Below are 288,358 nucleotides of genomic sequence, written 5' to 3'. Positions count from 1 at the left end.
TCAAAATGTTAGGCTGTTAAACATGGCTTTACAATAAACAAGCCAATATATTTCTGTGTTTCATGAAACTATCCCGCTCAGCTGTCCTGTTGCCCCCCCCCCACAGGATTTCTGACCATAAATACTGAACATGTTTAATATTCAGGATCTAAGTCTTAAAGTCCTGCTTGTCTTTGTAGAGGAAAAGAGCTCTCAACAGACAGCTCACCACCAGATAATCTGCAAAGATAATCTTTAGAACCATCTGATAATTGGGCCTTTGCTGACCTTGGTTTGGAAGAGAATCAGGCTGAAAATCAGCACAATTGTAATGTAGTTCTGGTTTGTCATAGGTGTGCAGTATACAGAGGTGTGCAATACACTTAAAACAAAATCACATTCACAGCCTCTGAATACAAACTGAACCTGTGTGCAAGAATATTCACATGCATAAATCTTTCAGCATTACCTTTGGATCATCATCATTATCAACCATTTCTTCTGTGATAAACCGACCAACACGTTTGACTTTATTATAGACATTAACACTCTTTGGCAGTTTAAAAACAGGAAATGTCAGTTTGATCCTCTTTTGTGCAACAAAGCAACACAGCGATCTCACTGACCTTGTATTTGGTATTTTCAACACCACAAACAGAATATACAGGCAGCAGGTGCTGGAAACATGCAATACTCAAAACTAACCAGGTCATCTGCACACATCAGATGGCTCACTCATTCGTCACCGATCATGCACTGAGCATTGCAGACTTTTAAATGGCTGGAGAGATCATCAATACACAAATTAATATGGACTGGACTACAAATTCTCAGTTGTCTAACACCATTACTTACACCAAGCTGACACACTATACTTCAATTTGCCTGCAGCTTCCAGAAATAAAGAGCCTTAAGAGTGAGAAAACATTGAATTCATAGTTTTAGTAAACATTAAAATTGCATGAAAACTGCAATTTATCCACCATTTTAAGATATTACAACCTTCTTCTGGTACCCTCTGAGTCAAATGTAATTTCCTAAACTGTCTGTCTGGGTGGTTGGTTCATCACAGTTTAAAATATCCTTCATCTTTTCAGTGCCAATAAAAAGCATTCAGCCCCATTGGTTGATTTTACAAATCAGCTGTGGAATTTACAGAAACACTCTTCAATATCACAATAAAAACAGATTCCTACAAAGTAATTCCTACAAATCCATGAAGACAAAAGGACACTAAACAACTCGGAGAAAATGTTATTGGAAATTATGAGTCAGGGGATGGATTAAAAAAATACAAGGTGCTGAACATCTGCCAGAGTACAGTTAGATCCATCATCAAGAAATGTGAGGAATATGGCACATGCATAAATCTGCCTAGATCAGGCTGTCCTCACAAACTGAGTGACTGGGGCATCAGACTCCAAAAATTAAATGACCACTGTCCCAGAAGTCTAAGCTTGTCATTCACTATTACCAATATGGATTGACCTGAGGATAATCAGCCAGTTTAAAATCATCAGCCTTGAATTGAATGAAATTTGAGCTGCAAAGACCAGCTGCATATTTATTTAAAGCAGGACAGTGACTTGTGGAGTTCCAGATGAAGCTCAAGGTATTTCAGAGGAAGCTGGCTGGAGGGATGGATTGCATCATTTATTCCCTTAAGTGAATTTTTCTTGAAGGATGTTGGTGCATGGAGGCAAAGGGATGCCAGTTGTGGCCAATGTAGTTGTCATGTCTGCAGGGACCAACCTTTGCTCTAGGTAGTTATGGACCTCATATGCAATAGACTGTGGGTGCAGAAGTGTCTGGTTTGCTCTGGAAATATTGCAATTTTTGCATTTCCTGAAACATACTTTAGTCGCTGACCTGTTTTGGACGAAAACACATTTAAAGTAAAAAAAATATTCAATCTACTTTCTCTGATTCACAGTTATCACAAATGAAGGCTTAACAAAGTGAGAGCCAGGTCTCCCCAGGGGCTCCATATAATTTAATAGGGTTCATTGAATGGAAGTGAGACAGTCCATCATTCTAAATGTAGATCACATTAAATAACAGAAGTGTTAGTAGGCTGAAACAGGGGCAGCTCATTCTGCACAATTAACTTTTTACCACTTCCCAAATACTTTTAGCTGAAAGCTTTTTTCTAAGTCAGCAAAAATGATGAAAACAGCAATGAAAAGTAGTCCTTACCAAAACAGATTACCAAAAAAACACTGCACATTTCTGCATGCAACGTGCTAAACGCTTTAAACTAAGCACTCACTATTTCTGGATTCTAAAACTACTCTGCTGTAATCACAATGATGAAACTTTTAGTTTTAAGAATTAAGCAGAAAGCTCTCCCCTTTTACCCCCTTAAAGACGGCCTTGTCTGTGTTTATGACACAAACGTCAGGATTCTGATACATTCAATCTGGAAAATAAAGAGCAACATTGTTATACAAGGGCCAGCTTTTTTCATGACAGACAATGTAGAGGCCAGACTTGAAATTAAACTAAACTCAAATAAGGGCCTAATGAATATACACTACATTGCCAAAGTATTTGCTCACCTGCCTTAACTCGCATATCAACTGAAGTGACATCCCATTCTTAATGCATAGTGTTTAATAGGACGTCGACCACCCTTTGCAGCTATAACAACTTTAACTCCTCTGGGAAGACTTTCCACGAGGTTTAGGAGTGTGTTTATGGGAATTTTTGACCATTCTTCCAGAAGCGCATTTGTGAGGTCACACTGATGATGGACGAGAAGGCCTTGCTCTCAGTCTCTGCTCTAATTCATCCCAAAGGTGTTCTATCAAGTTGAGGTCAGGACTCTGTGCAGGCCAGTCAAGTTGATCCACACCAAACTCTCTCATCCATGTCTTTATGGACCTTGCTTTGTGCACTGGTGCACAGTCATGTTGGAACAGGAAGGGGCCATCCCCAAACTGTTCCCACAAAGTTGGGAGCGTGGACTCATCCAAAATCTCTTGGTATGCTGAAGCATTCAGAGTTCCTTTCACTGGAACTAAGGGGCCAAGCCCAGCTCCTGACAAACAACCCCACACCATAATCCCCCCTCCACCAAACTTTACACTTGGCACAATGCAGTCAGACAAATACCGTTACCCTGACAACTGCCGAACCCAGACTCGTCTATCAGATTGCCAGATGGAGAAGCGTGATTGGTCACTCCAGAGAACGCGTCTCCACTGCTCTAGAGTCCAGTGGCGGCGTGCTTTACACCACTGCATCCAATGTTCTGCATTGCACTTGGTGATGTATGGCTTGGATGCAGCTGCTCAGCCATGGAAACCCATGCCATGAAGCTTTCTACGCACTGTTCTTGAGCTAATCTGAAGGCCACATGAAGTTTGGAGGTCTGTAGCGATTGACTCTGTAGAAAGTTGGTGACCTCTGCAAACTAAGCACCTCAGCATCTGCTGACCCCACTCCATCATTTTATGCGGCCTACCACTTCGTGGCTGAGTTGTTTTCCCAATCACTTCCACGTTGTTATAATACCACTGACAGTTGACTGTGGAATATTTAGGAGTGAGGAAATTTCACCGCTGGACTTGTTGCACAGGTGGCATCCTATCACAGTACCATGCTGGAATTCACTGAGCTCCTGAGAGCGACCCATTCTTTCACAGATGTTTGTAGAAACAGTCTGCATGCCTAGGTGTTTGATTTTCTACACCTGTGGCCATGGAAGTGACTGGAACACCTGATTTCAGTTATTAAGATGGGTGAGTGAATGATTTTGGCAATATAGAGTATATTTGTTTTAATATTTAAATATCTAAATATGCATCCTTTATCTTTTAACCCTGAGATCCATCTCTATTGCCTATTCTGCAGCTAGCCACAAGGGGAGATTGAGATCATTTCATCACATGCAGTATTTTTGGGGTTGTCATGTTGTCCATTACTGAGTTTAATGCCAATATGCTGAGCCAGGATTGATTAAAAAAATGTGCAGAAAACAAGTGTTTTGATTTAATTCTCAGGCAGGAAAATCTCACTAGTCTGAAGCAGAAAGTTAACATGTAAAACAGCAGCTCTAATCAAGAATAGACTTAGAAGTGTGTGAGTTGATCATGCCAGCCTAGAGAAAGGTAATACCTCTGTGCCTCTTTTTGAGAAGTTCGTTTGGTTGGAGGTCTTTATTTTGATGTAAAAGAAAAAAGTTTTTAAAAAATGGCATGAGTAAAACAGCATGTGAAACAACTAAACAAAATGTTTAAAGAGAAACCAGTTTGTCCTCATTCTAGAAGTTGATGGGATACGGCATGTACACAATTAGTCATAAAAGAGGAGGATTTGTTTCCTTCACAGGTCCATGACTACTATTCTTCTCTGGACAACCAGTCCAGCAAGCTTAGCGTTATTTTTTTAGAGTAGGAGCTTGGATTCCAGTTTGCTTCAATATTAGTGCTTTGTAAAAAGGGTTAAACATGAAGTCATTCCTGATAAAACTGTCTTTTATTGAATTTGCTTTTGTGACTGTGAATTGAATAAAAAGATATCCTCAGAGGCTGTGGGGGACCTGATGTTGCCCCTAGTCTACCAGTTGATCACTGTGTGAGATGTAAACTACAAACATGGCGACAGTTGTAATGGTGATCATTCTGATCTCAAACTAACATTGCCAAATAATACAATCATTAACTCAAACCCACTAGCAGATCAACCCATAGTTGAACTGCAATTAAATCCACAGAACAGCTGTATTTATACTGAGATTAGATTACACACAGGTGGACTCTATTTACTAATTAGGTGACTTCTGAAGGCAATTGGTTTTACTGGATTGTATTCAAGGGTATCAGACTCCAGGTGGCTGAATGATTTTGCACACCACACTTTTCAGATTTTCATTTGTAAAAAAACTTTGAAAGCCTGGTATAATTTTCCTGCCACTTCACAATTATGTGCCACTTTGTGTTCATCTATCACGCAAAATCCCAATAAAATAAATTTATGTTTGTGGTTGTAACATGAAGAAATGTGGAAAAGTTCAAGGGGTATGAATACTCTTGCAAGCCACCGTACATCTGAGCTAACAGCCCCCACAGCAGCAGCCATTGGATACACCAGCAGACCTCACTTGAGTGATCGCTAAGCCATGCCGAAGCAGACGGCGAGGAGAGCGAAAACATCTTTTCCATCAGTGTGCCTCTTTTGTCTAGTTTTAATAAGGACATGTTGTCCAGTTCTGACAAAACAGCCGCTGTGGCTATGTCAAAGCCAATCCCTCCAGTAGCAGCCATTGTAAACAACTTCTCACAGTACAACTAACCACCACCCTGTAACAATCACAAACTCAAGCCAATGCAGGTCGGCAGAACAGCTAAAACATATTTTCCAGCATGAAAAGCATTGAATGTTTCTTTACTGAAATGTGGTCCAGTTCTGATAAAACTGCTGTGGCAGCCATTGCAATTGACTAGCACAACTAAACCTGGCCAATAACTACCACCTGGATCTCTTTAAATGACGCTGAAAAACTGCTGAGTCTGAAAAATTCATCTACTTTGCAGGATTAGCCATCTATGTGTGAGTCAATTTTTTTGCAAACAGTCTTTCTGGATGGTAGTGTTTCCCTAGGCTATCCACCTTTTTCCTAGCCCCCATGATTGCGTGAAATTTGGGCACAACTGATTACGGGACGCCAGGGCGTGTGTGTAAGCATGGGCGTGCGTGGCTCTGTTACACTTTTGTTTGAATTGCTCATTGCGGAACAGAGACGGGCATTCCTTTTTGCCTTTATTGTGGAATCTCTGTAAAAACGGCTTTTGACATTCCCCGTTATATGGAACTTGGCCTTCAGTTCAGGGATGGTACTAGGGTTCACTCCAAACAATATCGCAACTTGGTTTTGCGGAACACCAGCTTGAAGTTGCCCAACTGATGGGCCCTATCCAGATCAGTTAAACGTGGCATGCCGATTCTTGAAGCAGACATCTACTGACCACTGTAGCAGGGCCCATGCTTACAGGAGCTGCCAATCAGGCACCTGGTTGGCAGCACCTGGGGGTACCAGAAGCTCAAAACAAGAGTCAATGGCAACAGCAGCATAAGCTGGCACTGGCAGAGAAGATTTGGCACATTTTTCATGGGCGCAACCCACATACTCAGCTTTGCTGCTCATCCCACAAATGCATGATCCTTACAAATGTGGCATCATTTAAAAAGGTAATAAAGAGGCTTTCCAACGGTAAAAGATTTATTGCCAAGAAGCATTGTTACAACAAAAAAATAATGTACCAAACACAAATTACCTTACTTTTTTTTTTAAGTTTAGTTCCATTTTAGCACCGGAAGTTTCGCCCATATTCAGATTTATGCCACGTTCCATTTACCTCGGAAGTCAGAGCTGGGAATGACGTCACACCTGACTTGACGGCATTCCAGTAAACAAGTCGGAAAACCTGTTGTTGTTTTTGTTGCAACGTTTACCCTTGTTAGCTGTTGTTAGCTATACCAGTTGAAAACAACACATAACACATTATTTTACACATACAAACACCATAGTACCATGTCCACAGATAGACGTTGGACAGTACTACATATACCACTTAATTTCACAAAAACAAAACAGAAGTGCTAATAAATAATTTACGAGAGCTTTCCCTTCTGTTGATGCACGCTGCTGCCATCTTGGATTATGACGTGGTCAAGTCGGGGTTGGTGAGGATTGTCTGACTTTTTGAGTCGGAAATCCGACTTCAGGGGGCGTTCCAGATGAAATTTCCGACTGGGAAGTCAGACAGTACAACTGGAACGCAGCATTACAGTAGTGGCCTCAGGAATAAGGTGGATAAGTAAGTTTTTCAGAAGGATTATTTTTGCCAGGTAAGCCTTAAAACTAGAGAGGCCACAGGTTGAGTATCACTGGCCAAACCCTTATAGCCTAACTTCCTCCCTACACAGCAAGATAGAAATGGCATCTGCCATCTAAATGTGTGGACACATTACAAGAAATGGTCACCTAAAACAGGGGTTGGGTAAGCTTACCCACTGTATCATCTTACCTCACTCTCCCCTAACCCATTTCAACCCAAGCTTGCAACACAGGACCACAACTTGTCCAACAGCACATAGGTCAAGTCAAGCTTCGCTCACAGCAACTGGGGGATTTCTAACCACTCAACACTTACTAGCAGTGCCCCTTTTAGAGTTGTGAGTGCAAAAATGGCCCTAAAGTGCCTGAGTGCTGTAGTTTTGTAGCGGGCTATGCAGTCTTGATATCTGGGACAGACATAAGACACACTGAGTGACTATAGATAACAACATAATCTGACAACATGCATTCTCCATATCAACACGGTTTGAAGAGTTAATTTGACGAATGGAGCCTTCAGTTGGTTTTTGTATGCTGCAGACAGATTTATTAAAGCTTGCCTTACATATTATTTACCCCATTTTGCGGTCGCTTGACCCAAACATACCGAGGTGATAAATTAAACACAAAATTATGACCAGTTCAGTGTCTGTGAGTGTCTGTGTAGGCCCGGGACAGGACGCCTCTCTGTCGGAGGCTCCAGCAGGCTAAAGGCTAAAGCAGCTCAGAGGCTGTAATCCCCGTATGAGACCATCATGGCTGCCACTCGCTGAGCTGTCAAGCTCTCCACAAAAGAAAAGGTAAAAACCGACACAACTACGCTAATAACTACAGCTTTAGCATTAACGTTCATAACCCTGCAGATATATCCGTACTTATAACTCGACGTGAAGGTTTAAAACTAGTCTGGTCTAACTTTGCTGCCACGCTTTTTATTCTTCAAGTTATTTCGTCTTTGTAAGCTGCTGTCGCGTCAATTCAAATCACTCAAACGCTGTTTCAGAAAGCGTCCCAACAGTTAGCTCGGATGCTAACATTAAATAGCACCGTTTGTGTCTCCGTGTTAAAAACGGAGGGCCAACGGTCGCACTACGGGACGGTTTTATCGGTAACTTCATTATTCCCAAGGCGGTGGTGGTTGCTCGGTACAAAGGCAGGCTGTCTCATCACTTTGTTGTGGTCAAGTCAAAGTGTACAATGGCCGCAGCGTACACACAATAATCTGATGAAAAAAAAACTGCTGCTACATCTGCTTTATTTGCTATGCATTGAGTTGTTTCGGAGATTTTACGTTTGCACCTTCCGTGTAGTTGTGTATTTAACATGAAGTTGAGGGCAACTATGGTGTGAGCAGGTGAGCTTTAGAGCAGTTTCCTGCACCTGGGTGCTGATTACTGTCCATGTTTTCTGTCTGATCTTAGTGTGATGAATCAATATTTATGCAGAGAGATTTTGAACCCTAGCCAGCAACAGGTAGCAGAGCAGGTCTATGAATGCTGCATGCTCCTCTGCAGGTTTCACGAACCTATGCATGAACTGTTACTTCAAGTTAAACGTGTTCAAAACAAGCACATGCATATGAATGCATTTAACTGCACTATGTTCTGCACAATGTTTTACATAATCATTAGGAATATCACTATAGTATAATGATTATGATAAGATTGCAAGGTTAGGAAGGTTTTCAATATTTGTTTCCAGCAATAGTTTTACAGCAGTGGGTCTCAACTGGTGGGTCGGGACCCAAAAGAAGGTTGTGAAGCTGTTTACAATGGATCGTGAATGTGTGGCAGGAAATGAATTTGCCAAAAAAGTCTATGATGTATGGACGCTCTAAGTGATCATACAGTACAATACAACACAAGAACTTAATTTATCCCCAAAGGGAAATTCAATATACATCCATGTAAGTTACATCCAAGTACATCCATGACATACAAATTAAGGTCTTTTCCTCTAGGTTTAATTCCCTTTCCCACTACATAAAAAGATTTTTGTAATAGAATTTGAAAATTCCTCAAGAAAGTACCAAATACCCGTGCTGACTTGAAAATTTGCAGCTGTTTTTAATATCATATGTGTCAAAAGAAGTTGTTGGCTAATTTTTCTGCTTTTGTTTTTTGCATTTGGAAGCACAAATGAGATTCTGATGGAACTCAACCAGATCTGATGTTGATGTCTATGTTCTGACCCGTTGAGCTATCTGTGCATGCTTACAGCTCAGCTGCATAGCGAACATGTAAACCTTGTGATGTGATGTGTGCATGTAAATCAGAGACAAATCCAAGTTTTCTGAGAAGTGGTTGGAGGAGAAGCTGAGGTTCGGGCTGATAACTGTAAATATTTTGCATGATTTTGCAAATAAAAGGCAGCTTTGCAGTAAAGCTTTTCCCAAGTGTCATACTAGCAGTCTTTTAATGCTAGCACTGCATGCATCTCAATGAAAGCTTTATTTGCATACTACAGTAACAAACACTATCTGCAATTTCTTGACTATAATATCACATTTTTTCTTAGAATCTCTCAAAACATGCACATAACTGTGTCCCAGATGTATGCAGTAAGAAATCTTAAAATATATATTGACAGAGTCTTTAAAAAGGTCTTGTAAAGTATTCAATTTAATGTCAGATTTTCTGTACCCTACACCAAGAAGGCCCACTGCAGCTAGCTGAAATGCGGTCATATTGCCATCTACTGTTGAGGTGGACATGCTCCCATCAATAATTCAAAATTTGCTCTAAATGAAATATTTCTATAAGTTTTTGCACCAAAATATTGCCTTTATTTTTGTGCAAATAAGAGGGTGTAGGAGTTTTCAATACTATCAATCATAAAAAGTGTGGAGTTTGTATTGTTATGAAACTTGAGGTATGTAAAAGTATCAGAACATTGAAAGTCTGACCGCCCTTCTAGATAAAGATCTTATTAATGTGGTATTTTTACACCAACAAATTCCAATGTTACTTGAGTTTTAGGAGACTTCTTTTGATTTGTATTCAGGCCATATTAAACTGCTCTCAGTGAGTTTTACTCAAGGTTTTTGCATGGCTCTGTGAGTTATACACAAAATAGTTTGCACTTTAAATCTTACAATACACCAACGCATGTAAACTGGATTGTAAGGGGGAAATCCTTTTAATCTGCGTAGATGGACTATATTTGAATACAAGCATGCTATGTTTTGCATGCAAACATTGCCATACCAATGTTACTGTTAGACAGTCAAGTCTCATGAGGGACAAAATATTATCTCTGCAATGAATTTAGTATAACAGGAAGATTTTGCAGCTTAGTTGAACTAATTTCTCTTGTTTTGACTCAAGCCGTGAGTTTTTTTTCCAGTGTTTAATTTGCAGATTGGCAGGGGTTAAGAAGATAAATGCGGAGAGATTGATTGAACCTGCTGTCAAAATACTAGATGGGATTTTTTCCAATATGCAAATATTTCCAGATTTATTTTAGCTGAAACTGATATCAAAACTGATAAATACGTGTAATTGGGACCTAAAATTTCAGGCTTTAAAACACACTTTGAAGTTTAAAGACAAAAATAGACCAAAGAAAAATCTTTTAGACGTAGGTCTGTTGGTCCTGCCTCAAACTCGTACACAGAAATATTTACAAAACTGATATCATGCCAATAACGTCATACATTCTGACAAAATACCAATTTTTAAAACCTGCATTTGATACATAAAAATGAAGTCCTAGGCACCAGATACATGGAAAGCATGGGTTTTAATTATAAAAAGATCTTACACATTTGTAACATTTTTGTTCCTAAATTTTAGATGGATTTATTTCTCTCCAATACACCAATCTCAGGATGTAGATGTTTTTAATGGTTTTCTGTTTTTTTTTTAAAAATGTTGTTTATCACAATTGTATTTTTTACATTAGTGGTTCTCAAGTGGTCCAGCTTTGGGACCTGCCAAAAGTTCCATTATGAGAAATTGAGACCCAAATCTTTGATTTATTTTTAAATCAATTGGATTTATTTAAGAAAGATGATGCTGTTTGTATCCCAGATAGAAATGTGACAGAACAAAGAGACTAAAGAAAAAAGAAATATATAAATTATAAAGAATATCATTTCCTAAAATGTATTAGAGATTTTTGAAAGTTTTTAAGAAAGATCCCAGATGAAATTCAAAAGAATTTCAAGGAGCACTCCCAAAAATTCCTTTACATTTCCACTGAAAAATCCTGAAATATAACTGGACAGGACTGAAAACATTTCTGGGAAAAGACCTGATAATTTTCTTAATTTACAGGAAAAGTCCCAGAAATGAGTACCAAACCCTGCCCCCCCCCCCCCCAAGTGTTCTTTTAAATCTTAAAAAAAAACCATTATGGGTTTGGGTAAATTCATAATAAACATTACTGAATAATTCAGGGTCAGTCAGTCGTCAGTTGATGGAAAAATAATTCAAAGGACTCTGACAGATTCAGGCCCACTGAATCCAGCTCCACAACCCACATTTAAATCCTGACCTCCAGTTGAGAACCCGTGGTTTAGATCACTTCTAGATCTTCTAGATCTTCTACATTATTTGGTATCAGAAGGTATCAACAATTCATCCCCCTTATTTCACTAACTGATATAAAATGCTCATTTAAATTCATGCTGCAGTTTATTTCAACACACAAAGTCACAACAGCACAGTCTCAATACAAAGATCATGCAAGTAGCTTTATTTAACTGCACATCTGAAACGCTGTGATTAACTTCATTGACTTTGAAGCTGTGCCATTGCCATTTTTGTTAATTATTTGTGTTTTCTTTCACTGCCAGAAACCTGTAGAAGAATGGACTACAAACGGCGTGTCAACAAGAAGAATAGAGATTGGCACAAACGGCTCCACCTCAGGAAGACTGCCGTTCAGCCCCCGACTATGCAAAGTGAAGATAAGCATGGACCAAAGAAGATAGCAGGGGAGCGGGGGCAATGCACAGCATGGCCTTCATCAAAGAAGCCCCCCCAGGAAGCACAACAGAGGATGATCGACAGCGGAAAAACACTCAGGTTCATGTGCTCTCAGTGCGGGGACAATGTGGAATATGTTCCCAAGGACTTGGTGAGACACTTTGAGGAGAAACACAGAGGGAGCCCCCCGATGTTTCCCTGCCATACGTGTGCTTTTAGCACACATGAGTTCTCCTACCTTCAGGTTCATCTGCTAAGCCACAAGGACACTTTTTCTAGCTGCATCATTTGTAATGACAATGTTCAACGTACATGGTCTGAGTTTAGCGCTCATCTGACTCTGTGTCACTGCCAAAATGGCAAATATTCATGTGAAACATGTCACAAGTTCTCAACAGGCGACGTTGGAGTGTTTTTAGAGCACATATATGCACACAGTTTGGGCCTGGAAGGAGCTGATGGAGATCTGTTGCTGCACAAGAATAAACCTTTGAGTTGTCACCACTGTGGCTACGAGGCATCTCACAAATGGTTGATTACAAAGCACATCAAAGTCTGCCAAAACGGTAATCAGAGGAGTAGGAAGAAAGAGGAGGAGAAGGAGGTTCATTCCATAGCAATGAAACCAAATGACCCCCCAATCCCAAAAATGAAGCCTAGACTTACGAGAAGTGCAGTTAGAGAAATGTGCTGGCTGACAGAGGACTGCCTCGCTCTGCCGGGGAAAGAATTCCTCGATAAATACTGCCATCTGTCAGATCCTCAAACGACGCTGGAGGAGACTCAGCAGTTTCTCATGAAATCTGTCGCTGGGGAAAGCGGTGACCAGAGATGGACCAAGGCCCTTAAAAATGTTTTATCGAACGTCCCGCAGGACATGAATCTTCACCCAAAGTCAGAGAACGGGATCATGTCGAACGCGGCAGATCTCACCGTCCTAACAGTCAAAAACAAAATCACAGTCGCCCAGAATGGCGCTAAATACGCCAAAAGGTTAAAACTAGTATCACCAGCTGAATCTGTTCCACCTGAAAGTGCCGGAGACGATACTCACTGTGTTGTCAACCAAAATGGATGTCAGTCGGATTTAAACGATGGCACACCTGAAACCAAACAAGATATTAAAGATGTTTCATTGCCCACCCTGAACGAGACATCCAAGTGTGCACAAATGGAAGAAAATAGGGAGAACCAGGAAGTAAAAACTGATCAGAACCAAGTGGAACATGTTAAGAAACAAGAGGAGCCTATGCATGAAGAAAATGGGAACAATATTTCTAATAAGAGTGTAGAGCAGACATCCATTCATAAAGTTGTACCAAAAAATAAGAGACAAAAAGGTGGACATAGAAGAAAGTGTAAAAAAATGGATGAAAGATCAGCAGCATTGGCCTTGAAGATCGTGCTAAAGAAGAATCCAGTGAAAGAGAAGCAGTGGGTATCTCAGAGCTCCCTGTCTCCATCAGGACGCGGTCTGACGGATCCTGGACTGCAGATCCCTCATGCGTCATCAGGAGAGACAATAACTACGCCATTAGAAGTGCAACAGAAGAAATTGACCAAAGCTCTTCAGACTAACCTGCACGACCTGTCTAAAGCTGTCATTTCAACCTCAAAGCCAGAAGAAAAGGTGACCCCGGGATGTGCTGGAATGCCAACGAAGTCTAAAAATATGGACAAAAATATACAGATGGAGCTCGATGGCCTGCAGCATCAAGTAATGAAAGATGACGCAGGGAAGCCAATGGAAACAGAGGTAGACAGGAGCAGTTCAGCTGGCAGGACGGCTGCAGATTCGTGCCCTGAGAGCGTCCAAATGTCCAGCGGTGACACGGACGACAGTGTGTCAGGTGATAAGACAAGTTCAGCCGCTGATGGAGTGACTTCTCAAAGCAGCTCCAACAAGTCCTCCTCTGAATCCCAGCCTGCCATTACACCACATGGTAAGACTGCAAATTATAGGCTCCACATACACATAATGGTAAAGGACTTATCATGCAATGGCATTTTCTTGACATCAGGGCAGGGCAGTGTGGCTAAAATATGATCTGGATATAATCTTGTGTATCTTGATATTGATCATATAGTCCAAACTATGGCCTTTGGGCCACCTCAAGCTGAAAGTTAATTTTTAATTGACCTGCAATAAATTCTAAAATGAAACTGAAATGCAGCCTGCATTTTAACTTAAAGCTGCCTGACTGTTTGAACCTCTTAGTTTCAACACTAGGCTGCTGCATTAATCTTGCGACCATTTTTACAAGAAAAATTGTTGACGTTTCTTTTCATGACTTATGTGAGATGCCAGTGAACATGATAAATATATTGACAGCAGAAATAACAATCTCAATTCATAATGTCCATATGAATAAACACTAAAAGGATCGAGGCAGCAAATACCTGCTTGAATAGCACTTTTTTTGCTTTGCTATCTGAACCTTCTCAACATTTCATTTATAAAGGATTGTGTGCTAATCATCTTCAAGCACCAACACTCTATGAAGTCTGGCAGCTTCGTAAAGTTTGCTCCTATTTTGTATTTGAATGCAGAGATAAGCCAACAGTGTAGTAGACAGAGCATTGTTCTCATCCTGAGTAGGGATGGATACAGTGGTAGCCAGGGTCAACCTGAAATCTGATTGGCTATCACAAAATCCGTAACAGTGATTGGCTATTTGCCTAATAAGCCATTAATGGAAAGCTGTTAATGTGCTGCTCCTCCCTTTAATTACAAAGCATGTCTTGATCTATACCTGGATGGGTTTCACTTAAACACTAAAGGTGAAGTATTTCAACATGGCCAAGAGCATGTAATTCTCTTCAGCTGGATGTTGATGTGCAATATATTTAAGTGGCCTTTGCTCTTGAATAATAATAATAATGAAAACCAAAATCAGTTCCACCCTGGCCTAATAATCTACAGTTGCACAGTGTCAACATGAACAAGTACAATGGCATGAAAAAGAACTACCCATTTGTAGGGAAAAATATGAGCCTGAAATAATTAAAACTATAACTTCCCATTTATACTAATTATTTTGAATAAATAATCTTGCGGTCATTTAGCATGTGATAATCTTTTACTGAGAATTTGGCCTGACAGTTTTTAAAATTCCCCATCGCTATCACCTTCGTTGATAGAAACAATATTGTCCTACTCTACCTCTCACTGGAAAATAAAATGATATACACTATATGGACAAAAGTATTCTGCCACCTGGCCATTACATAAATAAGAACTGTAATGACATTTTATTTAAATACATACACCTTTATATGAAGTTGGCTCCTGCAGCTATTAGCTACAGCCTGAGTGTTTTGTGGTAATTTCTGCCTGTTCATTATGTAGAGCATTTCTGAGGGCAGGCACTGATGTTGGATGAGAAGGCCTGGATTGCAATCTCTGTTCCAGTTCAACACCAAGTTGCACAATAGGTTAAAGTCAGGGTTCTGTGCTGGCCAGTCAAGTTCTTCCATACTGAACTCATCAAACCATGTTGTTAAAGTCCTTGCTTTGTGTTCTGAGGTACAGTCATGTTGAATTAAAAGAGGGCCTTCCCCAAATTGTTGCTGCAAAGTTGGAAGCACAGCATTGTCCAAAAAAATCATGGTGTCCTGAAGCATTAAGATTGCCCTTCCCCAGAGATAAAGGGCCTAGCCCAAACCCTGAAAAACCAGCCCCATATCATAATTACACCTCCACAAAACTTCACAGTTAGCAGTAGAGATGTTCCAGTACCATTTTTTCCTTCCTGATACCAATTCCGATACCTAGTACTGATCCGATACTGGGGGGAACTTTCTGGACTGACTGTGCAGACTAGCAAATTATTTTAGACCTTTATTTGACTCAGAACACAGCCTAACAAAAATAATCATAATGTACAGCATCTGGAAACACATTCAATGCACCATGTGCCTTAGTTGTTGACCCTGGGCTGTGATTTTACGTGGTCTGCTTTGTGACTGAGGCACTGTTGTTCCTAAATGCTTCCAGTTTCTGTTAATATCACTTACAGTTGACTGTGGATTATCCAGCAGGAATGACATTTCACAAACTATATTATTGCAATTGTGGCATCCATCACAGCACCACCCTTGAAGCCAATGAGCTCTTCAGAATGACCCATTTTGTATCACAAATAGAGACTGCATGACTAGGTGCTTTTTATACACCTGTGGTAACAGGTCTGAATTCAGTAGTTAACAGGTGTGGCCATATACTTTTGTCAATTTAAGTTAATGTATTTTTAAAAAAACTAGTCATATTCCCTAGCCCAAGTTCATCTCCTTTTTTGTTCTAAAGAAATTAAACTCATATGTGCACTGATTAAAACAGTTAAATATTCAAAATTAGAGGAACTTTTTTTCCATGAGCAAACACAAGAATGCAGCTGGGGCTGTGACCGGGGCAATGTTATCAGACTTTTCAGTACTCTGATACTTTTAAACACCTGATGTTTTATAACGATACAGTCTCCATTATTTTAATGCAGATGATTTGAAGTGTTTTAAATGTAAAGATTAAATCTGCATGGATATATTTCACATTGATCTAGGTGGGCTCCCATTGAAAGCGTTTGGGAAGGGCAGGACTTTTCAAAAAATTCTCGGAAGGTGATTGGAGGAACGCTCTGTCAGTCACATTCTTGACAGGCTAACAATAGCGACAAGACAACAGGCTGGCAGGCTACTGCTGCCATACATGTTTAAATGCGGAGCTTCTCTGTGAATAAAATTGATGCTAAGGCCAGTCGGGAGATGTGCATTAACATCTTCTCTGCCAAGATAAGCTTTCGGTCTGGCTCTGTGCTCTTCTTTTTTAAAGAAAGTGGTCCAGTTCTGACCGCCTTGTTCTCCTCAACTGACTCTGGTTGTTCTGAACAGCGTTCGGGTCGGCACCAACATTGTGGATTGGAGCTTTTCAAGGTGGATTTGCCTGTTGACAGGCAAATGTCAGTCTGGCTTATCCATCTTCTTTGCAAGGTTACAGCGCCCTGCTTGAATTGCTCAAATATTTGACATGCAACCAAAGTATTTATGGAATTTAGACAGTATGCATGAGTTTATTTAAAAATGTGAAAACATCTTACACAGTTTTGCAGCTCAAGACTATCGGTTTTTGTTTCAGTTTTCTTTTTTTGCCTGATTTTCAGTATTCTTGAATTGTAGTTTAAAAATCTGGTATCATGACTGGAGTTGCAGAGCTACAGTTCAGTCTAATGTGACATTAGAATTCCTTTACACATTCTGTCTTTGCTAATATAAACATGGAGTCAGATTATCCACAGAAGTCTCCTTTCTGTTATCAGACCCTGTTATTAACAGTGGTAAAAAAACATAGTACAATGCACTTTCATGCTATAAATGAGTGTTTCATCCCTGCTCTGCTTGTAGATTATTAAGAGCTGAGAGCAGAGCTGCTGTTAACAGATTAGTCCAGTAATATCTGTTTTAGAAGTCAGTGTGAAAGCCTGTAAAACTAAGGAAGCAAGATTGGTGTTTTGGTTCAGTAAGTGATCAGACACTGGTGGCCTTCAGCTAAGTGTAGCCATGGCTGTGTTTGTTGTTTAGGCTAATTCTTTGCTAATACACATATGATAAGCCTATTTTGACATTATAATAAAAATAAACACATTGTAGGCATTTGTGGAAACAGCTCTTTCAACAGCTTCACTACTGATGTCATATAAATGCAGTCAACTGAATGTGACCAGTTAACACAGCCACTCATTTAACAGAACACTGGGGCTGTATTGTCTGTTTGAGAAAGATATTAGAGAAACAGTGCAATTATCATTAAGGGTGTGTTTTGTATACTAGTCATTAGCTCAACTAATGTTTCTGTAGATTCATAGTGACCCCCCTTAAATGCAACCGTATTTGCAGTTTACATCCCACATATCAGGTAGTCGTATACAGCCTTAACTCTCTCCTGTGCTCTTTATTGGTTTCCTATGCAAATGCAAGGTTAAACAGCAAATAAATTCAAAGCATAACAGTACTCTTCAGCAGACGCCCAAGAGAAAATGAGTAAAATGATCAGAGTTGCTTAAATAAGACAGCATGACTGGGGTTGTCTCTATAGTACCTCTGCAAAATCTAGTTCCAAAGGCTTCACATTGGTTTGTTTCACTGTAGCCAGGGACAGTCATAGGGTTTGAAACATCCTCCTCTCAGCCAGAACTTCAGTCTAGTTCCTTGATAAACAACTCTGCATCCTTTTTAGATAACTAAGTCCTATAACAGGTTGTTTGCAGTCATGTGACCTGAATGACTTGCAAAGGTCAGATGGGGGTAAGAAATGAAGAATGCTAGTTAGGAATCAATGGGAATTGGGAGAAGTTGGTACATTAAAGCTCTAGATAGACCTGCAATACCTTCATACATTAGCTAGGATCCTTTCACCTTACAAAGAAAGATTTTCTCCCTTATGAGTTAACTGATTTGCCCAGCCTAGAGGTGGTTGATATCACAAATGACTTAGTCCAACTACAGCCAAATGAAGGGAGACGAGAGTCTTGAGTAGTCTTGGACTGAGCCAAGAGGCTTGCTATGCCTCTTTAACAGCTTTTGAGCTTTGTTTTGTCATGCTTAATAGCGACACATCATCAACCAAAAAAAACCTTTGTGGAGAGAGTGACTGAATAATGTGTCGTTCACAAACTAAACAGCCCTTTTATGTGAACCCAAGGACCTGGCTCCTATTTTGGAGCTGGCTTCTTTCTTTCCATTTTTCTTGCTGTTATTTAAAAAGCTAAACTGGCACCAATTAAAGAGCTGTGTGGGAGCCAAAAGGCCAGCTTTTATTACTGAGCTGAGCCAAATGATCTGGATCTTTTAAAAGAGACCATCACAACAAGCAAGACTGGATGAGCATCAACTGTGGAAACATTGGCAAGATCAGGGTTTACCGCAACAAATTGTGGCAAACTCTACTGAACCAAACCAGGCCGCCAGGTGGAAATAGACCTTATCCAATCCTCCAGGCTTCAAATGCAGGTTTTAAATCTATGTTTGCCGTTGTTTCTCAATTATCTTTTTCAACTTTTTGTCTTGATGTATCCCTACTTTCAAGACTCAAAAGAAGCTCAAGATTGTTTTTTCTCTCAATTTTAGCAGGTGTCACATCCATAAACAGCACAAAACCTTTGAATTTGAAGGCACTCTCTTTGTCAAAATCACTTCTTGACCCCATATTTGGAGTTCTTTGCTGTCATGTGACTTTATCTGCAAACAACCCATTCTAATTTAATAATATTAAACATGTTTAAACGAAAGCCCCAACCTTGTTAAAAACACCAATGTGATTCTCCTTCTAATGATTTTGTATAAAAACTGTGTGTGACACAACATGATCAAGGCTATTGATCCATCTGTTGTGTTGTAAGAAAATAGGACTGTCTAAAGCAGCTGGATGAAGGGTTTGTGCATCTGAAGTGTTTTTTATAATCATGAACCTTTATTGTGTTTTTAATCGAGTGTTTTCTCTCCTTGTCTTGCAGGTGAGATAAACTCTGTGGAATGTGGCCATTCTCTCTCTTCAGAGCAGACTGTTGACGTAGCGACAGACAGAGTTGCGCCTGCAGACCCTAGCCCAGCTTTCCTTACTTCACCTGAGTCCCCCCCTGACTCTCAAAACCAGTGGCAGCCAGCCCCAAAAAGCCTGGAGAGGACCCTGAAGCTTGTCGCCTTAAGTCCCTCTCAGCTGGTGAAGCGTCCAGCTGGAGACCAGCCTGTCGTGGTTTTAAACCACCCAGACGCCGACATCCCTGAGGTGGCCAGGATCATGGAGGTCATCAACCGTTACAGAGGGGAGGTACAGAAGGTCATTCTGTCTCGGAGGACGGTGAACGCTCTCTCAGGCGTGAACGCAGACTGCCAACCTGAACCCACGGAGTTCAGTAAAAACTCTGTACAGGAGAGGTTTTTGTTAAAAATGAAATTTCGCAGGTTGAGCAGGAAAAAGTACGAGGTGGTGGGCGCCGAGTCTCCCAGCAGAGACACTGTGACAAAGTTGAGCTGCTGGTTCTGCGGCAGGGTGTTTGTATGTCAGGACACGTGGATGGTCCATCGACAGCGACACTTGATGGAGTGGAAACAGCCAAACTGTGAAGACTCTTAAACGTCGCACACACTGGATTAAAAAGTCTGGAAAATTTGCAATATAAGAAAACATTAACGGAAACCCTGATCGGCAGTCTTCTCAGTTTTTTAAAGTCTTAATCCTGATTGGTTTGGAGGAGAATCAGATGACTTTCACATTCTCAGGGTCAACATTTTTCTGTTGTCTCTCCCTCTGTTTGAGTAGCGTCATACAAACTTTTTTTAGATTAAAGATCATGTGTAAAAGGACGTGCTGTTTATAATTTAGTTCTTTGTAATGTTTATATTTTGTCAATGCAATAGCTTTATTTAAGGTGATTTAAGTACACTGTCGTAAGGAAACTTTTATAGACACTGTAATATGTATATTTGCCATACCATCTATGAATCAGTCAATGTACGGGTAGGCTCTACAGTGTGGTAGCTATCATATTTATGTTTGTGGAATGGGACACAGAGACCCACGAGTTACTCAGAAAAACCAAAACTGTGTGTTTATAAAGAAAAAACAGAGACAATAAGCTGTTCTATTCAACATTTATTTATGACTCTTAGTTTAGCCTTTGTATGCTTTCTTTGTGCATTATTCAGGCCCTCAGAAGAATCAGCATAACCTTTTTTAAAACTTCAAATTATGTCCAAATATAGTATTATTCACTAAACAACCTGTGTTTGTGATGTCAATGAAGTACAAGCAGAATAATTTCTTTTTTAATCTGGATGCAAGCGGCCTAAAGATGATTAGATCATGTTTTTCTTCCTCTCTTTTGACTTGAAACGATGATCTTATCTTTTGTAATTGCACTATTAAAGGAGGGTTAATATTTCCTGTTACCTCACCTTATCAGGCCGAAGCCTTCGACAATCTCAGCCAGAGTCCTGCTGCGGCTCAAACTTTTCCTCCCTCAGTGTTCCCAACGCTGGGGCCGGTGGCTCCTACGTGCATGTCAGAGGACAGATGCACCTGTCCTGTATACTGTTCCTTTGTATATAAACCTTTTTAAATTCAGATAGATTTATAATTGTACATAGTCCAGATAGAGGTACTGTAAAATACAAACGGATAATTTCACCAAGTGCCTAGGAATTCTTGTTATGCAACAAATGTGCATGGGTATGATAGCATTACATGTTGAGCAGAAAGTAAATGAACCAGTCTGTTTCTGACGGCATTTTGTGATGACTGAAGATGTGACTTGTACAACACAAGAGTTTTATTAAAACTTAATATACAACCTTCTTGTTTTGACTCTAAAAATCATTTGTTAAACTGCCCTCATCAGCAGCACTCTCATTTTCTTACATTTCGGCTCACAGCATTAAAAATAAACTCCTATGAACAAAAAGTTTGATATGACGGCTCTACTTGAGCTCTGCAGGGCCGAGTCCTGCACACAATCCTCAAGTTTAAATGAAGGAGGATGAACATCAGATGATCAGGAGTTTGTCAGTGATCACAGCAGGAGCTGCTCTGATAAAAAAGTCCAATCAGCGGGACGTTCGCTCATTCAGGGCTTCACAGGGTAGCTCAGTTTGGTGGCGTCCTTGCTGTTACTCTGACTGTCGATCAGCACCAGGGGATTCCTCTGATGATTCTCAATGATGTGGGTGACGCTGCTGAAATACTGTGAAAACAACAACAAAAAAAGATTGTTAGAATTAAAATGTAAAATATTTGCTAACACTTTATATAACTACTCACTTCCAGCATTAGTAAAGAAGTAGTAAATACTTAACATCTGGGAAACATTATTAACATATGCATCACTTTAAAAAGTTACAAATGCTTTAGTGATGCATTAGAAAACTATTTGCAACCTTATCTTGAGAGCCTGTGCCCTTCATAGATAGCACTTGTCTCTTAGCTCTGTGCTTTCTACTAACCTTTCTTAACCCAACCTGATATAATGCTTGGTATACCCAGATGTAAGGAATATGCACACTTTTTTCTTTGAGCATTTTAGTACATTAGTCTTGGACCCTAGCCCCCAACCTAGGGTCCAAGCCCCCGTAGCTATGGTGCAAAGCCTTGTCTGCTCTGAGGTTGTCAAGGTTAGATTTACATGTATTAACTATCCTAATAAAGCATTCACTGGTTAATTTGTACAAAAGTCTTTTGGTAAAAACAAGTGTGTGGGACTTTTCTGTTGGGCTTTTTTCAATGAATACAATTTAAAGCCCCATTTGCACAGGATTAGTATTACCTCTGGTAATTTGTAATAATCACACAAGACGTCTGTGTTTTTAATCTTGCGCGAATCATCCACATCTATAATTTGTGCAGTAAAACGTCTAGGGCAAATGATCAACCATATTTCAGCAGACAGAGGCCCAAAGTTGATACTTACCCTGTGTGAATCGACATCTATGTAATTAAGGGTGGCAATTATGTGTTTTTTATGGTCAGTGCAGCTTTTTCTGATTGAAAAAACATATTAGAGGCTGCGTAGAGTGTTTACCAAGTTTTGACACAAATGAGGTATTATTGTGCTTTTCTTTCAGTTGATTTCTCATGCTGACAAATGACAATTTAGCATTATCTATTTATTTATTTAAAGTCTACTATCCAATGAACGTGTCTTAATACACACAGTGCCTGATCTTGTATCAGTATTATTAAGCGGATCATTTCATGCGTTAAAAAATTTACCAAATGAAATGTGTCGCTCAAGCCTTTTCAGTAACTAGGCTACTAGGCTACAAACCCTGATCTAGGATGGTTGTTGATCATAATGATCCCAAACTAATAAGGGGCAGAAAAACATTGAACGCTTCCACTGCAGACAGCTTTCAATAGATGCAGAGATCTGTTCATAGATGTCTCACTCTCATGTGGATGGGATGTTAAAGTGCTCTTTTTTCATCCTCTTATGTCTGATCAGCTGTAGATTCACACAGGAGAGAATGGGACCTCAGTGCGTACTAGGAGAGCCAGGGGAGATTGTTTACCCATTTATTGATCGCCGACAGCTTGCTACAGATTTTAAAAATTAAAAAAAATAAAAAACATCTTGTTGGCCCATGTTATCTATCGGAAACTCTGGTGAACAGTATGTGTAGGATAGGCTGCAAGAAACGTCACCTGCAAAAGATGTGCACCACATTGCATTTTTGTTTGTAATTTAGAAATAAACATTTATAGTGTTTTCATTGCTGCTGCTGTGCAGATGCTCCATGTTCTCCTGCTGAAGTGTCACTAGTGAATGCACTGCAAAAAACATTGACGTCAGGGGAAATGCACAAATTATCAGAGGTCTACAGGCCATAGTAATCCTGTGTGAATACTACACGGTATGTGTAGGGGGGGCTCTCTATCAAAACAATAAAATGTTTAAGTAAAGATGCAGTGCTCAGCATGTTTACCTGTGTTTTAAAAAAGCCTTTCATACAGTGTATGTACTAAACAGTGAACAGACATTTTGGTCTCATTAAATACGTTCTCATAATGAGGGCGAAAAGCTGTTAAAAGTAGCCTTTCTGATTTGTTAGGCGAGCTACTTGTAAAGCATTCTTGGATAACTTGTAGCCAGGCAGGCTACTTTTAACAGTTTTTCTCCTTAGGACAAATTCATCCATGAAAACAAAACATTGGTTTGCTAATATGAAGTGCTGTTTTTAATGAACAGAGTCCTCAATTCAAAATAAGAAGTAAGCTGTGGAGGTGGGCAGAGCAGTGGGCCTGGTTTCTACTCAGCCTGGAAATTAATATGAGGAGTGGGTAGCCTATAATGTTTGTGTGTCTCATGTATGGAGGCTACAGTCAAGTCAGATTTATATATATGGTGCATTTCGTATGACAACCATTGACTCAGTGAGCTTTTAGACTAGGAGTACACAACATACATGAGAAAAACCTTATATAATAACAACACAAGATAAGAAGAAATGCAGAAAATTAGACTGAAACTCAATAAATAGGAGTAGAAATAGTTACTTGCACAGAAATAATATTGCTAAAAGTTCAAAATGCACTCCAGCCATTTCAGATTTGTGCAAAAACTACATTTCATAACCTTGTAAAGCAGATGGATTCACCAATTTCCATGTTTCTTACTGGCAAATCCATCTTGCAAAGCTCCCATCTGAACTGATTGGGCCCTATAAGAGAGTGACAGGACCAATCAGGAGTAAGAGGCACTACTTCCGTGCACGGCTGAGTCGTGATTTAAGCAAGAGGCCTGTGCAATCATGTCAGAGGAGATTAGCATGGATGCTGCTGTAGCCTCAGTTTTATCAAGACTTCATGACATTTCTTCGTTAAAAGAAGAACAAAGCCCAACTGGATGCGTCTTATTGTCACGTGTTTTGTTGCTCTGATTGGCCCATAAAGATGTGACAGACAGAGCGTTTATCCAATCGCCCTCCCTTTCCCAAACACCGTCTATGGGAGGTTTTTCCTGATGGGTGTGTGAAACATATCCATCTGGTGTGTCAGGTTAATATTCTTAAAGATGCGTTTAATAGATGCTAAGGTTGAAGCAAACAAATTTATTTGGTTAAGGATCCTAAAGATCTATAGTCTTCTAAGCTGGTGAGATGGGTTCAAATCTGACATCTGGCTCCTTGCCCATATGCCACTGTCCACCTCCCTGATTTCCAGCTCCACCCACTGTCCTGTCTCCCTAATAAAAGTATATAAAGCCAAAATCCTATAACAGTTACTTAAATCAGAGTTAGGCAAGAGTTACCAAGAGGGCCACATTATTTTATTTCCTTGTTAAATTTTATGCAGTACTCTCAGTTGGACGACTGATAGATCAAAACAAGCAGATACTGTATATAGCTTTGCTCTTCATTAATTATACCAACATTTAGATCTTTAAACTTTAATGAAAGTAGAAAATATTTATTCTAGTTTCATCTGCTCTCTTGCACAAGGCTGTTTGGCTGTTTGCCCCGCCCTTCTTTCTGTCTCCCTGCCTCTTCATCAGTATTTTGTTGGTCTCAGACGTTAATGTTTTTTCCATGTGAATCTCTTTTTATTAGACGCCAGTGCACAGGAGATGGAAAAAAAAGAAAAAAAAAAAACAAGCTTCTGAATAGCATCAGGAGAACATTTATACTTCACAGGGAAAAATGGCACATCAATAGACTTATTCAATATTTGGACGTCAGCATGTCTCTGCATGTGGGACTATGTTTGTGTTTGTTTTTACAAACACAGGCAGGGGAGGAGAAGAGATGGGGCAGTCTGTCTGGATAATTATCCCTGGTTTTGTGGATGGATTACAAAGCTACTGTGTAGACAGTTACATGAAGAGGGACATATGATGGTGGACTGATTAATTAAAACTAAAAACTTTGAATAAGCAGTTTTTGTTGCAATTAATCAGTTAAAATAAACATGTTATTTTGACAGCCCTACAAGTTTTACCTTCTATTTTATTTTTTGGCAAAAAACACAACATATACTGGTATTGAAAGATTATCATTGGAATATTTCTACTTTTCAAACTTTACATGCATTTGGTCTTTGTGCAGATTTTATGTTTCCCTCATCTAAAATTGTTTTGAGGGTTGCATTGAGTGAGGAAGCGGGCTTCACATGCCAGTTACCCATCTATACTTAGATCGACCACACACTAGATGATCTTCAAATCTTAATGATTTTGTAAAATGTGGGAGACCACAGAAATAAGGACAATTTTAAATGATTTTTTAATCGTATAATCTTCGTGTGCACTGTAGATGACTCAGCCAGACCATCAGACCACTGAAGACCACACACCTGCCAACCCGATGACCTCACATCATCATGTGACTAAAGGATAAGAATAAACATAAATGACTATCAATATACTTGACTTGACCCTCCAAAATAAGTTGTCCTATGAGTTTGTATATGTGCAGCAAAATACCTAAAACAAGGCAGAGAATATGAATGGAGTCCTGGCTTGATTGAAAGTAGAGTCGTTTTTATGTTCGTTTATAGTGGCAGTATGTAGTATTAGGTTTGTGATGCTGTCCGGTCTGCTCGCTCTCATTGGTTGTTGTTGATATTCAGTCCGAGGCATAACAACTCAGAACGTTTAATATTTATGATGTAGGGGCTGGGAGACTATGACGCAATTTTGAGCAGTAAAATAACCGTGTTGACACCACACCCTTGAGGATTATTCAGACAAATGATTGTTTGAGACGAGCCTCCACTCAAGATACACCCCCATGATTATCGGGGAAGACAAATCTAGCCTCAGATCAGGCTTACAATGATGTAGTGATGCCAGCCTGAAGATGTCCTACTACAGCCTAAACATGTCAATTTTCTTCAACTTTGATCGGTAAGTAAGGCCAGACACACACTGCATACAACAACTGTTGCCCAGGTTCTTCACCAGCCAAAGCTTAATAGGAGAGTGGCAAAGAGAAAGTCAATATTGAAGAAAACTCAGGTTAAATCTGGACTAGAGTTCACCAAAAGGCACGTGGGAGAACTTATGGGCAAGTTGATGAAAGTTCATTGGTCCAGTGAGATCAAAATGGTGCTTTTTGGTCATCAGACAAGACTCTGTGTTTGGTGGACACCAAACACTGCACATCACCACAAACACACCATCCTGACTGTGAAGCAAAGTGGTGACAAAGGTTATAATAGTTTTGGATTTTTCATTAGTTTCTATTTTTATTTCATTTTCACTCTCTGTGTTTGATTTCAGTCTAGCTTTTATTAGTTTTTACTACTAGTTTGTTAGTTTAGTTTTTATTTTGCAAAAATTCTTGGTTTTACTCTAGTTTTTATTAGTTTTAGTGTTAGTTTTATTTTTTTTATGGATAGATGAGTGAGCGTCATACATTTTTCAAAACCTATTGAAACAGGCTACTCTTCACTTATCATTTATCTATTCAATGATGATGTTTGAATACAACTCCACACATAGAACTACCACTTTATGAAGCCATAACCAATCAGATCAGGCAACTTTACACTCCCCAGACTTGTGTGTAGGTGCCAGTATGGTTGTGTCAAAGACTAAAACTAAGGATATTTTGTCTTCATTTTTGTTTTACTTTAGTCAGTTTTGTAAATGCACTATACAGTTTGAGTTAGTTTTTTAATTAGTTAGTTAGTTAGTTTTTTTTGTAAAGCTTAGTTTTTATTTAGTTTCAGTTATCTAAATTAACTTTTAAATTTTACTCTTAGTTATTTAGTTAGTTTTAGTTAACTATAACAACCTTGGTGGTGGCAGCATCATGCTGTAGGGATTCTTTTCAGCAGCCAGCCCTGGAAGACCTGTCAAGGTATAGTGTAAAATGAATTCAGCAAAATATAGGAAAATTCTGGAGGACAATCTTATACCGTCTGCAAGAGAACTATGGCTTGGGATGCTGTATTTATTATCCAGCAAGACAATGACCTGAAGTGTACAGCGGAAGCTACACTGTAATGGTTTAAAGACAACAAGGGGAATATTCTGGAGTGGCTGAGTCAAAGCCCAGACCTCGATCCAATAGAGAATTTACAGCTGGACTTATAAAGGGCTATTCACACTCAATCCCTGTGAAGCATGACAGAGCTTGGGCAGTTTTTTTTTTAAAGAACAATGGAGTAAAATTGTCCAGATGTGCAAGTCTGAGCCAAAGGTGACTCTACTAAATATTTACTTGAAGGGGGTGAATATTTATGAAGTCACTAACTTTACATTACACACATATTTTATTCAGTTGACATTACTTTGTAGAAAGTTGTTTTCACTTTGACATTAAAGAGATTTTTTTCTGGGTTTTTTTGTGTCAAAAAAGCCAAATTCTTCTTAGCATAATAGGTTTATAAAATCAATAAAAGTGTTAAACATCCAAGGGAGTGAATACTTTTTATAGGCACTGTAGTTTTTATAGGTTTAGCCTTCCCCGATGATTGTGGGGGCATATCCCCAGTGGAGCAAATGATCATTTGTCTGAATAATCCTTAAGTGTGTGGTTTCAACAAGACCATCTTACTGTTCCCAAATTCATCGTAGCCTCCCAGACCTCGATTTGTACCCACAACTAAGAGTAAGCAGACTTGGCAGCATCACCAGCTGAGTGATACGTACTTCCATGGCTCACACACATAAACGCAACTTTACCGTCATTCCATTCAGGATGTTTTCATATTCTTTTTCTTGTGTTATGTTTTTGCTGCAACTGTAACTCCAGGACAGCCTGTGGTGGAGGAACAGTCGGCCGAGGATATCAGTAGACGTCCATGTTTATTTTTATCCAGAAGTCAGTCGGACTGGGTCGTCTAGCTTGTGCATCCAGAGGATTATAAGATGAAAAATTTGTTTGAAATCGTCTTTATGTCTGTAGTCTCCCACATTTTTAAAACATTTAAGATTTGAAAATCGTCTAGTGTGTGGCCAGCATAAAACAAATCTTTTCATTCCTGCCACCTTGTTCACATTTGCATTAATATTTTATGCATAAAGAAAAGCATCATTATGCAAAATTACCCTCATAACACCCACGTCATAAAGCTTGGATTTTGGTGGGTAGATCTATGAAGCGCTGCAACAATTTGCATGTATAATCATCCATGTTTTGTACAGCAGACAACAAAACAAAGGGATGTTTGACTTTCACAAAGCAGCAGAGAAAACCTCCAGGGATGTTCCTTTTTCTAACTAATCTATTTTCTATTTTGTTTATGAACAATTCCTTAGTCTTTGTAGGATGATCAGCATGATGATGTGATGCTGTTTTACTGCTGTAGGTGGATTTAAAACCATTAGATGGTTTTCTTTGAGACTCCTGCAGCTAACCTGTTGACAGCCGTGTAATTTTCTAATAATTTCTAGTAATTACTATTTCTATTAATTTTTCAGTACACAAAATTATTAATACTAACAACTAACAGAAACAAGCAGGGATCCGTGTAAAGTACTTTAAAGAGATATTTTCTCACAAGAATGAAAACACTTTGAAAAAATAATTTTTAACACAATATGTCACTGCATCTACAGATGTAAGTTAAAACTCTGTCATGCAAATCAACTGCAGTATAATGACATTATTCAAAAGTGCCTCTGACTTCTCTGACCTTAAACTCATCTGAGATGGACTGGAGTATACTGTGAAGGTATGCTGTGGTCTGACAGGTTAATGTTTCAGTTATTTTGTAAAAAATTGTTGAGAGGAGAAGGATCTTCTGGATTGTTGTCAACAAAAAGCTAACAAGCCAGCCTCTGTGATGGTGGCAGGGTGTATTAGTGTCTATGGCATGGGTAACTTGTGCATTTGTCAAGGCTAATATAGGTTTTAGAGCAACACAAGCTTCCATTCAGATGCTGTCTTTTCAGTGACCGTCCTGCCTATTTCAGAGAGATGATGCCAAGCCACATCCTGCATGAGTTACAACAGCATGGCTCTGAAGAAAGAGAGTGAAAGATACTAGACTGGCCTGCATGTAGTCCAGAACTGTCTCCTATTAATAATGTACGGTGTGAGGTCATAATAGTTTTGGATTTTTCATTAGTTTTAATTTTCATTAAGTTTTTAGCTTTTGTTTTGACTTTCAGTTTATTATTTAATTAGTTTTTACTGCTTTTTTTTGTTTAGTTTTTATTTTGCAAAAATTCTTAGTATTAGTTTAGTTTTTATTAGTTATAGTGTTAGTTTTTTTTTTTTTTCGGCAAAGTGGGATACCTGTTAGGGTCGAGACCAAAAAGAGCTCTTAACTTTTCACTGTAGTTATTCAATTTTAATGTCTGTATACAAATCAAAACCTAAAATTACCACAGTGTTACGTTGTCTTCAATCAAATCAGGCGATTTTATTCTCTCTAGGCCTTGGTGTTCAATTCAGTCAATATTCTATTGGCAAAGACTAAAACTAAGGGGATTTTGTCCCTAATTCTACTTAGTTTTTTTTGTTTTGTAAGCACGGTGTAATATGGTAATATGGTTTTAGTTAGTTTTCATTTTATTTGTTAAGCTTCGTTTTTATTTTGTTTCAGTTAACTAAAATGATTTTAGAGTATTTTTTGTATTATTATTCATTATTATTATTATTATATATATATATTTTATTATATTCTAATATAATGAATGTAAATTAATAGATATACATTTTTATTTTACCCCTCCATCCCTCACGGTCCCTCATGTACTACTTGAATATCCCTCATCTGTCTTGTTATTTCTCACCAATAAAAAAATAAATAAAAATTAAAAATTAAATAAAATGATGTTTACATTTTAGTTAATTATAATAACCCTGGTATGGTGCATTATGAAGCACAAAATATGATGATTGAGGCGGTGCACTGCTGAGTGACTTCAGATGCTCATCGAGCAAAGATGGGAAATAATTACACTTTTAACGCTTCAAGCCTCAGTGTCTTCGGCCCTTCTATGCTTACACTGTTGTAAGAAGAAAAGGTGATGTAACAGTGGTAAACATGCCCCGTCCCAACTTTTTTGGAACATGTTGCAGATATCAATTTCAGAGTGTGTTTATATTTAACAAAAACAAAAAATGTTATTAGTTTGACCATTAAATGTCTGTTTTTGGTGCTGTATTCGATTAAATTTAGGCTGAACAAGATTTGCAAATCACTATACTTAGTTTTTATTCACATTTTCACAACATCCTAACTTTTTTGGAACCAGGGTTTGTATTTTAAACATCACTATGAGACCAAAGTTAAACTATCCGGTCATCTAGAGTCAACTTTTAAACAACATGGGCAGGAGATTTCCACTTATTCACGACAAACATAAGACACAAATGAGGTTCTTTCTACAAATAGTCTAGAAAATCATTCCTTAACCTCTGCTGACTCTACACTTTGTAATCACAGGCAACAGTTTGTAATCCAGTCAGACAATGGAGACACAAACCTCTTCTCCTTTCTTCTCCCGCCCCAGAGCGTACTGCTGACTCGCCAGTATGAATCTGATGGGGATGTTGTACACTCTGCTCTTGTAATAGACCACCAGTGTGTACGGCTGCTTTGCGTTCTGCCCTGAGCTCTTCCTCACCATGAACGCCCCGTCCTGAAACACAGAGACCAATCCCAGTAACAACCAGTAAAAGAATTATGGTGCACCTCTGTGGATAATAAAGAATAACACTCACTCTATTCGAGCGAATCAAGATGTCGTCAGCGGTCTTGCGGTCACATGTGTTGGCATACCAGGGCTTCCTCCACAGGTCTGCATCCTGGCATGAAGTACATGAAAATGAGCGGGAATTTAAACCAACACTGATTTTATTATTACAGAACAGAACCAGAAAACAAGAGCACACCTTGTCTTGCTCTGGTGACCATTCTTCAGCAGAATCACTCCCTCTGTCAGCTGCTTCTGGAGCAACAAACATGCAATAGTTTTAATAATGCAATTTATGTAGCAAAGTAGTAATTACATTCTACATTTCATATCTTTAAGTCAACTTTAAGACTCATGCAAGAGTTTACTTACTGGAGGAGATAACCTGTGGAAGAGGAATTCTGCAGGAGAGAGCACAAACAGAGAAGACCACAGTGAATGCACAGCAGAGATGACAGACAACAGAGGTTCCTAGTCTTTGTCCTTGGACCCCCTTGATGATGGTAGCAATATATGAAAAATTTGCAGTAACAGTTATGATTAATAGAAAACAGAACAATGTTAGCATTGGGAGCTTGGATGATAATGCAATACAGAGAACTATAATTAATACAGCAGTAAAGTAGTATTGCTCTAAGATTCAAATGATCTGTTGCAGTAATGATAATAGAAGTAAGGATGATGTTAATAGATGAAGCATTTGTAGATGGGCTGATCCACAGCAGCAAGCCTTGATGGAAGTAATGAGGGAAAAGACCAGCAGGAAGAAATACAGAAGAAAAATGAAGACAAGATGTGATATTTTGAGTTGTTGCTATAAGGTTGACATCAAAAGTGGCGTCTAATTCACTGGCTCAACACGGCGGTCCATTTATTATGATGTACTTCTCTCTAATTTCTGCTTGCATCACCGCTGATGCACCACATCTGCAGCTGGCAAGGTTTAACCTCCGCCACCCCAGCCTCCTCCTTTATAACATAAACCTTGTTGCATCCTCATATTCAGATTTTTGCTTTATGGAGTTTCTAGCAATGAGCTCCCAGTAAATTCAAAGCATGCTGCTTGACTAACCCAGGAAGCATCTTTGGAGCAGAGCCTTCTCCACCAAGTAAAACTGTATCCTTATTGTCATAAATAGTCTAGTCTAGTATGAGAGTGTTCCTGACTGAACAGAGATTATTGTTGATGCCATAAGAAATTTGTTGTGTGTTTCTGGAACAACCAGAAAGGAATTGAAGGTGCTACTGAGAAAGGCCTTCAGGCCTTCTCAAAGCCTAGACTGAGGTTTGCCAGACCAAGTAAAGGATGAACGGGATAAGAAAAATCCAGCAGTAAGCAGTAATGCAACATTTTTGGATTCCAGTAAGTCTGACCAGATCTCGACATGCAGTGTGGCCATTTCTCACATTAATCAGCTTAGTTATGACAATTTATGCTTGCTTTTTGCTTTTACAATTCTTGGTAAACAAAATAAACAAATTAAAATTCCTACAAAACAATCAGAAATAACTTATCATGGGAAATCAGGGTGAAATAAAAATGAATGGATACATTTGACATAAAAAGCTGGACTGTTGAACTTCTCACTTTGGCCGTTTCATGTCCAGTGTAAAAGTTTTGGGTGGAGGCTTCGGCTCAGTGTGCATCACAGGCATCGTTTGACCTGTGGAAATAAATACATGTGTCAACCAGGCTGTGCTGTTTAGTCAAGAGAGGTAGCAGTGATATGCTACAAATTTAAGTCATCGGGTATATATGGCATGTCTGTTATCAGACTATTATATAAAACTCACAAGACCAACTCAATATCTCCTCACTGTGGCATTTATTAGTGCTTCAGCACAGAAATTCAAATTTGAGTGAATGTAAAGGAGTGCATCTAAAAAGAAGGTTTAATGAATCTATGGAGTCTTGGATAATTTGTACATACTGTATGTAAACTGCTTTAATGTGTGACTTACTGGTAAATTCTCTGGGTTTTAAATCTGGTCTCTGCAAAAGAATAGGATTCAATGATTTTCAGCTCCACAATCAAACATTACATCACATCAATCATATCAGCTATAGCAGAAAATAAAACAACTGAAGTCATGATTGAGTTTGTTGTTGTTCCTACCGGCCGTATAGGTGGTTTCGGTGACCTCCAGAGAGAGAAAAAAACACATCAGCTATTACTTGACAAAACTTAAACACACTGGAGTAGATGAAAGTGAAACAGTGTTTGGTTTGGTGATGCTCACCCTCTTGGTACAGGTTTTGGAAGAATTTTAGGAGGACTTTCTGATGGTTTTTCACATGGACCTGAAAAAAAGAAGAAGAAACCAAATGAAGGTCAAAGTGAAATTTCTGAATTTCCAAGGTAGGCGAGATGGTTGAAGTTGGAGCTACTCCAACTTCAACCATCATAAAAGTAAATTCATAGCTAGAACAACACTGTTGTTATTAATGATGGACTATAAATGCATATATAAACATATTCATTTTCCATGCTGTATTTTATAATCAAATGATTTCATACAGTTTTTTGAGTCTGACCAGTATTACCAGTATTACCAGTATTACATGTACTGCATGTTTTTAAATTGTTTGAAGGAGAATTTCACAAGTTTACTCCTTTAACAAACAACTTCTGGATACTTAGTGGTAATTGTCCATTGTTAACTTTATACCTTATTATTACTGTGATGTATTCTGCTAAGTCTGTAAATTTCAGTATTTATAATAATGGCAAAGGAATAGAGTATTAGTTGGCTCATGACAGGGTTTGTTTGTGTATGACTCTGATGACTGTCTTTTGCAAAAAAAATATATATTTTTTGTTTTCCCAAACCTCCACACAGTACGCCATGAACAGGACCATAAGTGAGTAGAAGATGTACAAAGATTTCTGAAATCTTGAGCCTTATACTGAATTGCAATGGATTTTGACATTTTTGCTGTGACATAGTTTGTGTGCAAATATGAATTTAATTTAGTGTCAATCATTACACCTAAAAAAATCACACTCAGTTTCCATTTCAAATTAATGTGTTCCTATCTTACTGTCAAGGTGTGATGAAATTATGCATTTTGTTTTACCAAGGTGAAGTTACTCAACCCTGCTCAACCAAAGAGCCGAACTGTTGAAAAACTACCTTTGCAAGAGCCACTATCTAGTTGGTGAAAAGTGGCAAAAATGGGTTAAAGTGGAAACAAAAATAAGTTAAAGAGGGCAGAATGGTCTAAAAGCAGCAAAAAGGGTGAAAATAGGCAAAGTAGGCACACAATGTCAAAAACTGGGTGAAAAGGGACAAAAATGGGCAGAAAACGACAAAATTTGGGTAAGAAATTACACAAAAATGAGTTACAAAGTGGCAAAAATTTTCAACAAGTTGCTAAAATATGAGCAAAAATGAGTGAAAAGAGATAAAAATTGGCAAAAGCTAGCAAAAGGTGAGAAGATTGTCAAAAAGTAGCAAAGAGTGGCAAAAATTGGGAAAAAGGGGCATTTAGTGGCATAAGGCAGCTTAAATGAGTGAAGAATGGCAAAAATAGCAAAAAAACAGGATGAAAGAGTCAAAAACGGGATAAAAGTGGCAAAAAGAAGTGCCAGAAGTGGGCTTAAAGCATTAAAAATGAATTAAAAGTGGCAAAAAAATATACAAATAAGGGCAATGGAAATATACAGACAAATTTAAAAGTTGGCAATTAAGCCGACTGTGTAAGTGTGAGAAACAAACTATTAATGTGACTTGCAATGGATAATTTCTGAGGTCATAGTTTTCCTTTTTTAAGGTTTTCTGGGGGAAAATATTTCAAATTAAGACATAAAAGAACCACAAATCATCACAAAAGAGTCCCATGTTGCTCTAGAGCCACACGTTGAGTACCGCTGCTCTATGGCATCAAACCATTTTTTAAATCATGTGTAGTTCTTTCTCTGCTGTATCCAGAAGTTGTTTCAAAAACACACCAGTGCCTTTAAAACCAAAGGCTAGTATACAGTATGAACAATGAAGGTCCAAGTACTGAGCCTTGCAGCACCCCACATGTAACCTTCAAAAGGTCTGAATTTGAGCTATAAATGTGCACAGATTGATGCCTGTCCTCCAAATAGCTAGTTAGCCAATCACGAGCCAATCCTCTGATACCCTACCTTTGTAATTTAGATAATAATAGTTTGTGGTCAATGGTGTCAAATGCTTTCTATGAATCAAGAAATATCCCAATCATATATTCATTTCTCTCTGTAGTATTTATAATTTTTTTGATGAAATCTATTAGTGCAAGCAAAGTGGTGCTGTTTGCAGAGCATGTTATGTTAAGAATTAAGCCTCTTTACAAACCTAATTGAGAACTGTGATAATGGTGAGATAGGTCTATAATTTGAAAACATGTTTATTGGAAAAACTTCAGCTGTTTTCATTTTGGGAGGTTTCTCAGCCATGAGGGAACGATTACAGATAAAAGTTAGTGGCACAATCAATAATTTTCTTAATCAAGGACATATCAAAACCATGTCAGTCTGTATATTTTTTAAATTTTAGATTTGTGCACAATATCAATTATTTCTTTCTCATCAGTTGTTTGAATGAACATTGAGTGCATCTCAATAACTCTGCTATTGATGAATGATCTACTGTCATCTGCATTTGTCAACAGTAAGAGGTTACATTCCTTTAATACCTACATAAATATATTTAATGTTTCCATCCTTTAGATGGAACACACTAGATTATATTAATGTCATCTGCATTGTAGATTAAAGCTGGATTTAGGCTCTTGCTTTCACAATAAGGAAATAATGAGTGCATTAAGCTGGATATTTTCAGCAGCAGATAAATCTGTTACTGCCAGGCAAGTAGGACTCTAGCCAGGACTTAAGAGAACTATAACACTGTAAGGTGCACAGAGGAGAGACAGAATTTGAGGATGTTTCAATATATTTTTGATTTCTTAGTTCTTAGTTTTGCTTAATGCTGTTATTGATGTTATACTTGGATTTATTCCATTTTTAATGCATTTTTGCCATCTTTCTGAGGCTCTTAATGCAACCAATGCCTATTTTTAAATAGCTAAAGAACTTTGAATCGCTTTGTGTATGAGTGCTGCTCTGTGAATAAACTTGCTTTGCCGACTAACTTCCTTGTGACCAACAAGTCATTTCCTAAGGTGATCTAAAGCCATGGTTCTCGACTGGTCTGTCCACAGGACCCACCACCTCCTCAATAAGAAATCACAACTAAAATTTCTGATCATATTCCATCACATAAATGTTCGGTTTGGACCTTTGATGCAACGATACGTGACTGAAAAAACAGGCATGCATACATTTTGTTTTACTCCATTTTTCAGGATGGGGTGTACATTTCAGTAATATTCCAGTGATTTTAAAGAATTACTGCATTATTGTGAAAAACAGCTGTCATCCCAAGACAAGGGGATTCCTAAATTTGCTCACTGTCATAAGAAAACAATAACATAAAATTTATAGATGATTGTCTGCTAAGGGCTTCTTCACATTGCAGACTTTACCAAGATTTTTTTTTACAGGCACACATCCATGACCCACTGAAAACAGACTTTAAGGCCATAAAGCCAGATCCACCTGGAATGAGGCAAGGCCATAAACATAAACAGCAGTTGAAAGGGCTTTACAGAGCCAAAAACAAGGCATAAAATGTTGTCTTAGGACTCAAAGTTGCAAACGACTAAGTGCAGGGGCGGGGCAAAATAGCATTGATATAATACATGGGTTCAGATGGGGGTAAAACTGCTCCACCTTTGCTGCTTAAGGCAATAAACCTGACCTTTATGAATAAGTTTGCACTGAAGCTTATTTGCATAAGAAGGGAGCATTTTTTTTCAGAATCTTTGAATATTACCTCATTTACATGCTGCAAATGGGGCAGGCACACCCAGAGAGCTGTTTGCTTAGCAGACTATTTTGCACGTGGTTTCCTCAGTTCCCACTTTACACGTGCTCTGTGGATCAGATGCTGCCATTTTCTTTCATCTGCACAGATTTAGTGCATGCAAAAGCAGCACTATTCTTTTGTGGATCTGACCAATAGGGGGTTTACACATGAATGAAAGAGAGATAATTAATGTTTTTGCTTTTAGTTACCATTATCTGGGTCACAAACTTCATATTCATCTTCTTCTGTGGGCTCCTGAACCTGAAAATTACCACAAGACTGTTTAACTCTGATATCAGTAAAACTCTTCTTAAATTGTTACACCTCTGAATACTCACAGTCTGAGGAGATTTAACAAGAATTCTGGAGAGGGAAAACATGATCTATTAGTGTGATAACAGGAAGGCAATGTAATGACTTTAAATCAGAGAGAGTGAGTTATTTAGGCCTCTGGTCTGTCTTACCTGGGGCCTGGCTTCGGCGCCAATGAAGGTGAGATTTTTGAGGGTGGTGGACACAATCTGTCAACAAAAGATAAACAACAGGCTTAAGTTCAGATCCTAAAACAATTTTCTCTGTAAAACACGACTAAACCCAAGTGAAGGCGGTCTCAGACTGACCTGTTTGCTGGACGACGTAATGAGCTCTCCTGTAGAGACAGACATAAAGTGAATTTAACACATAAAGAGGATAACTAAGAATGCTTGGAAATGTTTTCATGTGAACAGTTTACCTCTTGTTCAGGGATGCTGACACCTGCAAAATAACCAAATGTATATTTGGATCAAGAATAAAAACTGGCATTTTTATAGAAAACAGAGGAAAAAATCTGCAGTATGCAAAACGCACTTTACTTTTTAGTATTATGACTAATTTCATTTTTTATCTCTCACTGTAATACAATATCTATAAAGCCTACCAATACCAACCTCACAGAAAAGAAAAAGAAAGAATAAAAGGACAGCGTGTATAGCTTCGACCACAGAAGTGCAAACATCACTGAAACTCATACTTTTCCAGAGGAGCTTTAAAGGTTGAGAAAAAAGGACTGTCAAACGTGTGCTGATGTGCATCATAGAGGTTTTTGTGCTTACCGGGTCTTGACGAACTTTTTGATAAATGTGAAGGGATTGCGGGACGTTCTCTGCCTGTCCTGCTCCCACTATGCAACGTGGAATCTGAAACACATAGAAGCATGGAGGTGATTTTCCTTTTATTTAAATGTCCTGGCAGCAGTAGTAGTCATATTTTTTATGTTATTGGGAGGCTGACTGACATAAGATAGACATATCAATGGATTCATTCACAGATTTTCTAAAAAGAAGATTTTTCTAAAAATGTTATTTGGAAAGGAAGTCATATGATGAACTGCATTTGGTCCTTTCTGTGGAATATTAGTGGTCAGAACAGAAATATTCCTGCTCAAACCCTTACTTTATCTAAACCTTTATAGCTTAAATTGATATGTCAGGTGTGCTGGGTAGAAGGCACCAAGTGTGGTAGAGTTGGAGGGGTGTTTTTATGGCAAACAGAAGGAAATGTCTTGTTTTAAATTAAATGTGAACATGTAACTTACCTGTGATATTGTGTATGATGATATGAATTTGTTTGGAAAATGTTTATTCATTTTGCAGTCATTTATTGTGTTTAGTAGAGTTAATTGATTTCAACTTAGTCCTTTGACATTGGTACCTTCCCCTCACTCCTATATAAGAGGAGGCTGAGGCCTTGGTGTCAGAGCTGTTAGGTTGTGAGAGCCGTTTAAAGTGAACAAAGTGTGTGCAGAGCTGCAACAGAGCATTGTATAGAGCTCAGTCTTCTTTTGTTTTCACATTTTTTCCCCTTTTTCAAGTTTTTAGCATTATTTTTCTCCAGGCCTGCACTGTAAATACCACTGCACATTTTTCACTGTAAATAAATTCACTTGGACTGCATTTTTTGGAACCTTTGACTCCTTTTTTGAGCCTAACCCACTAGGCCATCCTTACACAGTCTGCTTATTTAAATGATGAAAAGTAGTCATTGTACTGTTTGATATCATGGTGTGTACCACACTAAACATGGACCATAGAAAGCCAAGGAGACAGCTGTCTCTGGAGATTTGAAAGAAAATTATAGACAAGCATGTTAAAAGAAATCTATAGGACTATCTCCAAACAGCTTGATGTTCCTGTGACTACAGTTACATGTTATTCAGAGGTTTAATGTCCACTGAACTGTATATAAATTTCAGTATTTTTATTTATTATTACTTTTGTCAGTTTCAATTGATTTCAGTGACCACTCTGGGTTTTTCTTTCTTTAACAGAAAGGTGCCAACAATTTTGTCCATATATGTGTATTCCTAACCTTGCAAAGCAGATGGATATGCCAATTTTTGTGTTTCTCACTGGCGAATCCATCTTGCAAAGCTCCCGTCTGAACCGTTTGGGCCTGGTTAGAAAGTGACAGGACCAATCAGCGTCGAGGGGCAGTGCTTTCAGGTGTGGCGGAGACGTGACGTAAGCAAGCAGCAACAAGAGACATTACAGCGGAAGACATCAGAATGGATGCTGCTAAAGCGCCAGTTTTATCAGAGCTTGACAACATTTCTTTGTTAAAAGAAGAACAAAGAACAGCAGTGAGTTGTTTCATTTTCATAAACGACAAAAGTCGTGTGCTGACATGTCTGTCACTATGGTTCGCGTTGTGCAGTTCTGTATGGAGTTAAATCCTTCGGTAGGGGTGCACCTCAGTAGAGGCTATGTCACATGTTTTGTTGCTCTGATTGGCCTGTAAAGATATGACACACAGAACGTTCATCCAATCACCCTCAGAGGTTTTTTCAAAGGCTCTGCGCTTTCCCAAACGCCGTCTATTAGTGGTTTACCATAAGGATGTGTGAAACATATCCATCTGGCATGCCAGATTATATATTCCCTAGAGTATCCTTTTTCGTCAGGTTCACCTAAGTCCCAGTTCAGCTGTTAATACGACTTACCCAGAGGCTTCAGTTTAGATATCATCTGTATGAGCTCTCATATCAAAGACAAAATTAAATACACCCTACAGATATGTCTAGAAATAAGTACCAATGTTTTTTGGCTCATTACAAACCCCAAAAGAATGCTCATTCATCTGTTTCTCATGAGTTTAAGCTTAACAGCGAATATTAAGTTGCACAGAGACTTCACTCTAGTTTTCTTCAGGGGAACTGGTCTCATAAATAAAATGATTTCTTGTGATTTACTTGTAATTAATGGAAATTAAATTTGCTGTAGTCACATTAAGATGCAGATTTGTATAAAGTATATAGCAAAGCTTTGTCAGGTCTCTCCTTAATTGTAGGAGAAGACAACTTTCAAAATGTCTGTTGAATGGAGTTCAGGTTGGGCCAGTGTCCAGTGGTTTCTCCAAAGGATTCTGGTCTTAAGAGAAATACTATCTGGTAACCTTTAAATGTAGAGCAGAAGTATTCTGGGAGAGGGGTGAAACCTGAGCTGTTGATGTAACTCATGCTATAAGAAGTCTTCACCTGGGGTTACATGCTGTTTATATATTGATGTCTTCAATAAAGCCCATACAAAATGTTCTGATGGTCTCAGATCATTAATTATCTCCTTAGTCAATCAGTCACCTGGCATCCTAAACAAGTTTTTACAAGTGATATACTGTAATTGTTAGCTACACTATTACGCCCATATTTGAAGGCCTTTGCACACTGGGTCCAATTATTTCGTCGTTCATTTTTCGCATGTTAAAAATAAAATCGAGCTCATGTTTTAATCAAGTGTGCACAGTGACGCCAAAATTTTCGTCCCCCATGTATTTCTTTGGAGCAGTCTTGGTTTAATGCAAAATTTCGCATCAGTTCCAGTCATGGGTGACTGATGATTCAAATCAGGGCCCGCTGCATCCTCCTCGCTTACTCACACCCGCCAGCCCCCGCACTGAAACCTCACTTCAGATAACAAAGATTGCTAATTTATTATGTGGATATAAACCATGGAAATATAACAGATAGATAGGTGATTGATGGTTCAGATCAGCGCCTGTAACTTCATTCTCTTATGCTCTCTCACCCCCGCCCAACCCCTACTCTCTCTCACTCTCTCGCACAGAAACCTCGCTGCAAACTCCGTAGTTTGCCCGTGTATTATGTGAATATCAGCCATGAAACTATGACAGAAAAGGCATAAGTTGTAACCTACTCACAGGTCATAACAGAGATTGAATTATAAAGTTGCTCTTCATTTCTCCAACTTGGATCAGCGCTATGATACATGAGCGTGTGCTGTGTGAAGCTCTCTGTCAGGATGGATCCAGCGGGATTTTAAAGGAGTGACAGAGCCACAGGCTCGCAGTATGAAATTATTTGCTGCATTCTACGAATTTTCACAGTGAAGGCCAATAAAAATGCATCGGGCCAGTGTGCAAGGTCTGAGTGTGTGATATGTTGTGGATCCGAAAAAAAAAAAAACGCATCTGAAAATAACGGACCCCGTCTGTAAAGACCTGACAAGAACTAAACTACCATCAGCTTTTCTCAGGAGATTGTGGCTCAGTAGACGGAGTCAGCTGCCTTGCAACTGTAAGGTCATGTGTTCGATCCTTGGCTCTTACAGTCACATGTAAATGTGTTTACACAGTGATGCTGGATGTGTGTCAATAACATTAGCTAATACTGATGACTGCTTAACTTTATGTGCTCAGAAAAAGTATTTGCCTACTTCCTGATTTCTTTTGTTTTTGCACATTTGTCACATTTAAATGTTTCAGATCATTGAACATTTTTTTTTCCACAAAGATAACCTGAGTAAATACAAAATCCAGTTTCTAAATTGTGATTTAATTTGATAGGGGAAAGAGCAATGTAAGTCTACCTGGCACTATGTGAAAAACCAACTCTTCCCGTAGCTTAATAACTGGTTGTACCAGTCTTGTTGGCAACAGCTGCTAGCAAGCTTCTGTGAAAACTGGCAATAAGTCTTTCACATCACTAAGGAGAATATTGTCCCACTCCTCTTTGTAGAATAATTTTCATTCAGCCACAGTGGAGGGGTTTCAAGCATGAACAGCCTGTTTAAGGTCATGTCACAACATCTCAATCAGACATAATTCCAGGCTTTGAATAGGCCACCCCAAAAGCTAGTTTTGTTTTTTTCAGCCATTCAGAGGTGGACTTGCTGGTGTGTTTTGGATCATTCTTCTTTAGGCTGTGTTAGTTTTATGCCAGATGTAACGGGATGCACACCTTCAAAAAAGGTTCAACTTTTGTCTTGTCAGTCCACAGAATATTTTCCCAAAAGTCTTGTGGATCATCATGATGTTTTTGAGCAAATGTGAGACGCACCTTTGTGTTCTTGTGTTTTGGCCTTGGAACTCTCCCATGGATGCCATTTTTTCTCAGTCTCTTTCTGATTGGTGAATCATGAACACTGACCGTAACTGAGTGAAGTGAGGCCTGCAGGTCTTGAGATGTTGTTTTGGGTTCTTTTGTGACCTCCTGGATGAGTTGCTGATGCGCTCTTGGAGTAGTTTTGGTAGGCAAGCCACTGTTTCCAAATTTTCTCCATTTGTGGATAACGGTTCTCAGTGTGGTTCACTGGAGTCGCAAAGCCTTGTAAATGTCTGTGTAACCCTTTCCAGACTGGTAGATGTCGATGACTTTGTTTCTGGTTTTGTTCTTGAAATTCTTTAGATGGCGCCATGATGATGGTCGCTTTTTTTAGATCTCTAAGCCTGCTTCAGTTTGTCAGACAGGCTCTATTTAAGGGATTTCTTATGACCTCAAGTCTCGTAAACACAGTATTTCAAGAATGCATTAAGGGGTTTCTGCCAAATTTGGCACAAATCTTCACATGGACTTGAGGGTGAACTGACGAGATTATGGATGTCAAAGGTCACTGTGATCTTACATAGTGTGAGGTCTTAGTGACCTTGTACCATATTGTAGCAGCTTAGGAGCTATACTTTCTTGACCAACCACTACATTCACCATCAGGCAATTGTTCACCGTGTGGAGACATACAACCACCAGGTCTAAGTTCTGCTTACACTGTGTGAAGGATTTTATTATGGAGTCAGTACATGCTCTGGTGGCCTTATCATGATAAGACAGCATTTCTAGATTTTTTTTCTGTATTTTATTTTGTTTTTTTGTAATTTCACAGATCAAGAAATGTATACACAAATGCTAAAGTATTATTAACTTGGCTTTACTACTCAACAATGATACTGGTCTTTTGCTGACTTTGCATCTTACTTGATTGTTGATTGTCTTCAGGTTCTACGTAGTTATTCTCATCACCACTGGTGTCTGGAGTGACATATTCATCCTACAAGACAACAAACAACACATGTTAAAGTGTCTTCATCAGCTCTTCAGGAAGTATTTACCAATATTAAGGAAGTGATGAAATCCTTTAAGCCTCAATATTTGTCAGTATCATGTGGCAGCACAGAGTCCTACAGTATGGCGGGGTTTATATACTACATGAAGTTATGTTACTTTACTTCATCGCTCCCCACAGGTGAGGGTTCAGGTAGCAGTGGTTTGGAGGCTTTGCCTGGGTGGGGGAGCTTCCTGAGCGGCCGCTCAGGTCGGTTACGGCAGCTGTCTGGAAAAGAGAAGCAGAAGCAGAAACAGGACATCAGTATTTGCATGAAGCAGCACTCTAAATGCCTGTGTGACTTCACCTCAGAGTACTGAATGGAAGAAATGAAGTAATGCAACTTCAACAGGAAGAGAGAGGACAGCAAAGGAGAAGCTGTTCAAGAAATAGAAACTGTGGCTGAAAAGGAAATCTGTTCATTTTGAACTCCAGTATTAGGATTATAAATGACAGGAAAAAGCAGCCATACTAAATTAGTTTGAATAGCAGATGTGTGAGTCTTCATACCGATATACTCCCCCCTTGGGAAGGAAACAGACGAGGTTGTGGGTAACTCTCTGAGGCTGGGAGGAGGCTCATAGCTTTGATCGTGGTCCTCTCGAGGATCCAAATACATGTCATTATCCTGGGAACAACATTCATATTAAATGTTTCAAAGCCCTTTTTAGTTCTAATGACTTCTGGTTCACTTTTTTGCCACTTACATAATCAGGTTCGGACGGCAGATCGTCACAATCCCAGCCATCGTCAGCTGCAAACACAGAAATTTTCAGCCACTTAATACGAAGATGGAAAAATTAGTGTGAGACGGTTAAGGAAAATTTTTAAAGTTTGAGTTTTCAAAGAAAAAACACCCAGGACATGCAGGTGTCAGAGTATCAGTTTCTAAATTAGGCAAAGAGGAACTTGTGAAGCAAAATCTCCTCACCTCTTTGAGTTACATATTTTCCCTACAAGTGAAATAATCAGTCTGCATGATGCAACTTCAAAAAATGTCGCTGCTCAAACAAAGCATGCCTCTGTTACCATAAGTACCATTTTAGTGCTTATGACTTTACCTTGACAACTAGGACATGTTTTTGTATATCTACCTATGGGGTAAACTACATACTCTTTTAATAATAATAATACATTTTATTTAAAGAGCACTTTTCAAGAACTCAAAGACACTGTACAAAAAAAAAAAGCCCAAACATGAAGCAGTCTGGAAAAAAGTATAAGATAAAGATGCACAGATACAATACCAGTATTGGGTATCGATGTTGATACCAAGCCTGAGAACTTGTACTTTTAAAACATAGCAGAAACTGTACTCTGTATCAAGGCACTTAAGGCATTATAATACCCTTTTATTGTGTGAGTATGTAGTTAAAGTTGGAGCTACACTATATGGACAAAAGCATTTGGCCACACCTGTTAATTCTTGAATTCAGGTGTTTCAGTCAGACCTGTTGCCACAGGTGTTTAAGATCAAATCAAACACCTATCCATGCAGTCTCTACAAAAACTTGTGATACAAAATGGGTCACTCTGAAGAGCTCAGTGACTTCAAGCATGGTACTGTGATGGATGCCACCTTTGCATTAGGATAGTCTGAGAAATTTCATCCCTGCTGGATCTTCCACAGTCAGCTGTTAGTGATATCATTAGAAAGTGGAAGAAGGAACAACAGCAACTCAGCCGTAAAGCGGAAGACCACATAAAATCACAGAGCGAGGTTAATGACTGCTAAGGTGCATTTGTGTGTAAAAGTTACCAACACTCTGCTGATTCCTTGGCTGAAGTGTCCTGACCTTCCACTGCCATTAGTGTAAGCACAAAAACTGTGCAGTGGGAACTTCATGGAATGGGTTTCCATGGAGTGACAAAATCTACTTCTCTGTTTGGCAGTCAGATGGGAACGTCTGGGTTTGACAGATGCCTGGAGAACGTTGTCTGACTGCATTGAACCAACTGTGGAGTTTGGTGGAGGAGGGATAATGGTACGGGGCTGTTTTTTCAGGGTTTGGACTAGGCCCCTTATTTCCAGGAAAGGCCAATCTTAGTGCTTCAGCATACCAAGACATTTTGGACAATGCTATGCTTCCAACTCTGTAGCAGCAGTTTGGGGAAGGCCCTTTTTTATTCCAACATGACTATACCCCAGTGCACAAAGCAAGGACTATACAGACACGCTTTGATGAGTTGAGTCCTGGCCTCAACCTAATTGAGCACCTTTGGGATGAACTGGAATGGAGATTGTGAGCCAGGCCCTCTAACCCAACATCAGTACCTGACCTCATAAATGCTCTACAGAATGAATGGGCACAAATTCCATTATTAACTCTCCAAAATATTGTAAGAGACTTCCAAGAAGAGTGGAGGCTGCCCAGCTCCATATTATAGCACATGTTTTTGAATACAATGCCTTTACAGTCCATTTTCAGGTAAACTTTGGTCCATATAGTATATGTCTACAGTTTGTTGATAAAAATAGAGGAGAATGAAAACTATGCATTGATAAATTCTCAAGAGGATGGATGAAGAACATCTATGAAAATTAAAACAAACTTTCAGAATGATTTAAAAACAGTTATGGTAATATTAAGTGCTCATACTAGTAACAGATACTGGTGAGCACTTATATCTTAGTACCTGTACTCATTGATCTGGTTAAATGCGTAACTGGTGCATCCCTGGTATAAGGCACTGGTTTTTACAGGGAGGAGGAAGGGGTTCGACTTTCACTGAAGTTATCTTTTTTGGACAAAGATGTGGAGTCAAAAATCCATGATATTTATCCAAGTATAAGGCAATTACTCAGTTGATATTCAAATGTATAGGGGATGGCTGAATGTCAATGTTGGCTTCAATCTTATGATTGCTAATCAAAAATGTATTTTAGCAAATACATTTTTTTTCTTCTGAATTTTTAGCATCCGTTGTCTTTAGAGTGATTAAATAAACTAAGTGTTTCAGGATGTCAGAAAAGATCAACCCTACAAAAACCTCCCTTGAAATGTTATGGATTTTTAAAAGTACTTTATGTTGTTGGACCTTTGGCTTGAAAAAACTCCCCTGTGCTTCATTTACAGCTCTGGTCTGTGCAGTAAAAACACATCAAGTTCCTCCAAATATTCCTAGTCTCTTAATGTGACTGCCAAAGAGCGAATTTTATTCTGAGGGGTGCCACCATGGAGGAAATGTGCTCAATTTGGCTGACTCACAGTGAGAATCACTCATGTTCTTACAGTCTTAACAGTCAGCATGGATAGTATATTGTATTTCACAGGCTTGAACAGAGATGTGAGCTCTCTCAGAACATCAAAATTTTGCTTCCACTCCACTTTACATCAAATGTGTCAGTGGTTTAGGATTTATGCAGATGAGTATTTGATAATGAGACAGTTCTTACCTCTGTAGTCTCTCTCAGGGACTTTTGGGACTGGTTTATTCTTAAGTCTGTCATAAACAGAGAGATAAAGTCATCAGCAGCTGCAGTGAAAGACTGAAAGATGATTTTTATTTCTTGTTTAGTTTCTTTGATTAACATTCACTACATGCAAATAGAGCACAACATACTACATTTACCATCAATCATTTAAAAGCCCAGGATTTCATTGACTTGAATGGACAGTAGGTTATCACTCACTACTGCAACACACACTAAATGTCAACATTAATGATGAATATGACGAAGCAAATGTTGATAAGTTTAGTTGAGTACTGTCCTGAGTTTTCACGATAGCAGAATTTTTCCTTAAAATGATATTGGTAAAATTCAAACAAGATTGATAAGCTATGTGTTCAATGCCATGGCAACAAAAGAAGACCACCTTGGCACCCAAAACTGGTGAATTTAGTTATTTCTGATTTCCACTGACAGTAACTGGACACATACTCAAATTAGACACTGCTTATAGAGTGAAAAGACAAAACGAATCAGATAACCCTAGAAATAATGTCTACCGCAAACAAAATATTTCCTCTTTGTCATTGATAATCTTTGGAGGTGTATGCAGTGATTCTGCTCTCTGTCTGTCTGTAATAGTTTTTTTCTTTCCTTCATTTTTCTGGCTCTTTTTATGGACGTTTTATGGCTCTGTGTGTTTGCGTAATCATGTGAAGCTCACAATGAACAGCCTGTAGGTCTGGACAAAGAGAAAACTTTTAGGGACCAGGAGACATCTATGTTTTTATCATACACTGTCTTTTTGTGACAGACACTATCATTGCTGCTTGCATCTTACTGAGACACTTAAGAGACTTAATGAAGAATATTTGCCAGCCAGTAAAGAAAACGGTCACAGGTGTAGTCTGCGTCTAGAGGTGGAGCAACACAGAAAATCGTCAGCATCAAACATAGTTCTGAACCTTCCTGCACATTTGTGCAGAGGTGTTGACATGTTTCTAAGAAAATGTGCTTTAACTCCATATAACCTCTTTGATTGTAACCACAGACCCACCCTCATTTGATCGCCCCACCTTTGTGCATTCTCTCTCCACTCTCTGCAGATTTGGCTTAAAAACATGACCAAAACCAGTTTTTTATAGTACTCTTGGCACTATTGAAGTATCACAAATTTGACAGCTTTAGTGCATACATTTTAGGGGTGGGTACAAATATTGATTAATCGATGCATCACAATACTTCCTTCCCCCAATTCAATATCGATTCAGCAAATCCTCTGAATCGATTCACCTCCTGGCCAGTGGGGGTCGCTGTGCGTGTGATTGGCATTGTATGGACGAAGGCCACACTCGACCAAACAACAACTAACCATAACCATGTTATGTGAGGTTTTTCACAATTTCCAAGAGGGCAGAAATATAATTTAAGTGTACATACACTTTACTTTTTCAGTGTTTATACAGAACTGTCTGTTTTTTTACTTTTGTACTCCTTATGCACAAGTAAGTTATTATTGTGCAAATTTTTATTTTCAGATGTTTTATTGCTCAAAAATGTGAGTTGACTTACCAAATATGTTCACATGGGCATGAAAATAATTATAAAAAAATTGGCAACAGGTTATTTGTGTATTTCTACTTCTTACCGAATCAACATTGAAGCATTTAAATCAATATTGCATTGAATCAATATCGAATCGCAACCTAAAGAATCGAAATCGAATTGAATCATGAGGTTCTTAACAATACCCAGCCCTAATACATTATCTCAAATATTTCTAGCAGTTTCAAAGCCAGATAACATTTATAATGTTTATAGATGTAATGTGATGTGTCCTTTCATGGCAGCTAGAGACAAGACACAACATGTCTACTATTGCCAAACACTGGATGTTATGTTGAAGACTCCTACACAGTGAAAGGGGAACTATCACTGGAGGCTGCCCTTCTGTTGTTTTATCTCTTTTACAGTATGATTAGCTGCTTGTGATAGGCAATGATTATTCTCCCCCCTTAATGTGCAACTCCATCCTCATTCCCATAACCCCAGTATGGTATTTCCCCACGAGACACCCCCAAGTCAGTTAGAAACACATTACTCAGCCCTGCACTACCATTCAGCCTACAATGCTTTGCAAGTAACTCACTGCACAAAACAGAAGGACATAGCAGTTTAAACAGCTTTTTTTGCCTCCTTATGTGAAATCCAACCATTAATCAAAAACAGTGGTTTATTCTTTAGTACATACAATGCATGGAGTCTGCACTTTAAAAAAGGTGCTGTTATTGTTTTTGATTAAGAACTTTCTGGAGACTGAACTGTGCTCTGAAGTCTATTAAGTCATCTCGCCTTTATTTAGGATAAGCATCAATAGCAGACAGGCTTTGAGTTATTATTATTATCTTTAAAAAATATACTTGCTGGGCTTTTTATGCCTTTATTCATGGAGGAACCCCTAGGCCATTGTGACACAGGCCTTTATGTTTTCAAACAAAACTTGTTTGAATGAAAGATGGGAGAGAGTATAAAATTGTTTATTTTAAAAAATATTTTACTGTGATCAAAATCAGGATATAGAGAGAGGGGATTTATGCAAATAGCTCCGGTGCAAGGCTTTTTGAAAATCATCTAAAAGAAAAGTAGTGCCTGCACACTTACTCCATGCCACACACACAAAAAAATTGTAAACATTTAGATCACACTTTGATCTTCATCCGATTTGATGAAGATCAAAGTGTGATCCTAACACTGTCTAATAAAACACACTGATCTTCATCAGATTTCATCAAGATCAAAGTGTGATCCAAACATTTGTCAGATCTGATAAAGATCAAAGTGGGATTAGAATATTGCCTAATTAAACATTTTAGACAATGTTTTGATCTTTCTCAGGTTTAATGAAGATCAAAGTGGGATTGAAATGTCTAATTGAACATTTTTGTGGTATGGCGTAAGTGCAGAGGTGTTACTTTTCTTTTTTTCAAAATCAGGTTTAAGTCACTAATGTGATCTTGCTTTGTAAAACAGTCCATCTCTGAAAACCTGCTGCACTTTGTGGATGGGGGATAGAAAGGTTTTGGTTTTACAATTTGAACTTTATTTATTTATTTTTTTACACACAAATTATTTCAACACTAAATGCATTGGACTTCCAAGACCTGCTTTTATTTGTAAAATCATGTAGAAACACTCAGCTTGAGGAAGGAACTGGGCCTTTAAAGGAACCCTGCATGTAAAAACATGGTGACTTTATTAGACTAACAACAATCAGTTGCAGACTTGGTAATACTGAGATCCAAGGCAAACACAGGCATAGCGGCCCTCCACATCCACTGTTCTCCCCTTTTTAAATTAGTATCTATCAAAGTAAGATCTACTTGTAACTTTTTATTTTATTCAGTATTCACACAGCAATGATGACTGGGGCTGTATTTTAAAAATGCTCTCACTATACAACCTATAAAAATGTAATTTTCTGTATTTCTTTTGACCTTATAGTCTAATATAAATGATCTGTAATTTCTTTTAGCAATCTTCTAGTGCTTTCACTATTTTGTTTTTAACAATGTTAAATGTTACATAGTCATGGTTCTGATATTTTACTTAAGAAATATAACGGATCCATTGCCACATGCCTGATCATATTCTAGTTAAAATTTCATGCAATGCAAACTAAAAATGACCATTTTAGTACAGAAATTCAGCCGGATTTGTGTCCATTTGTAGACTCTAAATGGACATCCTGTAAACAAACGAGCAACATAAATGATACGTTTGCATGTTTATTTCAGTAAAAAAATGACTACTTACTCAGAGAAAAAGAATCGTAGTTTCATTTTTTAACTCTTTTTTTCTTTTTAGTCATGATTTACCAACTAAGACCTCTTAGTGCTTAACTTAAAAGTGTCCAGCAATGCTCAGCCACAGGATCATGTTGGTGTTTATGTTGTTTTTAAAGAGTTTGTGACACACAGAAAAGGTGGACTTTCTTAAATACACCGCTGACAAACAGAATGTCACGTCGAAGAACTGTTTTTGTAGTGTCTTTTATTCATGATTCTTCAAGTTTGTGTAGTTTTGGAACTAAGTGAAGCTGTTAGTTCGGTTTATTGGACCCTTACCTTCATCTGGATCCCAGGATTAACAGGGTCGTACTGATTTTCTGACTTCTTTGACAGAGAAGGCAGGCAGCAGTGATTTTATTTCTTTTTCTGGTTTTCCCTCACGCTAAAGGAGCTGTATCTGCAGTGTGTCTGTGAGCTGTTACTGCTGGACTTTGTAAGAGTCTTTAGATGTTCCTCTTTCTGATAGTCTTTAACATGACAAGGTTTACTTAACATTTCGCACTTTTAATGAGTGTGTTACTTGAAAATTCAAACTGTCAGAATATGGCTGGTTCAAGAGAAAGGGTTGAAAATGTTTTCCTCAGGCAGTAGCCGACCTTTGCCTATAATGGTGACCTCCACCACTGACAGCAATGTCTTTTACATGTATGTTGTAAAAACGAGACTTAATTTCTGCATTTTACATGTCATATATTAAGTATCTTAAATATTTTTATGCTGACCAAAAACCCACTAGATTTCTACATTTTTGGAACAAAATCCACGTGTAGGCTGCCGTTGTTTTGCAATGCACTCTGGGTAGTGATGTCAAATGGTTGTGCTGTTCTTCCTTAGAAGTGTCATCCTTAAACCTTTTAAACCTGGGTATAGTTTTAGAGAAGAGGACAAAAAGGAAGAAGTCACTGCAGTCTTGGTCAAGATAAATTCAACAGAAAGATGTGGGAAGAACAGCGCAACCATTTGACATCACTACCCAGAGTGCATTGCAAAACAATGTCAGCCTACACGTGGATTCTGTTCTAAAAATGTAGAAATCTAGTGGGTTGTTGGTCAACGTAAAAATATATGACACTTATGTTAAGCAAATAAGGCTGTTATATATCAAAATGTAGGGTTCCCTTTGTGACCTTAAACTTAATGGGCATTTACAACTGCATTGTAACGCCCAAAAATATGCTTCAAAATTGTTATAACCTGGCTATGATTGCTACTATCTATTGAGAAGGACTTTATTCTAGTCTTGAGCCCTGTGAATTACTAAAACCACTCCTGGTTAAAAGCCTTATAAAAAGCAAATCTTAACATGCAAATACAGTATGTGTTTGGATAAATGTGTCATTCTAGTATCAATTCTTAAGCAGACTCAATTTAGGAAAGGAAAGTGAGAGAGGTGCCATGCCATCTGTTTGTTATTTTTGGTTCGTGGCTCTGTCTCTTACTCCAACAGTTGTGAAAGAGGAATTGACGTTCGCCACTGATGCATGTTTGACACCACAGAGAGCTTTAGACTCACAGCCTTCTCACTACCTGACAAAAAAACATGTTTTATTTTTAGAAATAAGTCCAGCATTATTTACAGCACTGACCTTCGTAGTTTGTTCAGCAAACTGCCGTCATTTTTCTTGATGTCTTGTACAATTTTCTGAAGCTGCCTGCAAAACACAGAAATGCTCAATCAGAAGTATGTCCTAAAAATCAATCAGGCTTTCATTACTTTTCTGAAAAGGTTAACTTCTTACTTTTCATGTAGTATATACAAGGAGCAATCTATTTATACATGAATAGATTTATCTACAGTCACATATTGTTGCTGCTTTGATAAGATGTTGGATATTATGAAACGTTTTGGCAGTTAGAAAAAGTAAGAAGCTGTGGTTTTGGTTGGTTAAAAGCAACAGACTATAACAAAAAATATAGACATTAAGGCATCACAGCGTAGTGGTAAAAATGTCCGTATACCATTGTCCAGTTGGAAACAACAATCAGATAGAACGTCTTACCTAATCTTGGCTGTAGCAGGAGCAGCCAGTCTCCCTAATGTTTCCATATTCATGTTTAATCCAATAGTTTCTCTGTTTTTAACTTCATTCCTCTGGAGTCTGTGCTGTGTGGTCGTTCACAGAAATATTAATGACAAAGAACTTTGACTACAAGTCTACAAATCATGTCTTTGTCACAGGGGAGGGAGTTCAGCTATAAAAAAATCACTTCCCTTTTCCACTCCCTCAAAAACAGATTTCAGTGAGCATGCTCTAACAAATAACTTACATCACATCACTTCAATTCCCCCTTCATTTTCAACACGGATAACTGAGCACTCAGGAGGAGGCTTTTTATTTCACCCAGCCACACAGCCTTGGATATCGTCAAATCATCTGCAAAGTGTTACACCAAGCTTTAGAAGTTGTAGAACTGGTTGCTAAATGGTGTGCCTTAAGGCATGTCCAAGTATGCTGTGGGAATTTATACATTTCTATTATTGCTACAACTCGTAACAAATAAAGATACCGAAACATGCAACGGAAGCAATTTTAATGGATATAAATATGTCTTAAGTTTTTATTTGATCTTAGGTGTGCCTTGGGCAAAAACGTTTTAACACCACTGGATTCAAATCCTAATTATAGAAGATTGAAGTCCTTAGTTAAGGCAAATGAAATCGTACATTTTTGACATCAGTTCAGTATATAACAAGATTAAACTCCCGATTTTAGGATATTAAAGTTGTAAATTATAATAAACACATTGTACATTTTTTGTGACTAAAGATTTTTCAAAAGAGACATTGTGAATCTATGATAATAAAGTTTTAACTTTAAGAGATTAAGTTGCTCATAATGCAAATAATTATTAATTTAAATCATTATTTTACAAAGGCCAACAGTTATGAGATGAAAGCCAGGCACAAGAATAACTTATTCAGTTATGAGACTAAACTCAAACTTTTGTCTGATTAATGTCATAAATTAAAAAATAAATAAATAAATAAGTGGCCCTTTTATACATATAAGTTTTTTTTTTAAAGATTAAAGTTAAAAAAAAAAAAAACAATCCAAAAATGTAGTTGTAAATTTATGCAGATAAAGATGTAATTTTATCTGCAAACTCCAGAAACTGGTCTCCTCCCTTCCAAGACGTTTACAGACTATTGTTGAAATAAGAGGGGATGCCACACAATTGTAAACATTGCCCTGTCCTTACTTTTTTGAGATGTGTTGCTGCTTTCATACTGATATGTTATTTATTTGCTGTTGTGATTAAATATGGGTTTATGAGAAATGCAAATCATTAGTATAAAATAATGATAAAAATAAAATGGTACAAATATGATAGAGTTAGAAACGTAAATGTGTAATGCACAATAAAAATGCAGATTAAAAACATTCAGCATGTTTTAAGTTACTTCATGATCACATGTTTCCTGCTTGAGTGCAAAGATCTGTGCTTTGGGCATCCTTTGACCCTCTTTCTCATGCTGTAAATTCCATGTGTGCATTTGCTTCTCTTTAGTATGAGAGACCGTTGCTCTGTGAGCTCTGGGAAAATGCATGGCTGAGTGCAGTACAAACTTTTTGCTATTGAGCGGCTTGGTCATGCGCTGAGACACTAATGTCATGTGGTGCAACCACAGACTGTAGAAGATAGTGGATGAAACCTGAGTGAGGTCAGCCATGTGGTTACTGAAGGACACTTTTAAGTACAATCTACATATTGAAGTAGCTGTTTCAAACTAAGTTTAGAGCAGCCTTTTCCACTCAAAGTACGTGCTACAGCTCACTTTGAAACCTGGAAACTTTCTGGGGCCCACCAAACCCCTCGAACAACTGTGACAAGACCAAGGTCATTATAGTAAAACTAACTAAATAACTAAAACTAAAATTCAAAAATCCAAACTAACTATAACTGTATAGTGGGTTTATAAAACTAACTAAAATAAAATACAAATAGAGACAAAATATCCTTAGTTTTAGTCTTTGACACAACCATACTGACTGGCACCTACACCCAAGTCTGGGGAGTGTAAAATTGCCTGATTTGATTGGTTATGACATCACAAAGTGGTGGTTTTATGTCTGGAGTTGAATTCAAACATCATCTTGAGATAAATAAAATGATATGTGAAAAGTAGCCTTTTTGAATATGTTTGTAAAAATGTATGATTTTCACTCAGCCCTGACATGAACCCCCAAAAACCTAAAACTTACACTAAAACAAATTAAAACAAATTAAAATGAGGCATTTTTTGTGAAATAAAAACTAAAAGGGGCACTTTGTCAAAAAATGTTCACTTATAAGGTATGAAAAAGGCACTTTGTCAAATATTGTCCAATAAGAAGGCACTAAAAATGCATTTTATTGAATTTTGTCAACCTAAACTGAACTAAAAATTGCGCTTTATCAAATTTTGTCTGCTTAAAAAAAGGCAAATTATCAAAATTTTCCACAAAAAGAAACTAAAAAAGGCACTTGGTTAAAATAAAATTCCACTTAAAAGGTATGAAAAGGGCACTTTATCAAATTTTGTCCACTTAAATGTCATTAAATATGCACTTTAGCATAATGTTTCCACTTAAAAAGCATGAGAAATGTACTCTATAACATTTTGTCCACTTTAAAGGCACTAAAAAGTGGTCCTTACTGGGGTCCATAGAGTCTAATTTTCTGGCTGTGTTTGTCAGTTCTGAGACTTTTTTGTTTCTTGAAAATGACCTGTCATGGCCTGCCTGCAGTCTCTCTGGGGCCCACCAGGAGGCTTCTGCCCACACATTGGGAAACAATGCTTAAGATCAACCTGCTCACATGGAGGTAGAGTTGAGGCAGATCTTAAGCCTCCTTAATAAAAAGCTGCATTGGGCTGGCTAACAGCTAAATCAATCATGACCCTGGAAAATCATAAATCAGTATCCTTATTTCAACCAAAACTGGTGCTATAAAGATAATTATTGATTATTTCTGCTCTAAAGTGTATGCCTATAAAGACTTAAATTATTCTGACCAAAATCCCTCTTTTGGACCAGGCTATGTTAAGTTTTGCTGTAAAAATCAACACTTTAACATAGGTGTGTTTGTGCCTCAGGTGCTTCTGCAGCCAGCCTCTAGTGGACACTCAAGGAACTACAGAGTTTTGCGATTTCACATTGGTTTCATTTTTGACCACAGAAGTTACAGCTTGAGTGTCACAGACTGTGTGACTGATGAATCAGCGCAGAGATTTGACTAACATAATCAGTTTTAAAGGTTGGTTTCCATAGACTTTAAGATACGTGTGGGAATCAATACTTATGCAGTCAGCTGTTGTTTATTCTTAGTTAAAAACAGATAATTTCCTCAGTTAAATTCAGTTACTCAACCAGCAAAGATGACCCCTAGTTTATTTGATCCACAAGATAATACTAATAATTATAATGTGAGTCAGATAAACTGAAAAGTTAGTGATCTGTCGTGCTGCTTTTTAATATTATTTCAACACTTTTGGAAATAAAGGTTAAACACTCTAGGCTACTGGGAATCCTCATTGTTGAAGAGCAGCCTTCCCCTCCAAGCTCATTGTGTCAGTTTATGTTAGATTCATGTTACTTCTTTTAAACTGAAAAAAGGTCAATAACGTGTCATGGAAAGTACCGTGTTGTACTTCTGAGGTTTTTTTTTTTCTAAATATAATCAGATATGGTGGGATGAGCTACTGCTCACTGTGTGGGTGTGGTCTACTTTCATGAGAAAAAAAAGAGCAGAAAATGAGAAGGAACCTCTGACAGTGTGTTAACAGACAGTTTTTAAGGAAGCAGCAATGATTCATGGTAAGATAGAAAGCCATTAGTCAGCCTTTATTCAACATTATTTCTGGAGGTTCGTGTAACAAAGAGAAACCGTTAGCTTTTATGTGGAGAGTACATTAAGGTAGTTCAGTTTATATACAGTGTGTTGATTTATTTTTTTTAAGACTTCAGTTGACAAAATTTTGCAAAACTGTGTTAGAAACCTGAGAATTCCCTACATTTTACAGCAGAAACATCCAAACCAGGTTTATAAGGTTTATGATCAACTGTATAAACACAGGAGCACTGTAAGGCAAGTATGGAGGCCCAGGAGGGACAAAACCCATCTGACAGTGTTAAGTAGTAGATCATTTTTAGATATAGCTGTGAGATTTCTGCACTAATAAACTAAAACATTTTCTGAGCCAGTTTGATTAGTATGGTTGTTTTACATAAAAGCAGGTATGGTGTCTTTTAAATGTAATTAATTGATTAATTCTTAATTTCCTGGATAAGCGTTTGATTGGTAGGGGATTTTTTTATTCCCATTTATCCACAAGCGTCTGAGTCTCAGACTGCCCTTCTTCTTTATAGAAATTACAGTTCTGTAAAAGTTATGACATTGCATAAAATGTAAACAAAATAACAAAATAAATGGTCTTAAAAATCATTTTCAACCTATATTCAGTGAAGTAGGACACAAGACGAGATATTTAATATTCAAACTGACGGATTTCTTTTTAATGTACACACATTCTGAATGTGGTGCCTGCACCACAAAGCACATTTTGGGAGCAAGTTTTGCACTATGTTGTATTACCTTTCCTTCTAACAAAACTCTGTTAGCATACAGACTGTAGACACTAATTGCTGCAACACTGAAAGTGCAATTCTTTCCCTTTCTTGCTTGATGTACACCTAAAATTGCATGAGAGTGCATGGTCTCAATTATTGTGTTTTTCACATTTCATAAGTTTCACTTCTAAGTCTTATAAGTCCATAAGTCTTTTCTTACAAACATGCAAAAACCAACTATCCAACCAACTAGTGAAAAAGATTTTTGAAAAGAGGATCAATTTGACTACTGAATGTTGCATATTTTGCTGTGTTCAGTTCAATATCACTCTCTCTTTCCCTCTCTAATTCACACACAGAAACACATTCATGCAAACACATGGGGATACAAAACAGGAACTTCCTTCAGAACAACAACATGCCGACACATGTGCAGCTGCAGAAAGACACTGACAATAACACGTATCATCCAGCTGTAGATCTACACGCACACATTAGTCAGCCACATGCATAGCTGTGAACACAAGCACACACTTTACACAAATATGGTTCAACATTTTATTTAAGGGAAGCATTTTAATGGGAATTGTTATGCTTTTTTATACAGGCCCTACTGTGAACTGTCACTGGGGGTTCAGAAAACAAACGAAGAAAAAGAGCACTGTCCTTTTAAAACACCAAGAAATCTGCTCAGAGTTTGTGTAATCAGATTAGCTGAGACAGAAAACTTGTATGATTGAGGTATAAAGTAAATAAAAGTGTGACTCACGGTTGGTGGATGAGGCTGAACTTGCTCATGTCGTTTTCAGACAGGTTCTGTGAAAACAGATGAGAAGCTCATAAACACACAACGACAAAGACAAATGAGCTCACAGATAAGGGGGATTCTTTATAACTGAGGTGAGTGTATTCGTCTGTCACTTTCACTGAAAACAGGGATTTAAGCTGACGTTGTCTTCTAAAGACAAGGCCTTTGAATTATTAATGAGTAAGTGGTAGTCCATCCATCCATTATCTTTACCACTCATCACATTCAGGATCACTACAGCAAGAGCTACTGCAGATATTAACAATATATGCTGGGATTCCAAGTTTAACATATTTTCATCAGATGAAACTTAAATGTTGTTGATATCTGTAACTGAACTACAACTGTCCTGATAATATAAATGAGCCTGTTTTCACATGAAATTATCACATTTTAACTTTTTAATCTGTACTGCTGATCTGTTGCTACACACTCCTGGTGGGTGGTAGCAGGGCTGCCCATAAGGGGGGATAAAGGCAGAGCTTTCTGGGACCCTGCCGAACTAAGGGGCCCATGTAAGTCAGCAAACTCAAGGTCAATTGTAAAGCTGTGACATTTTTAAAAATTTTTTAATCTTAATTATAGCCACTCTTATCAAATCAACAAATTTAATTTGATTTATTAGAGTGTAGTACAGTATAGCATTTTCAAAATGTAAACCCTTTTCCTTGAAACAGAAATACCTTTTAAATGGTGATGTAAACAATGTGGATGGGCACACTGAACTAAATTCAATTCAATTCAATTCAACTTCAATTCAACACACGCACACCCCCCCCCCCCCCCCCCCACCCCCACACACACACACACACACACACATACAGTGCAGGTCATATGTACTACATAGAGTACACAGGCAAAATGCTAATATATTGTACTTTATCTTACAGTCAAAGGCATGAGAGAAAAGCAGTGTTTTCAGACCGCTCTTAAATGAACTTAAAGTGTCTAACAACCTCAGGCCAACTGGCAGCTTATTGCATAGAACAGCACCATAGTGGCTAAATGCAGCTTCACCTGATTTGTATTTTACTTTAGGCACATTTAGAGGGCCCATACCCGAAGATCTGAGGGACCTGGTGGGGTGATAGTGAGTGAGCATGTCAGAAATGTACCGGGGTGCCATACCATTCAGTGATTTATAAACAAGAAGAAGCACTTTAAAATCAATTCTGTATTGGACGGGAAGCCAGTGAAGATTTTTCAGAATGGGTGTGATGTGTTCTGTTTTCTTTGTTCCTGTTAGAATGCGGGCTGCAGCGTTTTGGATGAGTTAAAGGCGATTTATTGTCTTTTTTGGAAGTCCAGCATAGAGAGAGTTACAGTAATCTAATCTGTTGGATATGAATGCATGGACCAGTTTTCCCGAATCACACTGAGACATGACAGAAATGTGTGTGTGGAAATGTTTTTTAAATGGTAGAAGGCTGTTTTGGTGATGGCAGTTATATGTTGTTGAAAGTTTAAATCTGCATCAATGAGGACTCAGAGATTTCTGACGTGCTCACTGTACTTGAAAGGAAATGAAGATGAAAGCGAAATGAATTCTTGGCTCTGTTTTTGTGGACCAACTAGCAGGATTTTTGTTTGATCTGTGTTAACGTGAAGAAAATTCTGTGACATCCAGTGGTTTATTTCATCGATGCGTTTAACCAAGTGATTTATGGGATTTATGGGAGTGAGACATAAAGCTGTGTATCATCGGCATATGAATGGTATGAGACATTGTGTTTCTGAATAAGTGAACCAAGTGGGAGCATGTAAAGGCTGAACAGCAGAGGACCCAGAACTGATCCTTGTGGCACCCCACAGTCCAGACTATAATTTACAGATGTGAAATTGCCGAGTGAAACTGAGAATGTTCTTTCCTGTAAATATGATTTAAACCAGTGAATGAGGGATCTGAGAGGCCTATGGAAGTTTCAAGTCTATGGAGTAGGATGTTATGATCAACTGTATCAAAGGCGGAGCTTAAATCTAATAAGACTAAAATGGAGAGTTTGTTTGAATCGTTGTTGAGTTTTAAATCGTTGATAACCTTGACCAGTGCCGTTTCTGTGCTGAGATTGACTCTGAATCCTGATTGGTAGATATCAAACAGATTTTTACGGGTGAGGTAATTGTGTAGTTGATGGTAGACGACTTTTTCTATGACTTTTTCTATAAGTGATTAAAAAAGCAATGTGAGACTTGAGACAATGATGATGTGCACAAAGGCAGGATGCCATAAAATAAAATGAAGTAGAAGAAACTTAGACAACCTGAAAAGAATGGAATTATTGTACAAGGGACTAAAACTAGGCAAAAATTGGTTTAAATAGGCAAAAAGGACAACTATGGGTGAAAAGAAGCAAAAATAAGTTACAGAAATAGGTGAAGAGTGGCAAAAGGGGGCAAAAAGTGGTCAATACATCGCTAAAATTGGTGATAAAGTGGTCAAAATGGGCTTCAAGTGGCAAAAAAGTGACAAATGTGAGTGAAAAGAAAAGATATAGGAAAAAAGATTTTGCATAAATTTAGTAAAAGGTGGCAAAGAAGTGGCTAAAAAGGACAAAAAGCAACAAGAATGTGACTAAACAAATTGCAAATATATGGGCAAAAGAGGCAAAATGACAAAAATGGGCAAAAATAGGATAAATGTGCTAAGAAAAAATCCAGAAAGGGGCAAAAAAAAAAAAAAAAAGGCAAAAGTTGCAAAAAGAAAAATGAACAAAAAGCACAAGTGGCAAATATGTGAAAAAATAGCTGAAAGGGGCTAAAATAAGGTCAAAAAGCAGCAAGAAGATGTTGCAGAAAGTAAACGAACAGTGGCAAAAATGTGTCAAAAGGGGCAAAAAATTGCATATTTGGGCAAATAGGGGCAGAAAAAGTGGTGACAAAAGGGCACACACACAGGGTAAGTGTGAAAGAAATCACAATAAATGAGCAAAAATTGGCAAAACAGGCAATAAAAGGATTAAAACTGGCAAAAAGAAGTGGCAAGATTAGATGGAAAAAATATGAAATGGGTTAAAAAGCAGCACAGAAAAATTATTTTAACATCAGAAGTCAATAATATTTTGACACTTTACAGCTCCAATGGAAGGAACTGTTAGCAAGGATGCTAGCTGTTAGCAAGGATGCTAGTGCCAATGCTACTGATGACATGCACGTCATCAATATATCACAACTGGGGACGGTCCATTCCTTTGACTTTTCAGGGGTGTAGCTGACGATGACTGGGTGACAGTTATGCACCTTAACATGAAAAACTCACATTAGTGTTTCTCATCTAGGGTATCTGACCCACAAAACATAAACTGAACCAACCCAGTCCCATGACGTTAGGTTAAGATTAAGGTTAAGGTTAAATGTTTCTCATCATGTGGTTTAATCCACTGCACTTCTGTAATCAAACAAAGATTTATGAATAATTTCAACACTGATTCATCAAAGAAACACAAATGAGGATTTCTGTGAAAATGAACACCGTGAACCATATGGCAATGTTTCTGCATTTTCTACAAGAGTCATGTGCCCTTCAGGGGGCACTTTGAAAAGTTTTATGCAAGACGCTGTGAAAATATCTTGTTATAGGAATAACTGCACCATGATAAAATGTCAGAATCAGCTAAATATGCAAGAATGCTCAGAGACATGATCAAAAGTATCAAACATGCAATGCTGTGGCAGATTTCCATGAGGTAGATAGCAGTTTACATTAATTAGTGCAAATGTGAATCTGAGGTGAGATGTTTTACCACAGTAAGTTTTCCTACAGTATTTAAGTAACAGTTAAAGAGGCAGTACAGAATATTTTTACATTAAACAGGTCTAAGGTTCTTGTGAGATGAAGGTTTTATTTTCTGACTCTCTGTGACTGTTAAACGTTCTTCAGAGTGACAGCCTGGGGGATGAAACTCTTGCTGTTTTGGTGTGATACTGATCCTTGTTTTATATTCCAGAGTGACAGCAGTACATTTCTGTAATAACTGTGTGTAATGTGTGTGTCTGAACAAACTCCAAGTGAAACTGCAGGTCTGCTGAAACTGTTTTCAAAACCAAAGATGATGACTTACCTGTCTACAGCAAAGAAAAAGAAAATATATATCTTGGTGAATCATCTTCAAACCAGCCCTGCACTGTAACTTTTACTCATATATTAATACTTTATATTTCGTCCCCATGCTGTCCCATCAGCACCATGTACAGACAGCCTACTTAATAAAACTAAAAAAGCCAGGGTTACACTTTTTCTGCCCGAGACCTGTTTGAGAAGTTTGTGCTCTTTCTGGGACCCCATCCACACAGAGACGTTTGTTGTATCAGTGCAAGTCAAGTCATATTAGTGTGAAAATTAAAAATATTTGTCAGTTAAGGCCCAGTTAAGGCTGACTATTGAGCTGGAAGCTTTTTACAAGAGGCAGCTATTTTTTTTATGCCTTATCTCTAAGTTTTGAGAAGATTTAGGTTTAGGCTACCCCCTTCCTGTGAAGATAACGACAGGCTTCATTTGACAGAAGAAAAAGGAACTTGAACAAAGCAGCTTAACTAAATTGTCAATTTTGGATTTTAAAGCTTTCATTAAAGAGCATAAAACACCAGTAGAGCACCAGATCTACTGGTTTGTTAAAGGAAAATTAATGTAGTCATTTGTAGGCATTTAATGCCACCAGTTGGCAGCCCAGTCTAAACTGGTCTTTTTGGTCCTGACCCTAAGTTTAGGAAAGGCTGGTCTTTTAAGGACCAACAAAGACAGCTACAAGTGAAGGATCAAACAAAGGCCCTAACTCTTTTATTCCCAAAACATCAAACCAACTGTTAGCAGAAAATCCAGAGCAAAGACCTTTCAGACTGAATAGAAGGGAGAGTTATGTAACCCAGAGCACATAAACAACATACGACACAATCACTACGGTCACTGAAGCTGACAGTTTTTAACACAGTCAGAGAGTTAGAGCACTATAAGATACAGCGTGATATGTTGCACTAAAGAGCACCATTATGCCTCAACACGGGTGTTTGACTGAAGTTTTTCACCAACATTTTTTTACAATGTCATTTAGTAGACACTTTTATCCAGAGCAACATAGATTTTAGGCCTTGTGTTTCTGGTGTTAGGGGCCTTGACCAACAGCCCAAACTGTATGCTCAGCATCAGGGGCGTAGCACAGAGGGGGAAAAGGGTACTGATTACCCGGGCCCACAGTAGGGAGGGGCCCTTGAGAAGCCTGCAATGAAAAGTGTGTTTTGATTTATTTTTTCTTGATAATTAGTGTCATTATTGAATCAAAAGCGACTAAAAAAATCGGTCAACAGACTGAAATTTGTGTCAAAGAGAGTAAAATACAGTACTGGGGGGCCTGCTCCTTCTTTAAAAATGTCCAAATGGTGTAGTCCAAGGCTGAAAAATAATGAGAGTAAAATTAGTTTAACTATAGTAAAAGTAATGCTCATAAATGGGGAAATCATGGTTAAAAATGCATTAAAATGCATAAATATATGTAAAAAGGATGCAACATTTGTTGCTTGGCTAGCTGACAAAGGGGGGCCCTGTGTGATATTCTTTCCCAACATCTCTAGCTACGCCCCTGTTCATTTTGCCTTTAAACCCCTAATCTCCTGCAACAAGGTCAGCAATGTAAACCACTGAGCTATACATCCCAAAACATTTTGTTAGCATATTAGCATAGCTAGTTAAAACAGCTCCTCAGCTGTCCACTCTCAGTCATGTTCGGAAAATTTATCTGTAATTTTAGCAGATTTTTCACCCAAAGCCAACGTAGACTTCTTCGTTTTTTCTCTGCTCATCTGTTTAATGTAGAGTACCCTAAATCATGTTCTTTTTGTCCAGCATTACCATGTGAACATTAGATTACATTTCTGCCCTCACTTGATGTTTTCATCTCAGGGATCACAGAGAAAATACTCTTTTTAAAACATAAATGTTGACCAAATCTCAAATGCTTTTAGCCTCATCAATCAACTTTTAAAACAAAAACACCAATGAGAAAATCTATATTGATAGCCTCTTAATGCCTTGGTTGAGGAGCCACTCTGAATGATCAAAACGGCCCATAATCCGGGGATCTTCTGGCATTTGCCTGAATTTCGGATGGCCAGTCTGTCACTGATGGCTACACACCTGATCTTTATCAAGCAATTCTATATCTATCACTAAGGATGCTGCTGGGATTGTTATACCCTGTCTGAACCCTGATTGATAGGAGAAATAGTACTATTTCTGGCTAAGTAAGAGTACTGCTGATAGTGAGTCTAAAACTGTTGAAAGACAGGAAAGGCTGGTATTCTTTATCTGTCATGAGGCTTTTAATTTTTACATGACACTCCTTGAATTTGCCTTGCTGCTCAAATGTGCTCTATAAATACATTTACTTTGCCTTGAAAGGTAGAACTAGTGATGCATCATCACTACAACCCTGCAGAATAAAAGTTAAGGTGTGTCGACATGCAGAGACAGCTCCACTTATTCATAGCCCTGCATCTCCTTTTATCTGACAGCAGATGGCAGCATCTCACTGAAAGCCACCTCAGCAGCACAGTTTTGTTTTTTCTAATGTGACCCCCATGTTGTCTCTGAACTAGAGAAAAGAAAAATAATTCACTCTATGAGTTTATGCACGGTAGCTGCAGGGTCAGAAAAGGTCAGCAACATTACATACATGCTTTTATTAATATCTACCGGAGCTGAGGAGTTGCAGAAAGTCCTCTGGGAAGCAGCTCAGAAATCGCTCAAGGACAGGAAATTACAAACAAATACTTCACTGACATCCTGTGTGTAACTGTGACTATTTTTTCTGTTGTATTTAACATCTGCTTTGCAGGAAGGCAGATGTGATTTGTAAATGAAAGGAAATGATTACCATAAAATATGCAACAAATCCCATTAAATTATGTATCCCCCTTCTCATTTATTATTCATGGCTTCGGGTCATTTGTGGCTTTGTCTCTTTGCTATTTTACATTTTTTATACCTAACCTAATGAACATCCGCAGCAGTGAATGTTTGTAAAAATGTGGATTTGTGTAGCAGGTGTCGGCTGAAGAAAGAGAGAAATGGTTTGTGATAAGAGGTTAATGTTTGAAGCACAAGTCTGATATGTCTGCTTCATTCAGATATGAATTATGAATGTTGGGCCCTGCAGAGTCTGCTGGGATTAAGCCTACACTTCATTATTGAGGAGTTGTAGCTGTTGATGACACAGATATAGTACAGTTGGGTTTGTTTTAGTACAGTTTAGAAGTATTTGGTACAGTAAATCAGAATCTTTGTGAGCCACTATCTGTCCTGCTTGACATGATAGGAATTCTTTTGGGGGGTTCCTTTATTAAAGAACAGGATAATGTGCCTCTGTTCAGTAGTAACAGCATGCCCCAATTCATGTTCAAGCATCAGCGACAAGAACAGCTTGACAACACTGATACTTATTGTAGCATCCTGTATCAGAAGAGAGTAGTGCAAGGTTTTTAGTACATCACCCTGTTCTTATTTACTGTCTGTAGCTTATATTAAGATTGGTGAGGAACAAGGAATCAGGGAGATGGTAAAGCACCAGGAGTGTTGCACAGAAATATTTCCAGATTTTTCCCACTTTTCTCATTCAGCAGAGTTTCTTAGCTTGTTTACAAAGTGGAGATAGTTGTACATAGTAATAATACCCATGCATGATTGAAATCTGTTGAACTCTTGCTTGTGTCATCATTGAGGCAAAAAATAGGTAGGCTCACCAATACAAAGTTTGTCTGCATGAAAATGAAATCACACCATTTACAAGGGGAAAACATAATCTCACATAATCAGTGCAATCTGCTGGCTCTGCTGCACTGCAGAGCAATTCACTCCCTCACTACTCAGTCAGAGCCCTGCGCTTCTGTCCAGCTTCTATTTTTTGGCGCTGGCTGCTATCAAACGGTGTCAATCCACAAAGAGCAGATCGACCCAAACAGCCAGAAAGACGTGCAAAGTACAATGCTTAATCATAAATCATCACTATATCAACATTACATCTCATCCTGCAGCACTAGCAAAAGGTCACTGGGAGGTCAGTGGGTCACAGAGCTACAACGACACACTGACAAGGAAAAGTTAACTTAAAGTAACACAATTTTTCATGAAACCACACTTACCTTCTGGTAAGCATAAATCTTTAACTTCATAATGTACTCACACATGGCGGAAGCAATAAAATCATGGAATCATATCAAAAGGAATGGCAAATCACTCCAAAAAGGCAAAATAATCTGCTGTTGATACTATTACTGCATGATCTCTGCCCCCTTCTCTGGAGCTGATGAGGGCTGCACTACACTGTGCAGTGCTGGCACAGATCGTTCCAGTGTGCGTGGTCACATGCCTTCTGTCTGAGCAAAACCATTGCCCTGCCATGCACGGTGCAGCCAGAGTATGTGGAAATTCCAGGTATGAGCTAGTCTTTCAGATCCAATAATGGCTCTACATTGGGTACCACTTAGCCTTTTTATGTCCCCAAACAACAATACAAGTAAAGTGGTAAATCGGGTCTCAATGGGAGTTGACTCCTGTCTTTCACATGTGAGATCCAGCTCTTTGAATTGGCTTGTTTGCTAATGAAACATCACTATGGCTTATAACTTGTCATGAATTGAGCTGACATTTCTATCTAACTAGTATCCCACTATTTGCAAAACAGTTGTGTCACATATAACAATCATATGTATTGCACATTTCCTTAGAAAGCATATTTGCCCCACAAATTCTACATACCTGTACTCCTCTGCAGCAATGAGTGCACTTTTCTTAGTCCATGGTGTCTTCTACCTCTGTCACCTTCTGACTGGCTGATTGTCTATGGCTTTTGCCACCAGCTGTGATGTAATATTTTTATAGTGATGAGATTTACTAGTGCTTTGTGCTATATTTTGAAACTGGCAGGATGCTTTGTGCATATTTGTTTCTGTTTGGGTCAATCTGCTTTACATGGATTGATGCATTTTGGCTGTGGCCTTTGCTGAAAACAGACCTGGTGCATACAATATGTGGAGCGAGCAGGGCTGGGCCAGAGCGTTTGCTGTGGAATTGCAACGATCAACTGGAAAGGGAGCAATTTGCTACACCAAGCACTTTATGTGCAGATCCCTGCACAGATGGAGTATGTGAATTTGAGGGTGAGTCAAAATTAGGAGGAAAAGCTGTTAAGCTTTGTAAAAAACATGGCACAACTGTGTGCATCAATTATTACCACTATTGCATGGGCAGTGAAGAATCTTTGGACCAATCAACAGACTGCAGTGAGTCTCGCTCCATTCTTTAAGGTCAGCCACACAAACCACATCTATGCACTCCATGTTCATACAGTGTTGGCAAAGCCTGCAAAGTGGCCATCAGTATTAAGTAACCCCAATCATACACATTCACATCACACTGAAGCAGCAATGGGAGCAACATGGGGACAAGTGACTTGCCAAGGACACATCGATGTGTGACAGCAGGAGCTGGAGAACAATTATTGACCTTCTGGTTGAGAGGGGTGGCTGTGGCTACCAACTGAGCCACAGCCATCCATTGATAGGAACATGACCCCAAAAGTAGGGAGGGAGGGAAACCTAACTGAACTGAACTAGACAACTTGGTGTAAACAGAGCTGATAATATGAATACAGGAGCCTCAGTGAGACATAAAGCTGCCTCCCTCCAGGAATGAACAGGTAAAGCAGCGCGAGCCCCCTGAACAGAGCATGAGGATTGTAAGTCACATGGTGTGATTGCTTAATATGAGAGGTTTTACCTCCTTCAAAGACCTGAACCTGAGCCTCACAGATACACATGCGATCATCCCACTGGCTTACAGGAGGAAAAAAATATGCATAAAGTCGGTATAAAATCAGACTTAGCCTTTTGACACAGAATAAAATATCAAATAGTCCGCCCCTGTGGATACAGCGAGGCTCTGCTCTCACTTTGAATTATTTATAGGAGTGTCTGTGTGCTTGTTCATCTGAGACACAACAGCTCTACAAGATGGAGAGTGTCTATTGTACCACAGAGCAGAGACCTCACTCAATCACAGCTCAGTCTTTTACACCCTTCTTTTAAGATACTGTGAAATTAGCATGAATAAACTCTCCTCCTTTGTCTCCTGGGTTAAATCTCTTTCTTCTTCTTGCTTGTGATGATGGGACCTGTGTTAGAAGCAGTGGGTACACATGCATAACAGATTTTATCAGTGCTGAAAAAATATTTAACTTCTTTAATTTTGTGTGAAACCATGAAGCTACAAGGTGTTCTGTGATGCCAAACTTACAGCCATCCCAGAGACATCAGATTAAACCATAACGGGACTGTCCAAGGAGAAGGAGGAAGGGCACGCTATGAAGAGTTCAGTGATCCAAGTAAAGCAGGGCAAAAGAGCTGGAATACCACACTATTCTCTGAGGCCAAATCAATATCCTTACCAATATGAAACCTATTTAAAAAGGACTCATTTCTGCCACTGAGTAACTTTTTTGTGTATTTGTTCTTTTGTTTTCAGTGTTCAATTTTGGGCATTTTACGCCTTCATTCATAGAAGAGGACAGTGGAAAGAGTCAACAAAAGGGACCAGTGGGTCAGAAGAGATGGGCTAGACCCGAACAGAGGTGCACCTCAACCACTAGATCATCTGTGACTCGGGCACAAAAAATTAAAAATTGCTGACATCCTGTTGATTTGGCGATATCACTCCGAGAGGCTTTTTGTAGGTCCTGGCATGAAGCTGAATATGTATTGCAAATTTGAAATTTCCAGGTGGACCCGTACCACAGAACACCTATGAGAACTACTGTCACAAGAATCTGTGAACTGTGTGACAGCTAAAAAGGCAACTAAAGTGGAGCAGCTGACCCGAGCTACATTTCGTACCTGATGTGTTTGTCTGCTGGGCTTGTTTGCAGTTTATAAATATCCATATAGTCCATTTTATATCATGAGTAATGGATTGGAGGTGTTAATCCTTAAAGGACCCCTGGAAATAAATATGTTGCAAAATGAAGTGGCAAAACTAGTTCACAAGAGAGCCGAAAAGTTGCAAAATGGGTGAAAAATGGCCAAAAAAGGTTGGTAAAAATGGGTCAGAATTGGCAATATGGGCCAAAAAAAGTTCAAATGTGTCAGAAAAAGTGGCAAAAATGGGCAAAAAAAGGTCAAATGTGATAAAATAAAAATTGTCAGGTTGGTTTGAAAGTTGCAGAAAAGTGGCAAAAATGGGTGGGAAAAGTAATGAAACAGGATTAAAAAAATCAGAAATAAATAATGTTGCATTCTAATAAAGTTTATTTCAGTGTAGCTTTTATAGACAAGAACAATGAGGAGAAAATAATGATAATGTAGATCATGTTGAGATGATTCCAAAAGATGTGACGAGAAGAATAAATATCCAGAATGTTTTGCACAAAAATGGCAGCCTCCATGGGGAACTATTTTCAAAGTTCCTCTAGTATGTAGAAATCTAGGTTGTCTTTATATAACATACGGTAAAATCTGGTGTATTAGCCACACTTCTAGGCCTTCAAAATCAATCATGTATAAAAACACTGAGGTTGAATCTGTCCTGTTTTTCAGGCTGCAGCTTTTATTCCTGCAGACGTCAGAAACGACCTACATGTTAAACACTTTGAGCAGAGCGACCAAAGATTTAAGGACAAAGAGCACAGATTTGACCTCTCCTTAGAGTTCCCACAGTGTATAATCTCAGTTTCAGCCAAAAAAATGCCTAAGATTGACGCTTTCACTTTTGGTCTGTGTGAGTGTATGTGAAAGGCACACAGCATTTGAAGGAATGATGTATGAAACTGTGGTAAATGTTTCACTTTGAAAACAAGCTTCAATTCCTGACACAGAGAACGTCTTCACAGCTCCCTAAAATTACCTGGTTCTTTCAGAGCAGCTGTGCAGCAGCTGTCTCATGAGGTGAGAGACTTTCCACATGTTCACAAATGTGCACTAAATGTTACAAAACCACAACTGTGACACGCTAATTCTTTTTCTCTCCTCTAAGACAAGAAACTGTTTCCTGTGTCAGTCATTAAAATCACATTTTCAGAGGCTACAGCTGGACTGTGATAGAGCCTGATCTCTTTATGTTACCACAGCCTTCTTTGTAGAGCACATTTCATCAGTGTACATGTTTGATATCCACTACAAAGTCATGTCATATGTATATGAGCGCATTGGCTGTCTCTCCTGTTGATTGGTCTTTGTTTTTAGTCTCTGTGTCGATCAGCAAAATAACACTGTCACACAGCCGGCGTGACACAGATAGACGCTGACGGCTCTTTTGATCTGCTTCATATCTTTTTTAAACCCGTCGACCTGTCTGAGTGAGCATGGCATCAGGAAGACAGAGATTACCTTTATCTCTGCGGCGCTGGCTGTCATTTACATCCAGGCTGTAACATACAGAGAGAATTACCTCCTCAGTCAGTGGTCATTCATACTGGTGACCTACTCATACTGACATTACAGCAGAAAACGCTGGGACAATTCTCAATTTTGCAATTGTTTAGATAATTTTTCAAGCATGAATTACTTTGTTGGCTGCTTGTCTGTCTCTATAAGTCAGCCCTGTGACTGACTGACAAACAGTCAAGGGTTTACCCTAGCCTAGCCTCGCATCAAGATGGACTGGCCAGATTCCATGTCTGTCATCAAGCAGATCCATCTAGCAAAGCTTCAAGCTGAAATGCTGTCTGTGGTAAAGGAATTACTGAACCAATCAGTGTCACTGGAGGAGAAGGAAGCAGAAGCTATGGTGAGACGTGACTGCAGGTCTGTAACCAGTGGTGGCCCATGAAGAGATAGCGAGGACACAGCTGTTGGGACACTTTAATCAGAACTGGAAAACTTTTTCTTTTTTTCATTTTAACAAAGAGCAAAAACAAACCAAAAGCTTTTCTTGGTGGAAAAGATATGTAGTTTTTCTGTTCTCTTTACAGTCTTCAACAAAAGTTTAATTTACCGACTGGCTCCACTGATACCTGATATGCCAGGTCGACTGTTTCTTTTATCCATTGCATGGGATGTATTTCACCTTCATCTGGGAAAGCTCCCAAAGTGTTTGGGAAGGGCAGGACTTTTCAAAAAAATCCTTGGAAGGTGATGGGATGACCATTCAATATGTGTACACATCTGCTTATGGAACAAATAGATGGTCAGATTACTGCTGATGGTCACCAGAAAAGCAATTTTTAGATGGGCCAACATGATTTTGGCTTGGTCTCCTAATATCCAAAGGTTGGCAGGTTTCCAAGAAAGGTCATTACAGTTAACTACAATTAACTAAATAACTAAAACTAAAATTCAAAAATCAATTTAGTTAACTGAAACTAAATAAAAACTTAACTTTACCAAAAAAACAAAAAATAAGTAAAACTGTATAGTGGGCTTACAAAACTAGCTAAAATGTAAAAAAACTGAGAAAAAATATCCTTAATTTTAGTCGTTGACACAACCATACTGACTGGCACCTTCACACAAGTCTATGGGATAAAATTACCTGAGCTGATTGGTTAAGGCTTCACACAGTGGAAGTTTAATGTCTGGAGTTGTATTTAAACATCATCTTTAAATAAATAACATGATAAGTGAAGAGGCGGTAGTCGCCAGTAGTCAAGTGGTTAAGGCGCATGCCATATACGTAGGCGACCCGGGTTCGAATCCGGCCCGTGGCACTATTTCCTGCATGTCTCTCCCCGCTCTCTCCCCTGTTTATGACTCTATCCACTGTCCTATCAAATAAAGGCAAAAAGGCCAAAAAAAAAAAAAAAAAAAAAACCTGCCAGCACATAAACTCTACTTGTCACTTCTAAATCCCACCACTATTTGAAGAAGGTTGGTGGAGGTTTCTACTTAAGCGCACACATTTAAAGCAGAACTCTGCTATTCTTTATAAATACAGTGTGGATCTATGCTGCATACTTCCTAGTTCCTCTTTACATGTGAACTTTGTGACCTTTGCTCCATCTACTGTATAACCATGTATGAATATTCAAAGTGAGCCAAAGGCGAGGCTGAGCAGCAGCAGCACCCTGACTGGATGACTTTCAGAGCTCAGAGTCCAGGCCCTCTCTGCCCTCACATACATGCTGCTGGTTACTGATGAGTCAAACCGAACTCTTCATCAACTATTGTTCTTCTTTTTCTGCTGCATGTCAGGCACAGCGATGGCACTGAGGTCATGCTGCTGCCCTACAGAGAAACATTTAGGATCTCTGTTTCAGTACAAATCCATACTGACATGTCCTTGCAGTTCCACTGCAGAGACACTTTGAATTCGTCCCATTTTGTGTTTTAAAAATCCACATTTTTGCAGACTTTTGGTGGATTTCTGGACAGATGGCAGCTATGAAACAATCAGATGCTGTTTGCTCATACTGCGACAGACATTTTGGTTTAACTAAATAATGCCAAACACAGTCGGTGATTTATTTCTAGAAATGAAGAGTGTTTATTTTTTTCCTCTAATAACAGAACCCTCACTTTTCCTTTTTTCCCTTCTGTTTCCACATTTTTAAGGCTCCTCATTTTGGACAAAAGTATTTGGCCACACCTGTTAATTTTTAATTTCTGGTGTTTTAATCAGGTGTGTAAAATCAAGCAACTAGCAATGGAGTCTTCATGTGCAAACTTTTGTGATACAAAATGGGTCATTATGAAGAGCTCACTGACTTTATGCGTGGTACTGTGATGGATGCCACTTTTGCAAAAAGACAGTTAGTGCTGGATATCTAGCAGGGATAAATCCACAGTCATCTGTAAGTGATATTATTAGAAACTGGAAGCGTTTAAAAACAACAGCAACTCAGCCATGAAGCAGAAGATCACGTAAAAAACACCGACACTGGACTGCGGAGAGGTGGAAACGTGTTCTGTGGAGTGACGGCTCAGTCTTTGTTGGGATTGAGATTGGCTGAATCTGAGTTTGATGGATGTGAGGAGTGTTACCTGCCTGACTGCACTGTGCCAATTGTGAAGTTTGGTGGAGGAGGGATAATGGTATGGGGCTGTTTTTTAGGGTTGGGGTGAGGCTGCTTATCTCCAGTGAAGGGCAATCTTAATGCTTTCAGCATACCAGGACATTTTGGACAATCCTATGCTTCCAACTTTACAGCAACAGTTTGGGGAAGGCCCATTTCTATTCAACATGACTGCCCCAGTGCACAAAGCAAGGACTATAAAGACATGGTTTGATCCTTTTGGTGTTGAAGAACTTGACTGGCCCACACAAAGCCCTGGCCTCAACCTCATCGAGCACCTTTGGGATGAACTGGAACAGAGATTGAGAGCCAGGCCTTCTCGTCCAACATCATGCCTGACCTCGTAAATGCTCTACAGAGTGAATGAGCACAAATTCCCACAAAACACTTCAAAATGTTGTAGAAAGCCTTCCAAGAAGAGCAGAGGCTGTTAAAGCTGCAAAAGAGGTACAAACTCCATATCAAAGTACATGTATTTTAATACAATGCAGTACAGTCCCTGTTGGCATAATGGTCAGACGGACAAATGTTTGTGTCCATAGAGTGTATGAGCCAGAGTTACAGTTGTCTTAAAATGGTCTTGTAAGGGAAGTGACTTTTCTGAGGCAGTGTAAATAAAGACGAGGAACTGAGGGGTAAAATGAACAACTTCCTATAAAAAAGCAGCCTCTACTGAATGTCATGTTAAAAATGTTTCAGGGCTATAGGTGTCAAAATACACAGCAGATCTGTGAGTGTGTTGATTGCAGATGAAATACTCAGATTTATTTAATACCCACTAATACAACCCCAATTCCAAAAACGCTGGGGCGCCATATAGAATATAAATTAAAACAAAATGCAATGATTCTTCATTTATCAAATGTTAAAACTGAGACATTTTAGTGAAAGGTCTGGCCTTCAGGCTGGCCAGTTCAGCACCCCAGACTCTACTGAGGTCATGCTGTTGTGAAGGATGCAGTATGCAGTCTACCCTGAAAGAGATGTCTGGGTGGGAGCATATGTTACTCTAAAACCTCAACACACATTTTTGGCTTTAAAGGTGTCTTTCCAGATGTGTAAGCTGACCACGCCTTAGGCCCTAATGCAACCCCTACCATCAGAGATGCTTTTGAGCTGCGTTCTGATAACAAGCTGGATGGTCCCTCTCCTCTTTTGTCTTCAAGACACAGCATTTGTGGTTTCCAAAAACAATTTCAAATTTTGATTCATCTGACCACAGAGCAGTTTTCCACTTTGCCTTAGTCCATTTTGAGTGAGCATCAGCCCTGAGAAGACAGCAGCATTTCTGGAACATGCCCACATATGGCTTCTTCTTTGCATGATACAGCTTTAACTTGCATTTGTAGACGGCACGATGAGCTGTGTTGACGGACAATGATTTCTGGGAGTGTTCCCACACAATAATTTTTAGTACAGGATCATGCTTGTTTTTAATGCAGTGCCACCTGAGGGCCCAAAGATCAGGAACACCCAATACTGACCTTTGGCCTTGTCCTTTTGTGCACAGAGATGTCTCCAGATTCTCTGAATCTTTTGATGATATTATGAACTGTATCCATCCATCTTCATCTGCTTATCTGGAGCCGGGTCACGGGGTAACAGGCTAAGCAAGTCCACCCAGACGTCCCTTTCCCCAGCAACACTTTCCAACTCCTGCTGGGGGATCCAGAGGTGTTCCCAGACCATACAGGATATGTAATCCCTCCAACGAGTTCTAGGTCTTCCCTGAGGTCACATCCCAGCCCGACGTGCCCTGTACACCTCCATGGGAAGGTGACCAGGAGGCATCCTGATCAGATGCCTGAACAGCGGCTCTACTCCTAGTTCCCTCCGGATGTCTGTGCTCCTTACCCTCTCTCTGAGGCTGAGTCCAGCCACCCTGATTACCCTGATTATCAACTGTAGATGGTGGGAATTTCAGAGTCTTCATAACTTTATGTTATGCATTTTTTCCTGAAATTTTTCCACAATGTTAGATGCAGTTTTTCACTGATTTTTGAAACTGTGCTGATCTTTATTTCTGAGTGACTTTCTAAAAAGCTCCATTTATATCCACAGTCACATTACTGACATTAATCTAAATAGCTGAAAAATGCTCCTCATGCTGTCAGCCTTATGTTGCCCCGTCCCTACTTTTTTGAGATGTGTTGCTGTCAGCACTTTCAAATTGAGGTAATATTTTTAAAGAAATGATAAAATGTCTCACTTTCTACATCAAATGTGTTGCTTTTTGTTCTATTGAGAGTTAAATTTCAGTTTGTAACATTTGCAAATCACTGCATTTGTTTTTATTCATATTTTGCATGCATCCCAACTTTTTTGGAATTGAGGTTGTAGTTAAAGTGCCTCATTCACCGATATACTCTTCAGATTAAATGTCTCTAAATTTTCTTGAGAAAGTTCACAGTTATTTGTGTGATTAAAACCATGTCTTTTTAGCAGGAAGCTCATGCCCACTAAAGGATGTGTATCTGTTATTTTGATTTCCTCCTGTATTTTCCTTGAGCACTTACCCCACCACAGACCGATGCTCCAGAAAAACCTCGCCTAAATGAATCAAATCCATCCTCTATGTGTTATTAATGTCTGTGCAGTATTTCACATCAATTCAGGCAATAGTTGTTGAGATTTTCCACTTTGTACAAAGTTTGTGGGCTGACAGACTCCGCCATAGATCTGTGCCGCTGGCCAGGCAGAAAATCAAATACAGCAAACAACAAAAGTCCATATAACTCAGCGCAGAAATTGATAGTGTATGAGTGGGAATGTTTGCTCGACTCTGCAGCCTTGAAGCTCGCTCAATTGAAGGTGTGTGAAGCCAGGCATGGTGAAATATTCCAGTTCAATAGCAGCCTGGGTTTACCTGACCTTAATAGAGCCCTGGTGTGTCTGCTGGATGTCTAGCTTCAGGATCTTTAAGTCAATACACACAGGCTGAATGTTTATGTATTTTCAGCTCTGTGCTGATAACTCTCACATCAAAGCCTCAGCGCTGAAGCATTAATCATTTTGACTGATAAAAATCCACAGTGAAATCTTTCCATGATGTAATATCCCGTCTGAATGAATCAGCTCAGGGTCAGTAAATAATGAAGAGATAAGACTGTTCTCATTTGTAAGTTAAGAAAGACGTTTTTAAGTGGCGACTTTAGGAAACATCATGAATAAATGCTACTACAGGCTTTTATGGGCTAAAGGTAACACTGAGGTGATATCAGGATCCTTAAAATAATAAATATGACGGCGACATGATGCCATTCTTCAGTGAAATCACTGCCTCTTTCCTCCTCTTCTGACTGAAGCAGATTTAATGATACTTATTTAAATAAGTAGGCCTTTATTAGCACACAGTCTCACTTCACAGGACTGACTCTCTCATACTGAAACATGAGTTCTCACCTGCTCTCACTGTGTCAGAGCACTGACCCTGGAAAAGCCCTCACAGTCATACAATGGGAACAAACTCAAAGGAGAAGTTGCAGCTATTTACTCACGCCTATATGAGGAAATTCATAGGCGGAAGCGCTATGGGAAGTGATAAAAACTGATGTGTGAGTTTACACAAGTCATGTTTCACATCATGTAAACTTTATTTTAATTCAACTTTGGAAATTTGCAATATAAGAAGTCTATTTTTAAATCAAGCTAAGGAAATAGCACTACTTAAGGTCAGTTTCTGTAATGTAGGGACCTTCATTTTTAAGCAACATGCTGTCTTAATGACTATTAGCTTTCATAAAGTAGAGGATTTAAATGGACTGAGCCAGCAGCTGTTAAACAGACTCTAATGATAGCAACATGGATGCCTGTGGATCTGACCAAGAAGTGTCCAAAAAAGAGTGCCAGTGACAGGCTTAGAGTTTTATTCTAAATGTCTGATGACATTACAAAAAGTACCAAAGCCTTAAAGGCTCATGTTGCTCTCTTTATGTACATTTATGTTTAAAGCGAAGCAGCTGTCACCACCCACATCAGTGTAACTTGGTTTTTATCAGACTATGGTGGGGGACTCTGAGCTGACAGGGGGCATGCTCCCAGAGGAGATAGATGTATATATTCTAAAGTTAAATGCATCAGTCTAGTACACTTTGAGAGCAAAATTAAGAGTCAAAATCAATAATCTGCATATATCAGATCACATTACCAAACCTGCTGAAATTACTGCTGTCCTACATACAGTGCTTATAAAAAGTATTCACCCCCTTGGATGTTTGACCCTTTTATTGATTTATTTAATCAGTCATGGTTAATATAATTCAGCCTCTTTGATAAAAAAAAAAAAATCCAAAATCCCTCTTTAATGTCAAAGTGAAATGAGATTTCCAAAAAGTAATGTCAATTAAATAAAAATATGTATATGCAGTCACTTATTTTAAGTAATGTAAAATAAATGTCTACATCAAAATAACTTCCTAAATGCTATTATGCTTGTACGTGTGGCTGCTGTAACTTTGTGCTGCGGCCTGTCTAGGCCAGGACACTCCTGAAAAAGAAATTTTAATCTCAGTGAGGTTTTCCTGGTTTAATAAAAGTTAAATAAGAAATCAAATAAATAAAATGAATATTCATCCCCTTTAAAGTGACTGACCTAATTCAACAGGGGCCGAGCCAATTCCTGTTAGAAGTCTCACATTTGGTGAAATGGGGATCACCTGAGTGCAGTGAATGTGTCTCAAGTGACTGCAGTATAGAGACACTTGTGTCTGGAAGGTCCAGTAACTGGTTGATCAATATTCCTGGCTACCATTACACCATCAAGACAAAAGAACACTCCAGACAATTCAGAGAAAAGGTTAAGTTCAGTTAAATCCATCATCATGAAATAGAAGGAGTACGGCACGTGTAAATCTGCCTAGATCAGACCATCCTTACAAACTGAGTGAGTATGCAAGAAGGAGACTAGTGAGAGAGGACACCAAGACACCTATGACTACTCTGAAGGAGTTACAAGCTTCAGCAGCTGAGATGGGACAAACTCTGCAGACAACAACTGTTGGCCGGGTTCTTCACCAGTCTTCCACTTGACTCTATGGTCCAGAAGAGTTCTTTTATCTGATGAGACCAAAATGGTGCTTTTTGGCCATCAGACAAAGACGCTTTGTTTGGCAGACACCCAACACTGTAAATCCCCACAAACACACCATCCCACTGTGAAGCACAGTGATGGCAAATGGTGATTTTGTGGTGATGTGCAGTGTTGGGTGTCTGCCAAACAAAGCGTCCTGATGACCAAAAATGCCCAAAAGCAGCATTTTGGTCCCATTAGACCAAAGGACTTTCTTCCACTTAGCCATGGAGTCTCCCACACAGTTAACCAGTTTGTGAGGACGGTCTGATCTAGGTAGATTTACACATGTGCCATATTCCTTCAATTTCTTGGATTTAACTGAACTCAGTGCCTTGACATTTTTTGTATCCAACCCCTGACTTATACTTTTAAATAACATTTTCTCTGAGTTGCTTGGAGTGTTCTTTTGTCTTGATGGTGTAATGGTACCCAGGAATACTGATTAACCAGTGACTGGACCTTCCAAACTTGGGTGTTTTTATACAACAGTCACTTAAGACACCCTCACATTTCACTAATTATGATACTGCTAGCACCAATTAGCTGGACCTCTGTTGAATTAGGTCAGCCACTTTGAAGTGGGTGACAATTTATGCAGTCACTTATTTATTTTACGTTACAAAATAGCAGCCCAGCAATCAAGTTGCACCTGATGTATGAAAGCTAGTCTTCTGAGTGAGCCACCTGCTTCAAATCTGACCTGTGGCTCTTGTCCTGCATGTCAATCCTAACTTTCTCACTCTGATTTCCTGTGCTATCCTCTGACTTCTTGTCTCCATATAACAACAAAGAGCTCAAAAATAAAACGTGGGGTTTAAAGATGCAAATGTCACAGCTGTTTTAGAAATGTTATAATAATTGCTTGGGAAGATTTGTCCATTTGGAAGTGCTTAAAAAGAACTGGACACAACTCAGATTTGATCCTGAATGGGATAAACTGAGGAGATGCTGCAGAATAAGTATTTTTCCTGGAAGATCTAGGTGCAAAAGTAAAAATGAGAAGGATTGACTCACCAGAAGTCTCTGTCCGTTAATCCTCAGCCTGTTTACAGTGACAGCACAGTCTTGCATTTTGTTCTAAGGGCAGTTAATGAACATTAATTTAGTCCTCTGGTACAAACACAAGCAATCTTTAATTCAAATCCATAGTACCTGCCTTCTGTCTTGTCATGATACTTTAATTTTAGGAGAAGAGCAGTCAAACATGAGATTTAACATGATCCACATAAACTACTAACCTTAAAAATGAAAATATAGGTCATTGACTCACTAAAAAGGACTTTTTCTTGCACTCACCTTGCACATGAAAAGTGCGACCTGCGCCTGTTCCCACCCCTCACACTCCTCTCTGGTCGGCAGGTTCATTTTTTCTGTCTGTGGGGATCCTCGGAGCAGGAGCGAGCTCTTAGAAGTACAGTAATAGACTGACCCGTCACGCACTGCGGCCCTGACACAGCAGACCGCTTCAGGAGAGAGAAGTGCACTCTGGGAGGTCACCTCATTAAAACCAACACTTATTCTCCTCCATCCATAAGTAATGTGGTAATAAATGGCATTTTCAAAAAGTCTAAACTCGTCCCCAAGATGTCACTGCCGGGATCCACTAAAGGGAAGCTGGGACTTCCTCAATGTCACTCTATTTAAAAGAGTTATGAAACCAACGTGTCAAAACAGAGGGAGGTTTGAGTTTGAACTCCCAGCATACACACTTCACTTACAGTCAGAGAGAAAGTCTAAATTATTCATTGATTAATTTTTGTTTCATGTCATATTATTTAAGACGCTAAGACTCTAAAAGAAGGTGGAAATGAAAGTTTTGTGTCCGTTTGGGTTTGGTAACATTCAGCCAGACAGGAAATTGTCTGTTTTTTGTTGACTAACGTCTCTGATGCAAGACAGTCTGTGATCAGGCATGCCAGATAAGAAAGAGCCAAAAAATGATGTAAAACCTCAAACAGATTTGACTTTTTCTGCTTTATTGGGTCCTACATACAGTGCTTTTGCAAGGTCTTCAGGGACCCCTCAAAGGGGATCACAGACCCCAAAGGTGAAGACATAAAGGGACCTCTTATTCAATCCAGTCTTTCACAACAAAGGTTATGTTAAGACCAATACTGAGGCATAGCTGTACTCTTTTTTACTTTATTTTTTAGTTTAGTTTTATATTGGTTTTTCAGGGTTCATGCATGGTGGGACTCACGGATAGTTCTCAGATGCCTGCAGCCTGCATCACTTCCCATCCAGAGTTCCCTTCCTTACTGAACGCCAGTGTTTTACAGATCTTCTTCAACTTTCTGAAGATAAATTGGAGAAACTGACCCCCACTAGAAGAGCTGAATGTCATTAAAGTAAGTTTATGGTTGTTGTTTTATTCTTCTAATGGCTGATACTAGACAAGCTACAATCCGCACAATATGCTTACTTCATAAAACAATTTGCGGCTCTTGATGGGATGAAATAAAAAGTGTTGGATAAGTTACTTGTTTTCTCTGACTAAGCAGAGATACACTAAAGAGGAAGAATACGTTGCCAAAGCCTGCATTGCAAACTAGTGCTAAACATGGAGGCTCTCTGGGTGACTAAACGCTTCAAGACCTTTCTACATAGCGTACAATTGAGTCAGCATTTTTTTCTGTTTTTTTTTTTTTACCTTACACCCATTAAAATACAATGCGAAACTGTACACATCTGTTGTATAGGCCAACATCTCCCCGTATGATGGAGCAACTCTCACCAAAGTCACTGCAGGCAAATGCCACTACTTGAAAAATACCAAAATATCCCTTGAAAGACCAAACATGTAAGAGTGAAACAACATCTATTATCACTGTTACACTGTTTGGTGCTCAAACTGTGGAATGGAGAGTCTCTGCACTCTCTCAGCTTTGGGTACTGACATTTGAAACGTGAATCTAACTCATCACAAATAAAAGACTGTAGGTTCAGATCACTTTTGCCTTGGGTTTACTGTAAACCCCCCCCCCCCAAAAAAAACAACAAACAAACAAAAAAAAAGGTCCTATAAATGATTTAATTCACTCCATTTATTCACATTTTCTTTTAGAAATATACTTTAAATATTCCCAAAATTCACTGTGGCTTCAGGAAAAGGATTAGTGACTTATAAATGTGCTTTTTTCTAGTTATTTTCCTGACTGGATAATGTGTGCTTCTGAAGTTTGCACATGATAAATCCTGTCATGACTCAGCAGCAAACTAAAACCTCCCAGAATGAAGAATATAACTTTAAAACAGTGCCACACACTCAATGAGGAAGTTCATCCAATAAAACAAAAGGAAACCATTACTTCTTTTTACTGCTCTTTGTTTTATTAGCGCGTTATTTCTTCAGCTCAGCCGTTCACTTTGTGAGGAATCACTGTGAACCTGAAATACTGATGATACAAAACAGCAACTCTTCTGTGAGGAAACCAGATAATAAAAGTTTCCTTCAGGCTGTTTTTCTCCTTTTTTATACTCCATTGGTTATTGATTCTGAAATATTTAAGAGTAGCAGCACTGAGCAGGATCTGACTCTATGTAGAACAAAAAACAACACTGATCCATCTGTCCACCAGTCTGTCCATCCATTTAGATTTAGCTTTAATTCTATGATTTCCTGTTTGCAGCATATATAAAACTCCACCAAAAGGATCTGTGACATCAGATGGAAGCTCTCATCCTTAGACTTGTCATGTCTTTAAGGAAAAGAGCTGCCAACAAGAACATTTAATAATCTGCCTGTATACCAGGGAATCACTTTTACGTTTTTGTGATAATACAAGGAAAAAGAGAAATAGAGCAGTGAACTAATCGAAAGGCTAATTGCAGTCGGCTCCATAAAGAATATGACACAGGGCCCCTGTTAGCCAGCTAGCCAAGCAACACGTTATGTCACTTTCAAGGATATCTTTTCATTTTAATGTCCTTTGAACCATAATTTCCCCATTTATTATATATATATATATATATATATATATATATATATATATATATATATATATTTTAAATATGGTTCTTTAAATTTACTTGCAGTAGTTCAGAGATCAGGAGATTTTTAAGGGAGGAGCAAGGGCCCACAGTATTGTGCTTTTATTTAGTCACTTTTATTCAATAATAACACTAATTACTTTGAAAACAAAATCAAAACACACTTTCATTGCAGGCTTCTCAAGGGCCCCTCCCTATTGTGGGCCTGGATAATCAGTACCCCCCCCCCCCCCGTGCTACGCCCATGTACAGTCCTCATTACAACAAAAAAGTAAATCTGATTTTAAACCTTTTTAAGGGATGTTGAAACACCTCTGAATGTAATCTCAGCACCTCTAATAAAATATCAAAGTCAATGCCCAAACAGATTTTTAAAACATCTGAGAGGGACTAAATAAATACATATTTTTTTTCTCCCTATTATTTTTGAATGAAGCATGAATTGCACGGTTCACTTAATTTAAAAAACAAGAACTGGCTGTTGGGCTCAGTCAAAACATGCTGACAAATGACAGGCACTACTCTAAGTGACTGGATTGACTTATTCAAACTCAGAAGTCTTAATAAAGTTCAGTCAATCCTTGACGAACCAGACGTCCACGCTTTAAGAAGTTCATGCTGCTCCCTTCCGGATGCAGTTATGTCCTTTCATTATGTGAGACAGAAAGAAAAATCCCTTTATCCTGCCTGCCATTAGCCTTTCGATTAGTTCAAGGTAAAATTTGTCAACAACGTTTGTATTTTAATGCCATTGCTATCATTTCCTATGTGTCTGAATGTTTCTTAAGCGTCTAAATGTTTCTAATGTGTCTGAATGTTTCTTAAGTGTCTAAATGTTTCTTATGTGTCTGAATGTTTCTTTTGTGTCTGAATGTTTCTTATGTGTCTGAATGTTTCTTATGTGTCTGAATGTTTCTTATGTGTCTGATTGTTTCTTATGTGTGTGAATGTTTTGTAATGTGTCTGAATGTTTCTTATGTGTCTGAATGTTTCTTATGTGTTTGAATGTTTCTTATGTGTCTGAATGTCTCTTATGTGTCTGAATTTTTTTTAATGTGTCTGAATGTTTCTTATGTGTCTGAATGTTTCTTCTGTGTCTGAATGTTTTTTAATGTGTCTGAATGTTTCTTCTGTGTCTGAATGTTTCTTATGTGTCTGAATGTTTCTAATGTGTCTGAATGTTTCTTATGTGTGTGAATGTTTCTTATGTGTGTGAATGTTTCTTATGTGTCTGAATGTCTCTTATGTGTCTGAATGTTTTTTAATGTGTCTGAATGTTTCTTATGTGTCTGAATGTTTCTTATGTGTCTGATTGTTTCTTATGTGTCTGAATGTTTTTTAATGTGTCTGAATGTTTCCTATGTCTGAATGTTTCTTACGTGTCTGAATGTCTCTTATGTGTCTGAATGTTGTTTAATGTGTCTGAATGTTTCTCATGTGTCTGAATGTTTCTTATGTGTCTGAATGTTTCTTATGTGTCTGAATGTTTCTTATGTGTCTGATTGTTTCTTATGTGTGTGAATGTTTTTTAATGTGTGTGAATGTTTCTTATGTGTCTGAATGTTTCTTATGTGTTTGAATGTTTCTTATGTGTCTGAATGTCTCTTATGTGTCTGAATTTCTTTTAATGCGTCTGAATGTTTCTTATGTTTCTGAATGTTTCTTATGTGTGTGAATGTTTCTTATGTGTCTGAATGTTTTTTAATGTGTCTGAATGTTTCATCTGTGTCTGAATGTTTCTTATGTGTCTGAATGTTTCTAATGTGTCTGAATGTTTCTTATGTGTGTGAATGTTTCTTATGTGTGTGAATGTTTATGTGTCTGAATGTCTCTTATGTGTGTGAATGTTTTTTAATGTGTCTGAATGTTTCTTATGTGTCTGAATGTTTCTTATGTGTCTGATTGCTTCTTATGTGTCTGAATGTTTTTTTAATGTGTCTGAATGTTTCCTATGTGTCTGAATGTTTCTTATGTGTCTGAATGTCTCTTATGTGTCTGAATGTTGTTTAATGTGTCTGAATGTTTCTCATGTGTCTGAATGTTTCTTTTGTGTCTGAATGTTTCTTATGTGTCTGAATGTTTCTTATGTGTCTGAATATTTTTTAATGTGTCTGAATGTTTCTTATGTGTATGAATGTTTCTTCTGTGTCTAAATGTTTCTTATGTCTCTAAATGTGTTTTAATGTGTCTTAATGTTTCTTATGTGTCTGAATGTTTCTTATGTCTCTGAATGTTTTTTAATGTGTCTGAATGTTTCTTATGTGTCTGAATGTTTCTTATGTGTCTGAATGTTTTTTAATGTGTCTGAATGTTTCTTATGTGTCTGAATGTTTCTTCTGTGTCTAAATGTTTCTTATGTCTCTAAATGTGTTTTAATGTGTCTTAATGTTTCTTATGTGTCTGAATGTTTCTTATGTCTCTGAATGTTTTTTAATGTGTCTGAATGTTTCTTATGTGTCTGAATGTTTCTTATGTGTCTGAATGTTTCTTATGTCTCTGAATGTTTTTTAATGTGTCTGAATGTTTCTTATGTGTCTAAATGTTTCTTATGTGTCTGAATGTTTCTTATGTGTCTGAATGTTTCTTATGTGTCTGAATGTTTTTTAATGTGTCTGAATGTTTCTTATGTGTCTGAATGTTTCTTAAGTGTCTGAATGTTTCTTATGTGTCTGAATGTTTCTTATGTGTCTGAAGGTTTTTAATGTGTCTGAATGTTTCTTATGTGTCTGAATGTTTTTTAATGTGTCTGAATGTTTCTTATGTGTCTGAATGTTTCCTATGTCTCTGAATGTTTTTTAATGTGTCTTAATGTTTCTTATGTGTCTGAATGTTTCTTATGTCTCTGAATGTTTTTTAATGTGTCTTAATGTTTCTTATGTGTCTGAATGTTTCTTATGTCTCTGAATGTTTTTTAATGTGTCTGAATGTTTCTTATGTTTCTAAATGTTTCTTATGTGTCTGAATGTTTCTTATGTGTCTGAATGTTTCTTATGTGTCTGAAGGTTTCTTATGTCTCTGAATGTTTTTTTAATGTGTCTAAATGTTTCTTAAGTGTCTGAATGTTTCTTATGTGTCTGAATGTTTATGTGTCTAAATGTATTTTAATGTGTCTGAATGTTTCTTATATGTGTCTGAATGTTTCTTATGTGTCTAAATGTTTCTTATGTGTCTGAATGTTTCTTATGTGTCGGAATGTTTCTTATGTGTGTCTGAATGTTTCTTATGTGTCTGAATGTTTCCTATGTCTCTGAATGTTTTTTAATGTGTCTTAATGTCTCTTATGTGTCTGAATGTTTCTTAAGTCTCTGAATGTTTTTTAATGTGTCTGAATGTTTCTTATGTGTCTGAATGTTTCTTTTGTGTCTGAATGTTTTTTAATGTGTCTGAATGTTTCTTATGTGTCTGAATGTTTCTTATGTGTCTGAATGTTTCTTGTCTCTGAATGTTTTTTATGTGTCTGAATGTTTCTTATGTGTCTGAATGTTTCTTATGTTTCTAAATGTTTCTTATGTGTCTGAATGTTTCTTATGTGTATGAATGTTTCTTATGTGTATGAATGTTTCTTATATGTCTGAATGTTTCTTATGTGTATGAATGTTTATGTGTCTGAATGTTTCTTATGTGTCTGAATGTTTCTTATGTCTCTGAATGATTTTTAATGTGTCTGAATGTTTCTTATGTTACTAAATGTTTCTTATGTGTGTGAATGTTTCTTATGTTTCTGAATGTTTCTTATGTCTCTGAATGTTTCTTATGTGTATGAATGTTTCTTATGTGTCTGAATGTATCTTATGTGTAAGAATGTTTATGTGTCTGAATGTTTCTTATGTCTCTGAATGTCTCTTATGTGTCTGAATGTTTCTTATGTTTCTAAATGTTTCTTATGTGTCTGAATGTTTCTTATGTGTATGAATGTTTCTTATGTGTCTGAATGTTTCTTCTGTGTATGAATGTTTCTTATGTGTCTGAATGTTTCTTATGTGTATGAATGTTTATGTGTCTGAATGTTTCTTATGTGTCTGAATGTTTTTTAATGTGTCTAAATGTTTCTTATTTGTCTGAATGTTTCTTATGTGTATGAATGTTTCTTATGTGTCTGAATGTTTCTTATGTTTCTGAATGTTTTTTAATGTGTCTGAATGTTTCTGAATGTTTCTTATGTCTCTGAATGTTTGTTAATGTGTCTGAATGTTTCTTATGTGTCTGAATGTTTCTTATGTGTCTGAATGTTTCTTATGTCTCTGAATGTTTTTTAATGTGTCTGAATGTTTCTTATGTGTCTGAATGTTTCTTATGTGTCTGAATGTTTCTTGTCTCTGAATGTTTTTTATGTGTCTGAATGTTTCTTATGTGTCTGAATGTTTCTTATGTCTCTGAATGTTTTTTAATGTGTCTGAATGTTTCCTATGTTTCTGAATGTTTCTTATGTGTGTGAATGTTTCTTATGTGTCTGAATGTTTTTTATGTGTCTGAATGTTTCTTATGTGTCTGAATGTTTCTTATGTGTCTAAATGTTTCTTATGTGTCTGAATGTTTCTTATGTGTCTGAATGTTTCTTATGTGTCTGAACGTTTATTTTATTCCTATGCTGTGAGGAATTTTTTGTATGATACTGCTGGCTATGAAGGAAATTGCCCCTCGGGGATAATAAAGTTATCCTTGACCCTTGATATAAAATATATTGTTATAAAAATATTAGCATCAAAATATGAAAAAAAAGTTAAACCTTCTATTACATAAGACAGAATGATATAATTGCATATCATTACAGAATAACAAGCTAAATATGCAGAATAACATTACTGTATTATAACAACTCCTTCTCCAGATGCATCAATGTGTTGATCACTTTATAGTACACAGCTGGTAAATAAAACTGACCATGTTTTCTTTCAAAACTACAGGTTCCAGTCTGTTTCTCAGTTTCCTCACACATCACAAAACATTTTTTGGTTGAATAATTTATAATTGTGATTTTTCTATCAACGTGAATGTAGAGAGAACGTAGCCTATTTTATCAGATTAATTTAGATGAGTAAAAATAAAAAATGATCTGTATTAGATCTGGTTGAACAAAAACAAAAAGCTGAGGTACAGGTTAAAGGAAAAGTACTAAAACAGCAAAAAAGAAAAAAAAAACAACGGTCATTTTTTGTTTTTAACACTTTTTATTTGTATGAAATTTGTAGAACCCTCTGACAGATGTAAAGGGTGGCCAATAGCACTTATTTATGAAATAATCATGAACAATAGAGACACAAAGTTTTGGCCTAATGCCAGTGACATGCAGGAGACTGTTCTAGTTTTGGTGAGTGTACTAAAGACTTCAAAGATGCCTCCATTTCACAAAATCCTTAAAATCTGAGCAACCCTCAAGTTTCCTCTGAATCTGACTATTTTAACTCCCAATTTCCACATACTCTGCCTGCAAAGCAATCTGCATGCTGAGAGCTTTGCAAAGCAAATCACTCCTTCTAGTCAGTCTTTGTAAGTCAACAGCTCGCCCTCTGAGCCGTTGCCAGCGTGTGCAAGAAGAACCACTCCACTGGAGATAGGCTGCTGCCTAAAAGCTTAAATGCATTTCAAGACGATCGACCCAAACAGGAGGAAAAGCATGCAAAGTGTCCAGTCAACATCATAAATACAACATAATGCAAAGACACCCATTGTTATCTTATAACTTTATCAATATTGTGTCTCAAACTGTAGAATGAGCCAAAGGTCATCGCTCAGTCAGTGGGTCACAGATGTTATATGACACCATTGACAAAGAAACTGTGGAAAACAACATAATTTTACATGACACTATGCATCCTTTTGTAGAAAACAAAACATTTTAACTTCCTAATGTACTCACCCTGTGTAGAGGCAGAAATATCGCATCATATTATATCAAAGTGAAGAGCAAATCAACAACAGAAAGGCAAAATAATCAGTTGTTCACATTATTACTGCATGATCTCTTGAATCCAGCTGTTTAGGGCGGTGCTCTGCTGTGCATCACTCCCATTGAGTCGGAGTGGAGCAAACTATCACATGCCTAAACCAGGCATGAGTGGAGTATGTGGAATTTGGGGGTGTTACTCAAACATGGGTACCCCTACACATCTATTCTATTCAATTACTGCTCCTTTCTTTTTGATCCACTCAGCTTTCTCTTTTACAAGCAGAAACTTCATCATTAAATTTATGCTCATCTGCTGCCATCTCCTTCAGACATTACAATCCATCTGCCTCCAAACAAAACGAGGAGTACAAGATTTTTACTGCTGGATGTCTTGATGTATTATGGCAGACACTTTTCTACAAAACCAAACCGACACATTTATAATATTTGGACATGCTGGGAGTAAAATAAACATCTGAAGGATTCTGGCACAATCACACTTGCTGTCACTCTGTACAATGAGTCTAAACAATTATCGGATGTTTTTATCATGCATCCGCGGAGCTGCTGAAGAAAGTAGGATGACAAATTGGGTTCATTGCTCTCTCAGTGATTGCTGCTGGCGCTGTAAGAGCCATTTGTCTTTGAGATGTTAGAAAATCATCGGCCTGGGCGTGGATGGGGGCCAGCAGCCTCGTACACAGCTGAGTGATTGGTCGGGGTAAACAGTCAAACAATTAGTCCCGTCTGCCCCGTGACACCCGTTAACCCTCAGATCAGTGCGCTAATGAGAGCGCTGTAATGAAACGTGTCTCTGTGACGGAGGAAAGGTGTGCTTATTAAAGTGAAGAAATGAACACAGGCTTTGGTGATTAAATGGAGAATCAAGGCCTGTAATGATTCACTTGAATCAACAAATCATTGCTGTTTGGTCCGCTGAAGCAGAGGCATTATTGTAGATAATTACAGCGCGGTGACATTTAAACCCTTTTTTCACACTGTTGACTGCAGCAGCAGAGGAATCAAAACAACACCCGGCTCATGCTGTAATTACCTCAGAGCAGAGAAAAGGGAGGGAAGCAGATAAACACATTTTAGCTCACTTCTTTATTAAATGTTCCTCATCATTAATGCCTTCATATACAGTACCTGTGTGTGTGAAAGGCCCTGTAAGAGCTGCTGGGATCCCAAGGGAAATGCCCACGGAGGCTCTGCTTTTAGGCGGTAAGCTAATTAAAGCAGCTCAGCAGATGGTGCAGACTGGCTCCGGACATAATGAGACGGCGAGCGACGAGACGAACCGGACAGGGCAGGACAGCTGTGAGGGGTTTGTGTGGTGACCAGACTTCAGGCATCTCCCAGGAGTCAAACTTCATTTCAGACAGGAGAGAGGACTTACAACTGCAGGAAAACTTTTCTTTTCAACACTTTCTGATTAGTTTGTCCACAATAACAAATGACCATTAACACATGAAACAACTGGATAAATAGACATAAATTTAGGACATAAAACACACAGATAAAGACAGGATGGAAATACTGCCTGGCATGAAAATGCCTCCTAGGAGGCCTGGAGGGGTCAAGGTCCTGTGGTAAGGTGATTTGCAGTGGTGGGTAGAGTACACAGTCACAGTACTCAAGTAAAAGTACTGTTACTTAACAATAATAATTACTCAAGTAGAAGTAAAAGTACTCATAAAAATAAGTATTTGGGTAAGAGTAAAACAGTACTTTATTAAAAGACTACTCAAGTAGTGAGTAACTTTATTCTGTGCAATTCATTAAAACGTATTGCATTACAACATATTATTCAGGGGTAGTAATGTAAACTGCACATTGTCATAAAGTAGCATAACTTGCCAAAAGTAAAAGAAACACAAAACTTAATAAAGCAGCAGTCAAGTTATGTTTGTTAATCACAATTATGGGATAAAATTTTGATAAAAATGGAAAAAAAACAGACTCTTTCTCTCATAATAGCTACCTTATTTCTACATAATGATTTTAATCTCACATACATGAATTTTTACCTTGCAGTTATTACTTTTTAATCACATTGTATTTATTTTATCATGTGTGAATGATTTTTAACTCATATTTATGAAATGAATCTTCTGCACTGGCCTCTTTTCGGACTTTTTGCCCTTTTTTATTTGATTGTAACTTTATTGCTCTAATTTAAGAATTTTTATCCTGATTATCACTCAACAAATTTGGCAAGCCAAACTGAAACTTATTCAAACCAAAGACAACTTTGGCCCCCTAGCCCCATGTTATAACCATGTTAAGTATAATCAGAGATATGCCACACACACGATAATAGTATCACCTACGACGTAACGTTAAATGCTGTGTAAAATTACATATGTGGCAGAGCTGCAGAGGTGGTTGGAGACATGACGTCATTTATCACTGACACAACTGTGTCTTTGCAGTCTGCAAGTTAAAACAGAGATTTGAACTTGCACGTTTAGCTAACTAGCAGTGCAGTTGTTAGCTTTCTTACCATAACGTGCTTTCTTAGATTTTTTCGTGCTGTTTTTGGAGCTTGAGATTTCCACCATTACAGGTAGACACAGTAGGCAGCACATAATGCAGCTGTTGTTCCTCATCGTTTAAAAGGCAGAGAGTCTTAATGTTGGGCCAGAGATGAACACACTCCTCTGAAGGAGACGCAGGTATTACATCTTCAGCCATTATCTCCAGCTGTTGATGGTTAAGGGGGAGGGGTCACTCCTCCGTTTACTCTGTGGTGCTGAGGATTTTACCTTACGCTGCTGTGAGAGCTCAGCTGAGTGTAAAAAAATACTTCATGAAAATAAATTATAGACAAGTAAAAGTAGCGACCAGTGTGTTTCCAAATGTAACAGAGTAGGAGTAAAAAGTACTCTGCTCAAAAACTACTCTCAGAAGTAGGATTTTTCAAAAAAAACTGCTCAAGTACATGTAATGAAGTAAATGTAACGTGTTACTACCCACCCCTCGTGATTTGTAGAAATCTAGAAGCTAAGACATAATCCCGACACCCAGTATGAGTACCTTCTCAACCAACACCCACTGACCTTGACCTGGCAGGAGAGTGTGCAACACAACAAGAAGGTTCCTGGCCCCCCCCCCAGTCAGGGCCTTTCTGTGCAGAGTTTGCATGTTCTCCCCGTGCATGCATGGGTTTCCTCTCTGGGTTCCCGGCTTCCTCCCACCCCCAAAGACATCCCTGTTAGGTTGATTGGTGACTCTAAATTGGCTGTAGGTGTGAATGTGAGAGTGCCTGGTTGTCTGTCTCTATATGTCAGCCCCGTGATTGACTGGCAACCAGTCCAGGGTGTACCCCACCTCTCGCCCAACGACAGCTGGGATAGGCTCCAGCCCACCCCCGCGAAATTGCATAAGCAGGTGTAGAAAATGGATGGATGGATAATTCATAACTCTTCTTATCAGGATTTATTGCCAACTAGGATTAATAATAACGAAACATTCTACTTTTTTATATCTGGACCCCGCTCTTCCTGTACAATGCAACGTTTTCTAGCTTTGCATGGGCTTTCGCCAACATAACTCTGGCTTCTGTGGGCTGTAGCGAATGCTAAAACGACTAAAAATATGCTGTCTTTATTCAGTCCAGTCCTCCTCTCATTAATGGCTTATCCGAGGCAGCTTCGGCTAATTAGCCGGGACAACCCGAGCATGAACAACCAGCTACGTTATCAGCTAGCTTCGTTATCAGCTCCGAGCGGTCCATGCTGTTCTGTATGATGTGATTCTGTGTTGACTACAATCCAACTTTATCTGAGGATTGGTCATTGGTAGATTTATCGAAGTCCACTACAACTCTGCTCGGCATAGGCCTCTCTCTCTCTGCTGCTGCGTTGGTGTTTCAGGTATACAGGTCCCTGTGTTTCAGCTTCGGTGACTAACTCAAAATCCCTCCATGATGATATTAATCCTTTGGTTAACCAGGAAAACCTCCTTTAGATTCAAATTCTGCTTTCTGAGAATGATCTGGTCAAACTTTCCCTGCATAGTCTCCAGCAGTGCTAGGCACTTGGTTTGACGTCATCGCGTCATCTTGCATACATGCACAACATAATTAGCCATGTGCTTGCTGTCTGAGGAGATAAACAACCCCAGCACCGAAATAAGAAAAAGTAATGCAATCTTCTAAAGGCCCTCAGTCAGTGAACATTTATCATTACCTCCTTTTGCTTTCTCCCATCTGTACTGAGCATATCACATTCATTTAATACTAATTTATTTGTGGCAATGTAATTCAAAAATAAAATTAAAGGACCAAAATAAGAGATACATATTTTTATCTGGCCACATAAGATTAGACAAACAAATTATTAAAATGATTTTAATAGCTTAAACATTTAGTATTTATGACATTCCCCCTGAGAATTCATATTTGGTCCAATTAACACTTAAATTTTTTGCATATAATCACTCATATTTATATTTAATCAACTGGCTTTTTAAAATTTATTTTCTCTTTTCTTATTCACCGGCACCTTCAGGTCAAGCCTGGAGGCACGGCAGCTCAACAGTCGGCTGTTGCAGAATCCTTCGCAAAGTGTGTCAGTTATGCTCCTACCTCCAAACAAGCTCAGGATTTGAACAGCTGTGGCGTATTTCATTACCAAGGATATGATGCCAGATCAGATTGTGGAAAATCCTGGATTCCTACATCTCATGAAAAAGGCTGTACCACAATACAAAGTACCCACAAGAAACGTCTTCTCAACCAACAAACTTCCAGTCATGTACAAGGAGGTCAGAGACAGTGTGGAGGAACGGCTGTCAGAGGGTGAGGGGTTTGGTGCAACCACTGACCTATGGACCAGCACCGATGGCACAGGTGGGCCCTTCATGAGCTTCACTGTCCACTTCATATCCACTGACTGGAAACTCAAGTCTCACTGTCTAGAGACTGTTTATTTTCCAGAAGACCACACTGCAGAACATACATCAGAGATGATGGGGAACATGCTCTCGGACTGGAAAATAAACAAAGAATGTCTGTCTGGAATCACAACAGTCAATGCCAGTAACATGAAGAAGACCTTCGAAGAATTTCCCTGTTTGGTTTTCTTGTTTTGGTCATAATTTGAATTTAGCCATTTCCAAAGTCTTCGAGATGCCAAGGGTGGAATCTGCTACCCGAGCATGCAGGCATTTGGTACAGGGATTTTCTCGAAGCTGGAAAAGGAAACGTGAGCTTCAAAAGAAGCACGCTGAACCGAACATCCCAGAGCACTCATTGATACATGATGAGGTCACAAGATGGGGATCCACATTTGAAATGATGTCAAGGTTCTTGGAGCATGTTACGGCCGCCGCCGTATTCTGGGGATTTTTACCTTTCCCTCTTTGAGTGTGTGTGTATGCGTGTGTGTGTGAGTGTTCTTGTTTGAGTGCCACTGCAGCTCTCAGGTTGCCGCTGCTGCAAGAGCCTGATTCGGTGATTCAGTCCACCTGTGCTGGGGAGGCCTGATTGGCACGGAGGTCCTACAGCCTAATCAACCAATCAGAAGGGAGTGTGCAGAGGATATAAGAAGCCGGCAGACCAGAAGACAGAAGCAAGCTGTAGCCAGCCATGCTCGTGTGCCTCTGTGTTAGTTGACACTGTGGTTAAACTCCTGTATTTCTGTAAATTTGTTGAGGCACTAGATATTGTGAAGTTGTAGCCAAATTAGTTGTTAGTTTTGCATTTGTTATTGGGTGCTGGTATTGTAATTTATTTTGGATTAGAGCAATTAGGTTTGTGTTTCTTTTCTTTGCTAAAAACTCAAGTAGTTTCAAAAACTCTAGGTTACAGTCTCTTTTTGTTCTCCTTTTTACCACCTTTGGTACAGCACTAATTCAAACCTTAGTTGCCTCACCCTTGTTCATTTGTTAAACCAAACCTTACTTTTGTTTATAAATGACTTTATTTAACCTTTAACATCTGGTTTTTATGTTACTTCCCTTTCCCCAAACGAGCTGGTTGTAACAGAGCAGCAGCAGGCCATCTGGGGATCGCTAGCAGCAGACAGATCCTCCTGGCATCTGATGCCCAAGGACAATGCTATCACTGTCCTGGAGGAGGTAAGCCAGCTGCTTCATCCTCTCCATGACTTCACTGACATCCTGGCATCAGAGACACAGGTCACACTCTCCTCCCTGAAACCAGTCTTGGAACACATCAACACTGAGATACTAGAGGAACAAGCAGAAGACAGCAATCTCATGAAACAAATGAAGAAGGTAATCAGGGGAGACCTGCTACAGCACCTGAGATATACAGGCCAAATGAAAAATGTGCTGAACATATGCAGTTTTGTCGACCCGCGGTTCAAAGGGAGCTTTGTTGAAAATCTGGATGACACCGTCAAAGCATGTAGAGATGAAGCCTTGGCACTTGCACAGCACACATCAGAACCTCCAGCTGCCACTGAACAGGGTACCTCCTCCACCACCACCACATCCACCACCATCACCACCACCAAAAGGAAGGAGAAGAGCCTGTCTGGGTTATTACAGTACATAACGACTGCAAAGAAGAACAGATCAGCTGACGCAGAAAGTGTAATGTAACACTTTAAGACAAAGTTGATTCAGAGTGTAAATTGTACTTGTCCCTCCCTACTGTCAGTGCTGATGATGACCCATTGGCTTGGTGGAGGGCACATGTGCAAGAAATGCCAATGCTTTCAAAAGTGGCCAGAAAATACCCCTGCTTCCCTGCCACAAGTGTACCTTCAGAGAGAGTGTTCAGCACAAGTGGCCATATCCTTTCTCCTCAGCGATCAAGACTCAACACTGAGCATGTGAACACGCTGACATTCTTGCACTTTAACCTCAACTGAAAAGACTCAAAGCAAGCCTGCAGTTTGCAACTGTAGCCTTTTACCCCTCGTTTTGTTTCAAAAGGAAATACATAGCTAGCTTGTATTTAGTTTCAGTTATTTATTTTCACTGTGTTCACACAATTGTTTTTATGTTAAAGGGGCAGCTAAGCTGCTAATGGGCAGCTGTAAGCCAAAAATTAGCTAGAAGTCTTTTCCGTGTGTTTTCTCTTCACAGGTTCAGAAGACAAGTTAAAATATATTTGTATGTACATATATTTTGTTACGAGGGCATCCAAAGACAGTAATAAATTAAAACTCAAGACCTCTAAGGAGTGTTCATGTGATTTTACTTACTCATGGTAGTGTGAAATTAATTAATGCAAAAATAATCTTGATAATCGTAAAATCAGAATTATTTCTCTGACAATAATCACACCTAGAAAATCTGTAATCCTGACATCCCTAATGGGGAGCAACCATGCTCCATCAACACAATCCTGCCTTATGTGAAATTTTGAAAGATTGTTTTGCGGCTACTCTCAGATGGTAACATCTATTATGGATCAGAATAACTCAACAGATGTAACATTAAACAATACGAGATACAAATGGAACTAAGCCATGGTGAAGCTGTAGACCTAAATACATAAATAAAGAAGGAGGTAGTGCAGCTTTTTTTCTCAGCTTTGGTAAAACTGTAGGAGGTGAGGGTAAAAACTTAGGATAAATATACTTGAGTAAAGCACAGATATTTAAAGACTGTTTCAATTCAGACTCACAGTATTTGTATTAGTTTACTTTCTGTCTTTTGCCAGAACTGCACTAAAACTTTAAGCAGTTTTTTCAGGAGTGACTTGTTTACTTCCTCCAGTCATTTGTTTTCAGAACAACATCTACTGGAAACGAGTAACTTAATGCCAGCAGGGTGTTTTTATCTCCTCTCCTCTATCTGCCATCATTTGAAGTTGGCAGGTGTCTTTTTTTGGTAAACACCAAAATCCTCAGCACCTGTTGCCAGAAGCTTCTCCTATGTGCCAACTTGAACCATCCCTGCTCTAACCGTCACGCTGTCGGCCCGTCAAGAGAATAAACACAAAAACACCGAGAGGGAGACGAGCGTGCCTTCACCAAAAAGGGTGTTTTTTTTTCCTTTCCTGGGTGGAAGTTAACAACAAGTTCAAGTAATTCCTAGAGGTGCAGAAACACTCTGGTTATAGCTCACCCCGTAAAAAGATGTTCCTCTCTCCTGTTGTGCCTCGAGTCAGAAAAAGGTCGAGAGCAGCAGAAGTGTGCGTCCCCAGGCGTGAGGAGGTGAAGTTTGAGGATGTCAGACTGTACCTGGTGGAGAGGAAAATGGGCCGCAGCAGGAGAAGCTTTCTGACCCAGCTGGCCCGGTCTAAAGGCTTTATTGTGGAAGACGTCCTCAGGTTGGAAAAAAGCTGGTCTTTTTTATTGTTCAGTGACTGAGTGGGTTTAAAAGCTCCTTTTATAAATGTGCAGCTGAAGAGGAAACATGAATGTAGAGATGACAGAGCTGCAGGGAAACTGTGAGAATGGTTTGACCTTGGGGTCAACTGTAAGACCTTATAGCTAGCTTAGGCTGGTCTGAGCAGGTTTTATGTCTAACAGTCTAATGAACATCAGTGTCTTTCAATCCATCAGTCAGTTTTTAATGTGCTTAGAGTCCAGTGATAACAAATATACTCTGAAGACACTTTACTGAAAGAGAAAGTAAATACCATATTCTTTCTTTTATAGATTTCAGACATGAAATGTTGAAAAAATATAACTATATTTGAAAAAATATAGTTTTGAAAATAAATTTTCCATAACATGTCGTTCATACAATGCAGAATATTTCTATGGTTTAAATGAACTTTGAAAGAAATAAAGTAGACTAGTCTTGAGGAGAAGACTCCCTTCTGAGTTTAACCCTCTGAGCCCTATGCTATTTTTCAATGATTCAGTCTCTCCTGGACTTATTGCCTTAAAAAGATGCACAGGGTGATGATACAGCTGTGGCATAACCCTTACTCTGGGTGGTGGTCTACTAAATTTGTTAAGCACTGTACATATCAGTCCCTAACTATGGGTGTCCTTGGCTTTTGATAAGTAACTTAAGTTATCACTAACCATCCATCCATACATTTTCTATACTGCTTATCCCGTTTGGGGTCATGAGGGGCTTGAGCCTATCCCAGCTGTCATTGGGTGAGAGGCGGGGTACACCCTGGACTGGTCGCCAGTCATTCACAGGGCTGACACACAGAGACAGACAACCATGCATGCTCACGCTCACACCTGCGGCCTATTTAAAGTCACAAATCAACCTAAGCATGTCTTTGGTGGTGAGGTGAAGCCGGAGTACGAGGAGAGAACCCACGCAGAGAACATGCACACTCAGCAAAGGAAGGCCCTGACCAGGAAGTGAACCAGGAAGCTTCTTGCTGTGAGGCAACAACGCAACCCTTATCACAAACCAGTATTCTCAAAAACCAACAGTCATTAACTTTTTGCAATACCAACAGATCTAGGTTTAGGAGGCTATGATGTTTAGAAAACTCAAAATCACGAGTTTGTCTAGGTTATAAATCTACAAATAATAGAAACTCTGTATTTATTTATAAAACATTGTCTCCACTCTAGCAGTGCTCCAGGAGTACATTACTGAGCTTTTCACAATAAAGGCCTCCAGGGCAGAGGCTGATATTTTGGCTGGTTATTCAGGAGGTGCTGCGCTCTTACTCAGATTGTATTAGCAGGGTTTGAATTCTTCTTTTTCAGGTAAAACAATTGACTTTGGATAAACCTGGTGTACATTAATGTTGCCCCAGCTCCTGCATAGATGTCAGTGGCACATTGGCGACACATAGTGGGGAGGACACAAACTTTCTTTTTCTCCCCTCCATAGTGGCCACTGCACATGATCCAGATGTGTGGTGAAGTTTTGCTTTAGAGATTAAAAAGGCTGATTTTTTTTTATAGTTTGAATTTTTAAAGTCATTTCTCTTTGCAGAGTCAGGGACAAATGAAGAACGCCAATTTGAGTTGGCGAAAGTGAATTCAATAAATGAAGTTAGCTGTTTTGAAAATAATTTTTTGAATTGGTGTCTACGTTAAAAAAACATTAGACAACATAAAAAAAGGTACCAGAACTTTATCAGGCAAGCTGTTTCCCTGTTTGCCCGATGAAGGTCTAGTACCAAAATGTGGCAAAATTTCATTTTTAAAATTAATGCTGGGGCTGGAAGGCAGGTCAGCGGTTAGTGCTGATGCCTCACAGCAAGAAAGTCCCTGATTCACATTCTGGTCAGGGTCTTTCTGTGTGGAGTTTGCATGTTCTCCCCGTGCATGTATGGGTTCTCTCATGATTCTCCGGCTTCCTCCCACCACCAAAAACATGCTCATTAGGCTCATTAGGTTAACTGATCACTCTAAAATGGCCGTAGGTGTGAATGTGAGCGTGCCTGGTTGTCTGTCTCTATATGTCAGCCCTGTGACTGACTGGCGACCAGTCCAGGGTGTACCCCGCCTCTCGACCATTGACAGCTGGGATAGGCTCCAAAAAACCAAATGTGTCTCATTAGCTAATGTCTTTGTGCCCTCACACTACGACTTTTTTAAAACCCCTTTGACCGCTTTGATTACATGTAGGAATTAAACTCAGTGCATACTGACTGGTGCGTCTCATTCGACTGAAAGATAGCTTGACGGGCAGAGACTACCTATCTGTCACCAGAAGGCTTAAATAGTTTAAATAGATGTTTAGCTGAATGGGGAAATAGATGCAGAGCAACATCCTATGATTATGATGGCGTAGGTGAGAGTTGTACAACACTGTTATAAGTACCGTCCCCACTTTGATTTGTTCATCTGTAGTCTGTTACAAATGAGTTAAAAGGTTGCTAGGCAGGTCTCCTACCTTGCCTCCATAGGACCCACCTCTGAATCTGGATTCTCAGATCCTTCTTCTGTAGGAAGGATCCTGGACTGAAACTCCCTATTCACTTTATATTGCACTACATTGTGAGTAGGTGTGAGCAAGCATTTTTATGCATTATACAGTGCACTCATGATCTCCCACAATGCATTGTTAAATGTTGTGAAACCCATGGTCATTAGTCCAGCAACATTTACCATCATGCATTGGGGTTCAAAGCTAAACGAAAGAAGAAGAAAGTGACAGTTGACAGCTCTCGCACACGACTGATGGATGAGAGAAGTACAGGACCACAGAGCAGTTTATTTTTTAGGCTTTAAAAAGATAAATAAATAAAGTACTAAGGATTCTTTTCCCCTCTGATGACGACGGATGTGAGACCATCATCTTCATGCACAAACAAATTATAACGCATGAAAATATGTGAAATTTTTTGGCCACAAAAGTCACAAAACTTTTTATCTGTCAATACTTTTATCGTGAAATTCTAGTCATGGATACCTTTGAGCAATTTGTCCTATATGTTTTAATTGTGAGTCAGCGATGACGTTGTTGTCCATGGCTGGAATAGAGTCTGAAATCATTTTGGCAGTTAAGTCCACTATTAGGTTGTCTCCACTGAGTGGTCCGGCTCAGTTCGGTGCGGTACAGCACACTTTTTTTGGCTTTTCCATAGAGAAAGGGTCCCAAAAAACCGACCTGTACCATCCCACTTTTCGGCACCCTGCTGTAGGGGTGCCAATCTTACCTGACCGTACCAAAAAGGTGGAGCTACACACACAACAATAGGGGCTGCACTGACGTCACGTCAGCGCACGACTCAGCTGCTCGCCTCCAGGCTTCAAACACGGAAGTCTGCTGTGAGAAGTGGGTGAAAACAGGAGAAAAATGGACCAATATCTGCCTAAAAGGGAAATATTTGGACTCGACAGAGATCCAAACTGTTTACTATGGATATTGGTATCTGGCTACAAATCGTTTCCTGATGTTTATCTGGATGATTTTAAGAACACAAAGCAGAACCTGAAGGCTCACATCAGCCTGATCCATCCGCGATGGATGAGAAACTAAATTAATGCTGAAGTTTTGTGAATATGAAGCCTTAGAACAGTTCATTCTCATCAGTAACTAGTTATTAATCTACTTCTTACATTAGGTAACCTGTGAAAACATCGCTCTGTGGTTACTGAACAGGCTCGTAAAACTTCAGGCTGCACACTATTTTAAAACGAGATCAGCGCACCCCGGATTTCTGACTTAATCTAGCTTGATTTAAACACCAGCTGAACTTTTACTTTATTTTCAATGTGGTGAATTCTCACAGTACAGCTCTAAACTTTCATATTTTGTCATATAAACTGTTCTAGACTAGATATTTTCACATATTAACGTAGCGTTAGGACTCAAACCGTCTCTGTACACGTATTCCATCAGAGGATCTTTACTGACAGCTGTTAACATCGTTAAGATGTAGTTATTTTTTTAAAAAGCATTTTCAGCTGAAATAAAGCTGTTTACTGCTTATTCCTGACTGATTTCTGTCACTCATCCTTTCTATAACTCTGCAGCTGGAACAGCTGACTCGCGCTGTCTGTGACTTCACATGCATGCTTTTACAGCCCCGCCCACCAAGTGAGAGCACGGGTGTCTGTGGAAACGCAAACTATTTTGGGGTTTTGCGTACCAAACCATTCCAAACCGAACAGAATCAAACCGGACCCCCTGATGGAAACACGGCTTATGTAGTCCACTAAATGTAGTCCACTAAATGTAGTCCACTAAATGTAGTCCACTAAATGCAGTTCACTAGAGTGCATAGAGAGCAGGGAATGAGTGAGTGGCTTCAGACACAGCCAGTATGTGTGTCTCTTCTACATGCACAACTTGCTCCTCTTTTTACCCAGCCTCCTCTCTGATTGCAGATTACTTTCAGGTGTTCTGCAACCAGAGAGAGGAAGGAGATAAGAGAGCCAGAGAGAGAACAGGGCCACACATAACAGTCAAGCACAAGCTGCATGATCTAATACTGGCAATAAATCATTTTACTTTTAGAATTTGATATATATCTATCAAGTCAGCCGTGATTGGCTCACAGGCTAAAGTTTGGACCCTTGATTTCAAGTAAAATCTTAAAAGTTACAGATCACATTGATAAACTAAAAGGTACTTCTCTGATGAGTCTTTGTATCTTTCTCTTTAAAGTGCCTGTTTAGACAAAGTTAAAGCCTAATCAGCTAATTCTTACTCCCTATTGTCTCATGAATCCTTAATTAAGAAAGGTTAGGGCTTCCTTTCTGTCTGTGCTACACCTGAGTGGATTTCCCCCCTGAATTATAACTCACAGCTCCTACATAAATACATTTAGCAAGAGGAAGAAATGAGCTAACCCAGCGACATGGAGCTGGCAGTGGCAAAACTAAGAACACTTCAAGAAAGGTAACAGAGCAAACACAAACTTTTTAATGAGTTTGGCTAAAGTTTGTTAAGTCTCACTTAAGGAGAGACTCTTTTTTACAGCTTGCGAGCTTGTTCCTCACTATGATGAATCATCTATTGTGCTGTAATTACAGAAGCAGCATGCCTTCTTCTTTTTCTGTGCCTCTAATTGAAAGTATCTTTTTAAACCCAAACTGTGCACAAAGCAGAGGGCCTCTGTCTGACACCCACTGTGCTTCTTTACTGATACTTTAATGTAACATCCACAACTAAAGTCAGCTTTGTTTTAAGGCCCGGGCAGCTCAAAGTCTGATTACTGTGAGCAAGTGTCTGCAAGAGTCGGAATCACAGTAAGAATATTCAGCAAAGGCATTTTTCTCCAATTTATGCTCCCTTACAGTTAAAATTGCTTCAAGTTAGCTTAATATTTAGGTCAATAAAAGTTCCTCCTGGGTTGAGAGGAAGCAGCATTTGTGTGAGTTTGTGTGTTTAGATTTGCAGAGTCTACGCGTGCACAGCAGCCGTGCACCAGCTTGGCCATGGCAGCATTCCCAGAAACACAGCTTGAGCGCTCCTACAGTTACACCCCGCTTGATACAATTGTTTGAAACCAACGACAGGAAGTAGAGCGTGCACGCCTCAAACTGACATTAATTCTACAAGCCGACAAAACTGATATCAGCTGCAGCTCGATAACAGAGCCTCCCAGCGCTCCACAAGTTGCTCGTGGTCAGAAACAGTGTGCATTCCTGCGTGCAGAGAGGAGCAAGCTCTCATACCCTCTGACACGCTGACACATCGCTCCGCTCTCGTCCTTATTTCCAGTCTGATGCTCATGAACACAAATCCATGTATTGACAGGTCTGTCCTGGCTGATTGATGAGCTGTAATACATACTCGTTCAGGAAAATGTCAGATATTTGACTGATGTGGCTCGTTCAGGATCCATCCAGCAGAGTCTCACCCACAGTTAACTGCCCTCCCTGAGCTCATGCTGCACCGCTCTGAGAGCTGAGGGATCATTTATGAATTACTGTTTAAAGTCAAACTGTACCAACCAAACTGAGCCTAACTGCACTCACTGTGTCAGTCAAAGCCAAGTCTGGGGGTGGGATGTTCACTATGTTAAGTATTCTGGTTCCATTTGTAGTACATTTACAGTCTGAGCCAGCCCTTCCCATTGGAAGCCTTCATAGAACCATGACATTAAAGTCTTCAACACCAAATTCTATTTCATAAATAGAGAATTTTAATGACAGTTCTCAATCAGGCTTGCACATCTGGACACTGCAATTTTACTCCATTTTTCTTTGCAAAACTACTCAAGCTCTTTTTTTGGATCCATCTCCTAACTTATACTTCTTAATAACCCTTTCTCTGAGTTGCTTGGAGTGTTCTTTTGTCTTGATGGTGTAATGGTAGCCAGGAATACTGATTAACCAGTTACTGGACCTTCCAGACACAGGTGTCTTTATACTACAGTTACTTAAGACACATTCACTGCACAGGTGATCCCCATTTCTCTAATTGTGAGAATACTAGCACCAAGTGGGTGGACTCCTATTGAATTATGTCAGTCACCTTAAAGGGGGTGAAAATTTATGCATTCACTTATTTTACATGACATATATGTATTTATTTGCCATTACGTTGTAGAAATCTGTTTTCACTTTGACATTAAAAAGAATTTTTTCTTGTCAAAAAAGCCAAATAATATTAACCATGATTTAATTTTAGAATCAATAAAAAGGGTAAAATATCCTAGGGGTGAATCATTTATATATATATTTTCATTTCCAATATCTGTTCGTTTAAATAAACTTTATGACAGCACAAACTTTTCTTAGTAATGTTACGTCTCTTGAGGCGGTGATAAATTCACAAACTTAAGGAGCGAGCAGCAATGAAAATTTTTAATGGAGCTTCACATTTTAATTCAACACCAGTTAAACTGTGACACCAGTTCTGTACATCAGACCTTTGGCGCTGGCAGCACTTATTCTTAATTAAAAAACAATGTAGTCCAGCATTCTGAGCGCTAAACACCCTGGCAGAAAAACACCTGCAGCATCAGCTGATTTTGCTTGGTTGAAAACTGTCCAACTTTTGAAACAAGCTCATCAATGTCACTTGCCAATTAAAGTTAAGAAGGGGCGGGGCTTCTGACAATCGCAGAAGAGACACCAACCTGCCCTGTTTTTTTAAAGGTAGTTTTGTTAGTTTCTGTATCAGCACTATAAAAGTCGGCTATGGACGCAGGCTCTAAATAATGAGAGGGTTACATGCATGTTAAATCTTCTGGCTCTTTGGTTTGTTCTGTAACTTTCAAAAAATATCATCATGTAATCATTTCTATACGAATTTAAAGGTTATTTCATTTTTTGAAATTATAATTGTGATTATTATTTATTGCAAACGGGCTCTGATGGCCCACCTGCAGTACCTTCAGGGCCTACTACTGGGTACTACTGGGCCCCAGCCCACGTTTAGGAGGCACTGGTCTAGCTGGTTTGACCTATCATGTACTGACAGGATTAGTATTCTGGTATGTTTACTAAAGGATGAACTTTAACCCTTTAACCCTTGTGATAGCTTTGTAATTTTAATTTTTTTTATTGTTTAATCTTCTATGTATTCCTCAAATAGGTTGTCTTTGACATGAGGCCATTTGGATTTGTATCTAATTGTTATATTTTTTAGGTAATTGCATTTTTTGTATCAGTACCACAATGACCCCAAGCATTTTCTATGGAATTTCAAAGGTTAACCCTTGATTACCTTTGACTTTTATCAACTGTGACTGTCAGGTATACATTTACTGTCGAGCCACACATTTAATTCCATAAAACCATGATTTTCAAAGGTTAAAAAAAAAAAAATCAGAATCAAGGTTTATCATGGTCAAAATATTGGATCAAATTTGAAATCATGAGTTTAAAAATGTAAGATAAACTTTTAAATCATGAGTCTAGTAGGTAAAATATAGGATTAAAAGTGAAAGTAAGGTTTTAAAGGTCAAAATATGACTTAATATTTAAAATTGAGACTCTGTAAGCTTAAAATATGACGTAAAAACTTCAAACTATGAGTTAAAAAAGTCCAAATTTGAGATAAATTCAAAATCATTAATTAAAAAGGCCAAAAAATGACTCAATATTTTAACTTGTGAAATAAAAAAGGTTAATATATGAAATAAAAAGCCAAAATCATGAATTTATGCCCTGAACATATTTTTTTTCCACATTCCTGACTTTTTTATATAATTATTTTTACTTTTTCTACATTTTATGACAAGGATATTTTAAATAATCAAGGCTAAGTTTATGTTTTTATACCCGAGGAAATCTGTAGACCTTACACGGGGCCAGGTAGAACTGGACCAGGCCTTGAGTTTGAGAGCTCTGTTCTAGTGTCAGCCTCTATAATGACATTTATGGACCTTGTCCTGATCAGTGAAAAAAGATTTAGTTATCAATAACATGCATCATCGGTGGTTAAACAGTTTGAAATACCTCTTAACAGCTCAAGTGCTTTCATCACATCTCATCATTTCCTGTAGTTTATGAAAATGATTAAATAATGCAGTATCAAACCAAATCTTTGTCAATGGCAGTCTTTTTATTATTACTAATCATTCTGGTGTTGGGATCATTTTTGGATGTTTACCTTTTTTTTTTACCTTTCTCAAATCTGTTTTGTGATAAAATGTTAATAAAAGTGATAAATTAACATGTCAAACATGAAATATTTCTTTTGTTGACCAAATATAATAAAAATAATCATCTTTAACCAAAATGAAAGACATTTCTTAAGTTTACAGCATAAAATGCAATCATTCTAATTGGGGTTATTTTTGACCCCACTCATGGAAGAGTGTAGGTATTAGTAGGTCATGCATCTAAGGGTTAACAATACTGACACACCAGTTCACACTGATGATATTCTTGTAATGACTGAATTGTCTGTAAACAGATATCTGCATAAAAATAAGGCCAATCCATCATAGTTGAATAATTTTGAACTTGAGCCACTGATCTGCTTCACACTGTCTCTCTCTCTACCTGAAACCCAACAGAAAAGACTGAAATAAACTCCATTTAAAAAACCATCCAGTTTAAAGTTGTTTTTTTGACCTCTCTCAATAAGAAACCTAACAGTGCAGGTCTTTTTACAATTGTGATTTACTTTTTATTCCTGCAAACTTCATTTGCCTTCATTGCTAGACAATAATATTAAGAGTAATTTCTCTTTCGGGCTTATACTAATGGAGGAAGCATCTGTATCTTGTGTACGGTCTACTGCATACTCATCAGATAAACAGATTTCTCCAGGGTAGTGATGTTCCTAGGAAAATAATTTCACAACTCACTAAACAAAACTTATTACTGGTTTAACTGACTAGTCTAACAAAAAATACCAATAAAACAGTCAGAGTTGAGTACCATGGGTAGATCTGTGTTGACAGCTACTCACTGCTTTGGTTTTATGTGAGTAGGGGTATACTGGTTCACTGAGGTCCCAGTTTGGTTGGTACCTGTCTAGGTCGAGGTCTCCTTTATTTTTTAGTTTTAACTGACAGTAGTGCAGCTTAAAAAAATCTTCCACTTTGTATTATTTAGATGCCCATGTAACAGCTGGTACAGCCTGTGGTGTGTTTCACATGAGACAGAAAAAGGGAAATCAAAAAAGTGACGCAAAATAAAAAAGTAACACAGAAATGAAAAATCTCCTGATTTGAAATTCTAAAGTAAATAAAACATAAAATGAAAATACAGTATGATTGATGAAGAGTATGGTGACACTGTCACAGAGTTGTCAGTAAATAGCATGTGCAGTTGTTACTTGTGCAAAATGTGTTGTGTATGTCAGTGAAGGAGCCCAGACTGGCTCATGTAAACACAGAGCACCCAGATAGACGCTTGTAGCCAGAGTTCTTTACCTCTGTGTATCTGCCCTTAAAAGATGTTAAAATCAGAAATGTCTTCAACTCTCTCTGCTTTAAAAAACAGTGCAGAAAAGTGAAGGAGAGGATTAGAAGCAGGCGAGTCTTGTTGCTCTGCTGGTCTTGCTACTAAACTTCAAACTGTTTAATTCTGGGACTTAAAAAAAAAAAAACATGCCACAAATAGTCTAGGATCATCTAATATGTGATTTCAGTTTTAAAATGTATATGCTTCCTATTTAATGCACATGACCTCTTGCTGCCCACCTGCAGAACCTTGAGGGCCCACACTTTGGGAAACACTAGTCCATGGTGTAGCATTAGAGGATTCATTACAAAGTCAGACATACATCCACTTCTACTGAGCTTGTAGAGCACAGCTTTTACCTGCCTTCATATCAGTGCACTTGCTAACCTTTTATGTAGTTTGAACTTTTAAAAGGTTTCTTAAAGATAAAACCTTCTTGGTATATAATCTCATGGCCGTCCCTTCAACGTGTTGTTTATCTGCGATGTGACATGTTGGTTGATTAGGCGTGGAGGCAGCTCCTCTCCAGTGGGTTTGATAATAGTCTAATGTAATTTGATTATGATTTGAATTTATGATGATTAATTTACTACCACTACACTTACCATGTATGTGTCAGTGAAGATGTCTTCTGGGAGAAGCTGTCAGACATTGCCATGCTGTGAAAATCTGCTCTGGACATCCTCCACGTTTGATCCGCCTGTTGGCGCTCGGGAAGAGGGGGGCCGCTGACATGAGCAAGGATAGAGAGACAACTCCAGAGGGTTCTCCATATCAAAGCCCATTGACTTTATCCTGTCCTTGTGTCTGGGCGCTGTCCCACTGATTCTGGAAAGTACAAGCTGCTGCTGCTCATTTGCATGTCAATCTGCCGTTTTACATTCTGTGCAGCTATGCATAAAATAAAGATCCAAATTCAGAGACGGGATTATATCTTTGCAAATGTGGCGAGAGCTGGAAGGGCTTTGTGATTTTACAGGGAAAAAAGACCCACAAGCCAAATTTCTCTCGCTGTGGTTCGACGACTGTTTAGCGTGTCTGAATTTGAGCTTTTGGAGATAATAGCTGTGTCCTGAGGTACCACGAATGTGTCTGCTGGAGAGGCTTTCAGTGCTAGGAAGGATTTTATTTTAAACATGGACCCTCGGTGGCCGGAGTGGTATGCCAAGCAGATTAGTCTCGCCCGTGATTTGGCCAATTAGGCCTCAGCCTGGGCTCAGCCGGGATGTCTCTTAAAGAGTCTTTCCACCAGTTTACCCACGCCAGGAGAGAGGAAGAGGAGGAGCGTGCTGAGGGTAATTAGGCACGGCTGGGCGCCCTGATTGGGTATGGTAGTTAGACTCTGTGGCAGGAAGCGGAGGGGAGGAGGCCTTGATAAAAAGTGTGCTGAGAGAGTCTCGGTGGAGCAGCAGGAGGCACTGGTTGAATGAGTTCAGCTCTCAGACAGAGGAGGGAGGCTCTGAGGGTCTGTGCTGATTGTTGTTCACACTGTGTTGATCCCCAAACAGCTCGAGGAAGACCATGGTGCAGAGATCTGAGCTGCATTTCTAAAGAGTCACTCTCTAACCTCCTCTCCAAAGGCTGAGACGGGGATGCTGGAGTTATTTCTGTTCAATGAAGCATTGAAGGAAATCTTTCCATCAGACAAGTCGATGTATCCTGTGAGCCACTTTAATCCATATACATAGTGTCAAAGTTTTCGTCTGTTGGTTGACACCGACCACGTCTCTAACAAACACTTCTTATAAAGATTTATACAGCAACATCACTCATTTCTTATTCCTGATAACGTTTTTATCTGTGGAAGTCTATTGGGGTCATCAAGGCCTTCTCTGAAGGCTCCAATATTTTTTTTCTATATTTTTTATGGCTGTCAAGAGTAATTGCATTAATCGTGATAAATCTGAGTCTTTAATTAGTACATTGTTTTTTTAATTGCATGCATTATTGTCCCTTTCAGCACACATTCATTAAGCCATGTTAGAGTTTCCCTGCAGTGATAAGTGCACCACTGTTCCTTTATGTCTCATCTACCTTTGAGAAACTCAGGCAGCTCAGCTGACAAGTCAGAGGTCACCTGTACCCTGTGATATCTGTGATATCTGTACATAAAAACCTCCATTTGATGCTGCCTCTGCTGCTTTTAGCTGTGAATAAGCTAAAGATCTGCTGTGTCTTTGCTGCAGGCTTGGCTTATTGCCAGAACTTGATATATACACAATATGGACAAAAGTATTTGGTCACATTGTAACACTTAACCTTTTTCATGTCAGCATTAAACAAACACAAGAGGGATCGTTTCTAAAGAAAATAGAAAACCTTTAAATGTAATGAATATTTTATAAGGAAATAAATAAGTCTGAATAATTAAAATCAGTAAAGCTCCCCAGAGGACGTAATGAATTTAAAGCGTCTCAAATTTAATGTAACCTTGCAAAGCAGATGGATAAGTCTGTTTCTGTGTTTCTCACTGGCGAATCCATCTTCCAAAGCTCCCGTCTGAGCCGTTTGGGCTGGGTTAGAAAGTGACAGGACCAATCAGCGACGAGGGGCAGTAATTTTGGGCGCAGCGGAGTCGTGACGTATGCAAGCAACAGCAAGAGACTGGTGCAGTTATGGCAGAAGACATTAGCATGGGCGCTGCTAAGCGTAACCCGCAATTTCCACACAGGACGAAAGCGACGTGCACCGTAGCGCCGCGGGTTTGCTCAGACTGACCTCGCCCACTGGAAGTGAGTCTAGAGTGCTGCACTGCGCCATGGCGCACAGCCCTGATCAGTAGGAAGAGATCAGGGAAGAACTGCGAGTTCACGCAGGAATAGTATGTCAACAGCGGACAATTTTACCTTTTGGGCTTATGACATCATGAGCCCACATGAAACCAAGCCAAGAAAGAGGTGAAAAACTTTCTAACAGTCTAAATCCAAAATTCAGTCACATGTAGATCTATGTGTTTCTACATGTTTACAGCAACCTTATTCCAACATACAGTATCTAGTGTGTAAAGACAAAAACTTTACAGGGACTTTAAAGAGGGACATTAGTAGCAGCTCAGCTACCAGCCTCCAGAGATACCCTGGACCTGCTGATGAGTGTAGGGAAAAACCCAAAACTCCTTCGGTGACTCTAAATGGATCGTAGGTGTTAACTGTCAGTGTGCCTGGTTGTTTGTCTCTCTGTGCTAGTCCTGTGATTGACTAGCGACCAGTGACAGCCCCCCGCAACCCCAATGGGATAAGCTGTGTAGATAATGGATGGATGGCTGATTGAAATGTCCCTCACACAAGCCCCACAAGGGCCCCAGTGCCTGTGGCGCAGTTGTAGACTGTGAGTTTTAAAAACCAAGAGGGCTGGTGGCTAATGTCAGGACTGACATCAAAGCTGATTTGCTCCAGAGAGAATACCCAGGAGGAGTTTTCAAGATTAGAAAGAAATATGTGAAAGGGGAAGACCAAGACCTAATCTGGATGAGCTCATGCAAGTGTGGCATGTCACTATGATCATTATGGCGTCCTAACAGAAAGTGAAAAAATAAACTCCATGCTTGCTGGAATAACAGATGGATATTGTTTACATGGGACTGGAGAGTCTTATCTACAAATTTAAACAAGATTGTTGTTGGCAGCACACAGATTTGATGCTATGAGAAAAGCTCTACAACTCAATTGCTAACCTCTAAAATGCTTCCTTTTCCAGTTGGTGTCATACTTATGGAAAATAATACATGAGATGTTGCAGATTGTTTTTGTTTTTCTTTGTCAAACAGGAGATGCTCTTGATTCAGCATAATTATTATGATTATAATTATCAATATCGATGAAAAAAAATATGAATCAGGAGGGAAAAACAATCAAAAAGGGGCCAAAATCAATTACAGAATTAAGAGTCAAATGATAATGTTATCGTTATTTAACACATATTGGTATTTGAATAACTATAAGATGTCAACTGGCCAATTATTACAGAGTGGACAAACAACTTCTGTGTACATATATGATATAAATTATTTAACAAAGCAGCATCAATCAGACTCAAATCGGGCTTAAAATCTTGTAGTGTGTGGCAGGTCTGACTAGAACAAAGGAGACAATATGGCAGAGAGAAACTTTAGCTCGCAGCTACAAACTCAGAATATAACTTCCCCACACAGAAACCCAGTGGCCGACTGAATATACAGCAGTCACAACAGTATCTGTGTAGGTGAAGGCACTGCACTGGATAAATGGACACAGCAAAGTAAATCAACAACACACAAGCAGAGACAATAAGACAACAAATCCAGCTTTCAAAGAATGCACATGAAACACTTCCTACAGCTGTTTCTGCCCGGATCGAAGCCTCTTTCTTGTGGTCATAGTGTGTGATTGGTGTCTGAGGACAGAGGTCAATCTATTATCATGCCATCCACTGTTCCAGCAAGTTGAAAGTCCTGTGGCTTCAGGATTCAGCTTTAGGGTCAGGGCTTGTATCATCCTTCTGAGGTGGGGTAAGAGTTGTGTGTTCTTCTTGGGAAACCGGTGAACTTTCTGCAGCACTCTTGTCCAGATGGCGTTGAAGGAAGGGGAAGAAAACTTTATGGCTGATGGCTGACCGTGCCAAACTCTAAGGTGAATGAGAGCACAAAGCAGTGGAATGCAGCCAGTCTGCTGCTTTGTGTGGGCGGTGGTGTGGCTAACGAGGAAGGGTCAGAGGGTCTTTCATTACCTGTGAACCCCCTACAGTTTCCTCGGGTCATTCTCCTATCAGAGAGGAGAATGTGTCTTCTATGTAGGTACTGCAAAGGCTCCCTGGATGCTGAGTGTCTTAGTCCCCAGTTAGCAGGTCCTTTTGGGCCTTACATGGGATATTTGTGGGCTACATGGGTCTGATGTGGGTTTGTCTGTGGGTTCCATGGTGGCCCCACCTGTGATTGCTCATGTAAACTGTGAGTGTGGATCAGCCCATATAGATCCCATATAGACCACATCTCTAGAGAGGATCCTACTTGTAGTAAACATGGGCAAATGCAAGGACCTCTAGATGGGGCCTGTATGGGTCTTTTATGGGCTGATCCACATTTTCAGTTCATATGGGCACCACGTGGGGCCACCATGGAACCCAGGGACAAACCCACATGGGACCCATAATGTGGCCTGCGTATAATCCGTATGGGGTCCACATGGACCTGCTGGCTGGGTTTTGTGGCCTATTGTCCAAAATTTTCCTCCAAAACTACAAAAGCAGGCCTCTGCAATGTTTGCTTGGCTTGAGTGTTTTCTCACATGGCTAAATTTCCAACACTATGCAAGATGTTAATGTAACATGTTTAAATGGTAGTACAACTCAAAATGAATACCAATACTGACAATTGAAACATATTTGACAAAATTAATATTGCAGTATTTTTTTAAAACACCTAAGCCAAATCTTTTTCCTTTATTTCCCAGTTGCCCTAATCCTCTGCAGTATGAGAGGGCTCTAATACCAGAATTGTAACTGTATAGATTCCCTGCATGCATGAGAGTAAATGTTCACACTTCTTTTTTAGGTCCGTCAGGATCAAATGACACCTAGAACCAAACCGTCTGATCATTTTCTTTCTCCGTCTACAGCGACGTGGTCACTCACGTGGTGTCAGAGGATGTTCACACTTCGTCCCTGTGGATGTGGCTGAAGAAGTGTGACCTGAAAAATCTCTCTGACATGAACGTGTTGGATATCAGCTGGTTCACTGACAGCATGAGAGAGGGCAGACCTGCAGCTGTGGAGAATAGGCACCTCATCCAGGTTTGTTACAACTATGTGGTTGAACATCCATGTAATGGCACAAATAGGAAGCACAACATACAGAAAGCTGACACAAAAGGAATTTTAAAGCAGAATAACTCAAAACTTTATTTTTTGGAATAGACATTGGGAAATACACTGGTTATAAATAAATTACCTCTTGTGAGGAACTTCTGGCTTGGGTTGTTTTTGACTTCTCTTTGCTGATCTTGTCCTGTTCATGCATAAGTAATTTTCTCTGAAATTAAATCTCATTCTGTTTTCCTTCAGTGGTCAAACGTGTCTCCAGCTTTGAATCTTTGTGAGTGTTATGCACACTGAATAATGGCAATGTGGTTCCATAAGAAAAGTAGGTCTTTATTTAAATCCTTGGTAACTGCAAACATAACACAAAGACAGTCTTGTTTGAGAACCTAATCCACCTGTCTAATGAAATACAACTGAGCTTACTTCCTGCTAAACCTAAGTTTACAGTTACATGTAACTCGAGCAGTGGTGTGCACAGATAGACACTAGGTGGTGCTATAGCACCTGCCCATTGCCCTCTGGACCAAGCAAGTGCCCTTTCAAATTTTTTTTTATTTTTGTTATTTTTTAACTGTGTAATGTATGTGGCCCATGTTGACATACATGATCATCTATAAATGCTTGACGATTAAAAGCATGTGATAAAAATCCCCCCCCCCCCATCCTCCTCCGCACCTCTCTTCACGCAGCGCAGCGTGGACACAAACAGAGGCGCGTCTTTGCAGCAGCAGTGCAAACTTGGAGCCCACACTCACCCCCTCCCCTGCCCCACCAGTCAGGTAACACAAAAATGAATCAAGTGTATTGTTTGCCCGCTAAGCCTCAGTTGCCAAGCTGTAACCTGCATTTATTTGTCTCTGTTGTGAAGTAGCCTGTCTCATACAGCACCAAACACAGCTGAGCATAAATTAGCCGACTGCTCACCTGCTTAACAAGCGACGCTAGCCCAAATCAATAATAGATGCAACGTGATGACCACCACACAACTATGTCGGCAGAGTTTGTCACTGGTACAGCATGTGAATCTATCAGTATACTTAAGCTGAATATTTACTGCTAAATGACAAACAGGCAATTCCTAATTGCCTGCAGAAAAAGCAGCCTTCTGCCTTGTTGTAATGTCACCAGGCAGTCTTATTCATACTTCTGGTCTTTTTTATTTACTAATTGCAGCATTACATTAGCATGATGCCTAGAAAGGAGAGGATAAAAAAGGAGAAGTAAAGGGAGCAACAGCAGGAAGCAGCTCTCTGCTTTCCTAGGTAAAGGCATCCACCAGCAGCAAGGAGGAAGAGGAAGATGACAGGTCAGAGTCAAGACCAGAGTCATGTTAACTGTTTAGGGCCTTTTAACCCCTTAACTCCTGTTGTTGCATATTTGATACATACTTTTATGATACCTCTATCTAATCAATATGCTCAATAAATTACTCAATAAAACACCCCAATACAATCTGAAAAATGATAAACATGCCCTCAAGTGGATTATCAGTTACCAAAAACACCTAATGAATGAAATGAGATACTAAAAATATATTTGTTAAATTTTATGGAAATTTGGATTTTTTTTTCAAATTTTAGTAGAAAGTTAAATGAACATTTCAGTTCCAAAAAATTAGAATTTTCTGGCTATTGTTTGTGTTTCAGGCTTCAAGGGGTTAAAGTTCAGATTTTAAAGTTGATCTGTTCCTCTAATTTTATTTAAATATCTTAAAAGCTGTCCGCATCTTATTTTAACTACACAAAGTGGCTTGGTAGTATTAAATCAGGCATGAAGCTATATTAGCTAATTATATTATTTTGTACCAACCATAAGGTGTTTCCATATTCAGGACTTGCAGTAATCTTGTGTTTACCTTAATAGGCTACTATTTAAACTTAAAAATAGGCTATTATTAAAACTGTTATTATTCTATAGGCAGCTACAGCAGGGAAGCAGCTCTGTGCTGTCCTGCAATAGGCCATCTACCAGCATGGATGATCAAAATGAGGGAGAACAAGAAAGGCATGAGCAAGAACCAGCTCTATGTGAAAGAGATGACACAACTGCGAAGATAGCTGATATACAATATCCAACAGATCCTTCACATGTTGACACACTTCATATCAAGTGCCATGACAGCTACATTTTAATGTGCTGCAGGATAGGCCCCTGTCAACCACATATGCCTTACCCAAAAAATGCTGAGGGGCAGCCATTCCAGAAACATTGGTTTTTCTGGGAATGTGTGGCTGGAATACTCACCCACTGCTAATTCAATCCCCTGTTTTAGTTGTCAGCTTTTCCTCTCTGAAAAAAAGTATAAAAACAGGACAGCGTGGACAACTGATGGTATAAGAAAGTGGAACACTGCTCTTGAAAAAATCAAGCAACACTCAATCACAGAGATGCACATGACAAGCATGGTAAGATGGACCAATTTCCAAAAAAAGGCCCTCCAGTCTGCATTTGATGTTTCAGATGTAAAGGGGGTGGAAGATAGAGAGCAAGAGAGGCAGACAAATAGAGAAATCCTGACAAGATTAATTGGTCTTGCAGTATATCTAGCACGTCAGGGACAAGCATTCTGAAGTCATGATGGGAGCGAGTCCAGTATCAACCGTGGAAACTTCCTTGAACTGGTGGATGTGTTCTCCCGCTATGACAGTGTGCTGAATATACATATGGAAACAGTTGCCAAAGTTAAAGCCACCAAGACAAGGCCCCAGGTGTCACTGCTTTCTAATAGAAGCCAAAATGACATAATTGCTGCACTGGGTACTTACATCAGGAGGGAAATACAAAGTGAAATAAAAGAGGCTGAAATGTTTTCCATTCTCCTTGATGAAACCTCTGATGTTTCACACAAAGAACAAGTGTCATTTGTAGTGCGATATTTTCATCATATGCAAATAAAGGAGAGATTCATTGAGGTGTGCAATGTTGATACAACTACAGGCCAGGAGCTGGAGAATACTGTGTTCTCGCTTCTGCAGAAGAACGGCCTAGAGCTGAAGAATATGTATGGCCAAGGTTATGATGGAGCAGCCAATATGAGTGGGATGTATGAAGGTCTTCAAGCCAAAATACATGCACACAATGAGAAGGCCCTCTATGTGCACTGCAGAGCACACTGTCTCAGTCTGGTCCTAGTGGAAGTGTCGAAGTCCAAAAAGCATTTTATGACATTTTTCAACCTTGTGGAGAAATTGTATGCCTTTTGCACAGGCTCCCCAAAGCGCCATGCTGCCTTGGTGAAATCGCAGGAGTCTCTGAATCCTGGACAGCGTGTTATGGAGCTCCAGCATCTGTCAGATACTGGATGGGCTTGCAGGGAGAAAACACTGAAGGCCCTTCGGAGAAATCTGAAAGCTATTGTGAAGCTCCTTGATGACATCAGTGACAGCGACCCACCTAACCTGGCCCGAGGTGATGCTCAGATGTACAGAAATGCCATCAATTTCATGTTTATTCTCTGCCTGGAAATCACCACCCCGGTGTTCGAAGTCACTGCTGTGGCATCAGATTCTCTGCAGGAAGAACGCTTGGACCACTCCACTGCCTACAAGGTCATTGATGGTGTGCTTCACACATTGCAAACCATGAGGTCTGAGGAGAAGTTTGAGGAAATATTTGGATGTGCATCAGAGGAGGCAGAGAGTCTCAACATTCCAGTAGCTACTGTAGTGCCTGGTCAGGAGAGGAAACAGAAAGTGCCAGTGAGTTTCCAACACAGCCCTACAGTGTCTCGAGTAGGTGCTCAGTTTGAGTCTGTGGAGGCATACTTCAGGAGTAGTGTGTATATCACCTTTCTGGACACTATGACTGAGGAGCTAAACAGGAGATTCAAGGGGGACAACACTGGAAGTTCCACTGCCAGAATCATTCAGTCCTTCCACCCCTTAACTGTACATGCCAACTGGGTAAGCACGCCAAACGCAGAAGCCAAGGAAGCTGTCCACATTCTCTGTGATTTCTATGGAGAAGACGAGGACCAGCTGAAGACAACTAAAGGTCTTCCACTCCAGCTTTCCTGCAAAAGACCTCAAAGAAATCTTTGTCATACTGAGGGAAAACAGTGGCCAGCTCATCTCTCCTGCCTTTGTAAGGATGATACAAATCTATGCCACATTGCCAGTGACAACTGCTTCTGTGGAGAGATCATTTTCAAAGCTGAAAATTATCCACAAACTAAGAAGTCTGTGTGGAGAAGAACGGCTCTCTGACCTTCTCCTGCTTGCCGTAGAGAAAGACATCCAGATAAATCATAGTGAGGTCATCAAAATCTTTAAAGACATGGCACCGAGGAGGATGCTGCTTTAGAGAATGGAAATGCTCACTCTTCATTCCTCACTTCCAAATGGCACTTTGTTTCGCATTTGTATGCTCTCATCGTTCTACTTTCTCCATATCTTCCTACTTTGCTCGTCTTCCTACGCGTTCTGTTTGTCCTCTCTCTCGTCTTCCCTTCTCCCTCCCCTTGTAATCCCCAGTATTAACATACTGACATAAATAAATATGCAGTTACATTCAACATGTGCCTGAAATTTCTTTTTTCTGTTTTGTTTTGTTTTTTAATCTCACACTGCTATAATAAGGCAGCCGGCAGTTCCACATGCCGCACACAGTGCCCTTATTTTTCCCAGAGCACCTGCCCCCCAAAATGTCTGTGCACGCCACTGAACGTGAGAAACAGTATACCTCAGCTAAATGTCTCCAAACTGAACAAAGTGCAAATACCGGACATGAACTGTACAGCTTATTCTTGACAAAATACGTTTCTGTTAACCAGTAATGCATGTGACATCTTGCAAACATCGTACCTATTAACAACCTTAACAGTCATGTCAGTTAACAAATACTAAACACAGCTAGCATGCTACACATGCTAACATTAGCTTCGGAGGCTGGTGCTAGTTCGCATCCTTGTTTCATGACAAAAACAACAGTTCTAACATGCAAACTTACTTCCCACATACAGATAAACTTAATCTAAATGTTTATGGGGCTTGTGCACTTCTCCTTCACCTGCAAACATAACAGAAAGACAGTCTTGTTTGAGAACCGGTGTCTAGTGCTTCTTCACAGACTGTCTAACGCAATACAACTGAGCTTCCTTCCTGCTAAGCCAGGAGAGCAGCGTCAGTTGGTCACAAAACAGCAAGACTACTGACACCTACTGGCCAAAACAAATATTGCCCCTCAGGCATGTTAAGCCTAATCAGGTCAGTTTATCTTGTTTTAAATGACAAAGAACATCCAAATAGTTGATATTTTATCAGAACATTTATGGGGGGGGGGGGGCAATATATTAACAGGAAATGATAAACAACAATCCTGGGCACTGTCCTACTGATGCAAATAACCAGGGTGCCACATGAGGAACAAAGCTATCTTTCTGTGTTGTCAACCCATCAGCAACACTTATGAGGTTAGATTAAATAAGTTAAGAAATAAGTCACCGTAGACAGCCATTTTTGTGATAACTTTGCTCATTTTCAATACAAAACAAGTGTAGTTGTTTCCTTCTCAGCAACCTGAGCACAAATGTCCTCTGCATCAGCTGTTTTTGTCTTTTACAGCACTCATGATTGAAAAACAGCTTTTTGAACAACATTATGCTTCCCCTTCCCTGACCCCCCCATTGGAGATGGGACTTGATGTCATCATTTATAGGGGGTGACATCTCCAGGTCTTCAACTGCTGACAGGATTCCCTTTGCCAAGGGGTTTCCTTGAATAAAGGAAAATACTGAGCTCTTGAAAATAGACCCTTCAGATACAACCAAGAGCATCAAAACACAACTTCAATAACCTAGCAATGACAAACAGTGGCAAGAGGCACTCTGAAACTGAGGTTCAGGGTGCTGCCAGCACTATAACCTCTGTCCATGGACATAGACCCTAACTCTTCTTGCCTATGGTCTTGTTTGGTTTTGTATATCTTGTGAGGCAACACTATTAAATCAGGCTGTTCTTGTTCAGTAAAAACTGAAAGTTATTCGTCTTCCTTCTGGAGTGTTTTTGCAGCGCTTCCCCTCTAGTCTATCAGAACAGTTCCACGGCCGGTGCTCCAGGCCGGCAGCGGTGCGTCCGTGGAGTGCCACTCTGCTCCGCTTCATTCGAGATATACTGCAAATCTATTTTCAGTGGTGGCCACTGCCAAACCCTGTTAATTCCTGTTGATCTGAAAGCTCCTAACAGGAAGTCACAAGCGTTGAATATCTGGTTCTTTCAAAATACAACATAATGCACAGACTACTAACCGCGAGTCTTCGTTAAATCAACATTACGTCTCATCCTGCAGCCAGAGCAAAGAATCACTGAGAGGTCAGTGGGTCACAGAGCTACAGCGATGACATTGACAAGAAAAAGTTTACTTTGAGGACATTTAAGAAAAGAATTTTACATAAAACCCCAGATCCTTCAAGCAAACATTAAACTTTTAACTTCCTAATGTACTCACCCAATGCAACAATATCATGGACTTTTTGTCCAAAAATTGTCTGCTATTGACATATTATTCCTGCGTGAACACGCGGTTCTCCCATGATCTCCGCCCGCTGATCAGGGCTGTGCGCCGCGGTAAAGCGTTCTAAACACACTTCCAGTGGGCGAGGTCGCTCGCCGTTGGTCGGAGCAACCCTTGCTTAGGTGGGCGGTGCAGTTGTCCTATGTGGACATTGAGACTTAGTCTAGTCCTCTTCATGGAAAAAAAGGCTAACGACGTACATTTTTAGTCATAGTTGAGTCGACCAAATTAACACTGGTCCCGTAAGATTATTACAAATTACGAGAGGTCCTGAGGTAATTCTAATCCTGTAGGGCACAAGACTGAAACTTGTTTGTTTTTATGCAGGAATAAGTCCTGTCTGGCCATGAGAAACAGGAAACTATAGAGACTCTCTATGCACATGCTGCTTCTGTGTTGAAGCCATTGGATGCCATATATCTCACTACTCTTCTCTTTATTTCTGGTGATAGATGTCACACTAATTATTGTGACTTGTATCACTTTGTAGGCTGGCCCTCTCACCATATAACCAGATCTCAGTACAGACAGGACGGGCTGAATTGGGCAGGACTACTTTTAGTGTTGCTGCACCCATTATGGGGAATAATTGTCAATCTTATCTCTATTATCATAAGTCACCATATGAAGAGTTTGAGTCTGAATTAGATTGAAATGTAATTTATTAACCAAGGCATGGGTTTGCAAGTATGAAAATGTGTTTATGAATGTATCTGTAGCTTTTTTAACCATGTTTAGAACATCGTCGATTTACCATCCCTGTGGTGAAAGCATTCATCTGTCTCCTTTCTGAGCTTTTCTCCTCTTTTACTTTCATATCTATAGAGTCACCTGCAGTCAGGGAGCTCTTAAAAGGAGGACACATCAAACTACCCTCTGCCTCCGCTCATATTTCCACACTTCACCTTGCTGATAGCAACAGAAACATCCCCCGTATTACGTGGGAGTGTCAAATGAACCCATCAGCTGGACGCCAGGCCTCAGAGCAGCCCACTACCTGCACGGATACACACATATATTTCCTCTTGTGTATGAGCCGATGAGGGCTTTGCAGCATAGATCCACAATATAGAAATGTGGTGTCCCTCCCACAGTGGAGATGGAAAAGCACTCAGTTTGTGAAGCTCCATCGATGTTTCCCGCTAACAGCTGGTGACAGCGCTAGCAGTCACGCTGACTTCATGTCTCCAAAAAAAGCTTTGTCTTCTCGTGGCATTTTCTCCACATGGTTATGCGAGCGTGGCACAGGAGTGGCGTGCTTGTAGCATCATTAAGAGACGAGGCTAATGATGCCATGCTGACATTTATTGACCTGTCTCCCCAGGTAACTGCAGGCCCACTTCTCCGCTCTGAAGGAACGAGGTAACACGCGGTGGCATTTATGTGCGCGCCGCTTCCAGTAGATTGTTTTTATGAGTCATAAATCCATTTAAAGAGCTACCATGTAGGGATAAAATATTCCCCAAACAGGATATTTCCTGGGCACATTCGCTTGCGGCTCCTCTTGATGGTCTTGAAATGCAATGTGTTTTACCATTATAAATATTCTGCAGCAAGTAAGGGAGGAATCCAGAGCATTAAAGCTATTGAAATGTAGTGTTTGTGTTTATAATGTGCCATCACTTCCTGGCTTGCAGAGAAGCTGTTTGGCTTGTTTAAGCAGAGGGATGTAAGAATAGTCTGCATGAAAGGAATAAAAGTGATGTTCACATCTCTGAACATGTGTGCGCCTCGTTCCTCCGGGGAAGGACAGGTGCGTCTGAGGGGGGTGTTAGGGTGCAGGTGCGTGGGTGCAGGGGCAAGCAGTCGCCTCTAACAGGTGAAATCGAAGTAAACTCTGACCTGCTCAACAGCCTGAAGGGATTTCATGAACTCACCTGGGCGTGCATCCTGACATATGTGACAGACGTCAGCATGGGAGCAGAAACATGCCTGGAGAGTACAGAGGAAAGTGCAGGAGTGGGCAGGAGTCTTTAGATTTGTGTTGCCTTTTATCTGAACAGATGGTACATAGAAAGCTGCTGCTTGTTCATTCCACACATTAGCTTACAGTGTTTTCCTTTGGGGCTCCGGTGGCCTGGTCTATTTCTACTTTCTTCTTGTTATTGCTTTTGACTTTAACACTACATTCAATTTATAGCAATATCATGATAATAATACATGACAATTCTTTGTGTGAATGTTCCGACTTCATGCCACTCCTGAATGTCTCAGGGAACATAAATGTCTGGATTTGCATCTGCAGGCCCACAGCACACTATAAAAAATGCTGGCATTAATTTCTTAATGAATTTCTTCCTGTGGTTGTGGAAAAGATGTTAACTCTTTGGGTGCCAGAGTTTTTTCAAGAAAATATTCAAATTTGATATCAAGATTTCAAAAGGCTGTAGCTTGAAAGTGGTTAGAGATAAAGGCATACTGTAAATGAGAAAAATCTTCAGTATGACCCAAAGTTTGTGGTGAGAGTAAATTCACTCATCTAATTTGCATAATCTGACATCACCAGGCGGCCTCCACCACTATTGGCTGTGTGTTTTCTCCCACAGCTTCTAACATGGCTGCCCCTACCGCCCCGGTGTTTTTCATTCCCTACCTCCATCAATATTCGCAGTGTTTTAACCACCCTGATACCCCAACACGTCCCCTCCCACCCTGTCCACAGTGAGGCAAAGCCTCAGCCTCTGTATGTGGTGCTTGTGGAGTATCATGGCGCGCGGATGTGCTGTCGGTGCTCACAGAAGCATCGTCAATCTCACCCATGGTTTCACCGGATGACTGAACATCATGTCGGAGGGTGAATATTCCTTTATTCCTCCCTGCATCATGAGTGTTCTCGCTATGATTTGCTCTCTTTCTCTCCGTTACTCTCTGACTACAACCACTGCTTCCTCGTCTCCTCGACCAGGGGTGTGTCTTTCAAAACTCTCTCTCTCCAAATCTTTGAATAGAAACACAAACACAGATGCTGCTGGGATTGAAGTTACTCATGTCTGCCATCTCCTGGTGTAAAGTAGTAATGACATTAGGCACCATATTTGCAGCTAGAGCCTGTTTAATTCAGCAATGTTGTTTGTCGCAATTTTGTAACTTTGGCGCTTAAAAGGTTAATCTGTTTCAGAAGGGTTACATTATTGGCATGCACTGTACAAGCCTGTGTGGTCTGTGCTCTGATCTGGGGTTGCTGCAGTTGGTCAGGTCTAGGTTCAGCAACATTATGTGCCCAAAGAATGAGGTCAGCTGACTACCTGAATATACAGAATGACCAGGTTATCCCACCAATGGATTTTTTTCTTCCCTGATGGCACGGGCGTTTTCCAAGATGACAATGCCAGGATTCATCGGGCTCAAATTGTGAAAGAGTGGTTCAGGGAGCATGAGACATCATTCTCACACATGGATTAGCCACCACAGAGTCCAGACCTTAACTCTTGGGGAAGTGCTGGAGAAGACTTTGCACAGTGGCCAGACTCTCCCATCATCAATGCAAGATCTTAGTGAAAAAATTAATGCAACTCTGAATAAAAAAATGTGATGACATTGCAGAAGCTTATTGAAACAATGCCCCAGCATGATTACGATGCTGTAATCAAAGCTAAATGTGGTCCAACGAAATATTAGAGTTTGTGACTTATTTTTTAGATGGGCAGTATATAACTGTCTTTCAGCCTGTGTGATAACTAATATCATTCTGCTGATTTCATCATAGGATTCATTTATTTAACCAGCAGAGTTTACGAGCTGTTTTAAGGTTGATCTGAGCAGAAGATGAGGAGCAGTGAAAGCTAGTGAGTGCATGCCACTCCTGGAGTTTTGTCTTTCAAGCCAGCAGTGGAAGGCAGGCTCTGTGCTGTGTTACAGAGGAGAGCAGAGACGGGGATGTCTCATTTCCCTAGAAGTTGTTTTTCCCCAGAAATTGTTTGGCACACTTTTTAGATCTAAAATGAGGTAAACATAAGCCAGGATGCTATCACTAATGCTACATCAATAAATCACAACTGGGGAGGGTCCATTCTCTGGGGTTTTCAGGGGCCCAGCCAATTCTGTGGGAAGCCCTGGTTATGATTAATTCTGGTCAGAGGTGGAAAAAAGTACCAGGCTTCTTTTGATACCCAAGAGTCTTTCACAGTGAAATATGACCTGTCCTTAATGTGCAAAAACAACAAGAAAATATGGACCTGCAACCAGGTCATTATAATGTTTGACCTAAAGTACAATGCAACAGCTGTTTTGGGAAGAAATATGGGATCATTCTCTTGCCACGGGCATGTACTGAGCGTCAAGTGTTGTGAAAGCCAAACTACTGGTCATTTTCATGTTGTTGGCAGAAAGCTTGGACCTCCTTGTTGTGGTACAGTAATTTAAGTAAATGTATTTAGTTACTTTCCACGCCTGATACTGGTAACTGTTTCATCCCTACAGACTACTGAGGACTCATCAGATGAATAAAGTTACTCCAAGGAAATCCAAAATGGCAGCCATTCCATTGCAGACATTCATGCCACAAGAATGCCTGTATGTTGTTTAACCTCTGAGATTCTCATATACCACAAGAAGAGACAGAAGTTACTCAAGGTTAAATACTTTAAAACCATAGATACCCCTCTGATAGGCCTTTTTGCCGTTCTAATGATGCGACCCATGCCCTATAACCTTTACTGAAGCTTTTCTAGCCAGCCTTGAACTTGGGTGACTTTCCAGGGTATTTGATGATTAAATCTGCACCACTAACTCTGATACTGAATGTCTTTTTGGTGATTTTATTAAAGCAATTTTTTCCCTGCTGTTAGCTTACCATTAGCGTTTTACCATTAATGGGCTGTGACAACCAATGGCAGGCTGTTCTGTCATTATGCTTTGTGTAAGTCTGTACACTTACAGTAGAAACAGAAGGAGAGGGCCTGAAGAGCCTGAACTGCAGTGAAAAATAGACAGAGAGCCGGTGATGTGGCCCTCTGTGTCTCTGCAGGCAGGAACTGCTTTGAATAATGGCTCATAGTCAGCAAATTTAAAAAAGCACAAGGACGTTTTGCCACAGACTGATTAATTTTGTCCCTTTTTGGTCCTCAAGAGATGGGAGAACATGTTTGCAAAAAGAAGTCTTAACCATTCTTGTGTCTTAAATGCCAGATTGTCCTGAAAAAAGGATGTGAGCTTGACTGAGGTTTTACAAGCTTTTAAGACCAGGTGAGACAAAAATGTCAAAAAAATAACACTAGGAGGGTTAAGCTCCTCTGATTTTTTTTGTTTCTTTCGAAAACACAACTCCTTTTCTTCACCAGCAGCTGAAATATGCTTAGCTGCCTGCGTTGTGGCTTTTATGGTTCTATTTCTGTTGTTAAATCCATCAATAATGACTTAAAATATCCCGAGATCATCATCATTATCAGTGATGGTTTAAGCTCTCACTGAGATGGTTTTATCCCCCTGCTCCACATTAGTTGGATTTGAGCTGTTAAATAAAGGTGGAAGGACACAGGAGAGAAGGCCAGGAGGGGATACACGGCCTCTGAGATCAGTCTGAGAACTTCCAGAGTTACAGTCTGTATAATAACTGAGCCCAGATGGGGGAAACAAACCTCTGCACGCTGCTGCACAGACGTCTCTCCACGGACCCACAAACCCACATTGGATTAAACAAACTGCTGCTGAGGTGGAAAAATGATGGAGGAGCCTCTGTTGTACTCCATGAGGGAGTTTTTAAGACAGTTTTACTTTTGATTGGCAGAGAAATTGTGCCGTGAAATATATTCAAAGTAAGTTGTTTTTCTGGGAAAAGGAAAGACTTCTGGCAGAGAATAAATGATGAACATTTTTTTGACTCCCTGACTGATTGATTCAGCCCAGCAGTGTCAGAGGTAGCGGCTCCTTTCATTATCTGTTTGAGACACCCGTGTTGCTGCTTCAGCCCCAGTCAACACCGTGTGGTGACAGTCTCCATCTTCCTACCCCTCTCTGTATCATCCTCCCACCCAATCCACGGGTAATTTTATGGACACAATGTTCCCTTTTGTGATGTCTAATTGTCTGCAAGAATATTAATATTACATTGGTAATCCTTTTGACACATATATTACAAATGGGGAACCATTTCTTCGTGGAATGAAAAGGCAATTTACAGGAGGCAAATTGGATGATGGCAGGCAGATTTGTAATGCCATGGGTTAGGTGGCGTAATGGATTTGGATGCCACCAGACTGTGAGATGAGTGTCATTAGCCTGTTGCCCTGGAGACTCACGGTCATAAAAATAACTTCTCCAAGGCAAAACGCCACATTTTTATGTAATTCAATTTGAACTCTTGGCTCTGCGCTTGTCAGAAAAACAGCCTCACGCATGTGTACACATTTAGCCTGTCAACAGTTTTACAAGAGCTCAGAAATTAAGGCAATAACTGAATATTTATGTGTGTTGTTTTATACACAGGACACATCTCCAGAAGCTTCCACAACAACCGCAGCAGCCTCTGTTTCCCAGTACGCCTGCCAGAGACGGACAACCATGGAAAACAACAACAAGTCTTTCACAGTAAGCTTGTTTTGGTCTGTTCGTTCCTCTTCTCCTCGCTGCAGGCTGTCACTCTGTCTTTGGGATGTAAAACGCCCCTAATCAGTTCTGCTCTAATTGGATGGCCAGCTCGCTTCACTCACCGGCGCTCTGACACAACTCTCTCCAAAATACATTAACCTGCAAATGAGCAGCATCTGCAGCTGGAGGAGCAGCAGCTGACACGTCCATGATCCCTGGCACTGAGGGGCTGGCACGGACACGCCCTGAGGTGCTGAGCGCTATACGCCAAGATGGCCGGCAGACGTGACAGTCCTCACAAGCAATGATGGATTTGTCCCCCTGCCATCTGCTGGGCAGTGCTGGAGGGGGATTTAGAAGGGGAGGGGACTCTCAGGTTTATAATGAGGAGGTTTTTTGTCAGTAGAGCAGCTCAGGTGAGGAGGTAGCTGCAGAGACCTCAGAGTCCATCAGAAATCATCGTCTGATGGATGGCATCAGCTTCTGAAATTATGACCTACACACTTTATGGACACAAGTCTTCAGCTGCACATTGCATTCATATACATGTACTTTAATAAGGAGTTTGTCTCCCTTTTGCAGCTTTAACAACCTCCACTCTTCTATGAAGGCTTTCCCCAAGATTTGAGTGTTTTTGTGGGAATTTGAGCCATTCATTCTGTAGAGCATTATGAGGTCAAACACTGATGTTTGACCAGAAAGCCTGGCTCAAAATCTCCATTCCAGTTCATCCCAAAGGTTCTTGACTGGGTTGAGGTCAGAGCTCTGTGCGGAGCGGACAGCCATGCTAAAATAGTAAAGGGCCTTTCCCCAAACTTTTGCTACAAAGTTTGAAGCATAGCATAAAGCATTGCACTGTTGCTGCATGCTTAAGCATAAAGATTGCCTTTACTGGAGATTAGGGGCCTAGTCCAAACCCTGACAAACAGTTCCATACTATTATCCCTCCTCCACCAAACTTCACTGTCGGCACAATGCAGTCAGGCAGGTAGCATTCTCCTGGCATTCGTTCAGAGTCAGACCCATCTGACTGCCTAACAGAGAAGTGTGATTCATCACTCCACAGAATACGTTTCCACTACTCCACATCTGGCATTTAACTTGTTGATGTGAGGCTTGCATGCAGCTACTCGGCCTGCTGCACGGATTTTGTGCTTACATCAGTGTTAATTATGGCAGCTATTCTTAATTTTAGTCTTAGTTTTAGTGTTTCAATGAAAGGCATTTTAGTTTTAGTCACATTTTAGTCATTTCAATCCTTTTTAGTTTTAGTCTAGATTTAGTTGACAAAAACTCAAAACATTTTAGTCTAGTTTTAGTCCAAGTATTTATTTTCTTGTCCAAATTTGGCACTAAATCATGCTAGTGTGTTCTCTGCACTCTGCTAAACCTGGGGTCCCTGCTTTCTACATCTGAGAGGCAGAAGAGCTACAGATGCATTGTTTTTTGACAGATTTACCCACAGTGAAGAAATATCACGGATTTTGAATGTCCGATTTTTACATCTTAGTCTAATTTTAGTCATCTTGATGAAAACTAAACTTATTTTTTGTCAGTTTTAGTCATCACAGATGTATTTTTGTTAGTCTCAGTCTAGTCTTTGTCATAGAAAAAAAGGCTGTCGATGAACACTTTTAGTCATAGCTTTGGTAGACGAAATGAACACTGGCTTACATTAATGCCAGTGGCAGTTCAGAAATCCTCAGAAGTGGAATCAGCAGAGAATGGTGACATTTACATAACTGCGCCTTAGCAGTCGTAGATCCTGCTCTGTGGTTTTATTTGGTCGTCTGCTTCTTGGCTGAGTTGCTGTTGTTCCTAAATTCTTCCACTTTCTAATAATATCACTTACAGTTATCTTTGGAATGTCCAACAGGGATAAAAATTTCACTAACTGTCTTAGTGCAATGGCGGCATCCATCACAGCACACTTGAAGTCAGTGAGCTCTTCAGAACGACTCATTTTGTATCACCAGTGTTTGCAAATGGAGACTGCATGACTACGTCACAGGTCTGATTGAAACACCTGAATTCAATAATTGACAGGTGTGGCCAAATACTTTTGTCCATATAGTGTATCTTCTTTTGGAGACAAATTAAAAATTAATGGAATACTCTCAGTGAGGTCTGGTTTGTCAGTACCATGGATGAAGTCCAGCCTGTTTATTGTTGTCAACCAAGAGCGTATCCACCAGAGCTAGGACCACACGTGTTCTGGAAACATTAAAACCAGTTGACTTCTGAAGCTGAGTCTGTTATAGAGTCCGGTAATAAAGATTACAGCCTCAGGAACAAAAGGAGAAAACAGGAACAAGACAGCTCAGAAGACAATATCTGGTCAGTAAATACGCTGCATTCTTCTTGTTATTAGAGAAATAAATCAAACATACCCAATGTAAATTTATAGAGAAGTAGTAATTCCTGAACAGAGTGTGATATTAAACTCTCTTCAGCCATTACTTTACACAGTAAAAACTTCTAAGGAAGTTTATTTGTCTGACTCCTGTTGAAAAAATAGCTCATTACACTGATCTCAGGCCCCATTACACATGACAAACCCAGATTAATTTCTTAGCTCAAGATATCAAACACACAAAAATTAATTAGCTCTGGATCCTCCCATTTCTCTGGACCTCTGCTGATATTTCTACACCTTGATTGGAGCCGTGCAGCATAAATCAAATTGACTGGACATGATTTGGAAAAACACACACCTCTCTATAGAAGGCTTTACAGCTGGCAATGCATATCAGAGCAAAAACCAGGCATGAGGTCAAAGGAACCGCCTGCAGAGCTCAGAGACAAGCACAGATCTGTGGAACACTGCAAGAAAAACTTCTTCTGCACTGATAGTTCCCAAAGGCGCAGCGGCTCTCATAATGAAAGAAGTTTGGCACAACCAAACTGAGCAATCTGGGGAGAAGGGCCTTAGCCACTTTCAATTAAACCCAGACTATAGGAGGGTTGCTGTGATGGCTGTCCTGCTGGAATTTGTCCCATCTTTGCAGAGGATCTCTGGAGCTCAGTAGGCTTTCAGTCACCTCTCTGACTAAGGCTCTTCTCCCCCTGGATGCTCAGTTTGGCTGGGAGACCAGCTCCAAGAAGAGTCCTGGTTGTGCCTAACCTAAGAATAAGGAAGCCACTTTGCTCTTGGGAACCTTCAGTGCAGCAGAACATTTTTGCAGCCCTCCCCAGATCTGTGCTTTGCAAAAATCTCTGAGCTCTCTTATTACTACCTTGTAGAGGGGAGAGCATTTGTTTATGCTTGTGTTGATTTTATACAAATGTATACTGCCACCTACTGTCACGTCTACTTCAGCATTTTTACATTCATCATTTTATTTATAAAAGGTGTCAGTTCACAACAGAGGTGTGGACTCGAGTCATGTGACTTGGACTCGAGTCAGACTTGAGTCACAATTTTGATGACTTTGGACTTACCTTGACAATATCATCAAAGACTTGCAACTCGACTTGGACTTTGACATCAATGACTCGGGACTTAACCCAGACTTTAGTCCGATGACTTGAAAATACTTGAGTTTTCAGTGAGTGTGTTGAGTAAAATGTGCCCCCATTCAAAGTATTCAACTAACGCAGTGATACTCAACCCGAGGCTCTCGAGTCGCATGTGACATCTTTAGTGAGCAGTTGCTGCTCTTTAAAAACTTACTTTAAAAAATCCTCCTGAAATCCTCTATAAATATAAGTCCACACAAAGACAGACTTTAACTTCCAAATTCAAATGAAATCTTGTATATTATTACCACTGGATGTGCGCTGGACAGAGGAACGTGCGTAAAAGAGCGCAGAGGAAGTCCGCTGGTGGCGCGTCTTCATTAAGTTCATTCATAGAGGTGTGCTGTCTTGTGTTCAAGGTGAAGCTTCTAATGCCCTCGTTTTAACACATTTCTTCAGTCACTTCGTGCCAATGCTCTCCATACTCACATCTGATGATGACTTTTGCGATGCGCATGATCATCAACGAGCCAAACACACACGGATCACATTTTGAAATCATGTAAAATTGAGTAAAACTTGTCCAAACGTGGGTGTTTTATTTGATCTTAAACGTACCAATGATAAAAACTGTCAAAAGGGCAGAAACAGAAAAATGAAAACAACAAACTGTCCATTCACTAGGAGGCAGTCATTGTGTTCACATAACTTGAGGTCTTATAACTTCACACATAACAAATAACTCGAGGTTAAGAACTGGTTATAACACCTTAAACCTAATGCTGACCAGTCAAACATGTTCACTTACAAACACACACAAACCCTATATATCCACTCACACACCTATACATATACACACACTCACCACACAGACACACACACACACTCACATTAGATGAGTTAAAATGACTGTACAACATCTTCAGAAGTTCATTTGTTGTTGCACCGCCTAGCACTGATTATATCCTGAATGCTATGTCAGCACTCTTTTTCTGTGTGATTAAGTTCTGTCACACTGGTCTGATTTTATTAAAAAAATAAAACAATTCAAAATGCATTCATTGTATTTGGCAAATTAAATATATTGTTACGTTGTTAAAATGGCATTTTATTTGGTAAACAGTGCTTATGACTTGTAAGGACTCGGAAATTTTAAGCCTATGACTTCGGACTTGACACGACTTGACTTGTCTTTAGTTGGGACTTGACTTGGACTTGCACGTCTTTACTTGAGACTTGACTCGTGACTTGCAAAACAATGACTTTCTCCCACCTCTGGTTCACAAAGTGTCAGCAAAATGCAGAACTTTTTTGGAAGAAAAACAAAGTTTTCAGTGGATCATTTTCATGTTAAATGGCCTTAGGCTGCTGCTGTGACAATAAAGAACCTTTAATAAGATAAACAAAGAAGAAAACATGCAAAAACACATCAGGAAAGGTGTTCTCTTTCATTTTGTTCCATCTCAGAGGCTCAGTTGTTGCCACATTTGGCACCGAATGAAAACCTGGAGGTCTGAGATGTTTAATATCCCTGTGAAGTGACGAGCCAACCCTGATGTGTTTGTGTGGGAGTACACAGACCCACTGATGAGTTTCTGTAAGACCTATTAAGCACAGCTTAGCGAGGGCCTGTGAGGCGTCTGTTTTATAATGACTTTCTAGCTCCAGGTGATGCTAAACGTACATAATAGATGCACACACGTGTACTGAGACTCACCCACGCGTGCTCCAGTGCATGCATCTTCCACACGGACACACACGTACACAGGAGCTCACACATCTCACCTGAGGAAGGGCTGCTGTTCTCTTTCTTACCCCTGCCTGGTTTCTTTCCACAGCATTAACTCCATAATTAGCAATCCCACTCAATTTCCCTATCCCCATGATTAACTCATTATCCCCACATAAAGCCACATCAGACAGTCTTTCTGATTAGAGAAAGCTTGTTCTAAAAAGCCATAGGTAAGACATTCCCCTGAGGCAGATCAAATGCAATTACTTGAAATATTTGAATCCAATATAGATGGAAAATTAAGTGCCACGTTGCTCTTTGACTGTAAACTTAAGAATGATGTGCAACAGTAAATGGATGGACACGGGATGTGATCAACTGAACAGCAGCACTGCTAATGAGGAGCAAGGTATTGATCCTTGATAGTAAAGCTATCCTTGATCCGTCTCGCTGTCTGCTTGATTTCTAGGCACGATAATGATATAAGGAAGATACTTTAACGTGTTTGTGTATGCTTGTGCATGTTAAAGGGTTATGAGTTTATGTGCATGCATTTAGTGGTTCACATGATTCACCTCCGTTCATTTACCTTCTTCACTCCAGGAGAACTTGCACATGTTACTGGCCAATCTGAAAATAATGTTGCAGGATAGAGGTCAGAAGCTGATATTATCTGTCATGTTAGTTTGATGCCTGACTGATGAATCGATGAGATTTTTTTACTGGGCAGAGGAAGCATGTTTGTCTTTCAGATTTTCAGACTATCTGTAATAAAACACTGCTGATACTGTCTTTAGTTTGGGTCTGATGAGCATGCATGTCACAGTCCTGGTAAGAGTCCAGGTATAGATTCCTGCTCCTCCATCATTAATGCTGCCAATATCATGCTTGAAAAGTTCATTGTTACCCGTTAGAAAATCAGATGTCAGTTGACAGTGATGAGCAAATAAGGAGAAGCATGCCTACTGTATAGTGAACAAAAGTGGATTCAGCACCTTTTATTCTCCAGAACTGAAGCCAATGATTTAGTGTCTTCAATTTCCATTCTTTGTAGTGGCAGAGGTTGACTCCTCTGGCAATAAAAAGAAGCTTAAGGGCCTGAATAATGAATGAGTTGTGTGGCTTTTTCATGTGCTAAATCAACTCTGATTTAGAAAACATGCAAAGACTTAAATGCAGCTCTAATTGTACTGCAGAGCAAACAGCATCTGTGTGCACAAGTGTGCCAGAGGGACTCAGATTTACTTCCCTGAAATTCAAAATCATTATCTCCTGTGGTCTTTGTAAAAGGTGAGACCCAGTAAAGGTATGGCATTCACGTATTTGCGTTGTTGACGTCAGGGCAGGGTGTTAAACTAGAAGACAGTAGCTGGGTTTCCATTACAGATTTTCACAAAATAAAAGCAATACTTCTTAAATTTTGACTCAGTACAATTGCACTTTGAATGTGTTTCTATTGAAGCGAGTTTTGGGCATGAGCCTCTGAATTCTTGTAAAATCTCATCTCATGAGACTCCGCTGCAAGTAACTGGACACCCAAAACCTGGTGTGTGTTGGTACGGTTATGATCACATCTAGAGGGCTTGCCTTTACAATTTTGAACAAAGGATGAATGCAACGGATGATAGTTCAGAGGCAAAGTCCCTATGTCTGGCAAAGCCACATAAGGGTATAAGTATGATGTTAAGAAAAGTCCTGTCTCCTCTTCTGTCCACATGTACCAGGCCATGTTGTCTGGGAGTGAACTGGTCACGTGACACTGTATGTTATGTCCTGTGACTTGTAAATGCAGAGAAGTGTTTCATTGTAATTTTGCGATATATTTCTATATTGAAACGTCTGAAAAACCTCCTCATGAAAGCGTAAAAACTTTTTAGTGATATTTGAGAGGTTTTTCGAAATTCAGGTGTTTCCATTACCAGTTTTTTATTGCGTTATTTAGATTTTGCACATTTCTAAGGGTAATGGAAACACAGATAATGTAAGAAAATTTCTGACTAGCTAGTTTTGTTGAATTGTGGTGTGGGGGCATCTTAGATTTGTTGTTTATTGTGTCATACTGTAAGGCCTTCATGCTTATAATCGGGCCTGAGCTGTGACGTTGTGGTCGGACCAAACCCTGGCAGAATTTGTGTAGTCTGAGCTGGCCTTAAATAAATTCCTACTCATAAAGCAAAGACATTTTAACATCAGAAGGTTTATGGCCCTGATTTGAGTAGAAAATCAAAAGACAGACAGAGCTGACAGCAGTGACACCCAGCAAACAGGCAGCATGCAGGAGCAGTCAGTATCAGTACTATGAAGGCCCATGATTAGCTGTCATACAGCTGCCCTGACGCTTAAAACAGCCTCCTAACATCCCTGTAAGAGAGGTTTTATAATCAGTATATGTGCTGTAATGTGGAAACAATATGTAATTATTTTAGCACATCATGTTTTTCCATCTCACAGGACCCAAAGTCTGAGAACAGCTGCTTCAGAGAGCTCATTGAACAACCAGCCAAAATGCTTTTACTGTGAAATTCTACTTTACTTCTATGAAGCTACATACCTATGGAGCTTAGCTGGACGCTCAAATGTGCACATGTAATGGGTTTGGATTCAAACACAAATTCAAATATTCGTTTGTCTATTGGTGGCCTGGCAGATATGTAGATTATGGTTGCTCAGTTGGTTGACTTTTGAAATGGTTGGACTCAGTCATAACTTTAAGGTGATGTGCTAGAAATAAAAAGAAAATATATACATATAAACCAGCTTTGCAGGTAGTTTGTTGGGTTTACTAAGCAAGGTGGGGTAGCACCGATGGTACCTCAGTATAAAGGCAAAAGGCAGAGTTTCAGTCCTTGGTCCTCCTGGTCTTACTTTACTCTTAAGAGGCCCAGATGTTGACTGATGGCTGGAGGTGCTGGCTGGATGTCTTTGTGACAACTTCTCTCTGGTGCATCTTTGAGTATGGCTGGCAGGACTGTGTGTCTAATGCTGAAGTTGCTGAACAAAGTTTATCTCATCTCATCTCTTTCTGAATGCTCTGCATTTTAAATCCATCTGGAAAAGGACCTCTTGACAATGATCTCAGAGGGTGATTACATTAGGACATACTGGGCAGGTGCAGCTCCAGTAGCTGCTTTAGTCGCTAACTATTACTGGGGCTAGTTGGTGAAACAACCTCTTACCAAAACCTGCTGTGCAAAGAGCAAAAATATCCTCTACCAAAAAAAGCTTTTGGTTCAATTCTTTGCTCTGGTTTTAATAGAGAGATTTGGTCCAGTTTTGCTAGAACTGCCACTATGGCTACGTCTGAGCAAATCGTTCCTCCAGTAACTCTAACAAACACATGCTGAACTCTTGGGAAATCTGTCCAATCCATCAGTTTTGCAAGGATAGATGGGTAATGTAGTAAAAAAGAAGCAGCACCTAAAATATAGAAAAGTAATAGAATCGAGGGTTGGGTGACAAATTTAGCCCTATGGCCCAAAAACAAGCTCAACATTAGTCTTCTTTTTTTTGACTGGCTGTGAAGTCCTTAAATTGAACCATATTAGGAATGTCTCATCTTACAACATATAAAACATGTAATAGCCCTGTTTCTTTAGAAATATGTAATACTGCAAATGAAAATGAAAAGTAGAAGTTATATGCACATGATACTGAACTGAAAAAAAAAAAAGTAAGTAGACCTTTTCAGATCAATATATCAGAGCTGGATTCTGCTCTCTCACTCATTCTTGTCACATTATTGATCAATCTTCCCATCATCTGAAGCAGACATATTTAACTAACAGAGCCAATTACTCTGACAGTGATGTAATGGGCTGAAGCAGACACCCTGGAGGATTAAACTCTGTCTATACGTGCACTGCTGCGTTCTCAGAGCTCAGCCTGTTGTTTTCGAACTAGACTGCTTTGGACAGACTGAGGATGTGTCGAGGAAACATCCTGCATAGATGTCAGGAAGGAGGAGAGTAGAGGAGCGTCCAGGGCCAGCAGGGCATGTGGATGAGGGCGGGGGGAGGAGGTGATGCAGAGAGGTGTCAGGATCAGGAAGAGAGGATGAGCATCATCTCAGAAACAGCACCCCAGTGAGGTGTCAATCACACACCAGCAGCAAGCGGCCCTTCTTTCCACAGCCACGCACTATTGATTTATTCATCCCTGCTCCCTCTTTATCCCTCTGCCTCACACTCGTTCACTCCTCTATCTCTCCTTCCTGCTCTTCTGTTTGTTGAACATCCGTTCACCAGTGTCTACCCACTCTTACTGTGCTCCTCTCCCTCCTGTCTCGCTGTGACCAGGAAATCCTTACCGTCTTTGTGCAGAAACACACAATACAAACCCACACCCCCTCTTTTTTATCTGCGTAAGCTATGAGTGTGCTGCTGTCATAAGCTTGCCGTAATTCTGACGCACGCTAACACAAGAATTGACATTTGTGTCTTGGCTGATTGACGTGCAGCGCCTTTTCTCTGATGGCAACACATAAATACACACAACCAGACCAAGGTATGAAGCACAGGCACAGTGCAAGACGAAAGGAAAACGTAAGGGGGGTTAACATACTGAATATCCCTCCTCATAGCATAGAATATAGAAGGGCATGAGGAAGGAAGGAAAAAGCACTGAATCTTAAATGCATCAAATTCACATCACTAAATGTCAGTTACAGAGGTAATCACTGCACCACCATGCAGTCCCTATAACGCCCAATAACTACAAAATCTTTTAGAACTGCTTCAGTAGATAGCATCATCTGTTGCTAAGTACAGAAGCTGTAAGAGGGCATAGATCTGCAACATCAGCTCCCCAAAAGTTGGTATGCTGTGAAAAACAGAATGCAATAATTTACAAATCTCATCATGACCCATATTTTATTTCTATAGAACATAATCAACATAGCAGATGTTGAAACTGGCACATTTTACTATTTCATGAAAAATATATTTGCTCCTTTTGAATTTGATGGCAACAACACATCCCAAAAAAGTAGGGACAGGGCAACAGAAGGCTGGAAAAGTAAGTGGTACTAATGAAAATAGCTTGAGGAGCAGTTATGGAGGAAGAGATTAGCGTGGATGCTGCTTAAGCGCCAGTTTTATCAGAAGTTGACAAGATTTCTTCGTATAAAGAAGAACAAAGAACAGCAGTGAGTTGTTTTCTTTTCAAAAACTACAAAAGTCGAGTACTTACATGTCTACAGTCGCCATGTCTCATGTTATGCCTTAGTGGTTGCGCACACGCAGCTTGCTAGCGGCTACATCACATGTTTTGTTGCTCTGATTGGCCCGTAGAGATGTGGCAGACAGAGTGTTCACCCAATCACCCTCTGAGGACGTGTGAAACACATCCATCTGGCGTGTCAGGTTAGTAGTACGTCCTATTGGTTAAAAAAGTATTCCAGTGCTGAAGTCCGTGTTGAAATTGGCAGGCTAGACGCTAATTTGCACACTTAACAAGCTAATGCACATTGGTGTGATGATGCGTTCAAGTTGGCTGGGAAATTTTAGTGTTTAAAGAATGGGTATAAATATGTCAATATATCAATTAAAAAACCTTGCAAATCAAAAATATATTTATTTTTAAATTTTCTTAATAATTGAAGAACTTTTGGAAAGCAGTCACACCATTATTTATAATTTAAATGTATTTTATTCAGCCTATTTATTTAATACAATTTAATTTAAAACAGTTTAAAAAATAAATTTTATTTATTCGTTTCAATTACCGTACTGAAAACGTACCGAACCATGACTCCAAAACTGAGACACGTACTGAACCGAAATTTTTCTGTACCATTACACCCCTATTGTTCAGGTCAACAACCCAAAACAACGACAGATAATATCTAAAAAGTTCTCTGGATTAAGTATAAAGATACTGAATGCTCCAAAAATCTGCTGAGAGCATAACATGGTAAACTCAAGACCAACAAGGACAACAGATGGAGATACTGACCTTAATGTAACATTACTGAATAACACCATGATGTAGAGTCCAACTTTAGACTTCTATAAGTTACACTTCTATAATGTTCACAGAAACATTCCTTTACTTCAAGTGGACTCACAACAGGATGATACAAAAGACAGACTAAATACAGTTAAAAACTTACACTACAGATCACTGAGAGAAGTCAAGTCTCTGCTGAGAGCTGAGCAGTAAGGCGCAGACACATCTAAAGGTGTTTCACTGTTTGTTCAATGTCTGCTATTATTTATCTTTTTCTATTTTCAAATTAAAGAATGCCCAAATGTAAAATGAATGGTGACAGTAAGAAATGATGGTCAGCTTCTTTTTAAAACTCATGAACACACAAAGTATAAGAAGTCTCAGTGGAGAACATTTAAGGTGTAGTAAGAGGATTTAACCATCTCTTCATTCTTCAGATGACAGAAGAGCTAAAGATTTAATCTCAAACCATTATTTTCTGCATAAATAAAGGGGACCCACAGTCTAATAATGCTTTCAGCTCATATTATGATGCTCTACAGAGCTTCTTCACTGCTTCACTCTCAGGCTCACCTGTAACACCTCTGCTCCTCTGTCACGCACCAGCCTCTCCTGCTCTGTCCCCTGCTCCTCCTCCTCCTCCTCATGATGCAGCTGTATATTCACCAGCGTCAGACCCTCTCCTATAGGAACTGAAGAGTCTTTGACACTTTTGCAGCATCTTGATTGACTATTTTTTTTATTTGGCATTTATTTACGGTCCCAGTCGATCGTTTTAGCGCAGAAGTTTCCTTTCCCCCGAACACTTTCACTTTCAAGCAGGAGCTGAGGGGGGATGGGAGAGGGGGTAAACGGACCTTTAGGAGACGCAATCGGACCTGTCCACCATCAATATAAGGGGCAGCGCCGCTATGGAGCAGATACATAACAGAAATAAATAAATAAATGAATAAATCATACTAACCCCAGAGTGCGTCGACCCACTGGGGAATGCCCAGTATGCCTGATTGCCAGTCCATCCCTGCTTGCAGAGTTGTCTGAGCGTCTCCGTTGTAAACAATCCAGGATGGCTAGGGAGGCGGCTCTCTGAATTGGCGGTGTGCTTGGCCAGCGACTGGTATGGGCTACTTAAGACTCTACGAACTCCTGGTAACTCAGTTCATGTCGACAGTAAGAGCAAATAACTTCAGTCTTATCTGGCATGATCTGAATTCTGAACCTGCCATTCAGAAGTCTCTGTCCTTTCTGCTCACCTGTGCTGCATCACGACGGCGCCGCTTCCTGATCTGGCAAACTACAGGATGGGTTGAGGGTCACACAGAACGCGCATGCATTAATCGTGCGACAAATAAAAGTCAGTGGCGTTAAAAGTAACTTGAGTTAACGTGATATTAATGCGTTAACTTTGACAGCCCTAATTTCAATATATGGCCCTCAGTGGAAAAGGTTGGACACCCCTGGTTTCAGGAAATGCCTGATACAAGAACTCATTTTCACTTTTGAGGTGCTTTGTCCTACATGTGTTAGGCTAGACTGCAGCCTTAAATTACATTTCATGGCTGCTGGCTGTAACAATTCACAGGAGCAACTCCTCAACTTTCCATTTCAATTGGTCATTTAGAACCTAAAAAATATCTTTTTCTTTAATTGCCCTTATGAAATATCTGTTTCAAATGCAACATTTTCTCTATGTTTGAGAGGAGAGCCTGCTGCTTCTGGATCAGGCTTTCAAGGATCACAAAGGGATGAACTAGTCCACAAGTTATTAATCAGATGCCTGAAAGATGAAATCCATCTCCTAGCTGTTAATAGTGTTTGAACTCTTCTCGCAGGGTTTTGTGACCTCCTTTCTTAGTTTTATTTTTGCACTTGCAGCGAGGCAGGCTGCTGTGTTAACATGACTCATAGGCATGTTCGTGATTCCGTTGGTGGGGGGTAAATCGGCGTGCTATATCAACGTCCCCATGCATCCAGTCCCCCTACCACTGTTAGCTCCTCATTAATTAGAGGAAGGTACATACAGGGTGGGTTTTTGAGCCCAGGGTGCTGACTGCATGCAGATGCTGCACGACAGTGTGACAGACTGACTGTGTAGTGTGTGTCTCTGTGTGAGATCTAATTCCAGTTTTCTACAGGTGAGATATCTGTAATTGGATGTTCTGTTTCTGTGTGGTTTTGCAGAAGGAAATAATATAATTATGTTAATAACAGGAAAATATTAGCTTGAGCACTACATCATTATTTGTGGTAACTGACTTGATTGCCCTTGGTAGTTAAACCCGCAGTCAGTGCTATTTTTGGCCACATGGGGACAGCATAACAAGCTCTGAGCACAGCACTAAAGTAGTAGTTAATGACAGTCATAAGAGAAAATTTAGGAAAAAGCACTTACGTATTACCATTGAAGGCCTTCTCTTCATTTGGTTGTTAAATCCTCTGCCATGCCCCTTAAGGAGCCTAAGGATTCCCAAATAAAACAATGAACATTAGCATTGTTGGGAATCAGCTTACAATGACTTCTGCTTTTGTAGTTTGGAGGCTCATTTTCCTAGAGGCCTGTGCAGCACTTCACACCTAGGTGTGAAAAAGACACATCTCAAAGTCTGGAGGAAACCTGAGGAGAAACTACAGGGTTCTCATGACCTCCTCCTCTATGGCTCTCCATCGCCTGTGGTCTTACCATAGCCTGCACTGCAGTGAAAGTTTGGCACTGTCAGCAAAAGGCTGGTCGAGAACAAAGAGTATTCTCCCTTCCTTCAATGCCATCCAGACAGAAGAAAGCCCCCTGGTCCTCAGAAGGACATGTAACTCTTCTTCCACTGCCTGAAAGATGATATAAGCCCTTCTCTCGTCCTCAGGCTGATTCTCAATGCCACGAGACTTTTAACTTTCTGGAGACACACCCAACTATGGAACTGACATTGATTGATTAATATCTTTATTTTGAGCATGTAAATTACAGCGTAAAAATGATTGGACAGCAATGGTCTGACCTTTGCTCACTTTTGGAACCAGCTGGCCATCAGAATCTTATCACAAGTAAGAGGCTTTGATCCAGGTAGAACTAGCTGTAGGAAGCGTTATATGTGCATTTGTTGAAAGTTGCACTTGTTTTCTTACTGTCTCTGCTTATGTGTTGCTGATTTGGTTTGCTGTGTCCATTTATATCCAGTACAGTGCCATCATTTACACAAACACCAGTGTGACTGCCGTAGAATTAAAGTCAAAGTTTGTAGCTGCAAGCTAGAGTTTCTTTCTTTGCTACACGGCTTTACCTTTTGTTGTCTGTCCACCATCGTTCTAAGGATTTATTTTGATGTTTTGTTTGCCTTTATTTGTGAGCTAGGTCAGAGGATAGAGCAGAATTAGGGATGAGAGAAATGCAGTAGAAGAGCTACAGGTTGGTCTTGAAGTCAGGCTGCCTACACTGAAAAAACAGATTTTAACCCTTAGTAATTGTAATGTATAATTATTGAATTTGTTTCACTGATTTAAATGTGTGATTCAATCCTTCTTATATTTTTTTGACTAATTTCAGAATGTGCTGTCTCCATTTCAAATGAGTTGATTTTAATTGTGCAACAGTAACACAATAAAACTGTGTTCAAATAAGTTGGTGAAATGTGTTAAAATAATGTAAAAAAAGTTGTTTTAAACTAAAGTGATTTTAATTATGTAAAAGTAATCTTAAAAATGTGCTCAGGCTAGTTGATTTTAATTGTGTACCAGGAACATTAAAAAAAATGTGTTCAAATGAGGACCACACACTGCCCACATGGGACGCAACCTAACCAAGGATTTTTTTCAAGTGAGCCTTAAAAGAGCTGCAACTGGTCACTAAAGAGCCACATGTGGCTCGAGAGCCGCAGGTTGAGTATCTCTGCTCTTGTCTCTTTGTGCATTAAATGTGCATATCAGGCAAGTGAGATGCATTGTTTATGCAGGCAGTCTAAAAGCCCTGACTTGTTAACATGAAAACTGAAAATGAAAATCGAGCCAAGTCAGTGCCAAAAATGTGCATCTCATGCACCAGGTCAGAAACAGGCTTTAGACAATGAGCCTGAAACCGTAAAAATAGGGACCCAAATGTCTGAGAGCAAGTATCAAGCCGATTTCAAACCGAGTGCATGGCTACTGCATGGTGGTTATGATACAGCTCTATTTGTATTTTGACGTGAAGGTTATACAGTCAGGGCCTTCAGACTGCCTGTCCTAGCGCCATGTCTCTGACCCTTAATTTCAACATTCACCAGCTGTGCTGTGGTTTTGCTCAGATTGAAGGTGAGCAGCCTCACACACTGAAAGCTTGTGGTTATCCCCTCAAAAGTGAACTTTTCCTCATCAGTGGCACCGCTGTAGCCATGTGACCCACTGACCTCTTGATGACATTTTGTTTGATCTTCAGGATGAGATGTAATGTTGATAAAGTGAGGATTTCCGATCAGGAGTCCGTGCATTGTATTGCATTTTGAAGCTGACCAGATACTTTAAATCAGTGGTTTTCAAGTAGTGGGTCAGGACCCAAAAGTTGGTCGGAGCGATTTTTCAGGTGTGTCGCGAATGACTACCTGGAAAAAAGCTGTGGCAAAAAGTCAATTAGGTACCGAAGCCCTGAATGGAATACATCCATACTTTTATTCTATGTAGTTTTTCTGTGATGAAAAGTAAATTTCAGTCATTTTCTCCAGATTTCTACCTATTTTTCTTCTTTCTCAGGGTAAAAAAGCTGGTTTCCCGGGAAAATTCCTCGAGAAATTACCGTTTTTATACTGCCTTGGTTTGAACATGCTTGTTTCATTCTGTCCCCTTGTTAATAATGCATTGTTCCATAAAAGGTACAAAATATGACATTTCATTATATTTATTTGCAGTTGAAAATTTGGGTGACTCTCATAGAAGGTGGTAGTGGGTCCTGATGCCTAACCAGCTGAGAACCACTGCTTTAAATGATTTTCCAGCTATTTGGGTTGATCTGCTCTTTGTGGATTGATGGTTTGGCAGCAGCCGATGCTGAATAAAGACCAACAGGATATCTCCAATGGGTTGATTGGCACTTCTGGGATGTGCTGGAGCCAGACAGGAGCAATGGCAGTGGAACTGCTCCAATTGCCCAGAGAGGGAGAGATTTGCTGCACAGTGCAAATCTCAGGTAAATCGCAGCACAGCTTTTGTATGTTGAAATTGGAGGTTATACGAAAGTCACCTGTTTTTACAAGCCGTGCATGTCTCTTGGCCAGAATAGAAAATGAAAGGGAGAGCCAGATTTACCTTGTGCTGCAGATATGGTTACCCACATTGGTAGAAAATGTGGAAAAAGCCCAGATGAAGGCAACAAGTTAAAACATGTCAGTCCTATAAAGTTGTTCTCTGAATTGTTGCTGGAGCTCTCTGTTTCCACATCATCCTTAATTACACATCAGTTTTTGCTTTTCAAAGTAAAAGCCTGGTTTGGCATTTTGCTGGAGGAACCCACCTCATTTGTTCAGAGTATTTTCATTCTGAATTTTTGCTGGCTTGGTTATACAATGAATCAAGTCACTTGTGGGGAACTTTATTGAAGTAAAACTTATGAGAAAGGCAGGGCTGTGATCTCAGTAACACTCATTGATGTGGCCTTGCAAGTGCAGATCTGTGTTTTTCTTTTTTTTGAGGATTTGTGCAGTCTGAAGTTGAACTAATAAAGCATTTTAGGCTTCTTTAATCATTAGCATTCCCTTAATAATATCAAATTGTCATATTGGTTAGACAGTTGCGGAGCTAATGTGGTCTTTATTTGCCAGATCATCTAGCCTTAATCCAACCTTGTCTTCTTTTAATTAAGTAGAGACAAAAAAACACTCAAGCAGAAAACGTTATCCACATCCAGACAAGCTGCATGTAGCACACCCTAAACACCAGCCTGCTCTACAACCTCTCCAATTACAAGCTCGCTCCTCTGATTTGTCTCATGCTGTGAACAGCTCCGTGCTCTCTGTGCATGTGTGTGTTTGCTGGGATATAAAGAGTCGCTCCTCTCCATGTGCTGCAGTAAACGGGTCAGTGCGTCTCCTGGGTGAGCTGCACTAACAGTCTGCTGCTCACTGACCTGCGGCTGCACGTCTGCACAGGACTGCGGGGGGTACACTGACCTCGGATCACGGGTTGGCTGGAGGAGAGAAAACAGAGGCATAAAAAAAACAGAGTCCACTAAGAGATGCGGTCACACCGAGCTGCATCAGGTCCAGGTCTGCTGTAGTCCCTGCAGGCTCTTTTTTTTCCTGGTTCGTTCAGCTCGATGATATTCATAAATGTCTTCTTAGACTTTACTGATTTATGCATGATGTAAAGGGCAGAGTAGCAGCATACTGGAGCATAAAATGAAGAACTAAGCCAAATGTCACGAGTTATTAATCTCCCTATGCTATTCAAGGTTTCAGTGAAATTATTACACACTCTGTTGGCTGCTCTCATAAAGGTTCACTTAGCAATGTTTTGATTATTCATGTTGAATTAAATAAATCTCTGTAATATGAAGGGTCATGTGCAGGTGTCTGCCCCTGTGAAAATCAAACATTGTCTACCTGAGCTGCAGGTAGACCTGAAAAACGTTACATAAGTGCACTGCAAACCATACCTTTTTATGCTTGCCATCATCCTCTTCAGCATGTGAGCTCAGGGGCTTCAGGCAAGCCAACATTCTGGGTGGGCAAAGTTAGAGCAGCCAGGATATCTGTACAGGACGCAAGAACGGGATCAGGCTATAGGCCCCATCTCTACAGATCCAAGGTAGACGTCCACATGGGCAATCTAAGGTGGGCCCCCCATGGACCCCTGACAGCCTACATGCAAACCATATGGGACCCAAATGTAGCTGACTAGGGGGTCAAGGGAGTCTTAGAAAAAAAGTAACTGAAGCTGTTTTTTTTGCAGTTTGAAACTTTGAAAACTTAGCTCATGATGATGTCACCTATAAGCTTTGTATAATAGACCTCTCCTCAAAGCACTGGAGAGAGAGTTCTTCAGCTAGGTTAGCAGTCTGTCTATAATTTTATAATTCTAATATAAAGATTTCAGGTGAAATGAGTCAAAAATGGCTGGCATGATGTTCCCAAATTACAGTGGATGCTGTGTTTGAACCATTTGAAGTAGAAGCACACACAAGATGTCTTTAGAAAGGTGACATTCTGAAGTTTCTTCTGTTAGACTCACTGTATCAACTACTAATATTGAGTAATACAACAAAAAACAAAATCATTTTTATCCTGTCTGAATATTGTGAAACAGAGGCCTGTAGATGACTGCAGCTTAGAGGTGTTAGCTGGAAAACTGGACCAAAGCAGGAAGCCTTTTTCACCTGTTTTTATGAGGAGAGGTCCAGGTGTTTTCAAACTGGAGACTCCAGAAAGGATCGAGGTTGGCAGATTTTCTACAGACATTTTTACCCTGAAAAACTACACTGTTACAGCAAATACAATGTTCTACTGAGAAGAACAATAGCTTTTGAAAGGATGAAATGAAACAGCCCATACATCTTTACCAACATTATCCGGTGGAGATTTATCAGAGTGAGTATTTGAAATGTAAATGAAATCTGTTGCAGTTTTTTTTAATCACAGGAAAAAAAACAAGAATTATGTTTTTCTTGTCAATTATGATGCTACAAAGAAAAAAAAAAAGGTCCAGCAAAGCAGGTCAGACCAGGAAAGATCTGAATCACACACATATGTCCTTAACGTGCTGTTTCATCTGTGCAAGAAAAAGTGCTGTGTATATAGGAGAACTTGTGTTGATCAGGTTGACGAGGGAAAATTCATCTCATACCAAACGTATCTGATTTGGCATATAAAATGTCATTTCCCAGCAAAAAAATTGAGGCCAGTGGAAATGCTGAGTGACTACTATCCCTGCAAAACTACATGCAAACAGTGTCTGGTAAGAAGTTAATGTCAAGCCCTGGTTACAGTCATACCCAGCCTCCTCCACCACACCAGAATTACCCCACCTTCCGCATTTTCAACCTTTATAGCCTCTACATCTGGCTCTTGTGTTTGTTTTCATTCTAGAGGAAGGTATTTCTTTACAGAAGACGTTTAGAGACACCAGTGAAGGAAAAAAAATAATTATGGGCCAGTCGAGATTAGAGTCGAAATGACAAGAATAAAGTCAAAACTTGCTATTGCAAACAGCGGATGTTAGACACTGTGTTTATGTGCTAAAGAAAGAGAATGTCGGGAACGCTTTACTTGAAGTTTTATTCATAAGACTGACATTATGCTGCCATAATCATGACATGACACCTGTCATTAACATGAATAAGGCTTCATGAATGTTGCCATTAAGTGTCATTAAGTGTCATTTGCTAAATTATGACAGCTTTACTGCAAAGTTGACATTTTTTTCAGACGGCGTTGTCACGATAACTTGACATTTGCGGTCACCTGTGCGTCTCTATAGGTGATCAGATGAGGCGAGCGCTGTTATGTCCCTCCTACTAATGTTTGAGTATTTAAGACAAAAACAGACAACGTACTGACAAAATCATCTATCAGATATATCCAGGATTGATAAAAGGATTGTCTCTAAACATTGCACATATTTCCATTCTGACTCACAGATAAACTAAATATGTTCTGGAGGTGCACCGTCAAAGTTAAAACCACCTTACTGCTTCCCCTTGACCCACCACTATACATTCCCTGTCTGGCATTGTAAAGCCTTTTTGAAAAATCTTTTTAATTTTATTTTTTATTAGCTATCAAAATTTCCTCCGTGCTGAACAGTGTTTTTTATTCCAGGTTCCACTCTGGATCAGACAGTAAAGATAATTCAGCCCATTTGACCTAAGGTGTACAGCCAAACATCTGAACTATGTAGAATATTTCTTATGATCACAAAAACTGGATCTAGAAGATAAAATGAAGGCAGGGGGGTTCAGGTTTACCAAAACAGGTTCTCATAAAAATGACACAGAGATGGATGGTTGCTTATTCTTCCTTCAGGTTAAAAATAAAATTTGTGGCTTGGAAAATATTTTTTATTGGCTGCAGCATAGGGTTTAATAACTCACCAAATTCAGAGTTTTATGGGAGACAGAAAAAGCAACACAATTATCACATTTTCCTCATTTGAAGCAGCACATATCTCATATTGTGTGGGTTTTGGCAACAAGAATACTCTAAGGAGTTTGATACCGCAACAGTTCTGGAGCATTCTGCTTCTATGAAGCTGTTGTTTAGGTTAGATAAAGGCCTGCTAAGCATGCATTCTTTTCTTTGTCTGTTTTAATCGTCTGTGTTAATTTTTATGTGATCAAATAGCTGTAAATTCATGCAGCAGCTTGACTGAGAGGTACACTGTATGGACAAAAGTATCCGACCACCTGACCATTACACCAACAGAAACTGTAATGACATTTTGTTCAAATCCATATACTTTAATATGGAGTTATCCCTCCTTTTTCAACTATAACCACCTTGTTGGAAGGCTTTACACTAGATTCTGGGGGGTGACTCTATAGTAGTTTGTCCATATTCATTCTGAAGAGCATTTATGAGGTTTTTCCACACTGAACTAATCAAACCATGTCTTTATAGACCTTTATAGAGCTTTCTGCACTGGGCACTAACTGTGCAGAGAAGATTGCTTTGCTAGACAGTCATCAGGTAAATCCATCTCGCAAAGATCCACTCCACAACATTTGTGCAGAAACAAAAATGGTTCAAACCAATTCATGGGGTTAGGAGAACAATACAGTAGCTACGGGCAGGGTGAAGCTGTAGCCTACTGTGAGCTGGTAGCAATGACTGCTACCTGTGTGGCTGTTGGCTAGGATGTAGCTATATTACAGTGGCAGTTTATCAGAACTGGACCACATTTTTTTAATTAAAGGGAAAAGAACAGCACTGAAACCTTTTTATGACAGAAAAGATGCCGACCTGCTTCAAATAGGTTTGCAGCTGGGTGGGTTGGTGTGGTGGCATGTTGCAGCATGAATAGGTATATACAAAGGCTGCTGGTGCGATTAGCTGGGATGTAGCCACAGCCACAGTTTAATCAGAACCGGGCCACCTTTCTTCATAAAAACAAGAGAAAAGAGCCACACTGACACCTTCACGGAAAGGATGTTTTCATTTTTCTGCTGACCCACTTTAGCATGAGTGTGCAATCGTTACGGGGGGGTTGAGTTGTACTGTCAGCCGGTGTATATAACTGGTACCTCTACCTCTGTGATTAGCTTGTATTTAGCTTTAGAAAAGTCCCAAACTCTCACCGTTGTTGGGTCTGGTTATAATTCTGCTAAAATCATATATTAGTCAGCCTTTAGCTTAGTTTAGGTTAGTTGAGCTTAGCTCAGCTTAGCCTAGTTTATCTTAGCCTAGCTTAGCTTAGCTTAGTGTTGTTGACAGGGGCCATGGATAGCATGGCTGTGGAGCCAGAGTTAGCTGTAAAGCTAATGTGGTCCCTGAGCAGGAAGATGTAAAAGACATAAAAAACAAATGATTAAAAACAAACAAACAAACAAACAAACAAACAAACAACAGCATTACAACATACTGAAGAACATTTTTCAAATAACGGTCATTCTCCCTACCAGAGTTTGAAGAAGTGATCATGTGGTTAGCCTGAAGCAATGATCGTTTCTGTAATATTGGAGCTACAGCCGCTGATCTGGGTAGAATCTGAGCTCTGCTGTTCTGACTGACAACACCAACTGTTAAAAAAATGTCCTAAATTTAACTAAACAATCGTCTCTTGCTGTGATGCACTGTAAAACTGGACTGGTTAAAAAAAAGGCTAAAAATATGTGATTATAACAAAGGTTTTAAGTAGCTGAAATTTTTTTGTGTATGATTGAAGTTAAAATATATAATTTACATTTTAATCCCAGTTGAACTGATACAACTAAAAAACAGAGGCAAATGATTCTGTAAACATTTTGAGTAATACTTTTTGAAAAAAAAAACAGTATTTGTTTAGTAGCAAGTACTTTGCCATTTTAAGTTATATCAACTCAGTTTTACCATTCATTTAAGTTGGATTAGCTTTATTGTTAAAGTTAAACTACACTGTGCAAACTTTCACACTTTAAAATTCCTTTTAAATCCAAGTCCAAACAACATGTTTAAGTGTTTTTCGTAAAGCTTCATGATCTTAAACCGCTGAAATTTTCCTGTATTTCTATCCTTTACTCTAATATTTAACATTAATGCCACTCAAGGTAGTTCAACTTAAGTAGCTAAGTGACAACAGCTGAGAGGTGCACACTGAGCCAGGAAATCCATCATGTTCAGTATACCATCCATTTAAGATGGGACTTATCTGATAGAGTCGGTAACTTCACTCATGTTGCAAAAGTGTCTTAATGCCCAAAGGCATTGTGGGAAAACTATGCATATTAAGGCATGATTGTCAAATGATTTGAGTATTGTTATAAAAAATACTTCAAATGATGGAGTGCTGTTTACTTAAAACTAGTGCTGTCAAACCATTAAAATTTTTAATCAGATTAATCACGGGGTTGCTGTGGATTAATTTCGATTAGATATCATTGATTTTTAATCTATATAAATTGCGTTTCATTTTGCATAAGCAAACTGACTCAATCTCTGACAAACATATGCTTCGTGTTAATGTGGTGTTTTAAGCTGGAAGAGCTCCAGTGAAAAGAAAACTCCTTCCTTCAGAATGTGCATAATTCTGTCTTGTTTTGTTTTTTGTACTCAAATTTCCCTTCGAGAGGGCCAACGTGCTTTTTAGTGTCTTCCAACATGCAAAATGCATTCCAAAATGCATTGCCAGAGACGTTTCAGGGATTTTGAGTCATTCTGCGCTGTAGATGGGTTAATTGCGTTACAATTTTTAATCAGATTAATCATGATGATGGATTAATCTGCATTTATTTTGACAGCCCTACATAAAACTTAAAATGTGTCCTATCAGCTCAGAACAATAGAGCTGAAATAACTAATTTTGATGTTTAAAGCACATTAAATATTACTTCAATTGATCCTGTCGTGGTATTTTTAATTATTACTCAATAAACGACCCAGCTAGAGAGAGGAAAAGAGAGTGCATATGTGCTGAAGAGCACAGTGGGAGAGGAAAACAGAGAATACATTTAATATAAATATCTGTTCCTCAGTTTTCCAGTGAAGATGTTGAACAACACTGCAACTATAATCATTGTCACTGCCACTGTCATAAATACAATGTGCCTCTTTTTTGTTTTTCAGACACAGTAAAAGACTTTTCTAAAAGGACTGAAAAAAAACAAGAGCAGAGGCACGCTCTGCACCAGGCGAGTGCTTCTTGCAGAGAGATTTTAATCACATGACGGTGACACCATTTACTGCGGGGAAATTTTAGGAAGGTTTACCTGTTAAAAAAAAAGTTTGCCACCTAATCTTAACGTGCATTTAATTTGCTACACATATTGCGATACACCACTCAACACATTAAGGTTCTGCCGTTTTCAGACCAGATCTCATTGATATTTTTTTTCAGAGATTTCCACCCTCTTGCCTCCATTAAAAGTTCTCAGAAAAGTGCAGCTGTTAGAGATGATGAAGTTTTCACATTTTCAAACAAAGAGAAAAAAACACCTGCAGCTCTTCATTCTTCACTGCAGCAGAACACACTGTCTGCTCTGAAATGTTTTGTCACATCAGAATATTACCTGTTAGGCTAATGAATGCCTGCACTGATGATCCAGCTCTCCTGTGGTGATGTGTTTTCCTCCTCTCAGTTCCACATCAGCAGCTCATCACTTCAGCCGCAGCACAAACCGAGATGCAGTCCAGCTGAACGTGGTGCCAAATGTTCAGACAGCGCCAACATCACAAAGTGTGACAGGAAGTTGGTTTGAAGGTTTTTGTCTCTGGCACAAGCACGATCCATTTAAAATGTGGTTTGGCTTGTTTTGATGTTGTTTTCTAGATTACCTCCATGTATAAAAGAATGTTAGTGTTTGGACAGAACTTGATTTTTTTTTTTTTTTTTTTTTTTTTGTCCTTGTACCTGAATGGTACACGACGTTTCATTATTTATATCGCCTTAAATGACATGCACTCATCAACCACTTCATTAGGTACACTTGTTCAACTACTCATCAGGATATAAATATATCTAATCAGCCAGTCACTTGATAGCAACTAATCAGGCCCACCCACAGATCTGGTTGGGCCTCTGACAATCTCAGTGAAGTGCCCCCCCAATTCTGAATTACTGATATCAGTGTGTGCTGGAGGAGTAGCATTGCTGCTAGCTATCCTGGCTAACAGTTAGTTCAATTCTGAGCTGAAAGTGTGGCAAAATATTGTTGGGTTTGATGTCAAAGTTATTTGTTTTAACCACTTTTTCAGTCAATTTTAACCACTTTTTTGTGCCACTTTTCATCATTCTTGAGCACTTTTTACCCACTTAGCCTCTTTTACCCATTATTACCACTTTTTAACCCCTTTTCAACACTTTTTTCCTTCTGTTTTTGCCACTTTTGACCAATTTTTGCCTCTTTTTTTTTTTTTACCCATTTTTGCCACTTTAAACCAAGTTTGACACTTTTAACCATTTCAAGAATACCTGGATGCAGCCGAGGACCCCCACTTCACACCGGAGGTTGGAAAATAAATAGCTGCCGTATCTCATCTTCTAATTCCGGAAGTCACTTAAACTGAACGTCTTCTTTGTTGTTTTCTCTGTGTGTCGCCGCCATATTAATATATGCAAGTCCGCCACTTAAGGAAATACAAGTAGACGAAAAATATGCAAGTTTTCAGGTTAACAAGCACAGCAATAGCATTACATTTATTTTAATGAGTTGATTTATGATCCAAATTCCTGTATCACTGAGCACAGATATAATAAGCCACGGGAGATTGAGATGACTTGTGTAATCCTTGTCTGAACTGAAATGACTGGAGCTGCATTCTGATTTTTAGAGATTCCTCCTTGGGTCCAAAAACAGCTACTTCAGTTTTTTCTCTGTTTAACTGAAGAAACTTATGGCGCATCCACTCAGTAATTTGTTCCATGCATTTACCAAGTGCTTTTACGGGGCCATTGTCACCTGGGGACATTGAAATGTAAAACTGTGTGTCATCTGCATAGTTATGGTAATTTATTTTGTTGTTTTCAATGATTGAGCAAGTGGAAGCATGTAGATGTTAAACAGAAGAGGCCCCAGGATGGAGCCTTGGGGGACTCCACATGTAATTTTGGTCCGCTCAGATTTAAAGTTACCTATTGACACAAAATAATCCTTGTCCTTTACGTAGGATGCAAAACCAATCAAAAACTGTGACAGTCCCACCCAGGTTTCCACTCAAGTAATATAATATGGAGGACTGTGTTGAATGCAGCACTGAGGTCCAATAACACTAAGACACATCATTTTAGTGCACTTTTTACCCTCATTTTAACCCTCATCTATGCTCATGAGTTTTGGGTAGAGACCGAAAGAACGAGACTGCAAACAAAGCCAGTTGAAATGAGATTCCTCAGGGTAGCGGCTGGGCTCAGCCTTAGCGATAAGGTGAGGAGCTCGACATCCATGGAGGCTCACACTGAAAAGAGTCAGTTGAGGTGGTTAGAGCATCTCATCAGGATGCTTTCTGGCCACCTCACTTGTGGAGGTCTTCCAGGCACATCTATCTGGTGGAGACCTCAGGGCAGGCCCAGCTGGAAAACATCAGTGGGATAAGAGATATCTGGACTTGTTTCGTCTGCTGCCACCATGACCCGATCCACAATAAGTAGAAGAAAACAGATGGATGGATAAATGGATTGAAGGATGAATGGACAATTTCAACCAGATTAATAAGTTTACAAGCATTTTAAAGGTCTGGTTTTATTTGCACTTGCACAATATTTTAACTTTGAATCAACAACTTAAGGATGTAATATGCAGGATTCTGCTAAGTTGTGTACCTTGTGCATACTCTCTCGTCGCCTATTTCTTCTGTAAAACTGTCCACACCCTGTTTGAACACGCCGTTTCTGTGAAGGAAAGTCATGTCTGCCTCTCATGGGAGTCACTTGTGAACCAGTAGAAAATGACAGGGTCTTTTCTGTGTGGACCAGCCTCCAAAGTCTCAGTCCGGTCATCCATAAGGAAACCAACATGTACAGACAGAGAGCAGGGCTGTTTCCTGTACGGGTCACTGCATGTCTCACGTATGGACTCAGACCTCACACATCTTTGCTTTCTTGTATTCCTCTGTTCTTTCTCTGTTCAGATACTGCAATTTCATTATTCTTACTTTGCCTTACAGCTGTTGATACAGAGTTTCCCTTATTTTTCACATCATATGCTGTTCCTTACCCGCCCCTGCCTGTCTCTCCCTGTAGGATGCTTTTGAAGTGCTGGCAGAGAGCTATGAACTGAATGAGATTGAGGGTCCATGTCTGGCCTTCAGGAGAGCGGCATCCGTCCTGAAGAGTCTGCCGTGGGCGGTGCGGAGCCTGGGGGATGCTCGGGACCTGCCCTGCTTGGGGGAACACAGCAAGGCAGTGATTGAGGTGAGACCCAGAGTCTGAGCAAGGAGTTCACTCAGTGTGCTAATCCATGTGACACAAATATTGTCAACAAGAGCAACCATAAAAAAAGAAAAGAAAAAGACTGAGTTTGCGTGAAATCACTAAATTCTGAGATCTAGGATTGTTTGTCTTTCGTTGTTTGAATGAGAAATGCAAAGATAGAGTTCTAACAATAAGAATGTATTTCCAAACAATAAATAAAGTAACACAGTCAGCACATTTACATGCAGTTTAGTCTGCAAAATTTGAATTGCTGTGTTAGTCTGACTATGGCCAGATTTTTACAATGCATTTTAACATGATAGTCCAAAAGTATACTCATTTGAATTGGGGTCGACCAACTTACCTAGATAATAAGAGTAGAGATGGGTTCAGTCTTACATGTATACACCTCAATCACACCCCAAATGTCTGATTGACTCAAGACTGCTAGAATAACACAGAGCACTTCGATTGACGTTGCTAACCCACCTCCCCAATGACCTATGAACAGTCGCAAAGACAGTCATGACCACATCATTCTAACTGACACACACTTGTAGTGTTGCAAGTCTGTCAGACAAAACAACTTTTTTTTTTGCATAGTCTGAAATTATTCCATCGCAGAAGACATAAAAATCATGTAGCATGGTCCAGGCGTTATGGTGCGACATCACTGGGACTCTTTTATCATTCAGTGTCAGCCAGGAGCTGTGAGTAACTGACAGGATTGTTCTTCATCAATCAATCAGAATGACACAGAAGACTCTCATTTGACTGATTCCATTGCTTTGGACTTGCAAGTAAATGTTCATTCTACAAAGTAGCTGGTCTCTGCTCTGATTATCTTTGACCAAATCACAGCAGTACACAGAAATATCGCATCACTCCCTCCTGTAATTTTGCCACAAGATGGGCGCATTTTTGCCCAGCATGTTACAGTAAACCTTACATTCCCAAGTCTGTCATCAGGCAGATCCATCTTACAAACCTTCAAGCTGAAACGCTTGTTCTGGTCAGAGACTGATTGGACCAATCAGTGTCCTTTGAATAGAATAGAGTGGTAACTAGTTGTAATGCAAGCCTATCAATGATCCAGTGTAAGATTGGTTTGGATGCAGTGATTCATAGCTCTAACATGACATCACAAATCTATGTAAGCAGCCACTGGTGAACAAGAAAGGCTTCCTACTGCTGTACACCACAAAGCAGATGGCTGTCTTGGTTGCCACCTATGAGTGGCTTACTTGCTTTTACTTTACTTTTGCCTGACACCCCTACCGGGGTATAGGCCGCCGACAAGGGACCTCCAGAGTACTCAGTCACTGGCATTCTTGAACCTTTCTCTCCCAGGGCCTTTATCTCTGCGTTTCTATTACAGTAAGATGTTAGGAGTTGTTAGCCCCTCGCCCAACCCCCAACCTGAAGGACCAGATGCTGCTTTTCGTCTGGCCTCTACTCTAGAAACCTGCCCAGCATGCTTGAACCTACTGAGGGTATAAACCCTCTCCAGTATAGTCTTCAGAGGCAGGCAAGCAACCCAACCACGACAAGGTAGCAACACTAGGGGGTTGACCTATGAGTGGCAACCAAGTTTATTTTCTTTTTGATGAAAGGTAGTAGTTTTTCAACTGGATCCGAGAGCTGATGAGGAGACAAGCCAAGGTAATACATCCGAACACCATCAGAAAAAATAAACCCAGAGAAGGAAATAGAGGCTTAATGCTGCTAGACACCACAGTGAATCTTTAGTGAACAATACAGCAGCACTAAACAGACTTCTCCTAAACCTGTCAGCAAATATTGTGTCAACTTGATCAAAATATGACTAGGGATATGACAATGATAGTGATTCAATTAAGATTAACACTTTGTCTGATTGCATCAATAACTCATAAATCACCTAAATACAACCACACCACATGTAAAAAGCACAACATTAAAAACAGTATAACTTATGTTACAGTTTTTCATAATTACAAAGGCACATTCCTTAAACTCTTCCTCCCTCTTGTCTAAACATTAGACACAAATTCAAGTTTTCCAGGCTATTTTCACAAAACCTCTAAATCTGTGGTCAAAATCAAACAATCACATCCAAACTGCCCTAACTGGGCTCAGAATCAAAGCCTGTTTTCTCACAGCAGTCAAAAGTCAAACACCCCAGAGCAGTGGTTTAACACTATGGAGATAACAGAAAACACTGAGGTCAATGATCGCTCCAGAGGAATGGTTAGTTTTTAAGACAACCAAGTGGGTAGGGTTTATTATAACAGATTATACAATTACAAAAAAGTGAAATTTTACGATCTTTTGCCCACCTGAATAAATGAATACAAGAGAAGTCATCAATCAAAACACCCAGACCTTCATCAGGTTGCTTCATTATAGTAAACAACATTGAAGGTCTGAGTCCATAAATGTTGGGATGCTGTTGAAATTGCTAGAGCAGGCAACAGTGTGTAGGTCTTTGTTTTCTGTTTCTACCCCCTACAAGAAATGTTTACAACTCAGTCATAGTTTGCATATGGTTTAGCAGTGGATGATTTTTCCTCCAATGTAAGTCATTTTCATTCCTTAAAAAATAACTTTGTCTATCACTGTTACTTGAATTACATTGTGCCATTCTAGTGATGCTATCCAGGTCTTCATAGCTCTGATAGGATGTTTTCTAGTGACCCTGGAAATTAGCTGACTTCCCAGGGTCTTTGAAGATTAAATCCACACCAGCAACTTTGATATTGAACATCTGTTTATCCATTTACAATCCATTTTTCAATCGTTCCTGCAGTAGCCTGCTGCCATATTGTCTGTTTGAATCCCAGAATGCATTGGTTGTGACAACCAATGGCAGACTGCTCCATCATCCCGCCATGCTTTGCCACACAGTGCATGTGAGACTGCAGAGAAGAGCCTGAATGAGTCAGTAGACACAGAAAGACTGTGATTCGTCTCTCTTTATCACTGCAGCCAGAAGGTGCTTTAAATAATGACTCTAATTCCCAAAAGCACAAAAACTTTAATTTATAAATATTTAATTATTTTGAAGACTTTTTGTCATAGATTTTTATTCATTTTCTGGTCCCAAAGAGATGGTAGAACAAGTTTGTGCAAAAAAAAAAACAAAAAAAACAAACAAAAAAAAAACCTTAGTCATTAATGTCTACTGTTTAATTCCTTAAAATCTTTAGCTATTATTCAACTCATGTTTTCCATCCATCCATTTTCCATACCGCTTATCCCGTTGGGGGTCGTGGGGGTGCTGGAGCCTATCCCAGCTGTCATTGGGCGAGAGGCGGGGTACACCCTGGACTGTCTGGACTTTCTTTAACATGTATTTTCTTTATATTTTGTTTGTGTGTAAAGGACTTTCATGCTACATTGTTTGGTGTGAAAAGAGCTATACAAATAAAGATTGATTGAAATGGGCTGAAAAAACTGATGAAAAGAGGTTAAAAAGTGGCACAAATAAATAACTTCAACATCAGACACAATTATACCTTGTATCTGATGTCCAGGATATCTTGCACAGGTGCTTCTGATCCAACACACCTCGAAATCAATAAATCACAACTGAGGAGGGCCTGTTCACTGAGATTGTCAGGGGCCCATCCAACCTGATCTGAGGACCTTCTAAATGTGACTTTAATATCTACAAATTGTTTCATTAAAATATGGCATGATACATTTTTATTTTGGAGGTAAAATAACAGCAGTGAATAACAACAGTTACTTTATTTTGTGACTGTTTTGAAAGCTACATTCAGCATGTGGATGCTCTGACATAAGGGAGCTACGCTCAACTTGTCTTCCCTTAATGGAGAGTGATTCAGACTTTTTTTGGTTGAGTATTGCTTCATTTTTGCTCAGATTGTTTTACTTTGCTGTCAGGAGAAATATCACTGAATCTACCTTCTTTTAACATCACCAATCTGCACAAACTCACTCTCCAGAGCTGACACCGAAGTGAAGTGAAGTTTCTCCTCACAGATCATATTTGCTGTGGGTTTTCAAAGGTTAAAAAAACTCACTGTTGAGTTCAATCTTTCAGAAAGAAATCAAAAATAGTTTTCTAGTTCAAGACAGACGCGGTAACAATACTTGTTTCACACACTGACAGGCGCTGCACACATTTATCTCGTCTCGGAGAAAATAAGTCTCATCGGGTCACTCCACAATCGTCTCCTCACCTACAGTGGAGCTCAGAGCAGAAATCACGGCAGGCTGTCAGGAAAAGTGTCGAGAAATGTTTGCCTGGAGAGAACGCCAAGTCCCTGCAGGGGAAGGAGGTGAGCTCTGCGGTCTAACTCTGACACATTAACCTCAAAAACACACGGCAGGTCTCAGAGCAGGTTTCAAAACGTGTCAAATCTGTCAGCGCTGAGGCACATTCATTAAACAAAATCATATAAATGTCCCGGGAGACAGAATTAGGCCGGCTCTGAATGACCTCTCCCTGTTGTTGTTCAAACATAATTCAGACGTACGCCCAGAGGTGAGGGATATTTTTTTCTCACTCGCTTGTCTTTTCAAAAACACATCTCGGCTCAAAACAACAAAATGACATGACATGAAAACAAAGTGAAACCAAACAGGATAAAAACAAAATGCCTGATGTGCCCGCAAACATCGGAGTGACACGCAGTCAGCAGCGACTGAAGCGACTGAACATTCAAAGTGGGGAGAGAAACCTACTGACATGAGAGTCTGCGAGCACTGAGGCAGAGTCAGGGATGAATAGTCAGTACATGTTTGTGTGTGAGGGAGGAATTGTGCATTAAAGAAGTGTGTCTTCCCCTGGAGCGGCGAGTGTGTTGAAGCATTATCCGTGCGTTTGAGGTTGGCCTTGGCTGGAGGCTTGAAAAGCAGAGGTGGACGGGTGGATGCATCGTTGAGCAGTGAAGCTGCTTTAAACTGCGCTGTACTCACCGTGGCTCTGAGGTTCACTGCTTCATTGATACTGGATGTCACCCCCTCATGCATAAGCAAAAGGGGAGTTCCTGTAGTCTAAAAGCTGGGCCATATTTGAACATGTTTTCCTCTGTAACTTCAAGGTAAAAGCTGCCCTAACAATGAACATCAGTTTAAAGTGCTTACTTTTATTTCTAACAAGCTCAGTTATTAATCTCTTTCACATATGGCAAAAAGAAGGACGATGTATTTGTGAAGCAGGAACCACCTGACATGTAGTCATGATTTGCCTTCACCAGGAAGTGACCCTTTGTCAACCTCGCCCTCATCAGTTACTGCCGCTAGTTAATGACATTTAAGTCACTTGTTAAATTAAAATAATTAAAAGTGCCCAAATACTGATTTAAATAACTTTTATTTATATCTTATAGTTTTTTTATTGTACATTGCCCTTGAAACAATGATGACAGAGATACAGTAGCATCTCATGTGTGAGAGTTGTAACATGTGACCTATACATAATACAACAGCCAACACACTAATGTAATATATACAGTTAATATACAATAAAGGTAATAAACAACATAAACCAATAAAAACAGGATATTCTAAACCACATTGAAGAAAACTAACAAATATGAACATTGATTTTGACAATAAAACCAACAATGACAGTTCCAGCTGAGTACGACTGGAGCTATGATGGGAAATGAGGGCACGTTTCTACTATTAATGGCCAAAAATTATGGAGGTTTCTCTTTTAATATGTCTAGGACATTGGTTCTCAACTGGTGGGTCAGGATTCAAAAATGGGTCGCAAAGCCATTTTCAGTGTTGCGGGTGCATGCCTGGAAAAATTATGAGGGGGAAAAAATCTATGATGTGCTTTTATTTTGAAGGATATGTCTCAGTTCCTTGGTTTTATCCAAGCGGCAACCTCCAGTCCTGAAAAATGCAGCCAATACAGAAGTGCAAAAAAATTGCTATACCGTGAGTGTCCACTTGAGGCTGGCTGCAGGAAAACTGGAAGTCCCTTCTGAACACCTGTTAAACAGCCAGTTTTTACACTAGAACAGCCTGGTTCAAAAAAACAAACGTGTCTCATTAGCTCGTGTCTTCATGTCCTCTCACTGTATGGAGGGTGAATTTTTTTGTACCACAATGGTTTAGTTTATTTAGGAAAAACCTCACTGCGGACTGATTACTGCGTCTCATTTGATTGACAGATAGCTTGACAGGCAGAGGCTACGTTTCTGTCAACCAGAATGCTATCCACCTAGCTGACAGGAAGTCACACTTAGTGGGCGGGCCATTAGGTTGATCCAAAGTTCGGTTGAGACCACGATTTCAATATGGAAGCCACTGCTGATTGGCTTCAAGAGCTGTTTGGGTCCATCTATTGTAATTTTCCGGAAGCTGGCCGGCGACAGGACTCAATGTTTTGTGTCCGCCCCCTCCGATGTGGCTATATTGCTAGGCTAGTAGTTGTAAACTTTGAATGAACCGGTCTGACTGAGTAAATTATGGTGAATTTCGATATGTGTTAAACCCAGAGTCTGACCCTGATAGTTTGGAGAGAGAGGGGGAATCAAACCAGTAGCAGCGCAGGACGTATCTGTTTGGTAAGTGTTTAACTACTGTGTTGCTAAATGGCTAAATGCTAAAAGGCCTTGTGGGGGCGGTCTGTTCTGCTTTGCCGGCAGCATGGGCGGACCACGAACCAGTCAGGAGATCCTATTGTGATGACCTCATCAGTTTGCGCCATCGAAATCTCGTCTCAGGAGAATCTCTGAGAGATTTTCAATGAACCGTTTTCATCAGTTTACACGCTAATCCCAAGATTACTGCCACATACGTTTATCTTGCGGTTTGAAAATTTGCATACATGAAGTATGGACACCCAACATTGTGACTTTATATTTATGTTTTAAAAACCAGAAAAGTATAATACCCCCTCTTTAAGGATATGGGTGTTGGTCCTGATCAGAGGTGTAGCTAGGGATTTTGGGCCCCCAGTAAGAGTATGACACAGGGCCCCCCTCAACCGGTTAGCCTAGCTACAAATGTTGCATCATTTTTAAGGATATCTATGCATTTTAATGTATTTTTGATCCATAATTTCCCCATTTATGAACAATATTTTTAATATGGTTAAATTAAATTTGTTTCGATTATTTCATAGCGGAGATATTTAAGGGAGGAGCAGGGACCCCCAGTATTGTGGGTCTGGGTAATCAGTTAAACCATTTCTGTGTAGCTTTCTCTGTATGCTTCGAGTCATTGTCTTCCTGGAAAATAAATCTTCTCCTAAGCCATCCGTCTCTAGCAGACTTTTCAAAGATTGAAAAGACTTTCTTCCTCTTGACTATGGAGTCTGCCACATGCCTTTTGGTGAACTCAAGTCCAGATTTAATCCGGGTCTTCTTCAACAGTGGCTTTCTCTTTGCCTCTCTCCCATAAAGATTTTACTGGTAAAGAACCTGGGTAACATTTGTTGTATTCAAAGTCTCTCCCATCTCAGCTGCTGAAGCTTGTAACTCCTTCAGAGTAGTCATAGGTGTCTTGGTGGCCTCTCTCACTAGTCTCCTTCTTGCACAGTCACTCGGTTTGTGAGGACAGTCTGATCCAGGCAGATTTACACATGTGACATATTCCCTCCATTTCTTGATGATGGATTTAACTGAACTCTGGGGAATGTTCAGTACCTTGGAATTTTTTGGATCCATCCCCTGACTTACAGCTTTCAGTCAGTGATGTGCAAGTTCACAATTAAAATGAACTAGTTCAAAGTTCAGTTCACACACCTTAAATTGAACTAGTTCAAGCTCATTTCACATTTTCTCTTGTTTTCTGGCTGCAATATGCTAGTCTTATACAGTAGTCTATATCTATTATCTACTCTATATCTACTTGATTAATCAACAGAAGAATTGATTGAGTACTCGATCACAAAAAGAACCGATTACTGCAGCCCTACATGTTAAACTTTAAAGCTAAAAACCCTAAAACACTTGCAACTTAATGTACAATCATATAGCAGGCCAACTCAAAACAGATTTTTTTAAAAACAGAATATTTATTGTAGATATTTATTATAAAATATTCACTCTAAAAGAAAAGACTGCAGAGTTTAACAGCTTGAATGAAAACAATCATATAATCCTCAGTAAATATCTCTCTAAGTTTGCCTCTGCATTTTGCTGACTTTTATTGCCCAAAGGCAAAGAAGTATCTTGAATACTTAAGTAATAAAGCAATCACCTTTATAGCAGACATAATGTCTTAGAAAACTCAAACTTTATTTTTATATTTTTAAATTAAAAAATGCAGTCTAAAGCTTTAGCAAAACCTCTCTGAAATCCTGTACTTAACATTCAAGCACACATTACATAAGGAAAATTATTACCATTAAGTTCAACTTTGTCTTTTCCTAACAGAAAAAAACACAGCTCTTAAAACTAAGTGGTAGTCTTCAGTAGCTATAACTAAAGATACTTAACATTTTTAAATCACTCATGATAAACTTAAGCTGCCACTAACATTTAGTGGTTGGGACTTGTGTCTTCATAGCTGGTGGGCATAATTTGCGCAAGAATGTAACGTTTTTTTTCCGTCGGCCTCTATAGTGGTTTGCTCGTAGAAGTCTTTTAAATGTTCATAGTTTCTGCCTTCTGTCGTACCGGATGATCTACTACTGATGTCACAAGATACTCCTTTAGTCACATTAGCCATACCTGGTGCATGGCGCGTGCCGTAAAGCTGACTCGGCTGCTGTAAATAACTTGGGCTACCAGAAATCACACTTAAGCCTTCGTAAAACAAAGACCTCAGAAACTCTCTGTACTCTTCAGAATATGAGCGGTCGCTTTGCTTCCCAAGTGAACTGCGCTCACGTCTTAGTTGATGAATTGAAAATTGAACAGTACAGTTTACCGTTTAACAAGAAAAAGAGCGTGTTCATTGAACACAGTCATTTTAACGCATTTGAACACAACAGTGGAGTTCATCGTTCACCACAAATATGAACGCAGTCATTGAACGCAATCATTTGAACTTATTCAGGCACAACACTGCTTTCAATAATCTTTTCTCTGAGTTGCTTGGAGTGTTCTTTTGTCTTTATGGTGTAATAGTAGCCAGGAATACTTTCACTTATGACAAACTATTATCACCAATTGGCTGAACCTCTGTTGAATTAGGTCAGTTACTTTAAATGGGGTGAATATTTATGCAGTCACTTATTTGACCACTTTCAGTCAGACTTTTTTACTTCTTTGAAAACATGTAATGCTTTTCTCTGTGAAAAATAAGTCTGATCTGATTGTTTCTAAAGTCTGTTATAAATCAGACATCAAGATAATATATTTCAAAGTAATACTAAGCTGTCTGTGCATACATCCAAGTTGTTCAGATTCCACTGCATAATGAAACATTATTCCCCTTAGAAAAACACCCAGATGCCAACTGAACCACCCAAGTTTCCAGGCAGGCTAATTTTCAACACTAACAACTTTTACAGTTTTGCAGTGCAGCATCGTCGGTACTAACCGGATAACTGCAGAGTCAATTTACGCCCTCACATAATGAAGACAATTAAAATGCGACCATCAAATGAATGGAGCGCTCCTGATAGCGGCAGACAATTAAAAGGCGGACAAAGTTGTTTCGGAGAAAACAATAGATGCTGGGGAAAACATTACCTTGTGCTTTTTATGAATGCCATAAAAGTGTTATTAATCCCAGGTTCCACAACAACAAAGTCGTTATTTTGTGAAAAGAAATGGAAATGAGGAGCACCTGGTTGAAGTGGAAACAGTTTTTCGAATGGAGTGATTTGGGGCTATTTGTTAACTGCTGATGGAATAGAAACCAGAGAAAAACAAGAAGATGCTGACACCAACGGTGTTTCTCTTGATAATATCCTCTGCTTTTATGTTTTTCAGGAGATCCTTCAATATGGCCGCTCGTTTGAAGTGGAAAGGATCCTATCTGATGAAAGATATCAAACACTTAAGGTCAGTGGATGAAAAACAGCTCCACGCTCATTTGCCTTTTCTATTTTAAGGCTTTGAAATTGCTGTGAAAGTGATTTGCATTTGCCATGTCTTAAGGACACAGAGCTCTTCAAACTGTGAAAGCTAACCCCTTCTGAGGAGAGCCGTCATTTCAGAGCATGTCTTCTTGATTATGTGCTTACCTCGTTTCCTGCCAGCTGTTCACAAGTGTGTTTGGGGTTGGACCTAAGACGGCTGACAAGTGGTACCGCAGAGGGCTGCGCTCATTCAGTGAAGCTCTGGCAGACAGCAGCATCCAGCTCAACCGGATGCAACAAAGTGGTACGTCAACATTTCAGCAAATTACACGCTGACTGTTTCAGTCTGCTTCCAAGAAAGTCTCACACACCTGATCGTTACTTTCCTCCAGGGGGGGTTCAGTGTCAATTGAGATTTTTCAGTCCCATAGGAGGCTCCTTATGTGAGGCTGGGGCTCTAATGTGTTTCTTTAAAGTGAGACCAGCAGGGAGTTTGAAGTGAAAACACAATGGGTAAAGGCAGCAGGGGGACTTTTAATAAAAATCAATGAATCATGGCTGTAACGGGGGAGCCTTGCTTTGGGTCCCATGAGGTCTTTTGACTCAGCTGACTGTTTGAATGAGCTGTGAGGCAAAGCAGGAGAGAGGCCGCTGACTTACACAAGTCCTGTGGCTAGCAGAAGAAGGACCTCTCCTCTGTGAGAAACACATGAAACCCCACTTGGAGTTTGCATAAAAGCCTCCGAAGGACTAAGACTGTGAAACAAGATTCTCTAGTTTAATGAAACCAAAATGAAAGTGTTTGGCCTCAATTCTAAAAGTTAGGGCTGGAGGAAACCAGGCACCGCTCTTCACCTGCCCAATATCATCTCAACAGTGAAGCATGGTGGTGGCAGCATCATGCTGTGGGGGAATTTTTCAGCAACTTAATGGAGCTAAGAACAGAGATATCCTCAATAAAAACCTGTACCGCAGCAGTCAGGACCTCAGAGTGGGCCGATGGTTCACTTTCCAACAAGACAATGACCCTAAGCACACAGCCAAGACAACACAGAAGAGGCTTAGGGCAGCTGTGAATGTCCTAGAGTGGCCCAGCCAGAGCCCTATTGAACATCTCTGGAAAGACCAGAAAATGGCTGACCACCAACGGTCGAAGAAGAACAGCAGAAAATCTTCAAATACAGGTGTGCAAAGCATGTCACTATTTCTGGGATACAAAAGAAGCTGAATATTATTATTTCTTTTTTAATTCTGCAACTTGACAGGTTGGCACAGTCGTGTAACAGCCTCCACTCTTCTTGGAAGGCTTCCCACAACATTTTGGAGTGTTTTTGTGTAAATGTGCACCCATTCATTCTGTATAGAATTTATGAGATCAGGCACTGATGTTGATGAGAAGGCCTGGCTTGTAATCTGCTTTCCAGTTCATCCCAAATGTGCTTGATGGGGATGAGGTCAGAGCTCTGTGCAGCGTAGCATTGCCCAATAATGTCTTGGCATTTTGAAGCATTAAGAATGGCCTTCACTGGAGATAGGTGGCCTAGCCCCAAACCTTTAAACCAGCCCCGTACCATTATCCCTCCTCCACCAAACTTTATAGTTGGTACAGTAGAATTAGGGTGGTAATGTTCACCCAGCATCCACCAAACCCAGGCTCACCCATCTGTCTGCCAAACAGAGATGTGTGATTCGTCACTCCACAGAACATGTTTCCACTGCTACTGCTTGGCCATGGAAACTTCCATGAAGCTTCTGTTGCAGTTTTTGTGCTTACGCTGATGCCAGTGGAAGTTCAGAAATCCTCGACTGGAACAGTGACTTTTACTCACCATGCACCTAGCAGCTGTTGACCCTGCTCTATTATTTTACATGGTCTTCTCCTTCATGGCTGAGTTGTTGTTGTTCCTAAAAGCTTCTGCTTTCCAATAATATCAACTACAGAAGAATGAAATTTTGACAAAACTGTCCTAATGCAAAGGTAGCGTCCAACGCAATGCCATGCTTAAAGTCACTGAGCTCTTCAGAATGACATCTTTTGTATCACAAATATCTGCAAACAGAGACTGCATGGTTAGGTGCAAAATTTGATACACCTGTCATAACAGGTCTGATTGAAACACCTGGTGTTAACAGGTGTGGCCAATTACTTTTGTCCATATAGTGCATATGAAGACTATGCTCAGATAAATATGACAGGGTTAGGATTAGGATTGTGGTCATTTTGATGTGTTAAACAATGCATTTTACAAAAACTACACTATACTTAACGGTAAGTTAAGACAAAGTAATCGACCTGACAAAAGGCTTTTAATGACAGAGAATGTGAAGATTACGTTTTGCAGGTGCATGTTTTGGAACATGTTGCATACATACACATAATGGTTGTATATTAAAAAAAAAATTAATAAACTTTATCAGTTTGATCTTTCTATAGCTTGTAATTGTGCTTTTTCAGTTGTGTCCTAACTTTTTTTGGAACCAGGATTTGCATTTTCAAACTTTTTGTGTTGTGCTTTTGTGGTGTTTGGGGAAAAGACTAAACCAGACTGAACAGCTTCATATTCTGGATGATTTGGGTTTAAACTCGGATCAACAGCAGCTAAAGCTGAGCGTGCTTGATGTTCATCCTCTGCTGCGTTTATTTTGTGATGCTGCATGTTGGAGGTTGACTTTGTGACCTGTGAGATTTTTGATCCCTGAGACCTGAAGGTTTCCACTGCAGTGTTAGGGTTAAAAAGTGAGCCTCTGATCTTTGGCAGCTTTTAATCTCTAGCTGTCGTGGTGTAGTAGCTGTAATAACTGTCCAGAGGGGATGTGGGAAAAAACACGGCCTGTGGCGACCTGTATCAGAGAGTTTATCATGTGGTCGACATGAAAGAGTCTGTGGAGGACGGAGGATGTGTTAGCAGAAAGGTCATCATGATGACTCACTTGTGTGATTTAATGATACTCTCTAGAGAACGATGAAAAAAGATGAAAAGAAAGACTTAGAGGAATGTCAAAATACAGTCCATATAATCATACCTGAGGCCCATGCTAGGGCCAGAGCATTATTGTGTGGTTGACCATACATATGGCTGTCCATCGCAGTAATTCTAGATCACTTCAAGTGTTTTCCTTCAAACTTTGAACAATAAACAACACAGGCTAAAGGATGAACTAAATGTATTTTGAAGGTGGAAGTTCAAGGTCAGTGAGCCTCATGTTCATCCCTTTCTTATAACTCTGATTTCTCAAGAATGCTTGGAGGATTTTTCCTTCAACTTTGCACACATGTCCACTCAGACCCACGGATGAACTGATTGGATTTTGGAGGACAAAGGTCACTGTGACCTTAAGTCTTGTGAGCGCAATAGCTCAAGAATGTTTTGAGCCATTTTCTTTTTAAATTTGTCTCATTCTATTCTGTTATTCGTTCATTTTTTAAATCTTTATGTCGTTGTTTTGGGTTGTTGCCATGAACAAACATTTGAATAAGGAAAGCATTTTTGTCCACTTGTGTTCATTAAGCGTATTTCAATCTTGAAAATATTCCTGTTTGGCACAATTAAAATAGATGAAAATGGTGCAATTAATTTGTGATAAGTCATGAATAAACTATCAAGGCTGTGAGATTAATCGCGTTTTAAAATTTTAATCTATAAACAGCTCTAACATTAAGGCATACATTTGCAGCCTCACGGGTCATAACAGAGACTGGATTGAGAAGTTGTTCTCCATCTCTCCAACCTGGCACAGTGCTATGAGTGTGCTGTGTGTGTTTAGAGCATCTCAATCAGGATGGATGCAGTGTGATTTTAAAGGAGTGACAGAGCCACAGGCTCGCAGTGTGAAACATGTTGCCTCATTCTACAAATTTTTGTACTGAAGGGAAATACAAACAGACTCAGTGTGCAAGGTTCAAGAATGGTGTTTTCTCGGATTACGGCTGCGAAAATAAAATGCATCCGAAAATAATGGACCCAGTGTGTAAAGACCTTAACTCGGTTGCCATTATGCATCAAAAGTGCATTACAATGCCAAATGTGTTTTAAAGAGGGAAATTGTGTTTAGAGTTTTGGATAAAAGATCAAGTGAGTTTTGCAAATTGTGTCCAAAGAGGAAAAGTGTTCAGGTTTTGTAAACAGGGGGGCTGATTTGATAAATGAGTTTAGGTATCTGACCATGTGGTTCAGAGAATGGGAAATAGTGTTTTAGACATTAAGAAAAACTGTGATTGCACTCTCACTGAGTGTGTATTCTCTTCAAAAGAACATCTGAGTGAAGGTTGCTTGTTGTAGTTTTTCACTCAGCAACTTCATCCATCCATCCATCTCCTTCTGCTTATCTGAGGTCGGGTTGCGAAGGCAGCAGCCTAAGCAGGGAAGCCCAGACTTCCCTCACTTCATCCAGCTCCTCTGGGGGGATCCCTAGGCGTTTCCAGGCCAGCCGGGAGACATAGTCTCTCCAGCGTGTCCAGGGTCTTCTCTGGTGCCTCCTCCAGGTGGGACCTGCCCGGAACACCTCACCAAGGAGATGTCCAGGAGGCATCTGCGCCAGATCCCCGAGACACCTCATCTGGCTCCTCTCAACGCACAGGAGTAGCGGCTCTACTCCGAGTCCCTCCCGGATGGTGAGCTTCTCACCCTATCTCTAAGGGAGAGCCCAGACACCCTGAGGAGGAAACTCATTTTGGCCGTCTTTAACCCACAGCTCGTGACCATAGGTGAGGGTGGGAATGTGGACTGACCAGTAAATCGAGAGCTTCGCCTTTCGACTCAGTTCTTTCTTCACCACGACAGACCGATGCAGAGACCATATCACTGCTGACGTCGCACCGATCCGCCTGTCGCTCCATTCTTCCCTCACTCGTGAACAAGACCCCGAGATACTTGAACTCCTCCACTTGTGGCGGGATCTCATTCCCAACCTGGAGAGGGCATTCCACCCTTTTCCAACTGAGGACCATGGCCTCAGATTTGGAGGTGCTGATTCTCATCTCTGCCGCTTCACACTTGACTTGACACCGAACATACAGGGACCGAACAGCCCTTATCAGGGGGGTCTGGTACCCCATACTCCAGAGCACCCTCCACAGGATTCCCTGAGGGACACAGCTGAATGCCTTCTCCAGGTCCACAAAGCACATGTCAACTGGTTTGGCTAACTCCCATGCACCCTCCAGGACCCTACCGAGAGTGTAGAGCTGGTCCACTGTTCCACGACCAGGATGAAAACCACACTGCTCCTCCTGAATCCGTGGTTCGACTTTCCAATGGACCCTCTTCACCAGGACCCCTGAATAACAAGTTCTCTTACAGTAATTTCTTCACAGGTACAGATCTCTAGTTTTCATGCCAAGACAGTGCAACCATAATACCATTTTGCTTGATTGCAGTCTTAAATAATGATTTAAAAGACAACACTAGTCACAATCAGAACATCTACATAATGTTAAAAAGGGATAATTGCTGTCTTTATCGGAACTTTTCTTTTTCAAGTACATGTAAGCTAGTCTGATTGAAATTGTAACAAGACAAATTTCTCATAATTGGACTAACATTGTAGTGTTCTATTCCAAACAACCCCCAAAATTAAGGGGAAAAACATGCAAAGTCAGAAAAGTACTCCCATGATGGAGTGGAAATGTTATTGAGTACAGAAGAGAAACACTAGAAAATTTAGAAAAAGTGGAAAAAAGACCAAGAGATTTATTTATGTAACTTGTTCTGTAGTCATTACCTTCTAAGCATTAAAAACAAGACTGAACAGGCTGAGGCAGCTTTATTGCTAAACAGATACCCCTCCCACTGACTGTCATAAATTATATAATTTGTACAAAAAATATTACTTATTTAAATCTTTTGTAGAAGTTTTAACTTAATGATTACTACAGGTTAACCCGTTATGGGGCAAGGAACCTTACATGATCACTTCAGTCGACTTACTCTGTGGCCTTCTCTAACTCTCTGTGATACAATTGAACCAGAATGATTTTTGCTCAGCCAAGATCAGACCATTAATGCCAAAGAAAGTGACATCACGCCATCCAACCAATCAGCAATGACCTATGATGACTCAAACGTAGTTTCCTCCAGAACTTGAAAAATGCCCTTTTTTTCTTTTTTTTGGTCACAAACAAACAACCTAACATCATAACTAACCACGATAAGCTGATGAAACTCACACATTATAAAAGTGATAAATGTCACAACGGTTTATATCAAATCAATAACAAAATAATGAAGATATTTCCAAAAGAAGGAAGGACAAAGATTTGATGAAGCTTATGATATGATTGTATGTGCACACAAGCAGGGTATATGCGAGTAAATGGAGTTTACCCATTTATTTTTTAGTCTCCAACCCCCGTCTAAAGCCTCCACTGATGCACATTATCAAATGATGTGCACAATGAGCAGAGCTCGTGTGCAGCTTCCTATCCTCTTGCATTCCTTATCATCATTTCATGATTATCCTCAGTACCTGAAGTCATACAGTAGAATCAGTGATTATGCAAATACAAAAAACAAAGGGAAAAAAAAAAGATTTTAAGGTGAACTAAATCCACAAGAGCAATCTATCACAGGCTAGTCATCCTTTACTGGACGGGTTGCTTAAAATGTGGGGTATAAAGGGGGAGTATTCCCTCTTCTGCAGGCACCACCATACCCCTGCAGACAAGATTTCCCTTTTTTATACATGAACATGATGTGCTCTTTTTCAATAATTTAACAGACATATGGGACATAGTAAACGTATATGCAATATTCCTCATGGCAAAAGATCTTTAAAGTCGCATAAATGTATGTGTAAGATACATAAATAATGCGGTCGGAAATCAATCCACTCCACATGTTTACTCCCGAAACAGCCCCAAACTGGCCATGGCGTTCTGAGCATGCTCCACAGTTCCCATGCTGGGCTTTGACCTTAAGTCAAACAGCATAAATGTGTGAGGAAAGCTGGTGTTAAATGCATGCACATATTACCATTAAGCAGAGGGGTCGCTTGTATCTCGTTTGTACTAGAAGTAAAGCAGAGTTAGTACAAAATGTAGAGAGCTATAAAGCCATGTATGTTTGACTATGAAAACATACATGGCTTTACAGCTCTCTACATTTTGTACTAACTCTACTAATGATGGACATACTTCCATCATTAGCTCAAATTCTCAATGATGAGACACTGAGACAAGTACAGTCCAGTTAAACAACCCACTCAAGATGAAACCACATCCTGTCTTTGAATTTTCAAATATTTAAATTTGAGTTATCATAAACTCAGTGCCACTTCCAATGCATTGGGATTGGATCCTCAAAGTCAGGTTGTATGCCCTTGAAACAAGTGAAAATTTTAATGATACAGATATTTTAGACATGAACTGGCCTGTTAATAAGAGCCGACCCCACCATCTTTGGGTGAAAATGTTCTATCTAAGTCAGGGGTGCAAAGGCTTCTCTAGGCCCATTTTTAATTGGCCTGCAGCGAATGACTGAATCTAAAATTAAATATGTACAGCATGAGAATATAAAGCTTTTTCTTAACTATGTTATGCTTATTTTTTTTGACAGTAGCTGACAAAAGGATTACAGCAGCAAAGAGCAACACAACATAGTGAGGGACATCAAAATGACCCCATCATCCTGGTATTTCTCTGTATGTGGCCCACGAAGAAAAAGTCTGGACAATCCTGATCTACATGAATGGCATGTGAACAGGGAAAGATGAGGTCTTTGGTGATTTAAACAGCTTAAAATATAAAACCTGTAGAGGTTCACGGTTATTAGGAGCCCAGATCCATTGACCAGAAAGGTCAACATAAAAGTAATTACTCCTCTGAGCGGGGACTTTCACTGTAACATCATAAAATAAAGTTAAATGTAGTTGTCTGTGAGTGTTCAGACTCTCCAAGCATCTGGACGACCGACCCCACCTTGTAAACAGTGATGTCATGAATGGACATGAGCTTGTATAGCGCTTTTGTAGTCATCTAAATACCCAAAGCACCTTTACACTGCAGGACACAACCTCTCACCCCACAATCATTCACTGATGGCAGAGGTTTCTATGGAGAAATGGCCATCAGTATTAGCTAATCCCATTCAGACATATCTATACACATTTACACGCCACAGATGAAGCAGTGAGCAAACTCAAGTGTCTTGCCCAATGACACATTGACATGTTGCTAATATGTTAGCGAATGAGTTAATTGCCTGTTAACAGGCTGCCGGACTACAGCAAACACAACACCGGTCCAGCTTTTCACCACTTGACTCCTCTCTTCTTTGTGCTAAAAGCCAAGAAGCTCTTTTTTTTTCCCACCTTTGTCATTTGAGAATGAAAAACATATAACATATTAAGCTTTTTAAATTAGTTTTAAGCACAAAGTACATCACAATAGCTTTTAATTGTGTTGCGTTTTCTAATCTACTGCATTACACTCTCAGGCTTGTTTTCAGAGGAGGATGCTGTGGTCATGAATAACAGGAAATGAATACCACCAGTTAGGAATCAATGGCAATGACCTGCACACTGTTAGTACGCTAAAGCTCGGAATTGACCTGTAAGCTGTTATTATCCTCAGAAATGTTCACAGACATATGGTATGATCCGTGCACTTTACAAAAAAGCATTTTTTTCCCATGAGTTAACTAATTCACGATCGACATGACACATTACTCTGTCCTGCAGACCTCCTACTACACATGTGACCAGATGAAGGGAGACAAGAGCCTTAAGAGGTCTTGTGATCTTGTCATCATGCCTCTTTAAATGCTTTTCTCCCTTGTTTTGTCATAAATGTGCTTTTACTTGGGATATCTTCTAACCAAAAGGTAAGCGATGGAGTCATGATGCATCATTCACAAACAAGCCTGTTCTAGAAAACAGCTCTTTTATGTGAACCATATGAGCAGGCACCCATTCAGGAATACCTTTCCTGTCTTCCACTTTTAGTAATTACTACACATTTTAAAAGCCAAACAGTTCCAAATGAAGGGCTGTTTGGAAGAAAAAAGACCAGCTCTTATTACAGAGCTGAGCCAAATGATTTGGATCTCTAAAAAGAGACAGATTTCCCATCACAACTAGCAAGCAAGCTGTAACACAAGCAAGGTCAGGGTTTACAATGCCAATCCATGAGTGGCTGTACTGGGCCAAACTGGACTGCTTGGTGGTAACGGACCATACAAGAGCGTTGTCTGACACCACTCATCCTGACTTTAGACCAAGGCTGTAAATGTGTGTAAACTTTTGCTGGACCGTGTCACTACCTGAGGGACTCAAAAGTAGCTTAAGATTTGTTTTCTCCTTTTTGAGTGTATGGAAACAGCGCAAAACTTGGGCACACTGATAGCAAAACCACTTCTTGCCTCCATCTAGAGTTCTTTGCTGTGATGTGTCGTCATCTGCAAACATTGCATAGATGGCAAAGAATGATATCATTAGAGGAAGAGGTGCAGACCAAGATGTAAAAGTTTAGTGCGCATTCACAGTGATTCTTCTCTAAAGTTAAGCATTGCTCTTATCAGAAATAAACAGCTGAGTGAACAGGAATCCAGCTGCATTCTGCAGGAGCATCCAAACATGCAGATACCATCAGCCCCAGTCGTTGCTGGAGATCGAAATCCCACAGAGGAATTTAATGTCCTCAGCTAAATGTCTCAAAGAGAAACAGCGATAGGCCCAGAGTCATTTGTCTGCATCGTTTCTCTGCTGCTTCTTCTGCTGCTCAAAATGTGGCTCTGCATGAGCTGGTAATTCAAAACATTATATTACACTGCTCGCAGGTTCCCATTCAGTAAGAAACTCCATCTGATAATGCATTACACTGACAGACATCTTCATCAAACTGGTCATAATCCATCACTGGGAACAGTGCCGCCTCGGCACCGTGCAGAGAAATAATGTGAGTTTTTGACACAGAAAATGTGTCTGAACCCTGATCACTGCACTCTATTGTGTTCATGTGGAAAGAGCAGAATGAATGAAGTACGCCATCTATTTTACTGCAGAACAGACCAAATAAGTCTACAGAGTAATTAAACATCAGAGTTTCAGCTGAGGTGCAACGACCCTGGGATTTCAGAACATGTCTGCACTCTCACTCCTTCACATCCTCACTGCCAGCACATTATCATACAGTCTCTGCTGCTTTTACACATGTTGGTTACAATGTGATAACCGTCCAAGGTGGACTTACCATGAGCTACCTATGTGTGAAATTTTAGTATATTCTACTGAGGAAGACACAAGCTCATATGCTATCAACCCCTTTTTTAAGAAAAAACATGGTTTATTTGCAAGTTTGGTTAAAGACCAACACTACTTCTACTACCACTAATAATAGTAAAAATAATAGTAAAAAAAAATAACAAAGGTAATAGCAATAAGCATCTATCAACTTCCACGCAAATCCTATCTGACATGGGTGAAATAGGAAAGAGGTGGGCTGTTTTCTCTATATCACCCATCCTTATACAAGTAAAGCCAATGGTGGGCAGTAGCTTATCATTTTTTTCAGCTTTTAAGTAGTTATGTCCTTTTCTTGCAATGTGAAACAGCTTGCATTTTTTTATATAGCCTTTTTGATTCCCCCTCTAAAGGCCCTGGGCTCCACTTCAGAAGCCACTGGCTCGGTGGATCATCATCATCATGCTAATACTTCAAGAATGCCTTTTTCATCACTATTTACATGTATTAATCACAGATAATAACTATGCATTGACTGAGATTTTAACCTTATAAATGCCAAAGACTTCAGCGGTTTCAAATAATGTCTTTGTCCCTTATTTGTTCTGTTGAATATTCCTTTAAAGCTGTTTACGGTAGGAAACACTGAGCAAAAACAATAAAATAGACACATTCTGACCGTCGGCTTCTACTGAAGTCATAGAAAAGGTTGGCGGACACTGCTGAGCTCTGAAAGCTGGCACCACGTCACCTATCTCCAGATCAGCCATTACAAAAATGCAGGTGCAATAACAAATTTACACCAATAGAGGGCAGTAACTATGTGTATTTCTGGCATGATATGTAGATTTTTAATAGTTTGCATTCAGATGTTGTGATCTGGGCCCTTTCTGATCAACAGCACTGCTAAATACACAAATAAGATTTCTTGTTAGTATTTAAGTATATGCTAATTATTTGTCAGTGTAAATCCGTTGGGGGGAAAAGCTAATTAATGTTTCTGTGATGTACAGAAGTAATGAAGTAATACAAACATAGATACATGAAATCAGCATGAATCCCATCAATCATAATTTATCTCCGTTTCTGCAGCGTCTGTACTCCTCCTGTGCGTTCAGCGGGACTTCATGCTCGTCTCCTCTTATCAGCCAGCAGAATATCTCACATGTTACTGTACTTTTAATTCAGTCTGACGCTCCATTCCCCCAGAGCAAACGTCTCTGATTGATGGCTGGCTTGTAGACTAATAACCACGTGCTCTGTTCCCTGCAGGTTTCCTACATTATGGAGACATCTCTAGGGCTGTCAGCAAAGCAGAGGCCGGAGCCCTGAGGAACATTATTGACGAAGTCATCCATGCCATCACACCGGATGCTGTGCTGGCGCTGACAGGTGGCTTTAGCAGGTATGAGATGTGTTTCCTCCTCTCAGTGACGATATGGTTGTTGAAAAACGAGAATGCCCCTATACAGTTTTTTCTCTTTTCCATGCCAGTCATTTTAATGTTTCTATACAAAGAGGACATAAAGCAGAGCTGGACGAATGGGAAAGTATCTCCCTGCTTAGGCAATATCCCTGCAATGATGGAGGTTTAAAACAATAAGATTTTCTCATCTAAACTCTATTATTCATTACCATGTGGCACGGCTGTGTGTCATACATTATAAAGGTGATTCAGACAAAAAATATTGATTAAATTAGTTTAAAATATGATGCTTTTTTTGCCCTGAAAGGTCCATTGTAGTTTAAAAAAGTCTTACTCCTATATTATATTTGAGTATGTGCATCACTTTGAATATTTCCAACAGTTTTCAAAACTGGAGAAATCTTAAATTTCTATAAATGTGATGGGATGTTTTTTTTTTACACTGATGCTCATAATAGAGCCACCATGGCAGACACAGGTTGTTTATTATGACCATGAAAATGTTGGTTATGTGAAAGACTGCTGTGTAATGCAGAAGGAACTGCTACAGTAAACCAATGATTTGGTTTCACTGAATTTCTCATGATGAAGGAGAAAAGCTGGTAAGAGCGCCCTGCCTGGTCTGCGCTGCAAGCCATCCCAGCATGCTTTGTGAACAGGCCAATCAGAGCAACAAAACATGTGATGTTGTAGGTTTGTGCTTCCCTGGGGGATGAACTACATAAGCTGAGCTTGAAAGGCAGCTGTTACCATTATTTACTATCAGAGGAGCAAAATCACCCTTCCCATCATTAAAAGCCTGATAAGCTGATGGCATATGGATGCTGGTCAGTCCCTTGGCTTTGTATGGTTATCTTTCTGGTTTAGCTAAAAGCGATGATAATGAGTGATCGAAATACTCTGAAGCATGTCTATAAAGGCAATGGAGCCAGAGAGCTACAAGACAAACCCACATCTGGGGTATAAATAACCAAACATTCAACGGTGCTTTATTAGCTCTGAGAGGAGAATCATAACTCAAACTCACCAAAATGCTCTATTGGTGCAAAGACAGTGTGGCTACAGGCTGTTCATCTCTGACAGCCACTCTCAGAGACCGTTTATCTGAGGTGCCGTATATCTCAGGACGGATATTCACGCTACAACTTAACAAACAAACAAACAAACAAACAAACAGATTAAACCTCTGTTAGGGTTACAGTTAGGATTAGGATACCAAAGTTAAAAGTTAAAAGCCTGACCTGCAAAACCTGATTAGTTTAATAAAACTGAGAAAACTGTCTACCTGTGGAAAAAAGCTCATCCTCCATTAACACATTCTAAGGCATTGAATACATAGGCTACATGCATAAGCTACGTGAGTAATGAAGCTACGTAGTTAACAGAGCAGAGACTAAATTTACAAAGAAGATAAGCTATTTTTTCTACGTATCTAAGCTAGCTTAAACTGAAGCTCCCTCTGCTAAAGCTCAAGTTGCCAAAGCTAACTCAGCTAAAGATAAGCTAACTTAGCTAAAGCTATGCTTATAAAGCAGCTACTTAATCTTTGTTGGCTTTAGTTAAAGCTAACAAAGATAATACGAGTTTGTGTAACTCTAAAATGGGTCTTTACACAGTTTAATCTGGGATTAGAGCTCAGATCTTTTTCTCTGTTTTGTTCATGAAATGTTGCTCAGTCTGTAATGTCTGGAATGTGGTTATTTCATCAGACATGTGGGCTTGCTTTAATGACTTAATTTACTGATGAGTGCCCTGGACTCGGACACTGTTGCACTAACATCTCCTGCATACCATGTACGAGTCTATGTTAATCAGGCCAGAGACCGTGTCTTTAAGTGGACCTGGGCGCCATGTCTGAGTATGGCACACTTGTATACACATTGATCAAATTGAGTAAGACTTTTGGGTCAAATGTACTCAAATCCAGGCCTAGGTCACTAATGTGAAACCTTGTTCAGATGAACAGACTACCTACTGATGTGCACCTACCATATGATGAATAGGGATGACCAGGCAGTTGACTTCTATCCCTGATGGTAAAACAACCTGTGCTTCTCCTCAAATAAGCAGATGCAGACTAAATGGCTGTTAAATGTTTGCATGAAGTTAAACATCCACATTTTCCTGCAATATCTTGTTAATTTTATTGCAATACCTGACTCAGATTGGCTTATAACACAGCTTTTGTGCAAAGACATTGGAAAGAAAACACAATGATCTCCTTTAATCCTGATCTTTTTATAAACAGAAGTCCCAGAGAGTGTGTTGTTGCATCAGCTGTTGATTAAACACATCTTTATCTCTTTGTTTTTCATAATGAAATCTTTATGTGGTGTTCTCAGGTCAGCCCTGACATGCTATTATATTTACATTAGGATGAAAAAATGCATTACATGGTCGTCCCAGAGAGCATGCTGAGCGCTCCGTTAAAGCTTCCTACTGAGTTCAACTATTTCCTCACAGCTGGTGCCCCCCTCTCACGCCCCCACCCCGTCACCACCTATTTGTGCCGTTCTTTTTTATGCGCGCTGCTTTGTGCCCGAGTGAGCGTGGAGCACTTTGCTCTGCTGTTGTAAAAATCCAGCCATAGCCAGTGGTGTGTGTGGTAAATAATTCAAAAGCAGTCTGGCAGTGAGGACAGGCGCTCGCCTCTCAACAGGGGTGACAGAGCCGCCACAGCTTAGCTGATGCTCTTTAATAGCGCCTGGGCTACAAAACATTACGTGTTGCCAAGGAAAGGTCTCTTTTTTCTCCTCAAATAACCACAGAAAAGTTTTAACATATTCCTCTTTACGAAGTTTGTAAAAATGATGACAGATTCACTTGAAAGTGTTACGACTTTTTTTTCAAAAATCAACCACTGTGGCAAGTGCTTTTTAGTGGAAATGTAAAACAGATCAAATAAGAGAAGATAGAATAGCTGCATTCACTTCTAAATACATGCCTAAGGAGCGCTACACACCGGACATTTTCTGACTTCACAAACTTTGAAGATCACAGACATTAGGACTGATTTTTCACACATAGTTCTCTGAACGCACAAACAAGACATTTCAGCCACACTAAGGTTTTCACAGTGGAGATTCCACACTCAAGATCTCACAGAAACTTGTGGGATCAAACATGGCTCCAGAAGACAAACAAATATGGAGGATGATCAATGCTGTCAGCTGGCTCTCCTGGGGTTGCAGCAAAACGAACAATGATAAAATGAATATGTGTGAAATCCTTGCTAAGAAGACAGTTTAGGTGTTTTTATGTTCAGTGCCAAATTTTTAGCTGTTAAAGTGCCTAACATCCAGTTGGCGATGCTTTCCGGTCTTATTGGCTATTATGAGCACACCGTGCATTAACAGACTATATCCTGAGCACCAGGTAAGCATTACTGTTTATTTGTCTAAGAAGATTTAAAGAAACAATTTACGATTCATGCAGAAAAACACACTGGTGCCACAGCGTTGCGTTGCATGATGTCACATTGTATTGGGTTAGATTGCACTGCGTTGTGTCGTGTTGCGTCATGTCTCAATCGCTGGGCCTGTTGCTTAATACCAGAAGCAAGAGCCTGGTCAGGGCTCACCTCCCCACCTTACCGGGGAAGTGTAAAGACAATAAGGGCAGACAAGGCCTCCCACTTATTCTACACCTCGAATGTGTAGAATAAGTGGGAGGCCTCGTCTTTCTTCCTCTGTGCTCTCAAACAGAACTTCCACTTGCCAGAAAAAGAGAGAGAGAATGTGACAAGAGCAGCATGCGGCGCTGACAGTCTACAGTTTGATTTTTGCTTTGAAACGATGTACATAAAGTCAATCAGATCAGACAGTGTAGAGAGATCAAGGAGGGCTCAAAACACCATCATCAACTCTAGACACGCCCTCAAGCAGAAAGCTCGCTTGTGGTGGAAAAGCAAATCCCCTGCTGTGGTGGGCTGCCATGCCGAGTCAAACCAAGTAGAGCAGCGCCATGTTATGGAAAATAACCGGCGCAATTATGGCGGAAGAGCTTAGCGTGGATGCTGCTAAAGCAACAGTTTTATCAGAACTTTACAACATGTCTTTGTTGAAAGAAAGAAGAATAGAAGTTCTCTATGGAGTTTACTCCTCGGTAGGGGCGCACCTCAGCAGCGGCTTCGTCACGTGTTTGCTCTGATTGGCCAGTAAAGATGTGACAGCCAGAATGTTCATCCAATCACCCTCCAGGTTTTTTCTCAAATGCTCTGCCCTTTCCCAAATGCTGTGTATGAGAGGTTCACCAGATGGATGTGGCATGTCAGATTACCCATGACCCTGAATGGATAAAAGTAGTGTAAAAAATGTCTGGATGGCTTACTTGGTTTCTGACAGCTGAAAGTATCTAGTTACATTACTTTTGCATTAATCCTTGTTAGCAGAGATCTTCTGTAACCTAATTTCCAATGAAAATGCAATGCTAAACCTTACATATTCCCGCATTAGTGTGATATAACATAATGACACTATTTTGTTTAGTAAAACCCGTGTGGACACGTGAGTGATGTCAGCAGTGATGTAACAACACAGAACTTTCATTTGCTCCACAAAAAATTAGTCTGCAGTCGAGTCCGTCCATCATGTGTGATGTTAGTCAACATAAGTCAATATAAGACTGTCACTGGCTCCTGTTGATTCTGCATACCACTACAGTTAGCACAGACAAATCCTTTTAGTATGTAGGCTAAGACCTCTCCTCTCTCCTCTTAAATACAAACATTTCAACAACAAAGTTGTGAAAATCGAGCCAAAACAGCACCTCACAGCTTTGGCTGAGTGGTAGGTTTCGGCATCATGCCGTTATCATGAGCATCACTTGGGCTCTGGGTGTCTTTGCTAGCTTTGTGTTAGCGTGCTGCCTTTGCAGATGTTTGGACAGATTTGATGCAGAGTTAACAGCTGTGGTGAGTTGTTTCTGACGGTTTAAACTACACCGTCATGTTCTTGTCCTTTTGTGAAACAAATCTGAAGTATTGTTTAATTCACTGGACATTTAAACATTTAAACATGCTCTTGTGTAGACAGCTCCACCGTTTCCTTCTACCTCCTTCTTGGACTCGAGCTAATGAATCAGCCACCTGGATCAGTGAGTGCCTATTAAAAGGGGCGCTTGATTTGTCTTCTCCTTGCCCCTGTTTTACATGTAGTTGAAGGATTTACAGTAATGCAGGTAACAAGATTATTTTCGTACAGTAAAGGTAATGTGATTATTGAGTTTGAAGCAGTAGTAGGGTAATAAAATGAGACTGCAGCCAACACCCAACACTTCCTCTGTTGACCTGTGGTATGTGCCACAGCATGTAACCTAATGTTGATATTTTACTCTCGTAAGTCTTGTAAGGTTGTGCATTGTGTTTTATTTGGAAATCAACATGTGTGTAGCATGTGCTGTGCTGTGCAGTTGTATGTGGAAACTGAGGGTAATACTACGCCATGGGAAAAGGAAAGGTAATTTCAGAGGTGGAAAACCACTGGATTTTGTATGACACAACACATGATTTCTTTAAAACATTAACCCTTTATCTATTTTATGTACTCACACATGGCAGAAACTGAAAAATCATGCAATCATACATAAGTGAACAGCAAGTCAACTCCATAAAGTGAAATGGAATAGTTGTTTACATGCTGTTCTCATGTTAGACTCCTCTCTGATGTTGTGATCTCTTGTCTCCAGCTGCTCAGGGCTATGGTGTGCACATAACACTAAAGACATGTTGTATGTGAAATCTGAGGGTTACACCTTACATGCTGAGACCAAACATGTTTGGAGCTGCTTTCCATTCTTACTGATCATGGCTCTGAGTGTACTGAAGTGTTATTTTACTGCTTATAAATCTCAACTTTTGATTTATAGTAGTAAAACTGTTTAATATTGCTCCTCCAAAGTTACATCGTCTGCTTTTAAAGCCCAGATTGTGGCGTATAATTAATTTGTCTCTGTGGTTAAAGGTCTCAAACTTTCCTGAGATGGTATCTGAAAAAAAAAAAATCCAATATTTGTAATCTTCAGGAGGATAAATGACAGCTGGAATGATATCTGATTATGTAAATAACAGCTCCTCCAGGGGGAAATATAGTAAAGGAGATGAGCAAAGTGATTAGAGCATCATGGATAGTTAACATCAAGAATGAAGGGGAGGAACGGAGCAGGATTTATGGGCACTGAGTCTGCTGCAGAGTATGAAGGGTGCCCGGGAGAGAGCTTTTATGGCTGCAGAATCAGAGAGATGAAGCACACGTTTACTTCAGCTCATATTTGGTGCAGGCTCGGGGAATATTACGTGAGATCTAATTGGAATCATGCAGAGCTTTAATTGAAAAACGATTGACTTGTACATTATCAGTCAGTAAGCATGTCATTTACCTTTATCTTGTTGAAAAGCAGATTCTCCAGACGTGGGTATAACACAGTGGGAGGTGTTATAATGCCTAACAGTCCATATGCTCTGTAAGATGCCAGCAGCAGCACTAATAACCCACTAATTCTCCTCAGTGTGACAGATTTTAAAACGCTCTCTCCTAAAGTCTTGTCAGCTCCATTTAATTACCTGTGATTTCCATCCTGATGTAGAGCTCCTCATTAACTTCATGTTTTCAGCAGATAGCCTTCATCAAAAATGGAGTAAGCCACAGTGTATATCTCCTCTTAAATAAATGTGGACAATCTTTTACACACAAACAACTCGCCTGGGGAAAGTTTCCTAAATAAGCGCCCTGCTGTTGTAAACTCCAGCTGTCATCCACTTGAGAAGGACCCAGCATGGCAAGGATTTGTTGATGCCACTGACATTAGCCTTATTGAAAGGACAGCTGTGGAAGGCGGGTGTCAAGTCTTAAAGCGGTTTTGTTTTGGGGGGAGGATTAAAAATAGATTAGGGTTGAAAATACAGCTTCTTACACTGCTGCGTGTGAAAGGCTCACACTGTGTCAGCCCGGCGCTGTTTTTATGTCAGTGTGAAGTCCCCGCTGCGGATCGTTTTCAACATCAGATTGTCTGGAAAAAGACTCAAAGTGACACTTCCTTCAGCTTAATGAAACAAAAGTGAGCTAAGCTTGTTTGACCCTCCTAACTCCAGATTAAGTAATACTCCTGGGCTCCTGTCTGAGAATGCACACCATCATATTAAAACTGGTGACTACAGATCCAGTAAACAGGATGCATCATATCCTCTTGGAAATAAGGAAACAGCTCCAACCATTTTATTTCATGAGTGCTTGGGATGTTACTGATGCTGTCATCACCTTTGGTTTAATTTCTGTAATTCCCTGTATTTCTAAGTAACATGCAGAGAGGTCAGACAGGGTAGGCTGTAAGCACAAGTTGGTAGAAGCTGGATTTCATTATGTAAACCCTGCAGCTGATGTAGTGTTTCTTGTTTCTGCTTATCTGGCGTTGGGTTGTGGTGGCAGCAGGCGAAGCAGGTCAACCCAGACATCCCTCTCCCCTGCAGCACTTTCCAGTTCCTCCTGAGGGATTCCAAAGTGCTCCCAGGCCAGAGTTCTGGGTCTGCCTCGGGGTCTCCTCCCAGTAGGATGTGCCCGGAAGACCTCCACAGGAAGGCGCCCATGTGGCATCCTGATCAGATGCCTGAACCACCTCAACTGGCTCCTTAAAGGAGCAACGGCTCTATTGAGATCCTTCTGAATGACCGAGCTTCTCACCCTATTTCTAAGGCTGAGCCCAGCCACACTCCTAAGGAATCTTATTTCGACTGCTTGTATCTGCGATATCATTCTTTCGGTCATTCCCCAGAGTTCATGACCATAGGTGACCATCGTCAGGTAAAGCTTTGCCTGAGCTCCCTCTTCACCACAACGGTACAGTATACAAAACTGCCGACGCCGCACCAATCCATCTCACGGTCCATTCTACCCTCATCCGTGAACACAACTCCTTCACTTAGGGCAAAGACTCACTCCCCACCTGAAAGGGGGCAACCCACCGTTTTCCGGCAGAGGACCAAGGCCTCAGACTATTCAATTCCAACTGCATCGAAAACTTATGACTGACAGATCTTACATTAAATATCAGAGCAAATCTGGTTCAGAAGACTCAGTTGGCCTCCTTGTTAAATCATGAATTAACTGTGTTGAACCACAGTTTTTGGAAAGCTGAGTTCAGTTTCACTTGTCACACACAGGCCTGATAACCACCAGACCTGTTGAATCAAAAAAATCCTTTAAATAGAACCTGGCTGACAAAGTGAAGAAGGCTAAAGATCTCAACAAGCAACTCTATCTAAAGAAATACAAGAACAGATGAGAGAGAGAGTTACAAACCCTCTGCTGTAAAGGGCAGCGAAGTGTAATAAATGAGTGAAGACACATGCAAAGCACATTCTCTGATTTCTGACCATTGTTGGTAGTAAATGAATCAAATTAAGTTGATTTATTTTGGATATAGAGGCAAAGAACACAATAGCTGTCAACTGGATTTTTTGGAATAAATTGACAAATATCTTTATTTTACACCTGCCTTTTTTCGTCATTTAGATTACACTACGGTTTCACCTTGGAATGCATGAGTCAGAAAGCTTCATGTCCTGCATGAAGTGGAGAAGACGGTTTGGGTTTTTTCTTTTGCCACTACTGATGAAAATGCCTTTGGTTTTTCTTTCAGTTTTTTTCAGTGCTATTATAGTTCTACTTCTCAGATCATGAGTGCATGTACTGAGGCAACACCTATGGCCAACTTTAGTTATTTTTACATGGATAAAGTGACCGATTTGACATTGACGAGGGGGACAATTTAGTCTGCCAGTAAATCCTCAAACATGGGCTGACTCCCATTGCATTGTTTCCCCTGAACAACAAACAAGATAAGTTTTCCTTATCAGCTTATTTCAGGTCCATGTAATTTTGAAACCAACTCTATTATCAGCTCACAGAGGGGAAGAGCACAACAAACTGATCATGAAGCCACGTATGCTTATTGCTTTTCTTGTTTTAATGCTCTGTCGTCCTGGTTATCACCTTACTTTAGTGTGTTATGGGAAATTTTAAGATATGAAATGATGCATAACCCTGCTTTACTTTCTGCAGATGCATGCTTTCTGTGAAACTTCCAGCAGCAACACTTCCCACATCTGTATTATTTATAGATGTCGCCCTGTTGTCCACACAAATTTGTAAATAACCATTTATATTTTATAGGCTTTGTGCAGAAAGAATTAATAATTTACTGTTTTCCCTCACGCAATAAAAAAGTAACAGACTTAACTCGACTGCTTTGTGCCTCTTGTTGCACTAAACCGAAAGGCGGTGTTACTGTGCGCGGTGTGTTAACAGTCCATCAAAGCTAATATTTGCTGCTGAAATCCTCCCAGCTTCATCTCCCGCTGAGCACGAGTGGGTGCCAAATGCTGAATAAAAAATGTGTTGTGAAAGTGCATCGTTAGAGGCAGAGAGGAAGAAAAAAAACAGCCTCTTTCCTGGCAGAATGTGTCTGACATGCTGTTGTCTACTTTTCAGCTGACTTAAGTTAAACTAGAGGAGGTTTCAGCACAGGCCGACATACTAATGCAGAGGTGCGTTCAGGGAAGTGTAATGCTGCTGAATCCCATGTCAGACCCTCACACACTGATAAAATCTGGTTGTTTTCAGCTCTTATCTGAGGTAAACTCGCTTTATGCTGATGCTTTTTTGCTATTCACGGCACACATTCATGCAGTGCACTCCACTGAGTTTTGCCACCGCAGCAGAGAGATGTAGTTGGATTCACTTAACAAGTGGAGCGCACTGTACAAGCTGGAAGTGTTGTGGAAACTCAGCTTTGCCAATTAAAAGTGTTTGGAGGTTTGGAGGAAAGTTGCTCATTCAGCAGATGGAAATCTGTGATGCAAACTCTGATAGCCGCATCCTACCAGTGCGCTCATTAAACGAGCGTCGACTTTTCACTTAAAGGCCGACATAAATACCACTGAGCATGAATACAAGAAAGGGCCGCCTCGCCCACTGTTATTTCACAGAGGGAGAGAATAAATGACACACGGTCACAGCTGCCGAGTGGACCTGTAAGTGCAGCACTCACTCTGTTCGAGCCACAGGGGTACACGCTGTCACACACTAACGCTAACCATTAACATTATCATGCCTCGTGGAGCTCTAATGGCTGCTCTCTAATACTTCCTTGCTCCCTGAATTAGCCATGCTGACCTTTGAAGCTTCCCCACAAGCCATTCACAGCCTGTCTCCATCCCTTTAATGCTGCTCTCCATCCTCTGCCGTCACTCCGTAGTTAGAGGTGGCGAGGAGAGATCAAACGCGGAGCCTCATGGCAGCTGAGGCTTCTTTGGAGCTACATCAACGGACATTTGTTCACATTTTACTTTGTTGTTAACACTGGTGGTTCTAACAAATGTTTTTTCATATCAACTCAAAGCTTTTGTGACTGAAATGATTCCTGCCCTTATAGAGGGTCAGACTGAGGCTGAAGCACAAAGTAACATGGTTGGAATACAGCTTGGCAGGGGTGCTTCTGTTATCCGACATCCATCTTCCAACTTATAGAATATGGCAGCTTTGTCAGTGGCCCTCTGCTCCAAATAAATGATCTAAGGGGCCTCAGAGGAAGCTGACAGAAGCAGAAAGTGGACATGACTTAAAGCTTAACATTTTCCGGGCTCATTAAACAGAGGTATAATCCTATTCTTAGGGGGGTTATCATTTGGGACACGAGCTCAGGTCTGATCTGCCTTTAAACCAAAACACACCGTCACCAGACCATCGTGTCATGTCATATGATGTGCCTCATTGGCCATCACTAGCATGCAGCAGCGTGTCAATGTTTTAACTCCCCACCTACCTCTGCACAGACAGGTGCTTGACACCAGAAGTGAAAGCCTGCTCTGGTCTCACATCCTTGGATAAACAATGGTATTTTACCTGCAGCTGAGGTCACCTCGAACAAAGGATGGCACTGATTTCTTCTTTGCTCTCAAACAGAGCTGCTACTACAGCAGCCAAGATGGACTAAGCAGTTGTTCTCTCAGGAAAACACACCGCCAGCTGCAGCTGGCCATGAAAGGATTAAAGCAGCAATGCTGTGCTCTGTGGTGCTGCACATCTGGCTACTGAAAATGGGAGTTTGTTCATAGAAAATAACAGGAGCAATCATTTGGACATGTATTGGACAGCACTTGTGTGTTTTGGGTTTTAGAGCTTCAGCTGAAAGTTCCAGTCCAACCCCACACAAATCTCTCCGAGCCCAGCCTGGCCAACCCATTAGCTGTATTCATTTAAACCCAACCGTTTTTTTTGGCTCCTAGGATTTTATAATCAAGTTATAAACCACAACCCCAATTCCAAGAAAAGTTGGGGTGCTATGTGAAATGTAGAAAAAAACAGAATGCAATGATTTGCAAATCTCATAAGCCCGTATCTTAGGGTGCTTTGACATTAGGCCCAGTTGTTTTGCACGTTGCTCCTTCCTGCCGCTGGCTTGCTTTCACACTAGCAACATCGATCTATGCCCAGGCCCACTTGCGTATTTACTCAGTCTGAAACAGCAGGTGGTGGTATGCACGCAGCTGGTTTACAACCCTGCCAAGGAGGAAAAAGAAGAAGAAGCTACCATGGCAACCACTGGGGTCATGACCTGAGCAAAGATTGTATTTGTTCTGACCTGGCAAAAAGTCCATCCTGCAGCCATGGATGATTTAAAACCACTTTTTGAGATGCCAGCAACTTCGCTCTTCATATCTGCACATCTACTAAAGTTTAGAGGATTAAATGGGCTCGCGCTGCGTAGATGCAGCAGTTTTTGAGTTGACAGGAGACTTTAATTGCCTTTGTGCCTCCTCTCACTGACTCCAACTTGTGTTCATCCAAGTCACAACAGACCGTTTATTGACTGGATTCTGATCATTTCCGCCCTTTATTGAGGAACAATGTGAACAAACTGCCACGCTGTGGAAAGTTTTAGCTTTTAAGATTACGTCATAAAGGTGATACGGCGCTCTGTCCTGTATCCGGGCGTGGTTGCATTCACATCTGATCTGAACCATGCCAGAGTCCACTTGAATCGTGCCCGAGACCATCTCCCCATGTGGGCCCAGACCCGAACCAGACTTTGGGCTCAAGTGCACTCAGATCCGGGACCGGGCCCCTAGTGTGAAAGCTCCCTTATTCACAATAAAACTAAAACAACATATCAGATGTTGAAATCGAGACATTTTAGCATTTCATGAAAAATATAACAGCAGTCTATAAACATCTTTGAATTAACTCAACTCATTTTGAATTTGATGTCAGCAAAACATTTTGAAAATAGGACGGTAAAGTGGGAAAAAGGCCGGAAAATTAAATGGTACCAGGGAAAACAGGCATTTTTGAAACTAACTGGGTTAATTCACAGCAGGTGCCTAACATGACTTGGTATAATAGCAGCATTTTAGAGAGGCAGAGTACCTTAGAAGTAAAGATGGGCGGAGGTTCACCAATCTCAATGTCAGGATATTTTTGAACAAATAGAGAAAAAAGTTCCATCATTGGGAAAACTTTGAATATCCCACCATTTACAGAACATCATATAATTAAAAGATTTAGAAATCTGGAGAAACCTCTGTGCCCACTGGACAAAGCCTAAGGTCAATATTGGGCGCTTGTGATCTTCCGACCCTCTGGCAGCACTGCATTAAAAAACAAAAGTCTGATCTGAAGATGGTCAAGAAACATCGCTATCTTCTCCAAAGCTCATTTAAAATGAGGCAAGATGGAAAACTGTTCTGTAGTCAGATGAATCAAATTTTGAAATTGTTTTTTGAAACCATGGATGTCGTGTCCTGTGGACTAAAGTGGAGAGGGACCATGCAGCTTGTTGTGCAAAGTTTAAAAGCCTGCATCTCTGATGGTACGGGGTTGCATTAGTGTCTATGGCATGGGCAGCTACACATCTGGAAAGGCACTATCAATGCTGAAAAGTATAGAGATGGTTTAGAACAACATATGCTCCCATGCAGACAAAGTCTCTTTCAGGGAAGGCCTTGCATATTTCAGTAAGTCAATGCTAAACCACATACCACATCTATCACAACAGCATGGCTTCACAATAGAAATGTCAGGGTGCTGAACAGGCCTGCCTGCAGTCCAGGCCTGTCCCAAAAGGAAAACATTTGGTGCATCAGAAACCAAAAAAAATGTAGCAAAGACCCAGACCTATTTAAGAATCATTAGACAAGAATGGGACAAAATTCCTTGCCCAACGCTCCAGCAACTAGTTTCCTCATTTTCCAGACATTTAGAGTGTTGGTAAAAGAAGAGAGGATGCTACATAATGGTAAACATGGCAAATTCACAATGAGCTAATATGTTTTATAAAATGCTGAAATAAGATTTTCAAATCATTGCATTCTGTTTTTATTAAACTTTTACACAGTGCCCTACCTTTTTTTGTAACTGGAGTTTGGATGATAGTAAGACATCAGTCATCTCAAGCTGCATGTTAAGAAATGGAGTCATCACTGTAAGTGATTTGCGAGCTGTGTGCTGTACCTGCTTCAGTAGGCTGCAGCTTTTGTTGTGTCTGCGTCTGTGTACATATCTCCCAGATCTGTGCTGAGCTTCTCACTGTTTCTGTTCCTGCTGATAATCACTTGATAATCACCTACAGCACTGCACTACTGCTGACAGAGAGAAAACACTGTGTGAGCTCAGCCAGGCTCCATATGGGTCTGTTTTAAGACTCTCATCCAACTATTAATGATGACTCCTGTGTAAGTAAAAGCTCTGACAGCTGAGGCAACAAAAGGAGCTTTTACCCTCAACTAAACAGACAAATCATTAAAACATGACAACAGTACAGTTTGTGCCTTCAATAGCTCTGCTATTTCCCTTTTCTTCATGATACCAGTGACTGTTTTCATTATTCTTTTTTTGTGTGTGTGTTTTTTATCTCCAGGGGGAAGGAGTTTGGCCATGATGTGGACTTTATCGTGACCACACCCGAACCGGGGCAGGAGAAGACTCTGATACCCAGAATATTAAAGAGACTGACAAAACAAGTATGCTCTTTTTCTTCTTCTTCCTCCCTCTAATGGAAATAATGACGATGTTGAGCCATCAGTGGTGAAGAAAATGTTGAGCTTACCCTACAATTTAAATAGCAAGTAGGCAGTAATGGTTTTAAAGTGTTTAATAAAACAGCTCCTTGAGAGATTTATGATAGGGTTTGGTAAATACGAGGACGTTTTAATAGAATTATCAAAGCACTGACGATTATTTTTAGTGCTTACATGTCAGCGTTACAATGACAATAATAAGTAGGGAGTGCAGAGCCATGTTTAAGAACTTTAAAGTTTAAAAAACTAAAACTTTGGGGTCTATTTGGACCTCTCACTCTGTCTGTTTAATATCTGACTTTTCCTTTTAGGATGTGAAGCTGTTAAATTAGGACATAGTGACTGGAAATGGTGACCTACTATTTAGGCTCTATTATCCTACCATCAGATTCACCTCTACTCAAAGCACTGAGCAAATCTATTAACATTTCACAATAGTGGATGTCTCGTTTTGTCTCAGAAGTATGCGTGCTCTGTGTTTACCTTTCCAGAAAGCTTCACTATAGTAGAAGTTTACAATAATCTTTATTTGACAACATTTCAGATTTGTGGTCTTTATCAGGGTCATCAGGAAACAGATTACAAACACATACTTTACCATAGGGACGTGCTTGTCACCTTCAAAAAGGTTTCTCTATTTTCCTGTCTATTGTGCAGCTTGTGATCAAATAGGCGAGCCCTCTATTCTCCATATTCTCCATGCATGTAGATTAGGATCATGAATTGAGCAGTATGGGAGCCTTGACTTCTTAAAAATGAAAATCAAACCATGTTGAGGTCAAGATATGCATCTCATGAGCAGAGTCTAAAAGGCTTTATGTTGTAGAAATCATAAACCCTGATAATTTGGGGTGTTTTGTAACAGTTCTGAGGGATTTGGAGACCTTTAAAGTCAGTACAGTCCAGGAACTGTTCTTAAGTCCAGTTTGACCAAAGATTAACAATAACATGAGAGGGGAGTTGAAATGGGCCTCTCTGACACATTCTGAAAGCCTGTCACTTCACATTTCTGAAACTGGAGGAGATTTTCAACAGCTCTCATAGTCACTCAAATGAAAAGGATTTACGAATTAAGTTATTCCTCAATAAATCTAAGAAAGAAAATAATGCACATTAACTGTTTTTCTGTATCTTTAGCATTATGATAATGTGTTTAGTCTTTTAGCCACAAACATCATGGCAGCAGTTGAATGCAAAACACCAGGCTGTAGAAGCCAGCAGAGACATACTTGTATGAAATCCAGTAATCCAGTGATATTTTGGTACATTGTGAACACTATTCTTTGGCTTCTCACAGTGATTTTGCTGACGTGATGAGGGGGAGGTAACAGCACGAAGGGAGTTTCATAAGAATGCTGTTACCTCAAAGACTTTAGGAGGGTGCCAAACTGCAGAAAACTGAGGTCCCACGTAATGATGCACAGAATGAAGCAAGGGGTGTCAAACTCAAGGCCCGGGGGCCAAATCCAGCCCATAGCACATTTATATCCGGGCTACCAGATCATATATCTTTATTATAGCTGGCCCACTGGTATGAGGTCTGCAGATTTCCTCCAATATAAAAATGTAAAATAAACCTTGATGATTTAAAATATCCTTGTTAAATCATAAAACTTAGCAAAAGTAAGGTGTAGACAATCATCAAAAAAAAAAAAAAAAAAAAAAAGTCAGGGATGTGGGAAAAGAAATTTGTGTTTTCATTTCACATTTTTAATTTTGCAATTATGGCTTAAACTTATGGTTTTGACTTTTAACTTCATATATTGACCTTTTCAATTCATAATTTTGACGTTTTATCTCATATTTTAACCTTTTAGATTCCCAATTTTATTTTAATCCCATGTGACCTTTTAAACTCATGATTTTGAATTTTTTTTCTTATTTTTAAAACTCATTATATTACATTTTATCTCATATTTTGTATTCTAGAATCACAATTTAATTTTATGTCATATTATTTCTTTTAAACTCATGATATTGAACTTTATTTCATATTTTGACCATTAAAACTCATCGTTTTGAATTTTATCTTACAGTGTGACCTTTAAAACTCATCATTCATGTTGCTAGCTCATACTTTTGCCTTTAAAAACATTATTTTGACTTTTAATTTTGTGTTTTGACCTTTTTAACTAATACGTTTGACATGGTATATCAGAGTATGAGCCTTTAAATCTATTATTTTGACTTTTTAATCTCAAAATAAGTGTTAGTGCTAAGTTTTATATTTTCCCCATAATTCACCACTGGTGAAAATGAGGTTGACAGTTTATGGTAAAATGTTGGCCCTGTTAGGCTCTCAGGTTAGACCTAAATTCAGAATCCGGCCCTGCTGTCAGTGAGTCTGACCCCTGCTTTAAAGGGATACTTCAACATTTTGGCAAATTCGCCCATTGCCATAATCCCTATAGTCTTAGTAATAGGTCTGTTTCCTTTAGTTGTCAGTGCACGCTGTTTCTAGATCTGGGGGGCTGATATGCCAGCTGCTCAGCTAACGCTGTGGAGACCTATGGTATTTTCAGCTTTCCCTCATCAAACTCATCAAATACCCAATCCAACCACTCCAAAACGCTCTTGTGGACAAGTTGTGACCTGCACATTCACCACACTACAAAATAATAATGTATAACTATGTAACGTTACTACTTTCTTGAGTGAACCACTGGGCGGAGTGACACAGTACGCACCTCAGGCAGTGCCGTAGTTACTTGGTTTCACCTGGAGTATCATCGGCTGGACGACTCTGAGTCTCTCCTCAGCTCCTGGCTGTTCAGCAGCCTCGGCCTCTCTTCTTGCTCTCTCTTCTTCCAAAACCTGCAACTCTTCTTCTGTGTGTTCTAGCTCAAATAAATATGGGTGTGGGTCTTGGTTGGTTGAAAAAAAGTTGTCCTCGTTGTCCATAACAAAGTCCGCCATGATAAGACTTCGGCCTCTTCTCAAGTTTTGTCGATGGAAGTCCCTGCACTAAACGTGCGCTTTTGAAATCACCCCGCCCAGCAGCTGTGTCTTGAGTGTAGTTCCGGCTTTGTGTTTGCCTTTAAAACAACTTTGTCTCATAATGTTCCATGATTATTTCATAGTGTGGTGAATGTGCAGGTCACAAGAGCGTTTTGGAGTTGTTGGATTGTGTATTTGATGAGTTTGTTGAGGGAAAGCCGGAATACCGTGGGTCTCCAGCTGGCATATCAGCCCCCCAGATCTAAAAACAGCTTGCACCGACACCTAAAGGTAACAAACCTATTACTAAGACTATAGGGATTATGGCAATGGGTGAATTTGCCAAAATGTTGCAGCATCCCTTTAAGGCTGGGTAATATAATCTTGGATTTTTATCTGGATAAACATCCAGCTTGTGTTAAAAACCTTTGAGCAGGACTGGGGAAAGTTAGATCCAAAATAGCAGGATTAATCTGAATCCTTGGAGGGCTGAATTTAACAGAAACATAATGTCATAAAGTATTATACTCTGCTGTGGATTTTCTAGTAAAACTTCACCAGCAGAAAATGTGTTTTGAAGGATGTACAATTGAAGATTCTCTCACTGCTAAGTCCAAGTTGCATGTTTCAGTAATAAGACAAAAATCGAGTTGGACACTTTTCCATCATTCAGAGCGATTTTCTGAAAACTCACAGCAGTCTTTTTTAATAAAAGGTTAGGGAAAAGTGGCTCATGGCTCTGCCAATTTTGCAGCTGTAATGGAAAGAGACTGGGAAAAGGTGTGTGAATCTGGTAAAAGAGCAATAGTCGGCTGCCATTCAGTGGGTTGCTTTAAGAACTTTTGGCTGGGCTCTCAAGGACCATCTGCAGCCCTGTAGTTCCCCTTAATGGAAAATGGATCCTTTAATGGAAAATGGGCGAAAAAGAAGAGGTGGGAAAGAGAGAGAACAGAGAGAGACAGACAGACGGAGACTACAGAGTGACAGAAGCTGATTAAAGCAGAGAGAAAGCGAAGAAGAAGAAAGTGAGAATGTTGAGAAAAATGTGCCAGTGAGAGATAAAACCCAGCGTGACGATGTTAACGGCAGGCTTTGTTTACATCCACACATAATAGTTTAATTATTTGTTCCACTCAAATGATGACAATTATTTGCAGCTAATGTCACAGTAATGTGACAAATATCAGTGTGCTCCAGAAGTGTTTAATTAAAGCTCGCTGCTTGTTAACACTTTTATTTAATTACATCAAACAGAGGTCTTCATCACAATCATGGAAACACAAGTCCAGCTGGTTCATATTCAGCCTCGCTGCATGCAGACCTTTAGCTCTATAAACACAGATGAGACGGGAAAACTTCAAAAACTTCAGAGTAGAAAAGATGAGGTCCCCGTAGAGCTCACTATTGTAGTAGTTGTGCTGCTATCAAACAGATAACCATGCATCAGGATGAAGAAATGACCAAGGAACACTTTTAACAGGTTTGTGCAGCAAATAAATGCTCTCCAGAGCAGCAATTCTTTTTTTGCTCAATGAGTTTGAAAGCCTGCCCTCGACACGGACATGTAGTTTGACTTCACATTACCAGGCCTGCCCATGGAAATGGCTTGGCCATGGAGAGGCTCAGTAGGCCATCCCCTGACGTAGTTTGCATCACGTAGTGCTGATCAGTAGCTCCAGTGCTAGCCTCCTGTCTAACATTTACCACATTTTCAAGTGAAAGTTATGTTTGAGGGTCTAATGTTCCCTGTGAAGTTGCCTTAGTGTCTTTATCCATCCATCCAGCCTCTTCTTCCACTTATTCGGGCCGGGTTGTGTTGATAGCAGGTTAAGCAAGTCAACCCAGACATCCCCCTGCCCAGCGACACTTTCCAACTTCTCCTGGGGGATCCCATGGTGTTCGCAGACCAGACAGGATATATAATCCCTCCAGTACATTCTGGGTCTTCCCTGAGGTCTCCTCCCAGCTAGACATGCCTGGAAAACCCCCAAGAGAAGGCATCTAGGAGGCATCCTGATCAAATGCCCGAACCACCTCAACCAGCTCCTTTCGATGAGAGGGATTCCCTCCAGATGTCTGGATTCTTCACCCTATCTCTAAGGGTGAGCCCAGCCACCCTGCGGAGGAAACTCACTTCGCCAGCTTGTATCAGTGATATCATACTTTCGGTCATTACCCAGAGTTCATGACCATAGGTGAGGGGTGGGAGGTAGATTGACTGGTAAATCAAAAGCTTTGCGTTCCTGCTCAGCTCCCTCTTCACCACAACAGTTCAGCACAACGCCCGCAAACCCACTGACGCTGCACCGATCCACCGGTCAATCTCACACTCCCCTTTACCCTGACTCATGAACAAGACCCTAAGCTACTTGAACTCCTTCACCTGAGGCAGAGACTCAGTCCCCACCTGGAGGGAGCACTCCACTATTTTTCCGGCAAAGAACCATGGCCTTGGACTTGGAGGTGCTGACTCTCAAACCATCCCAATGCCTGAGTTCCCCCGCTGTGGAAGCCAACAGAACCACATCGTCTGCAAAAAGCAAAGATGGAATTCTGAGGTTCCCAAACTGGAAACCCTCCATCCCCCTCCTCACTTCTCATTTCTTATCCTTACTCTGGTGTAGGTCATGGCTTACAGTAGCAGTGATGTCTGACATTATGAACCAAGTTAATTAACCTGACACCAGAAAACTCTTGCCAAAGCAGGTCAGCAGAGGAGCGAAATCATCTTTGCCATCTTGATAAGTTTTCAGTGTTTGTTCTTTGCTCATTACTTGATAAAAAAATGAGTTCTAGTTTTGATAGAACTGCCAATTTACCCCAGATACGTCCAAGCTAATTGCTTACAAGCAGCCATTGCATTCAGCTTACAGGATAACTAAACCATTACCATAGCTACCGCCTTGTTTTCCTTAAATGATGCTGATTGGTCCAAACCGTGTTTGATGCGGCACAAACAATGTATAGATTGGAGCTTTGCCAAATAGATTTGCCTGATGACAGACATGGAGTCTGGCAAATCCAGACTAGGCATAGTGCGTAGGGCATGGATCATCAACTGGCAGCCCGAGGGCCAAATCAGGTCCCCCAAAGCTTCCTGTTCGGCCCCCAGAAGATCATTCAGTTCAGAAAAGGAGGAAAAGAATCTGTTGTGGTTCAGTTTTATCTTTAGGCTTTAATTGTCAGCTGCTATTAAATCCACCTCAAAACAGTTAGTATTGAAATAGTTGTAGAATGACTTAAATTTGATCTGTTTTACATAAATTTCCTTGTCAGCCATTATTAGTAAATATTTCTTTAAAATGGGTTAAGACAGGCAGAAATATTGCAAAAAAAAGTCCAGATTAAGTGATGTAAAGGGGCTAGAGAGTGGCAAAAATATGGGATATTTGTCAAAATGGGTCGTGGTTCACAGGGACAAAAATTTGCTGGAACATTGGTGAAAAATGGTTAAAATGTAAAAAAAATAGTCAAAGAAGCAAAAAGACGCAAAAAAGTATCAAAAATGGGTAAAAAGAGGCAAAAATAGTGCATAAAAGTAATGAAAAGGGGTTAAAAAGTGAAAAAAATTGATGAAAGTGGCAAAAATGGATACAAGAGTGGCGCAAAGGGGATAAAACATGCAGGACAAGTGGTTTAAAAGGGGCTTAAGAATGGAAAAAATTGAGATAAAATCAAAAATGGGTTGAAAGTGCAAGAAATATAGCAAAAATAGCCTGGCAAAGTAGTGGAAAGGGGTTAAAGCACAAAATATGTGAAACAAAATATATGAAAAGTGGTAAAAATGATCAAAAGTGGGTTAAAAAAGGGGCAGGAAATGCTATAGAAATGGCTGAATCAAGAAGTGAAAAGGGGTTAAAAAGTGTCAAAAATGAGTTAATATTGGTGCTAAATGACAATTGGGGCGACCCCCTTCTCTGGGATTTTCAGGGGCCCAGCCAGTTCTGTGGGCAAGCCTGTCTCCTTGTGGCCTGCTGTATTATAGATAATAGGGATAGATGTCAATGGTAATGACTCAAAATGTTTAAAGGAAAATACAAATACTAATACTATAATATGTTATTCAGACTAAAAAATTTACTAAATTTTTGTTTATTTGATGGTCCGGCTCCCAGAGTCTCTGTCAAGACTAAATCTGGCCCTTGTGCAAATGTACTTGATGACCCCTGGCATAGGGCCCATCACCCTAAGACAGCAAATTGTAGCGAGAATACTCACAATGCTGGGAGGAATAGAGGAATATTCACCCTCTGCCATGACTTTCAGTCATCCTGTGAGACCATGGGTGCTTCCGCCATGACAGTCCACATGTAGTGAAGTCAATGCTTTGCATCACCGTGTCTCCATGGAAGGAGTAATCGGCGAATTAGATTTTGGGAGTGATCCGGATCACCGTCTGGATCCAGGAATGTTTCTATAGGATTCTTCACTATTGGGAGATAGGGCTGATGGTGGAGGTCTGCGCTCTCTGAGTGCTTTAGCTTGTGAATTTATTATGAAACTTCATAAATTCTACTGCCCTGGTTCTAATCAGGAATTAACTGATGTTGACGAACTTCCTCGCATAGATCAGCTTTTAAAATCAGATCGCAGGTAAAAATAAATAAAGACAAGTACCAAGGTTGTGTCAAACGACAAAAAAAGGACAAGTGACAAAGTAAAATTTGTGTAATTATGAGTAACAGATGAAAGAGTGGTGCAGGCGAGTTTTTACTACATTCAGACATCAAAATAATTTCAAAAAAGATCTGAAAACATGACATTTTTGTGCTTTTTTAAGTATTGGTACATGATAGCTGTGGTGTCAGACTACAAGTAAACTATTGGTTTACAAATTTCTCTCAAATGAGAATATGTTAAGATAATAAGTCACTTCATACAAGATGAAACACTTGGATATTACTCCCATTATAGACATTATGGCACAACACAACACGGCATAACACCACAATACCACGCCTACCATACCAAAACCACAATAACATACAGAATGCCCATGAGCCGTATCACACAGATCTGCATGAAAAAACAACATAAGGAAATAAAAAGAGGAAGAAAAAGAAAATAATGGACCAGATAAGAGACTATGGACTGTGTCATTTTAAGAGAGTGCTGCACATTCTGTAACAAAAAAAGCCAGGGACAAGGTGTGAAAGGACTTTCTTTGTCAACACAGTATCCTTCCTCAGATAAATGAGTATTTGAAGAGGGTCATGAGAGGAGACAAGTGTTTGATGAAGAGCAGGACCGCTCTGCCTGGTCTGGCTGTCGGCTGCTTTTTGTCATCTCTGGGTTTAAAAATAAATCTCCCCCCTCCCTCCATCACACCTCCACAGGGCTCCACTCCTTCAGACGTCCATCCCGACGATAATTACCTCCTACTTACTGTATCACGGGGAGCTTTTGACACTCGCAGCCACTTACTGAACAGGGTGAAGGTGTGAAAGTGAGTGAATGTGCGGTGATAAGGAGGTAGAATGATGTGAGATGGTGAATTAGGCAGAAGGGCAGGTGTTAAAGGAGGCTTTAGGAGCTTCTCAGCAGGCTGGATGGACGAGGGCAGCAGAGGGGACAGGTCTGTAGGGACGAGGACACAAGAGACAATGATTAAGTGAGGGTAGCAGAGGTTGACTCTAAGTCGTGTAACCTTGTCATCTGCAATCAAGCCCCCGGGGGCCCACGTGTCTTCACTCAGGACTAATATCACGAGCAGTCCCTGCACCCCTCTTCAGCCTGCAGGGAGTTAAAAATACATCTATCCACAAATGTCCTTGTAAAATCGGGTTCATCATTTTTTTCTACCCCCCCCCCCCCTCCTGCTGATATTCTGAAAGCATAACTTGGGGGCAGAGGCAAGGTCAGCCACCAGCTTCAGAGGCAGACAGATGAGATTCAGCTTGGCCCTGGTAATAGCAACAGAGAGACGGAGTGGCCCATGTTTCATCCTCCATCCATCCATCATCTCTGCCTCTAAACACTGTAGAACTTCTACTTCTGAAGGCCAAGCTTTGTATGCAGTACCGCCATTATAATGTGATTCAGCTCAGGCTTTTATTGTTCCGATTTGGTCTGAGTCAGTGCGGTTAGGGATCGCAGAGTTTCCCCTGTGGTTGAATAAGTGATTCAGGCAGAGCTGCCCGTACAGCTTTGGGGTTATTTTGCAGTCACATGGAGTTAGTCACTCTGAGATCCAAACACAAGCGGAGCACTGAAGGCTACTTTGACTGACATTGAGAGGACGCAAATACCCCTGCACTTTAATTTCAGCTATCAGTCTCTTTTATTCCAGTGAAGCTCAGAATCAAAGTCAAAGCAGAGTTCAAATGGTCTCCGCTAACTGACGCTAATCTGTGACTTGAAGGCCTGTTTTGAAGTCTTTCTGTGAGTCAGAGAGAATGAGAGATGAGATCAGAGCGCCTCATGTCTCGACACCATCGAGCCTGTCCTCTGAGTGCAGGTGGCTGCTGCCAGCACTTATCTCTCTCCACTGCAAAAATGCACCAAGAATATGGATGTATTCAAGAGGCTGATGCATTTGATTTTATCAGAGGAACAGGCAATAACAGTCAGCATCTGCATTAGATCTCTGAGACATCATCCTTGAAGATTAAGGCTGAAGGTAGCGTGATAATACTGATAAAATGAGGTAAAGCTACAGTAGGCTATGGAATATTTGCTCTGCCTTCACTAAAACATCACTAATCCTACATCACACATATTTTTAAATGAGTACTTATGGTGCCTTAAATATTTCCAGCAGTTTCAAATTCAAGAAGCTCTTCATCTTTTTACAAATCACTGATCCAAAAAAGTTGGGGCATGTAATCAATGAGAATTAAACCAGAATCCACTGATTTGCAAATCCTTTTCAACCTTTATTCAAATGGATGCAGCACAAAGACAAGATATTTAATATTAAACTGAGAGAAGTTTTTTTCTGAAATATACACACATTCTGACTTTGATGCCTGCAACAAATTCCAGCAGACTTATGACAGGTACAAGAAAAGATGGATTTAGTTCCCAAAACACCTGGAACACTCCATAAATAAGAAGGTTATACGGTAACAGCTGATTGAGAACCAAATGAGAACTCCTGAAAGGCTCTGTTAAGGTGTAAGGTGAGATATCACCATCTACAATCCATAATATCATCAAAAAGAGTAGGTGAATATAGAGAAATCTTTGCACATGAGAGCAAAGGCTAACATTAAGGATGTCCTTTTATGTTCAATTACTGCCACTTAAGCTTAATGTTGCTTCTGTTGACCCATTATTGCCACTTTTAACCCCATTTTACACCAATTTTTTTCCCATTTTAACCACATTTCACCATTTGATATGCCCAATTTTGGTAGTTTAACCAATTATTGCCAATATTTGCCTATTTTTTTCTCAGTTATCACTTTTTTTTGCTAGTTTAAATCCATTTTTATCCCATTTCATCAAATTTCCACCCATTGCCATTTCAGCCACATTTTAGCTCCCTTTTATCACCATTAATGCCCATTTTTTCCACTTCTAACCCATTTCTGCTACTTTTAAAATTTAACTTCACCACCTCTTATCAACCCATTTTAGCACTAAACCGTTTTCATGATCTTTTTAACAAAAGGGTTTTACATTTTTAAGGCTTTTTTCTACACACATGAATAAATACAGTTAATTGTTTCTTTGATAAGAGTGGTTATTATAATTAAGGTTAAATATAAAATATGGGTATCACAGCTTAACTTCACAATAGACCATGGTTTTGCTGACCTCCATAAAGCCATAAAGCTCTCCTATTTATCCCCCTTTATGGACAGCCTTGTCTGCACATGACTGTTCTTGATTGTGCATGGATGTGTTCAACCACCTCCAGGTACAGTGGGGGTCCCCAGTCTCTGGCACCTTTATTATGGGGGTCGCAGGCTGAAAAGGTTGAGAACCCCTGGTATAGACAATAGACCATAACCTCAGTGAACCATTACAGCCCTAATATGATGTTTATACAGCACTTTAATTCTACAAATTTTATTTTCAAATGATGATAATGATGATTTTTTTGCAGCATAGTTAAAATAACAGTCAATTATTTTACATGCAATATTACTTCCCAGACTATGCCTTGAGTGTTTGATTATCACAGCATACTGAGTTATTTTTCTTTTTAAGATTGTTTTTTGGGCTGCAGTGCCTGTGTTCAGATAGGGCAGAGAGAGAGAGAGAGGGCAATGACAGCAGCCTCCATGTATGGACCCAACCATTACTATCATGTAGCATAATCACTGTTTTGACTACCTGCAGCTTGCACTAATGGAGCTTCTGTTTGTGTCTGAACTGTCATTACTCTGTCAGTAATGCAGTTACTGTCATACTAATCTTACTCTGTTTCTTCAGTTATTATTCATCCCTTTAAGGCATCATTTCTCTAACATGCATCCCCTTAATATTTCATAATACACTTAATGTACTCTGTTTCTTTTCTTTTATTCTCTGTACTGTGATGTTGGAGCAACCTGGCACAAGAATTGTCTTCAGGATTAATAAAATTCCCTCCTATCTCATCCATTTACTTATATAGCATTAAATCTTTTGGAACACATGCTCCTGTCATCCAGCAGCGTAAATATAAGAGAAAAATCTCAAATATAGAAAATAAAAGCCCAGATTTTACTGCACAGTTTGGAAAGCCACGTTCCCTTGATCCTTTTTTCTTTCAGCGCTCAAGAGGCGAAGCTGTGGGGGAAAGATTATCTTCCTGCTGTCCTCCTCTGTAATTCCCTCTGTAAACAGTTCTGCTGGAATAAGCTTACTCTCAGATGCTCGCTGACATTACCTGCTGCGTGGGAGATGATTACAGAGCGCTATTGGGCTAAACAGCCTCCGGCAATGCTGAGACGGGAAACCTGATGACATCCTGTTTTTATGCAGGATTTGTGAGCGTACTGTATGTGTGTCAGGCAGACGGAGAGGGAGACTCCAGCGAGCGCGTAGGCAGGAGGGCGGCAAACCTCGTTCTAAGGGCATCCATATTCAGCTACTTAATGGGCTGTGCTGCTGTCGCTATAACTCATTAATACTTTCCTCTGAAGGCATCACAATGATCCAGAGCTGAAGGAAACACTCTGCCAGGAGGCCCCAAAATATCCTCCTAAATATGAAGTGACCTACATTTCAGCCTCGCAGATGAGATGGGTTGCAGACCTTCTTCTGCGACTTGTCTCAAGTGCGTCTCTGAGGGATTTTAATTTCAGATTAGTCACTGTTTAAGAGCTTTAATGCTGTCATTCTGGGTTCATTATCTAAGTGGGTGCTGTCACTGCCGTTAGCTAAGCTATTACTGAACGTAGAGGGGTCTTTATGAATCCCTCTGCCTGTTTTTCTATGACGAGGTGAATGGTTATCTGTAATTGCAGAGGGAAAGCGGTCCAAGGGTGCAGCAGAGGGTGACAAAAAAATCTTCAGCCTCAGTTTGAATTTGAAATGAGTCAGACTCTGAGGAGGAAAAGTGAAGAGGACGATGGTGGTTTCAATTCCCATTTGTCCACTTAGTTTTTCACTTTAAGATCCCTAATGTAGCACAGGCGTCTTTTCTACCTGTTTTGTGCCCAGCAGCAAAAGAGCTTGAGCTCTGCTGCTAGCACTCATGTTTGTCTTAAAATGAGGAGTGATTGGGTATGAAGATTGCATGTTACTGTCTTTGAACAAGAAAAAAGAAAAGTGAAAGAAAACAAGTGTGCGTTAGACCAGTGGTTCTCAACTGGTGGATCGGGACCCAAAGGTGTGTCGTGGAGCAGTTTACAGTGGGTCACAATGAGGAATGGTGGTTGAATTCCTCAAGTCCTTATTGGACATGCATCGATACCTTTAATTTTACCATTTTACTGTGAAATTGGGTACATTTAAATGTTTGATCAATATTTCAACTAATGTAACTCCTCTTCTTGCAATGAATGGCTACTTTTCCCATGCTAATGAGGGTATTTCTCAATGTCTTTGGAAAACTGGCCAAAATAGACATGTAATGATGGGGAAAGAGGGTATAAAATTTGTCAGTTTTCTCACTTTCCTTTTTTATATCAGATGTTTTGGTCCAATCATGCTTCAAACTGCAACCTATTCAGTTTACTTAACATGCATAGTTGAAATTTTTTTGAAAACTTCGGTTGCGATCTGTTGTAAGACAGACTGGTGGGTCCTAAGGCCGGACCAGTTGGAAACCACTGCTTTACACCACTCATTCAAGAAATGGAGGGAATATGGCACATGTGTGGATCTCAGGCCGTCCTCACAGACTAAGTCATGATGCAAGAAGGAGACTAGTGAGAGAGACAACCAAGACACCTATGACTACTCTGAAGGAGTTACGAGCTTCAGCAGCTGAGATGGAGAGACTCTGCAGACAACAACTGTTGCCTGGGTTCTTTACCAGTCAAAGCTTTATGGGAGGAAACTTATATTAAATCTTGACTAGAGTTTACCAAAAAGGCATGTGGGAGACTCCACAGTCAAGTGGAAGAAAGTTCTTTGGTCTGATGAGACCAAAATCATTCTTTTTGGCCATCAGACAAGACACAAAAACTGCACATCATCACAAACACACCATCCCCAGTGTGAAGCATGGTGGTGGCAGCATCATGCCATAGGGGTGCTTCTCAGCAGAGGGCTTGTAAAGGTAGAAGGCAAAGGTAAGAGAACTACGGCTTTGGAGATGATTTGTTTTCCAGCAAGCCAAATCATGCAGAGAAAGCAACACAGAACTGGTTTACAGACAACAAGGTGAATGTTCTGGAGTGGCCAGTCAAAGCCCACACCTCAGCCTGACAGAATTGGTTGCGTTGACATCCACCAGGAATCATTTAGGAGTACACATGAATCGTGCTTGAATCCAGTAAGCTTGTGTTAACACTGATCAAGTAAACAGGACTTCAGGGGGGAATGTTCTGGGATCTTGGTCTGAGCTCCTCATGACAATTATGTAAAACCATCCTCAAGCCAACCTTTGAGCTGAAATTATGCACCGTGAAACATGTAGACAGCCATGACTCTGTGCCTCCTCACCTGATAACTGGTACAGTATGCAGAGACCATTCAAGTGCTGACTGGGTGTTTAATGTTTTGTGATTAACCTGAGTCAGTGGCTGGACAGGCTGAGTGGCTGCTGGCTGCACTCACTTCCCCAATTATTGCTCTTTAAGGAGAGTGCAGCAGATTTATGACCACTGAGAGGAGAGTAGTATCCCAACAATTACGCTAGGCGCTGGAATTAAATTGACAATTTGTAATCTTAATCGTCTTAACACTCCCACATCCTGGGAGAAGCATAATCAGCTGGGGCACGGCTCAGAGGAAATCAATTCATGGGCTCTGTGTCTTTTTCTTTCTGCCCCTCCTTCTATCTCCTCGTTCATCCTTTTTCTTAAAGGTTGAGTATCTTATTCTCTTACTCTTCTGCTTCCTCTTCATTTCACTGTCTCCTCCAATAACAGATTTGTTTCTCTCCAGTGGACCTCTCTCATTCTCTCTCTTCAACAAACTGACATCTTACTTGGCAGAGATTTCCATTATCCAAGGAGTGTGACCACTTATCAGGGAATAGGCCTCCATCATGTAGTACGGCTGACTGGAGGCTCGTCTCTATTGAATCTAACACTTAGCCTCTTCTCTTTCACCGCTGAGGGCTCAAATTAGACTGATGACAAGTCTGAGCAGATGTTCACACAGTGTTTGGCATCTATACCCTCATGACTTCTTCTGTTCTCAGCCCTGACAAAAAAAGTTACCGTTTTTTTCAGGCTCCATTTCACCAATGAAGATCACTTTACTCTTGATTAATGCAATCATTGGACTAATACGATTACCTTCACTTCCACAGAAGGTGTGGATACCATGTGGAGGCAGCTTGCCTTTTTTCACTACTTTGACATATTTGGTGACTTTGTGGCCTAAACTGTAATGATTTAGAACAAATACAAACTATTTCACATTATATTTGTTCTTTTGTAAAAAACATTGTTTCACCCCCATGGGGAGTGATGTCCATCCAACCATTTTCTATACCGCTTATACTGTTCCATATCGCAGGGGTGCTGGAGCCTATCCCAGCTGTCATCGGGCGAGAGGCGGGGGAACACCCTGGACTGGTCGCCAGTCAATCACAGGGCTGACACATAGACAGACAACCAGGCATGCTCTAATTCACACCTACGGGCAATTTAGACTCACCAATTAACCTAATGAGCAATTTTTTTGGTGGTGGGGGAAGCCGCAGTACCGGAGAGAACCCACGCGTGCACGGGGAGAACATGCAAACTCCACACAGAAAGGCCCTGGCCCTGACCAGGAAGCGAACCAGCAACCTTCTTCTTGTGAGGCAGCAGCGCTAACCCTTGCACCGCAGTGCCGCCCACATAGTGATGTCTTGGAACTAAAAATTGGCCTCAAATTATTAAAGAATAGTTCACTGAACTTGTTAAAGTTTAAACAACTGTACGTTCTGAAGGAAAAATGTATTTCAGTAGCTGCGTTTCCATTACCCTTAGATATGCGCAAAATCTAAATAATGCAATAAAAACCTGATAATGGAAACTTCTGAATTTCGAAAAGCCTCTCAAATATCACTAAAAAGTTTTTACACTCTCATGAGGAGGTTTTCAGATGTTTTGATATAGAAATATATCGCAAAAGTGCAATGGAAACACTTTTTCTGCATTTATACGTCACAGGTTGTGACGAATGGTGTCACATGACCAGTTCACGCCGAGACAACATGGTGTGGTATGTGTGGACAGCAGCTCTGCATAAAGGGTTACCCATTTCTGTGTGGAGAAGAAATGCTTTTTTAAGGAGAAGGAAACATTTCTATAAGGCAATGGTTCTCAAACTGGGGTCCGGGGACTCCTGGGGATCCACGAGCCACAGGCTGGGGGTCCGCAAAATGAATAAAGTAATGCCATGTCATTAAAATGCAAATAATAACATGTAAGGACCACAGCGCTATCAAACAACCATACTAAATCAAAGACTCCTACATAAGTCAGCACTGGGCCAGTAAAAACTCAGATATTATCAGATATCACTAAATCTATCATCAGCCACTGCAGGTCCAGCTAGCAACGATGGATAAATATTTAAGTCCATCAAGTGATGCTCGACTCAAACTAGCTAAACTGAGAAACTATGATGACAGCTATTCTGAGTTTGGTTTTACTGAGAACAGCGACAGAAGACCAAAACGTGTCGTGTCTTCATGTGTTTCAAATGAATCCATGAAGCCCGCCAAGCTAAAGCGTCATCTGATAACAAAGCCTGCAGAGTTTAAGGACAAAACAAAAGGTTTTTTTTTCCAACAAAAGAGTGAGTAATACATCTGCCAGAAAACACAAATGGTGAACCACATCCTCAGAAAAGCTCAGAGGGATTCTGATTTGGCTGCTCAAAGAAGAGCAAAAGTAAGAAGCCACATTCAGTTAGACAAGAGCTTGCATCCAGTTTAAAGAGATTAAAATCAAGCATCTAGGAGTACAGATGGCAGTTAGCATATGTTAAATCAATATGAGGGGTATGCAGGGGTCCTTGGAAAATTTTTCTGCCCTGAAAACAGCTCTATAGTATGGAAAACAGCTCTGAAAGAACTGGGACCAAATGTTTTCTTTTAAGAGTAAAATTTAATTCAATTTTATTCAAACTTACTCAGATAAATGGATTATGTATCTTTTCTTCTTCTTTTCTTTTTGCATCTCCCCGTTCCCTTTGTAACACATCCCTCTGTTCTCTTTCTTCCTCTTCTTTCTATACCTCCCTCCTTTCTTTTTCTGTAGCTTTCCCTTTTCCTTTCTGTCTCTTCCTCTCCAATGCGTCTTTATCTTCATCTTCTCTGCATCTCACTCTTAGTTCTTCCTCTTTTTTCGGCATCTTCCTCGTCTCTTTTTGCACCTCTCTTCTATGTTTTGTATCTTCCTTTCTTTCTACCCATTTCTTCCTCTTCTCTCTTCTTGTATCTTTTCTCTTTTTTGCATTTCTCTGAGATTATATTTTCCTGCAGCTCTTTGTTCTCTATCCTTCTCTTTTCTTTGTTTCTTTATCTGTCTCTTCTCTCCTACCTCATCTCCCTCTTCTTTTCTTTGTCTTTATCTGCCGGTTTTATATTTCTGTATCTCCATATTTTCTCTCTACATCTCCCTCTTCTCTTTTGTGTTCTTCTTTCTCATTTCTGCATCTCCCTTTCCCAGTTTTCTGTGTTTTCATCATCAGTCTTCCTATATTTCGTCTCTCTCTCTTTCTGCATCTCCCTTTTGACACTGTCTGCAGTTTCAGCTTCTCTTTTTTCTGTAGGTCCCTCTTTTATATTTTTGCATCACTCTCTTTCTCTTTCAGCATATCCCTCTTCTCTCTTTCTGCGTCTTTCTCAGGGTTTCATTTTGACAAAAAGTTTTGAGACATTGTGTGAAAAAGTCACATCTTTTTGTCATGTCTTTAAGTGTTCAGTTAACCAAGCAGCTGTACATGCAAAGTTTTGAGTGTCAAGGATGAACCAGAGATAAAACCATGTAACTCTCAATTATCCCCTGAAAATTCCTCTCATTGCTCTGCTGGCTACTTTTTTTTTTATCATTGCAAATACCAAATCTTTTCACAACCAAGGATTTTTACCTCTTCATGTTCTTTCTCCATGGGCTTTCTGTCTAAAACCCTTTATCTCTAAGAATGTGAGGAATCTGTTTATTTAAAAGCTCCATCAAGAAAAGAAAAATTTGGTAAAATAAATAAATAAAAACCAGGAATGTTTCTATTAGAACTGCAGCACTGACTATCTGTGTTGAGATTTCAGTGATGGTTTTTAAGTGTCTCTGGTAGAGCTTCTGCTTTAAATGACAACATATGGTTAAAAAAGAACCCAGTGTTTTTCTTTGCTTTCAACTAAGCCGGTTTCTCTGTTTCTGTGCGCTCCCCTACATGTAAGGTAACAGATGAAGTGACTTTGTTTCATGTCAGATCAATTCTTAGTGAGACAGAGTACGAGACAATATTCAGGCAGTTCTTTGAACTTTTACTGGGTAAAATTGACAGCATATATGGCAAAAGTACTTGGTGAGATGTCATCAAACTTTCTGCAGCTCTTCACTGATAAAAGAGGAAGCATCCTGAAAAAAGCAGGCACACCAGAGCTGTCAGAAATCACACCATATCGATACCTGTGTTGGTGCAACGGCAACAAAAACTGAAGTTTGGGGAGATTTGGTGAAGAAATGTTGACAACTCATCTGTTCAGTTCAGACAGTGCTCCCTCTCTCTGGCTTCTTAGAATAGGAGCTGTTGTGTTTTTAGTTGACTATCAATTACTGAAATTTATTCTTTGAAAATGTGACTGAGGTTTTTACTTTTGACAACATGAAGACTAGGGGTATAAATCACCATTTTCATCTGGATGTGATTAGGATATCTGTTATTAATTTCACAAAGTCTGCCTTAGTATAATTAGAACCAGAGCACTGAACTCAGACTCTGTTTGAACTGGATTTTAATTATTGTGATTTTCTGACAATTGTGGTCTCCTTTGGGTGCTTTAATGTGCCTTCAAAGACATTAAAATGGGCAGAGCTTTCAGTTGCAGTAAAAACTATCTATTCTAACGATTTTATACATTTGCATTTAAAAAATGGCTTGACAGCGCCGGACAGAGCTACATTAATCAAAATTGGTACCCAAATATATCATGTCCAGCCAAAAAAGTCTCATATTGCCATGGTGAAAAGTATAGGCACCAAGTTATCAACAGATAAAGGTCCAATTTTTGACCAAAGGTGCTACAATCTTACATTAGGACCTCAGGGATTTTATCTGATTCACTCCAGATTTTTTTTTTTTTTTTTTTTTTTGCACAATCTTGACATGTCGTAGATCTAGCGTTATTAAAAACTTGACTTTTCTCCCTTTGGTGTGTCCAGGGTCTAACCGAGAAGTTGGATGACAGTTCTGGCACTGTGCCAAACAAACAAACAAACAAACAAACAAACAAACAAAGAAAAAAACAAAATTGATAAATGATCTACACTAACAGCCTAAACACAGTCATATTCAAAAGCTGACAGTTACTCACAGCACCCCCTTCTGCCAACAGGAAGTCATTATTCTGGATTATGAATTCTTATTCCTTAATGGTCTAAATCGCTCTAAAAATTGTTGCAGAACATCCAAACACCTGTGCCTCACTACAGTCAAACCCTGTAACCCTGGTGCCATTGTGATGCATTGAACGCCATGAAACAGGAAGTTGTTTTTAAAGACCTCGACATACTCACACAAGCCCCGACCATCACACAAGACCCAGCCAATAAGTCATGTAATTTTGATGGCTGGGCATGGCTAAATGGCTGAAAGGTGGACAGAACATAACCAACCCCTGAAGCATGTTCAGCCTAGAATTTAGGAAACTGATTGGTGTATTATTTCCTCTTCACTGTAAAAACAAATATGTGGCCCAATGTAAAAAAAAGTTAATGTTTCAGAGCTTTTTGCGTTGAGGGGCCCTACTTAATACTTCACGTTGCCCTTTAGTTTAGATAACATGCTCATAGCTGAAAATGCTGAGTTGGTAAAAAAAAAAAAAAAAAAAAAATCACTCATATATACTTATCAAATGGCCCAACTAAAGCAGTTGAGCCAGATGTTGAAGTTGATCCCCCAGAAAACTTTGGCTCAACTGATATCTGAATGTTTACGTGATATATATTACATAGTAAAAAAACACCTTATGATTTGTTGTATTAACTAGTTCAGTTTTCAGAAGTGCACCTCGTAGTTCATTATTAGTTCACTTTACAGTAATCATGTTGGCTTTTTTACAGTGCTGGACTGAAAGTCTGCCACTTTGATTGGAATTTCAAATAATGCCTGTTTAGGTTGATTCACAGATCTACATTGAACAACGTCCACCAAGGGGGTTCTTGTGATCTGGCTAATTGATTTCACTCCAATTATGAATCCACTTCACACAATCATTACATTTCACTGAAAGAAAAAAAAACATCTCTGCTATGTTTTGACAGTTTCATTGCTGAAATGTTACAGACAACCAGTTTTTTTTTTTTTGTTTTTGACAAAAAGAAGAAAAACCTCTGCTTTACTGCTAAGTACCAAAATTTTATGATTAGCTGCCAACTTCCTGTGTTGAAAAATGAAGCCAGTGTGGAAGTGCAAAACCTGCAGCTCCTCCAGTGTCTCCATGAAGATGAAGCTGACTTTTACAACAGAAGTGATCATGTCTTCAGTGTGGCTCAACAGAGAAATGTCGTCAGAAGAGTTCATGTTGTAGTGGAAGCACACTGCACTGAGGGGTAAATGCTGTTTTGTACTTTTTAAACAATAGAAAATTAAAGACTCCTTATTAACTGACCACTCTGAAACAACACCACACAGAACATCTCCATCCTCATCATCTTGGCTGCTTGCTGCTTAAGGTCAGGGTGGCACACAGCTTGGCAGAAGCTGTAGAACAGGTGTTCATTTTTTAGTTTTTAAATACAGGCATGTAAAGGAAGAGCAATCTTCTGCTTTTCAATCAGTTTGATTGGACCGTTGAGGGGTCGATCCATATCATTGACATGTTTCACCCTTCCTTATGACCAACACTTTAAAACAAAGATTTAACTGAAAGTGTTGTTGAGATCCAAACTGAACCCTGGAGCTTTATTCCAGTGACTGAATCTTCTTTATTCTAATAACATAGAAAAGTATTTGACATCTTTGGTATTATAATGAGACAGTACTCATGTCTTACACTGCTTGGACCTAATTACTTCAAACATGGCATCACTTCTGTGGAGTCTGTCTTGGAAAATGATAAATGGAGTTATTTGATATGTTTTAAGGGGGATCACTATCTTCCTTGCTGGCTATCTCTGTACTTTTAACCTTCTGTCAGCCAGTATCTCTGCTCTGATCCTCTGTTAGGAAGAGGATCAGCTCTTCTTGGCTGCTCTGAAGTCTGGGCTGGAGATGAAAGGTGACCAGCTTTAAGCTGTCAGGGCCCTCGGGTGCTTACTGAAGAAACATACACAGGCTGTCCTCCTTCAACTCTGAAGCCAAACTAATGCAAGAGGGCCTTTAACTTTCCTGCCAGAATTTCCAAGAATTACTTCCAATTAGCTTAATTTAAATATGTATTTCATTAAAGTTGTGATGTTTCATGGACCCGTTTATCCTGTTACAGGATCATACCTGCTGTATTTAGTTTATATACTGTAGATGTTCTGTGTTGATTTGTTTGTTTGCAGGCTACATTAACACTTTTTGATTACTAAAATCTTGTCACTTGCTAAAAATAGATGTCTGTGGGTAAGGATGCTAGTTCTTTGGTAATTCTGGTTCAGAGGAAATGTTTTCAGAGGGTATTTTCTGTCACATAACGTGTCTAACATTGTTATACACAGAGAAATATGCAGGAGTGCATGTACAAAATGACTCAATGATGTCCAGTGTTCACCAGTTAATCTGTGTAAACACATCAATAAGTATCAGCAATTAAGCAAAGAGTTTTTCTCAAGAAACTGACCTTTGTTATGCTTTTACCTTGTAAGTACTGTCTGAAGCTGAGGTGTCGTTACTTCCTGTATGGTTAAAAAGAACATCATTTTTGAAACTATTAGTAGATCAAAAGTTATTACATTAGCTCAAACATGGAAAAAAAAAGCTTTCACCAAAGGATGGGCATATCCTCATGGCCCCAGTCAACCTTGTGTTTTTCTGGTTGTAGTGCCTGGTGAAAATGTTTGGACAAAGCTTATAGAGTTCTTCAAAAATGTTTAGGAAGTTCTTACACACATTTTAGGTATAGTTTCACTGAAATTTTAGGTATGTTTAGCAGATTTTGGAAAGGAAAATGTTCAAGAAATTCAGATGTGTAAGTGTAAATTTGGTTGATGCTTGGCCTTTAAGGCCTTGTGGTCAATCAGCAGACTGATTCCACCATCCCTCTCTCAATGGCTGACACTATTTCTGACTGACTGAAGACCCAATAACTTGCCAATTGGCCGACATAATCAAAACATCTCTAAAACCAGTCCAGTGCTGTATTTCCTGCAGAAACAGTACCTTTAGAAGATTTGTGGACTCCATTTTTGGTTAGAACTACCTCCTTGTTCAAAGACAAGGCTGAGCTTTCACACTGATCAGCCTCTATTTAATTGAGTGGGAGAAACTAGAAATGCATTAGAAACAGAAGCCCAGCAGTGCAGGGGTTAAACCTGTATTTCACATTTATACCTTATTTCTCATTCCAGGGCATTCTGCTGTTCTCTGACTACCAGGCCTCCACCTTTGATCAGTCCAAGCTCCCCTGCCACAGGTTTGAGGCCATGGACCACTTCGCGAAGTGCTTCCTGATCCTGCGGCTGGAGGGCAGCCAAGTGGAGGGGGGTCTGAACATGGCAGAGGGGGACAGCAGGGGCTGGAGGGCAGTGCGCGTGGACTTGGTGTCGCCACCCATGGATCGTTACGCCTTTGCTCAGCTGGGCTGGACCGGCTCCAGGGTATGAAGGATTACACACTGACTGACAGTGAGCAGTAGCTGCAGGACTCCGTGGGAAGAAAAGAAAGTAGAGTTAGTGCATTTCATGAGTATCATTCATCCCTATGTGTGCCAGCAGCGTGCTGAAAAATATGCTACAAAGCTAGAACAACTTCAAGGTTGACGTCTCTATAGTCTCTATTTCATCAGAAAGGGATTTTATCCAGGCCGGCCTCTGTGGAGACTATGAAATATTCTATAAGAATATCAGAAATGTCAGACATTGAATACCTTCATTCTGATGGGATTCAACCACTATCAGTGCTTCAGGTAGAAAACTGCACCCAGGCAGGTTTTGTCCTTTATGTTTTAATAAAATCGTTAAACTCCTGTTTGAATTCTTTCATTCTTTTTGTCCACAGCAGTTTGAGAGAGACCTGAGGAGGTTTGCTCGAACCGAGCGGAACATGCTTTTGGACAACCACGCACTGTTTGATAAAACTAAGGTATGCATTTGATTTCTTTGTCAGTCAGTTTAGAGCACACAAAAGCTGGTAAGGATTTTCTTCTTGTACTTTCTTTCTTGACCCTTCAGACCTAATGCTATCTTTTAACCACTGTGACTCGCCTGGACTTATTGGCTTAAAAAGCTTGTAAAACATCAACGCTGTGGTGCACAGTCAAGCTCTAAACATCCTTTTTTCCCAGACAACCTGGGCTTTAAGAATACACTTATCTTCCCATCCGGCCCCCAGAGCATCATCAAATTCATTTTCTTCTTTGAATAAACTCCTGAGAGATATTAGAACAACTCCTAAAAACAATTTAGATTGAAAAAGTTTCATAAGGAATGACTTCATGTTTTATCCATTTTTCAGAAATCCACTTGTCAGCCATAATCAGCAAATACTATGCATGTCAAAGACGAATTTATCAGTCCATTCACCATTGAAAAAAAAAAAAAAACTAACTGTGGTTATATGTCAACTATATTTTCCTGCTTAAGTTTTTCACATGTCACTACATGGCATATTAGCAACAAACCTATTGATGGACAACCTGGCAAAATATCTCAATCACCCCCTTGTGGCCGGCTGTGATAAAGGGACTGATCTCACTGTTGGAGACTAAAGATTGCTATATTTGAAAGAAAATAAAAAATATTAAAATAAAAATATGTTAATTAGACCAATTTAAAAAATCCTTTAGTTCTATCAAAAGTTCAGCCCACCCAGGGGCGCAGGGGGCCTGGTGATTTAAGCCACGCCCCATGTATGCAATTGGCCTGGGTTCGAATCCAGCCTGTAGCACTTTCCCACATGTCTCTCCTCAGCTCTCTCATTCCTGTTACCAATTCTGTCCACTGCCCTCTGCTATCAATAAAAGCATAAAAAGCCCCAAAATAAAACAAGTTTAACCACCAAAGTGCCTGTAGAGGAAAAAGCTGGCCCTTGTACAAATGTAGTTGATGGCCCTGCACTAAGACCTTTGTTGCACAAACTTGTTGTCCCATATTTAGGGGACCAAAAAGCAAAAAAAAAAAAAAAAAAAAAATCATTAAGGCACAAAAATTCAGCAGAATATTCACACACACACACACACACACCCCCCCACACACCCACACACACACACACACCTATAAAAGACACTGGTGTTAATCTAATAAGGACAATCTGTATTAATTTGAAGAACTTCCATTAAAAACAGCTTTAAATGAAATTTAATATGCAGCAAAAATCACTTATCTACTTTCTATTCTTTCCATTAATTCTGAATTAACCAGCAAAACATTTTGTATGCAAAACAATACAAACTGCATGGCTGAAGCACTGCAAACAAAAGCCGAGTATTCATCCAAATAATCTCACTGATAACTTTTGGAAGTTGACCTATAAATGTGTGGAGATTCACAGTGTTTTTACTAAACCTGAAGCTACTGTTCAAACCCACATTATTTTAATTTGTGTGAATTTAAAATAACGAAAAAAGAGGACGGTTCCCAATGTTTGTGTGTAGATTCTCTCTCAAGTATTAATTTGCCTCTTTTATTATTGCTGTAGAGGCTGTCCAGCTACCAGTAATGAGCAGTTTAATAGGGGGGGATTTTCTTCTCTTAGTTGCTCATTTATTCCCAAATAAACAGTTTGCATGTTCTCCAAGCTTCTCTCCATTGACTGTGATTTTCGCCCACAGTCCAGAGACAAGCTTGTTAGGTTAAACGGTGACCCTTATTGATAGTAGGTGGGATAGTGAGTGTAGATCCTTGTTTGTCTCTATAAATAAGGAACGTGGTGGACTGGCTGTCTACAATAAGATACAGATAAGTGGACTCCTACAGGTTTGGTTTGGACATTCCTGTTTGATTTTTGTCATTCTTTTTTATTTTTAAGCATTTCTTCTGCAGCATGAAGCTTATTTTGTAAATGTGGGTTCATGGTTATTGGAAAATAGAAAGTGACAACCTTGAGATTGGCAAACAACCATGAGGACATGCCATCAAGGACTGAGATATAACAGTCGTGATTTTTGTGAGATTATTAAGCATTTTAAGTGAAATGGAAGAGTCATAATTCTGAGAACAGGATGGTGGTATGCTCTTATGTGATTTATTTATTTATTTATTGCAAGGTTTCTATTGATAAGTGTTCTGGTTTTGGCATGCTTGAATATTTCCATAAACAAATCAAATTGAAATGCCTGAATAAATACAGCCACAAGCTTGTTAACTTTAAGGTAATAGCATTCAGAGGAGTTCAAGGTTCATTTATAATTTTCCAAATGAATTAAACTCATTTTATTTACCTTACACAGGGGAAAGCAGAAAAAAATCAATTCACAGAAAGCAATTTCATCACCAATTAACTCTTTGTCTGCTTTAAATGCAAATGCTAATAGGGTTCTGTTTAGAAATGTGTCACCTTTGTGGAGACCGTGGACTTAATTGGCTTCATGCAGCGTAAAACAGTCTATAGGTATTTTTTTGTTCCTACGGTTCAAAGTCTCAAGCAGCGGTGTAAAACCTGAGGTGTTAAGGTGGAAAGTCCTAATTGGCTACCTATGACTGAGGCAGGCCTTCACTGTGGCTCAGAGATAAATATAGACATACTGAGGAGTTGTTTTCCACAGGTAAGAGGTGTGATGAGCTCAGGGGCAGGGAAGAACAACAGCAACAGTTTCTGCTCCTTGTATGCAGGGAATGAATCAGGGAGTGACAGGTGATATAATTAGGACTAAACTCATCGTGAGAAAGTCAGTACACATTGTTAATAAAGCACATTGTGCTTGTTCTGGAGACTACAGCCAAGAAATGACATCATAGAAACTGAAGTAGGAACTGCAGAGAGCACACAAATGAAAGAGCAGAGCAGAGTGCTTTAAAACACAGAGTGTTGTCTGTGTTGTTTCAGATTTTTATTTCAATTTGTATTTTATTTTGTTTAGCCTACCTCTCTTAATATGTTTGATTATAATCATTCTGCAGTTTAATTTCTAGTGTTTCCTGTTTAATTTTGTGGTTTTACCAGCCTTGTACTCCTGTGTTTTTTTTTCCTGATTGCTCCCCAAATTCAGTTTTATTGTCTTTCTTATTTTATTTTGTCATTTTACCTCCCCTGTGTTTCTTTGGTCCCTCTTCAGTAATCAAAGGCCCCGTCTCAGCAAAACCCTCACCCCTCACACTTAGGGCCAATTCCATTTATACCCCTTAATCTTTCCCCTTTGTCTACCCCTTCCCCTTGAAATAGAGTGTTAATGTGTAGGGCTCAAAACCTTCCACTTGATTGCTGCTCATCATCAAAGCTGATAAACAGCTGCGTCATCAGAAGTGACAATAAAGCTTCAGCCATCCTGTTCATACTATGGATCTCTGTTGATCTTCTCCATACATTTATACAGTTAATAGCACCTCCTTCGTAGTCCACAACTTCACAAGTGAACGCAGAGCATGGTGGGAAATTCATCATTCCCCTTGGTTTTAAGTGTGGCTCTGAAAAATCTTTGTTTCAAGGGCCATGTCCTCGCCCTAGTCCTCGATTCAAAAGAGAATCAGGACACCCCGTCACCTGACATGAATGTGCAAAACCAAGGGGAAGAACTAAGATAAGGGCTAAAGAGTAGAAATGGGACTGACTGTTCTACATTCTACATTCATGCATTTGGTCCATGTCAAGGCGTGGGGTTGCCTGTTTCTTATTGACATGGAGTTTGTATGCCCCCTTGCATCTGAGGCCCTTCTCTTCCTCCCACGGTCCAGAGTCATGCTCATCGGGCTGATTGGTGACGATTTTAAAATCTGAAACAGTTTTAAAAACATGGGATACCACAGACATATGCACAATTTCAAACTATTTTTTATCCTTATTCCTCTGAATGAACACACTAGACAACTCAGCCAGACTGTCAGATCACTGGAGACCACTCACCTGCCGACCTTCCAGCGACCTCGCATGATCACGTGACTTCAGAAAAAAAACAGAAATGGATGTTTGCTGAAATACCCTCTTGATGTCCCTCCACAACAGGCTGTCCTGGCATGTGCTACAGGTGCAGCAAAAATCATAAAACAAGGGAAAGACCCATGAAATCCAGGCTGGAATGAAGCTATACTTGTGTTCATGGTTGTGAGAGGTGAAAGTACGTATGATCTGCTGGTGACGCTGCCCCGTCTGCTCACTCTCATTGGCTGTTGTGGGTACTCCATCAGAGAGCTCTGCGAACTAGAATCGTAAATATCAAACATGTTTTATGTTTAAGATTCGGGGTCTGGGAGGATATGACACGATTTTGAGCACTAAAATAATTGTGTTGACACCACACACACGCAAATTATGTAGACAAATTATCATTTGCAACACGTGCCACTCGGGATACACCCCCACAGTCAATGTGGGAGGCAAATCTTGCTTGAAATCTGGCTCAAAATCCTGTAGTGTGTGGCCGGCCTAAGGCTGAATGATTTATCATTTTACAACTGCATGGCAATGCGCATATGGACATGAAACATTAGTTATATGACCTAAAGCAAATCATGCTGCCACTCTCTGCATTGTTGGACATAAACCAAACTCTGTTTTTTTTTTTTTTTCAGATTTTCTGACTAATTTATCAAAATTCTCTCTGACATGACCATCAGCAGTCAGAGAGCTGAGCCATGTGAGAGTCTGCATGTCTCCTCCTGCATGTACATTCAGCACTGGTGGACTCAGAGGGGAGGGTGATCTTTGAAATGACATTGTAAAACTGTCCTTTTGAATGCTTTTTTGCTGGCTAAACATTTTAAAGTGCTACATAAAGTGGACAAACTATGACAGCGTGCCCTCTTTGGTACCCTGTAAGCAGGGGTGTATTGCAGGGTGGTATACTAGCCTAGCATCAGGACTCACCACCACCTCCTTATTGATGAATCATGACCCAACTTTCTGACATTTTCAACCATATCTTAACGTGTTTAATGAAAATGTGGCAGTTTGTACTCAAAAGGGAACAAAATATGTGACTAAACAAAGAGAGGGAGACATTTCCTTCAAAATGAAAGAATTTTATAGACTTTTTACCACTGATTTTTTTTCAAGGCATACCTCTGCAAGTCCCACCCAGGTTCCCAACCCACCTTTTAAAACCAAGGCTACTGAGTAAACTCACCTATAAATCCCCTCTCTTTGTATAGCAAAGACAACAGAAAGTAACTGCATTGCTTTGTAATGCATCACCAATTACACCTCTGAGAACTATGGAAGCTCAAAATACAGAATCATGCATGTAGTTGTCTCAGCCTGTACAGGTCAGTGGTGATGGTTAAAATGTTCTCTTCTTTATCTGTCAATTCTATAACAGTCCTTACCTACTGAAGATGTTCATTCGTGTTTATAAATTAAGAGTATACCCCTCATGTGGGAACCACTACACCGATCTCTGTTAGTGGAGAAAATTGGACAAACTACCATCTTTGACACATGTTCAATAGTGGAGAAAATGCAATAAGATACCACTAGACCCTGGTTTTCACTGATGTATTTCCTTGTGCATCTTTGTAAAATGAATGATTGAATATTTCATAAGTTCTCATATTTTTATCAAAGGGGTAAAGTAGGGATGAACACATAGTTGTGATGGTGAACCGAACCACTCAAATGCAAGACTTGAAGTCACAGTGGCAACATTCAAAGTACGTTTAATCAATGCAAGTCGGTACACAGAAATCCACAAAACACTAGGCAGATGTGTCCTAAAACGGCAGGCAAAGACAAGGTCCAAAAAATGAGATAACTGGTCAAACTAGAAACTCAAGGAAAATGCTGGAACACAGACACAAAAGACGAGACGATCTGGTAGTAAAGGTAAGGGCAGGGAAGACTAAATAAGCTGAGGGAAGGGAGACAATAACACAGGTGAAACACATGAGGTAATCACAGGTGTGGAGAACAGGTAGGGATGGGCAGGAAGGAGCGATCTGAAAAGAGACATAAGGTAAAATAAAACAGGAAACACAAGACAGGAAACATGAAGGACTACAAAATATACTAAAATGAACCTGTAGATATGACAATAGTAAAACATATTTCTTAGAATCCCAGATTAAATGTACTTCAATATTTTGTCCACTGGTTCCCCCTGCATACAGAACGTGCTTTTTAAATCTCTGCTCCTCAAACACCCTGAATCCACCGCTGATATCTGGGCCACAGATGGGGCTTCTGCCGTCACTACACTGGTATGATGCTCTTGGGCAGGGGTGTCAAACCCAGTCACAGCAGGGCCGGATTCTGAATTTAGGTCTAACCTGGGAGCCAACCAGGGTTAAAATTTAACCATAAACTGTCAACCTCATTTCCAGCACCGATGAATAATGGGGGAAAAATAAAACTTGGCAATAACGATGAATGATTTTGAGATTGAAAGGTCAAAATGATAATTTAAAGGCTCAAAATGTGGATTTAAAAGTCAACATAATGTGTATAATGTTGAATTTAATTAGTGTACATAAATGGACTTTAATTATCTAGTTTGATTTCAATTTTAAGAAAAAGACTGCAGTATATCAGAGAGAGAAAACCTATTGTAATGCCAGTTTTCTCCAGTATCATCCAGCCTCTAAACTGTAACTCTAAATTGCCCATAGCTGTGTGTCTGAGTGTAGGTGAGCTGTTTGTTTCTGTATGTAGGATGTGATTGGCCTTTAGCCCAATGACAGCTGGGATTGGCTCCAGCTGAGTGACCCTGAACTTGGAAATTTGTTTGGATAATGATGGATGGATGGATGGCCCAAGGGTCACAACACCAAGGGATCCCAAAAAACTTTTTTTTAATTAAAAAAGTATTAAAAGTGTGCCCTATACACTGAATTTTAAGATATATTATCATCTACTTTTGAACTGACAATGAATCAGGAAGCTTCCTGTTTGTTTAATCATGGCTTTAAGGCTAAAGAGAATAAGCAAAATAAAGGATAGGTTTGTAATTATGTTGTAAGTTACTATAATGCTAATTTATCCCAAACTGAATGCTTAGTATATGGATCTCTTTTTGGCTGAGACATCAATTTCCTCATGTTGAAAACCAGTTTTAAAAACAGGTGTGATAGGATGGGAAGCAGATGGCTGCAGTTTTTAAATTTTCCCTGCAGAGCAACAAGTGTGGAAGAATCTTTCTGAGTGTACAGCTTAGCAAAGTGGAATCTTACAAATGTTTGCATGTAAGGTATTTCCTCCTGAAACTTGTACATCAGCTGGAATTGCACATCCTCAGCTTTCTTCTGTCCATGAGTGTAAACTCAACAATGCCTTGACAGGACTCCTCAGCTGAAGGACTCAATTATTCAGCAGGGAAAAGTTTATACTACTGACACAACGACCACAAAAATTCTCAGGAACCATCAATCTTAGTGACAGGCCCGTGTTTATCCGATCCCTGCGACTATTCATCGCATCCTGTAAAGCAGCCTCAGCTCATTTCCAATGCATAAGGCAGAGCGGCAATCCACTTGAGTTGTGAGCAGAGCAGGACAAGGCTGCGCGGAGTATCAGCACAAGGATCGACAGGGGAGACACCCTGTCACCGCAATGTCCCGTCAGCTGCTCCCTATGGGACAGAGGTCAGAGTCTCCGGGATCGCTGGGTGGCAGATTCCTGACAGATTTTATACACAAGCAGCCAACTCAGATGGTGTTTATTCAAATGCAAGGGCAGAGCCGGGCCTGCTGACGGTGCAGTCATCCGTGCAGCCGAGTGGACAGAAGGAAATCAGAAACCTTGCAGAAACCTTGCATGCTTTTGTTGAAGTTTAAAGACACCTCAAGTAATTCAAAGAAGGTGAGGGAGTTGAGATTTACAACAGGTAACCATCAGGTCTGCGAAGATTTAAAAGTGCAGTGAAACTCTATGTGCAAACACTAACTCGCCTCAGCAGAGCCATCACTTCTCAGGCTGGCTTCAAGGTCAGCAGAGAGCTTTACAGGCTACATTCAGACATAACTGTGTGACCCGTTCATCATTCTCTGCTCCACATCACAGCCATAATTAACGTAATGAAGATCAATTATCCATCCTGGTGTCTGTCCTGTCAATGCCTGCACACCGCACTGACTGTTCCCTCTCTTTGCTGCTGGAAAATTCCCACTTTTTGACCGCACTCGTTGCTGTTAATTGGTTGGACGTATGGCAGAGGACGGCACGATAATGGCGTTTCATCTTTTTTGTGTCCCTCCTAATTGGCCGGTGGTTTTGGGGAGATTCGGTGTGACTGGTGTCAGAGAAACAGAAGAGAAAAGAGGGCTAATGTCTGGTTAAAGGGGAGACAACGCTGCTAAGGCAGTCATTTAGAAGACTTTTATCCGAATGGCTTCAAAGAGGCTCTCGACGGATACAAGCCGGTCTCTGTCTTATTATAAAGGCTTAAAAAAGATAAGACGACCAAACTCACGCTAATGATCTCCTCTCAATTAAGACCAGACTCAAGGGGAATCCTGAAATCACTGTGAGAGAGGGATGGATGACTGCCACTGACACACAATGACTCAAGGCTCTTGTTTCCAGTTTGAAGTATTTCCTGTAATTCAGGTGAAAATGATGCAATTTAAACACAGGTGACACCACAGGAACAGCAGTGAAATGGCTGAAAGTGCAGGTTCTGGTCCATAGTGGGCACATAATGCAAACCAATTACAGGGAATGAGCTCACAACACAAGGCTTTATGGGTATCAGGAGATGGGCGCTGACAGCTGGAGTTCCTCACGCTCATAAAGGCCCACATAGCAAAATGAAGAGACTATAACCTGGGTAGAGAATATGAGCAGAGAAGCACAGTTTTTAGCTGTGTGTGAGAAAATAAAGTGATGCTAGGCAAAGTTTGCTCTGCTCCAACCATTTTCTATCCTCAAAACTCTCAGGATGACAGGTTATCAAACCTTTAGCACCAGGTGAGGAAAATAAAGAACCGAAAACAAACACAAAGTACATCCTGTGTTTTTCACTGTATTTGCAGCCTGCTCTCTCTTCAAACTCAAATACAGCAGCTGGGTCACCGGCCCAGTGAAGAATGAAAAAATGTCAAATACATTTATTTAGACTGTCAGTCTCTCCTGTACCTGTTGACCTCAAATAAAAGACACACGTAAAGAAAAGACAGTAAGGCTGTCAGCATGAATACATTAATCTCAATTAATAGTTAGTAACCGGTGCATTCATTCTTTAAATCAAGATTAACATGCTTTAGCACACATTGGTTACACGTGGCAGAGTGCATCTCCTCTCACTGCACCATAATGTCTCATTTCACTTTAAAACACTAAAAGACAGCTCAGTGGACAAGTCAAAAGTCATCTGCAATTTGTGTTATCAAACATTTGCCTTTTTAACTGTCTCCTTTTGTCCTTTCTTGATCCGTAGAAAGTTTATTTTTCCATTGTTAAATTCAGACAGGAAGTCACTTACCTTTATTTTAAGATGGCTGAAAAGTGGTGGAAAAGTTTCTTGTTTATTGTTTATTGTATTGTTTGTTGTTTATTTCTGAAGTGAAGACGAGAAAACAGGCCATTTTTATCTACTTTGGTCTTAGAAAGAATTACATGAAAAATTTGACATTTTTCATTTATTTGTTGTTCAATCATCAATAAAATTTCAACTGAACAAATAGTACACAGATTTCTTGACCGCCCAACATTTTCATTTACAATGGTTCAAACATTAATACTATACATTTAATAATAATGTCAAACCTTAATTTTCTCTGTCTTCTTGCATAATAGACTAGAGTAGAAACATAAATGAGCACCTTTTTGTGAAAAATAGTAATGCATTCTAAAATTTGAAGAAACAAAACTGACCTATAAAGTATTGAAAGATTCCCCTCCATAGAACTGGGGTTGGTTATATATCTTAGAACCTGTTTTTGTAAAAGTCTTAAAGCTTCTACTGAAGTTGCAGAACTCTCCTAGCTATCTTTGAATGATATAGTGTGTAATGTGATTGGTCAAGAGACGGCGATGTTGTATCTGTTTCTGCTATACCAAACAAAGATTACAGTGCCGTGAAAAAGTATTTGCACCCTTTCTGATTCCTGATTCCTGATTTTTTTTTTTTTTTTTGCATATTTATCACATTTAAATGTCAGATCATCAAACTGATTTTTATTATTCCACAAAGACAACTCAAGTAAATAGAAAATACATTTTCTAAATAATGATTTCATTCATCAAGGGTATAACAATCCAAACCTCTCTGGCCCTATGTAAAAAAGTAATTGCCCCTCCCTGTTAAATCATGAGTTTACTGTGATTAACCACAGTTCTTGGAAAGCTGAGTTCAATTTCACTGGCCACACCCAGGCCTGATTAAGTGAAGTAGGCTACAAGATCTCAAACAGAAACGCATCATGCCACGATGCAAAGAAATTCAAGAACAAATGAGAAACAAAGTGATTGAAATCTATCAGTCTGGGAAAGGTTACAGAGCCATTTCCAAGGCTGTGAGACTCCAGCGAACCACGGTCAGAGCCATTATCCACCAATGGAGAAAACTGGGAGCAGTGGTGAACCTTCTCAGGAGTGGTCAGCCAACCAAAATGACTCCAAGAGTTCAACAACGACTCATCCAGGAGGTCACAAAAGAACCCAGAACCACACCCAAAGAACTGCAGGCCTCACTTGCCTCAGTTAAGGTCAGAGTTCATGACTCAACCATAAGAAAGACACTGGGCAAAAATGGCATCATGGGAGAGTTCCAAGGCCAAAACCACTGCTGACCAAAAAGAGCACAAAGGCTCGTCTCACATTTGCCAAGAAACATCTTGATGATCCTCAAGACTTTTGGAGAAATATTCTGTGGACTGACAAGACAAAAGTTGAACTTTTTGGAAGGTGTGCGTCCCGTTACATCTGGAGTAAAAATAACAGCATTTGATAAAAAGAACATCATGCCAACAGTCAAACATGGTGGTGGCAGTGTGATGGTCTGGGGCTGCTTTGCTGCTTCAGGACCTGGACCACTTGCTGTAACTGATGGAACAATGAATTCTGCTGTCTACCAGAAAATCCTGAAGGCCAACATCCGCCCATCAGTTTGTGCCCTCAAGCTCAAGCACTCTTAGGTTACGCAGCAGGACAACGACCTGAAACACACCAGCAAGTCCACCTCTGAATGGCTCAAAAAAACAGAATGAAGGTTTTGGAGTGGCCCAGTTAAAGTCAAGACTTAAATCAAACTGAGATGCTGTGGTGTGACCTTAAACGGGCAGTTCATGCTGGAAAACCCTCCAATATGGCTGAGTTAAAACAATTCTGCAAAGAAGAGTGGGCCAAGATTTCTCCACAGCGATGCAAAAGACTCATCACCAGTTATTGCTAACGCTTGATTCCAGTTATTGCTGCCAAGGGTGGCACAACCAGTTATTAGGTTCAAGGGGTGATTACTTTTTCATACAGGGTTGGATAGGTTTGGATTATATTTTCCTTAATGAATAAAATCATCATTTAGAAACTGCATTTTGTATTTACTTGGGTTGCATTTGTGAGATATTAATATTGGTTTGATCATTGGAAACGTTTAGGTGTGATAAATATGCAAACAATCAGGAATCGGAAAGGGGGGAAAGACTTTTTCACAGCATTATAGGTCACATCAGTGTTCCTGCCAGATGTGCAAAGACTATAATAGCTGTGAGTCTGTGGCAGACAGGTGATTCCTGCTGCACAGCAGAGTAGCGAGGGGAGGGGGTGTGGTGCAGCAGAGGAGAGGGTGTTAATTGTAGACGCCTGTGAGCTGAGTGAGGAGAAGAAGAGAGACAATGGATTTCTGGAGGAAGGGGGAAAGAACAGAAGGAGTGCAAATACGGAAAAAACTAGTAAAAAGAAGTGATTTATCTGCTAAAAACCGGAAAAGAAATCTCAAAGAAAGTCCAGAGTGGTTGAAATACGTATTAGCTTTTACTTTGGAGCCTTCAAAAAGTGGGAATCTGAAATCCTGGAGCAGTGTGAGATCCTGTGTCTGTGGTGGTACTGAAAGCTTCTGTGGCCAGATTACCCTCCAGTCTTGGATGTTAAGACTCTTCTAACCGCAAGTTACCCATGACCTTCTCTCCCACATCTATCTTTCACTTTTATTTCCCATATACGCTGACTTTCACACACATACATCATTTTGGTTTTGGTTGAAGAGGCCTTGACCAGTGGACTTTGAGTTTTTATTTTGTTTGAACTTGGGGAATATTTTATTTGATTTTGCTTGAACCTTTGGGGGAGAGGGGACATTTGAATCATGGACTGTTTTCACTTGAGAACCACTTGAATTATGGACTGTTTGCACTGGAGGAACGTTTCATTTAATTTTGCATGAATTTTTGGTGGGAGGGGCGTTTGATTTATGGTCTGATGAACCTTTGGGAACACTGAAATTGTTTTGTTTGTGCTGTGGGGCATTTGAATTATATTGAACTGTTGGTACGATTGGGGTCATTCCCTGAATGAACTGATTAATGTTGTAAATTGGTGAAATGCATTGAGAAATCTGCCTTAATTGAAAAGTGTTGTGTTGTTGTACTGTTAATCGTGTCCTTGAAAGATTTTTGAGTTCTGTTGCCCTGAAATTTGGTTAAAAGCAAAGACAAAACAAGACATAACTGATTCTTGGCCTTCATTCCTTTGGTAGTGGCGTTGTTATTTTCTTTAGGCCTTAAATATCTTTTCTCCACCCTGAGATTTTAAATGATAGACTTAATTGTCTGTCTGGCGCCCAGTAAAATTAACACATTATATATATTTCTGGCCTTTAGTTATGCTACAAGTCAAACCTGTGACCTTCAGGTTTCAAAACTAGCAGCTCAGCTCTACCTACTGAGCCACAGTCAGCCACAAACTGTTAAGTGACTATAACGTAGAAAATTCACCCTGGAAGCCAGTCTCAAACTGGGAGTTCCAGAGATGGTTTGGTCAAAAATGTTCACATTTTCCACACATGAACCAAACTGATGTTGGTAGAAATGGCTGCCCTTGGGGTTTTCTTTTTAATAAATCATGGCTGCCTTGTAACTGGTCTCTGTAAAGGAAGGTGTATTTTTGAAAGACTAAATTATGAGTAGAAAATCTTTCACAGACCCGGTATGATGGATATCAAGCACCTCCACTGTCGCGTTTTGGGTTGGAACAGCCTGGCAGCAATAAATGACATCCAGGCGTCCTCTGAAAACACTCTGCTGACTTGTTATGCCACAGGCACTCACACCCAGCTCCAGTATCTGCCCCCACAGTTGATTTTTAACTGAAGTGCAGGTCTGAGGGAGTGCTGTCGGCTGGGGGGTTGTCAGTGTTTGGTGTCCTCTGCTGTAAGTCTGAAGGTTTGTGATAATTAATATGTGTAGTGGACTTGATGAATGAGGACAGGTGGAGGATTTCATCATGCCTAGACACACTGACTCCCTCCCAGAGCAGGAGGGATCCATGACCTGCCCAACACCTCGAAAATACACACCGCTCTGTGTGTGGCAGGATCTACCCTTGAAACTGTGTGTGGGAGTGGGAGTGTGGCTCGGTAGTTCCCATGATGCCCGCACAAGTACACCTGTTCTAACTGTGTTCATGTAAATGCACCTCATTGTCGTTTGTTCGGCCTGTTTATGCATACTTTTACATAGACTGTGCACAAAGTGAGAAACACACCGAGGATATGAGAGTGTGTATGAGCACAGGGTAATTACTCTACGTCATGTGTAGGAGTGTGATTAATGAGGCTCTGGTCAAAAGGCTGTGAGCAGAGATGTCCTGGCTTTGGTCCTGAAGCACAGTTACTGATATGAGAGCAACATTCATATTCTAGCTGACACTCCTAAGGCTGAGCAGGCTATGATACTAGAGCTACGGGAACCTCAAAGTGCATTATTCAGCCTGCTTTATATCAACTACGAGCTTTAAGAAAGCCTCACCTCAGAGATTATAGAGATTATACAGTAAAATCTGCAACAAATGTAAATAAAAACATCAACCTTATTCTTTTCCTTACATTGTTAGGCACATAAAACATCAGTGTTGATATCTACATTAGAGATCTGACTCTCTGCCTAAGCCCTAGATCAGCTGGAAACCATCCTAAGACTGACCACACATGGCTCACAGTCTGGAGCAAGGCCAAGGATACCCCCCATCCCCCTAAGCCAATTATGCCAGGCCAGGCCTGAGAGAAGTCAAAGACGTGTGTCAAAGATGCCTGTTCATCCTGTCAGACATAGCAGCATGACTAGATTTACCTCAGTGTTTTCAGTTTTGGTCTACTTTTCCTGTTATAACTCTAGAAAAAAACCTTTTGATGGTGTATACCGATTAAAATTGAATTTAACTAACAAATTTAATTTGACATGATAAGCTACTCAGCTCCAGTGCTTACTTGTCTTATATCAAAAAGTATTTTCAATTAAAACTGCATCCTAAGTGGTTTCTTTAAGATACAATGCATGTTTTTAGCGTAACGAGGGAGAGAAGCTGTTAATAAGCGGTACCTCCAGCCTGGAGGTGGAAGGACAATTATCAGTAACTTCCATCGATCATCTGTTATACTGGAATAAAGTGAGTGAACAACTCTGCTGACTGTAGTCAGTTAACTAATAATATGATGTCTAGAGACCAGTGCTGCCCAGCTCTGCTGCATACCACTTGTTATGAGTTAAGGACTGTGTTGAATACAAACTTCCTACCATCAGGTTAGCATAGCAAAGAAATCTGTGAGGAACAGAGAAGGACACTTTTACAGCTTCTCTCCCTTATTATGTAAATTTGATATATTAGTGAATTCGAAATTTAATTTAAATTCAAATGCAAATTCAAATGGGAATTCAAATTCAAATTTGACTTTTCAAACTGACATTTAAAGGGTTTTCATCTTCACACTGATAGAAAAATTGGTCATTTTGAGCACAACTGAAGTTGTTTAAGCAATTTATGCAAAATTAAAGCAGAAAAGAAGAAAAGAACAGAGAAACATTAATCTGTTAAGTTTTTAATAGCAGTTATTTCGAAGTGGACGGTTTTGTCCTTAATGACTGGAAAGGGTAGTACAATAAAGTGATGCCTGAGGGTTAAATGTTTAGATGTTTCCTGCTGTAGAGTGATCACTGCTGGGATGTTTTTGCCCATATTCTGGTGGATTATTGTTTTTTTAATGTGAGGTACTTCTGCACCATGAGTGAAGTTGTCTACTAAGTTGGTCACTTCCTGACTGTGATAATGGACAGGCTACAATAACAGAGCAAGCAGAGACTATCAGCTCAGGTCATATGTTAGCTCTGTATCCATCTCACTGCCCCATGGTTGCTAAGATACCTCCCACTGCCACGGTTGTTTAATGTGAGGTGGAAATCTATGTTTATAGGGAATGTAAAGTGTAAAAGTATGTTGATTATGCCTCAGGCTGGCTAAGAAATGATCTGGTTTTAAAAAGTCGTTCAAGTTTTTGAAGTTATTTAAGTATTTAACCTCTGAGAGTGATGCTGGTGTATACGATGAGAAGAGACACGGGGTATTTAAAGTTAACTTTTGAACCATAAATCCCAGCGACTCGTTTTTTTCCTCTTGCAGCCTGCTACTGTGCCATTCCAGTGATGCTACCCATGCCATTATATTCCTTACAGAAGCTTTTCTACTGAATCTGGAACTTGATCTTGAACATTTCTACATAGATTTTTGATTGTTTATGTGGCTAGCAGCTAATGCTATCCACCATGTTGTTTCATCACATGGGCTGTGACAACCAACGGCCAGCTTGCAGTCATATTTAAAAGTAAAAAATCCTGCATATTGTACCTTTAAAATATGCAGGTGCTTTAGATATTTTGTATTAACTGCAAAAAAAGCTATGAGGCAGGTGCATTTTGGTGATGTTGTTTAAAGGAATAAGATCATGGTTTATGTTTAAATAAGTAACATCGTACTGTGAAACTACTTCTTATCAGTGTTAGATTCCTGCAGGACACTTTTGCGTGTTTAAAGGTGTTAAAGAAACCATAAAGTTCATTTAAACTCCACAGGAGAGTTCCTTTAAAATCTTATCACATAATGAACATCATTTTACTGATGAACTCCCAATTTTCCTCAACAATCATGAAATGTTTAATTTAAAAGTGATCCAGGAACGGTGATATCTCTCTCTTAGTCTGTCCACAGGGGTAACAGCAGAATTTAATTTGAAGCTCACTGTCAAATGATGATATCTCAGATGTAGACTGCTCTCACAGCTCTCTGGACCCCCCACCCTCCTCCCCCCTCTGAGCAGTGGATGAGTGGACAATAACAGGGCAATTGCACTGGGCTTTGGGGAGCGGCGGTTTTCGAGCACTCCCCCCGGCTGGCTGCCCGTATTTGCCGAGGAAGGAGGCCCCTCTCAGCGAGCAGACGAAGGAGAGGAGAGGTTTAATTTAGCGGATGGAGGCACAGGGACCCTCGAGGCGGCACAAACTGTACGACACAGACATACCTGGGCGTATACATTGTGACAGACAGTCGAGCCGAGCGGGGAGCGGACCCCCCTGTCCTCCAAACGTGCTGGGGGCAGGCTGGGAGTGCTGGGAAATGTGCCGTTTCTAAATGGAGCGGTGTGAGGAGTGGGTGGGGGGAGCTGTTCGCTTACCATTCACAATTCTAAACGTTTCTCGTGACCTTGGTGGCACGGCTGTTTTTATGAATTTTAATTAACAGAGGTGGATGAATGGACCTGACGGAGCTGTGATTGTAAGAGGAGGGAATCATTGTGTTGCTCTTTTGCTTTGTCAAGGTCAGAAGTCTATTTTTCACCAGAACTATTTATTACTGACATCACAAAAGAACTGTAGCACAATGCCAAACCAACACTGATAGAAAACAGGACTGTTCCTATTACAGGAATAATAATAATGAGAACTACCAACCAGCAGTATGCTTGCTCCAGGTATACAACAGAAAGCAGTGGGAATCCATCAATGCTCTCTAGACTAAAGGTACAACCCAAATTCCAGAGAAGTTGTGGTGTTGTATGAAATGTGAATAAAACCAAATGCAATGATTTGCAAATCTCATAAACCCTGTATTTTATTTACAATAGAACATAAACCACATAGTAGATGTTGAGACTGAGACATTTTACCAATACGTGAAAAATATCAGCTCATTTTGATTTTGATGCCTGCATCTCAAAATAGTAGGCATGAGACTATAAAAGACAACAGGCAACAGGTCAGTAACATCACTGGGTATAAAAGGAGCATTTTAGAGTGTGCCTTAACCACTTGGCCACCTGCACCCCCAAACATGTTTTTTTTTTTTTTTTGTCAACACAACTGGCCATGCTATCCACAAATGTAAGTTAAAGCTGCATCATGCAAATAAGAAGTCTTCTCTGGGTCGAAGCTCATTTACATGGACTTCGGCAAAATGGAAAACTGTTCTGTGGTCAGTTGAATTAAAAAAAGGCATGTCCTGCAGAGCACGGAGTAGAGGGACCATCCAGCTTCTTATCAGCAAACAGATCAAACGCCTGCATGACATGCTCTGACCCCATGAGGGCTCATTAATGTCTATGGCATGGAAAGTTTACACATCTGGATAGGCACTATCAGCACTGACAATTATATAGAGGTTTAAGAGCAACATATTCTAAAACTGAGCTGAACTGCCTCCTTTCCTCATTGGTGCTCAAACCATTCTTCTCTTGTTCAGATTTCTTCTGCTTGCTGGAAAAACTGTCTGATTTTCTCTGCATGGGTTTTAAACTTCCTCTGTGAGTTCAGAACATATTTCTCTTGTTCAGAACATCTTTCTCCAGGAGCTGGTTTTGAGCTCAAAGCAAGTTTTAAGGTAAAGTTAAAAAAAAAAAAAAAAATTGTGCACACAATCCATAGGTCATGCCCTCAAAACTTGAAAAATGCTCTCTTGAATTAAACCACAATAATAGCTCTAAGCAACACGTTCCTGTTCCAACTTTTTTGAAAGTGTATAGATTAAGAATGCGTGCATATATTTCTAAGAAAAAAAAAAACAGTTTGATCAGTTTTAACATTTAATCTTATGTCTATGTGACCCATGCAATTAAATTTAGGATTTTCAAAGTATTTTGTTTTTATTTATACTTTACACAACTTCCCAACATTTCTGAATGTGGTCTTGTGAATTTGTTTTTTGAGATATTCAGATGAAAAATGATAACTTTCCAAAAGGAAACAGTGAAATGATTTTAATGTAGATGTTGACTCCTCATATGGGCAGATGCAAACATAAAAGGTGTGACGTATTTTATGTGGATGAAGGACCAAAACCTCCATCCAAACACAAAGGCTGCTTTCTGTTTCCACTCTTCTTCAAATAACTGTTTAAAAGTAGTCTTCATGCTTTTTAAAGAAGTCACATCTCTAACCAACTGATAATGTGCAATTTAAAAAATACTCCATAAAAACAATTTGATTCCTCCAAAGTGTTTTCCATTAGAAAGGGGCATGACATTTATTAATAGTTGTGAGCTTATCATAATTGCTGGATTCCAAAAATCTTCTGGGCTTTCTGGAGGGTAAAACTGAAAACTCAACCAAGCAGTTAATGCTTATTTAAAAGGAAAAAAGTAGGAAGTCTTCAGTAAAACTCCTTCCAGTAGTCATCCAAAATGTTTTTTGCCTGTTTGTTTGTTATTAATTACACTGAACGAAGGAAAGCAATGTTCCTGCAAACAAAGAAGCCTTAAAAGACCGCTGTCGTTGTCCAAATTTAGGATACTGCTTGCTTCAAACTATACAATATCTGTTCTTTGGAGGATTGGCACCTATGAAAGTAAACACCTACATTTTAACCTAACTATGCCTCAGAGAGAGAGATTCATTTATAGAGAGTGTGCATCAACTGACAAACAAAACAGTCATATCAGTGGCATGGTGAGGGAATATTTTTTTTAGGAAGCCAAGTGTTAGACAACACCTTGAAGGTTCTTGCACTTGTTTAGAGGGTGCATGGGGTGGGTATCATGATGAAGATATGCTGTGGTTTGATTGGTGTAAAGTCAGAGGGCGACTAGGTTCCCCTAATTAGCAGAGTTCTAGATAATCGCACTTTGGCTGTGTCATGACCGTCGTCTCATGTGATGGCGGGTTTTTTTCTAAAGGGACAGCAACCTCACCTGACCTCATCTGTCATCTGTAAAGAGCAAAAACTGTTCATGCGGACTGTGGTTTCTCCACATATCTGCTCTGTCACATTAAGAAGGGTGCTGTGTCACAAGGAAATAAAAATTAAGAGGGGCAAAAAAAAAATGGGAGCAACAGCAAGGAAAGTGTTGATTAAAATGAAATTAGGTCTGAAAAAACTGGGGAAGCCTGGCTTCCCTTGGTTTCTGGAAGGATACGCTGCTGTTTTAACCTTGCAAAGCAGATAGATTTGCCCATTTTCTTGTTTTTCATTGGTGAATCCATCTTGCAAAGCTCCCATCTGAACTGTTGTAGCCTGATTAGAAAGTGACAGGACCAATCAGCAACAAGGGGCAGTACTTTCAGGCGCAGCAGAGTCGTGACGTAAACAAGCAGCAGCAAGAGCTGGTGCAGTTATGGAGGAAGAGATTAGTGTGGATGCTGCTAAAGCGCCTTCGTTAAAAGAACAAAGTTCTTCCTTCTTTCTTTTAAAAAATGACAAAAGTCGAGCACTTACATGTCTACAGTCACCATGGTTCGTGTTATTCCTCAGTAGCTGTGCACATGCAGCTCGATAGCAGGTACATCACGTGTTTTGTTGCTCTGATTGGCCCGTAGAGATGTGACAGACAGAACGTTCATCCAATCACACTCCAAGTTTTTTTCAAAGCCTTTGCCTTTTCTCAAAGGTTTCCTATGGAAGCTTTCCCAGATGGATGTGTGAAACACATCCATCTGGCATGTCAGGTTACCACTGTTTGATACGGAAGAATAAAGTCCCATTCAAACAGGATTAGTATTACCTGCGGACCTCTGATAATTTGTGAATTATCACCTGATCCTCTGTTTGGTGCGGTGCATTTGCATATAAGTTAAGTCTGTAATCTACCTGAATTGCAGGTATATTATGGTAATAATAGGTGCTGCCAATCAGGTCCCTGATTGGCAGCTCCTGTGAACATGGGCCCTGCTACAGTGGTCAGTAGATGTCTGCTTCAAGAATCGGCATGCCATGTTTGACTGATCTGTATAGGGCCCGTCAGTTGGGCAACTTCAAGCTGATGTTCTGCAAAACCTAGTTACGGAGTGAACCCTAGTACCATCTCTGAACTGAAGGCCAAGTTCCATATAATGGGGAACATCAGAGACAGGCCTCGAAGTGGGCGTCCCAAGAAGACAACACCCCAATAATACTGTTTTCTCACCCTGTCAGCAAGAACTCTATCCTCCAAGATGACAACACTCACCCCCACAGAGCGAGGTTTATCAGAGACTACCTCCAGAATTTGGGAGTGGAGAGGATGGAATGGCCTGTCAGCAGTCCTGACCTTTAACCCCATTAAAACACTTGTGGGATCAGCTTGGGTGTGCTGTTCGTGCCAGAGTGACCAACACAACCACGTTGGCTGACTTGCGACAAATGCTGGTTGAAGAATGGGATGCCATCCCACAGCAGTGTGTGACCAGGCTGGTGACCAGCATGTTAAATTGTCAATATGTCTTGTTTCTTCAAACTTCAATCATCCAATCCACCAAACACCAAACAAGAGTCAATGGCAGAGTCAGCTGTTTGGCATTGGCAGAGAAGATTTGGCACATTTTTCATGAACACAACCCACATACTCAGCTCTGCTGCTCATCCCACAAATGGAAGATCCTTACAAATGTGGCACCATTTAAAAGGGTAATAAACAGGCTTTCCAATGGTATAAGATTTACTACCAAGAAGCATAGTTAAAACAAAGAAATAATGTACCAAACACAAATTGCCTTACTTTTAGTTTTAAGTTTATTTACAAAATACTGTAAGAGAAATAAAACCTAGGTAGGAGCAGATAGTTGATAGACACTCCCATCTGGGTTAGATAACAAAAGACAGTACAGTACCTAACTTACCTACCTTACTTAATGTCCCTGTGCTGTTTAATGGTCCAAAGTGACACAAACCGGCAGTTTGAATGAATATTTCTGTTTTTCTGGTGATGTAAAGATGTCGTTTTTGAAGAGATAGAGAATAAAAAGCTGGTGCTGCAGCTCCACATGGTGGTAAATGGTAGCTGCACTACGATCCTTTTGCCCTCCAGGCCTCTTCTCCAGTCTGTGACTAGGCTATCCATCATTTTCATGTTGTTTTTATTCATGTTTTGACTTTTCATCTTGTTGGCTCATTCCCAGAAATAAACAGAAATATTTTTCTGTCTTTAACATATCAGAAGGATGCTTAAGGGGAGAACTATGCCTTGTACTCGTGTCTGCTTGATGTTGCATTACATTAATAAAAACCAACTGATTAAGGCTGGCTGTAAGTTAGAAAGTGGCAGCCAGAGGGAAACTTTATGTTTTCCTTATTTTTTCCTACATACAGACAATAAGCAGCATCTCATTAAACTCACTAAGTGGATTACAAGTTGGTGCATTGTTACTGTTGATTATGGTTGCAGAAATTGAGTTTACAGGGACATTGCTGGTAATTGCTGCAGTGTTTGTTCTATTTTCAGGAACAAATATTGATTTAAAGTTGTTTCCTCTTGGCTTCCTCTACTTTTAGGATAGTATATTTCATTAGAGGCTGCATGTGGTTTGTTATTGTTGATTTTGCACTCAGTATTGGATTGTGCTCTTTTGTTTTCACCCTTATTTGGCCACATAAATTGGTCCTGAGTCTGCAGCGCTGAGTAGAAATAAAGGTTAGGCATGAGGAGGAAATACATGTGGGAGGTGAAGCTTTCGTTTAAGTCACACCTTCTGAAAAATTTCAGTCCGTAGGTTGAGAGCAGAGAAAACATGTTGAAGATGAGAATGTACACAGAAATGTTGTGAATGGGATCTTGTCAGACATGCAGGTCACCTTCAGCAGCACGGTTTGGAAAGTGGAGAAGAACACTTCAGCTACACATGGAGAAAATTAACAAAATACTGAGAAGAATTCAGGAGGAAACCGTATTCAAATAGCACCTTCAGGAGTAGGAGGAGGTCAAAGGGCTTTACAACAGAGAGAAGAGGAGGAGATGGAGGAGAAGGAGGAGAAGCAGATTCTAATGAGTTCAAATGGGATAAAACCAAGAAATCAAATGATAAACAAAACAAGAAGAGTTTGTGCTAAGCACAAGAGATTGTTAATGAAATGAAACCGATACTATGTAGGCAGATTTAAATATACAAAGATAATAAACAGCTTAAAGGCTACGTTGAATAAATACATCTTGAGTTGTTTTTTCAGCACTTGTAAAGTGTGACTGTTGAGAATAGCACACTCACTGATGTAAGGTTAGATGCATGTTGAAAGGCTTATATCCTCTGATGCTATCTTTATGCCTCAGTGCTGCCAGAGGCGTCAGTTTTCTGTTGTCCATCCATAGACGAACCAGAAACATTCATACTGACTCCACAAAAACCTCTAGTAGCAGTCCAACCAGGTAAAGGTATGTTGGTAATGTTGGCCCCTTCTGGCCCCATGTGCCACCATTCTGACAAATAATTAGTGGCTCATTTAAGCTTAACATATGAAAACTGAACATTTTGATGGTTGTCAGGAGCCCAAATCCAGTAACCAGAGAGTTAAACAGACCACATCTGTCTTTTCTGAATAAGGATTGGTATCAAGTTAAAAGACAAGTGAGGGCTGAGTGTTCATTCTCTTCATCAAACTGGACGAATGACCCCATCTTGTGATGGAAAAAGTCATACACTACTACAAGGGTGTCAAACCCAAGGCCTGGGGTTCAAATACGGCCCGTGGTAGGGTAATACCAGGCCCACCAGATCATATCATCTTTTTATTAAACCTGGCTACTCTGCAGAGTTTCCTCCAGTCTAAAAATGTAAACTTGACCTTGATTATTTAAAATACCCTCAAAAGTAAAGAAAAATCTAATAAAAAGTCCAGGATATAGGAAAAGAAATGTGTTTTCATTTCATATTTTCAAGTTTGCATTTGTGACTTAAACTTATGGTTTTAACTTTCTATGTCATATTCTGACCTGTTAGAAACACAATTTTAAATTTAAAGTCATATTTTGACCTTTTAATCTCCTGACCTTGACTTTCAATCCAATACCTTGGCCTTCTAGAGTCATAATTTAAAATTGTACTTAATATTTTGACCTTTAAAACCTATGAATTTGAATTTCATCTAATATTTTTTTATTTTTCAACTCATGATTTTGAATATTATATTATCATATTATTACCCCTGCACTTTGTTTCCACTGAGAGGTCCGGTTCAGTTTGGTACAGCATAGTAAGTTTTTTTTTTCTGTTTTCATTCTAAAAAGTTAGAAAGGGTCCCAGCTGAACTGTACTTTCATACTTTGACTGTTCAGCCAGGCTGCAACCACTATCGACTGTCAGCTCTGTGAAGAGTGGGTGAAAGCAGCAGAAAATCAGACTCATTTCTGCTAAAATTAGGGATATTCTGACTCTGACTCTACTGTTTACTGGACCACGGATAGTGATACGTGCTCACAAAACAGGTTTGCGTGTGTGTTTTGTTGCAGAATGTTTACCTTCTGCTGTCATGTTCGTACAGAAAGAGAGACGGACAAACAGTTCAGACCCTTGGAGGAGCTCTTTCTCTCTTTCTGAGACCATGGAAGAGAATGAAATTGGGGATGACTTTCATGAAACTAGTAACGGATCACTTGAAATGTAAAACTAAGGCGTAACATTACTCGTACAACAAAAAAGTAATCTGAGTACTCTAACAGATTACTTTGTAATGCATTACCCCAAACACTGTTTATAACTGATTATATTTTACGATTTGCTAGTGACATTTTCTTGAATAAAATCAAAGCTGTTTAAAGTGGTTTAAAATAAGTGTTAACAGTCACTGCTTCTAAGGAAAGCAGGAGACCTGTGAGACTTTTGTAACAAAACAAACAACAAAGAAATCATGGTCAACGCAGCTCCTAATTAAACAGGTGATTATGGTATTTATTGAACTCATAGACTTTAATGCCTATCAAAGTTAATAGCTGTGTATGAGCAAGATTTGGTGCTGCTATCAGTAAATATAAAACATTTACTTTCAATCTATCCAAACTTAAAGTCATGTGCTGCTCAGTGACTTGTGTATTTGTGTTAGGACAAAATCTAAATCCTTACAAATATACATTTTTTTCTTACTAGAGACCCTGAGAACTGTTAAAAGGAAAAGAAAAAGGCCAATAAAAAGATTCTCTAGAGTATCACAGACAGTGTTACAAGCTTTTTACACCAAAGAAAGAGTACAAAGAGTGTAAAATACATCCATCACAGCTCTGACAATAAACATGATACTGGAGATATAATCTCCATCAGTGTTGGAGAATTGTCATCATTCTAGCTAAATAAAACATCTTAGTAAGTGGAAGCGAGGTAGAGATGGCATTATTTTGTCTGGAAACATCTTCACTGTGGGCATAATAGTTATCACTGTGGGTGCAAACATTATCACCACAGATAGAAATGTCATCACCGTAGGTATCAATGTCATCACTACAGGTAGAAACGGCATACAAGTAATAACACTCTCACTATGTTTTCTCTCTTCTGGTCATATTTCTTAAAATCTGTGATTATCATCCCTGGAGCTGAGCGGAAATGCACAAAAACACTGGATTTTGTGTGACAACACACTCCAGGAAAAACTGTGCAGTTTCACTAACAGACGAGTGTGCAGCATGAAGACATCCAGGAGCACAGCCGAGCCGGAGTCTTAAGCCGGGATCAAACTACAGGATTTGAAGAATGTCGACATATCTCACATTTTCAGGCCATCCGCTGCTGATTTCTCTCGTAAAACCCCGTCATACGTTCCTAAAGGAGCTTCCACCTCGCTGCGAGATAAGGACAGGAAATTACAGATTACCAGATTTATTTGGATTTGTAAATAGGATTTGTAAAATTGGACCATCCTGAATGTTGCAAACGTGCATTCTGGGAATGTGAGGTGACAACTCAAAACAAGCACCGAGCTACGACAGCAGCAGAAAGTGAAGTGACAAACAGAGTGGTCGGGCAGCTTTATGGGACCTGGAGCTTTCTCTGCTAAAGCTGGTGTCACCTTTGAGATGGATGCAAATCAGTCTGAAACCTTTCTGCTCATTTTCAATTTCCAAAGGGTGTTATCACCTGGAGCAGACCTCAAGAAAGCTCTGGACACATTTGGATAGACCTACATCCAATTAAAGCAACAAAATATTTGACTTACATTGGAGCCTGTATCTGTTCTGAATGGGTCGAGACATTTGCAGACTTGTTCAAAAACTGGTGCTATTTCTCCACACCTCTGAAGTGAGGATTACTGGGACCGAATTTACAGATAAAGACGTGATGATGTGTCCCATGAAGGTGAACCAGAGAATCAACAATGTGGACTTTCTCAGCTTTGCAGGTCACAGTGAACACAATAGATGTCTGCTGGCTGTGACCACAGGAAGTGAGATAACATCACGGAGCTGTTTGGGATCTAACAACCAATTTGACCCACCACAATCCCCTGATGTCAGACGCATCGCACACACCTTTGAGTGTACTTAAATGAAACGTCCATATGACAAAGCTTCCACCAATCAACTCTAAATCTCCTTGGGATACCTCAGTTTATCACTGATGTGTTATCCAGGGCAGGCCTAAACACCAATCACTGAGCAGTAAGCACTCCTCCTTATCAGACAATTCCCAACAAATGGACATGCAAGGATTTTCTTCTTTGCCTGTTTATTATTAAATTGACATATTATGAAAAACTCCACTTCTTCTGTATTTTTGCATATGTAAAGCACTATGAAGAACGTTTTGACGTGTTTGAGCCGACAAATTGAGGCTGAAGTAAAGTGTGTACTGGCCAGTAAGCATGCCTGAGGGCATCTTTGGGCAAGGAGGAGGATTCACACAACCCTGGTTGTGCTCTGGATGTCCTTGGATATGATATGGAAGCCCATTTCTGCCACTTAAAAAAAATAAATGTGGAAGTTTGGCAATTGAAAAAACAATCCTAAGTCAAAATTATCAGATAAAAGTAGAAATTATGAGGTAAAAGTCGAATTATGAGATAAAAAGTTAAATTATGAGATAAAAAGTCATAATTATGAGATAAAAAGTTGAAAATTATGAGATCTCATAATTTTGACTAAGGATTTTATTTTCAAGAATTGCCTTACTTGCACATTTCTCCTTTTTTCTTTGGTGAGAATGGGTTTCCATAATACTACTAGTTTAATGGCAAAATAATCAGTTGAAAATTGATGAAGTCATATCAATATAAAAGTTAAATGAATTTACAATATAATACATGCATTGAAAAAAATATATTTCTTATATGAGTCTATAGATTAATACCTAGAATCCACAACATTTGAATGGTTCATTCCCACAAAGCAATTTGGTTCTGCAGTGAAAACCCTGATTTTGCTTCAGTGCTCACACTGGCAGCTATTTTTAATTTCAGTCTTAGTTTTAGTCTTTAGATCGAATGCCTAAGTTTTAGACACATTTTTGTCATTTCTACGCTTTTTAGTTTTAGTCAATAAAACTCAATACAAATTTTAGTCTAGTTTTAGTTCATCAAAAGTCCTCACATTTTAGTCTTAACTTTTAGTCCAAGCATTTATTTTCTTGCCTGAATCTGGCACTAAATTATGGTAGTGTGTTCTTTGCACTCTGCTTAACCTGGGGTCCCTGCTTTCTACAGCTGAGAGACAGAACAGCTACAGATGCATTGTATTTGACAGATTCAACTACAGTAGGGAAATATCATGGATTTTGAATGTCTGATGAAAACTACATTAAATTTTAGTCTAGTTTTAGTCATCTTGACAAAAAATAAATGTACTTCTAGTCAGTTTTAGTCATCAAAGATCATTTTTGTTAAGTCTTAGTCTAGTCTTTCTCATGGGAAAAAAAGTGTGTTGATGAACATTTTTAGTCTTATTCAACAAAATTAAAACTAGCTGCATTTCCATGTGCAAAATCTAAATAGAGCAATAAAAATGGAAACACCTGAATTTCAGAAACCTCTCAAATATCGAAAAAAGTTTTTTAGGCTCTCATGAGGAGGTTTTTCTGGTGTTTCGGTATAGAAATACATCGCAAAAGTGTAATGGAAACACTTTTTCTACATTTACAAGTAACAGGACATAACATGGTGTCAGAGTTCACCAGTTTACTTAGGGACATGATGCTTTCCTTAACATCATACTTGCCTCTTGTTGCTGCTTGTTTATGTCACGACTCCGCCGTGCCTGAAAGTACTGCCCCTTGTCGCTGATTGGTCCTGCCATTTTCTAACTGAGCCCAAATGGTTCAGATGGGAGCTTTGCAAGATGGACTTGCACATTGATGCCTTTGCCCTCAACAATACCAACCAGAAGATTGTTTTATTATGAAGACGTCAAAAGAGCGTGTTTTTTCAGCTGCAGTGTGTTAATCAAATGCATTTGGGGATTAAGGCACCTATTTTGAATTCTTGTTCTTATCTCCTGATGCTTATTCATATTATGGATATTATATGGATTGAGTCTTTTGTTGGCTTTAAAGCTGCAGTGTTTATAATTGGCAGCTGAAGCTGGTTGGTTTTGTAACTGAGGCTGTAGCGTGCGTGGGTAAAGCACGGGCCGCACTAACACTACACTTTAAAGTCAAGTAGGGGGCCACAAAATATCTTCCCGCGGACTGTAATTGGCCACGAGCCGCAAGTTTGAGACCCATGATTTAGAGCCTTTATGTACTAACTTCCTCTCATTCCCATTATGTTCTTCACCTTCTTCCCGATCTAACATCTGCATCATCACACCAGGATCACATGACTGATCACATGACCTTGCTTTTGCAGGCCAGTAGGTTGTTCTATGACTAACATAGGACAGGCTTTCTTTCAATAACTATAATATAAAGACTACAGCTGCATGTAGGAAATACAAACACATTTCATTTAAAAACTAGAATGGCCGTCTGAGGTGGCAGACCCACGCTTAAGCAGCGCCATCGAGGAACTCACTCTTCCATTGATCACCATGGTGTTCAAAATTTCAAAGTCCAAGAAAAACCGAACGGGTGCGCAGATCATCACCAAAATCTAATCGATTCTTCCCTGTCACTATCCCAATATTCCCTGAAAGTTTGGTGAAGATCCGACTTTCCGTTCTCGAGTTATCTTGTACAAATACAAACAAAGAAAGATATGGAACCCTTTACATAACCCCTGCTGATTTCATCGGCGTGGGTGAAAATCAAATAATCAACAATTCTTACCCTTTGCAAAAAGCAATGTTTCAAATGTACTGTACTTTGTAAGTTCAGGCTCTTACTCTTTAATCTTGTTTTTCATCATGCTTGCACAGTACCCATCCATAATAGGTTTAAATCAATACAGGCAGAAAACAGATAACAGCATTTACCATCAGACTGGTAATTATCTGCTCTGTTTATCTGCTTTGAGAATGCATATCCAGGTGTAAATGAGTTCTTAGCCTGGTGCCAAAGCAGCATTTTTATCAGGGAAATGTACTGTAAGTGTAAAAGCACTTCTGCAGCAGTTGCTAAAACAGACAGGAGGCAGCTCTTGTACCTTTGCTTTCATTTCTGCCCACACAAAGCCCTAAACACATGTGAAGTCTTTGGGTTTGATCATTTATCTTCACTCTGGCTTGCTTGTTATCTCTGAATGATAGTCATTTGCTTTCAGTCTTTGTGCAGGTGCTATAATCAGGATCTCCTCTACATGGCTGGGACGTCTCCGTCTATTCTCTGTCCATGTTAATGCAGCCATGCAGCCAGGCAACAGGTCTGAGTGTCTTCTTGTATTTGTCCTGATTAAAAAGCCTGTTCTCCTCTGTGGGAGCTGCCACACTGCATTACAAAGACGGGAATTTACTGGTTCGCCATAAAAGCTTGCACATATTTCCCTTTTTTTTTTTTTCTTTTCTTTTTTTCCTGTCAGTCAAACAAGGTTCAGGATTTTTTTTTTCTTTCCCCTTCAAGGATTTTCTTTGATCACGCCTGTTTGGACATTTTCTCTGCTAGTTCCCTGCTAGAGTTGGTCTTGAAAGGCTCTTACTGAGAGAGGGGATGTTGAGTGGAATGATTGTAGATGGGTACATCACAATAGATGTAGATAGATTAGAAAATGACAATATTTATTTGGGTGTAATGTGACAGAGCATTTTCACCCAAACAAACACATCCGACTGGTCAGTGGCTTTATGCTCAAAACAGTCCCATTCTAACTCTTCACATGCCATATTTGATATATGTTATTTTAACATGCAATAAATCTGAAGTGACTTGTGAAGGAAGAGGAAGTAGACTTGGATGGGAGGTTTGCAGTTTTTTTTTTATCAATGGCTACTTTATTTTAGCAGAGGTAGAATGAAACCTTGTTTGACTTTGTTTCAAATATTATTGGTGCAAGCATTCATACTTTCATACACTACATTGCCAAAAGTATTCACTCACCCATCCAATTAATTGAAATCAGGTGTTCCGATCACTTCCATGGTCACAGGTGTAGAAAATCAAGCACCTAGGCATGCAGACTGTTTCTACAAACATTTGTGAAAGAATGGCTCGCTCTCAGGAGCTCAGTGAATTCCAGCGTGGTACTGTGATAGGATGCCACCTGTGCAACAAGTCCAGTCAAGGAATTTCCTCACTCCCAAATATTCCACAGTCAACTGTCAGTGGTATTATAACAAAGTGGAAGCGATTGGGAAAACAACTCAGCCACGAAGTGGTGGGCCACGTAAAATGACGGAGCAGGGTCAGCGGATGCTGAGGCACATAGTGTGCAGAGGTCGCCAACTTTCTGCAGAGTCAGTCACTACAGACCTCCAAACTTCATGTGGCCTTCAGATTAGCTCAAGAACAGTGCATAGAGAGCTTCATGGAATGGGTTTCCATGGCCGAGCAGCTGCATCCAAGCCAGACATCACCAAGTGCTATACAAAGTGTCAGATGCAGTGGTGTAAAGCACGCCACCACTGGACTCTGGAGCAGTGGAGACGCGTTCTCTGGAGTGACATATTGTGCTTCTCCATCTGGCAATCTGATAGATAAGTCTGGATTTGGCGGTTGCCAGGAGAAGGTACTTGTCTGACTGCATTGTGCCAAGTGTGAAGTTTGGTGGAGGGGGGATTACGGTGTGGGGTTGTTTTTCAGAAGCTGGTCTTGGCCCCTTAGTTCCAGTGAAAGGAACTCTGAATGCTTCAGCATACCAAGAGATTCTGGACAATTCCATGCTCCCTACTTTGTGGGAACAGTTTGGGGATGGCCCCTTCCTGTTCCAACATGACTGTAACCTGACACGCCAGATGATGTGTTTCACACATCCATCTGGAAAACCACTCATACACAGCGTTTAGGAAAGGGCAAAGGCTTTGAAAAAATCCTCAGAGGGTGATTGGATGAACATTCTGTCTGTTACATCTTTACGGGCAAATCAGAACAACAAAACGTGACGTAACTGCTACCGAGGAGTAAATCCTAAGAGAACTGCATAACGTAAATAATGGCAACTGTAGCCATGTCAGTACATGACTTCTGTCATTTTTTAAAAGAAAAAAACTCACTGCTGTTCTTTGTTCTTCTTTTAACAAAGAAATGTCATCAAGTTCTGATAAAACTGGCGCTTTAGCAGCATCCATGCTAATGTCCTCCACCATAACTGCACCAGCTCTTGCTGCTGCTTGTTTACGTCACGACTCTGCCGCGCCTGAAAGTACTGCCACTCGTCACTGATTGGTGCTGTCACTTTCTAACCGGGCTGAAATGGTTCAGACGGTAGCTTTGCAAGAGGAATTCGCCAGTGAGAAACAAGGAAATGGGTGTATCCATCTGCTTTGCAAGGTTAACATGACTGTGCACCAGTGCACAAAGCAAGGCTCATAAAGACATGGATGAGAGAGTTTGGTGTGGATGAACTTGACTGGCCTGCACAGAGTCCTGACCTCAACCTGATAGAACACCTTTGGGATGAATTAGAGTGCAGACTGAGAGCCAGGCCTTCTCGTCAAACATCAGTGTGTGACCTCACAAATGCAACTGGAAGAATGGTCAAAAATTCTCATAAACACACTCCTAAACTTTGTGGAAAGCTTTCCCAGAAGAGTTGAAGCTGTTAAGGCAAGGCAGTCAAGGCAGATGAGCGAATACTTTTGGCTATATAGTGTATCATGTCTGCAGCTATGTCCTTGTAAAAACAAAAGGGATTACTTGCCCTTCTTTTAAATGAATAGAAAAATACTTCTAAATAAAAAGATCTGATGAAATGAATGGGTCTAGCCAGGCAGCAGAACTAAATGAATAAGTGAATGGACAAGTTGACAGTTTTACAGCATTAATAAAACCATTAAGGTCAATACAAGAGTGGATTTACATTAGGAGCATCAAGTGAGTTCCCAGTAGCCCAAGGGGTCCCTTTGGCCACCAATGAGCAGTCAGATGGTCTCATTCTTCAACATGTTCTGAAGATTTTTATCAAATTTGTTCTTAAGAAAGTTGCAAAGACAAACATGTCACCTTCTGAGGTTGCTGAATTTTCCTCACCTGGATTCTTAAATCCATGAATTCCATGTACGTTAAGATGGAGGCTTATGCATGTTGTTCCCAATCAGCATGAAAATTTCCCTTTCTATGCCCATGTAGGTGCATGAGACTGCAGGAATGTGTGAACAGACAGAAGGCAGACTAGAGTGAGAGGAGTAATAGCAAGATGCCAGTAATAACTAAATTAATACAAACCTTTAAAGAAAAAGTCTATGTACAGTGCTTAAAAAATGTATTAGACCACCACCCAAAGTAAGGTTTATGCCACAGCTGCCCTAAATTAACAGCATTGGTAATTACCAAAATCATTTTTTATGTTTCTGCAATGGTTAATACACCAATATGTAGAAGCTCTTTAACCCAAATGATATTTTTAATACTAAAATAGAATTATTATTGTTATCCATGAATTTTCAAATTTACTGATTTACAAAAAAACTGAAAAAATAATAAAGCACATTAATATTTCTTGATTAACATGTCAAATTATAGTGATTTACTGTCATTCCTGAACAGAAAAATGAGTTGAATGTTATGCTTGATTCATTTCTGACTTCTCAGAGAAGCCCAGTGAGCCGGCTCAAATTTGGATATAAAAAGGTGAATTCAGTTTGAAATTCCTCATTCCTGTTCAAAATGGTAAAACGTGGAGAGCTCACTGAAAATGAAAGAGTCTGCATTAAAGCACTTCATGATGCTGGATGGTCTCTGAGACAGATATGACAGGTGGTCTAATACATTTTAGGGAGGCCTGGCGGTCTTCCTCCATATTAAAAAAAAAAACGGTTTTCTAATTTCATATAAAATCTGATTTTTCTTTAAAAATGAGAGAACAATCAAAATGGAAGACAAGACAAATTTCTTTGTCGGAGTCAAATAAAAGAGCAGTGGTTTCACTTTTCTTTCTATTTTCTTTTAGTTTTTCCATACAAACAAGTCAACAGTTTGACAAAAAAATAACAAACATAACATAACCATACTTATGGACCAGTGGTCATGCTAGCTTGTAGCTAGTTTAGTGCAGTGGTTCTCAAGTGGGCCTTGAGGCAAATGCAGGTGTGCCTTGGGGATTTGTTCAACTGTACATTATTACTGCAACTTTATGAATACTGTAACCGTCTGTCGACAGAATTAGCCAGGCCCCTGAAAAACCCAGTGAATGGGTCCTCCTCGTTTGTGATTTGTTGATGATATCAGTACATGTGTGTTGGATCAGTAGTATTTATGCTAGCATTCTGGCTAACAGTTCCCTCATTTTAGAGCTGAAAAGAGGGTTAAGCTATGGTTAGGTTCGTATGTTGAAACTTTTCATTTATTCTACTTTAAACCAATTTAACCACTTTTAATACCATTTTTTGGCCAATTCTTTTGACACCTTTTACCCATTTTTGCTGCTTTTTGCCATTTTTGCCACTTCTTTTAGTCACATATTAAAACACATTTTTGTGCCGTTTTCCAAATTTTTCACCAATTGTGGCCCATTTTCACCTTTTCTTTTTGCCACTTTACCCATTTTTCTTGTTTTTACCCTAATCTGCCACTTTCTTTTTAACCCAATTTGGTACTTTTTGCTTGATTTAGCCACATTTCATTTTTCATCACTTATTCCCCCTTGTTTGCCATTGTTTGGCCACTTATTGCCCAATTTTTCCTTTTTTAAAAAAGCTTTTGACCTATTTTGCTACCTTTTTCCCATTGTCACCCATCTGTTGCCTCTTTGACCAGCCTCATCAAAACCATTCATTGCATAGTCATTATTTCAAACCTGACATTATACAGTGCATGTGAGGACTTCAATCAAACTGATTATTAATGGAGCAGCTTTTGTATGTGGATTTTTTGTACTAAGCATCATCTCATTCCCATGCAGAGGTTCTCTGACTGTCTCATGATTTCTATTTCAGCCTTACGGTCCAGTAAAGGATGTTAGTAATGTTAATTTCTCCTTTTCCATCTCTTTTACAGCAAAGAGGAAACCTTGCCTTTGCCAAAGGTTAGGTCAGAGCTTTTAAATAATCATAATATTCAATTAAAAGTTTCAATGCTGCTTAAAGTTAACTTTAACCAGTTTAATTGTTTGAACTGGCACCAGATATGGAAAATCAAGTGGTCAAAACGAATGAAAACATTCTTATCTGTAATTTTACCGCTGATAAAAAATCAAGATGTTCCTCTTTTGTCCACCATCACCTTGAACAAGAACTCATTTCCGTCCAACCAGCCAATAAATGACAGTCTGTGACAGGTGAACAATGCAAATGTGGACATTTATTTGAGGCTACAGTTACCATGTGACGGGGTCGTTGCACACGGAGGTCAGAGGAAACAATTAAGGAACTTTAATAGGAATGATCGGGGAGTGTGAAGGGGGAAGGCTGCTGTGATAATGGTGGACAGTGATGGAGTAAACCTTGTGTTACACAGACAGTTAATACATTGGACCAGCAGCTGTCAGTTTACAACTCGATTTAGCGGTACGGTGAAAGCCTTTGTTCATTTTCTCTCTGACATTCATGTGTATTTGTTTCATTTTCAGTTCAAAAGTCACACAGATTTTTACTTGATGATGTGATTCATTTTTATTGCATCAGGTTTTTCTGTAATTCTGTTTGTGACCATAATAAGCTCAACATACAGAACAGAGAGAGACTGTAGTGAGTGGTCTGCAGGCATGCTGCTGTCTGTTTACAGCAGGATACGCAAACAAGACAGCCAGGCTAAATCTGCTTAAGAGGGAAGCAGAATAAAAACAACTAGGCACACACATGTTGGCTGTTTACGAACAATTTTAAGTTTTGATTATTTTTCAATGTGGACATTTGGCTGAATAATCAAAATCAAAAACTTTCAGTAAATTCAGTTTCCATTAACATCATTTCCAAAGCAAGAGCATCCCACTTCCTGGTGCTCAACTGTTGGGTTGAGACCCAAAAGTGGGTCGCAGAAGAGAAAAGAAAAGTCGGCATAAAAGTCTGTGGGAGGTGGTGGGGTAGCTTATGCTGTGTGCATGCTGTTTTAAGGACAAAAGAAGTAAAGTGTGAGGCAGATTTTATGCTGACGTATGATTTATTGATAGTACTGGCGCATGTGTCTTGGATCAGTAGCACTGGTGCGATTTTCCTGACTGTAACTTCATTCTGGAGCTGAAAACTGTGTCAAGCTGTTTTGGGTTCTGACGTTAAAGACCCTGTAAGTGAAATCCAAAGTTTTTGTCCTCACACACTGGATATGTTGGAATATGGTTGCTGTAAACATGTAAAAACTGTCACTGCCTTTATTGAAAGTTAACAGTCAGTTAAATGCTGTTTTTTTGTTCATTGTGAGGTTAATTTGCCAAATCTATCAGCCACAGTGGTCTATGGATCATTTAAAGCATCATAACAGAGATCTGAGCCAGAAAACTGACTGTGTCTCTTCTACTGAGGTCAACAAAAGGTCAAGAGGCAGGATGATGGTGTGAGAGCTGTCCTCCATTCAGATTGTAACATTTTTAAAACCTGAGAGGATTGTAGTTCTCCTGAGTGGGCGTGGCTTCAGCTCATTCAACAGACACGCCCACACCATCCTGGAGCAGATTTTACTGCCTCATTTTTCATTATTTTGAAGGTTAATTTCAAAAACTTAGAGATGTTTTATCTGACTGAAGTTTGACCTAGGGGTTAATAACACAGCGACCTTATTTTCACTGTACAGGGTCTTTAAAATTGCTTTTTCGCCCCCAACTCTAAAACCCCTTTTTCATCAGTGTTCCTGCCCATTTCTTCCAAGTTTTTTCCACATTTTTACATTTTTATCCCATTGTAGCCACTTTTTAAGCACTTTTCAAACCTTTTCTTCAACTTACAGGACCCATTTTTGCCTCTTTTAACCAATTTTTGCCACACTTTAACCACCTTTCATAATTTTACCACCATTTTTGCCCCTTTGTGCCTTTTTGGCCCGTTTTTTCCATCTTTTAATCAAATATTGCCACTTTTTATACCATGATCTTGGGAATATTGGATTCTGAATGGCTCTAGAAGTTTGGTTTGGTTGGTCATTGGTGTCCATTAACTTCTGATATATGGACACCTGTAGAACTTCTCAGGTATTTCTGGTCAAAAAAATCTTTACACTGCTCCAAATTAATGCACTTCAGCAGTTAGACAAGATAAGAAACCATGGTAATGTGAGACAGTCATACTCTAAAACACAGGAGTTAAACTCAAGGCCTGGGGGCCGAATCCGGCCCATGGAACAGTTAAATCCGGCCTGCAAAAGGATCTCATATTTCTGTTATAACTGGCCCATCAGTATGTATAAAAAGTATAAAAACGTGAACCTATCCTTGATGATTTAAGATATCCTTGTTAAGTCACAAAATCTGAAAAAGTAAGGAGTAAAAATTATTAGATAAGAAGTGAGGAATGTAGGAAAAGAAATTAATTTGTGTTAATTTTAATTTCACATTTTCAATTTAGCATCTTACAATTAGGACTCAAACTTCTGATTTTGACTTTTAATTTCAAACTCTGAACATTTCAACTCCTAATTTTGACTTCTCATGTAATATTTTTAGCTTTAAGATTCATAATTCTAATTGTTAAGTGATATTTTGACCTTTTAAACCAGTTATTTTGTATTTTACCTCATATTTTCAACTCTAAACTTTGACTTCATAATCCTATAGTTCAGGGGTCACTAACTAGCGGACTGCGGTCCGGGTCGGGACCCAGATGCCATCCGATACGGACCTGGACCCAGACCCATAATCACTGGATTAAAAGGGAACTTTGAATTTGACAAGGCGCTTCTGTTTTAAACGGCGCAGCTATTCTAGGATTTATGGTACTGGTTTGCAGATCAGGAAATGCGCAGACCAATTGCGTGTGAGTTAAGCCATCTAATGTGATGCTATTCGTCCAATGGACTGTCTTCATTCCAGGCGTTAAAAATTGAACCGCTGCATTCATACGAGGGACAGGCGAGAGGATGACAGAAAGAGAAAAGAAAAGAAAAGATAGAAAAGAAAGAAAGAAAATCAATTTGTTCTGTGTTAAAGGGATGTTTCAACATTTTGGCAAATTTGTCCATTGCCATAATCCCTATAGTCTTAGTAATAGGTTCGTTACCTTTAGTTGTCGGTGCAAGCTGTTTTTAGATCGCCACTGCCGAGTTCGGAGCTGCTGTGCGAACTCAATGTAAGCAGATGGTATTCCAGGTTTCCCTCATCAAACTCATCAAATACACAATCCAACAACTCCAAAACACTCTCATGGACAAGTTGTGACCTGTACATTCACCACGCTATGAAATAAACATGGAACATTATGAGACAGAGATGTTTTAAAGCTAAATCCAAAGCCAGAACTACACTCCAGACATGGCTGCTGCACTGTGTCACTCCGCCCAGTGGTTTACTCAAGAAATAGTTCAGAGTATTTGCTTCATGCATCGTAATGTCACATTATTATACGTTATTATTTCATAGCGTGGTGAATGTTCAGGTCACAACCTGTCCATGAGAGCGTTTTGGAGTTGTTGGATTGTGTATTTGATGAGTTTGATGAGGGAAAGCCGGAATACCGTCTGCTTACATTGAGTTGGCACTGCAGGTCCGAACTCGGCAGCGACGATCTAAAAATAGCTTACACCGACAACTGAAGGTAACAAACCTATTACTAAGACTATAGGGATTATGGCAATGGATGAATTTGCCAAAATGTTGAAGTATCCCTTTAAGATTTGTTGAATTTAATATATTGTTAAGTTGGTTGAGACAGTTAAAGCACTTTATTTCATGTGTTATTTTAAGAATTTTTGGAGTAATAAATTTTGTAAATTAGCTTTGAAATGACAATCAAATAATACTTTCCAACTTTACTTCTGTTATGTGTTGCTTTGTTTAAATAAAAACTTGTGTTTCAAATAAAATTAACAGCATTAAAAGAAAACTAATTTTCATATTTTTTCGGTGCAACAAGTCCCTGAAATCACACCCAGATCCACATTTCACACTAACTCAAGCTAGACATTATGATGACACTATGATAAACCTTTAGTTTAATACATTTTCTCTGACTGGACCGCTTTGAATTTTAGTTGATTAACCCTGCCATAGTTTGACCTTTTAGACTCACAATTTAAAATTTTGAATCATATTATGACTTTTCATATCATGATTACAAATTTTATTTCATGTTTGACCTTTTAAACTCATGGTTTTGACTTCTTTTTAATATATTTGCCATTAAAAAAACATTATTTTTCAATTTCAGTTTCATAGTTTGACCTTTTTGAACTGATGAATTTACTTTTCTTGTATTGTGAGCCTCTAAACTTCTCTTTTTAAATGTCAAAATCATTTATCAGTAGTGCTAAGTTTTTTTTTTTCATATTTTATTACTGGTGAAACAAGGTTGACAGTTCGGTTAAAAAGGTGATCCTGTTAGGCCCTCAGGTTAGTCCTGAATCCAGAATCTGGCCTTGCTGTGATTGAGTTTGACACCCCTGCTCTACTTGGACAAAAAAAAATCGCAAATTAAATACAACAATGAGAAAATTCATGATTTCATTTAATTTATTTGGTGAATATGACAACTTAAATGTCTGGGCAGGTGTTGAGGAACAAGATGAGAATCCTTGGAACATCACATGATGGCGTTGTAGCTACAAGAAGCACACAACTTAACTGAGAGGTGAGTGACACAAAGAAGTCACTTCCCTCCTATTCTAACTTCTATAAACTTCTGTCAGGAGATTTAACATAAGACAAAAGAAAAGAAGCCAGACACAGGTGTCTTTTCTATGACTTGAGACACTTTCACTGTACTCAGGTGATCTACATTTCACTCTGTGGGCCTACTACCACTTGGCTGGACCTCTGTTGAATTTAGTCTGCCACTTTAAAGGAAGTGAATATTTAGGAAGTCACTTATTTCACATTACATATTTTTGTTCAATTGGTGTTACTTTAAAGAAATCTGTTTTGACTTTGACATTAAGTGATTTATGTTCCATTTATCATCAAGATAGTGTAATTTTGTTTGTCTCTGATAAAATTTCCTTTCCATGTCCAGCCATAAAGGCCAAAGTCAGACACCCTGTTGGCTGAAAAAAAGACGATGGCTTTAAAGAAAATCTCTAAATAACTATATATTATGCTGTATTTGCTGGTTTGGTCTGAAGATGTTTCTTGCATGAACCAGTGAGGCAGTATGTGATATTAAAGGGATGAAACAGGCAGAAAAAAGGTCTGACTTCCACTTTGAGTAAATGGAGTGCATCTTACCGCTGTTGGCAGATAGTTTCTGCTTCGTCTTATGTTTCAATTCATCACTCTCTGTAGGCGAGGTAGATTCTGTTCATGCCTGACAACACCGTTTTTCTGGGGCAAATAGGGCAACATCACTGGGACGAGATGCATTTGTTTACGTTGACAGGACGAGTATATATTTCCATAAAAACGATGCCAGGTGCAGCTTTAAGAGGCTGGTGTTTGATGTGTGGTGTGGAAATCTGCTCCAGAGAGCGAACAGTCATGACAGTGAAAGAGGGATAAAGAAGGATAGATAGAGTGACACACGAGGAGAAGCAAAGCGACAGGGCGGTTTTTATCCCTGACGAGGCTGTATCAGCAGGATGGTCATCTAATCAGCCTTCACAGCGGGACAACTACATCAGTTAGCATCACTGATAAATCATATTGACAGCTAATGCCTGACAGAAGGGGGGTAATGATAGAGGAGGGATTGTGGAGCGGTTGAAAAATAGACTAAAATGAAAGGAAATTAGGAGGAAGAAGAAGAATGATGGATATACACGGGGGAGGGAGCTTTTCTAAAAGAAGAGAAGAAGTACATTTAGGATAATTGCACCAATATTATCTGCTCAATCACTGCACTTGAATTCTACCAGCCGTTTCACCACTGTCACCTCACCCCCTCTGCCCCTGCCTCCACCTCTGCAGCCTCCCATCCACCCACACAGAGTGTCTTACCATGCATTAAGGAGAAAAAAAGGACAGGACGCATTTATAGATTGTACAAAACCTGTATTTACTTGAAATGATATTCAATAGTCGGCAATTATCCCTCCTTGAATCCTGCAACTTGCAATTTATTTTTCTGGAATTACAGAGTAAAAGGAGTAATGAGCTGACTCTGTGAACTCAGCGAGAGAGGACAAAGAAGGGAATATAATGAGAGAGAATGGGATGTTGGAGGTCGGGGCTGGAACAGGGTGTCGTCTGGCTCAGAAGACAGATCCTGCTCCATTATTGATAAAGGGAATGGCAGAGGGTTTCAGGAAGGTCCAGTGTTGGGCTGCGTCCGCTCATCATGTAACATTAATTGACACAAGCCTTGTTGTGGCGCTGGCAGCCCTCATTCCAGGGCTTCCGTTTCAGTTTGCAACATGATTTATTAACAGCAACACTCGGCTGAACAATCATCGAGACCATCCTGTGGTTTCTGGGCAATCACGGCCTGTGAAAGAGACTGCAGGTTGTATCGAGGAGATTCAGGTGGAGGAGATAGGTCATGTTAAAAACATGCTCTATACATGCACACAGAAACTGTAACTGACTCTTTACAGACTGGCTAAATACCCCAAACACTTCCTTTTTTTGCTGAAAACACATGTATATGGGTAGTAATGTTCATTACCTCCGCCAAGGAGGTTATGCGATTGGGTGGGTTTGTTCGTTTGTTCATTTGTTAGTTTGTTAGCAACATAACTCAAAAAGTCATGGACGGATTTTGATGACATTTTCAGGAAATGTCAGAAATGGCATAAGAAAGAACGGATTACATTTTGGGACTGATCCGGATCACCGTCTGGATCCAGGAATTTTTTTAAGGATTCTGTACTATTGGGAGATAGGGCTAATGGCGGAGGTCTGCGCTGTTACCACTTTACACCAGGAGGTGGCGGACATGTGTAACTTAAACCCCAGCAGCATTTTGGCTGTGTTTCCATTCAAAGCTTTGGAGATTTAGATTTTGAGATACGCACACCCGGTTGAGGAGACGAGTCGAAGCATAACAGAGAGAAAGACAGCGAATTGTAGCAAGAATACTCACAATGCTGGGAGGAATAGAGGAATATTCACCCTCTGCCATGACCTCCAGTGGTCCAGGGAGACCATGGGTGAGACTGTCAGTGCATCTGTTGGCACCAGCAGGCAATGCTTCCACCATGACAGTCCACCCGTAGCGAAGCCAGTGCTTTGCCTCACTGTGTTTCCACCCCACCGGGGAGGGAGCAACTCTTCACTTTTGGGAGATAGGGCTAATGGCGGAGGTCTGCGCTCTCTGGGTGCTTTTCTAGTTTCCATATGCTATTGATGATTTCAGGTCTTGACAATTGAGTACAAAGTATTTAAATTCTACATATTGTGAATTTAAATGCAGAAATACAGCAAATGATTTCTGAGGGTTCGGACCTGGCAGCAGCAACTGGATTTTTCCAGTGATTGATCTGGAAGCATGTGCCATACACTCTATGGACAAACGTATTTTCACAGGTTAACTCCACAATGGACCAGGATTTTGCTGACCTCCTCATGGGTACCCCATTTGACTGGGCCCCAGAGAGCTCCTCTCTTCATCCCCCCTTATGGGTGGTCTTGGGTGAATGTCAGCCAGTCCAGAATGTTGCCCACCTCTCCTCCCATGACAACTGAGATTGGCTTCAGTCTCTCATGACCCCAACCAAGAGTTAGATGCTGGATGGATGGATGGATGGATGGATGGATGGACGGATGGATGGATGGATGGATGGTAATAAAAAGCACATCATCTTAATGTCAAATCAGAGGGTATTTAGCAGTTATTTAGGAAAATATAACTTACATTTTTACACTTTTTTGACACTGAAAGAGTCACCTTGGTGACAAGACATTCTGTGAGATTTCCTGTGACACTGCATTTAGAGTGTGCGAGTGGATAAACAACACGTAAAGGGCTATGTACCCCCAAAACATTTCAACAAGAATTGGGACACCCTACCCCTAGAAATGAATGTAAAAACATAGTGCTAACTGCATAAAAGCATGGACTGCTACAACTTAAAAAAACTACCTTTATGTAATATCTAGTAGAGACTCATAAGCAAGAGCAAATAAAAGCGTTCTCACTGATGTTGCAGGCCATGGGTATATATTTTCTTTCAAAGTAAACATTTCATATCCGTATGTTTGTTCAGCCCTGTTGTCATGATGTCATGTCTTGATATTCCCTCCTATAACCAGTCCATGAAAGTTGCACATGAGCTTTTCTGTGCAGTATTTGATAATCAGAGGCCTTGTGTGCAGAGGGGACACATCCCTGTTTACAGAGCCAACAACTGCTGTTTATTTGAGCACAAACTAAAAGAGCAAAGATAAGAAGTTCCTGTTCATCCTGCTCTCTATTTTCGTAACGATGCAGGGCACAGGATGTGGGATCATATTATCTGTCACCTCATAGCCACGCTGACACCGCGTTGAAAACATGATGCCATTAGGAGGAATACATTAATAAGCCAGTGTCGGCTTGAACATGAGTCACAACAAATCACACCGCTCCTTTTTCTCTTCAAAGATCAGTCAGCTCTGAGCCAACAGGCTCTGTGATGGAGGGAATAGTTCAGAGCAAAAAAACCACAGCCACAAAATAATCTCCTTCCAATGGGACTCTGAAGAAAATATTTTAAACCTTAAATTAAACAAGCGTTGGAGGAGATAGCTCTTATGGATATGTGCTCCCTGATCCCAGGAGAGCCATTTTCTAAAGTAGGGAACTGTTCAGTCAAACAGAAGAAGAAGAAGAATCAGAGAGATGTCTTTACCAGCCTTTTAACTCCATGCACCATGAAACATGTTGCAGTTATGTGCTGGATGATAATCATTAAAAGTGCAGCCTGCCGGGATAAAGCAATCAGAATGAAATGTCCCTTTTTTGGGATGTTTTAGGGCAGGTGCTCAGCTTGGTAAATCCATGAAAATAACAGAAAATGACACTCAACCTGGGTCTCTATAGGAGGACGTTTCAGGGCCCAAACACCAAAATGACAGAGCTCTTATTATAACTGACAAACACTTTATTGCACCTTTGGCTCCCCAGCAGGAATTTCAACATCACAGCAAGTTACCGACATACCAAATGACTGTCATCAAGAGAGGAGAGCTTTGCGGGTCTGGAGAAAATGCCAGAATGTAGTTCACCAGTGGACTTTAACCAAAGTAAAACCTGAGTGTTCTTTTAGACAACCCTGCAGGCTTATTTTGCATCCATTGTACCCAAAACAGTTGAAATAAACACACTGGTTGATCAAAGTCAGTGATTGACCCCTGAAAGTAGACCATCTGATTGGTCAGATAGTTGCCGATGTCCCACTAATATTGATATCTTCCTGTGATAGCTTCATCCACCATAGAGAGGCATGATGTAAATGTTCTCTAGCCTTGGCCGGCATTATCCATCCATCCATTTTCTATACCCTTTGCTTATCCCGTTCGGGGTCACGGGGTGGCTGGAGCCTATCCCAGCTGTCTCTGGACACATAGCCTACAATATCCAAAAATGTACTGAAGAGAAGTTGTCACTGACATCAATCAATGTCAATCAGGCATTACAAGAGTATAGTAAGACCGGGAGGACCAATGTCTGAAAGACTTTGACTTTCTTTCACACGCTCAGATACTGAGAGCATCACACTATCTTGTTCAGCAATCCCATCTGCCTGTGCAGGAGTCCAAGTCTGTGGTTGAGCTCAGCCCCGCAGTCAACGAACCGATGGATTACACCGCCAAATCACAGCAGTTTTGCCCCTGACCACGCCTCAAGTTTGTTATGTTTAGAGGAAGTGTTATACTCTACTTTGGGGGTTTATAGCGAATTTCGTCGGAGCTAGTTCTCCACACAGGTTGCACAACAGCATATCTAATTCTACAGTTAAACATCAGTGCATTTTCTGACACTATCAAGTTGAGGTTTAATGGGATAAAGGGCTGACGACATCAAACTCTCCTCTCTCCACATTTGTGTGTTCAATCTCTTGTTTAAACATGCTACATTCTGGAAATACCTCATATTTACTACTCACCATAACAAGCAAAATTCAGTCTGGCTTGCCCCAAATCAGTTTGAACCATGTGTTTATGATGAAGCTTTTATGCTGATAAAAATGAATCAATCAGTTTGTACAAGGTCTTACCATGTACCCATAAAAGCAAACTTGACAGAAGTGAAATCCATATGTGTTTACATTATTCATAAAAGTTACTAGTCGTAGCTTCATAGCCAGACACCAGCATAGTAATAGTGGCTTGTTTCTAGGACAGCATGATATTAGTAAGTTAATAACAGTATTTTATTTTCAAATGTTTCTTAAAACCCCACTTAAACTCGCAGTAATACACTTGATTTCCATTTCTGGTCACGACCTGCATGCCCCTCCTATCTTCATGTGTTTCATCTTTCTGTCACGGATGTGACCGGTCAGTTGACTCAGAAAATCCTGGCTCATATCAGTGTGAAAACGAGTCATTAAAACGACCAAACAAAGCTGATATTTAGCCAGTATGCTGCTTTAATTGAGCAGAATGAAAGGCTCGCTGAGGCTGCAGCATCCGATCACACTGCCTTGAACAGGAAGCGATTTGGTCATGCAAAACCTGCCCCTCATCCACAAACCAATTAATTATTTATGGGCTTCAGTGGAGCAGAGAAAGTTAATTTATTGTTATCATTAGGAAAGTGTTCTGTTTGGGTCCGTATGAGGAAGAGTCAAGCTACAATTACTGGCTGCACAGATTAGAGAGAACCTCATATGTCAGCGGCAGACAGCCGTTCTCTCTCTTCACAAGTTCACAAAACGCCTCCAAACGTCTGCGCTGAAGTTCAGGAAGAAGAAGAGGAGTGAATAAATGCAAATTTAAATGGTGAGGGAAACAAATTATCACCTTTTAAGGGTCTCTATCCTGGGTAGATGTTACCTTCCAAACACAATTTTAATGTCACACAGAATATGTTGCTTCAGTCCATGGAGGTTAACAACTTGAGGCAGGACTTTAAAAAGATGTAGGCTTTTATTTTGAAAACCCAGTTAACTTTTTTAAAGGAAGATTTTAAAGGGAAGATAAATTGAAATGATTGATGCATTTATTGTGAAAATCAAGTGCACTGAAAACAAATTTGAATGAAATTACTTTGAAAAGATTAAATAATCCAAAACACAGTTTCCTATAAATAAATTACATTCCAGTTTATCCTATACAATAATAGTTTAATAATAAAAGATTCTTATAGGACATCGCTTTGAAAAGATTTAGGGTTTTAGTTTGAAAATCAAAATAACTTAAAAGGTATCAGAAGAAATGTACTTTGAAATGATTTAAGAGAAGTTTATAGTGATTTTTATTAATTATTATTTTTGATTATTTATTACACTTAAAACACATGCAAAGACAATAACTTTAGAATGACTGGGGCTTTTATTTTGAAAATCCAATTAGCTTGAAAGAAGTTATAAGGCAATGACTTAAATGATAGAGGTGTTTATTTACAAAAATAAGCTATAATTACAAAAAATACACTCAGGAAATAGATGAGGCTTTTATTCTGAAAACGCAGTGTAATTAAAAGCAGTTCTTGGTTAATCACTTTGAAAAGACAGGGTTTTATTTTGAAAATCTAGCACCCTTAAAATGATTTTATTGGTAATTTTCAGATGATTCAGGCTTTACTTTGAAAACCCAGTCTGCTGATACAGATTCTAAGGAAATTATTTAGTCTCTGTATGGACAAAAGTATTTGACCACACCTGTTAATCATTGAATTCTGGTGTTTCAAACAGACCTGTTGCTACAGGTGTATAAAACTAAAAATCTAGCCATGCAGTCTCTGTTTGCAAACATTTGTGAAACAAAATGAGTCTTTTTGAATCGTCAGAGACTTCAAGCATGGTACTTTGTTGGATGCCTTTGACTTTCTCATTGCAATAAGACAGTTCATGAAATTTTATCCCACTGAATATTCCATAAGTAATATTATTAGAAGTTGGAAGCATTTAGGAACAACAGCAACTCACCCACAAAGTAGAAGACCACATGAATTACAGAGCGGAGTCAACAACTGCAGGTGCATGGTGCATAAAAGTCGTCTCTGTCTGCTGATTCCATAGCTGAGGAATTCTGAACTTCCACTGGTATCAGTGAAGAACAAAAACTGTGCGGTGGGAGTTTCATGGATTTCCGTGGCTGAGCAGCAGCATGCAAGCCTCACATCACCAAGTTCAGTTCATCACATGCCAAGTGTCTGATGGAGTGGTGTGAAGCACACCGACACATAGAGCAGTGGAAACATGTCTGTGGAGTGACAAATCACACTTCTCTGTTTGGCAGTCAGATGGGTGAGTCGGGTACCAGGAGAAGATTAACTGTCTGACTGCAGTGTGCCAACTGAGAAGGTTGGTGGAGGAGGGATAATGATGCGGGGCTACATACCAAGCATACCAAGACATTTTGAACAACGCTATGCTTCCAACTTTGTGGCAACAGTTTGGGGAAGGCCCTTTTCTATTCAATGACTCTGCCCCAGTGCACAAAGCAAGTGCTATAAAGACATGGTTTGATGAGTTCAGTGTGGAAGAACATGAGCCCTGACCTCAACCTGATGGAGCACCTTTGGATGCATGGGCACAAATTCCCACATAAACACTCCAACATCTTGTGGAAAGTCTACCAAGAAAAGTGGAGGCTTTTAAAGCTATAAAAGGGAACTTTTGCTCCGTATTAAACCAACTCCTGTTGGTGTCGGGGTCAGAGACAGATACTTTGTCCATGGAGTTGAAGGTTGAAACAAGATACAGACATAAAAATAAAAATTAATTAAATTAATTAAAAATAAAAATAAAAAAAGGAAAGCTGTCTCTCTTTTATTTCAAATATTTTTCCTGTTAGATTTTTTTTCCTTTCCCTCTTTTTTTTCCCTTTTTCCCTTTCCCTTCTTTTTTTCCGTGTATTTGCCTATGTTTTTTTTTGTTTGTTTGTTTGTTTATGTTTTCAGGCTTTTCTTACAAAAATTTGTTCCTATATGTTGCCCCTCCCTGCTTGGAAGAAATCTCCACCCTCCTCTCCTGATCCAGGGGAGTCATATCTATTAAGCCACATCCATTTCCAGTGAGGGGCGTGGTCAGGGGTGGAGTCAGACAGCTCAGTAGCATTTAAAAATAAAGACACAGAAACGGCTCGTCCTGAGCAGGGCTGAAACAGAGGAGTTTTTTTAGACATGCAAAAATCCAATACTGGAGTGATTTTTTTAAACTTCACAGGCATGTTTTGGGGACCCCTGAGACCAATATAAATCTGTCTTGTAAGGGTAAAATATGTCCCCTTTAAGGATAATGTGAAGACTTCCCTTTTGCCATTTTTCCAGTTTCTTGATAGTTTGTCAGGTCGCACTGCCCTGCTTTACAATGCCAATGTTATCCAACTTCATTAATGCAGTAAAAAGTACATCTGTATTCACAATACCATTTCCTTCAAGGACATTCTCTCTGTATACCAATAACAAATGGAGAACAGTCTCTAATCCTCCGACACATTTCTCATGTTTTTAATTTTTAATAAGAGGTCACACTTGCAGAAATTCTAAACTTTTATACATTTTGAGCTTTTAAATCTCCAAGTAGACACTTCCTCTTACAGAAAAACAACAAGAAAATGCGTGATACGTAATAATACATATTTTCTTTAACCATATTACATAGTACATTCAAGCAGTTAGATGCAACAAAGGCTGTCATGATAGAGTCTTAGTTTTGCAATGGCTTAAACAGGCACACATGAACACTGAAAGAGGAAATAAATAAATCATGAATGCTGCATTTTGATTTATTTATTTAGAGACAAAAGAAATAGAGCCAAAGTTCTTCTGGGTAACTCTCAAGTGGAAAAACATGGTTCTTTTATTGCACCTCTCCCACTCTTTGCTCTTCCTGTTTATTACCTTTGGGCAGCCTAATCAACTTGATAACTTTTGATTTGCAAATGTTTACTCCTCCATGGGAGCAAGACGCCCTAACAGGAGGGATGTGGAGAGAGGATCCCATTGTTTCTGATTAGGAATTCATTATTTGCTGCCTGTCTGCCTCTCTGCCCAGTGCACCGCCTGATTAGTAAGCCAGGAAGGAAAGGTAATGGCGAGAACACTAAACTCAATAGCTGTGTTATCGGCAGTGGTGCTTTATGATGCCTGCTCTAATTGCTGGTGTGATTAGTGAGCTGTCTGTGCCCTCTGCGGTCGCTGCATTGTCCTGTGAACTTAGCTCTGGCAGACCGGATCACGGGGGAAGTGTGGGCGTGCGGCAGATCGTTGCAGGAGGAAGACACAAGGGCATAATCGACTTCAAGCTTTTTCTGCCCCTGTCAGCCCTTTTCTGTGTGCTGCAATAAAGATGAATTAACTTAAAGGCAATCAAAGTGTTTTTTCTTTATCTCTTGGCAATAAAGTAATCTATTTCAAAATGTCAGTGAGAAGTAGAAAGTCCAAATAAAAAAGGAGGTTGATTTAATCATCAGAAATTCAAGTGAAAGAAACATCATTCTGTTTGTTGTGAGTCCTCGCTTTAGGTGTCCTTGGACTCTTTGTATAAAGGTGAATATTTCACATAATATACTCTCCTCTGAATATGGTCCTCTCTCCATGTTATACAACATGTTCAAAGTGCTGCCTTTGAAAGCTTTGTGGGTCTCTGCCATTCGGTTGACCTAAACACTTAAGCTCCAGATACATGCCGTGGCCGAGCAGATTGTCAGCTGAAAGTGAGACGACAGCTCCTCCTGAGGCTTTTGTTACAATACATTTTCCTATCAGCAAGTTTGTATAATACATTTGCATGGGCATTAGGTGGTGTTTGCATGCTTGCTTTATGACCTTTGTATAGAGTCCAGTCATCTTTTGTGCCACTGTGCTTCTGAAGGAGACTACCTGCACTCAGTGTGCAGTGCTTTTAAAAGATAACTCATCACATCTTTATTTTTCTACATAAACTAACAGTTAACTTTTAAAACCAACAAGACGCAATACATGAGGCAACAATAAACAGTGAATGTTGTGAGTCATTATAAAATTTAGGATTAACAGGAAGTGGTGGTAGTTCATAATCTCTGCATTTATCGATTTTTGGTACTTAAGGGGTTGTTACATAAGCAGAACTATTCCATTTAATATGCTTGAATAATTGTTTCTGGATAGTCATAATCAGTGATCTTGATAAATGATATAGGTTTATTGCCTGTAGCTGCTGCATGGCTGTGCCACATGTGCCAAACCCTTAAATATCCTGTATCTCGTAGGTCATATATGACAACCAGTATGTCAGCCACAGAGGGTTAATTCTACTTTTTATCTACTTTTTGTTTTCCTCAGAACAAAATTTTCTTGGCTTGTTCAGTACACACAAACACAGGTATGCATATACTGACAAACAGCCTTTACAAAAATGAACATACACCACCCCTCTAATCATACCCATACACCGCTCCATGACACTTATGCACCGCCCTTCTCATCATAGTGATTCATTCCCCATTCATACTGATGCACCATATATTAGTACAATACTAATCTCACCATACTCATTCACCACTCCAATTATACTAATTCACTGACCATCTCACCATACTAGTACACCACCATCTCAAAATACTCTTACCCCAATCATACTCATGCACCACCCATCTCACTATACTCATGCACTGCCCCTTTAACTGTACTAGTACACCACCATCTCAGCATACTTATACACAACCCTGTAATGCTCATACACTGCCTCTTGCTCACTTTATCATCCCATCATACCCATACACTGCCATCTCACCAAACTCATACACCACCCCATCATACTCATACACTGACCCTCACCATTACCATTTAGTTATTTTTGGTGTTTTAAAGTGCTTGTTTTTTTGTTTTTTTTTGTTTGTTTGTTTGTTTGTTTGTTGTTGCTGTTTGTTTGTTTGTTTGTTTGAACATATTTTAAAACATGCAATGGATAACACACCCCCAAGCACCACCATCATTCTGTCAGTCTATCTTAGACTTTTCTATAGTGCCTCAAACACACCAAAAATTTGGGTGTACGGGCTTTTGCACCCACAGATCTACTAGTACATTTATCAATCTGGACTTGAGCATACGACATGCTCAAATCCGGCGCTATGTCAGAGCTCATGTACGCATGTTTTCAAATCAGTCTTGACTCACTCTGCAACATAATCTGGCAGTATTAGATTTGATATGACTTTTTAAATGTTTTGCACTTTTAACCAAAACTTTAACGATTCCTGACCCCTGGTGCAAGGTATGCTGGACAGTACAACGATTCTCATTTTAAAAAACATATAACCTTACATCCAGAAAGTCTTCTCTGCCAATGTACAACAACAGCGTATGAACAGTGTATATATTTGAGTTTCTGGTGCCTCCAGGTGCTACCATCAGGTACCTGATTGGTACCTGATGGTGGCACCTGGGGGCATGGGCCCTGCTATGGTGGTAAGTAGATGTCTGTTCCAAGAATCAACATGCCACATTTGATTGATCTAGATAGGGTCCATGCGGTAAGACAACTTCAAGCTAGTGTTTGGCAATGCCAAATAATGTTGCAACATTATTTAGAGTGAGCCCTTGTGTCATCTCCAAACTTGGGACAGGTTCCTTTTAAATGTTGTTGTCAGATACAAGCTGTACCAAGAAGGAGACAACCCAAGAAGACCATTTCCTCACCCTGTCAGCTCTTAGGAACCATAGGCTGTCTTTTACAGATTTTCAGACAAGGTTTTCAGGATGACATGGCCTACCACTCTCTTCCCAGACAATCTTGAACAGACTGACTGCAGCCAGTCCCTGGTCTCATAGTGCTGCCCGGAGGCTTGCCATGACTGCCCTTCACCTTCAGGCCCATTTGCACTAATGTGCACGTGCACTGGAACCTAACCATAAGGAGGAACATCATATCCAGTGATGAGTCCAGATTTTGCCTATGGCAGCTGGATCTTAGCATCAAAGTGTGGAGAAGATGTGGAGAATGTATGCTGATTGCTTCACTGAGAGAGTAATGTGTTTTGGTGGAGGCAGCGCGATGTGTAGGCATCTCACTCACTGGAAAAAAAAAGGAGTGTTATCATAAGAGGCAATAGAGAGAGATATCCCAATTCCAATCCCATATCTCCACAGTCTGGAACTCTATCTTCCAAGATGACAGTGCTCGCCTCCACAGAGCAGCGATTATTAGAGACTACCTTCAGAATTTGGGAGTGGAGACGATGAAATGGCCTACCAGCAGTTCTGACCTCAACCCCATTAAACACTTGAGGGATCAACTTGTGCAAACACATCAAACACATGTTCTTTACACATGTGGCACCATTTAAAAGGGAATAAACAATGGTATAACATTTATTGCATAGAAGGGTTGTTACAACAAAGAATAATCTACCAAACACAAATGTCCCATACTTGTACCTCCATGTGTATCTTGCACAAGTCCAGTTGAGTATCAGAATCAATCTGTAACTATTGCTCATCTTAATTGTGCTTGTAAATGTATTTACAGTGCAATTGTTGCAATGGCTAATAATGGACACAGTATCTTCCTTTTGTGAGGCTTTGAGTTGTTTTTTGGGTGGCTAAACAGCCTTTGTGAAGCCTAAATTGACTGCAGCGCATGGACACTTAAAAAAATGCCCAAAATATAGAAATATTTTGACTGTGCCAAGTAAAATGGGAAAACTGCAACACCAAACCAATAGCTGCTTTTGGAAATATGAAGCATTCTTTCATAGACTCTGTGTTCAGACATCAGAAAAATGTTCATTCTTTGGTCTGATATTGAGCTTCCTCCATGTTTCTGTCCTGCTGACGCTTGCTGGCAGCTCAGTGTTGAGCAGCTCTCCAGGTTCCCCCCTCTGTCTCTGTGTCTCGTTCTCTCTCTCTGATGTGTCAGTTGAGTCGGTCTGAGCCGGGCAGGCAGCCATGTCCATCAGCTCCATCCATCAAGCAGTGGGCCGGGTGGCAGAGGGACGATGACGGGCAGCAGAGAAGGGGCAGATGTTCTGCAGGAGCTGATATGTGTTCACGTCCATGAGGGATGTCATTACGTGGCAGACAGAAAAACATGTAGCTGATTAGCAGCTTATTAAGTCAAGGACACTGGCTCCGAGTGAAAAGCACGGCTTCCATTCTGGCTCATGGTGCTGATGGTCTGCCAGTCACGCAGAACCTGAGTGTCTCACAGAGATAACCTCTCCTTCTAATTACCCACTGCTCTGTTCTTTAACTATAAGCTCCTTTTGCTACGCCAGAAAGCTCTGAAATAAACGCTGCTATTGCCATGTGAAGTATACCTAAAGGCGAGGACACAGAGGCGCATAGGGTTTGTGGATTTATGTCTCTGAGAGAACACGCTGGTCTGTGCAAAGTAAATAAAGCAGCGCGTCCCTGAGGGCGTGTAAGGATTGAGGAAAGTGGACAGAGCAGCGTAAAGAGGGCTTTAGCCCTGATCCAGGACAATGGTTAAATTGGCAACACTGAGAATCTCATCTGTGCCCTGGGTTTTCCCTTTAGTTGGATATCCAGTGAACAGAAAGTGTGTTGTTGGAAATGTGGATTTACTCCAAATCACATCAGCCTTGTCCAGCAGCCTCCCTGTTTTCCCTCATTCCTCCCCCTCAGCTTTTTTTTATCACCTGTATGTTTAATACAGTGGGGCTCGCTGCATCATAAATCGCAGCGATGTGTGTCTGCATTTCCCTGTTTTGAGCAGTCAGAGCAGTAAATGGGCTCAGGGTTATGAGCACAGGGGAAAATACAGGCAATGGTGGACTATTAAATGGGCCCTGTGATAGTTTTGCTCAAATATAACGCTGTTTCTCTAACAATACACAGTTCTCTGTGAAAGGGTGATAATATTCCTCTGGACAGTACTGATTACATGTTTTTTTGTTCAGAGAAAACAAGAGTAAGAAACAAATATATGCTCTGATTTCAGCCCACAGAGGCTGATGGACATGAAAAAGACACATTGGGTTAGATAATGTTGGGTCTTATTTTTCTAGTCTGATGAAAGCAAAAGTTTACTATTTCAACGTGATTAATGCAAGTTGCATCAAAACTGACTGCTTCAATTCAGAGTGATATCTCACTAGAACCAAAACACTCAGTGTGGCCTGCCTGTGGTCTTTCCAGAAATAAGGGAGTCTAAGGCAAATGCTAACTCACCTCTCCCAACTTAAAATCAAGCACCTAGCCATGCAGTCTCCTTCTGCAAATATTTGTGATAGAAAATGGGTCATTCTAAGGATCTCAGGGACTTAGAGCATGGAACAGCTATGGATGCTACCTTTTCAACAAGACAGTTCTTGAAACTCTATGCCTGCTGGCTTTTCCATGATCAACTACAAGTGATATTACTGGAAAGTGGAAGAGTTCAGGAACTACAGCAACTCAGCCATAGAGCAGAAGACCCCGTAAAATCACAGAGTGGTTTAATATCTGCTAGGTGCATGGTTTGTAAAAGTTGCTAGTTGTCTGCTGATTCCATAGCTGAAGAGTTATGAACTCTGGCTTGCAGCAGGAGCTTCATAGGATGGGTTTCCATGGCCAAGCAGCTGCATGCAAGCCTTACATCACCAAGTCCAATGCCCAGCAGTGGATGGAGTGGTGTAAAACACACTGAAACTTGGGTGTCATTGTGCCAATGGTGAAGTTTGGTGGAGAGGGGATAATGGTATGGGGCTGTTTTTCAAGGTTTGGGCTGGGTCCCTTATCTCTAATGAAGGACAATCTTAATGTTTTAGCATACCAATACATTTTGGACAATGCTACGTAGTGTTATAGTACTCAAGAACAATCTTGCTCTTGGATTGAAGGTCTTAGTCTTGTCTTGAAACAGGGAGCATTTTAACTTGGTCTTATCTCGGTTTCAGTTTGACCAGTCGAGACCAACACGGTTGTTAAAACAACAAATAGCTTCAATTCATGTGTAATCCCCCCACAATTCTGGACTTGTCAGTGGCTTTCATACATGCACTAATTTATTTTTGACAAGAAGTCAGTGCTTCGAAAACTGAGTTGCTAAAACCTTGTTTTTTGCCATCAAATTTATTTGCAAGAAAACTAAAACTAAAGAGAGAGTGCTCTGTTACTGTTCAACCTTAGATGATTTTAACTGACATTTATGGTCTCAGTCCCAGCTTGTCGTGGTCTTGGTCTCGACTTGGTCTCAACTCCCCCAAAAATCTTGGTCTTGTCTTGGTCTCGTTGCACTCTGGTCTCACACATGCCTGGGTCACAGATAGTGTAGTCTTGACTAGGATGCTAACACTATGCTTCCAGCTTTGTGGTCACAGTTCGGGGAAGGCCCTTTCTTTTCCAACATGACTGCTCCCCAGTGCACAAAGCAAGGACTATAGACATGGTTTGATGGTGTGGAAGAACTTGACAGGCCCGCACAGAGCCCAGACCTCAACCCCATCAAGCACCTTTGGGATGAACTGGATCAAAGATTGCGAGCCAGACCTTCTTGTCCAACATCAGGGCCTGACCGCATGAATGAATGGAGCACAAACTTCTTCAAAAACACTCCAAAATCTTGTGGAAAGCCTCCTTAGAAGAGTGGAGGCTGTTATAGCAGCAAAGGGGAGCTAAACTCCATATTAAAAGACGTGTTTGAATATATTGTCACTGCAGTCCCTGTTGGGTTAACGGGCAGGTGGCTGAATACTTCTGTCTACATAGTGTACCATCATCTTGGGCCATTCTTACAAGCATTGAAAATAATGTAGAGGTAGTTATCTTTACATCCATGTCTTTTTTTCTAGAGATCATGAAACTAAGTTATCACTGAAATAGCCTTGTTAGGATAAAAACATCTCCACAACAGGAAACAACATTTGGTAGCATGGTTTGGTCATTTAAAAGATACATTATGGACCTTTTCCTCCTTGAAATACTCGTTTCTATGTCAATTTGACAGTAGTACAGACTTCCAATAGTAAGAATGACATCCATCCCAGTTCCATAGAGCCCCTGTTTGACTGATTTCAGCACTACTTTATGCAACTTTGGCAGAAGGGTTCAGCTCCCCTGCAAGAAATGCCTACAGCTTTAAAGCAGCAGTTCACACACCAGCCTTCAGCTAAAAAGAAGCAAGTTAATCCATGTTAGTGCTGTTTTCTACAAATGCTGAGGCTAAGAGATGGAGGAGAGCTGTGATGAATGAAGTAAAGAAGAGAAAAAAGAGAGTGAACATGCATAAAGATGGACTAGAGTAAACACTGGACAGACTTTTAACATGGTCTGGTTTGGTTTAGTATGGTACAGTTTGGTATGGTCTAGTTTGTAAGCCTTGTTCTTGCTTCTGCTACCTCAGTACTGTTTTTATAGACTAGAGGTAATTTAGGACAGACATACTGATGGTGAAATACAGTTATTTATGGGTGATATTTCATGCGGCATCCAAGCTCTTTTGGAATTGAGATGTCAATGGAAATTTCCATTTAGTAAATCAGACACTCAATGTGGTTTCCTGTGTTGTGTTAGAGACTGTGGCTTAGCGCCGCTCAGCACCAGTGTGTGGGAATTTGACAGTCAAATGTTCAGAGGGTGACACTGACTCACTTTGACTTTTACATATTCTTGGTGAGAAAAACAATGGCAGTGTCAACACTCATTTGTACATTCTTTGACAGTATGGTATTCCTGGAACACTGAGACTCTCCTCTTCCCATCCTCATTCATAACACTAAAATCCAGGGGAGACTCAAAACATCTGAATTTTTCAAAACTTGTAAAACTACTGAATCCTGCTGCCGTAGCTTCTAGTGAAAAATATTTCACTTTTATATGAAATGAAAATAAAAGACATCAAAGCCAATCCTTGAATCAGGGCTCATGGAAACATTAAAGTTCTCTAAAGAGATCTTCAAGGGATGTACTGACCAAATACTGACCCAATACTGACCAAAACAGCTTAAGCTTGCCACACATAAAGATTTTTACAATCTTAAGTGATTTTTCCTATGTGAGATACCCACACGGGGAAAAATAATCACTGATTTTATCGTGTCATTCATCAAGTCAACACAGCACACACATCTTGTTCGGTTAAACATGACTTTAGAGTGAAGAAGCTACTGTGGTTAGCTGTTAGCAGCATGTTTAGTCCATTACCATGGCTGTTAGCTACATGCTAAGTTGCTGTTTCGGTCCAACTCCCTCCATTGCCAGTTCTGTAGAATATTTTACTACACATTGTTAAATCTTTTTTTCCCGCAACTCCAAGAGTTTCTCCTCCTTTTCTGATGTCCAGCCAACCTTATGTTCCCATTTACCAGCGCTGTCTATGGCACTGCCGTTACTATCGTTACCATGGCTCTGTTTTTGTTTTACTTCCTCCTTCAGTCAGCTTGCCTCCTGGTTGGCTATTCCTCTATATCACGTCACAGTTCTGCTTTTATATCCTCGGTGCTCACCACACACAACAGGTCAGGCTTCTGGTATGAATATTGGACATGTTTAATATTTAAGATCTCGTGTCGGAGCACCGATCAGGTCAGCAAGAGAAAATTTCACTCGTAACACACCACACACAACAGGATAATCTGGCAAGTTAATTTTAAATATCTGATAATTAGGCTTTTGCTGACTTTGGTGGGAAGGAGGGATTCGGCCAAACAATCGGCACAATTATCACGTAGTACAAGGGTGTCAAACTCAAGGCCCGGGGGGCAGTTCTGGCCCCTGGTACAGTTACAGCTGGCCTGCAAGACTATATCATATTTGTATTACAACTGGCCCAGGGTATGAGGGCTGCATATTTCTCCAGTGTGAGGATGTAAACTTTGCCTTGGTTATGTAAAATATCCTTGTTAAGTCATAAAAATGTGGACGAGTGAAGCGTAAAAGTAATTAGAAAAAAGTCAGGAATGTGGGAAGAGAAATTAAGTTGTGTTTTCATTTTATAGTTTTAATTCTGATAACCAAGGTTACAACTTAAACTCATGATTTTGACCTTTTTAGTTTATAATCTTGACATTTTGTCTCATATTTTGACCTTTAAAATTCTCAATTTAAAATTCTAACTCATATATTGACCTTAAAAAGTCAGGAATTTTAAAGTTTATGATTCTTGGGGAGGATTGTTGACATTCCAGGGACATATTTTTTGTTAGAAAAGGCTGAAAAAGTGCATTTCGCATAAGTCTTTAAGTCTGCGAGGCTGGTTGTGTGTTTGGTATAAAAACTGAGCAAGATGGAGCAAGCAACATAACACCCCAGCAGTGTCACAGACTGATCACCTTCATGCCACATCACATACTGTAGATGCAGTTGTTAACAAAAGGAGCTCCAACCAATCACTGAGTGCTTAAATGAGCATCATTTTCCAAAAGGTCAACATTTCTATATCACATATCATGTTTTGGACTGATGTTTGGTGATTCTAATATTTTGAGATGGTGATTTTTCTGTTTTTGTGAGCTGTAAGCAATAATGACGCAAAAACAAAAGAAAGAAAAAAACCACTTTGTAATAGATGTTAACAAATAAAGTCTCATTTCTTGATTAAATCAAAGGGGGAAAAACTTTTTAATGATATTTCATTGGCAGCCATTGTTTATAGATTTGCATTAAAACTGAAAATGCCCAAAGCTACTGCATGATCCCTGCTTAAAAGGCATTGATTGGTCTGGTCATTATCTGACCAGGAACAAACATTTCAGGTTGAACATGGAATCTGTCCAGTCCACTGGCTTTCCAAAATATGAATATACATCAATTTTAAACCCCATTATCTGCGTGAATAAGTCTGACTTTGAGAAATCTGATCAGTGCACATCACGACTCTGATAATACCAGCCTGTCACTGAAAGCAGGAAGTAAATATAGTCTTATTTTTTGCAGATAGGTTTTGACCCTATCCAAGAACCTTACAATGAATTAATAACTAATAAACATCTGAAACACCATGAAACACTCTGAAGGGATGTATTATTTTTCAATTAATCCCACAAAATTGGTCACATCATCAAGAAAACAGTCCATTATGACCCATTACAGTATTCAGAAGTGCTGTTATTGTTTTCAAGGTTGGATTTTTGAGGCTGCTACTGTATTTCTTATACTTTCTAGACATATAGTGGTGAAGCTGATCCAGCTAAATCTTTGGCTTGTTTCTTGATTTCTCATCTGTGTTTGACTCTGCTGTAGTGTGGCCAGTAATCATTTCCATCGCCAGAACCAATAAAAGTACAAGTTAGGCCCACATTGTGAAGTCCTGTCTAACCTGAACCCAAATTAAGTATGAAAGAGAATTAAAAAGGTGTGATATGAGCTTCATGCAGCGTGCACACTGACCCCCCGCTGCCTTGCTAACCTGTCATTTGCATTATAAAGAACCAGCCAGTACGCTGGGAGACATGCCTTGTAGTGCCTTTCTATCAGGCTGCCAACTATTTGCTCCGAGTTATCTGCCTTTGGCTAGCAGCGGGGGCCGACGTGCTCTCAGATTTTCCCTCCATGTCTTGGTAACGTGTCAGGTCCAGTTTAGCACTTGAAGGCAGGATGTGTCAGAATCACAGGCCGCTTCCTCTCCTGGCTGTCTCATTCCCAAGGTGAGTCAGGCCCCGTCACCACTTCTATGGAGACATCGCTCTTAACTTGGGGTTGGTGTACGGCCAGCAGTTAATAGCCCTGTCGTGATTTGTCAGGGAAAATACTCATCTGCTGAAGAGCGCGATCACTTTGAGCAAGGTTAGAGTGTTTATGTGGGAGGTGGACGGTCAAATGTAAATCTCTACAGTCGCTGCATGTTTTAGCCTTGTGGAGCAGACAGGGCAAATAAAAACCTAAATTGATATTGACAGCTTGCAGTGAGGCAGGAGCTCAGATAGAAGTACTCTTATGGCTGACAAATGAAAAGAAAGATTTTTCATCAAAAATATGTTTCTGCACTAGGACTGTAACAACAAATAAATACAACCAATAAAAATGTGAATTATAAGTGTTGCTGGGGATTGGTGACACACTAAAGTAGTTGATTTAAACACTTATGCATCTGTATTTGTGTTGTACAAAGATAAACTTTAGCTTCTTTCTATGATGGCAGCAACACAGTGGTTTAAATATGATGCTAAAAGGTCCCCATGGTGGGTATCTGTGATGAAACTCCACAGGATGAGACAGGACTAAAATGTTTGGTGGGCTGTCAGACATTTGAAATTCCCTTAAATTGTTACACTGTGACTATGATATTTTTGTCAAAAGCATGGTCTATACAGTAGAAAGCACTGAGTAATGCCTGAGTAATGTCAGCCAATTGGTTTCTGAGTTAGTCTTCTGATGCCAACCCATAGTGGTGGCCATATTGAAAACGTCTTTAACTTTTGGTTGGTCTATTAACAGAAAAAGAGGCTGAGCCGAGGTGGATTCTTAGGCCTCCTGACGAACAGCTCGACCTTGCTGGCTTGTATTCCAATGAGCCATGCACCTAACTCACCTATCACTAAGCCCCGCCCCCTGAGCTCGACTGAACAAACAGTCGCTAAGTTGTTTGCAGTTGGTCAGGCTTTAACTACAGCCTTGGCTAGAATGAACACTGATGTCAGATTGTAAAAGAGCAATAATACTAAGTGGAAAAGATGATATGATAAGTGAACATTATGAAGCTGAAGGTGGCTATAATGATATCAGAAATGAGCTATTAGTGGTTTGCTGGACTGTGACGTTACGATGTTGGTACCTGTCACTTTCAGCAAACTTTGCCAACTCTATGTTGCCTTGCCTTAGCACAAATGTAGATATCCTTGTTGATCTTTTTAATCCAAAGGAGAAACTTTGCTGCATTTATGTGAGGTTTAGTCCCTCCAGTGAGTCCTAGGTCTAACCCAGGGTCTCCTTTAAATGCCTTTCAATCACATGGTCAATTCTACGCTCACTTGAGAACAAGACCCTGAGATACCTGAACTCTGTCACTCTGGGCAAAGTAGATTTGGGGTAGACCCAGGCTCACCAGAGTACATGTCATCAGGCCTGAGAATGCCTCAGAATCCCCCTGGAAGAGCTGTAAAATCACGCTTGGGAGAGGGATGTCTGGGCTGACTTGCTTAGCCTGCTGCCTTACAACCCCGCCCCAGATAAAGCAGAAGGAAAATGGATGGATGGATGGATGGATAGGGGGATGTGAGGTTTATGCAATGGGATAAAATACACCTCATTTTCAGGATACCTTGTTTAAGTGTTGCCTAAGTTGTAACTTTATAAATTTCAGTATAAAGACAGGAGAATCAAAATTTCTATTGCTTTTCTATCTGTTTAGGAGCTGGAGTATCTGCATATTTTCATACTTTTGCACCCTTGCATTGGCTTCATTTTCAGTACCAGAGTTTTCTGCTTCATCAAAATAAAACTGGAAGACAGGAAAGCTGTAAGGCACCCAGCAGAGTTGGCAGGCATGTGTCAGTAAAGCAGAGCAAGAGGGCACAAGCCAACATGTTAACAAGCTCAAAGAGCTAATGATAGTCTGACCAACAGCCAGTGACGAAGGTCTGAATGGCAGCATAGTATTAGTTTCTATAAAATGAGTTAAGATTAGTTGGAATTTCTCACTCTTCTGTGATAAAAAACATGACATAGGTAGTACTTAAGAGCTACCCGCTGTGAAAGTGCTCCACCATGCCTACTAACTCCTTCATTCTGTTTATGTATTGCTGCCATTTGTAAGGCTGTACAAATAGTGCAGTAATATGTTCCCTGTAGTTATTTTTACTGTTCTGTTTGTTTTTTGCATTACTAGTACTAAATCCAGACAAGCTGGGACATTGTGCAAAATGTAAATAAGAAATGAATGCAGTGATTTGTAAATCCTTTTCAACCTAAATTAAATTAAATGCAGCCCAAAGACAAAACCCTCTTTTCCCCCATCACTCCTCTAACAACAAATTGTAGATCTTCAGCATTCTTGCTTCAAGCACATCTTAAGTAACAGCTAGGGCACTGATCATCAACTGGAGGCCTGAAGCTTTCCATCCAGCCCCGAGAAGATAAATGAAATTCAGAAAATGTGCTGAGCAAAAAATACATGCCCCCCCTTATTTTTAATACATACAGATATTAACCCTTAATGCTCACAGCTATTTTTTTCACCATCACGTCTTGCCTGGACCTTTTTGTTAAAAAGCTTGTAAAACATCAACACTGTGGTGCACAGTCAAGTTCTATGCATTTTTTTTTTCAGGACAACCTGGGCTTTAAGAATATATGTACAACAGTAATGTCACTTGAATTATGAAAAAGTTATAAGACTCTAAAGACGAAATATAAAAACAAATCAATTTTAAACTCAAAGATTTTCATTGATAACACAGTGAACAATAGTGACAAAGCATTTTCTTTGCATAGACTTGTTCTCCATCTCTTGGGGACAAAACAGTAAAAAAATAAACATTCTGTGACTAATAGTTTTCAAAATATCTAAATAAATACAAAAGAAAGTCCATGCACTTTTTTGCAGTTAGTGTGTTTTTTTTTGTGTGCCATTCTTCTAACCAGTAGAGAAGCAACTGGTCGACTACAACTCCCACAATGCTTTGCATCTAAACACTGCCCTCAACAAATATTGCTCTGCCCTTAAAAAAGCCAAAGTACATGATCGAAAATGAACTAAAGATGGACAAAAAGATGCTTATTATCGGATCTAACGCCGTAGATTTAATAGTTAAAGACCCTGAAAAGTCACTGAAGTTCCGGGCTCGCTAGGACGGCGTCCTTTAGGGCTACGAAGACATCAAGGGTAGCAAATGAACGGCAAAATGGTCAGCTTTCATAGGAAAATAAAGAGTGTCTCCGATGTATGGTTCAAAAGCTATTAATGTTTTTCTAAACTGTTTGGCTTCTTGTTTTATACAACAACCCTGTCTTCAGAGACCCCAGGAAGTCAGCCAAGTTCTGGGCTCACTAGAAAATGTTCTGTAAGAGCTACGAATACATGAAGCACATATATAGAAAGGCACAACACAGAGCTTTCACAGGAAAAAACACAAGTTAGTGCCTATGACTTACGGCTCAAAAGTTACAAAGGAATTTACAAAGGGGAGTGCCTTCAGCACGGAGCCGTGCCACTGGAGCTCTAAGGGTTAAACTAACCCCCAACATAAATGAGATTGAAATGTTATGATCAGTTTTCCAAAAATCCACCTATCAGCTGTTCTCAAATAAGATGCATGACAAGCACATACTCATCAGTCTATCCTTAATTAAAGCTCCTTTTTACTGCATCAACGTCACAGTTCATTTTCTTTAAGAGTGTATTTTTTTTACTGCTGGAAAATTAAAACAAAAGACCTGTTTCCATCATGTGCTTTTCACCAATCAGGATGCAGCATTTTTACATCAAACCTAGCAATGGATTGCATGGCAGCTGCAGAAAAATGTGTTTTATCTCAATTGCCTCCTTGTGGGACTGAGTTCACCGCTAAAGGCTAAAACTAAAGTACATTTCAAAGAACATAAAAGGTATTTAAGGTATTTAAACTATAATAACATAATTATACAATCATCCATGCTGGTTGTCAGCCAGCGTTGCTTAAGACACCGCTTCACACTTTAATGAAGGAAGCTTGGACGAAAGCTAACTGGCTAAAGAGGAGAAAGTTTCCAGAGCGGTAATGGTGGACAACGACAAAGCCAGAAGTTTACTTAGAGATCCCCCAGCCTCATTTAAATCCAAAGTATGGATACACTTCAGCTTCTATGACATCAAAGGGACAAACTCGACAAAGACTATGCAGTATGTAAGAACTGTCTAACGAAAGGAAAGTACATGGGAAATACAACGAACATGCTGAGCCACTTGCAGCACCACCATCCTGATCTCCTGGCTGGGAAAGCAGTTGATGCTAATGCTAACGTTAGCAATCATGCCACCGTTAATGCAATGTTCAGCACAAAGCTCCCTTTCTCATCCCCAAAGGCCGCCAACATTACAAGTCAGTTTATTTGCAAGGACCTCCGACCCTACAGCGTGGTCGAAAATGAAGGTTTTCACCAGATGCTAAAAACGTTGGAGCCAAGGTATGAAATACTGACCTGGAAATATTTCACAGAAAAATCTGTTCCAACTCTACCGTGAGGCGAGAGGGAAAGTAGAGAGTGCTCACCAGTCTGCTGAAAGACTTGGACTCACATGTGATGGTTGGACTTCACGTGCCACGGAGTCGTTTCTGACAATCACAGCTCATTTTATTGACAACGAATGGGAAATGCATTCCTTTGTTCTGCAAGCAAGGGCAATGCCTAAAACTCATACTAGTGTCCATGTGACAGAAGTTTTGCAGAAGGCAATGCAAGAATAGAAACAAACAGAAAAAAGCCCAGCAGTAGTAACCGACAACACCGCAAATATGGCTGTAGCTGTTGAGCTGTGTGAAACTGCCAGCTGTTGCTCGACTGCTTGCCAAAGTCCAGAGGATTTCAGTCTTCTTTCACAGAAGCATCAATGCTGCAGATGCAATGAAGAGAAATCAGGAGATGCTGGGCCTTCCACATCACAAGCTCATTCCAGATGTTGTGGTCTGATGGAACAGTACTTTTAAGATGCTCTCCAAGGTTCTCGAGCAGCAGCCTGCAATATGTGCCACCCTCTTATCTCCCCAGGTAAATCATTCTGATCTGATATCATCTAATTAGTTTGTACATCTTGTTTATTGTATTTTAATGGAGAAGCTGTGGATGAAACTTGAAATATGAGTTTAAAGTGTCAATTTAAAGTGCTGTGCTTCTGTTATACTCATAATTTAGGTTTCATTCACAAAATCTAAATTCATTGTTTTAATGAAGACTGGGACAGACTGAGACAGACATCTCAAAATGCCAAATTGATTGTGTAAGCTCTTAAGCCTATGATGGTGGCCGCACACATCATATGTGAAGAGTAGAGCCCAACAGTTTGGCCCCCAGGTTTAAATCTCTGCTCCTTCTGCTGCCACCAGATGTGCAGGAGAAAAATGTTAATAAAACCTTTAAGAAACGAGACATTATTTGATGTGAACATGCTTTCAGATAACAATGTAAATGTATGCCACTGTTTGTTTTGTACAGGAGGATGCAGATTTGGAAGTAGAGAAACATTCTCATGGGGTAACTTTGGCAGAGGAGGGAGGGCATAGTGAACAGAGGGCTGCAGATTTTCCTGTCACCAGTGAGAATGAGAACTACTCCACCAAGAAGAGGAAATCTGCCCTTGTTGACCTCCTCAGACAGACATTCAAGACCACCAGAGCCCCCTTGGTATCAGCTATGTCCATGGCTGAAAAAGAGATCAGACAATACCAGGATGCTCCACTGCTACCACTGACGGATGAGGCACTGGTGTGGTGGATATCTCAGACACTATGCGACCCATTCCTTTCTAAGCTGGCACAAAGGCATCTCTGCATTCCAGGGACTGGCATATCAGCAGAGAGGATCTTTCCCACTGCTGGTGACATATTTGCCCCTCAGAAGTATGCTCACCTCTGAGCATGTTGATCAGTTCCTGTTTCTCAGGGAGAACATGCATATTTAAGGTTGAACTAAAATCTTCTCAGGTTTGTACTCAGGTTTATAAAACAAGTTTCTTTGAGGACTGATTAAAGAAAGAAAAAATGTTCAAGGTTTGTGCAAAACACGTCAACCAGCAGTTAAATGTGTGAAGATATACTCAGAAAAATTCATCAGGCTTTAAAAGTTGAGGCACTAAATTGTGACACTGTTTACATGAAGTTCAAGCTTTAGAAGGTAAAAGCACAAAATGTCTCAAAGTTTACATAAAAGATAGTTATGCACTAAAGTTAAAATATGGATTTTCATACTTTTAGAAAGAAATGTCAATATCTTTAGGCACTGTTTTTTAATCTCTCCAGATTTTATACTTTATTTACATTTTTTAAAAACTGTTCTGCTGCAGAACTGTGAGGTTTCATTAAAGTTTGAACTTGTACCAGTTTATGTGACGCCTGTGGACATTGACCAGTCAGTGTGTTTATAAAAAAGGCACTATGCTAAGACTTTACGCACTTAATGTTCAGTGCCTGAGCTCAGTCTGTCAAATTCTGTTAAACTGACACTAAATTGCAGTGAATAAATTGAGAAATTCTTCAGTTGACCGTTTAACAACTATTTTATATTCTCTAGTTAGAAATATTTTGTCATGGATCTTTATACAATTTTCTTGCAATGTATCGATTATTGCAGAATCGCTGTATTGTGATAATATCGGTATTGTGGCCCATGTATCAAGTATCCTCTCGTATCATTTCATCTTGTGAGGTACTCTGTGATTCCCTCTCATACTTGAAAGCAAGATAAAGAGAAACATTATAATCTTAGCTTTCTGGATATATGTTAAGTTCTTTGCAAGAAATTAGTATAAACAATTGGCTGTCAGTTCTTCTGGATTTGTTTCATGCCACATCAATAAATGCATCTTTGAACAAAATATGTGAAAGTAAAATATACAGTATTAGAATAACATCCATGTTCACAACAGTGAAAAAGTAACCAAAACTGTGTTTATAATGAAAGATTTTTATATTTCTTGATTAGAAATCCATCCATCCATTTTCTATACCGTTTATCCCATTGGGGGTTGTGGGGTGCTGGAGCCTATGGCTGTCATTGGGTGAGAGGTGAGGTTAACCCCTTAAAGCCTGAAAACACACATTATAGCCAGAAAATTCTTTTTTTTTTTTTCAGGACTGAACTGATTATTTAACTTTCTACATTCTAAATTTCTATAAAATTTTACATATATATATTTTTGTGTCTCATTTGATACATAAGGTGTTTCTGATAACTGATAATCCACTTATGGGCATTTTTATCATTTATCAGATTGTATTCAGAAGGGTTTTTTTTAGTAATTTATTGATCATATTGATTAGATAGAGGTATCATAAAAGTATGTATCAAATATGATACAACAGGTTTTAAGGGGTTAAATTGAAATGATCAGAAAACGAGTGAAAATTTGGCCCTTTGGCATAGAGAATAAAATTAACGTGGCCATCCTGGTCACCAAAGTTGCCCATCCTGGGTTTAGATGGTCCTTGTTCTCATTGGTCCAGAGGACACAGCAGACATCATTTCCTGAAATAATCTGAAATGTGGACTTGTCAGACCACAGCAAGTTTAACATTTTTGTTCAGCCCACCTCAGATAAGCTCAGGCCCGGAGAAGTCAGTGACACTGCTGAATGTTGCTGATCTATAGAACTGAACTTACATTTGTAGATGCAACAATGTTGTTCGTAAACTGTCAGGTTTTCAAAAAAATGCAAACACAAGTAGGACCCAAACGCAAGGCACTGATGCAAAAAGGTTTAATAACTCAAAAAGGCAAAAATACAACAAAACTAATCCAAAATCAAAATGCACAGAACGGGAGGTAGCCACAAGAGATTCACAGGAAGGATTAACAGGAGGATACGTAGGAAGGATCGTCAGACAAACTGACAAAGACGCAGGGAAACACAGGTACTAAATAGACAGGGAGTGATCAGACACAGGGAGACAGGTGAGGACAATGAGACACAGGTGAAGGCAATCAGGGTGGAGGGAAAACACAAGGGCAGGAAGAGAACAGAAATCACACAAAAGGAGAGGAAATGGAAAATTGAAAACACTGTTCATAAACTGTTGGGCTATTTTTCCACGCAGTCTTTACAAAACAAAGAAACTCCATTGTTGATTGTGAAGAGCTGAGTTTTTCAGGAGGGCTCCTTTTATATCCAAACATGTTACTCTCATCTGTTTCATGTTACTTCTTTCTTACCTGTCCAGGTTTTTTTTTTTTTTTTTTTTTTTCGATTTACAAACAGTTCCTCAAGGTTTTTTTCTCCCTTGTCCCAACTTTTTTAGAATATGTTGCTGGCATCAAATTCAGACTGTAAAAGCAGTGAAGTTGAGCTATTTGACATAAAATATCTTGTCTTTGTGATTTAATTAAATATGGGTTGAAAAAGAATTTGCAAATAATTGTTACACAATGTCCCGACTTTTTTGGAACTGGGGTTTGTTTTTATAGTTCATAACATTTTAGCAACTCAAGCAACAACCTGTTGCTGCTTAAATATCACTGTCCTGTAAATGGATGGACTGGTGGGACGAAATGTTTTCTTTAACTCCAATTAACTGAAAATTAATAAATCAAAAATATTACTGACCTGTGAGTCTCTGCATCCCGTCTCTGCTCTGAAGATGAGTTCTTGCACATTCCTGCAGAAGTGACTGGTTTTCTGTTTGTTTATCCTCTCTGTAGAAAGAGTTCCTGGCAGCTACGACTGAAAAGGAAATCTTTGCCCATCTGGGTCTCGAGTACATCGAGCCTTGGCAGAGAAACGCGTAGGCCTCCGCTCCTTCCTGGCTGGATGATACCCTCTGCGTACGTCAGCGATTCTCCCATCTGCTTTCCATTCTGCAGCTCTCTTGTGATTCTCTCTCAGACTGCTTTTGATTCTTGTACAGTTTTGTGTTGTTGCAGTTTCTGTTGTTTATGTTGTCTGGATGACATGCTGGTGTACAATTCATAATTCTACTTATTGTCTGTAATTGAGCAAACATGCTGCCATTCGATGCCTGCCTGTCTTCAAGTGTTGAAATCAGAAAGAAGAATCAAAGGATGATCGCCTGTGAGGTGAAGAGAGAGTTTGAAAGAAACTGAGGGAGGCAAGCAAAATACGGAAGGGGTGACCACAGAGAAAGGCAGGGTGGGTGAGAAGACAGGAAACGATGAAAGAGGCGAGGGGGAAGGAGGCTTTTGTGGAGCTAAATGTTGTAATCACCCTCCTCCTGGCAGGAAAGTGCTCGGCGTGTAGCTGAGCCAGGACTCCGGGGTATTGAGAGGCGGGTAATGAGCTTCAGACAGAAGCGTCACCATTTAGCCTCTATTTAAGCCACGTCCACTGGAGATCATTTAGCCTCCATAGTCTCCGCTCTTGTCCCACAATAAATCTCCTCCCGGAGATGCTCGGCTGAAATAAGAGGCAATCAGCTGCAGCGGGAAATCATGAAGAATTCAGGCAGAAGGTAAATGAGTCCACTAACAACCATGGATGGATGCCGGCATTCAAAACAACTTCAGTGAAAAAACATGTGATTTTATTGGTGTGACTTTGACTGTTGTATCGTATTATGTATGCTAAGGTGCGTCCTTATTCTCTTTAGTTTATGATGGCTTGTAGGACAATAATCAACCAATAAAGACATCTGATTGATCCCTATGGGGGATTAGTATGTCCTCATTTATCTGTTCCACCTCTTTATCATGCATCTCACAAAGACAAAGGGTTAATGCAGTCTCTTTGCTGCAAAACAGAAGCCAATTTAGAAAAGCTATAAACTTCCATTATATCAAATACCTAGTTGGGTCTAAATTTAATGGTTGCAAATTCATATTAAATTCTAACCCCATGTTTTCATATGAAGTTCTATCAGAAGTTTGGTTGCTCATCTCAGTCACGGTTTTAAGTTTTTTTTAACTCAGCATTAAACACATCCTGAAGTTAAGGTCCAAATACATTCAAAGTGTTTATGTGTTGGGACATAGCTACCTGTCATTGTCAAACTACTGAGGGAAACTGTAGAACTGTGGTTCTCAAGTGGTGGGTCGGGACCCAAAAGTGGGTCGTGAATGTGTGTCTGGAAAAAAATGGTGGCAAAAGTCTATGAAGAACATGCAATCATACTATTTATTTTGCTCTGTTTTATTGTGATAATGGGGCAATTTAAATGTGTTCTTGATATTTCAACTTATTTATCTCCTTTCTTGCAATAAAAGAGCTGATTTTACCATGTTAATGAAGTAATTTCTCAAAATCTCTGGAAAATTGGCTAAAATTTTCATGTTGTCATGGGTAAAATGAGAGTTTTGTTCTGTTTCTTGTTCCTGTCATAATTTCTGGTGCATCTAATATCTTAAGTGCAATATTTTTATTTATTTAAAGGCCCTGTAAAATAAAAATAAATCTGTATTTAGGTTTGTTGTGTGACAGGTCACGGTGTTATGAACCCCTAAATCAAACTTCAGTCAGCTAAAACGTCTCCAAGTTTATAAAATCAGGCTTCAAAATCATGAAAAATGAGGCAGTAAAATCTGCTCCAGGATGGTGTGGGCGTGTCTGTTGAATGAGCTGAAGCCACGCCCACTCAGGAGAACTACGATCCTCTCAGATTCAAAAAATGTTACGATCTGAATGTTGACCGTATGAGCAGAATGCAGCTTCCTGGGTCTGTGCCAGAGGAGAGACTAAGTCAGCTTCCTGGCTCAAATGTCTCTACTAGGATGCTTTAAATGATCCACAGACCACTGTGGCTGATAGATTTGGCAAATTTACCTCACAATGAACAGAAAAAAGTATTTAACTGACTGTTTTCTTTCAATAAAGGCAGTGACATCAGCTAACAACAGACTGGACTGAGATGAACTGTTCTGTGATTTTAAATTGTAGTGTTAGGGTGCTTTCACACTAGGGGCCCAGTCCCGGATCCGGGTGCACTTGAGCCCAAAGTCCGGTTCGTTTGGGTAGTGTGAATGCAAACAAACTGTGCCCGGGCACTGCGCCCACTTGGGGAAGTGGTCTTGAGACAGAGCACCATATCAGCTTTATGACATCATCGTAAAAACTAAACTTCTTTCAACAGCGCGGCAATTTATTCACAATTTTCCTCAATAAAAAGTGGAAATCATCAGAATCCAGTCAATAAGCGGTCTGTTGTGACTCACCTTATTGATGAACACAAGTTGGAGTCAGTGACAGGAGATGCAAAGGCAATTAAAGTCTCCTGTCAACTGTCAAGCCCATTTAATCCTCTGAGCTGCAGGTAGATATGCAGACACGAAGAGCGAAGTTGCTGGCATCTTAAAAGTGATTTTAATCACCATGGATGCAGGATGGACTTTTTGCCGGGTCAAAACAAAAACAATCTTCTTCTTCTTTCTCCTCCTTTGCGGGGTTGTAAACCAGCTACGTGCATACCGCCACCTGCTGTTTCAGACTGAGTAAATACGCAAGTGCGCCCGGGCACGGTTTGATATCGCTAGTGTGAAAGCAAGCCTGCGGGGGAAGGGGGAGGGGTGGAATCAACTGGGCCTAGTGTGAAAGCACCCTTAGAGGGGCGGGGTCATTCCCCACTGTGGGCTCATGATATCATGAGCCCACATATTGGCCCCGCCCACATGAAACCAAGCCAAAAAAAGAGGTGGAAAAGCTTCTAACGGTCTAAATCCAAAATTCAGTCACATGTAGATCTCAGTGTTTTCACATGTTTACTTTGGTTTTTACTTTACAGGGTGTTTAAACATGCACTGCTGCATCAGAGATGTTGGTGGGTCCTGAGGCTGGAGCAGTTGAGAACCACTGTTGTAGAGCACAGTCATACTAACTTACACGTCCTATTCTAGTCACTTCAGGTTTCAAAGCAGTTGGAAAGAAATCTCCAAAATTAGGGGCACAAGGCCTCAAAGAAGTTTTGAAAGCAAGTTGTTGTTATAATGGTGGCCACTTCTACTTGTCCCATACAAAGATACAGGCGCATAGGTACTAAACATCTGAGTCAGGGTTCCTTTAATGAGGAGGTGCACTATAATGCTCGTCTTTGACGAAGGCGGAGCTACCGTGGATGGCACACACAGTACATGATTGTTTCACAGCCAGTTACCGACATTGAGAGCTAGCTAATGTTAGCAGCATGGCTGACATGACAGGACGTATCCCCTGCTGCAATTTAAACACACTTATAGTTTTTGTTTTTTTAATTCTAGGTCCTTTTTTTTGGTGTAAACTAAACCAAACAGACTTTAAAATCAGATTACAGAGCTTGAAGCCAGACTGTTTCTGAGAATGTGCCTTTAAAGGTGGCTTAGTATGACAACCTGGGATGAGAGCTCTCTGGGCACAACTGGGTTAAGACAAAGTTGTTCCACCACATGACATGATCTGCCCTGATGTCAACACCCCAACCCACTTACCCATGATGCTCAGTCCCTGGTTTACCCCACGGTGCTTCGACCAAAGCAGAGACAGATGAGGGCAAAGCATTCTGGTAGATCACCCTATTTAAAGATCTGTAAGTAGCACAGTCCTGCTCTTTCTTCTTCCTCCCTCTCGGTCTGTGACTTTCTTTCTTTCTCTCCTGCTGTGTTGCTCTCTCTCAGCCTCGCTGACACAAAACAAACTTTGAAGGCCCACAGCGTCGGTGCTCTCCTGTGTTATCGTGTGTTTTCACAAGAAGTGGGCAGAATTTATATAAAAAAAGAAATCCCTCTGATGAGAAAAACAATATCAAGCTGACCTCAATAAATTTGAACATGGCCAAGTCTCTTTGTCTAAATTGTTTTTTCAAGTGCAAATTGGATCTCTTTGTTTTCTTTCCCATTAAGTATTCACAAGTGTAAAGGGATTAAAAGGCAGTAACACTCAGTTTAAGAATTCACACGTTGTTGTTTTGGTCTGGGAGTATTAAACTGTTTATTTTGCTGAAAAGCAAAGATTTAATTAAGGTAAGGCTATCTGCTGCAAAGTGCTTCATTTTATTCCCTGTGGAGAGATGCATTCACAGTGTCACAGATTCAGACTTTCTCCTTACTCTCTCTGAGTCTTCTTCACTGGATAGCTGTGAAAAACCAGTACTAGTGACTATAAGTAAACACTTCACAGACATGATGTATGGAGGCTCTAAGTGGACAAAAATCCTTACATTTATTTAGGTCTAGAAATGTGATATAGTGTAGTGTGAGGAGAAATACTGCACCTCTAAATGAACAACACACCCTAAAGATATGGAGGAACTAAACCATTATCTAAAATACTTATAACAGGTGAAGGGTCTTTTAGGCTCTATTTTAGCACTGATAATAAATGATTTTGAGATTAAAAAAATAAATAGATAAAAATGAGAAGATTTTAGGCTCAAAATCTGGGAAAAAAAGTCCAACTTGTTAGTTCAAAAGGTCAAAAGATGAAATAGAAAGTCAAAATAATTTTTTAAAAAGGTAAATACATGAGACTGAAAGTCAAAATCTTCAGTTTTGACGTCAAAATATGAGATTAAATTCTAAATCTGGAGTTTAAAAGGTCAAAATGAGATTTAATTAAAAATCATGAGTTTTAAAGTTCAAAATATGAGGTAAGAGTCAAAGTTTAAATTCTGAATTGTGAGTCTAAAAATACTAAATATGAGATTAAAAGTCAGAGTTAGGAGTTGACTGGGTCAAAACACAAGATAAAGTTAAAAACTGTGAGTTTATTGGTATAATTATAACTTAAAATTTAGAAATTGTGAGTTAATTTTTCCATGCTATATATGTTCTCTACAGTTTGTAACCTTTTTTTTTTTTTTTTTTTAAATTTGGAGGTCCTATTTTCTTCCTAGCTAAACACAAAACCGTTGGTTTTTCATAACTGTGATATGTAAAATTGAAAATGTGAAATGAAAACAAAAATAATTTCTTTCCTCACATTCCTGAATTACTCGTTGCTTCTTCCAATCTCTAGGACTTAACAAGGACATTTTAAATCATCAAGGCTAAGTTTTCATATTTATACTGGAGGAAATCTGCAGACCGCCCAGCGGTGGGCCAGTTAAAATAGAAATATGATCTGTTTTTGTGGGCCTGGTGTAACTGTAGTTTGGGCCTGATTTGGCCCCCAGGCCTTGAGTTTGACACCCCAGTAGGATGTGTTGGCACAAACTGGCTCAGAGTAGGAAACAAAGAAGGGAAACACGTTTTAAAATGAGTTAATTTATTAAAAATCAAAGTTAAAATAATTAGAATTATGCAAAGTCTGATCAGTCGTGTGGAGTGATGTTGAGTGCAAACGAAGCCTAACCAGCTGGTGAAGACCTGGGAGGGAGAGAGATGTTAAAGTGGATACTACTAAATAAACCTAGGCTTATTTAAGACACAGGTGTGCATAATTAAGTGCTCAACCCACTGATGATCCTCCTGACACTGCCTATTGGCTGCTGAACCAGGAAACCAAGCAAACAAACTCCTAGGCAGAGGGCAGGCCATCAGCTTGCATCGCTTTAAGAGCCAGGTGTGCCTGCAAACTGGTGTGTTGGTATTTACACAATGAATTTTTGTTTTTATTTCATAATAGACCCAACTCCAGCCAGCTCTTTACACATCACTCCTTACTTTTTAAAGATATATTTTTGGGCTTTATTAATTCATAGAAGAGGACAGTGAATAGAGCTGGGATGGGAGAGTTGGGGAGAGACATGAGGGAAAGGAGCCACAGGCTGGACTTGAACCTGGGCTGCCCACGTACGAGTCAGATCCCTCAGAGGCGAGGTCAGTCCTCCCTGGCAACCCCTGAACACACAGCATTTGTAACAGGCTAATAAGTGTGCATGATTACATCATTAGAATGGTCCTGCCCTTAAACGCAGCAGAAACCAAAATGTTGTACAACTTTTACCCAGCGCCATCGAAGAAGCTATCACATCATATAATCATAATATACAATAATATTATCATATAATCTTATTGATCATTTGATATAATAATAATTACATCATATAATCATATGGCACTGCTTTTACCCATCCAGCTTTACTTTGATGCTGTAAAATAAGGATGATAACACATTTACAGTGGAAACAGGACATCTAAAAGTGTATGGAGCGCCCCAGGACCTGGCTTTCTCCTGATAGTGCTATTTAATTTTTTAAGAGAAGGAAGATAGTGCGCATTGGATTGTGGGTAAATTCTGCAAGCAGAGGGTACAAATGTGCATCCTTGGGAAGTCTCAGTTTGAAGTACTCAGTCCTTGGAAAAATTTCGAGGGTCCTTACCAGTCCTCTGGTAATCGATGACACAGTAAACGGCCTTCAAAAACGTCCATTTGAGGATCCTTCCTTGGCTTTGAGACACAGCAACAGTCTTGCCAACAATACCCAAAAATGAGCTGAGGGGAAGTAGTCACGAAGGAGTCCAGCTGGAGCCTCTGGCCATCAGTCAACGTCCCAGCCTTGGAAGAGTACACAGCTTTCCACATTATCAAGCAAAATGACATTTTTCTCTTATTTTCCAAAATATCTATGCAAATGACAGTCAGAGTGTTTTTCAAGTCATCAGCCATTAGAGCATAATTCAAATGTTTTTGAACAAACTTCATAATGACAACCATCATTTAAAAAAAAAAAAAAAAAAAAAACACTTTTCCACATTATTAAGCAGGCCACAGGTTTCAGCAAGTTGGGAAAGAAAAAGGATCTCTGCTGCCGAAAAGTGTCAAATAGTGCAATGCCTTGGACAAGGAATGAAAACATTCGATATTTCAGGAAAAATTAATCGTGATCAACGTACTATGAAGAAATTTGTGGCTGATTCAGAGCACAGACGGGTTCATGCAGATAAAGACATAATGAGGAAGGTTTCTGACAGACAAATACATCAGATTAAGGGAGCAGATGCTAAAATGTCATTACAAAGCAGCAAACAGGTATTTGAAGCTGCTGGTGCCTCTGGAGTCCCACCAACCTCAAGGTGTAGGATCCTCCAGAGGCTTGCAGTCGTGTATAAACCTACTATTCAGCCACCCCTAACCAGTGCTCACAAGCAGAAATGGTTGCAGTGGGCCCAGAAATACATGAAGACTCATTTTCAAACAGTCTTGTTGACTGATGAGTGCCGTGCAACCCTGGATGGTCCAGATGGAGGAGTAGTGGATGGTTGGTGGATGGCCACCATGTCCCAATGAGGCCGGGACGTCAACAAGGAGGGGGCGGAGTCATGTTCAGGGCTGGATTCATGAGGATAGAGCTGATAGGCCCCTTTAGGGTCCCTGAAGGTGTGAAAATGACCTCGTCAAACTATATAGTTTCTGACTGACCACTTTCTTCCATGGCACAAAAAGAAGAGCAGTGCCTTCTGTAGCAAAATCTTCTTCAAGCATGACAACCTTTGGAGCATCCTCAAGCTAAAGATCTATGAGGGTGGGAGGCAGTTCACGTCAAAACAGCAGCTCTGGGAGGATATTCTGACATCCTGCAAAGAAATTCCAGCAGAAACTCTCCAAAAACTCACAAGTTCAATGGATGCAAGAATAGTGAAGGTGATATCAAAGAAGGGCTCCTATGTTAACATGGAACTTGGCCTGTTCAGATGTTTTTGATTGAAATAGCTTTGATTTCAGTAAATATGACCTCCTAATGCTGCAAATTCAACAAATGAGCATTTTCAGGTCTTTACAACCAAAGAAATGTTTTAAAACTCTGTCAAGGTTAATAATGCAGAACAGTGTATTTTGAGGTTTTTATTTTTAAAAAGATAATGGTTATCATTATGAAGTTTGTTCAAAAACATTTGAATTATACTCTAATGGCTGATGACTTGAAAAACACTCTGACTGTCATTTGCATTAATATTTTGGAAAATAAGAGAAAAATGTCATTTTGCTTAATAATGTGGAAAGCGGTGTATAGTAGGACCAGGAGGACCAAGGACTTAAAGACTGACTTTTGTCTGCATGCTCAGATACATGACTCCAAGTCTGAGGTCAAACTCAGCTTTTGGGTCAGTGGATCGATGGATTATGCTGTTAAGATAGGTTAACTGCTCTACAACCTAAATAACTACAAAATAACTACAACAAGACACTCAAATATAAAAAGAAAGTACTGAGAGATGTGACATGATTAAGAGACAAGCAGAAGCTGATGCTTTAACAGGACAGGGAGGGCACCCATTTACATCTGTGCATTTATTTGTAGTCCAACAAAGAGTCCACATCTCCTTTACACTCCCATCTCATTCCCTCCCTGTAAAACAGCTCATTGACTTTTATTGTAATAAGCTTGAAATCTACCAAAACAAAACAGAGGTCCAAGGGAGTGCTAACCAGTTATCAGGCTCTGCAATAATTGCTGTTGTTCTATACAGGCAAAATATTTGTTGAAGCAATGACTTTACAAATTCTATTAACTCATTACAGTCCAAATTTCAATCTCCCTCAGTGAAATTGTTTTTTGCCGAGGTCCAGCTCTAAAGCCTCGGATCCAACTTATTTGTTTATTCATCACTCAGCCAATCACATTGTCCATTTTCTATTCAAATCAGCGCCTTTGGCTCCTTGCAGTCTGGCACACACTCCCTTTTTGCATGCTGGATGTTTGAGGTCTGACTGCGATGACAGATGTGTGAATATATGAAAAATTACTTTCACAAATTTGCATAAAAGTGCTTGATTTGCTGACAAAAAACATATTCTGCCATCCAATCACTTTTCATTTTTACCGATGCAGCATTCCAGTCCCTGGTTTTCTCTCACTGACATACCTGTGCCAAAAGCTTTAAATCATCACACTTTGACAGCCGTTCTCTTATCCCATCCAGATCCATCACGGCACAAGAGCTTTATATCGACGACTCAGTGCTCCATACTCAGCATGTCTCACTCATTTTGTATCATTTAACATGGCAGCCTTGCTGTTTTTATTTAGGGTGGGCAATAGGATACAGTCATGGATGAATTATCAACCCATTCTACCTGCACAAAGGCCAGTCTTTCTTTTCATCGAGTCTTTGCACATATTTCTCACAAAAAAGAAAAAAAATTAAATAAAAGAAGATCAAAGATAAGACACACAACCCCCAGAAAGACAAGAGATGACTTTAGTAAGATAAAAAATGACTAGAAAGAGATTATAAGTTACTGTGATAATGCAACACAACCACAAAAATTAGAAAAAAATCTAAAGAGATGCAAAGCTGACACTGGAAGACACAGAACGACAGCAAAAAACAGCAAACTACATGCAACCTTTAGAAAGTGTCAAAATCACCAAAAAGATGTCCAAATAAAGAGTGAATTTAAAACATAGTAAAACACAAATAAATAGAAAAAAACACAAAAGGATTAAAGGTTTAAGAAATGATGAAAATTAGAAAACTATGAGAAATAACTATGGCAAACACAACTACTGAGAAACACTTAAAAACACTGAAATGTTCAGGAAATCATCAAAAAATCAGTGCTTGATGACTTTGGATGAGTAAAGTCATTAAAAACACAAGCAGCAAAATTGATGTGCAAATAGAAATGATGGCATTAAATTGTGATTTAGCAGACTCTTTCATCCAAAGTGACATGCATCTGAGACTGGTGTGACTGGAATGAAAGACCCTGCCAAAGGGCCCACACGGGAGAATCAGAGTGCCATGACTGAGTTTAGATTAGATTCTGTACCAAAACCAGCTTTGTAAACCACTGAGCTAGCCACTCACAAATAACAAACAGTGGTCTTTAGATCTCACAGGGTTCCACTGTCGGCCCACTATTATTCACTTTTTATAGGCTAACAGGGACTGTAATGACACTGTATTCAAATACATGAACCCTTAATATAGAGTTGGTCTCCCTTTAGCATTTTAACAGCCTCCACTCTTCTTGGAAGTCTGACCATAAGAAGAGCGTTTCTGTAGGTATTCTGTAGAGAATTCATGAGATCAGGCACTGATGTTGGACCAGAAGGCCTGGCCTTCGTTACAGTCCATCCCAAAGGTGCTCAGTAGGGTTGAGGTCAGGGCTCTGTGTGGGCAGGGAAGAAATTTCATGAACAAACTTATTGCAAAGGTGACATCAACCACACTTTCTGAGCTCATCAGAATGACCTGTGTTGGTAAATTTAGACTGCATGGCTTGGTGCTTGATTTTATACACCTGTGGTAATGAGTGATTGAAACACAATTTACACATGTGGCCAAATACTTTTGTACATATAGAGTATGTGATTATCAGGCATTACTCACTCCAGAGGATGGAGAAAGTACCAGGGTGATAGGTTTAAACACAAATGTCAGTGACAAATGAAGTGATTTACCTAAAGGGCACCCACAAACACAGAAAAATCTAAAGACTGGATTTAAGGCAGCATTTTTCTGTACAGGCAGTGATCTTAAAGCATACAGAGGCCATAATGCCTGTGGAACAGGCCTCATAGGAAGGAACTGTTGCCAGATTTGATTTATCCTGTGAAAAACAGAAAAATAATGAGATAAGCAACAGGTGATGAGCTTCCATCCCTTGCTTCTGCCAGTCTTAATTTCTGTGAGAGATAGGGGAATTATTCCCACATCACGCAGGTAAAAGGCTTTAAAGTAACATCAAAGAAGAAAAGGTAATTCCTGCACACCTGCCTACCATAAATGTTTTAATAGACAGTGTTTGGATTTCACTTTAAACACACATTAGATATGAAAGTGTTTTAGCCGCATTTTTGAAACACATTTTAGTTTTTATATCTTGCACCCAAAATAATAATTTTTCTAAATCTCAAAACCAGAAGCACTCAAATGGGTATAAAACGTGCAACTTGCATAGGCTTGCAGTTTAACTGAACAAAAAGATGCTAATCCTCACTTAGCATGATTCCAAGAGAATATTATGGGAATTCCTGCAGAGGAACTTTGAAGCTATTGGAGTTTGCAGTAGACTTTTCACACAGAATAAGTAAAATGAAAATAAATGGTGTCTATGGTCTTATTTTTAGCTTCAAGCGTTGTGCAGGAGCCTTACAAAGTTTACAAAAGAACAGCTTTAAGCAGCTTCAGGGAGCTTCAAGATCAGTTGGCACAGTGCAGTCAGGCAGCTAATCCCAGACTTGCCCATCTGAACCCCCCTCAAACACATGTCTGTTGGTGTGCTTCACACTGTTGCATCTGACATTTGGCTTTGCACTTTGTGATATGAGGCTTGTATACAGCTGCTCGGCCATGGAAACCCAAACCAAAAAGCTCCCGTCTCACAGTTTTTTTTGCTGACGTTAATGCTAGTGGAAGTTTGGAATCAGAA

General features: G+C 39.8%; 3 protein-coding genes across 5 annotated transcripts; 2 read left to right on the top strand and 1 right to left on the bottom strand.

The window, feature by feature from the left end:
* The first annotated feature begins 7,487 nt into the window (after window positions 1-7,487).
* LOC121511071 (zinc finger protein 518A) lies at window positions 7,488-19,894 on the top strand. Its single transcript, XM_041789589.1, has 3 exons — window positions 7,488-7,620; window positions 11,619-13,694; window positions 19,257-19,894. The coding sequence occupies exons 2-3, from the start codon at window positions 11,633-11,635 to the stop codon at window positions 19,874-19,876; spliced, it is 2,682 nt and encodes an 893-aa protein (XP_041645523.1). The 5' UTR covers window positions 7,488-7,620; window positions 11,619-11,632; the 3' UTR covers window positions 19,877-19,894.
* A 1,453-nt stretch (window positions 19,895-21,347) lies between these two features.
* Window positions 21,348-79,377, bottom strand: blnk (B cell linker). Of its 3 annotated transcripts, none has more exons than XM_041789591.1 (24): window positions 79,109-79,377; window positions 78,827-78,889; window positions 57,716-57,762; window positions 51,982-52,047; window positions 46,554-46,600; window positions 43,864-43,910; window positions 43,667-43,784; window positions 43,281-43,384; window positions 43,030-43,102; window positions 37,880-37,963; window positions 37,519-37,541; window positions 37,406-37,434; window positions 37,250-37,306; window positions 37,124-37,148; window positions 36,995-37,046; window positions 33,129-33,189; window positions 33,005-33,029; window positions 32,850-32,880; window positions 32,476-32,551; window positions 31,260-31,288; window positions 31,087-31,139; window positions 30,916-30,999; window positions 30,678-30,833; window positions 21,348-21,482 (listed from the first exon to the last, which is right to left on the bottom strand). In XM_041789591.1, exons 1-24 carry the CDS (start codon window positions 79,175-79,177, stop codon window positions 21,366-21,368), a joined length of 1,536 nt encoding a protein of 511 aa, XP_041645525.1. In that variant the 5' UTR covers window positions 79,178-79,377; the 3' UTR covers window positions 21,348-21,365. The 3 variants fall into 3 exon arrangements, with proteins under 3 accessions (XP_041645525.1, XP_041645524.1, XP_041645526.1); XM_041789590.1 differs by having other exon boundaries at window positions 31,087-31,142; window positions 79,109-79,376; XM_041789592.1 differs by lacking the exons at window positions 57,716-57,762; window positions 78,827-78,889; window positions 79,109-79,377 and adding an exon at window positions 52,396-52,556 and having other exon boundaries at window positions 31,087-31,142.
* A 16,372-nt stretch (window positions 79,378-95,749) lies between these two features.
* Window positions 95,750-276,906, top strand: dntt (deoxynucleotidyltransferase, terminal). The gene is made up of 11 exons (XM_041790217.1): window positions 95,750-95,943; window positions 111,454-111,628; window positions 124,589-124,690; window positions 151,152-151,322; window positions 161,174-161,245; window positions 161,443-161,566; window positions 172,711-172,843; window positions 186,773-186,875; window positions 209,135-209,383; window positions 209,784-209,867; window positions 276,820-276,906. The coding sequence occupies exons 1-11, from the start codon at window positions 95,750-95,752 to the stop codon at window positions 276,904-276,906; spliced, it is 1,494 nt and encodes a 497-aa protein (XP_041646151.1).
* The last annotated feature ends 11,452 nt before the right edge of the window (window positions 276,907-288,358 follow it).

The sequence above is a fragment of the Cheilinus undulatus genome, linkage group 6, assembly GCF_018320785.1.
Source record: "Cheilinus undulatus linkage group 6, ASM1832078v1, whole genome shotgun sequence".
NCBI lineage: Eukaryota > Metazoa > Chordata > Actinopteri > Labriformes > Labridae > Cheilinus > Cheilinus undulatus.
Note: the sequence above shows the minus strand (reverse complement) of the source record. Positions and strands in the feature narration are given on the sequence as shown.

Excerpts from the sequence above, each read along its gene's own strand:
- LOC121511071 (XM_041789589.1), top strand. The coding sequence starts at position 11,633 with ATGGACTACAAACGGCGTGTCAACAAGAAGAATAGAGATTGGCACAAA. Across the intron at positions 13,695-19,256 it reads GCCTGCCATTACACCACATG|GTGAGATAAACTCTGTGGAA; the intron begins GTAAGACTGCAA and ends CTTGTCTTGCAG.
- blnk (XM_041789590.1), bottom strand. The coding sequence starts at position 79,177 with ATGAACCTGCCGACCAGAGAGGAGTGTGAGGGGTGGGAACAGGCGCAG. Across the intron at positions 43,911-46,553 it reads CCCTGAGAGAGACTACAGAG|CTGACGATGGCTGGGATTGT; the intron begins GTAAGAACTGTC and ends CTGTGTTTGCAG. Across the intron at positions 37,542-37,879 it reads AAAAAGTTCGTCAAGACCCG|GTGTCAGCATCCCTGAACAA; the intron begins GTAAGCACAAAA and ends GTTATTTTGCAG.
- dntt (XM_041790217.1), top strand. The coding sequence starts at position 95,750 with ATGTTCCTCTCTCCTGTTGTGCCTCGAGTCAGAAAAAGGTCGAGAGCA. Across the intron at positions 161,567-172,710 it reads CAACCGGATGCAACAAAGTG|GTTTCCTACATTATGGAGAC; the intron begins GTACGTCAACAT and ends TGTTCCCTGCAG. Across the intron at positions 209,384-209,783 it reads TGGGCTGGACCGGCTCCAGG|CAGTTTGAGAGAGACCTGAG; the intron begins GTATGAAGGATT and ends TTTTGTCCACAG.